We start from the raw sequence: 284,109 nt of genomic DNA, 5'->3' as shown, positions 1-284,109 counted from the left end.
TCCTGTGCGACTGTCCCTCACGCCGCACTGATCAGAACTGCCCCGTCCCCTCTCCGAACGATGCTCCACCCCCACTTCGGTAGTCGCCTTCTGTAGTAAAGAGCGCTGTGATTGGCTGGAGCGCTCCCGCCATGCCTTCAAGCCAACACACACTCACAAACATAATGAAACACATTCGAAATACTGGATTTACATTTAAATAACTTGAAATTAAATAAATATTCTTACGGCTGGACCATAAACACTCTCTAATACACATTATTTAATACATACACAAATTAATAAACATATATCAAATGAATAGCAACAAAAGGTAGGCCAGTAGCTAAATGTCTATGTGCTTTCTAAAACACAATAAATATTTAATCAGTTTCTTCATAAATAGTATATATCGGATATAAACAAAGACATAGACGCATAAATACATTTATAAGCATGCTGCTTCCGTTTTTTCGTGTAACTATGGAGTACTTATGACCTGACGCGATCGATAGTAATCGGCCAGTTTGACCTCCAATAACTCATGTACTATTCAAGTTACATGCCTGTAATTTATAGCAATTTCGGTTTACACTAATAGCATTCTAAAGATACGTCCATCGACAAAATCGGATGAACCGTTTAGATTTTGGAAATTCGTTACTGCGTGTTACTTGTATTATTTATCGTCAGATACTAAACTTTCGACTAATAAAGATATTGAAAATCTGATTACTCAGTTAGAATCATCGTGCAAATAATGGTAATGTACATGTTTCGTTTTGAGGTATCATAATTCCTCTGGCTACTATTAATTTCTATATGAACTGTGAAATGTCTACCGTTAAGATCTCACAAGGTCCGCCATCTTTGGAACTCCCGGCATGTCTCCTTCATCGACACAGCGTCACCATGGAATTTCCAGTCACATGGTCACTGGACCACGCGCTGGAGCTACCCCTCTCGTCAGGGACCATGCAGTCGGCTTACCTCATTAGCTTCTCATAAGCCACACATTTCTGTAGTCAGCACTAAACGATGCTTGAGGAGATGTAAAAAGCGACGCCAGTGGACAGTGGATGACTGGAAATGAGTGATTTGGATTGATGAACTATGCTATACCCTGTGGCAGTCCGATGGAAGTGTTTAGGTTGGGTGAATGCTTGGAGAACATTACCTGCCATACGTGTAGTGCCAACAGTAATATACAGAGAAAGTGGCGTTACGTTATGAGGGTGTGTTTTGTGATTACGGTGTGTTCACCTTATTGCGCTTAAGAAAACTTTAAATGTGGAAGTACATACAGTTATTTTACTGTACTGTGTACTGTATACAGTAGAGGAACAGTTTGGAGACGATGACTGCTTGTCTCAAAGTGACACGGGACTCTTCCATAAAGCAGCATCTGTGAAGCAGTGGTTTCGGTACAATTAAATTCCTGAAACAGACCAGCTTGCCCAGAGTCGTAGTGTGTACCAATGGAACAGCTTTGGGATGAGTTATCACGTCAACTACTCTCCAGAACTCAATGTACAACACCACTATCTTCTCCGGTTTCGGCTGTTGATGAACATCTGGCAACCCTTCCTCCAAAGACATTCAGATACCTCACTGCAAGTCCCCAGCAAAGCAGCGAAATGTGTACATACCTCACATTAATGTCCACCAACAGGTGTACAGATTATTCTGATCAAGTAGTGTATATAGAGTGTGTTCCATTTATTTTAACCGCCCCAAATAACTTTTTGTCGAAAAGCTAAGTAAAAGGATGTATCAAGCAAATGTGGTTTAGATGCCAGGGGCATATTAACCCTTATGATTTCCTTTCTTGTAACCTGTAACCTGGTTTGTTGGCAGGACGTGAACAGCAATTCTTCTTTTTTCAAATAGCGCCCTACATTTTTTATTTGGTAATCCATTTCTTCTCTTCAAGATCCGTTCAAAAATGAATCACAGTCCACTATTCTCGTAAACTTGACGTTATGGAAAACGTCATACAAAACTGACTTTGATTCTCTTATGCTAGCACACAGTTCAGGCACTTATCCACTTGCTGGAGCTGACAATAAACAAAAGGAAACAGAAAGAAAATGCACACCGGCCACACAGTCAACCATCTGCAGTTTAAGATTTGTCTGCGAACAATATACAATAACGAAGCGAAGTTAGAAATGCTAAATATGGTTTATGTGCTACATGTACCTGTATTGTAAATAAGAAATTATTATTGCAGTTGTGTTCTGTTAAATTACGTTCTCCATAAATGAATATCAAGAGCTCAGTTGGCAAGCCAGTACTAAGAAAAGAAGCTGAAAAGTGGAAAGAATTTAGAGAAGGGTTATACAAAGGAAATGAAGGTAATTGTATACAAAGCAAAAGGAAGTTAATGAAGTTGAAATGGGAGATACGATACTGCGATAAGAGTTTGACAGAACTATAAAAAAAACCATAACGCTACGTAAATATTCTTGTAGCACTGTTTCCGTCACGGTAACAGAACATATAACAAAATCCTCTCACGGTAATGGCACGTATGACACTGAGGCTTATTTCGCTGTACGCAAACACGCAGGAGACGTGTATGGTACTCAATGATATTGTCTATCGTACACAAAATAAGTAAGTGTTACCCCTTTCACAGGACTAATTGATCGTGATCGTGTGTCCAATGGTTTATAGCAATCGGTCTGTGTTACCTGAAATAGCCTTGTATTAAAAAGAGACAATGAACCACTAACACTAACTAAAGCATAGTATGTAGCAAGATGAATGGAAACGGTCTCCAGTCCTACTCGGACAAATAATTTCAGAGTAAATATTAATAACCTTCAAACTTCAGTAAGGAAGCCTAAGCTTTTAACTTTCTTTATATTCAGTATAATTAACAAAAATGTAATATAACGAGAACATACTTGCAGCATTAATCATTTACTACTTCTATAAAATTATCTATTATTAAGTACGAATACAGCAACAAATTGAGCCACACTATTACAAGCAGATCAGCTTGATAAACACCATGTTCTTTAAAACGAATCAAGTGATTGCTGGCCAACATGGTATGTGTATGGGGGCCCAAAAACTGTTATGGTAACCAAAGTAGCTTAAGAATCACTTCCCCTATCCACAGACATGTAGAATACTAACGCAATCTTTGAAGAGGATGAGTAATAAGCGACCTACACAATGTCTAAAACACGGGGACACTTAAACAGATATAACAGTTAACGAATTTTAGAAGCAATTCTCGTATAAAGAATTTCATAGAAGAACGAGTTTTTCACTCTGCAGTGGAGTGTGCACTGATATGAAACTTCCTGGCAGATTAAAACTGTGTGCCGGACCGAGACTCAAACTCGGGACCTTTGCCTTTCGCGGGCAAGTGCTCTACGACAGATGTGAACACAATACGCTTTGATAAAAAGTAATTTTAGACGAACACAGTGCATAGAATATGGGGCCCCTAAATCTGATGTGGTATTCAATAACTCTTTAAGCTTCACTTTTCATACTTATAAACACGAAGCACACGAAACACACTTGGTAACACTTACTTAAGCAAAAGCAGGAAAATTTAACAAAATATTTTATGCTGTTATTTAACTGTCCGAGGACGTGGAGCAGTTGAAGGCTGCATTAGCTCTCAGGATGGAAAAAAAGGTTTCACTCAAGTTTCCAAAGACTTTAGCTGTTCAAATAACTATTATCACATGTGTAACTGTGCAATCACTCGGAAAGTTCACGGGCCAGGAACAAGACCCTAATGTAGCTAACATGATGTAGGCAGTGATGTATGGCTAACGCACATAGTTTAACTGAACACACATGTTAAACAAATGCAATGAAAACACTTATTCCATCGTTAGTAAAGTTCTAATAAAAACCCCTTACATTGCCTGAAAGTGATAAAGTGCTGTAGCGGTAACACTGGACAGTAATACGCAGCTGAGGCTCTTCATCCAATTTTCTCTGCAAAATCTCTTCTTGGCGATGTTCAAATAATTTTGAACATTCCACAATAGGCAATGTTGTCTTCTACATCAGGTTGTGAATACTTCAACAGTATCCTCAGACTAGTGACTGCCCTACAGTTGGCGTGCTCACTCACGTCCGTCCATACACTTTTTTCGCGCGTTTTCAGCTTCCCTCCAACTTTTCCTATCGTTTATAATTCTATGCATGAACCAGTGAGGGTACATAAAATGTTTGTCACATTTATCGTTCAAAAGGAAATCAATATCTTAATAGCATTTGGTATAATAAGTGCACAAAAGTGAAACCATACAAAAGTTAATATTTTTAAAATTAGTATAAATGTTGTTGTGGCAGCATCTATGGTAGAAGCACTGGTTTTGCAACCTAAATAGAAGTAAGACCCCTAACGTAGATAGCTTCTATCCAAATTTCTGAGGCCTTTGGAAGAGCCAGCCACGACGAAATACCCTCTGATTTTAAGAAGAATGTCATAATTCTAATTCCAAAGACGGCTGGTGGTGACAAAAGTAAATATTACCGCTCCATGAGTTCAATAAGTCATGATTGCGAAACATTTACACAAACTCTCTACAGAAGAATGCGTGTGTGTGAAATCTTATGGGACTTAACAGCTAAGGTCATCAGTCCCTAAGCTTACACACTACTTAACCTAAATCATACTAAGAACAAACACACACACACCCATCCCCGAGGGAGGACTCTAACCTCCGCCGGGACCAGCCGCACAGTCCATGACTGCAGTGCCTCTGACCGCTCGGCTAATCCCGCGCCACTACAGATGAATGGAAAGATTGGTAGAAGCTGACCTCGTGGAAGATCAGCTTTGGTTTCAGAGTAATTGAGACACACTACGATTTATCACTGAAGGTAGGATGAAGAAAGGCAAACCCACGTTTATAGCGTTTGTAGACTTAGAGAAAGTTTGACAATGTTAGCTTGACTGAACTGCTTGAAATTTTGCGGAAGGAAGAACAAAATATAGGCAGCGAAAGGGCACTTACAACCTGTACGGAAACCAGACTGCAGCTACAAATGCAGAAGGACATAAAAAAAATTATTTAGAATGTAATGAGACAGGGCTGTAGCCTATCCCTGATCTTATTCAGTATGCACAATGAACCAGCTATGAAGGAAACATTGAAGAAATTTGGAGAGGGAATTAATGTTCAGTTTGAGGTTTACCAGTGACACTGTAATTCCGTCAGAGACAGCAAACAATTTGGAAATCACTTGAATGGAATGGATATTGTCTTGAAAATAGATCATAAATGAACATCAAAGGGAAACAACTGTGATGGAGTGTAGTTGAACTGAACGGTGAGGTCGAAGGATTTAGATTAGGAACTGAGGCACTAAAGACAGTAGATGGCTTTTGCTCTTTGGATACCAAAAGAATAAATAATTTATGATGGCCCAAGTAGAGAGGATATAATCCAGGCTGTCATTAGTAAGAAAAGAAATTCTGAGAAAGAGGAATCTGTTAACATCTAATATAGATTTAGATGTTAGAAATTCTTTTCTGAAGGCATTTGTCTGGAGTACAGCCTTGCACGTTAGGGGGACGTGGACGATAAACACTTTAGAAAAGTAGATAACAGAAGCTTTTCAGATGTGCTGCTAGAGAAGAAAGCTGAACATTGGGTGGGTAGATCGAATAACTACTGAGGAGGTACTAAATCAAATTGGGGCAAAAGGAAATTAATGTCACAACTTGACAAAAAGAAGGGACTGGTTGGTAGGGCACATTCTAAGACATCAAGGCGTTGTTAATTTGGTAAAGAAAAGAAGCGTGGGAAGTAAAATTGAAAGAGGAGATCCAGGCATGTGCACAGTAGGTAGGATGTAGGTTGCAGTAATTATTAAGAGATGAACAGGCTTTCACAGGGTAGACTACCGTTGAGAACTGCATCAAACTAGTCTTTGGAATGAAAACTGCAACCAGAAAAACACTATAAAATATTATTTTCAGAACGTACCATTTCTCTTATGTTTATGTATTACCAAAAATGTGACTGTCTCGTTAATGACTTGAAACTATAACAATTTATTAAAATTCATAAACACTTCTTTTACCTTTTCAATGAACTGAAATTTAGTGTCACATGCCTCCTCGGTATACGACTTATCAACCACGGTGGAATTATTTCCTGTTAATCATTGCATGTTTTTCACTGGCAATTGAAGAAGAATGGAAGGAAAATTAAGTTTAACGCCTCATCGATAACTATGTTGTTGCAGACAGAGCACAAGGCCGGATAGAGCAAGGATGGAGAACGTCAGCTACCGTGTCTTTTTGAAAGGAACTATGACAGAACGTATGCTGCCGTTTGTTGAAGGAAGGACGATATGTATACAGAAAAACACGATGATGTCATGATAAGGGTGCGCTGCATAACAAGCCAAGCACGTGATCTAAATGCTCTATTTTAACCTTCGAATATATATGCATACACTAGACCAATATTTTTGTCTTGTGCGCTGTATCCAAGAAAGAAATTGAAAACAGCTGGGACCCACCGGTTCCGACCGGTATTTCTGTGTGGTTTCCCTTCATTGTAAGGCAAATGCCGGATCTAGTAATTCTCAGTCGTGAATCCAACGATTACAAACTAACTGCGTGTGACTTAACATGCTTTTGTTACCTCCCTTTGGCTTTTCAGTTATCTGTTATACCCCTAGTCGGGGAAGAACTCATAAAACTAATGATGTTTATCAGGTGAACCCATTCCTCATTTACTTGCTTTGTAATACAATGAGGGCATTGGAAGTTGTTAGTCAATATCTTGACAAAACAGTTCAGTAAGACATGAAATTGATAAATTTAAGTGACAACTGATAAGTTTAACTGATGTAACGAAAAGATAAACAGGAATTATTTACTACTGACGCTTGACGTTTATGGGATTCCCTCCTTCTTATGCGGATACGTATGTTGCAATTATTTCGCTGGGATATAGAAATAAATATCTCTGGGATAAACTGGAACATAAAAAGAGATGAGCCTGCTCTCACTACTAAAGGGATCAAATAACGAGATGTCTTCTGCAAAAAGAACATAGGTAAAGTGAATAATATTGCCACAGCATTACTTGGAAATGAAAAATAATCATTGAGGACTTTTTTATTTGGTTACTATAATTATCATACCCTAACTGACACACAAAATGCTCAAATTTATTACCACGTTATCAGATCTAATATCCAGTTTCCCTCTAACAAGCAAACGTTACATGTTTGCCAACCTTCTTTGTATCTACACATTTTACAGTTACTTCATATTATACGGATCTTTTAATATAAAACATTATTTTGCTGTCATGTTTTCTATTTAGTAGTCTATAGCGTGATCCGTAGCAGAAAATAAAAATCCGTAGCAAAAATGTTGTACCGAAATTTTCGTAAAACTAAGATGCATCTGACTATCACCGTCCGCATTTCAACACGTTTAACATGTGAGTAACCATTTCGCTCGTTCAGTGACATTAACAGAATTACAGATAATTTTAAAGCTTTATTTCACGCGATAAACATGAATTTTGATGCCTCTTTTCAATTTGTTATTGATGCGTATTTTAAAGTAGGTATTTAAAAATGTTTCATATGTTAAAAGCATGACATGGGAAACAATAAATAAATTATTCAATTTGATTCGATGGATTATTTCCATACAGAACGTTTTGCAAAATATCTCCATTGAAATTATATTTGAGAGCAATATAACTAGAGAAAATGAAATTCACCTGAATTTCATACTAAAGCCACGGATTTCAAGTGTCATGTGTCACAGCGACAGTACATAAGTAGCATTGTCTCACCATCATCATCATCAATGTAAGTCATCGGGTATCCACTGCAGTATGAAGATCTCTCCAGATCTTCATTTACGAGCATCTACGTTGTTTGTACATGTTTTCTGATCTAGTTCAACTTCCTTCTATTGGGCCATCCCACGGTATCTAATGAAGTCCTTCGCTCATCCATTTACCTTCCAGTCTTATGGCTACATATGCAGCCCACCTCCAATTCCTGGTTTCATAACAGATTTAGCACAGTCATATTAAGCTTTTCAGCCAACTTATTTCCTGAAACATCCATTTATCTCTCTCTAATCTGTCACAGTGATTATGGTTATTCGTCTCATCATAGCACTCTGAGTACGTATTTCAAAGATTCTGCGTTAAAAGTACATATCTGGTTGCTGTAAATAAAAACTGGTAGTAGATGCTAAATGAAAATTTGCAGTTTCGGACTATAGGAGGTTTAATTTTGAAAACACTACTCAGTTTACCAAAAGTACTCCGTTTATATTTCCTGCTGCCCATCCACTCTTGTCTTCGACTGCGCTAAATATTAAAACCCATCAACTTCATTTCCAAGTCTTACTGCCTTCTTTTGCAAATGATTTTCAGCCATCTTTACGGAATTTTCCTATTAAGTTCTTGCATCCGTTGTTGACGTTTATCTGCACTAGATGACAACATTAATGTGCTATAGGACAAAACAAGATTATACATCCCCTTATCCTTATTCTTACAAATATGTTGACCCATTCATATGGTGCCACAGCAAGATGATATGTAATATCTGTCACTTAAAGTTTGAAGATCAACGGTTAATTAACAACCCAAACTGTGCGATACAACTATACTTCTGAGTTTAGTTAATACTTTATCACACAATTTCGTACCACGTGCCACCATAAGAGAAAAGCAACGTTCCTACTAATATTTGTAAGAAGCGCTGTAGAGAGTGATCTTAACACTAAACGAAGAGTGTGCCATGCCGAGATAACAGTTGATGCAAGTTCACACAAGAGTCCGACACTGATGGGCAGCGCTAGTTGCCACCCGTATATTCTTACATTCTTGACGCTACAAGTTGCTTTCTGAACTGTTGATATAAATGAACATTCTCCCTTGTTACGATAATGGAGATTAAGATGCATGTCTTACATCTCACCACAGCATAAAATGGTTTCCTAAATCACTTTTTGGTCCAACATAAAAAATTTAAAAATAGTGAATCAAAAAATCATGTGAAAATTTCAGAATAATTAATTACATAATGTGTGAATATTCGTGAATACTGTTAAATTTTTTCCAAAACTTTAGGAGATATTGCTGTTCACACTCAAAAAGAAAGAAAAATATTTAAAATACACCATACAAATCCAAATTCAAGAACTACATACTGTAGACTAAATCAATGAGGATATTAAGAATAACTTTCTCTGTATGTATTTCACCAGTGTATGTCAAGTTTTTTAAATAAACAAAGTTATCTACAGGGTGGTTATAATTAAAGTGCAGCTACTCGTACAGAGCCAGTAGGGCTGAAAGTATCGTATGGCAGCGAAATTGGTGGATTTAGGCTGAAAAAATTTAGTTCCAATTTTGGCCACAGGTTGTAAATCTGGCTCTGTGGATAAAATAAAGACGTATCCATATGTAATGGATTGGGAACGGGAAGTGGACAGATAAGGTCAAACTAGTGAGAAAAGCATAGTGTTGATATTATTACTAACCACCACTTACACAGTTAATGTTGAATATGAGCATGGGATACGTCGAAGAGATGCTGCAGCCGTAAATTGACCTGATCAACAGTTGCTTGCAGCAGTTACGCTGGAATCTAAGCAACGTGTTCCTTCGCTGGCCTTCAGATCAGGTAGAGACACAACGTGTCCCTGGTAAACGCATTCTTTTACATATCCCCAGAGCCAAAAGTCAAATGGATTCGGAGCAGATGATCTTGCAGGCCACGCATCGGGAAACCTCTGGAGATAATACGTTCTTGGAAGGCTGCATCAATCATATCTTTCACTGGGCGGGTAATATGAGGTGCTGCCCCTTCTAGAAAAACAGTGGTTTCCGCACAGTAGCGCTCTTCCGAACCAGGATCAAATGCTGTACACTGAGGTTTCGGTAACTTGCAGACGTCATGGTACACCTGACAGGCCCTCTTCAAAGAAGAACGGATCGAGAATAAAGGTGCTTGTGAACCAACAGCACGCAGACATACACTCCTGGAAATTGAAATAAGAACACCGTGAATTCATTGTCCCAGGAAGGGGAAACTTTATTGACACATTCCTGGGGTCAGATACATCACATGATCACACTGACAGAACCACAGGCACATAGACACAGGCAACAGAGCATGCACAATGTCGGCACTAGTACAGTGTAAATCCACCTTTCGCAGCAATGCAGGCTGCTATTCTCCCATGGAGACGATCGTAGAGATGCTGGATGTAGTCCTGTGGAACGGCTTGCCATGCCATCTCCACCTGGCGCCTCAGTTGGACCAGCGTTCGTGCCGGACGTGCAAACCGCGTGAGACGACGCTTCATCCAGTCCCAAACATGCTCAATGGGGGACAGATCCGGAGATCTTGCTGGCCAGGGTAGTTGACTTACACCTTCTAGAGCACGTTGGGTGGCACGGGATACATGCGGACGTGCATTGTCCTGTTGGAACAGCAAGTTCCCTTGCCGGTCTAGGAATGGTAGAACGATGGGTTCGATGACGGTTTGGATGTACCGTGCACTATTCAGTGTCCCCTCGACGATCACCAGTGGTGTACGGCCAGTGTAGGAGATCGCTCCCCACACCATGATGCCGGGTATTGGCCCTGTGTGCCTCGTTCGTATGCAGTCCTGATTGTGGCGCTCACCTGCACGGCGCCAAACACGCATACGACCATCATTGGCACCAAGGCAGAAGCGACTCTCATCGCTGAAGACGACACGTCTCCATTCGTCCCTCCATTCACGCCTGTCGCGACACCACTGGAGGCGGGCTGCACGAAGTTGGGGCGTGAGCGGAAGACGGCCTAACGGTGTGCGGGACCGTAGCCCAGCTTCAGGGAGACGGTTGCGAATGGTCCTCGCCGATACCCCAGGAGCAACAGTGTCCCTAATTTGCTGGGAAGTGGCGGTGCGGTCCCCTACGGCACTGCGTAGGATCCTACGGTCTTGGCGTGCATCCGTGCGTCGCTGCGGTCCGGTCCCAGGTCGACGGGCACGTGCACCTTCCGCCGACCACTGGCGACAACATCGATGTACTGTGAAGACCTCACGCCCCACGTGTTGAGCAATTCGGCGGTACGTCCACCCGGCCTCCCGCATGCCCACTATACGCCCTCGCTCAAAGTCCGTCAACTGCACATACGGTTCACGTCCACGCTGTCGCGGCATGCTACCATTGTTAAAGACTGCGATGGAGCTCCGTATGCCACGGCAAACTGGCTGACACTGACGGCGGCGGTGCACAAATGCTGCGCAGCTAGCGCCATTCGACGGCCAACACCGCGGTTCCTGGTGTGCCCGCTGTGCCGTGCGTGTGATCATTGCTTGTACAGCCCTCTCGCAGTGTCCGGAGCAAGTATGGTGAGTCTGACACACCTGTGTCAATGTGTTCTTTTTTCCATTTCCAGGAGTGTATATGGCGAGTGCACTGGCTCTTCGTGCACAACAGGCGGTTTGTCAGTACCTCTAATTCGCCAGTTCTGTGTACTCATTCCATCTTCTCGTGTAAAATGTGTCTCGTTACTCCATAGAATATTGCCCGGCCACATGTCATCGATTCCTGCCGAAACCGAAGAGCAATCTCAAAATGTTGTTGCGAATGATGACGCTCTTCTAGAATTCCCTCAGTCAAATCTTAAACCTTATTAAAGCTTTTCCCTTTATCAGTTTACTCTTGTACCCTACGACACTAATGATACGAATTCCACTGGAATGATTTCAGTATTCTTTAACTGATCATATAATACAGCTGAGACAGCTCTAGCCTCAGTGCCGGTGTCTCGTAAGAATTTATCTTTATTCCGTGTATCTGTCTATGAAACTGGCATTAACGTACCACTATACAGGACTTTATTTTATATAATAGATCTTGCCTTACATCCCTCAGGTGTCGGGCCCGTTACTTGAGTGGTCAGCGTGACGGATTGCCGTCCTACGGGCCCGGGTTCGATTCCCGGCTGGGTCGGGGATTTTCTCCGCTCAGGGACTGGGTGTTGTGTTGTCTTCATCATCATTTCATCCCCATCCGGCGCGCAGGTCGCCCAAAGTGGCGTCGAATGTAATAAGACCTGCACCAAAGCGGCCGGACCTGCACCGCAAGGGGCCTCCTGGTCAATGACGCCAAACGCTCATTTCCATTTCCATCTCTCTGGTCTTTAAATTTCATTCCGGGCTGGGTGGCGCATACTGGACTTGCATTCGGGAAGATGAAGGTTAGGAAGCGCCTCCAGTGAGCCAGATTCAGATTTTCCGGGATGGTTCCCTTGAAAGGATACAGGTGTTTTCCTTTCCCACCCTTCAAGCAATCGAATTTCGTGCTCCGTCTCTAATAACCTCGATCTCTACTGAACGTTAATCCCAATCTTTGTTCCTTCACATTATATCAACATGATTGATGCTGAGCCACTTATAATGTTCGTTCCTAGCTGAGTCCTGTTAGGAACGGCTTTTAGTTTTCTGATTACAGAACTGTTGGTACGCGTTCTCCACGATTGTTTATTTCTGGTGATCGGTTCGGTGTCCTCCTCCTATTATTAATAAATTCGCAGCGATCATTTCGCCAGTATCCATCACGTGCGAATTGATCTCACGAATATCCTTCCTTTATTATTTCTGTCATTATCGCAAACATTACGCGTTCGGCGGACATTAAAATTAGGATACGTATATTCTCCCAAATTAACTGGATTCCTCTGTGCCGCACTATTACGAAAACTGCCAATGTCGCTGTTTCTCTTTTCCTGATCGCACTCTACAATCACTCTACTGTCTCTTTCATTCCTCCGGAATTCCACTTCCGTAGTTGCTTCTATCTTATCCAGTATTAAATGTAATGTCTCCTCGTTGTGGTGAAGCAACAGTGAAACTTGTCCATCCACACCGAATGGTAACCTTTGAATCAAAATCTCCGTCTACTATTCTTCACGTATCAGGTCATGTAGGTATACATTCGTGTCCACATATTTTTTGATAACTTCTTTCATAATTCCAGTTAGACATGAATAGTTGGTGGGTGTCTGGAGTGACTATTTCACTGACCACGGTTTATTTTGCGACCACCACATCTTCAGAAATGCTGTCCCGCTCAAGCGTTTCCCCTTGCATACTGCCGAAAAAACTCATTTTCTCTGTTCATACTAATCTACAGGATATGTGTCTTTAAACTCCCCGAGCCGGCCTTGGTGGCCGAGCGGTTCTAGGCGCTACAGTCTGGAACCGCGCGTCCGCTACGGTCACAGGTTCGAATCCTGCCTCGGGCATGGATGTGTGTGATGTCCTTAGGGTAGTTAGGTTTAAGTAGTTCTAAGTTCTAGGGGACTGATGACCTCAGATGTTAAGTCCCATAGTACTCAGAGCCATTTGAACCATTTTTTTAAACTCCCCGGTAATTACGCTGTGAGACTGTACTGCACAGACTACTAATTCCTATGTGCACTGGCTAACTTGGACATGTGAACGTAAAACTGAAGTACTCAGCTGGACAAATTTCACTTGTAAGTCAATGTCCAATAGATCACTTATACAGCTCTGAGCTGCCAGCGCTACTGAGCAAATTATCTATTTATTAAACTTTTATTTATTAACACACCATATGGGCCACAGTGAAAGGTTGGACTTTTCTAAAGTCTGGCTGCATTAACTTCTCAGGGTCAACTATTCACTCGTCGCATTTGCCCAAGTTATTGAAAAGAATGCAGGTAGGGATTGCGTAGTAAATTTCAGAGCTCACAAGGGTTTGAGTTTCCGACAGTGGTAGATCTATTTTTCTTATGAGTAGCAGCAACAAGTTTAATCAACTTCGAAGTAGGAATGTTTATTCTAAGTGAAAATGGAAATAACCAGGTCCCCACTTACTCCAAAACCTCGAAAAATTCTAAGTCCACGTTGCTTCAGATTCAGGTTAAACTTCTCCGATGCTAACAGTAGTAGGGAGATGGGTTTCCGAGAGTAATTTTAATATCAAATTGATATACAAATTAATTGGCCCCATCCCCACCCCCCAGATGACGTCATATGTTTTCCTCAGCTTGCTCATGTGTCCCCACCTCTCGCCATCCCTTCCCCTCCGCCACATACCTTATTGGTGGGAATTTCGAATTTTGCTGGGAATTTCAGAAATGTCCCCCAAGGCTGTTCTGGCGTGTCACCCCACCCTCCGTCTGGGAATTGGTAGGAAATTCAAAATAGCGGTGCCCTTTCTGTGACTCGAACTCCAGTCCTTCTGCAAGGAAACCCCAAGTGCACCCCTTAACACAACTATACCACCAGAGGCGCGTGAAACCGGCAGTAGCCAATAGGAACGCAGCATGAGATCATGTCGAGGATATAAGGCACGCCCGCCATCACAGAATATTCCAGTGATACTGTATGAACAAAGTGAGGATCTACTGGATGAGAAGATACCAATTAAGCCGTGTGCACCACTACTGTTCACTTCAGTGCATAACTTAACCGCTAGTAGTTCAAAGCGTTTACATAATGTTATAGAAACATCTGCAGATAGAAACTGGCATGTTGTAAAAAAGATCGAGATTGCAGCTAAAAGTGTTAAAGTGCGGTGTACAGAGATGGAATGGGATGAACTGTGTTGTGCAAAAGCCTACATCTAGCAGCAGTTGACCGTCGAGTATCATCCGAGCCGTTTTCCTCCGGACATTTATTGTGCTGCTCTAACTCTGTCCATTACAACAGTGTATGATGACTCATTGCTTCATGTGAAATTGGGTGACACATCCATTTATCTACAGCACACCACCGTTACAAACTTGTTTGGTCTACAGATGGTGCTATCCATTGCGTTGGAAAGATTGAACTAATGCCTACCTAATGTTGAAGCTGTGTATAGGGACATTGCAGAGTATCTCCATATAAAGTGAGGATGTAGACATCTTCCAACAGTGGATAAATATGATGTTAACTGGAACTAATGCATTGCCAATAAGTTTGAGAGAAATACATGCTTTATTCTGTGCTTATAAGAAGGCTTTATTTTATATATTTTGTGCTGGTGTTAAGATAAAAAAGTTGTTGATGTAGTCCACCCTGTGTATGATTACTGAATGAAAATGTGTTTAACCATGTATGTGTTTTATTTCTTACCTCGTATTATACTGCAAGCACCAAAGCTAATGCTACCAGTATTTTCACTGCAAACATACAACAGCAGAAATGTATACCATTTAACTAAATTCGCTGTTGAAGCCCATTTAATACCAATACCTGACATAGTCCATATCATGACAGGGCATAGTGTTCATTACTTCCTATAAAAACGCATTGCACTCCAATTCTGATATAGTATCATGGCAGGGTGGGTGAAGCATCAAGACATTGTTGTAAGAGACTATAGCTGCGACAGCGTGCATGAAGACCAGAAAAAGAATGGCATTCTCGTCGCTGAAAAAATATATGTAATAATTGTAGGCCCATCCAACAGCAACAAGACAAATGTTCTCATGTCGCTGCTAACATATCCACGTGCAGTCTGCTTTGAGCATGTATGTGTATTTTCAGAAACACTGTTTCAGCCCATATACCATCTATTACAGGAGATATTGCAGGGTGTAGATGGTGTGACATACAGTACATTCAGTGAGATCAGTGATATCCCTCCGCCAGAAAAAGGAGAGCCAAACACAGTGTTCATATTTGACGATATTGCTGTGAAAAACCTAGATCAAATTCGACGACATTTCTGTTTTGGTCACCAAATGGCTCTTGATGTATTTTATCTGTGTCAGACATATTCCAGAATCCAAAAACAGCTGGTGAGGGATAATTCAAACCTAATTATAGCGTTCAAACACGATGATCTGAATTTAAAACACATTTACCAGGCTCAGGCTCCTACAGGAACGGATATATAGTCAAGTGATTTTGTGAAGATACGTGCAGATTGCTTGAATCACTCACAGTATGGGTTTCTCGTTATTGATAACACGAGAAAACTAAAAGATGGCAGCTATAGACGGAGCTGCCAGGAGTTACTATATATATAGCCATGGAAAGAGGTGAGTAGATCAGTATACGCATCGCCATGGATAGATGCATGCCAGGATGTAAGTCTGATAAGATGGGTCTGCATAGATTAATCATTCGCTTGTACAAGGACGCAAAAATTCAAACTCTCGGACGCAAAGTTGGAGTCATACTGAAGGAAGTAGAGACATGTTGTCAGACGCTTCTCAGACTGAAGAATGCGCTGAATCATCAGGTTAATGCAATCGAAAAAAAAAGTAAACGACTTAACTGAACCAGAGATGGCTGTTATTCAGAAGGGGACATTATATGAATGGGTGATGCAATTTAAGAGAAAGTAGGCACCTTAAGTGAATGGGAAATAGCTGTTACCGACAAGGGCGAGAAGCATTAGAAGAAGAAGAAGAGCGGATGTATAAACCTTACACTACACAGATGTCCGATTAGTATATAACGAGATGTCGTCTAAGCATAAACTCATTGAGGCACTGAAGACCGTTCGATAGAATTTACGGTAGCTGTTATTGCATTTGAAGTGGGTGCAGACACTGCAAGAGACGTATAAACCGATCACTCCATCTATCTATGAACTCTCAGCGAAATTCCATAACGACGACGACGCTATTGTTGATTTCATTAACCATCACAGAGACAGTAGAATAGACAAAACATTCGGTGTCAGCGGTGAAAAATCATACATGTTTTGCAAGCAGCCTATAACGACAGACAGTGTCATAGAACACCTGGTCTACTGAACCTTATTTTACTAAGACCCGCAAAAGCAGTAAATTATTTGCATAAAGATCTGGAAATGTATCATGAAATATCGCTCTTTCACTGATTTTCATAAGAATGTAGAAAGCCTCCTAGGCAATTTGAAATACAAATCCACGCGAGCACGCAGAAGTGCCGCTACAACACGACGTGGTATGGGCTCGACTAATGTTTGAATTGGTGCTGGAGGGAATCAACACCATGAATAAATCCGCAAGAGATCTCTTCAGAACAGCAAGTTACACATTACAAGGCATCCCAGATATGCTTAATAATCTTCATGTCTGGGAAGTTTGGAGGCCAGCGGAAGTGTTTAAACTCAGAAGTGTGTTCCTGGAGCCACTCTGTAGCAATTCTGGATGTGTGGCGTGTCGCATTGTCCTGATGGAATTGCCCAAGTCCGTCGGAGTGCACAATGGACCTGAATGGATGCACGTCATCAGACAGGATACTTTCGTACGTGTCTGAATCGTATCTAGACGTATCAGGGGTGCCATATCACTCCAACTGCACACACCCACACCATTACAGAGCCTCCATCAGCTTGAAGAGTCACCTGCTGACATCAACAGTCCAATGTCGGTGTCGACGGGTCCAGGCAAGGCGTAAAGCTTTGTGACGCGCAGTCATCAAGGGTACTCGAGTGGTCCTTCGACTCCGAAAGCCCATATCGATGATGTTTCGTTCAATGGTTCGCGCACTGACACTTTTGATGGCCCAGCATTGAAATCTGCAGCAATTTGTGATAGGGTTGCACTTCAATCACGTTGAACTATACTTTCCAATCGTCGTTGGTCCCGTTCTTGCAGCATCTTTCTCGGCCGTAACGATATCGGAGATTTAATGTTTTATCGGATTCCTGATATTCAAGGTGCACTCGTGAAATGGTCGCACTGGAAAATCCCCACTTATAGTCTGGGAGGCGAGTCTTTGGTATTGACAGCTCGGTAGCGTCTTTCCGTTGCCTAGCGACCGCAGGCAGGCAGCCAATGACGGCCTGACTTTGAGCGGGTAGCAAGGGCCACGTTGCCGCTCTGAAACCCGGTCGCGCGCGCTTATGAAACTTACCAGTGTCTCGCGTGCAGGCGGTGCGGTCGTTCGTCGTTTGTCTGAAGTTGAATTCGCAGTTCATTTCGTTTATGTTGTTTTTAGTGTTCCTTTGTTTATGTTTCGTTGTAAACAATGTCTAGTGCGGCGGGTAGTACCAGCCCAACACAAGAAGTGAAACGGAGGAAGAAAAGTGTGCTACACACCCAGGCCCGTGAATTCGTGTGCTCTGTGAGGGATTACTTTGAGAAAGAAAAGGACAAAGGTGGGCCCTTAATTCCTGTTGTTCAGGTTGTGAAGAGAACTGCAGCAGCATTGAAAATAAGTAAGAACACTGTTGTAAAGATAGGGAAAGAACAGTATAGTGTAGATTGTGACGAGAGTGGCACAACAAAGCTGCACACACCAGGAAAGAAGCGACCGAGAAATAAGCAGGTGACAGCTTTGGACGATTTTCAGAAAGACGCTATTCGTCGTCATATATACAGCTATTATAAGAGAAGGGAACATCCCACTCTATCTAAATTACAGGTGTCGCTTCAGAAAGACGATCTTTTTAAAGGGAACAAATTTTCATTGCGTACAGTGTTGAAAGACATAGGCTTCAGCTATTCACTGTTTAACGGACGCAAAATATTAATAGAAAGGACAGTTGTAGTTGCATGGCGGTGCAGATTTCTGCGCAGGATCATGGGTGTGGAATTCGAAAGTATAGTGTGGTTAGATGAAACTTGGGTCAATGCCAGCCATTCTTTACGTAGAGGCTGGAATGATGGAACGCCCGAGGGGACAATGGCAGTGCCTGTTGGCAAAGGAGGGCGTATTATTGTCTTACATGCAGGAACATCGAAAGGTTTTGTGCCAAACTGCTTGAAAATGTTTCGGTCAAAAAAGACGGGAGATTACCATGAATAAATGAACAGTGTAGTATTTCAAGAATGGTTCGAGACATCGCTTATGACGAATCTGACAAGTCCATCAGTGATTGTTATGGACAATGCGCCTTATCATTCCGTTGTTCACGATAAGGCACCAACCTTGGCAACAAAAAAAGACGATATCATTCAGTGGTTGAAACGGCGAAAACTAGATTTCAGAGAAGATTTAAGGAAGGCGAAACTGCTCGAAATTGTGGCACAAAAGAAAGCCCAATTTCCAACATATGTAATTGACGAGATTGCTAAAAGGCACGGGCATGAAATCGTTCGGCTTCCTCCATACCACTGTCACTTCAATGCAATTGAAGGAGTGTGGGCGCAGATAAAAGATTACATTGCTGCAAACAATAAAAAATTCACGATCTCTGAAGTGGAAACTCTCCTTCCAGCAGCTATCAATAAAGTGACAAGCGAGACGTGGGCTAAAATTGTAATCAGCACTGCAAGTGCCATCAGAGAGGCGGCCAAAATGAAGGGGTTGTGGAAGAATGCATCGAAAATTTAATTATACATCTGGGAGAGAGCAGTGATAGTTCGAGTAGTGCTGAGGAAGACAATGTCAAATCAGATTCTGACAGTGATGTGAGTGGTGTTTTTCCATTACAGTAACTACAACGTATTCAGGAATGTAAGGAGGGAGTTTGCTATCGATCTACAACCAGATCATCATATTGTGAGTACTTTCTTCAGATTATAACTCTTAATACACTGACCAATTATTCTGTAGCTTCTAGTAGAACAAATTAATAATGCTAATACTTAACAATGGAAACCATAACTGCTAATGTTCAACAACTTGCGAAAATAGTTTTCATTTCAGTTGTGAAGTTTAACAAATAACTTTATTATGTTTCAGCATCTTAGATACTTGTACTAAATAGCTCTTATCAGTTTTCGAGTTAATATATTTCAAGCATCAACTTTAAATAAATTCACGCGTACCAATACGACTTGTATTTTGTCTCGCTTTTATTTCTGCTGCTAGAGAAAGCGTGTAGCAGACAGGGCGCCGCGTGCTGTGAGCCACGTTCGGCAACAGCGCCATCTGCCCGCCCGAACTGTCAGTACCAATCACTCGTCTCACGGACTATAACGCTACCTTCGAGAGGCTGTATCCCATCACTCGTGCGTCGACTATCACACCATCTTCAAACTCATTTAAATCTTGGTAACCTGCCGCTGTAGCAGCAGATCTGACAACTGCGCCAGACATTGTGGTCTTACATAGGCGTTGCTGCAGCGCCGTATTCTGTCTGTTTACATATCTCTGTATTTGAATACGCATGCCTATTCCAATTTCTTTGGCGCTTCGGTGTACATTGGATGGCGAAAAAAATAGCATTGGTGATGGTATTGACGTTCAGCATTAATGAGCAATCGCCTCCCGTAGTACATATATTACGACGACCCCAATAAGCTAATAGACCTGCTATAGCTGCTCTTGGCAACTGCTGAGGCCGGTAATACATCTGATTCGAACGAAGTTGTTTCAGTAATTTCTGAGATTAGAGAATGAGGTATGATCGAATAATTCGAGAACTGCAAAAACCAGCAGGCAAAACATACCCTCAAAGATACGCTACGACTAAAGATTTGGACGACCTGTGTCCGGCAGATCTCGTCGACATGAGGGAATATTCACGTGTGAATAACACAGCATTACCCGTGAGAGCGGAAACAGGTAAGGATGTCACGCATGTGTTTGAGCGACTGCCGCAGACGGGGACGAATCTAAGCCCAGACAATCTTCAGACAGATCACGGTTGCGAGTTTTACAATAGGTATTTCAAGACTGAGGTGGAGCAGTACGGAATACGTCATTACTCGACGTCCATGCACTTGAAGGCGAGTATCGTGGAACCTCTGAACAGAACAGTGAAAGCCCAGATGTGGATGCAATTCAATCTCCATGGCTTACACGAACAGACTGATACCCTCCCACAAATAATTGCGGAGTATAATCGAACCAAATATCGCTCAATAAAAATGAGACCAATCGATCTTCGTGATAATAGACTTCTAGATGCAATATACAATTGTACTAAAATGTTAGACCAACACAAACAGCAATTTAATGTCGGTGATTTAGTAAGTACGGGTATTTCAAATCACAAGATAACATTTGAGAATTCATACATGCCAAACTGGCCAGTCGAGATATTCACAGTTTCCAAAGTGCAGAGAACCTAGAACCTACCTCTTAAAGGACAGCAGTGGTACTGAAATATTGCAGAATGCTTTTGCACATGGGAGTCACAGAAGAGCTCGGATCCAGATGTGTACCTCGTGCAGAGGGTCATACGACGTCGAAGCATCAGAGCGTTGGTTAAATGGCTTGGTTTTCCCGCATCACAAAACAGCTGGATCGACGCAGACGATTTGCTATATAACAGGGTGCGCAGATCACAATCATCTCAGTAGCATAATATGTGTGACAGGAAACACATTAGAGGAGCAGGCGGTATTCTCCACAAACTACCAGTCGAATTACACAGTCCTATATGTAACTACTGTGGATCTGGAACAAAACATCAAAAACGGTTGGAGGAAGTGATAAGCAAATAAATCTGCTCGACGAAGCGTTATGGAGTATGACATCACTTACGCAGCAAATAAAGATCGTCACACCTCCGATAGAATTTTAGCTGATAAAGTTAAGGTGATGCGTGCGAGAAGGGATACTGATAGAGGTCAACGCATTGAAGCATTTGCAGTTGAAAAACTATGTGTGGTTAAATTAAGCTGGCCTTGGGTGTGAATAAATTCAGCCAAGCTATGAGCGCTGTGTATAGGGCGCTAAGGAAGAAAATCACAACCAAAGGCTGCATGAAAAACTGCATCCTGACAGCGATGCATGCGCCTGGAGCAGAAAGGAGTGAAGAAAAGAAGATCGATTAAACCACCCAGGGTTCTACCAGCACCCAAGACGTCGGGTGGAATCATTCCCTTCCTCATTAATGCGCTAGCCGGTCTCTCGGCAGTGGGTTAACTGACTGGCAGTGTTGTGGCTATTGCCAGGACAGTCGAGAATACACAAAACTCTCAGGAGGAACTGAAAGAGACATGAAGACATAACAGCATGACGGAGGCAGCAGCCATCGGAAAAACCATACAAGAAAGAACTAGCTGTCATCATAAACAAAAAGAGCCCCCATACAGTACTACCGGAAAGAACGCTTACAAATACAGATCTGCTTAAGTCTGTTAAGAAGAAATTCAACATTCCGAGATTAAAAGGTGTGTTTATGTGGAATACATTACAGAATGCTATGTGGAAATCAGGAGAATGCGGAATTGTGAATCTAAAAGTGGCAGGAGGAACAGGAACTCACTGGGTATCATGTGTTAAAAAAAGAAATAAATATAACGGTACTGTTTCGGCTCATTTGGCGTCCTGCAGCCCCCAGAAGAATTTCAACGATACTTGACAGACAGAAGACTTGTGTTTACAATTTTCGACGCTACCAAGGCTTGAACACATTTCTGTGCGGTCAACTATGCGCACTGTTCCTCCTGACGTTTACGAATGATATATAAGAAAGGGCATTAAGCATCCATTCAGTCACCAGTTGATGTTTGGATGCCATGTCGTACACTCTGACTTTAAAAGAACGATCGTCCGTATTATGTGCGAATTACTACCCACCAGTTCATTTAAGCATTGGAGATTGGAGTATCTGTACTGGAGACATATAACACCACCCCAAATATCACCGAGACTAACAGTAAACTTTATGTGGAAATTAATGGTAAAAACGAAATTGTGGAAATTGAAACTGGTGTATACGATATTGACGATTCAAACAAAGTTATAAAACCGTGTAGAAAAGGGACTTCGTGCAAAAATCAGTACACTTAAATTTGAAATACGGATGGTGAATGCATCGATTGACTTTAAGCAGAAAGGTTCAATAGGTCCACTACCTGGTTTCACAAAGGGACAGGTTTTGAGGACTGATCCCATGAAATTTTACAACTGTTATCAGACAGTGGATATTCTCACTGTCAGTACAATCCATATTGAATGTAACAATGCAACGAACTCATATCTCACCGATGGATTGGTTCATTTAATTTATGTATTCTTCCTGTTAGTTGGAGCAGAGCATAAGACTGTTGAGACTCATACCAACGCTATGTACCATCCAGGGACGAATCAGACATTGGAGCTGCGTATTGTGGACCAGAACAACCAACTTGTTGAGTTTCGTGGTGAGGAAATCATTGCACGTCTACGTCTAAGACAAGGTGGGAGTAAAGTATAAAACAAGCGCACAAAGTGCACAGCACAGCACTTCGCAGCAGAACCGCAAAGTGATACCACGTGCGAACTACGAGTTTCGTACATCAGTAGGTTTGAAACCTCGCAATGACGTCGCCGCTCAGTATATCTCACCCAGTGTAATACGATGATGGAATCATAGGCCAGGAATACTTCTCACAAACATTTAACAAGAACGATGAAATTAGAATTGTCATACAGCACCAAGACGCCTTAACTCTTCTAACCAAGAGTTTCATATATTTGGATGTATGATTCAAGAAAACGGATGTTACTCATACAGTGGGAGCAAAGCTTACACGTGATGGTTTCGCATTCCTGTTCCAGGAAATACGATATGAACTTATTGGGTTAGAGGTTGATCGTGAATGTAATGTTGACAGAGCATAAATTATGTCTCATCATAACCCTTGGATTTGAATAGTTTCGAAAATCCAGGATAGCTCATAGACGAGCCTCTGGGCACAACAGCAGAGGAGTACCGCCGATTTACTGCATGCATACCTCTAAAAATGCTTATGGGGTACTTTGAGGACATGCGGCCAACTATTACTAATGCTAAACTGGAACTTATTCCGATACGGAGTGCAACGTATAGCAATTCGTAGATCCAAGCAGCCAAGAGCAGAATCAGGTCATCATAATAAAATTATATGGAAAATGCCGCACAGCACTGTGACAGACGAGGAGCGCTTGAAGCTTTTAAAGGTTCTGAATACTGGTACATATCTGCCATTAACTTTCCGCTCATAGGAGGTTTTCGAGTATCCAGTGCTACCAACAACGAGAACACAAACATGGGCTATGAAAATCTCCGTGGAGCTGGAAATACCGAGATTCATCATACTTTCGTATCAGGTCAATAGAAAGGGAAATATACACTCCTGGAAATTGAAATAAGAACACCGTGAATTCATTGTCCCAGGAAGGGGAAACTTTATTGACACATTCCTGGGGTCAGATACATCACATGATCACACTGACAGAACCACAGGCACATAGACACAGGCAACAGAGCATGCACAATGTCGGCACTAGTACAGTGTATATCCACCTTTCGCAGCAATGCAGGCTGCTATTCTCCCATGGAGACGATCGTAGAGATGCTGGATGTAGTCCTGTGGAACGGCTTGCCATGCCATTTCCACCTGGCGCCTCAGTTGGACCAGCGTTCGTGCTGGACGTGCAGACCGCGTGAGACGACGCTTCATCCAGTCCCAAACATGCTCAATGGGGGACAGATCCGGAGATCTTGCTGGCCAGGGTAGTTGACTTACACCTTCTAGAGCACGTCGGGTGGCACGGGATACATGCGGACGTGCATTGTCCTGTTGGAACAGCAAGTTCCCTTGCCGGTCTAGGAATGGTAGAACGATGGGTTCGATGACGGTTTGGATGTACCGTGCACTATTCAGTGTCCCCTCGACGATCACCAGTGGTGTACGGCCAGTGTAGGAGATCGCTCCCCACACCATGATGCCGGGTGTTGGCCCTGTGTGCCTCGGTCGTATGCAGTCCTGATTGTGGCGCTCACCTGCACGGCGCCAAACACGCATACGACCATCATTGGCACCAAGGCAGAAGCGACTCTCATCGCTGAAGACGACACGTCTCCATTCGTCCCTCCATTCACGCCTGTCGCGACACCACTGGAGGCGGGCTGCACGATGTTGGGGCGTGAGCGGAAGACGGCCTAACGGTGTGCGGGACCGTAGCCCAGCTTCATGGAGACGGTTGCGAATGGTCCTCGCCGATACCCCAGGAGCAACAGTGTCCCTAATTTGCTGGGAAGTGGCGGTGCGGTCCCCTACGGCACTGCGTAGGATCCTACGGTCTTGGCGTGCATCCGTGCGTCGCTGCGGTCCGGTCCCAGGTCGACGGGCACGTGCACCTTCCGCCGACCACTGGCGACAACATCGATGTACTGTGGAGACCTCACGCCCCACGTGTTGAGCAATTCGGCGGTACGTCCACCCGGCCTCCCGCATGCCCACCCACTATACGCCCTCGCTCAAAGTCCGTCAACTGCACATACGGTTCACGTCCACGCTGTCGCGGCATGCTACCAGTGTTAAAGACTGCGATGGAGCTCCGTATGCCACGGCAAACTGGCTGACACTGACGGCGGCGGTGCACAAATGCTGCGCAGCTAGCGCCATTCGACGGCCAACACCGCGGTTCCTGGTGTGTCCGCTGTGCCGTGCGTGTGATCATTGCTTGTACAGCCCTCTCGCAGTGTCCGGAGCAAGTATGGTGGGTCTGACACACCTGTGTCAATGTGTTCTTTTTTCCATTTCCAGGAGTGTAGAAACGATTTCACCGTATTTGACAACTGTGATTTTACTAATGCTTGAATTCAGAATTCTATCTGTATGACAATTTACTGCTACAGTGGGATCAGAAGGTATTCAATCTAGCATTTGACATGTATGCTAGGTGCTGAACAGGAAGGGTCCCTACCCAATCCACGGAACTTCAAGAAGCTGGCATCAACCATCATAATAGACTATTCTAAGCAGAACGAGATAATTAAATCAGGACCAATAAATATACGAATGGAATCTGAATCCTCATCAAATTTCTCGGAACACACTGCAGTGTATGCTCTAATTCTACATAGTCGTGTGATTAACTGTTGCCCACTTACTGGTGTTGTGCAAGCGTTCTGCATAAATGACCAAGTGCTATGTCAGACACAGAGCATTTCACAATGACAGCTTGGAGTGTGAACGTCGTTTCTCATGTCTAAGGTTTGTGTGATGATGAGGATAGACAATTCATATTTAAAAGTGTTGCATTCCCATACCTGCTTGTATAATAGAGATATTCTCGTCAAGAATTGCATCACCGAGGCCTTTCAAGGTTGTGAATTGTGGTAAAACACGGAGAAGTGCAAATTGGTTGACCTAGAAGTGTATCAGTATCAGTCAAAAGTTCGATGCCTGCGCCTCGTCTTCTTGAGCATCGTGTCGAAGGACAGATTAGATTAGATTAGATTAGATTAGATTAGTACTTGTTCCACAGATCATGAATACGACACTTCGTAATGATGTGGAACGTGTCAGGTTAATAAAAGGTGTCTATACAAGATATTACATTACACAAAATATTACACGACACTCAATATTTTTAATTTTTTTGTGGACGTTGGGAAATTATCCACTTACTATATCCAAAAATTCATCTAATGAGTAGAAGAAGTTGCCATTAAGAAATTCTTTTAATTATACAATGAAGGCTTTCACGGCCTGATGGTACTGTTGTTGATAATTGTTCCGGGTAATATGGCCGTGGTCCATGGAATTCTTCTATTCCTAACGTTTCGTCCAATACTACGTTGGACATCTTCAGAGGTATGGCTGGTCCTGCTGAGTCCTGCCGACTGACGAGTCGGGCGTATGTTAGCGGCATAAATACCGAGGAAAATGGGCGTGGTCTAGCTTGCACATAGTAGCAGAGAGAATACTAGTCAAAGATAAAATGTAACTATCGATAATAGTCCGTCATAGATAAAAATCACTTATTGATTCTGTGGCCGGCCGCAGTGGCCATGCGGTTCTAGGCGCTTCAGTCTGGAACCGCGCGACCGCTACGGTCGCAGGTTCGAATCCTGCCTCGGGCATGGATGTGTGTGATGTCCTTAGGTTAGTTAGGTTTAATTAGTTCTATGTTCTATGGGACTGATGACCTCAGATGTTAAGCCCCATAGTGCTCAGAGCCATTTTTTTATTGATTCTGTAACGCCACTGTCCATATCTCGCTTAATTTCAAGGCCTCTTCTTTTCTATTAAAATTATCTTCATGTTTATAAATTTCAATAGGCTCCCTATACAGTCGTGGATAATAGTTCGTCGTAGCACTTAAAACTGTAGTTTCAGGAAACTTAACTACATGGTCACCTGATTGAAGTGCATGTTCCGCAACGGCCGATTTATCTATTTTTCCTAGTCGGCCAAGACTTTTATGCTCCTTTACCCTCGTATTCACACTTCTTTTCGTAGTACCAATATAGACCTTGCCACAAGTACACGGAAATTTATACACACCGCTAGATGATATTGGTGGCCTTCTATCTTTAACAGAACGAAGTACTTGTCCTATTTTTCTGGTAGGTTTGAATACTGGTTTCACTTTATGTTTCAGCAAAATTTTTCCGATTCGATCTGTAACCTTACTAATGAAAGGTAAAGACACCGTGTTTTTCCATTGTTGTGTACCATCCTTGTCCTTTGGCCTGCTGTAATTAGGTCTTAAAACTCTATTAATTTCTTTGTTTGAGTACCCATTCTTTTCGAAGGCCTGTTTCAGATGATTCAGTTCCGTATCCAGATGTTTCGGCGTACAAATCCGTTTTGCCCTGTCCACTAAACTTTTGATTATACCTCTTTCCTTGTTGTGGGTGATGATTGGAGTTCTTATGTAAGTATCTATCAGTATGTGTGCTCTTCCGAAACACTTTATGTTTTGGACTGCCATCGGTCTGTCTCATGACTAACACGTCGAGAAACGAAATAGCCTGGTCTTTTTCCACTTCAATGGTAAACTGAATTTCAGGGTTTATGCTATTAAGATTATCAAAAAATTCGTCAAAGGCTTTTTTACCGTATGTCAAACCACGAATGTGTCGTCTACATAACGATACCAACAACATGGTTTCTTATTTGCTTTATTCAACGCTAATTGTTCAGATTTCTCCATGTAAAAATTGGCAATCGCAGGGCTCAACGGGTTAGCCATGGCAACACCATCCACTTGCTCATAAAACTCCTCATCCCACTGAAACTGTTTAGATGTGAGACAGTGTCTAAACAGAGCGGTTAAATCTTCAGGGAAAACTTCCGTTATGTAAACCATAACTTCATTGACCGGAATCATAGTAAACAGAGATACAATATCAAAACTGACCAGAATGTCTTCAGGAGCCAAGGTTAGACCTTCAATTTTCTCAGTAAAATGACGTGAATCCCTCACCTAAGAATCAGTCTTACCAATGCATGGTTGTAGAAGAGTAGCTAGATACCTAGATATTTTATAAGTAGGGGAATCAATCGCACTAACAATGGGTCTCAGAGGGAGATTTATTTTGTGAACTTTAGGTAAACCATAAAGTCTGGGACACTTAGCTTCACTCCTTAGCAAAACTTTTTTTTTCCTTCTGTGGAATGGAAGTAGAAGACTTTATCAACGTATTAGTTTTCCTCAAAATAACAGCCGTCGGGTCTCTTCTAAGTTTATTTTCAATTTCCTTTTAAATGCTATATGGCTATGTGTCAGACTTTTGATGGTATTAGGTAAGTGACCAAAGACTTTAGTGGCAGCATAATTTACCCCCTTCTGATCCAAAGTTAGATTTAACCTTGAGTAGTAAAGATCATCCTTTCTCCTAGTGTTGTAGCCATGTACACTGCTATTACTTTTGAATTCGTTCGGATTGTTAATAACAAATTTCATATGTGGATATATATATATTGTGAGGCTACAGTGAAGATTTCTGGCTCTTTAAATAAGTGTCTGCAGGATGACCTTGGATGAGCTACAGCAATTATTCTGATTAGACGCTTTTGTGCAATGAACTCTCTTTTACTCAGTGATGAGTTACCCCAGAATATGATGCCATACGAAAGCACAGAATGAAAATAGGCGTGGTAAGCTAATTTACTCAGATGTATATCGTCAAAATTTGCAATGACCCTAATAGCATAAGTAGCTGAACTCAAACGTTTTAGCAGATCCTCGGTGTGTTTTTTCCAGTTCAACCCCTCATCAATGCACACACCTAGAAATTTTGAATATTCTACCTTAGCTACCGATTTCTGACCGAAGTCTATATTTATTAATGGGGTCATTCCATTTACTGTGTGGAACTGTATATACTGTGTTTTGTCATTTTGTCAAAGTTTAATGAGAGCACATTTGCAGAGAACCACTTAATGATTTTCTGAAAAACATCGTTTACAATTTCACCAGTTAATTCTTGTCTGTTGGGTGTGATAGCTATACTTGTATCATCGGCAAAAAGTACCAGCTTTGCATCTTCGTGAATATAGAATGGTAAGTCATTAATATATATTAAGAACAGCAGAGGACCCAAGACCGAACCTTGCGGCACCCCATTCTTGATTGTTCCCCAGTTTGAGAAATCACCAGTTTTTTGCATATTATGTGAACTGCTTATTTCAACCCAGATGCCGTGTAATAAAACACGGGGACCAGATAGTACGTTGCCACGTATACACTCCGGAACTTTTCAAAAACATCCGCAAGCAAGCAGACGTTGGTGTCCATGTATAGTCTTGCGTATTCACCCAAAATAGGAATTTTGAATTCCCGCGGCACATTCACGGCATGCTCATAATCTGCACTAGTTATGGCATCGCCTGTGGAAGTACTGGTAAATGCAGATATGTTGGGTAGCCTGGTTTCGTAGTGTTTTCCTTACTATCCAGATACTCACAAGGGAAAGCTCCTCTCCTAGTCACAGACAATCTTTTCCTCATCAGGGTATGCGGATTGGGTGACATACATATCCTCCCAAGGTAGAGTTTCAACGAGTTTCTGGGTTGCTGTGTGCATAGAACGAATAGTAAAATGTCTGAAGTCGCACCCATTATTCCGTTTTCAATTGCAACAGTTTTCAGTGGAAATGAACGAAGAGTATCGAGACTATATATTTCTGTAACGTGGGTTGGTTAAGTCAAGGGGCATGCCTGGAACGATTTTTGAATCACGCTATTGCTGAATTTATGAAGGTAAAGGGGGGAAGGCACGACAGTAAGAGCATACGGAGTGGATTGCGGACTTCGCATTTTAAATGGACTTCGTTGCACACTGCCCACAGTAAGCCATTCCAAGGCAACTTACTCCTGATTTGACGGGAACGCATTTGAAATGAAAATCATGTAATACAAGGGACGGATTCTGACAAAGAAAATGCAATTTTCTAAGGTCATTGGCGTTTAAGAAAGCACGAGATCTGAAGAATTCATTGTGACCTTGCAAGAACTACAACGACGGTTTTACACAGGTTTTGAAAACGCTGTCGATCTTACGTCTGTTTTCGAGAGCGTTTGCAGTTTCAGTTGAAAGTGCCCCGTGCATGTGCATGTGTAAGTAATTGACCTGCAAGGTAATTCCAGTTTCAGTTACAAATCTTTTTACGTTAAAACTGTCCAGGACGCCCACATTACTTTTCACAGGTAGATCTTCCAAGTCCCCACAACGAGGTCGCAAATGTGTTACAGTATTTCGATCGACATATTTGGTCGAAAGACCTGTTTTCGATGATGAACCAATATAAGTCACGATTACAAGGCAACTTCAATGCGAAACTCTGTGAAATTTTTTGAGTCTATCCGTGTGCCGACAGTCTGCACCAGATAAAATTTATACGATATTTTCAGTGCGGCAAAAATAATTAATACTGAAAACTTGTTTTGTTTGTGACCTATGGTTCAAATGGCTTTAAGCACTATGGTACTCAACATCTGAGGTCATCAGTCCCTTAGACTTAGAACTACTTAAACCGAACTAACCTAAGGACATCACACACATCCACGCCCGAGGCACGATTCGAACCTGCGACCGTAGCAGCAGCGCGGTTCCGGACTGAAGGGCCTAAAACCGCTCGGCCACAGCGGCCAGCTGTGATCTATGTTACTGAGAATTGTGAAATATAAAACCAAGTCATATGTGGTATGAATGTACTGCCATTTAAACGCGACGCATTCGTTGTTATCCCCTCTTCCACTCCTTGCCTCAGACAGCGCAGCATGTCGGTGGGTTAAATGTGAAGCAAGGCTGAGCGCTTTGGCACTCGGGCCCGGATACGGCCCGCGAGCCGAAATCTTGGCCACATCTTCTAGGCCATCTGGCCAGGCTTTTATATTATTGACACATCTATAGATTTCGATAAATGATTTTGCGAGTATCAAAATATGCGACGTACACTACTGGCCATTAAAATTGCTACACCACGAAGATGACGTGCTACAGACGCGAAATTTAACCGACAGAAAGAAGATGCTGTGATATGCAAATGATTAGCTTTTCAGAGCATTCACACAAGGTTGGCGCCGGTGGCCTCACCTACAACGTGCTGACATGACGAAAGTTTCCAACCGATTTCTCATATACAAACAGCAGTTGACCGGCAATGCCCGGTGAAACGTTGTTGTGATGCCTCGTGTAAGGAGGAGAAATGCGTAGCATCACGTTACCGACTTTGATGAAGGTCGGATTGTAGCCTATCGCGATTGCGGTTTATCGTATCACGACATTGCTACTCGCGTTGGTCGAGATGCAATGACTGTTAGCAGGATATGGAATGGGTGGGTTCAGGAGGGTAATACGGAACGCAGTGCTGTACCCCAACGGTCTCGTATCACTAACAGTCGAGATGACAGGCATCTTATCCGCATTGCTGTAACGGATCGTGCAGCTACGTCTCTATCCCTTAATCAACAGATGGGGACGTTTGCAAGACAACAATCACCTGCACGAACAGTTTGACGACGTTTGCAGCAGCATGGACTAAAAGCTCGGAGACCATGGCTGCGCTTACGCTTGACGCTGCATCACAGACAGGAGCGCCTGCGATGGTGTACTCAACGACGAACCTGGGTGCATGAATGGCAAAACGTCATTTTGTCGGATGAATCCAGGTTCTGTTTACAGCATCATGATGGCCACGTCTGTGTTTGGCGACATCGCGGTGAACGCACATTGGAAGCGTGTATCCCGGCGTGATGGTATGGGGTGCCATTGGTTACACGTCTCGTTCACCTCTTGTTCGCATTGACGGCACTTTGAACAGTGGACGTTACATTTCAGATGTGTTACGACCCGTGGCTCTACCCTTCATTCGATCCCTGTGAAACCCAACATTTCAGCAGGATAATTTACGACCGCAAGTTGCAGGTCCTGTACGGGCCTTTCTAGACACAGCAAATGTTCGACTGCTGCCCTGGCCAGCACATTCTCCAGATCTCTCACCAACTGAGAACGTCTGGTCAATGGTGGCCGAGCAACTGGCTCGTCACAATACGCCAGTCACTACTCTTGATGAACTGTGGTATCGTGTTGAACCTGCATGGGCAGCTGTACCTGTACATGCCATCCAAGCTCTGGTTGACTCAATGCCCAGGCGTATTAAGGCCGTTATTACGACCAGAGGTGATTGTTCTGGCTACTGATTTCTCAGAATCTATGCACCCAAATTGCGTGAAAATGTGATCACATGTCAGTTCTAGTATATTATATTTGTCAAATGAATACCCGTTTATCACCTGGGTTTGTTCTTGGTGTAGCAATTTTAATGGGCAGTAGTGTATATGGACGTACCTTTTGATTGCATAGACTTAAAAGCTTAAATTATTTGTGTCGCCAACGGGCTGGGCCCTTGGTATTTGATGTAAATTTCAATTTGGTACCTCTACTCATTTGTGAGAAAAAAGGGTTTTAACATTCGGCCAGAGATCCAAATGATCCATCCGTTCCTACCGATTGAAGTACGGAAGCCTGAAAATTTATTGGGGGTCAGTGAGCTGAAGGAATGAGTTATGGGCATTTGGCAGACTGTTAGCTTAGGCGTAGTGTAGCAGGTCGGCTGTATCGCGATTTGGCGGACAGAAGCGCAGGTCGACGGGAGTGGAGTGTGTAATGGAGGGCGCGTGTGACGGCTCAGCCCTGGGGGGCGCAGCGCCGCCACAGCGGGCGAGATGCGACCCTGCGCGCAGGCGCGCCACCGCTGCACTCTCTCGGACGCCGGCGCGCCGCTAACAGGTAGGATCGCTGCGCGCCCCGTGCTCTGCCGTGCTCCACTCTGCCGTGAGGCCCGGCCGGCCGGCCGGCTGGCTGGCCAGCTGGCGCACTGCGGCGGCCGCCTCTGCTCTGCGCTCAGCCCCTGTCTGTGTCCCCGTGTGTAGCCACTCACTCCCCACGCATTCGTTATTTAAGCTCCGCGTATGCCTTTACACGAGTTTACCTGCGCCGCCGACGTCTCGCGAGCCGGCCGCTGCGCGGGGTGTGGCCGCTGGCTCGTTTCGCCAATCTCCGCCAGGTGGCTCTGGAGACCTAAAAATAGATTCCGGTTAGTCCATCGCGCTCTTTTTTTCCGAAAGGTAAAACAAATTTAGGAGTGTATACGCTGATCCTTCTACGTATACCGCTTTGAGTAATTCAGTGTGAAAATACCGGTCTTACGACTGCAATGCGAGATAATCTACGCGAGATGTATAATCGTACTTAATTTCCATAGCTCTTAATAGCTTAATACCATCCTTTGGACGAACGAGGTAGTCATAATGCGATCAGTCCCGATATTTTGTTGTTCACGAGCGTACAGTAATCAATGAACGTCGTACGTGTTGTGGACCGGTGTGTAATATACACCTCCGTCTGACACATCTAATTTTGCAGTGTATGAATGATTGTATTGATATGCTTCAGTATCTGTTGACATTAATTTTTACATCTTTTATACCCATTACGGGTTTTCAAGATTATATTTAATTATGCTCCAGGCGTTCGTTAAATGAAGTGTAAAATCACCCGCTATTCTATATAAAATAAAAAATCGAGAACTCGTTTCTTCATACTGCGTTATAATAAATTCCCTTTTGATACAATGGTGTAACGAAACATCCATGGCTCCATTGATGTATAAATCCTGTCATTTGTCTCCGTAATTTAATGAAACAACAAAAATTCGTCATAGAGAAGTTGAGAAAGTATTTGATCGAGGCCCTACGCGTATACGAAATCATCATTTATCAGTTGCACCGTCATGTTTAGTGCCGCAGTTTCTTTGTTTGTCTTTATACAATATCAAGCAGTGTTGATGTTACTAAAACATTGCTCTGAAATGGCGTTTACTCACTACCTACACAAGAGCAACTGAACGAAATGAATTGTTTGCATTGAAAATGGATTTGTAATGCTCTAAAACTAATACGCTGATAAATACATTTGGTAGCGGCATGATGAGGTTCTTTTTTCCTTTGTAGTTTACTCTATATTACTTAGATGAAAACGATAAACTGCTTGCTTTTTGTGCACCGGAGGTCAGTGTATTGATCCATAACCTATGGAGAAAATAATATAAATGTTTCATATTTACAGCAAGGATGGGAACTGAGACGGATACACAGACATTAAAAAAAAAAATTATACGCTATTAGTGCTACATTTGGAATTTCATCACATCTGCAATATTTTTGTGTCCAATTTTCAGTTTATCTCGGAGGTATCGCTACTTATCTTGTTGCTTATGATCGGAACGCCACAAATGTCTTATCTATTTGTTAATACGAAATACTCTAATTCTAGATCAATTTAAATTAAAATCTGAAAAATTCCTCCATCAGATTCAGTATACTATTTAGTTCTCATGCTGGGAGTGAGTGTGTGGCTGTTGCGGAAACATGTTAGCATAATTTTGCACGTATCTGTTATATTGATAAATCTAATGGCCAATGTCGGTTCCGTACCTTTCGCTTTCAATATTTTTCAGCCTTATTTTCACTCGTTGGGGGCCTCTGAACGCGACCGTCTCGATCTCGGAATCGTTCTGGGGAAGTAAATTTATCTAATGTGTGGTCTCACTAAAATAGTGAAGATGTTGAGAAGCTGAAATGCAGGAAGAGTTTAACACTCAAGACAGCGTTTCCCAAACCTGGTTAAAGCTAATTTTACTCAAAATGTAATTATTGGTGGATAACCAGCGACAGACTTAAATCGAAGTCGCAAGTGTGATTCAGCAGTAGCATATTACGCCCAGTCTAACCTGTGTAACTCAATTTTTAAAAATTGTAACAGAAACAATCAATATATGATATATAGATAGATACGTTGTAGTCGCTCATACACATAATGAAAGCACATATCACAAAATTATTCTTTTTATCGTTATCTTACCTGATTGATCGTTTTTGAGAGTTCATGTTTAAAGTATATTAGTCTCACTTAACTATATAATTATGAAGAGAGACAATAAATTTTCAGTAAATAAAAGTCTGTAGTAGCGAACGGGCTGACGTTATACTATTACTATAAAGGATAAACTTATTTCGCAGGTAAATTTTTACATAAAACCAGAAAATTTGCACAAAGCTTTCGACATATTGTCTTGTCAAAAAACTGCAACTCTGATATCCTGCATTTAAATATGTTTGACTGATGTCTTAATTTAATTGCTATTTACTTGGTGGAAATTATACACTTCGTAATTGGGTCTGCATACATATTTTATGTGCCTAGATTGTGCCTGATAGTTAATGTGGAATAATCATTGGTGACTGGAAATTTCTTTCAACATTAAAAAATCTATTACTGTATGATCTGACTTCTACAGGTAATCGTGAAAGATTTGAGCTTATCGTCTTCTGTACAACGAGGCCCTTAAAGGCAGAGTATATTCTGGAATTGGACGGAGACGCGACAGGAAACAAATGAGAGACTGTCCGCAGATATTGTCCCGAATTTAACCTTACTTGATTTGGGAAAGCTACGGAAAATCTCAACTGCCTAATTTGAAGCCGATTTGAATTTCCATCTTCTAAAATCCAGTGTGTTAAATACTGCACCATCTAGCTCGATTTTCGTATGAAATAACAATATTTGTTTCTGAAAGTTGTGTGCACTTACTCATGCTACACTCGCTTACGTTTTAAATTACGCAACTCAAAAGAAAAAAATAGACATACGTTAATACTATCAATGCTAGGTTAAGGCCGTTAAGGGCGACAAGCCGAAACGACGGGCTGAGGCACAGCAACATTAAAAAAATTATTAGAAATTATACCGTTCAAGTAACTTTAGAAGGCAACAAACGTTTTCTCCGCATTCGTCATGAGGAAAGAGGCCAATTTTGTATGTATTATTTGATTTATATGTAATGATATTTTAAATTAAAACGCACGTCGTTCGTTGCAGATGTCTTGTATATGACCGGAATTCGTAAAAGCGAAATAAAATGCATTTTTTTTATAACAACGAAAAGAACGTCTTCGTTTAAACTTATTTGTACTTTCTCTGTAACACATCTATAGCTGTAACACATCTACAGTGACAGTCTTGCAGGTCATCAAGATAAAGCGAGGTACACCGAGATCATCTGTACCAAAACATATAGTAAGCAGCCGTCCCTTCACACCGCCATAAAACTCTTCAAAGTTCCCACCAAAGATGACGCCACATATACTACAAGCCACAGAATGCGATTAACAATACTACATCGACACAGAGTTCAAGAGCTGTCTGCCAGGTCGTACTTCATCTCAAGCAGTGTTATCTCCGTACTTGTGCTAACGCGGAGGTCAACGTATGACCTTTCCTAGATCTCGCTGTAATTTACTAAGGAACGGGCAAACTAAATGTCAATGCTGAGCCCGTAAAATATAGTGCAGCGCTAAAGAAACCACTATTAGCATCCGTATTACGCCTGTATTCCAGTATACGTACACAAGATGTATGAAACCTTTGTAATGTAGTAAATACAGTAGTGGAAATCAGTATAAATTCAGGGTTCCTACGACAGCAATGTACAATGTCTTAAGAATACGTGTATAGATTATGAAACTAGAAGATCCATATCATACATAGACAGTCATGACGGAATTAGATAGTTTGTTTCGTAGCACTAGAAACAAACTAAGACGTTTGCATTTAATGGATGGAAATTCTTATGCAGCCACGCACTGTCCTGTTGTGTTATTGCACTTTTGGTACTCTGTCCGCCCTCCATTCTTCCTAATTATCTCGAACATTCTCTTCGGCGTTGATTTTTTTAGGATCTGTAGTTCTTGCAGTGAAATTGTCTCCCACTCGTCTCGTATCGCTCTTTCCAGCTCATAAATGGCCTCAAATTGCCCTCCATAGCGATAAACACGCCTTGCAAGTATTCCCCAAAGGTTTCCCACAGAGCTCAAATCCACGTTACGTGCAGGCCTTGGCAAGACATCGATATGTTTATCTACAAACCAGATTTTTGTTGTAGAAGAACCAGGCACCGATGTATTGCCCTATTGAAACATTAGGCTTTCGTCCCCTAGGATCTCATACATTCTAATCCATACACTCTCTAGCATCTCTGTGTAGATATTAGAGTTCATACTAGTGTTCATCAGATTAATGCGTGTTTTACCTTTAGTGAAGAAGGCTGTCCAAATCATAACGATTCCACTACTAAAAGTTCTGCTTATTCTTACTAGCCATTCTATTCTTAGACCATGCCAATCATACTGAAATCCATCTGGGCCAGCTAAGTTAAATTTCTCCTCACTCAAGATTACATTATCCCATCGTCAAGTCCATGACATATGTTTTTCAGCACATTCCAATCTAGACTGTTTACGATTGGGTGTTACAGCAGATTTATTAAATACAAGATGTTTCCATTTGACAAAATTTGTCGTACACGTCAGGAATTCACTGTCAATTGTAAACCAGCAACAAGGTGAGAAGAATAACGGTTCGTGGCCCTTGCTTTATGCATAGGTTTCGATGCCTCGGATAAATTTTCTACTTTGGCCACATTTTCCGTTGTGTCGATATCGTGCTCCCAATCTAATGAAATTATCACTATACTTGAAGTGTTCAGTTGCTTGGCGATGTAACTATAAGAGAGCACCACTCCCTTCTACACAACGATTTTTGATTTTTCGTCACTAATATTGCTGTTTCCTGTCTGCAGAAAGGCACGTACGCATACGCTAACACTGCACAAACCCGACTGTCTTTATACCGAGTTGCACACTCTGTCACCTGAATCATTGATGTCTTGTTATATTCTGTACTACTGACATCAAATGAGATACCATTTGACCGCATTTATCAGTATACAAGATCTCATACTATTGGATGTACGCCCGCATCTCGTGGTCGTGCGGTAGCGTTCTCGCTTCCCACGCCCGGGTTCCCGGGTTCGATTCCCGGCGGGGTCAGGGATTTTCTCTGCCTCGTGATGGCTGGGTGTTGTGTGATGTCCTTAGGTTAGTTAGGTTTAAGTAGTTCTAAGTTCTAGGCGACTGATGACCATAGCTGTAAAGTCCCATAGTGCTCAGAGCCATTTGAACCATTTTTATTGGATGTACACTGTGCGTAATTATTGAAACTGACAATGTTAATTTTGCTACATAATCCATGCCTTTATATTGATTTCCACTACCGTAGACTAAACAGGAGAACATGAAGCAGCGAACACGCTTGTAAAATCGTGCGGGTTGAGTAAAAATGTTATGCGGATGACAAGCAAGCTAATGCTATATACAGCGTCCGTACAAAATGTTCCAAGACTAATTTTATTCCTAGCGTATAAGCGACGTCAGAGAAGTAACTACGATGGCAGCTTGAAATAACTACTGTAAACAACAGACATGGATTCGACCGATCAGCCCTGAGCAGGCAGTGTTCAAATGGTTCAAATGGCTCTGAGCACTATGGGACTCAACATCTTAGGTCATAAGTCCCCTAGAACTTAGAACTACTTAAACCTAACTAACCTAAGGACATCACACACCCATGCCCGAGGCAGGATTCGAACCTACGACCGTAGCAGTCCCGCGGTTCCTGACTGCAGCGCAGGCAGTGTTAGGCAGTGGATGTGCGGTTGGAATGTGTCCACGTTGCTGTGTCACGAGTCGCCATGGGGCAGTATCTTTAAAGCAAGTGTTTGACATGCAAAATGCGGACAATTCTTTTCTGGAAAAAATCATAATGGGTGACGAGACTTGATGTCATCAATACAGATCTAACACAAAACGACAAAATGCAGAAATTCACGCGAGAGATCAACGTTTTGACGACTTAACCTTCGTTCAAGCCAATGTGACATGCGAATTGAACACAATATCCCCAAGAAGGACTTCCTGACAGTTTCTCATGGTTGTTTGCATGTTCTGTGCGTTGTACTCAAGTAGGGAGAAACTATGCAGAACATCCGAAGCATTAAAAGCGCCACCTTAAACTTCCTCTGTTTTTTTATTGCTCCAGTCTTACAACTTTTTCGACAGATATGGTATGGGGAACAGCCTCTCGAATAGAGAATTATCTCCCAGTTAGCCGTAGGTCGGAAATTCACCGGTGTGAAGCTGGAGTTTTAGCAGCTTCATATTTTCAGAGTTGTACTCCGGAGCAGTCAAGACCTGCAATAGACATGAATTTTACAAGTGGTATTTTTTTGTAAAATACCCTCCATCTGTGAGGACTTACTATTACTATAAGATAGTTCGTTTTGAATTGCTTGTACCATCTCCAGAAAGCTACTGTTCACATTCAACACATAATTGGTGTGCAAGAACATTATCAGTGACGTTGGTACTAAATTGTTCTGGACATTTCATTTTCCAACATGTAAACTGTGCATATCACCTCTCAAAACAGCCGTATAGTAAACCAATTTTTTCGGCAAAAGTATGAACCGTAGGTGCCCACAGTGAATATGAGGACGCGATCAACAAAAAACACAAAGATATATATTCTAGGAATTAGTACGGGAGACAATGAAACAAAGAAACGGATCAAGGGAAAGGCTGGAATGAATAGATTTATTTGCATGTGTGCTTTACATGTATCCTACCTACTGTGATGTTCTGCACTACGTGTTGAATTCATTTCTAATCGTGCTTCATATCCTTATAGGAAAATTATCAAAATGGTTCAAATGGCTCTGAGCACTATGGGACTCAACTGCTGAGGTCATTAGTCCCCTAGAACTTAGAACTAGTTAAACCTAACTAACCTAAGGACATCACAAACATCCATGCCCGAGGCAGGATTCGAACCTGCGACCGTAGCGGTCTTGCGGTTCCAGACTGCAGCGCCTTTAACCGCACGGCCACTTCGGCCGGCGGAAAATTATCCTTCGTGTTATTAAAAACAACTACTGTGATGCTTTGGTTAGTGTATTTAAGGATTAATTAGTAGAATTTTGGAACATTTACTGTGATCGAACATTACGAAATAAAAAAAAAGTCAATCTATTTACACATAGTCAAGAAGCGTTCAGAAAACGCTTTTCTTTTGAAACACAAGTAGCTCTTTGTTCAGTCTAAGTAATGAGTGCTATCGATAAGGGATATGAAATTGATTCCGTATTTCTAGATTTCCAGAAGGCTTTTGACACTGCTCCTCAGAAGCGACTTCTAATCAGACTGCGTGGCTATGGAGCATCGTCTCAGTTGTGCGACTGGATTCGTGATTTCCTGTCAGACAGGTCACAGTTCGTAGTAATTAAGGGGAAGCGACCGACTACAACCGAAGTGACATCTGGCGATCACCAATAATGTGTTCCTGATCTATATGAACGATTAGGAGACAATCTGAGCAGCTGTAATAAATGGTTGTGGATGATACTGTCATTTACGATGTAGTAAAGTCATCAGAAGATATCTGTATGGTGCCAAAAATGAAAACTGACTCTAAGTAAGGAAAAGTGTGAGGTCATCAAAATGTATACTATAAGTAATCCTTTAAATTTCGTTTACAAGATATACCTCACAAATCTGGCTGTCAATTCAGTTACACTTCTGGCCATTAAAATTGCTACACCAAGAAGAAATGCAGATGATAAACGGGTATTCATTGGAAAATATCGGGTGATCAAAGAGTCAGTATAAATTTTAAAACTGAAGAAATCACGGAATAATGTGGATAGAGAGGTAAAAATTGACACACATGCTTAGAATGGCATGGGGTTTTATTAGAACCAAAAAAATACAAACGTTCAAAAAATGTCCGACAGATGGCGCTTCATCTGATCAGAAGAGCAATAATTAGCATAACAAAGTAAGGCAAAGCAAAGATGATGTTCTTTAGAGGAAATGCTCAATACGTCCACCATCATTCCTCAATATCACATGCAGTCGAGGAATAATGTTGTGAACAGCACTGTAAAGCATGTCCGGAGTTATGGTGAGGCAGTGGCGTCGGATGTTGTGTTTCAGCATCCCTAGAAATGTCGGTCGATCACGATACACTTGCGACTTCAGGTAACCCCAAAGCCAATAAGCGTACGGACTGAGGTCTGGGGACCTGGGAGGCCAAGCATGACGAAAGTGGCGGGTGAGCACACGATCATCACCAAACGACGCACGCAAGAGATCTTTCACGCGTCTAGCAATACTTTTTTTTTGTTCTAATAAAACCCTATGTCATTCCAACCATGTGTGTCAATTTGTACCTCTCTATCTACATTATTCCGTGGTTTATTAAGTTATCAAATTTATACTAACTTTTTGATCACCTGGTATATTATACTAGAACTTACATGTGATTACATTTTCACGCAGTTTGGGTGTATAGATCCTGAGAAATCAGTATCCAGAACAACCACCTCTGGCCGTAATAACGCCCTTGATACGCCTGGGCATTGAGTCAAACAGAGCTTGGATGGCGTGAACAGGTACAGCTGCCCATGCAGCTTCAGCACGATACCACAGTTCATCAAGAGTAGGGACTGGCGTATTGTGACGAGTCAGTTGCTCGGTTACCATTGACCAGACATTTTCAGTTGGTGAGAGATCTGGAGAATGTGCTGGCCAGGGCAGCAGTCGAACATTTTCTGTATCCAGAAAGGCCCATACAGGACCTGCAACATGCGGTCGTGCATTATCCTGCTGAAATGTAGGGTTTCGCAGGGATCGAATGAGGGGTAGAGCCACGGGTCGTAACACATATGAAATGTAACGTCCACCGTTCAAAGTGCCGTCAATGCGAACAAGAGGTGACCGAGACGTGTAACCAATGGCACCCCATACCATCACGCCGGATGACACGCCAGTATGGCGAATACGAATACACGCTTCCAATGTGCGTTCACCGCGATGTCGCCAAACACGGATGCGACCATCATGATGTTGTAAACAGAACCAGGATTCATCCGAAAAAATGACGTTTCGCCATTCATGCACCCAGGTTCGTCGTTGAGTACACCATCGCAGGCGCTCCTGTCTGTGATGCAGCGTCTAGAGTAACCGCAACCACGGTCTCCGAGCTGATAGTCCATGCTGCTGCAGACGTCGTCGAACTGTTGGTGCAGATGGTTGTTGTCTTGCAAACGTCCCCATCTGATGACTCAGGGATCGAGACGTGGCTGCACGATCTGTTACAGCCATGCGGATGAGATGCCTGTCATCTCGACTGCTAGTGATACGAGGCCGTTGGGATCCAGCACGGCGTTCGGTATTACCCTCCTGAACCCACCGATTCCATATTCTGCTAATATCATTGAATCTTGACCAACGCGAGCAGTAATGTCGCGATACGATAAACCGCAATCGCGATAGGCTACAATCCGACCTTTATCAAAGTCAGAAATGTGATGGTACGCATTTCTGCTCCTTACACGAGGCATCACAACAACGTTTCACCAGGCAACGCCGGTCAACTGCTGTTTGTGTATGTCAAATCTGCTGGAAACTTTCGTCATGTCAGCACGTTGTAAGTGTCGCCAGCGGCGCCAACCGTGTGTGAATGCTCTGAAAAGCTAATCATTTGCATATCACAGCATCTTCGTCCTGTCGGTTAAATTTCGAGTCTGCAGCACATCATCTTCGTGGTGCAGCAATTTTAATGGCCAGTAGTTTAAATACTTAGGGATTACAGTTACGAACAACTTACAGAGGAACGATCGTGTGGAAAGTGCTACGGGGAGGGTGAAACAAACACTGTTTTATTGATACAATAGCTTGAGGGCTCAACAGATCTTCTGATGAGACAGCCTACATTAAACTCGTCCGTCCTATTCCGGAGTGTTGCTACGCGGTATAGGATCAAAGGCAGGAAGATCGTTTTGTATTATCACGAAATAGGGGAAAGAGTGTCACGGATGCGATGCGCGAGGTGTGGTGACAGTCATTAAAACAAAGGTATTTTTCGATACAGCGAGATCTTTTCACGAAATTTCAATCACTAACTTTCTCCTCCAAATGCGAATATATTTTGTTGACGCTCACCTGCATAGTGAGAAATGATCATGTCATAAAATGAGATCAGAGAGATCGATTAACCCACCACTAGGCAGCTGAATGTGAATTGCAGAGTAGTGATGTAGATATGGATTGTAATGAATGTGAAATGGAGGTCGGAGGGTTACGTACGTAGCCAGGTGAATGGATTAGATGGCACCAGAAATTCTCTCTTGGACTCAAAGAAATTAGAATGGACTCATAAGACAACCTAATGGAATGTGTATCAGTGATACAGAAGTAACATGCTTATGTTTACCGTAAGACAATGTGCAGAGAAGACTCAGGGAGATGTACCCCTCCGAAATAATAAAAAAATAAATAAAAAAGAGACTCTCAAGGACTTAGCTTAGTGCGTGCCCAGGGGTTGTAGTGTCAGTGATCCACTTGTCACGATCATAAGCAGTCACATGCTGCTCAGAAGGCCTGTCCGTATACCCTCTGTTTCGACTCTGCAGACAGTAACTACGCTGAGTTTAGAGGTGAACAATGTTTGCAACATTCGTTCTTGAATACAACCTTGTTCCGCCGACGAGTACGTACTCCTGTTTAACAGCTTCAGCAGTTTGAACGAGGTGACATTGAGGGGCTGCGGGAAGCCGGATGGACGCATTGACGGATTGCTGCATAGGGTGAACACAATGCATCAGTGGTACGTTACTGATTTGAATAGTGATCTGTGGATAATGGCAGCACCTAACTAGGTTCCAGACGTGCACGAATTGCAGACGCATGTCAAGATCGAAGCGTTATGCGAGCAGCTGTGGTAGAACGAAGACCACCTAGGGACAGAATCCGAGCACATATTGCACCTGCTGCGTCATCAGGAACCACTGGGAATCATTGCTTGTAACAGGATTAAGATAACTTACATTTCTGGCCAGGCTACCACTGACACCGCGACAGTGCCAAGCACGGCTACTGATAGTGAAATGGCCCATTGTTGTCTTTAGAGTTGAGAATAAGTTCTGTCTGTAGGCAAGTGACAGGCGTAGACGGGTATCACGTGGAGCTGATGAGCTGCCTATTCCAGAGTGCTTTCGCCCACGGCAACAAGTCTCATCCCAAGATTTTTGGGGTACGATGGCGGGTGGGGGGGACTTTGGTTACAACTTTTGGTCACATGTGGTGTTTCTGCAGTGCCCGCTACATTTCACAGGCCGTTACTCCCGTGTTACTGCCATTTTTTCGACTGAAAGGTGATGTGGTTTTTCAGCAGGACAATGCACGTCCACATAAGTCTACTGCGACGCGACATGCCCTTTGTGGTGTACAGCTGCTCTAGCCAGTAAGATCACTAGAAGCCTCGTAAGCTGACCACGTAAGACGTGGGTACTTACTCGTTCTCCAGGGCCAGAAATAACCATTGCCGAATTGCAACAAAGGACCAACATGCTTGGAACAGTCTATTCGCAGGACGCCATCCGGCACTTTTACGATAGTTCTCACTTCTGCGTTGCCACCAGGGGGTGGGGGAGAGGAGTGACGGAGATATATTGTGCACTGAAGCGACTGTTTGCTCACCCTTTACACCCGAGGGTGTTAAATTTTTTTCCGGTTGGCCTCTGTAATAAAAAAACTGAGTGAAAGGATCAACAACGAACTTGAACTGATGTCAAGTGACGCCCGCAACGACCAAACAAAACGATCAACAACGAACAAAAATGCAAAAAAAAAGGAAAAAAGTTGGTAGAGCACTTGCCCGCGAATGGCAAAGGTCCCGAGTTCGAGTCTCGGTCCGGCACACAGTTTTAATCTGTCGGGAAGTTTCATATCAGCGCACACTCCTCTGCAGAGTGAAAATCTCATTCTGGAAACATCCCCTAGGCTGTGGCTAAGCCATGTCTCCGCAATATCCTTTCTTCCTTTCTACAAGGTTCGCAGAAGGGTTTCTGTGAAGTTTGGAAGGTAGGAGACGAGGTATTGGCAGAATTGAAGCTGTGAGGACGGGTTGTGAGTCGTGCTTCGGTAGGTCAGTTGGTACAGCACTTACCCGCGAAAGGCAAAGGTCCCGAGTTCGAGTCTCGGTCCGGCACACGGTTTTAATCTTTCAGGAAGTTTCAGGAAGCTACTGTTCTCCGTCTCTCTCCACCTATCTCCAAAACCGAATGCTCTCTGTAATGTTCCCTTTGTTGACCTATCGAAAGAGAGAAAACTTAGGAGTCGACTCCCCTCGTCTCGCCTTACAAGTGTCAGAAAGCTCCATGCTACATATTAGCGGCCAATGAAAGCTCTTGTGTCGTAGTTAGCCTATGAGATACGCGCAAATGCCACCTTATTTCCCTACCATTCAGACTATTTTCGAAGGCAACTACACCAAGAAAATTCTAGAGGTTCTCGTAAACGTTTCCGGCTTTGCCAAGTCCGGCGAGGGTCGTAACTGCATAGTCAGTCAGGGCACTGTCAACTCTCACATGGCACTGGCAAGTCTGTGGTGGGCGCATCCCAACGTCAGTTCCAAGGCTGTCCCCTCACGGCTGGTGCCAGCGTCTCTCGCGGAGGCGTAACTTCAGGATAACGAGAAGGCCGCCCAGCACTGGGCATTCCACCAAAATCCTGGTGTGATGAACTCCTGGCTTGCTTGACAGGAACTCTGAAGTCCCGCTCGCTACATTGTTGCCTGCATCGGTTATGTGAGGGTAGTCTCCATTGTCTGACTAATACAACAGGCAATTCTGCCCATAGGCAGACACCACTGAAGTGAGACTTCGGTCAGTCAAAAGCATTACATCAGAAGAAACATAACATTATTTCAATTTAAATCTGTCTTACTTATTCCTTGCCCTGTTAAGAATATCGAATTGTCGATCTAGATTCTATCTTAGGTTTTAGTCATCTGTCTACGGAATGGTATAATGCAGCTCGCGACGAATTGCTCTCCTGTGTCTACCTTTTCATCTAAAAGTAGTACTCGCGACCTGCGTCCTCTATTATTTGCGGGATGTATTCCAGTCTCTGTCTTCCTCTACAGTTTTTACCCCTGCAGCTCACTATGGTACCATGGAAGATATTCCATTCTATCAAAAGGGGCTAACTGCCATGGAGATTACAATTACTTCTGCTCACACTGAAATAACTGGTGGAAACCAATCTTAAACGACTTTTAATCAAAGTAGGCGGATGTCTACTCAAAGTGCAAGTAGTGAGATGTACACCAGGATTTTCCTATATTCCTTTTATTAATTTACCACTTTGTCATCGATTGTCGGATTTCATTTTCGTATTGGTTGGGTCAGGAAAAGAGCAAGGAATGCGGTCCCATATTATTATTTGTCAAGCATGCAAAGCTAAAGAATACAATGACGCCCTTCTTTCCGAGAGGTTGGTTATATTTGCAGACACTTAACAAGAGACAAAAGCAAATGAACAGTTTATAAAGGCAAAAAAATATTACAGATATCTGACATATCTCTTACAGATCACTGTGTCTCGTACGAGTGCGTCTCATCTGCGTGACGTTCACGATGATTACTCAGTACCTAATGCTATTCACACCCCTTATGTACCCTACCAGGCGTAGTAACAACACTGAAAACGAAGAACCTTAATGCACTTTGATGGCTGCTCTATCTGTGACGGAGAACTGCAATTCTAATCGTTTGCGTTTGTGTGCCAAATTACACTGACTTCCGACAATGTCGTCCGGGTGCTTCACATTTTTGTTCGTGCAGTGCATTTGTTATAGTAGTAATTTTTAAAAAAATTGTTTCAAACCTCGTTCACTGTACACGGTTTAACCATATGATATGGATAGTTAGTCCGATGAAGAAAATATCTACCATGTGGTGTATTAGCGTCAATAATAATGTAGGCATTTTCCACGACCGACATACTGCAGTCTCGCTCCATGACTCAATCATGACGCTGTCGTCATTCCACGCGTCCCTGATGATGTCTCTATGTCAAAAGTACCATAGATGCAAATCCTCTGCCGAGTGGCCCCTTGAAAAATTTGTGCTATAGATGATTTTTTTTTGTAATTATTGTTTTAACGAGATATAACTATGACTGTTTTACATGCACGGACAGAAGTATGATGGCCACATTCTGGATGAGCCAAGGACATTTTTACTGGCTACTAACTGTTTTATGGTCATTTATCCCCTTTCGGATACAACTAATGATGAAAGAAGGGAGGGGTTAGAATTAAACGTCTCATTGGGAACTGACGTGACTCCACATTAGATATTATTACAAGGTCCATCGTAATCATAGACGTTCGAATCATATTCGCTCATTAACTGGGCACAGATAAATTGCACTTTTCCTCTCTATAACCTGTTACATTTTGCGTGATATGAGAAATTCTGAAAATATAGGAGGAAGATTATATCACCAATTTCAAAGTTCAACAGAGAACACACATGGACAAATGTCAAGTCAGCATTATTGGACATCAGCTAAGACGGCTAGACATTTTCGCCATGTGAGTGACACGGCTGCCTAAAAATTTACCTTTCTCCTCTTCAGAGGCCAGCGAAGTTCCTATAAGACGTTACAATGACCAGTAAACTATATGCAAGGGAAATGATGAAAATCAGTCCTGATAAATGAAGAGATTTGGTTAACAATTGTCAGTGTTTGCTCCAAAATGTCCACAAGGTTATTGGTGTCTTTGAAGAGAAGGTCAAGGCCAACAAGAAAGCCTTGCTGAGCTCTATCGCGACCTTATCCTATTAACGAGTGTTATCGCAATTTTCATGACTGAAATGGACGTTATATCTATTCCAGCTGTTTCTCCACAGCTTCACCCTTGTATGGATTCTACATATATATCGCACACACCTTCTTCTCACCCTCTGTCTTCCCACTTCTTCACTCTGTCCATCCACCTCATCCTACCACCTCAGTCTATCTCCTCCTCCCCACAATCCCAATATTTTCATCTCCTTCTCCCCTCTCTTTTTCCATTTCTCCACCCTTTCTCTCTGACCATAAGTGCCTCCATTTCACTCTGAACATATCCTCCACCCCCTTTCTGTTTCCATGTCTGTCTCCTCCTCTTCCTTTCCCACATGCTCTCTTTCTGTCCATTTCCTGCTCCCCCTCAATATGTCCCAAGCCTTGGCCATCAGCATGTCTATCCCCTGAAATATAGTTCAGTAAAGCACGCTGATACTACTCCCACAACAAGCCTGTCACGCAGGACAGCCTACATGTTGGTTCCAGGAAACTGTTTCTTGTCTATGAACTGTAGGCTGCCCAGCAAAGCAGGTTGGTTTGTCGGGCTGATACTGTTCCTACACAAAATGCCTGTCATGCAGTGCACTATATGCCAGTGGCTTGAAGAAGAAGAAAAAAAAAAAAGCTGTTTTTGCCTATGTCTCTACTCCTGTGGGAGCTAGGAGGATATCAACCCTTTATGTAACAGAACAGATACGACATGCAACAACACAAGATAACTGATAACTGGAAATGTCAGAAATGAGTAACACCCCGCAATGATGATAGCGTGTATAGCTTTCGAATGTACCAGATGTGCTCATTCATATGGTGGATCTGTAACTGATCACTTCATATTTAACTGATCACTGCATATTCTGTTACAAAGGCTGAAATATAAGAGGAACACCGATCATATTATTATGCATTGATCGAATTCCTGTTTGCTTGTTGTTGTTATGGTATTCTGTCCAAAGACTGGTTTTATCCAGCTCTCAATACTTGTTTATCCTGTGCAAACCTCTTCGTCTCTGAACTTCTATTGCAACCAACAGCCGCGCGGGATTAGCCGAGCGGTCTGAGGCGCAACAGTCATGGACTGCGCGGCTGGTCCCGGCGGAGGTTCGCGTCCTCCCTCGGGCATGGGTGTGTGCGTTTGTCCTTAGGATAATTTAGGTTAAGTAGTGTGTAAGCTTAGGGACTGATGACCTTAGCAGTTAAGTCCCATAAGATTTCACATACATTTGAACATTTGCAACGAACATTCATTTGAACCTGCTTACTGCATCTTATAGTCTCCCCATACACTTCTCTTCAGTTTTGTAATTGATGATTCCTTGGTCTCTTAGAATGTGTCTCATCAACTGACCCCTTGTTTTAGTCAACTTACGCTACTTATTTCTTTTCTCCGCAATCCAACTTCCTCCATTTCTACAGGGTATTGCAAGAGTAACGGTCAGTGTTCGTGTATATTACAGGACTTAATATTCGAAGCATAAAAGGATCGTAAACGTGGGCTTTAAAATTCGTACGTTAGGAGCTATGAGCGCTCCTTCGTCTTCAATACTATGAAAGAAATCTCTTCTATTACAAGCTCTTTGCTTTTCATATTTTAGAGGTGATGGTATGAAGCCAAAACAACCAAAAAAACAAAAAAAAGTCCAGTAAACATGGGCTCTGAAGTGCTATGCTCTAAAATTCATACGTTAAGAGCTTTGAACACTTGTTCATCTTCGCTACTGTGGAAGACATCTTTACTACTGACCAAGTGCTCGCAGCTCTTAAAGTGTGCACTGTGGAGCTCATGTTACTACACAATTTTTTCCCTTGCTTTGAGAATATACTTCCTATCAAAATATGGAAAGCAAAGAGCTTGTAATAGAGATTTGTTCCACAGGATCGAAGATGAAGAATAGATATCCAAATTCCCATTCGCCTACTGCATTTACTGCATTTTTATATTTTCTCCTATGCTATCCAACGATTTCTACTTGTCATTGTATTTTTACCTATTTGATTCTCTGCTGCCTTCAATATATCGTCTCTCGAAGCTACCCAACTCGTCTCGTACTATATCCCTTTCCCCAGTCAGTCGTTACGTAATGCTCCCTTTGAAACTCTCAACATCATCTGGTTCCTTCAACTTATCCAGGTCCTGTCTGCTTAACTTCCTCATTTTTAGTCTATAGTACTTAACCAATAAATGATGATCAGAATGCATATCTTCTGCTGGAAATGTCTTACAGTTTAAAATCTGGATCCGAAATTACTGCCTTACCATCATACAATCAATCTGATACTTTCCAGTTGTCTCTTGGTCTCTTCCACGTACACTGCCATTTTTCATGGTTCTTAAAAAAAGTGTTAGTGATGATTAAATTACGTTCTGTTCAAAATTCTACCAGGGGGCTTTCTCTTTAATTCCTTTCGCGCAGTCCATATCCTCTCAGTATTCTCCCTCTTCTTTCTTTTCCTACTATCGAATTCCAGTCCTCCATCACAATTAAATTTTCCTTTCCCCTAACAATCTGAGTAATTTTTCTCATCGTACAAACTTTCAATCTCTTCATCATCGCCGGCCGGTGTGGCCGAGCGTTTCTAGGCGCTTCAGTCTGGAACCGCGTGACCGCTACGGTCGCAGGTTCGAATCCTGCCTCGGGCATGGCTGTGTGTGATGTCCTTAGGTTAGTTAGGTTTAAGTAGTTCTAAGTTCTAGGGGACTTATGACCTCAGATCTTAAGTCCCATAGTCCTCAGAGCCATTTGAACGATTCTTCAGCATCTGCAGAGTTAGTTGGAAAATATACTTGTACTACTGTGATGGCTCTTGCCTTCGTGTCTGTCTTGGCTACGATAATAAATTCACTATGCTGTTTGTCGTAGCTTAACCGCATTACTATTTTCTAACTAATTATTAGACCTATTACTGCGTCACTGCTATTCGAGTTTGCATTTGTAACCATGTACTCATCTGGCCAGAAATCCTGTTAATCCTGCAGTCGAGCTTCACTAGTTCCCACTATATCTAACTTCAACCTATCTATTTCCGTTATTAAATTTTATAGCCTTTCTTCCGAAATAAGGGCTCTAACATTGCATCCTCCGACCAGAACAACGCAAATTTTGTTGTTACTGATGACGATATTCTCTTCAGTAATTTCTGCTCGGAGCTTCGATGGCGGACTATTGCACCTCCTGAATATTTTAACCAAGAGGATGGCATCATCATTTAACCATACATCATAGCTGCGTGCCACCGGGAAAGGTTAAAAGCCCAGATCAATCAATCAATTATCCATACAGTAGCCCGCGCGACTACCGAAAGAGTTGCTGTCCTCTTTAAGAACCCCATGTTCGTCTTGCCTCTCCATAACTACCCTTCCGTTTTGGTTGCACCTACGGGATCGCTATCTGAATATCGTTGAGGCACACAAGCCGCCCCACCTCGGCAAGGTCTCTGGTCCACAATGGGACGCAAGTTCGTTTGCTTACACATAAAAAACGATTGGGGATCCATACTTTAGGACCCCAGTTGTTTACCTACTAACTAATACGCTTGATTCAATTCCAGACTATCCTCTCAGCCCTCTGATCTAACCATAGCCACCCTATTGTCACAATAAATTAATTAAATGTTAATATATGTTACGTATTCTATTTCCATTCTACAGCATGAAAGGACAACACTTAGCATATGTTACGGCATTCATCGATGACGGTTACACTAAACAAATTTTCATTAAGCATAAATGCAATCTAAACAGACTGTCTTGCGAGTGTACTTTTTGCAGGAGCCTTTAGACAGGAATTCTTAGGAATTACACCCGACTGTGTGCGTCATAAGGCACTGTCTGAATTATCCTACTCAGGTTCCTCTCGTAATCTTTAGAATAGGCGCAGTGACTAGGTTCAGTCCGCGCTAGATGGGCTAACACGTAATCCGCTGCTTCGTTGGCAAATATCCGTGTCAGAAATGTCTTCATCATAACACGGTCGACTTGGGAGAGCCATCTCAATGAACAGTTTCACGCTTGCACTGACTGTAAGTATCGGGACGTGCTTGCATTTCTGATAGACAGCGCACATGTGTTCTCATATATTAGTAAACTTGTCGACTTCTTGAGTTAGTTGGTGCGGCCATCCACTTCTGCATAACTTACGCCAACATTTTAGGCTTCGTATACCTACTACAAATAACTTCCTCTATAAATTGTTATGCAACATTTGCCCTCTACTGATCCGTCCGAAACTAGCTGTTCGTGTCGGCCTAAGAACATGTTCCAATAATTTATCGCTATTGACCAAGGCATGACGTATTGTAAAGCAGAAAAGGACGCGTCTACTGTATTATTAAGATGTCTCACATGCAGCCCACCTACAAAATCGGCGACGCACGGATTATTATGGATATCCAAGAAGAAATAAAGACTGAAAGTCTATTTAAAATTTAGATTTTGGGTGGCTGCCGTTAATCTTCTTGGAAACTGTTACATTACAGTGGAGAAAAACTTCATAAAGTACTATGCAGTAGATGAAAAGCATTAAATTCCATAAATAGCTGAGCAAAAGCATATGTGACGAAAATGTCTGCGATTACAAAGACCATAATTTTGTATGTATAGCAATACATTTGGTGTCAGGGACACGTAGATCGTATTAACACGGTTGCTACGTCTTTAAATACAGCAAAATACCAAAATTGCAGCGACCTCTTCGAAAGTATAATAGGAAGAAGTGATTTCGTGCCTGAGCCCCACTCGGTTTATTGCTTGGATTTCGGTGCTATTTCTAGATAAATTTCACCAGTGACTGCATTGAGAGTTAGAAAAAGTCTGAAAAGATCATAATTTTATGTTTAACTTCTACTGGTAGTGATTACAGACTTCGAAATTTTTTATAAATTACGGTAAGTAAATCATTCCACAAAGTAAGCGAAGTCAAAAGACATGTTATATTAATTTTCGTATCGCCACTAGGTGTAAGTACTGCTACTGAGTTCATCTACTGAGCTGTACTAACGTCACCTGGTACTTTTTCGATTTTTCTTCATATTCTTGTTGATATTATTCTAACTAAAACTTACAAAAGTGAGATGTCTAACTGATCAGAAACTTTCCTTACACCTAACTGTCCATGTTTTGGGCAACAGCGTACTTTTCAAGGATTACAGATAATTAATGGCGTGTCTCTAGTTTCACAAACTACTTACTAACTCGTATGCTCCCCACTACGTTTAGTAGGAAAAAAAGGTTTTTAAATTAATCTTGACGTTTACGAATATATACGTGTTAGGTTTGATTCACTTAGTTGTATAAATGAAGATTGTTCTATGAAACTCGATGTAATGTAGGGGCCCTATGGTTGTTCGGCTGAAACGCACCAGGTTCAGACTATCGTGTAACTTCGTATACTGGTCTCCGCAGTGCCAGGGCTGGAGGAGGCCTCTGGTGGTCTTATTTCCGGAGAGAGGGGATGAGGCCCCGGTTCTCCTGCGCGCATGTGGCACAGTAGAGAACTAGAGGGAAATTATCAGCTCATCATGAGATCAGCTTGGACATGATCGGTTGCACCCCAAATGCGGAACCTCCGCCCGTAAGGAACGGACCTCAAAAGAATACCTTTACGGCGAATAAACACAGATATTGGAGTGTGGACCTCTAACTGGGCTTACTGAATAGCTGGTAAAGGATAAGCTATAAAATATCTCCCCCTTTCTGAGCATCCCAATTAATAATGCGACTTGTTCTCTCAGGAAACCTTAAAACGGTTAGCTGATAATCCACGAGCGAGATCAGAAACTGTAATACGGGCAAAAGTGGAGCAAATCCCATGTTTTGCGACACTACGAGGGCGAATTTCGGCTGCATTTTCAACGAGGTGCACAGGACAGGTAGTGTGGTTCTTTCGCTAGGTGGCTTCAATAAATATGACAAAGTTTCTCCTACGATTGTCGATTAAGCACATATTTCAAATGTGAAAACGATTATGAAGAATTAATAATTTGCGTTTTTTAGATTTACATACTTTTAGGGTCTCTAGTTGATAGTATTTCCCGAGGGAAGTTTTCCACATTTACATTTTTTTCTTTTTAGGTTTCCGTACCTCAATCGGTAAAAACGGAAACCTTATGACATCATTTTGTTGTTTGTCTGCCTGCCTGCCTGTCCGTCCGACGGTCAAAACCCCTGTTTCTCACGAACGAGTAGACATAGCTGGTTTAAATGTATGCTGCATACTAAGGTCTACGGTACCTTGGTGCTGTGAGAAATTGAAGCTTCTATGTGAATGCATTCAAAAGCTACTGTCAATTATGTCATATTTTTTTGATACAAATTCACTCAAGAAAACATAATGTACTTTCCGTGGACTTAGAATCATAAAATTTGGCAAGAAGCTAGGTTTCAAAGTAGACCTAAAGCAATAAAATCATAAAATTGTTAATTTGTGATTATATAAAGCGAAAAAAATTCCGTACGTCTGTTAAGACGCCTCTTTCACAGGAACGATAGACGTTTCAATTTGAAATTTATGTCACATGTTAAAGTTTATAGCCCCTCGGAGATGTAATAAATTTGAACTTTTAAGTCAGTACAATCAAAAGATACGGCCATTTATGTCTCACATTTTGATACTTGCAAACCACCAGGGTCTTCATGTTTACCTATAATCACGAAATTTCACAGAAATAAAGTTTTTACACTACACCGAGAGGAAAACATTCGAAAATTGAAAATTTCCAATTATCTGACACAAAAAAATTTTTCGCCATTTGTTATCCAGATACCTGTCGATCCTTCCGAGTGTTAAGGCCCCTTTTTCTCAAGAATGTATACAGGTAACAAGTTAAAATTTATGTGACATACTCAAGTCTGTGGTTCCTTAGTGATGTAATAAATGTAAACTTTTAAATTAATGCAATCTAAATATATGGTTATTTATGCCACTCATTTTATTACTTGAAAATTCGCTCATCAAAACCTCTACGGTACTATCCGCTAGCCTTGATTCATGAAATTTGGCTAGAAGCAAGGATTAAAAGTAAAAATGAATGAAAAATTCTCAAAAGTGTTAATCTGTAATTACATCATACGAACATAATTTTTTGGTTCAAATGGCTCTGAGCACTATGGGTCTTAACATCTGAGGTCATCAGTCCCCTAGAACTTAGAACTACTTAAACCTAACTAACCTAAGGACATCACACACATCCATGCCCGAGGCAGGATTCGAACCTGCGACCGTAGCGGTCACGCGGTTCCGCTCGGCCACATCGGCCGGCTAATTTTTTGGAATTAGTTACTCAACTGTCTGTCTGCCCATCTGTTAAGACACATTTTTCTCAGGAACAGGTGGACGTATCGAGTAGAAAACTATGTCACATTTCTACGGTTCCTTGATGGTGTAAAAAAGTTAGACTTCTAAGTTGATACAATGTAAGGACACGACAATTTATACCACATTTTTTGACGGTCGCGAACTGTCTCATTAAAATTTATAAGGTACTTTACATTGACGCAGAATCATGAAATTTGGCAAGAAGCGACGTTTCCCAATACAAGTAAAGGAAAAAACAAACAATTGTTTATTTGTAATTATATCACACAAAGAAACTCTTTCTTTTGTCATTTGAGATCCAACTTAAAACATATAATTAAAACGTTCTTGAAAGTCTGTAAATTCTTAGGACTGATATCATCTATCAGTGCCGATTACATGAAGTGTTCGTGAGTATCCGTACCGATAACATGAAGTGTTAATGAGTACTTAATGATGAGGCCTCAGTAGTAGGGAGATGGCGCTGCTGGTACAATTTTCATATCAAATTGGTATCAAATAGATTTTCAAATTAATGAAACTGATGATTTAATTACCCCCTCCCCCAACCACACCTACCCACACCCATTCCTACCACTCCCAGATGATGTTCGCCGGCCGTTGTGACCGAGCGGTTCTAGGGGCTTCAGTCCGGAACTGCGCTACTGCTACGATTGCAGGTTCGAACCCTGCCTCGGGCATGGATGTGTGTGAAGTCCTTAGGTTAGTTAGGCTTAAGGCCTGATCAGTCTAGGGGACTGATGGCCTCAGATGTTAAGTCCCATAGTGCTTAGAGCCATTTGAACCATTTTGAACCAGATGACGTCATATGTTCGTCTCAGCTTGCATGTGGGGTCCCACACCCTCTCCTCTCCCCACCTGATCCCACCTCATCCCCCACCTACCCTCCTGGTGGGGATTTCGAATTTTGGCAGGGATTTCTAATTTTGGCAGAAATTTCGAATCCTGGCAGGAATTCCTTTGTCCCTGAAATGTGCTGACGTCCCACTCCACCACCCTCCCTGGGATTGGCGGGAAATTAAAAATGGCAGTGCCCTTTCTGGGACTCGAACCCTGGTAATTCTGGACAGAAAGACCAAGTACAATCCCCAGCACATGGAAAATGCCCAGATGCAGCAGAGGAAGGTTAAGTTAATGTACTGTCTTTATTTTGGATGGGAAACTGAAGTAAAGATCGGTCTTAATTACGTAATTAGTCATAACGATCAGACCTACTTACACGACTACATGCATAGCATTACTGTGCCTAAAATCGGAATACAGCTCCAAAATTGACGGTGCCATACAACTAGTGTTATCCTGCTGGGAAAAAATTTTACAACACCACTAGAAACTAGGAGAAGATGCACTAAAAATCTACCCTTCACCTACAAGCTGGCAGGAAGTGTGTTCAACTGACGAGTTGCTTGTGTTGGACAGAGGTGAGTTTAATAAGTGTACTACCTTTAAGCATACACCTGAGGACTGTATGGATCACTGATTCTCGCCAGAGTTCGCAACAGACGCCTGCTCGACAGTCACCTTGCAGTCCAAGTAACAGAAGCCAATACACGCTACCACAACTGATGGAAAACGCATCACTGTTCTAGTTGTACAACTAAATTGTCATGGAAAAAAAAATCTCTCGCAACAACACATGCTGGGGACCAACTTGGGAACATTCGTAGCACTCCAAACCCATCCACCTCTTCCCGCCCTCGTTCCCTCTCCTCGCCCTAGGAATGGATAGAGGCCTGCTCTATCGTGCCACTGGTGGTCCACAAAGAGACCCTTCTGGTGCAGTCAGCACAAATTAGTCACAGACAGGCAATAGCGCTGAAGGGAACACATCTTGCAATCTGGTAAACGCATTTCTTGGAAACAATGGACACCTCTGGTACAACAACGAAATTGCAGAGAACTTTCCAGATCACATTTACGGATGTGTGTTGCTTGGAGAAGAGACAAACTGCCTCCACCACCTCTTCCGACCATAGCCCCTGTCGTTGCTGAAACAGAGTCTTCCCCAGCTGCGGCCCCAGGGTGAGGCATGTGGCTGGATTCTCAATCCAGCAGTTCTTCGCTAACACAAAATAGAAATTTAGCAGCACCACCCCACCCTACACATCGGCCCCCTGGTCAGGTGCAGCTGCCTAGAGCGACCATCCACCCATCCACACTCACTCATACACACACACACACACACACACACCCACACACACACACACACACACACACACACACACACACACTGGACCATCCCACACCGCCATCGCAAGCGACCCCTGTTCTTCAATTTCAATGGAAAACACTTATTTAACGCCAATGCATCTGTTATAATCGAGCATCTATTAAAAAGGAGAACACAATCATGACAATAATAAATGTCCGCTTTCCACGAAAATAGGCGCATCCATATTCTTTTAGTTCTTCTTTAGTTCTTATCGTTTTATGTTCGGCTCCAGGATACAATTCGTATTTTGCGACATCCAACAAAGTGCACCACCGCCGATTACTGGTGAGGCTATACACCGCCTATACAAATCCACCCTGGATATAATTGGAAAAAAAAATCCACTGTTGTGTTGCGAAAACTACCGATGACGGCAGAATATCCTCATTATTTCTAAACTGTCACCAGAGTAAAGAAAAAGTGAGAATTTAAACTCTGAAGAATAAGCATCTATGTTAAACAGTTTCTTTCGACTTGATGTCACTGATGACAGTGCCACTAAAGCAGAGTTACTAAACACTGTTTTCCGAAACACCATCACCAAAGAAGACGAAGAAATATTACTGAATTCCAATCAAGAACAACTGCCAAGCAGTTGTGTAACAAAGCAGCTTAAATCACTTAATAAAGGCAAGACCGGAGATTGTATAAAAATGGTTCAAATAGCTCTGAGCACTATGGGACTTAACTTCTGAGGTCATCAGTCCCCTAGAACTTAGAACTACTTAAACCTAACTAACCTAAGGACATCACACACATCCATGCCCGAGGCAGGATTCGAACCTGCGACCGTAGCAGTCACGCGGTTCCGGACTGCAGTGCCTAGAACCGCACGGCCACCGCGGCCGGCGGAGATTGTATACCAGTCAGGTTCCTTTCAGATTAAGCTGATAAAATAGCCCCATATTTAGCAATTATATACAACCACTCGCTCACAGAAAGATCCTTACCTACAGACTGAAAAATTGCTCAAGTCACATCAATACCCAAAAGAGGGAAATAGGAGTAGTCCTCTTAACTACAGGCCCATACCGCTGTCGATTTGCAGTAGGGTTTTGGGGGTGAACATACACTGTGTTTGAAAATTATGAATTACCTTGAAGAAAACGATTTATTGACACACAGTCAACACAGATTCAGAAAATATCGTTCTTGTGAAACACAACTAGCCTTCTACACTCACGAAGTAATGAGTGCTACCGACAGGTGATGTTACATTGTTTCCATATTTTCAGAAGGATTTCGACGCCGTTCCTCAAAAGCGGCTTCTAACCAAAGTGCATGCCTATGGAATATCGCACAGTTGTGCAACTGGATTCGTGATTTCCTGTCAGAAAGGTGACTGTTCGTAGTAATAGACGGAAAGTCATCGAGTAAAACAGTAGTAACATCCGGCGTTCCCCAAGGAAGTGTTTTAGGCCCTCTATTGTTCCTGATCTATAATAACGACATAGGAGACACTCTGAGTAGGCATCTGAATTTGTTTGCAGGTGACACCGTCATTTATTGTCTAGTAAAGTCGTTAGATGACCAAACCAAACTGCAAAATGATTTGGATAGGATATCTGTATTGTGCGAAAAGTGGCCATTGACCCAGAATAAAGAAAACTGTGGAGTTATTCACATGAGTGCTAAAAGAAATCCGCTAAATTTCAAATACGCGTGAAGTCACACAAATATTAAGGCTGTAAATTCAACTATATACTTAGGGACTACAATTACAAATAACCTAAATTGGAACGATCACATAGGTAATGTTGTAGGTAGAGCAAACCAAAGACTGCAATTCATTGAGAGAACACTTACAAGGTGGAACAGTTCTACTAAAGAGATTGTTTACACCACGCTGGTCTGCTCTATTCTGGAGTATTGCTGTGTGGTGTGAGATCCGCATCAAGTGAGACTGACGGATGACATCGAAAAAGTTCAAAGAACAGCAGCTCGTTTCGTATTATCGCGAAATAGGAGAGATAATGCCACAGACATGATATATGAATTGGAGTGGCAATCATTAAAACACAGGCGTTTTTCGTTGCGACGGGATCTTTTCATGAAATTTCAATCACCAGTTTTTTCCTCTGCTAGCGGAAACATTCTGTTGGCACCCACCTACATAGGGAGAAATGATCATCACGGTAAAATAAGAGAAATCAGGGCTCGCGCAGAAAAATTCAAGTGCTCTTTTTTCCCGAGCGCCGTTCGAAAGTGGAATGGTAGAGAGCCTCTGCCAGGCACTTTATTGTGAATAGCAGAATAATCACGTAGATGTAAATGCAGATGTAGATTGATAGGCTGTTGGACATGGTCTTTCTCCAGTAGGGCCTATATTCGACAAGACTTTACGCAGATCTGTGCAAGGGATTTCGAACACTGGCCACATGCTCCAATGGAGTGATACTTGTATATGTATTATGCTCGATGTCAACACGTAGATGTTATTTGTTTTTTCGATATATCAGAAGAGAGAGATGCGATAAAATCTTATAGGAGGTTCTATTACTCACAAAACAACACTAGTTTTGCTCATAAAACTAACAGAAATCGGCTGTACCCATGTTCATGGGATCATGACTATTTTTATTATTATAATCATGACTGCCTGTTTAAGAAAACAGTTTTTATCGCAAGTCCTGTTTTATTTCATTTTTAATAACCTCTAATTATAAAATAGACACCATTTGAATTCTAGATCATTGCGGAACCTAGAAATGATAGTGTTTTTTTCCCGACGTGTGAAAAGATTGTGCTGTGGTGACCAAACTGCATACAAAACTAGAACGCATGAATCTCCTGTATAATAGAAATTTTACAGACATGTCGTCAGAGGGGATTTATGGAACGAAAATGTCAAATGTATGCACGCAGACGGTAATTTGTTTCGATGTAGCGGAAAAGAGAGAGAGACGATGCAAATTTTATAGCAAGTTCTACTACAAGACAGGCTCTCACGATCTGTTTCGTAAATGCAGATGTAATATAGCTTTGCATTGGTAAAATGGGACTTTCCATAGTATACAAAACAGCAAAGTCCTCTTGAATTATAGGTTGTTGTTGTCGAACGTAAAAAGATCGTGTTTTTTCTGACACATGAACCAATGGCGTGAAAAATTGTATTTTATAATGTAATTTCACATGTTTGTAATATACACGTGCAAGACAGTCTGTTTACATACATGCGAGAGATTCTCTCAGGTCATGTAACTGGTCCATCGAGATGAAAGAAGTTGTTTAACATTGATGTTTTTTCTTCACAGTTCAAATTTTCGCTTTTTCTTTACTCTGATGACAGTTTCGAAATAATGAGGACATTCTGCCATGACCGGTAGTTTTCGCAGCAAAATAGCGGATTTTTTCCAGTGTTATGCAAGGTGGACCTCTGATAATTTGTAATCAGATGTGGTGCTCTTCATAGGACGTCGCAGCATAATGAGTTGCGAATTGTATCCTGCAGTCTAACATAAAAACTACTCCGATTTTTCTCATAAAACAAAAAGAAAACGGACTGTGCCTATTTTCGTGTAGAGAACACATTTATTATCATTGTGATTGTGTTCTTCTTTTTCGTAGAGACTCGATTACGAGTTTAGCATTGATGTTAAATACAATCATTCTCCATCGCAGAACAGCGGTGTGGGGCATGGTCCAGCACGTGTGTGTATAGGTGGTCGCACTAAGCGGATGTGTCCGGAGCAGAGTGTGGCCTGCGTGGCATGGCTGTCTCGCTATTTTTTAGACGAACAAGTTGCCCTTGTGGCAGCCCACCATTTATCTCCTACTGTTTAGTTGATTATACATGCTTTCATCTTGGCGAAGGACTGTCTCCTCGCCAGACGGTGTGGCCGAGCGGTTCTAGGCGCTTCAGTCTGGAACCGTGCAACCGCTATGGTCTCAGGTTCGAATCCTGCCTCGGGCATGGATGCGTGTGATGTCTTTAGGTTAGTTAGGTTTAAGTAGTTCTAAGTTCTAGGGGACAGATGACCTCAGATTTTAAGTGCCATGGTGCTCAGAGCCATTTGAGCAATTTTTTGAACTGTCACCTCAAGGTGGCCAGCGTGCACAGATGTATGGCAGAAGGCCGGGTGTAGCCAGCGTCTGCAGAGGGTAGCTGTTCTCGTGGTCGTGCGGTAGCGTTCTCGCTTCCCGCGCCCGGGTTCCCGGGTTCGATTCCCGGCGGCGTCAGGGGTTTTCTCTGCCTCGTGATGACTGGGTGTTGTGTGATGTCCTTAGGTTAGTTAGGTTTAAGTAGTTCTAAGTTCTAGGGGACTGATGACCATAGATGTTAAGTCCCATAGTGCTCAGAGCCATTTGAACCAAGGGTAGCTGTTGGCCTCAGAAAAACCGTGAGGCACTCGATGGTAGGAGTTGACCGTTTGGAAAAGCCTATGCCCCCCCTCCCCCCGCCAATAGAGGGATGGAGGGAGGGGAAAGGTGACGGAAGGTATGACGGCCTCCAGTTTTGGCAGTGTGGGCGCCCATTGAGGAGGACACGGCTGTAACGGCTGCCTCTCTACAGTCTTCTGGTGTCGGTTTTTGCGGTAGTTCTTTTATTCTAGGATTTTTTCCCAGTCTACACTACATATAAGGCAGTATGACCTATTGATTTCGAGTGCTGTTTTTATTTCACAACAATTTAGATGTGTAACTAGAACAGTGATACATTTTCCATCAGTTGTGGTAGCGTATATCGTCTTTCGTTGCTTAGGCTGCAAGGTGATCGTCGAGCAGACGTCCACTGCGGACTCTGGCAAGAATCAGCGATTCATACAGTCCTCAGGTGTATGCTTACAGGTGATACACTTATTAAACGCCCCTCTGTCCAACACAAGCATCTTGTCAGTTGATTATATTTCCCGCCAAAAAAATAAAATAAAGTAAAGGTAGGACCTTACACCGCAGCCTTTTCCCCGCCAGCGTGTAGGTGAAGGGTAGATTTTGAGTGCATCTGCTATTAGTTTCGAGTGGTATTGTGAAATTTTTCCCAGCAAAATAACACCAGTTGCATGGCATCATCAAGTTTTGAGCTGTATTGCCATTTTAGGTACACTGATGCTATGCATTTAGTTGTGAAACTAGGTCTGATCTTTATGACTGATTATGTTATTAGGAGCGATCTTTACTTCGGTTTTTCCTTCCAAAATAAAGTACACTAACCTGACCTTCCTCTCCTGCACCTGGGCATTTTCCATGTGTTCGGGAGTGCACTTGGTCTTTCTGTCCAGAATTACCAGGGTCCGAGTACCAGAAAGGATACCGTCATTTTTAATTTCCCGCCAGTTCCAGGGAGGGTCGTGGGGTGGGACATCAGCACAGCCGTGGGACAAAGAAATTCCTGCCAAAATTCGAAATTGCCACTAAAATTCGAACTCCCCACCGTGAGTGTATTCGTGGTTGGGGAGGAGTCGGGTGGGAAGGAGGAGGTGCCTGGGACTCATGTGCAGGCTGAGGAAAACGCATGATGTCATCTAGGACTGGGAGGGGATATCAATTTGATATGAAAATTGCACCAATACCCTCATCTCCCTACTACTTGCCTGCGCCTTGAAAATATTTGTTGTTAAATAACCAGTTAAATAATGAAATGAACTGTAGCAGTGGTAGAAGTATTTCCTGAGACCTTCAGTGGATTTCAAAATTCGGGACAACACGTTTCCAATGACACGAAATCACGATTTTCTGCATCGTTAAGAGTGCGCCATCGATTTACTCCTAGTAGTACCAAGCGATTTTATATACAAATGTATTTCTCGGAATTGCTGGGAGCGTATATAACTTGCAGTACAACGTGTAATAATGGCAGTAATATGAATGCTCCCCGTTTGCAGGGACAATGGCGGCCTCAACACGGTGGCTGCCAGGACACTTCCACACCCTGGTGCTGATGGCTGCGATTCTGCCAGAGGCCTGGTAAGTGCTAGAACTAGCGTTCATGATGTAGTTGCAGGTCTTGACACTCCATGATTAATTTTTATGCGTTTAACCGCTCCAAGTCCTTTTGAACCGTAAGAGGCAGTCCAATGGATGGAAAAAGTAAATAAACTGTTTATCATTTCGTACATTATCGGCATAACTGTTAATGTATTTATATCACTGTGAGCAAAGGCGTTCAGTTCTTCACGGTTGCAGTTGCCTGCGGGGCAGTGATTGTAACCTCATGTGCATCTCTTCGTCCGTTGCAAATCGACGGCCACGAATGTCTTTCTTTAGGGCTCCAAAAAAATGGAAAATCGCATGGAAAGAGCTCGATAATATATGGAAGAGGTATAAATGGGGACCCACATGTTGCCAATGTTGTTTTGCGTATGCTGCAGAAGTTTTGCTGCGAAGCTCTTACACATCCTCCAAGCAGGCCCGACCTTTCTCTCTGCGATTTACATTTTTGAAGAAAGAGATTCGTGTCCATCGATTTGCTTCGGACGAAGAGGTGCACTCCAGGGTACAGTCGTTGCTCCGTAAGCAATCTCATGCATTTTTCCATGAAGCGAAAGCTTCACTTGAACACGCAAATGTAAAACATGAGCGTTAAGTTCCTCCTCTGAATCCCCCTTGCGCTTGTAGACTTTGATTTTAAGCCAACCCCACGAACATCAACCAAATGGAGTAACACGGAGGCCTAGAAGACCAAGAAATGATCCCGTACGAATGAGCTCAGATCAACAACACAGCACTTGTTTATAAGAACTTCGAAATGCCTTGCAGTGGATGGAGGACTTCTGTGACGCAAAGTATGTAATTAAACAAAACATGCGATCACAATGTTTCATTTACTATCACCTGCATATGTCCCATTCCCATTGTTTCCATCAGTTTCCTCGGAAACTGTTAAGAACAGGACATACGTTCGTATGGCGTTTTTTGTTCAGAATCACTAATGCTATCACCGCCCAAAACATGTACATTTCGTCCTGACTCGCCCAAACTAATATGAGAATGACTCTGATGCCCGAGCGGCTCTAGGCGCTTCAGTCCGGAACCGCGCGACCGCTACGGTCGCAGGTTCGAATCCTGCCTCGGGCATGGATGTGTGTGATGTCCTTAGGTTAGTTATGTTTAAGTAGTTCTAACTTCTAGGGGACTGATGACCTCAGATGTTAAATCCCATAGTGATCAGAGCCATTTGAACCATTTTGAACTCTGATGCAGGAATGCCAAATTAAACATGAATTTCCCTAACAACACTGAAACTGATATATAATTTAGATTTGCCCGATTACTCCTTCGCCTGCCACAACCATTATACACTCTCCTTACGGATTGAATTTTCAAACTGATTCGGCGAAAATTTAAGTGTAGATGGAGAGGAATCGTAGATGGCGAACGCCCACTAAGATTACAAATGACGACCTGTTGAGAGTACAAAGAAGCAATAATCACGGAAGATCTCTGCATAAGTGAGGGGTCGCCAGTGACATGTAACCAAACTTAAACACTGGCGGACAAGTCAGTGGCACGTCAGCGTACTGTGTGGTGCAAGCGTTTTAGTCGATTATACTGCAGGCGAAACAATGTAGCCTTGTATATTTACTATTGCATCAGATACATCTCGTTCTCCAAAGAGCATCAACCAAATAACCAAAACCATTACAGTTCCTGTAAAGTAACGTTTTTTCGTTTCTCTCTCTTTTTTGGAGACAACGCACATTAACTATCGCCCACGGAGACATCTTGAGCTTCTGTGAAGTCTTCTGATGTAAAAGACATTTAACATACAGGAAATGTGTGCTATTGCCACAAGAGCGATGTCCGATCAGTACCCGCGGGAAGAGTACCAGCAATTTGCTACGGTATAAATTAATTTCTCTCTCTGGCAAAATTGAATTTCTCATATTAGTGTCAGATCAGTGCACCTCATATAACTTGGCAGATACTTGTTTGACGTGTGAGACCACAGGCGCCTTGCGATTTACTACAATCAGAGGGCGCTTCTTGGCCGCGACGAAGCCAGTGGGTAGATCGCACCGAGTTCACCCCTAAACGTCAGTGGACTAATCAGTCCGCCATATGAGGATAAATGGTAAACACTGCTAACATACGCGTGCGGTGGAGGCAAAGCGAATTCATCCTCAAAGGCGAAACTTCAAAGGCGGTCAGAGTAATCGCAGCAATAAAAACAATATAGATCTGTGACTGAATACCAGTGTCGACTGGAAACCATTTCTGAAATTTTCACTCAGTTCTTTACTTGCTCCTCATACAAGTCAAATATTATTGGCAATACCAACATCCTTTTTAACAGAAATTTGTCTTCCTCTTCTTCCATTGTTCTCACTTCCGATTTTCACTGTGTCATGCACAATAGAAGTATTTCCTTTATAGCGTAAGGAAACCGTAAGAAATTACAGGGAAGACAGCCTTACAACTGTTTTTGTTGTGGTCTTCAGTCCTGAGACTGGTTTGATGCAGCTCTCCATGCTACTCTATCCTGTGCAAGCCTCTTCATCTCCCAGTACCTACTGCAACCTACATCCTTCTGAATCTGCTTAGGGTATTCATATCTTGGTCTCCCTCTACGATTTTTACCCTCCACGGTGCCCTCCAATGCTAAATTTGTGATCCCTTGAGGCCTCAAAACATGTCCTACCAACCGATCCCTTCTTCTAGTCAAGTTGTGCCACAAACTCCTCTTCTCCCCAATTCTATTCAATACCTCCTCATTAGTTACGTGATCTACCCACCTTATCTTCAGCATTCTTCTGTAGCACCACATTTCGAAAGCTTCTATTCTCTTCTTGTCCAAACTAGTTATCGTCCATGTTTCACTTCCATACATGGCTACACTCCATACAAATACTTTCAGAAACGACTTCCTGACACTTATACTCGATGTTAACAAATTTCTCTTCTTGAGAAACGCTTTCCTTGCCATTGCCAGTCTACATTTTATATCCTCTCTACTTCGACCATCAGCAGTTATTTTACTCCCTAAATAGCAAAACTCCTTTACTACTTTAAGTGTCTCATTTCCTAATCTAATTCCCTCAGCATCACCCGACTTAATTTGACTGCATTCCATTATCCTCGTTTTGCTTTTGTTGATGTTCATCTTATATCCTCTTTTCAAGACACTGTCCATTCCGTTCAACTGCTCTTCCAAGTCCTTTGCTGTCTCTGACAGAATTACAATGTCATCGGCGAACCTCAAAGTTTTTACTTCTTCTCCATGAATTTTAATACCTACTCCGAATTTTTCTTTTGTTTCCTTTACTGCTTGCTCAATATACAGATTGAATAACATCGGGGAGAGGCTACAACCCTGTCTCACTCCTTTCCCCACCACTGCTTCCCTTTCATGCCCCTCGACTCTCATAACTGCCATCTGTTTTCTGTACAAATTGTAAATAGCCTTTCGCTCCCTGTATTTTACCCCTGCCACCTTCAGAATTTGAAAGAGAGTATTCCAGTTAACATTGTCAAAAGCTTTCTCTGAGTCTACAAATGGTAGAAACGTAGGTTTGCCTTTTCTTAATCTTTCTTATAAGATAAGTCGTAAGGTCGGTATTGCCTCACATGTTCCAACATTTCTACGGAATCCAAACTGATCTTCCCCGAGGTCGGCTTCTACCAGTTTTTCCATTCGTCTGTAAAGAATTCGCGTTAGTATTTTGCAGCTGTGACTTATTAAACTGATAGTTCGGTAATTTTCACATCTGTCAACACCTGCTTTCTTTGGGATTGGAATTATTATATTCTTCTTGAAGTCTGTGGGTATTTCGCCTGTCTCATACATCTTGCTCACCAGATGGTGGAGTTTTGTCATGACTGGCTCTCCCGAGGCCATCAGTAGTTCTAATGGAATGTTGCCTACTCCCGGGGCCTTGTTTCGACTCAGGTCTTTCAGTGCTCTGTCAAACTCTTCACGCAGTATCTTATCTCCCATTTCGTCTTCATCTACATCCTCTTCCATTTCCATAATATTGTCCTCAAGTACATCGCCCTTGTATAAACCCTCTATATACTCCTTCCACCTTTCTGCCTTCCCTTCTTTGCTTAGAACTGGGTTGCCATCTGAGCTCTTGATATTCATACAAGTGGTTCTCTTCTCTCCATAGGTCTCTTTAATTTTCCTGTAGGCAGTATCTATCTTACCCCTAGTGAGACAAGCCTCTACATCCTTACATTTGTCCTCTAGCCATCCCTGCTTAGCCATTTTGCACTTCCTGTCGATCTTATTTTTGAGACGTTTGTATTCCTTTTTGCCTGCTTCATTTACTGCATTTTTATATTTTCTCCTTTCATCAATTAAATTCAATATTTCTTCTGTTACCCAAGGATTTCTATTAGTCCTCGTCTTTTTACCTACTTGATCGTCTGCTGCCTTCACTACTTCATCCCTCAGAGCTACCCATTCTTCTTCTACTGTATTTCTTTGCCCCCTTCCTGTCAACTGTTCCCTTATGCTCTCCCTGAAACTCTCTACAACCTCTGGTTCTTTCAGTTTATCCAGGTCCCATCTCCTTAAATTCCCACCTTTTTGCAGTTTCTTCAGTTTCAATCTGCAGTTCATAACCAATAGACTGTGGTCAGAATCCACATCTGCCCCAAGAAAATGTCTTACAATTTAAAACCTGGTTCCTCAATCTCTGTCTTACCATTATATACTCTATCTGAAACCCTGCAGTATCTCCAGGCTTCTGCCATGTATACAACCTTCTTTTACGTTTCTTGAACCAAGTGTTAGCTACAAGGCGGCTTCCTCTTTCATTCCTTCCCCCCAATCCATATTCACCTACTATGTTTCCTTCTCTCCCTTTTCATACTGACGAATTCCAGTCACCCATGACTATTAAATTTTCGTCTCCCTTCACTACCTGAATAATTTCTTTTATCTCGTCATACATTTCACCTATTTCTTCATCATCTGCAGAGCTAGTTGGCATATAAACTTGTACTACTGTAGTAGGCATGGGCTTTGTGTCTATCTTGGCCACAATAATGCGTTCACTATGCTGTTTGTAGTAGCTAACCCGCACTCCTATTTTTTTATTCATTATTAAAGCTACTCCTGCATTACCCCTATTTGATTTTGTATTTATAACCCTGTAATCACCTGACCAAAAGTCTTGTTCCTCCTGCCACCGAACTTCACTAATTCCCACTATATCTAACTTTAACCTATCCATTTCCCTTTGTAAATTTTCTAACCTACCTGCCCGATTAAGCGATCTGACATTCCACGCTCCGATCCGTAGAACGCCAGTTTTCTTTCTCCTGATAACGACGTCCTCCTGCGTAGTCCCCGCCCGGAGATCCGAATGGGGGACTATTTTACCTCCGGAATATTTTACCCAAGAGGACGCCATCATCATTTAATCATACAGTAAAGCTGAATGTCCTCGGGAAAAATTACGGCTGTAGTTTCCCCTTGCTTTCAGCCGTTCGCAGTACCAGCACAGCAAGGCCGTTTTGGTTAATGTTACAAGGCCAGATCAGTCAATCACCCAGACTGTTGCCCCTGCAACTACTGAGAAGGCTGCTGCCCCTCTTCAGGAACCACATGTTTGTCTGGACTCTCAACAGATACCCCTCCGTTGTGGTTGCACCTACGGTACGGCCATCTGTATCGCTGAGGCACGCAAGCCTCCCCACCAACGGCAAGGTCCATGGTTCATGGGGGGGGGGGGGGGCTTTACAACTAGGAGATCATAAATAAAGGAATGAGAAGATGCTGTTTCAAAATAATTACACTGGCAGTGTCATTATTTATTTGCATGTTTACATCCGGAAATATTGGCGATAGAATACAAATATCAGCGTTTTCGAAGAGTAGCATACAATTCATTTGCATTAACCATCGAAAATATTTCTCCAGCTACAAGTTTTGGAACTGAACGCGTAAGGTTTCGACGGTCAAGAATAGGAGAAGGAACTCAAATGCTCTCTCTCTGGTGATAGGTACTGATTTCTACAATCAAACTATTACGGCAGTGATTGCTAAAATGCGTAGCGCTGCTGTTCTCCTCGTACTCTTTAGAATGTCTACTATATTTCTTGTAATAATTAAATGAAATTAATACGTTTCCAAAAAATCTCAGCATCAGTAAATCTGATATAGAGTGCAATGTTCTATAAAGAAGAGAAGGTCCCGCTATGTACTGCTATATTTTGTTGTGGTAAATAAACGTAACAGTCAGATTTTTGTTCTGCTATCACCCTATCTGCAACTGTGACATAAATTCAGTTGCACAGGTTTACAAAATAAATAAACAAAATAGTTCGAACCACACAAATGTACGAATCTGAGTGTGGCCATAGGTACCCAGAATCGCTTATGGCATTAATAAAGGAGACTTTTTACTATAGAAAGTACTGGAACTTCACTTTCTCATGCTACAAGACACAAAAGAAAACTAACTTTAGTAAAGAAAGAGCAAAAAATTTAACGTACAATCTGGAACCAATGACATATTAGTATCTGAGATTGTCTACGGGTAAATCAGACCTTGGATTATCATAATAAACAAGATCGAGACACAGTAATCCAGAACGTAATGTCAGTGATTGGATCGTTACTCGTAAGTAATGAAGACGAACCGGAATCGGAATTTATATTACTGATTCTGCCGACTAAATTTCTAAATAGTATGTACATAAAGGAACTAGGGCGAAGATTAACAATTTGTAACATAGTTTCCTTTTATGTCAATGCACTTTATTGAAATTCTATGCACCCACTAGACTCCGTGCATTAAGTGCTATTCTGCACGCCTTGCGAAACTCATCTACAGTTACCATTAACTCTTCATTGGATTAAAAACCCTTTTCCAGAAACATTTTTCTTTAGAAGAAACAGATGGTAGTCGTAGATGAATACAGTAGACGTTACAACAACTCTTACTTCAATTATCTCACTTTTGATTGGGGTGCGGGGAGGGGGGGGGGGGCAGGTGCTTTATCCTATTGACAGATTACTTTCTTCAAACCTGTTCTCGTGATGTTCTACAATCAGTGGTTCTAGAGAGATTTCATAGTATCCGTCATTCACTGAATTACTTCTGGGAAGTAATCTAGAAGAAGAATTCCTTTTGCATCCTGCTTACCACTGGTCAACCTTCCTGCACGCATCAAGGTTGGTTGGTTGGTTGTGTTGGGGAAGGAGACCAGACAGCGAGGGCATCGGTCTCATCGGATTAGGGAAGGACAGGGAAGGAAGTCGGCCGTGCCCCTTGAAAGGAACCATCCCGGCATTTGCCTGGAGCGATTTAGGGAAATCACGGAAAACCTAAATCAGGATGGCCGGACGCGGGATTGAACCGTCGTCCTCCCGAATGCGAGTCCAGTGTCTAACCACTGCGCCACCTCGCTCGGTGCACGCATCAACCACAGTGACATACTGCGATTCAAAATACATCGGATTCTTTTTAAACAATTCGGATAGTCCTGAGCAATTCGTTTCTGCTTTTCAAAGCTATACCTTCAGCAAATTTGTCATTCATTTAGTACATTAACATAGTTAAATAATAGCTCCGCGTCACGAGTTCAAGGTCAAGATACATGCTTGCATAGCAAAATTACATCAGCAACACCAACAAAAATGGAATCACAAAACACTGTGCTCCTAAACACTCCCATTTGTGTCATCAAGTGTTAAAAAAGCCCACCGTCTATTGCGATAGACGTTTACAGTCCCTTGTGCAAAGACTTCTGGAAAGACTGGAAAGATTCCTTCGATATTATTGCACTTGCTGCAACAAGGCAATGTTTCAGATCCCCTCGGCTCGTCAGAACTTGTACACGGACTTCCCGACTGAGTGAACGTGTAGCGCAATTGGTGACGCCCAGTTCAATGATGCAACCCTCATGCTAGTACCCCAGACATTTTCGTATTTCTAGTGATACTTCCTCTATGGGACTGGTAGCACTTGAGTAACAAACTGTGCATACCTTTTACCCTTTAAGGTTTCTTAAGGGTATTAAGGACAGTCATGTAATTTCCAATAAGCCCGCGCTAAACGTTGACCAGTGTGGCTTCTCAGCAGCCCAGTAGTGTATATCTCTGCCTCTAAGCTTTCTCACGACGTTCGAAGATAGCTTCATCAGTAACGACAATCCTCTGCAGAAAGAATCCATTGTCTTGAAGTCGCATCAGATCCGAGTGACAGAAAATCACATGATTTCTTGAATCCCGCTCGTTCATCTGTGAGTGAAGTCACACAAGGTACGGATGGAAGCCATCTGCGCGGAAAATGCGAACAATTGTGGGCTGACTTATTCCAAATGCACTTTCAGTTTCTCTGGAGATAACATGTGGATTATGAGCAACAGCTGCCACAAAAAATATTGCGTGCGGTCCGTTCGTTGCAGTCTTGCTACTTACTCGGTACATAGTATGCTGGTGCCCACCCAGTAACAATATTTTGCACATTCGCTTAATTAGCATCCTGCTACATTCTCCATACAAAAAGTAGCGTAGGAAAGGTGGGGATACAGCCCCACACTGTTCAGAGCTTCTAATATTGTGTTGAATGAAGCGGTAGATTTTCCCGCAGTATCCAATTGAAGTCATAGGTTGGATTGTTACCTGTAACTCATCCAGATTCCGGCACCAACTGATTATTAATAACAGAATAATTTACAATATGTAAAGCAAAAATTTCCGGTTCTTACGCCAAAAAATTGGGTAAATCATCGCACTGCGGAACTTAGGATAAAACTGATGATTGCATAATGAAAACGCTTGAAATGCCCCTGGCTGCATTTTAGTCAGGTTACTCAACACAATATTGAACTGAAATGTCTCGTGGACTTAAACATAATGCTTAAAAATCTTTGTACACAAATAATATTTTCTTTTCCATGAAAGGACGATTGGTTGTTATTTTTGCAGTCTTCAGTCCGAAAACTGGTTTGATGCAGCTCGTAACCTCCCCCTTCCTAATCGGCCCACTGGATTGCGATATAACTGAACCGTGATTGCATATGCCGAATGAAAATTTACAGTGAATAATGCTGTCGTTACCAAAGGAAAATAACACCGGTTAGTTGGAGGAAAGTGAACAACAGACTTTTCTGAATGAATAATCTCTTGTATATTTAAGCTAAATTTAGATGTTAACTTTGAAATGGGTGGAACATAGTGCAATCGCTCACGAACCGGGGAAAGGGTATCACGTAGTATTTACTAAGAAATCTCTGCTAACACAAAGAAAACACTGATTAGCTGAAAAAGGGACAATTAAACGTTCGCCAGCCCGCTAGGGTAATGAATCTCCAGAATCTTGAGAAAGGTAATGGCGAAGAAATTTAAGCATATAATCACTGGCGTGGCAACAGAAGGGAGTCACGCTTTTCCGCAGCACAACAGTTCACGAGAAAATAAATGAATCAGAAAGCTCTGAGCTTGCAGTTACTTATTTCTGAAATACTAAATTTTTAAAGTAACGTTAAATGAAATTGGTGGTTAAATAAATGACCGGCTTAACTTTAACTTTGTTAGGTAAGAAAATAACTTTCGGTAACCTCAGTGTAACGTAATGCAAAAGTTAGAAAAAGGCAAGCAATTTACTTTTGATTATTGAAAGATTGATCTGGATTTAATTTAAGCAAATGAGCAATTGATTTTACTTTTAAAATAACAACAATAAAATACATAACAGGCCAGCACAAGTCTCTCGCTAAGCTAAATACAGAATAAATGAAATTGCGCACTCTTAATTTGTGCTGTATCTTTAGTTATTAGTTTTGCTAGTGAAATTTTACGTTAAATAGCCTCTGTTACGCAATGCAAAACTGTACAGTTACTGAGGCAGAAATTTTAGACTGAAACTAGCAGTAAATAGTTAATTTCTGATATTCGTACGACACTCGATGATTCCATGGAAAGTAAAGGGACCCTGCTTGGTAATAGTATCTGGGGAAAATGACAACCCAGGTGCCCTGTGAGTTTTAACAATTGCAAGTTATTATTCAAGTTATTCGTACTTTATGAAAGAGATGTTCCTGGGCAGAGCCTCTGCATTACTAAGTTTGTCAGTTAACAATCATACGACGTTGTAGCTGTGCGGACGACGAAGAACGTAGCGCACGACAATGCTGAGCTGCCGTTGTTGTTGTTGCTGCTGCTCGATGAGAAGGACCTCGAGTTGTCTCCAGAGCTACGGATGTTTATGGGGCAGGCAGTAGTTGGAACTGCACCTTCCTCCACCTGTCCACTCCTACCGTGCTCTCAATAGTCGCAGGTTAACGAATGAGCCGCGTGTGACTTGGCGCGAGCATAGTTGCACGCCGCGCCCAACAAACACTACCGCACTCTTTCATAACTCAAGCTGCTGTGCCTCCTCTCTGCTCACAACGCAGCAGAGGCTCTCCACACGCAAAGATAACCAACAGCACAGCTACTAACATTTCGTCGTTGCTATCGATACATTTTAATAAAGTTTCCTTGGCTATTACCCAGCAATTTACAAGGTTTTCCTTACAATTACAGTCGGTTATATACAGTCAAAATTAAATACACTAGTACATCGATTACGTATTAGATACAGCTCCTGTAATACAGCTTACAGCTTCAGTAGCAAAAGTACAGCGCAAGTTATCAACGGATATTAAACGGTAAAAATTTTGAATGGTGCAGAACGTATTTTATCTACATTTTCGGTGTTACAAGCTGTCCACGCTACTCTATCCTGCGCAAAACTCATCATCTCCGAGTACATACTGCAGCCTACATCCTTCTGAATCTGCTTACTGTATTCATCTCTTGGTCTCCCTGTACGATTTTTTAACCCCTCCCGCACGCTTCTCTGCAGTGCTAAATTGCTGATCCCTTAGTGTCTCAGAATGGGCCCTATCAACCGATCACTTCTCCTAATCGGTTGTGGCACAAACTTATTTTCTCCCAATTCTGTTCAGTGCCTCCTCAGTAGTTATACACTACTGGCCATTAAAACTGCTACACTAAGAAGAAATGCAGATGATAAACGGGTATTCATTGGACAAGCTGCCCATGCAGCATCAACAAGATACCACAGTTCATCAGGAGTAGTGACTGGCGGATTGTGACGAGCCAGCGGCTCGGCCACCATTGACCGGACGTTTTCAATTGGTGAGAGATCTGGAGAATGTGCTGGCCAGGGCACCAGTCGAACATTTTCTGTATCCAGAAAGGCCCGTACTCGACCTGCAACATGCGGTCGTGCATTATCCTGCTGAAATGTAGAGTTCTGCAGGGAGCGAATGAAGGGCAGAGCCATGGGTCGTAACACATCTGAAATGTAACGTCCACTGTTCAAAGTGCTGCCAATGCGAACAAGAGGTGACCGAGACGCGTAACCAATGTCAATTCATACCATCACGCTGGGTGATACCCCAATATGGCGATGACGAATTTACGCTTCAAATGTGCGTTCACTGCGATGTCGCCAAACACGGATGCGACCATCATGATGCTGTAAACAGAACCTCGATTCATCCGAAAAAGTGACGTTTTGCCATTCGTGCACCCAGGTGTGTCGTTGAGTACACCATCGCAGGCGCTCCTGTCTGTGATGCAGCGTCAAGCGTAACCGCAGCCATGGTCTCCGAGCTGATAGTCCATGCTGCTGCAAACGTCGTCAAACTGTTCGTGCAGATGATTGCTGTCTTGCAAACGTCCCCATCTGTTGACTCAGGGATCAAGACGTAGCTGCACGAACCGTCAGGGATCAAGACGTAGCTGCACGGAGCGTTACAGCCATGCGGATAAGATGCCTGTCATCTCGACTGCTAGTGATACGAGGCCGTTGGGATCCAACACGGCGTTCCGTATTACCCTCCTGAACCCACCGATTCCATATTCTGCTAACAGTCATTGGATATCGACCAACGCGAGCAGCAATCTCGCGATACCATAAACCGCAATCGCGATAGGCTACAATCCGACCTTTATCAAAGTCGGAAACGTGATGGTACCCATTTCTCCTCTTTACACGAGGCATCACAACAACGTTTCACCAGGCAACGCCGGTCAACTGCTGTTTGTGTGTGAGAAATCGGTTGGAAACTTTCGTCATGTCAGCACGTTGTAGGTATCGCCACCGGCGCCAATGTTGTGTGAATGCTCCGAAAAGCTAATCATTTGCATATCACAGCATCTTCTTCCTGTCGGTTAAATTTCGCGTCTGTAGCACGTCACCTTCGTGGTGTAGCAATTTTAATGTCCAGTAGTGTATATCTGAGCTACTGTGATGATGTCAGAAGTCTGAATCTGAAGAATAATCAACTGAATGTTTGATTTCTTTTCTTCCTTTTTTGGCATTGCTGTAGTCAAATCTATCTTGCGTCGTTTCGTTTCTACAGCACACTACTTTATTTATTTGGCACAGCTTTCCTTCTGGATAGCAAGTTTTTCTTTTCCCATACATTCTGCTTCTATTCGTTCTCTACTGGGTATCGACATTAGAAACAGATTTCAATGCTTTGCCAGAGGTCCCCTAAATATTTATTTTATACAGCGAACTTTTATCTTACCGTGAGATTATCTCATGCAGTGAGCCTCGAGTATTACCTCTTGCGGAGGTTATCATTGTATAATAGTAATCACGTTGTTAGAACTGCAGGGATTTACTCCGAACCCCTTGCGGCGATTTGCCCCATTTTGCCACTTTTCTGAGAAATCCGTCATTGTTGATTTTGAGGACCAACTGGAGCAATTATTTCCATGCGGAAGTGAAGCTTAAATGCAGCAATGTCAACGAGTAATTCGTTGATACTTATTTTCAATCCCTGCCTTATACAACGTACAATCAAAATAATCAGAAAAGTTACAAGCAATTAGTAAAAACAGACTTATCCCGTTTTATCACCTCTGGAGCAACTTGACAGGACGCTTGGAACATTAAGTTACGATAACACAAACATACAACCAGCAATCATAGTTCTAAAAGAGACGCGACGGTATTCCACGATGACACTCGATGTCAGTCATTTTAAAGACAAAGTGCGGGATTTTACTCCACCCGTTGCTTCACCCCCATCTAACCGAAGTGTTCCTCTCGTGTTGTGAAAGGTATTTACTTTTTTAAACTCGGCAGAATAGGGTGCTACTCTGCTCTAGGCACCTTTTACACTGGTATCGCAAAGGTGCAACACTGTTTCCTTCTTATCTGACGTGAAGTATTTCCTTCTTTGAGTATGAAGTCACGAACTTCAGAGTAAGACAGAAATGGGTTTCAAGATCAAAAAAGATATACCTTAGTTGCTAAATATTATAATTCCTCTGAAGCTAGTTAGTAATCTGCGAAGACTAATACGCCGCTGTATTCGTCTGACTCAGAACTACGATACTAGCAGCAAAATATTACTATGGTTCCAGTTGAAGCTGATACCGATATCTCTGTAATTGATGCGGCTACGAGATAAAACCAAAACGACCTTGCTGTGCTGCTAATGCGAACAGCTGAAAGCAAGGGGAAACTACAGCCGTAATTTTTCCCGAGGGCATGCAGCTTTACTGTATGGTTAAATGATGATGGTATCCTCTTGGGTAAAATATTCCGGAGGTGAAATAGTCCCCCATTCGGATCTTCGCGCGGGGACTACTTAAGAGGACATCGTTATGAGGACAAAGAAAACTGGCGTTCTACGGATCGGAGCGTGGAATTTCAGATCCCTTAATCGGGCAGGTAGGTTAGAAAATTTACAAAGGGAAATGGATAGGTTAAAGTTAGATATAGTGGGAATTAGTAAAGTTCGGTGGCAGGAGGAATAAGCCTTCTGGTCAGGTGAGTACAGGGTTATGAATACAAAATCAAATAGCGGTAATGCAGGAGTAGGTTTAATAATGAAAAAAAATAGGAGTGCGGGTAAGCTACTACAAACAGCATAGTGAACGCATTATTGTGGCCAAGATAGACACGAAAGCCCACGCCTACTACAATAATACAAGTTTATATGCCAACTAGCTCTGCAGATGATGAAGAAATTGATGAAATGTATGATAAGATAAAAGAAATTATTAAGGTAGTGAAGGGAGACGAAAATTTAATAGTTATGGGTGACTGGAATTCAACAGTAGGAAAAGGAAGAGAAGGAAACGTAGTAGGTGAATATGAATGGGAGTAATAAATGAAAGAGGAAGCCTCCTGGTAGAATTTTGCACAGAGCATAACTTAATCACAGCTAACACTTGGTTCAAGAAACGTAAAAGAAGGTTGTATACATGGCAGAAGCCTGGAGATACTACAAGGTTTCAGATACATTATATAATGATAAGACAGAGATTTAGGAACCAGGTTTTAAATTGTAAGACATTTCCAGGGGCAGATGTGGACTCTGACCACAATCTATTGGCTATGAACTGTAGATTAAAACTGAAGAAACTGCAAAAAGGTGGGAATTTAAGGAGATGGGACCTGGGTAAAGTGACTAAACCAGAGGTTGTTTAGTGTTTCTGAAAGAGCATAACGAACGATTGACAGGAATGGGGGAAAGAAATACAGTAGAAGAAGAATGGGTAGCTTTGAGGGATGAAGTAGTGAAGGCAGCAGAGGATCAAGTAGGTAAAAAGACGAGGACTAGTAGAAATCCTTGAGTAACACAAGAAATATTGATTTTAATTGATAAAAGGAGAAAATATAAGAATGCAGGCAAAAAGAAATAAAAACGTCTCATAAATGAGATCGACAGGAAGTGCAAAATGGCTAAGCAGGGATGGCTAGAGGACAAATGTAAGGATGTAGAGGCATATATCACTATGGGTAAGAAAGATACTGTCTACAGGAAAATTAAAGAGACCTTTGGAGAAAAGGGAACCACTTGTATGAATATCAAGAGCTCAGATGGAAACCCAGTTCTAAGCAAAGAAGGAAAAGCAGAAAGATGGAAGGAGTATATAGAGGGTCTATACAAGGGCGATGTACTTGAGGACAATATTATGGAAATGGAAGACGATGTAGATGAAGGTGGAATGGGAGATATGATACTGCGTGAAGAGTTTGACAGAGCACTGAGAGACGCAAGTCGAAACAAGGCCCCGGGAGTAGACAACATTCCATTAGAACTACTGACAGCCTTGGGAGAACCAGTCATGACAAAACTCTACCTTCTGGTGAGCAAGAGACAGGCGAAGTATTCTCTGATTTCAAGAAGAATATAAACATTCCAATCCCAAAGAAAGCAGGTGTTGACAGATGTGAAAATTACCGAACTATCATTTAATAAGCCACGGCTGCAAAATACTAACACGAATTCTTTACAGAGGAATGGAAAAGCTGGTAGAAGCCGACCTCGGGAAAGATCAGTTTGGATTCAGGGGAAATGTAGGAACACGTGAGGCAATACTGACCCTACGACTTATCTTTGAAGATAGATTAAAGAAACGCAAACCTACATTGGTAGCATTTGTAGACTTAGAGAAAGCTTTTGACAATGTTGACTGGAATACTCTCTTTCAAATTCTGTAGGTGGCAGGGGTAAAATACAGGGAGCGAAAGGGTATTTACAGAAACCAGATAGCAGTTATAAGAGTCGAGGGACATGAAAGGGAAGCAGTGGTTGGGAAGGGAGTGAGACAGGGTTGTAGCCTATCCCCGATGTTATTCAATCTGTGTATTGAGCAAGCAGTAAAGGAAACAAAAGAAAAATTCGGAGTAGGTATCAAAGTCCATGGAGAAGAAATAAAAACTTTGAGGTTCGCCGATGACATTGTAATTCTGTTAGGGATAGCAAAGGACCTGGAAGAGCAGTTGAACAAATTGGACAGTGTCTTGAAAGGAGGATATAAGATGAACATCAACAAAAGCAAAACGAGGATAATGGAATGTAGTCGAATTAAGTCGGGCGATGCTGAGGAAATTAGATTAGGAAATGAGACACTTAAAGTAGTAAAGGAGTTTTGCTATTTGGGGAGCAAAATAACTTCTGATGGTCGAAGTAGAGACGATATAAAATGTAAACTGGCAATGGAAAGGAAAGTGTTTCTGAAGAAAAGAAATTTGTTAACATCGAGTATCAATTTAAGTGTCAGAAAGTCGGTTCTGATAGTATTTGCATGGAGTGTAGCCATGTATGGAAGTGAAACATGGACGATAAATGGTTTGGACAAGAAGAGAATAGAAGCTTTCGAAATGTGGTGTGACAAAAGAATGCTGAAGATTAGATGGGTAGATAACATAACTAATGAGGAAGTATTGACTAGAAATGGGGAGAAGAGAAATTCGTGGCACAACTTGACTAGAAGAAGGGATCGGTTGGTAGGACATGTTCTGAGGCATCAAGGTATCACCAATTTAGTATTGGAGGGCGGCGTGGATGGTAAAAATCGGAGACCAAGAGATGAATACACTAAGCAGATTCAGAAGGATGTAGGCTGCAGGAGATACTGAGAGATGATGAAGCTTGCACAGGATAGAGTAGCATGGAGAGTCGCATCAAACCAGTCTATGGACTGAAGACCACTACAAAAACAACAACAACAATAACAATAATGAGATAAAATGTTATACGTCACATAGAAGAAATTTTTTCACACTTCATCTGGCTGAAAACAGAACTACGATATAGTAAACGATTCCGGAAACGTTTGAGACGAGCGGCTTAGCTGAATCACTCTGTGTGTGAGAAACGTGTAAGCTATCTTCTTTTCAATTTAACAGCATTTCTTTCCTTCTTACTATTTGAACATGAATGATCAATTTGCAGTTAGTAAGTTTGAAATCTCGTGATACAGCTCATTAGCGTACGACAGTGGGAGGGTACTGTGCGCCATGAGTGTCAGCCTGTAAGAGTGACGCCGCCTTCCATTCCGCTCTAGATGGCAGTGTGGCCCGACGGGGAGCGGGGGTAGGATGTCTCTAAAGAACACGTGATTACAGGCAAGCTACAGCTATAAAGGGAAGAAGGCGTGGGCAGGTGGTAGGACGGAGGACTTTCGCATCTAAGCCCTCAGAAATGAATAGGTGTCTCGGCACTGACAACCCACTTGTTTATGTTAAGATGCCAACTTATGAAATACTATAGTCAATTTCTACAACTGAAACGCATTCTCAACATTAATAGAGCTGCAACTAAGCCTAATAGTACCAGTAACATAACGTTTACCGCTTACAGCTGTGTGTTGTCTAGAATTGCAAACGTATCCTTCTTCAATATATTCTGTAAACAATGTCCCTCATGGAACCTAAAAAATCAGCTTTAATGTACAGTTCTTCATAGAGAACAAGTTTCGGCGGAGCGATCATATTCATGCCATAGATTATCATTACAGTACGTATTCATGTATAAGATTCATATGCTGCAAACGAAAACAGTTATGTGTTTGACATCATGGAGCTTATATTTAATCTGAAATAATGTTCACCTGTGATATTAAGATAGTCACTTGACCAAAACTAATTGTCTATGACTAAGTATAAGTAGAATAGCAAAAGAAGTTCTATATAATGGGACGAAGGCAACCTGGAATCTGGACCAAATGTTGTATTACTCCATTACTCTTGGTCGTCAAACACAAATGTGGCAGGATGAGGACACCTAACCAACGAAAATAGTTCCTGTTATTGACGTGACTCGCTTGCAAGCCTCGTCAAAACGTCAAATACACTGGCTGAAAAAAAATCAAGCACTCAGGAGGATAAGAGGAAACTAAATGAAACGTCACGACTGAGAAGATATGTTATATTACTTCAGTGATTACAACATCGAATAAAATTTCCAAAGAATTTGGCAGTATCACCTCACTTAGTAGCACGAGGCAGACCTGGATCTATGCACAATGCGGTTAGGAACTGTGTGATACAGCCATTCATCTTGTTCTAATTCAAGCTGACCCTGGTATCCGAGATATTGGCCCTGGGACGGTGTTCACGTCGGAGTTGGGGCCATATGTACTCTGTTGAGGGCATACCTGCGGTTCTTCTTGGCCACTATGGTACCTCGACCTCACACAGATGGCTCATAGAGACACGTTCAATGTATATATGAGCAAAATCCTGCAGAAAAAGGGAACTGTATTATTGACTTATGAGACGTAACAGGTAGGGACGTATGATGTCCATGATGTATAGTATAGTCACTACCAGCTGTGACCTGAACTCATAGTCAACGACTCCGCACACCATTGGCGATCATCATCGGCCAGTGTGGCGACGACCTGGGAAACGCATTCTTCCAGTTTTTGGAGAGTCACAGCAGTGTTACGCCTGGTATTATGTGGTGACCTCAGCAGCCATTGGCTATGACTTCAGGTAACACGCTGAAGTGACTGAGGGAAACCTTGTGGCGCAATGATATGTCACGGACATCCCACATCCCTTTAACTTGATCTATGACCAGTGTCACTTCTATGCCATCTCTATAAGATACTGGAGCGGATGATTCTCAACCGGGTGGCAGGAACTATAGATGGAAAGCTCATAAAGGAACAAGCCGGTTTCAGACCAGGTAGATCTTGTTGTGGGCAAATACTTAATCTGACGCAACATATAGAAGACAGGTTTGAAAAAAAATAAATAACTGGAGCAGCTTTCATAGATATTACTCCTGCGTACGACACGGTAAACCACAGAAAGCTATTGCGCAAATTATATCACCTCACAGGGGACTGTAGGTTGACGATGGTTATTGGTAGTCTTCTGCAGAATCGAAGATTTCATGTCTCCCTAAATGGTAAGAACAGTAGATGGCGACTGCAGAAGAACGGCTTACCACAAGGAAGTGTACTTTCTCCCATCCTTTATAATGTGTACACTAATGACCAACCTATACCTCAAGATGCAAGACTGTTCGTATATGCTGATCACACAGCTGTGGTGGTCCAGGGGTCCAATTTTGATGCAACATCTGGAAATCTCTCTAGAGCGCTTGAAGAACTGGCTCAATACTATGACGCCAGTCACCTCAAGCCAAACCCTGACAAAACCCAAGTATGTGCTTTCCACCTGCGCAATAGACATGCTGGAGTTGAGCTCGACGTTACATGGCAAGGTAAGAAGCTAAAGCACTGTCCAACACCTAAATACCTTGGGGTTGTACTTGACAGAATGCTTTCCTTCAAGCAGCATTGCCAAAACACCAAGGCTAAAGTCTGCTCCAGGAATAACATCATCCGCAGGCTGACAAACTATGAATGGGGAACTCAACCATCAGTACTGAGAACATCAGCACTTGCTCTGTGTGTTTCTGCAGCAGACTATTCAGCGCCAGTATGGGAAGCATCTGCACTTGCTAAACAGGTTGATGTAAGTGTAAATGAGACAATGCGAATTGTTACAGGCTGTCGGGTAATTTGTACCTACTTGCTGGAATTGCCCCATCCAAGATCAGAAGGCAGGTGGCAGCAGACGCTGAGAGAACAAAGAAAGAAACAGATTCTCGACCCCCACTGAATGGGCACGTCACTCAGGCTCGGAGGCTTAAGTCTAGAAATAGCTTTATTGCAAGAACCAAGATCCTTGACGGTTCACAGGAAGATAATAGAGTCCGTAAATGGGAGAATGAACAAACCGCGCTGCAGATAATACCAAAAGAGCAAATGGCACCTGGAAACAAACTTCCTTATACAGTGTGGAGAACACTAAATAGGTTGAGGGCTGGTGTACCCAGATGCAAAACTAATCTGTGCAAGTGGGGACTGCTGACTAACGATGACGACGTTTTTTGCGGATGCGGAGAGGTCCAAGACGAGGCACATCTGCTCATGTGCCGACTACTGCCGGAGCCCTACGCTAACTATTGGAAAAATAAAATTTGATCTGGACACGGAAAAGTAAAGTAAGTAATCCCACATCCCAATGTGTTAGCCTTTCATGTGGCACTATCATGGTGACACCTTTCAAGACGGCAATGCACGACCACACACATGGCACAAATGGCTATGAACTACCTACCTGATGTTGAGGTAATCCTATGACCTGCAGTAACCGAAGCTCCTTCCCAGTAGGAGATATTTGCGAAAGCTTGGACGTCAACTCCATACCAGTGCCAGTATCCACGATATCAAGCATCAGTTATAACAGCTATGAGCCAGCTTCCTACAAGAGAAAATATAACAGCGTCATGACTCGCTTCCGAACTGAATCAGGGCATGTATCCAGACCAGAGATGGTGAGACACCATACTGATATGTGCACTCATACCCCCAAATTGACTCGATTTCTTAACCACTGAAAAGGGGTCACATACCCTGAGAAGGTGATGTTTCATTTTGTTTCCTTTTCCTATTCTGGGTGCTCGTTATCTCATTACTGACGTAATTCGTCTACATAAACAACAGTAGACACAGAGAGTGCTGTTCGGAGTTTGAGCTATACCAAGGTGCTGACTGTGTGGAATGATTCAGTAACCAGCAGTATATGATTGTTGAGTGTACTGAAAATTACTTGATGCAAAACATGCAGATCATTATTAGTCACAATAGGGACAAACTGCTTCGGTCATCAGAAATCTGCTCCATCTAGAAATAATGGCTCAGGTAACTGATTGGAAACACAGGGATCATTGTCATTTTACTGACAGGTTTTCAGGAGCTTCACATAATATCTTTAATTCGTATTACAGAGCAAATTTTACAGTGCCAATAGTGTTTCAGGATCAGAAGAATTTTTATCCTCATTTCGTAATTAGGAACTAATACGAAAAAGTGCAAAAAAATATGCGGTGAAAATGAATCCAAGTCAAAGTTTGAAACATTTACTAGAACTATCGCAATGACATATCATTCGGCGTGTTTAGATGTGCGAGTATGTAAGTGACAAATCCATTCTGTTGGCCGAAGAGGGTCTTTCAATTGAAGTGCTCAAAAGCCTGTTAACTGATGAAATAACTATCAAAGAATATGTTAAAGTGCGCGCAAATACTGGTGTTTATTTGATTGCAACACATTATGAAATATCTACGAATTATATTTGAAAACCGATGTCTTGCTATTCGCTGATGCGCTCTCTGTCTCAAGACATGCAAACTGGATCCGGTACGTTATGTGAATTTGCATCTGCTTTAGTGTGGAATGCTTTGCTGAAAATTAAAAAAATGCCAAATTATAACTTGTTACAGACAAGGTACAAATACAACTTGTTGAGCATGGCGTCAGAAGTGGTATTGTTCACTGTTTCCATAGGCAAGCTGTTCGAAAATTACAATAAAAATAACGACGAAACTTCTACGTATTTTGAATCCAGATGTTGGTTGTTTCTAGAGCGGGGCAATGACACAATACCTACCACTCTTTGATTTTGTGTGACTGTCTCTGGATAATTTTGATGTAGTGAGCAATCCATCTGATGCAGACAGAGGTTACATTTTAGAAGTAGATATTGAGTATCCGGAATATCCATGCATTTCATACTGATCTATTAAGGCCTGAAGAAATGATACCGCTACGAAGCATAAGCAAGCCAAGAGTTATAAAAATTCTATGAGATTTTCAACATTTTATGATAGCAAAATTCCGCGATCCACTACAGAAATTCAAAACGTTCCATGACATTCCATGTATGAGTCCATATATCAGTATTAGTGCTGGGAAACCTATGAATGTAAAAATTCAAATGCATGCATAAGAGTTTTTGGAAAAACTATGCAGAATGTGCAAAAAATGAAAGATTTAAAGCTAGTAACGCGTTGGGAAGATAGATATAACACAAATGATCTGATTAAAAGACCGAGTTTCGAGTGCAGTGTCGTATTAAGGAAAGTTAATTTCCTTTTTAATTCAGTAGACACTGCTTTTGACAAAGTCATAGCTGTACGAATGGCTACTTTAGGCATATAAAGGACACTTCTTCCATTACAGGTATATGAATGAAGAATTTTGAGGCTAAAATTGGTGAAAGGAATCTCACAGGCACACATAGCTTAATATATCATGCACCTATCTCAAATATTTTTGATGTTATTAAAAGATACATGGATAAGAGCGTTGAAACTTCTAATTAACAAGATAATAACATTTATAACATTGTGTTCATCAATAAAAAGAAAGTGGGTTTAATGAAAATCGAGTTATATGAGGACATTATTACAGAATTCATACACTCTCGAAATTGAAACACAGTGTGTAATGCTTAGAGCAAAAGGTGTGAAATGCTCATCAGCTAAGCAATTAAGTACTGATTATTATTCACAATATGTATTAACTATGTTGACAAACAGACTGTTCAGCATTTTAATCGATGCAAATTACATACAGTTTCCATAAAAACCTGATAAATGCTTTATTCTCAGTTATAAAGTGAGCAATATAGTGTGCAGTCATTTTCAGGAAGATATGATTAGTCATCAGCTGTGTGTGGAGCAGGAGGCGATATAAAATTTATTAATGTAGCAGTGAAACACTGGCTGTGAATGTAATGTGCTGATATTGTAATGTACATGTTGTGTATATACACTACGTGATCGAAAGTATCCGGACACCTGACTGAAAACGACTTACAAGTTCGTGGCGCCCTCCATAGGTAATGCTGGAATTCAGTATGGTGTTGGCCCACTCTTAGGCTTGATGACAGCTTCCACTCTCGCAGGCATACGTTCAATCAGGTTCAAAATGGTTCAAATGGCTCTGAGCACTATGGAACTTAACTTCTGAGGTCATCAGTCCACTAGAAATTAAAACTACTTAAACCTAACTAACCTAAGGACACGAAGTCAGCGTTCCAAAACATCCCAAAGGTGTTCTATAGGATTCAGGGCATGACTCTCGCAGGAAAGTCCATTACAAGGATGTTATTGTCGTGTAACCACTCCGCCAAAGGTCGTGTATTGTGAACAGGTGCTCGATCGTATTAAAATATGCAATCGCCATCCCCGAATTTCCCTTCAACAGTGGGAAGCAAGAAGTTGCTTAAAACATCAATGTAGGCCTGTGCTGTGATAATGCCGCGCAAAACAACAACGGGTGCAAGCCCCCTCCATAGAAAACACGACCACACGATAACACCACCGCCTCCGAATTTTACTGTTGGCACTACACACGCTGGCAGATGACGTTCACCGGGCATGCGCCATACAAACACCCTGCCATCGGATCACCACATTATGTTCCTTGATTCGTCACTCCCAAAAACATACGTTTTTCATATTAGAAGCGACGCCAAAAGAAAATATTTTTCTCATAGACTGTTTTTCAATTTTTCTCATATGATGCTTGTTTGGTGTTCAACGATGAAAACAGTGGAAGGATTAGGATTCTTATTAGACTAGGATTTGATGCGCATTGCTTCAATGAAAACCTATCAAAGAAGACTGATCATGTGCATATTGCTAGTTCTGCAACGTCAATGAAATAAATTGCCAAAAGTGCAGCCAGATGGATTAACTGGAAGGTAAGAGTTACATGAAAACTAAAACGACCAAATGTATGATTATAGCATTAAGATACTCGTTTTTGGCATAAATTCTAATAAAATCTTTTTCCTGCATTGCCCACAATTTTCATTTTTCAGTGTATAAGGAACATTTTCTGCTGAACCATTGCAGATAAAAAGGTGAAATTTGTTACATACTTTGTTAATACAGTTACACAACTTTTTGTGATGCAAAATTTTTTAAAGTGCATTACTGTCAAATTTATTTAAATTTTGTGGAATAAAATTGCTATTTATTATTCGTATAAATTTTTAAAAAATTGTTGCGTGAGTTCCAAGGTGATATTAGCCAACTGGTACACAGTTTTGTCTATCTAATTACTAAGACCAACAGACGACACTTTGAAAGATATAAGCTAAGTAACCTCTGAGAAAATGTTCCTCGCGCGATCGTATGTGTTCTAAAAGTGTCCAGGAATGTCCTCATCAAATTATTACACAAATAATTGAGACACACGTCCACACTACAACCAATAACATAATGACAACAGGGGTAAAACGTGGTTCAATTACCTTTCAGACAGTGAAAGTTGTTTTAGCTTATATGTACCCATGTATATTCTCATAAGTCTTCCTTAAGGTCATCAAATTTGATGACGAGAAGAATGAGAAAGGAGTGACAGCACCAAAGGAAAAATTGACGGAACATACCAGTAAAAAGTTGAAGTTGGTTAAATCGATGGTATAAAAATTACGGAAAAAGGGACACGATGCCAAGGAAGTGGAATTCAAGTATCTACCATTAAGTGAAGCGCGTATAGTAAATATGCCATTGACATTGCCACCACCACCATAACTTCACAGTTTTCGTCGGACAGAACTGGTCTTCAGTGCTAACAAGAAATATTTGAGAATAATTGTTTATCTATGGGAACTGGCTCCAAAATATGCCAAAATGAAAAAGTTCTGATGTAAGAACGAGATGACATAGTTTGAAAAATGGCATACTGCGCTCGTTTTTTAGGAACGAATTCACGGCCAATACTATAGTGACCAGTGGTTTATTCAGTCGCATTACACTGCGACCAAACTTTGTCACAGTGATAGTGTATGAGAAGTATTGTCAAACAAAAGTGCTGATTAGTGTTTAAGTGTTGTGTTATGCAGAGCTTCGGCGGAGAGGTACCGCTCGACTTCTGAGAATACTGGAGTTTATAGTGTTTACGGCAGTGTTCGCAGATACAGATATTTCATGAAATCAACTTTTCACGATACATCGACCTTCACGGAATTGATTAATTTATATTCTTACATCTCGTAATCGACTCAAAGCTTAAAAAAATTTAATATCTTCCTTAAACGTAAAAAATGCTTCAAAGGATCTAATACTGAAACTTAATCAGAACAGAGATACAGACAGTGAAAAATAAGAATGATTCGTGGTTGGTTTATGCTTCAAGAAATTTTGAGAAACTATATTTTCTTATTCTTGCCCTTATGGATATCTATCTGGATGTTTTTTGTTGTTCCAGTTGTGTGTGGGTGAACAGGAGCCTGCAACAAGAGATGCAGACATTGGAGTTGTTACTGCGGCCGGACCGCTACGATCCACAGGTGCGCCCGCCCGGCATCACAGGTGCGTCGCCTGTGTAGCTCTGGGTTGCATAGCAGCAGGCGCGCCGCGCCAACAAACAGCTCCCTCTCATTTTGCAAACGAGGTTCCCGACACTGATTCCGAGAATGTTTCTTTTTCGATTGCGGAATAAAATTATTGCCTTAGCTTCAGAAGGAATCCCTCAAACCTTTATTGGCAAAATTACGTAGTTGGTAAAAGGCCCTGAAAGAGGTGCGGAAGCAATGACCTACAGGGACTTTTTTTTTGTTTCCATAAAATTTGGATCTGTGTAGCTATAATGTACAGCTAAAAGGGATACATCGAAATGGCGACCGTTGGCACTGACGTAAAACAATGGCGAAATGTTTGGCCACACTCTCTCAATAACCCGTGGTGTTTGTTGCACAACAAGACAAGTGTCTATAGCTCTACCACATAAATCCTCAACAGTATGGACTATACGCACAAGAAAAGCTGATGACTACTTATTGGTGGTGCACATGCTATGGGATCCAACACAATCATCTCAAATCATGTTGTGGAATCAATCCAACTGTCGATATCAGTAATGACCCAACGTCTCATAATTTTTCAGATACAGCGGTAAATGTTTTACTATTCGAATGAGACTTATTTCGAAACTTTTGTCTGTGTATTAGATCGTCTTTGTAGGATCTTCAAACGAAATATCACAATATTTTATTTTGAAAATCAGTAATATGAAATGGAATGAACCCTGTCATAAATATCTGATATTATGTGAGAGCTCTTGGAAACTAGAGTTAGTAATTCACTATGACAAATTTTAAAGCGTTTGTGCGCAATTGCGGCGTCTTGCTCCTTGAGCGTAGTTATTGTATAATTTGCGTCGACACTAATAGCCGGAAGGTTTAATTATAATGCATAGCATATAGGTCCTAAAATGATGCAGTTCTTTCAGTACAAAAGAAAATGAAATAACCAGTCTTAAATTACGTGCGCAATAACGCAAGTTGTGTATCAATCAGTGTCAAGTTTGGCCTGGATGAAAGGCGTGTTGCAATTAAACGTGGTTTGGTCTCAGAGTGGAAGGAAGCCGTCTGCGGCCGTATTGAATCGTATCGTCACAAACGTTCACTGTCATTCGTTTGTGTGAGAGGAGCGATTTTTGTGCAAGGAAATACGTTATTCCTACCTCAAATGCAAGCTCTATTGTCTTCATATCTACAACACCTATTAAGAAGTTGGACAGCAAATACAAAGACAAATATCGCAATGAAAACAAATATTTATTTTAATGAGTCCTTCTTAATCACACGATTACATTTTCCGTACAAACAAGAACCTTTAGAGGAAAACTTGTCCACTAATAGAGGCTCAAAATAATTACTACCACAAGTGATCCAGTAGATTTAATGACGTCTTACGAGTCACGATTATAATGCTCAGAGTTAAATGCGATAAAGTTGAAAATTTCGTGAGCGATATAAATGTAGTATATTTAAAGTTAGTAGAAACTAGCGGAGCCAAATAAGAACGGGTAAAATATTTCTGATAAGACTACTATCATTAAATTGAAGAATCGATAATTTGTGATTTAATAAATTATGTAAACGAAAACTGAGTTAAGGCTGACATGCCCAACAAAATTTTGTTCACCGAACTAGTCTTGATATCAACCACCAATTTATTTGCAGATAAAATAACATTTACGTTTTCAACATTTAATCTGCATATTTTTTAAGTTGTAGATTCCTAAGTCATATTTTCTGTGATATTTGTATTACGCCATCAACAAGACTATTTCAATACTAAAACCTTATACCACATTTGCTGTGGTAACCTCTGAAACTTAGTTTTTTTATTATCAACATAAAGTAGTTTTTGATTATGTATGATTTAAGTGAAATTACACTACCTTGAAACTCATGAAAAATGGTAACATCATTCCAGGACACAGTATTAAATGTTTGTTTATGCATTACTGCTATTTGATTCTGATTGTGAATATTATTTTAAGAGAACTTCGATACAAATTTCTGCATAATAATTTCGGAATATTATCTTGGCGAACACTAATATTGCATTTCTGAAGAATATTTTGCTCCCTGTTTTCTAAAGAACTCACTGACAATCTTCTGTTGGGACCGGACGAGGGACAGGACAGATAATGTGTAGCAAGAACGGTAAATTTTAGCTAGACCGATTATTGTAGATTTTTAAGCCATGTAAAGCTAGAAGAAGGAGGTGAAGCCAAATTCCACATCTCAGGAAGTTACATAACTCTCGAAAATGATTCTGCGGAAGTATTTTATTTTATGAGGAACATATCATGCAGTCAGGACCTTATTAGACACAAGATTAAAGCCACATATGTAGGAAAATGTAGAGCTCATATCAGATAATAACAGATCACAGTAACATTTCGTAGTAACTATTACATAACGTAGAGAAAAAAGATAAAGGATTGTCAAATAGATTAATTTGTTCCGAAATTAAATTGCTATATAGTTTTTTGATTATAGGATAACTTTTAAGGTAAAGATGGTGATTATCTCCCCAAAAGTCTATGTGAGGGTACAAAATTCTCAGTAGAAATAGAATCCCAATCCCATACTCAGAATGAAATCTGTTCAAAAGACCATGAGAATAGTGTTTTAGTAACAATGGCATCCAAATCAACAGCAACACAAGACGAAAACGCTGCTTTTTAGCCGCCCAATGATATTGCGAATTTCTACCACTCACTCAAGTAATTCGAAATTCTAAAACAACAGAGCTACAAACACCATAAATGTCTCTTGCCTGATCAATCTTCTAGTTACATGAGCAGCTCACGTGTTGACTATTACAATATTTCGTGTGGATGCTATAATTACATTAATACTGAATGTGTAATATGAACCATCGGCTTTCGTATTAAAGACTATTACCACTTTTTTGACTGCTTGGTTGTTAAGTTTCCAGTTTCTTACATACTTTGTTGGATTAAGAAATAGATTACATTGCGCTACATCGTCTGGCTTGCACGAAAATAGAGAGTGCTCATCCTATTTTATTTGCTGCACAACGTATTATTAGCAAAGATGATTAAATAATGGGACGAATATACTGAACCGTTCGTGTTGTCGGGAAGATGTATTTCTTGCAATTACATCTTGTCCAAAATTTCGTTGAGCGGAGTTATAGGTAGATGATTTGTTGCTCCTTTTTTTAGCATTGATAGGAAAGAGAGTATATCATTGTTTTTCGTGTTTGAATCACAGTGATAGACGGTTAGAGACCTCATCAAGTACACTTCTACTTTATAGTTGTTGGACATAGTTTAATCTTAGTGGTGCATTTGTTTAGATAACAGTACTATGAGTGGATGTAGGCATTGACTCTGTCGTGCCAATCCAATTGCCAATCAGTTGTAAAGTGACTTAATGCTTAAGTACGATTGTTACCGAAATTAGAATATTCATTGAAACTAAATGTGAAATATAGTGTGATGAAGGAATTTCATTTTAGGTCACAGAAATCATTGTTGTGGAAAAAGATTGGCTTTAAACGACAGGCTATTAACTATAGAAAATGAAACACTTATACCTGACATTTATAGCAACAGGCTCAATCGCAGTAACAGCTACTGTGTTACTGGTAGTTTAAACCTTCCTCTCCTGCGATAACAAAACGGTTTCTACATAGTAGTTTCCTGTATATTTTGTAAATTATGAATTTTTTGTGCAATTCCAACTATTTCTGTTCTTAACATGTCCTTTACTTTATCTCCTAGTATGAAAGTCGTAAATTATTCTCTTTTCTGGCGCTGTACTCTTGTATTTCCAAATAACTTAACTACTGTGTCTTTAAGTATCACACTATTTCCGAAACAAACTCATGAACATCTCGTAACTTAGGCAAACGTTTTGGGTGCCGCAGCATGCTGCATTGCGCAACAACAACGTAACGTCTAATGTTCGTTCCATTTTGGTTGTCTCTAGGTGCCAACCCCACCATAGTGAGAGTCAACCTCTTCGTCCGTACGCTCACCAAATTTGATGATCAAAATATGGTGAGTATGCCGTTCAAAGAATTTTTGTGCCTATTTATGTACACAAACAGCACATTTTAAGTTAACTACTTACTGTATCTACGTTCTACTTCGTAAATGAACATGCAGTCATAACAGGTACAGGAATGCGTTATCAGTCTGCAGACAAGTATGCACTGACAAATTTATTAACACAGAACTTAAAATTAAGTGTTAGGAAATCATTTTTGAAGATATTTATCTGGAGTGTAGCCTTGTACGAAAATGAAACAAGGATGGTAAACAGTTCAGACTAGAAGAGAATAGAAACTTTTTAAATGCGGTGCTATAGAAAAAAGATTGGGTTTCGAGGAAGTAGAGAAAGATCTTCAATCTCAATAGGTGTATGACAATCACAGGACATGGGTAGTCATATCAACAGTCAGCACTGTAGTTGTAAACTGTCGTAGCTACGTTGGGAAACATCCGAAGCTCCACGCATTAACAGAAATCACTGAAGCTCAAATCGTTACAGGTACCGAAAGCTGGCTAAAGACGGAGACAATTTCAGCCGAAATTTTCACAAAGGACCTAACGGAATCTTAAAGAAACGGATGGAAAGTCATCGACCAAAACACCAGTGATATCTGTCACTTCCCCAAGGAATTGTTGTAGGTACTCTGCTGTTCCTAACGTATATTAGTGATTATATTCTTGGTAGATGATTTTGTCATTTACTGTCTAGTAAACCAATCGCAAAATAATTTAGATATCTGTATCGTACGATTAATGAGAGCTGACCCCTAATGATAAAAAGTGTGAAGTCATCCACATGAGTACTAAAATCCGTTAAATTTTCGTTGTATGGTAAATCAAACAAATTTAAAGGCTGTCAGTTCTGCTAAGCACCTATGAGTTACAATTACGAACACTTTAAATTGGCGTGACCACATAAATAACATTGTGTGGAAGGGAAACCAAAGACTGCGTTTTATTGACAGAACATTTAGAAGATCCAAGAGATCTACTAAAGAGGCAGCCTACACTATGTTTTTCTGTCCAGTGCTAGAAAACTGATTTGCGTTATGGGATACTTACCAGATAGGATTGACGGAAGGCATCGAAAAAGCCCAGAGACGGGCAGTTCGTCTTGTATTATCGCGAAATGGATATGATAAGCGAGTTGGGGTCGCAATCATTAAATCAAAGGTGTTTCTCGTTTCGGCGAGATCTTTTCACGAGATTTCAATCACCAACTTTCTCCTGTCAATACGAACATATTTTGTTGTCGCCAGCCTACATAGTGAGGAATGATCATAGTAATAAAATAAGAGAAATCATAGCCCGTACGGAAAGATGTATGTGCTCATTTTTGCCACGCGTTCTTAGAGAGTGGAACTGTGGAGAAATAGTGTGAAGGTGGTTCGACGAACTGCAGAGTAGTCATGTAAATGTAGATATTGAAGATTGTTGGGTAGATAGAATAACTAATGATCGTACTGAATCGATTTTAGGAGAAAGGAAGTTTATACATGACTAAAAGAAAGGTTTAGTTGATGTGACACGTTCTTAGGCATCAAAGGTTCATGAGTTTGGTAACGGGGGGAGGACTTTAGAGGGAGATCAAAGATCCACTATAGCAAGCACGTCAAATGAATGTAGGATGCAGTAGTCATGCAGAGATAAACAGACTTGCACAGGATATAAAGTAGAGAGCTGCATCATACCAGACTGAAGACCATAGCAACGACATCGCAGGGTTAGCATTATTGTAAATTTCTGACGCTCGTAACACACGATAAAGCTCAGTTTCAGAACATGAATCTAAGAGGTTACAAAATGTCGCACAAGATTCACTTGTAGGATACAGCGAAACTGCAGATCCCATACAAAACAAATTGCAGGCAAAATACGTGTATGGTCTATATTTGAATACTGTTCAAATGTATAAGGCCCACATCTAGTCGAACTAACTGAGAACATCATCATGCACAGATTGGAGGTGTGACTGGTCATAGTCTTCTTTGACTGGCAAGGGTGTGTAACATGAATGTAGAAAAATCTTAAATTACATAAACTCGAAAAGAGACGCTGAATAGCTTCCTAAAAGCTGCTAAGAAAACTTCAAAAACAGTCTTTTAGGGTGTGTTTTACTACATGTGACTGTGTTAATAGTTTCTATGTTCAGCTGCATTTTATAACTTTTATGTATAATTTTTGACTACATGACGAAATCAACCAAGAAACATTTGAAGAAGGTGAAAGTAACTTTAAAGTTACAACAGATTCTAACAGCTAAGAGTTACAAAACTGAAAAATGAAGTTTATAAATAGAAAATGGGAAAATATTAATACAGTAAAAAATTTAATGAAGAATCCATTCAGATGATCTTCAGGGGCAAACTTGTTATAAATGGAGGTTGAGAAAGTAATTTAACAGCATTTCATGATGTTAGCTACGTCTTTAGACAAATCAACACACTCCAAAGAACCTTTTTCTCTGTGTGACACATACATTTTCCTGAACATTTCAGTAGTAAATAGACTCTGGTTTCTAAGAAAAATGTTCTAAAATAAGTTTCACATACTTTAATTACACCTTTGAACGATGTTTTCAATGTTATTAGCTCTCTCAAAACTAAATGTTCAGATTCATATTATGACTTCTGTAGTAAAATATTCAAACTTTATTTGACTGATTGTATCAGATTCTAGTAGTATATTCGCAGACAGTTAGGAACGCTGTTGTCAAGAAGAAAATAAACAATAATAAAAATTAAGAGATAAACGTCTTATTACTAGCATTTTAAGAACGTTTTGAAAACTTTATTTACAATGGAACTTTTAAACATCTAACAAAGGAAATTATCAGTAGTAAATAGTGTAGATGTAAGGCAGTCTGTCAACCGAACGGACCCTGTTTGCCTCTGCGGATGATATTTGTCAATAAATAAATCAAATATTAATAGCACTGGAAATATTTTGTGACATAAAAATAAGGCTTTTGATTCCGTGAGTCATTAAATCATCAAGCAAAAGTTAAAATATTATGCAATACTATACATAGTGTGGGTATGCCTTTTATTTAAACTCCATGTCAGGAAGCAATGTGTTTCAAATTAATTGCCTAGTAAGAGGCGGTCAGAATCTGCAGCAATTAGAGGTGGTGAACCACAGTGGTCTAATATGAATTCTCTATAGTTCCTGATACACATGCGAATAAATGAACTTACGCTTGCTCTCGCAGAATATGGAAGTTCGTCCTATTTTAGAGGTTGTAGATATACAGCAATAAAAATTAACACTAGTTGTCTTACTACAAAGGCAGCTAATAAATTTTTTAAAACTTCAGCATATGGTTATAAACATATGGATTAATTTTAAGTATTGACAAGACACAGCAACTTCAGATTAGTACATCTCATAGAACTCTACAACCAACTGAAATAGTTTTCTCAGTGAGTAGGATACAAGAAGAAGACAGTGTTAAGTTTTTGGGACTGCAGACAGAGCACTACCTGGTGTTATTAGAGGCTTTCCAGGCGGACAGGTTCTTGAAATGATTCTCGGATGAAACGTCGGATATCATAAAATTCGTGCACGCATGATTGCTGACTAGCAGGCAGTGTGGACACTGGTTCATTGGCACCGCTAATACCTAGTAGCGGCTGACAAAGCTTTGAAGTACAGTGTTCACGAATAGATGTTTCCTTAAAACTTATAACATCCACGATAACTATTAATCAAGCTTACAAAAATACCACAGCATTGCAGCTGCATTAACCAAAGTTACTGTCGTAGCCAAACATGCTATGGACAGACGTGAATCGACCATTTTAACACTGCGTGATTTCAGAAAGCCTTTACATGCTCTTGATTTTGATATATTATTTATTAAAACGAATCAGCTGAATTTTCCAAACTGTGCTATATATGTGACTAAAAAAAAGAGATGTCCGTGCCTATAAGTCAGAGAAGTCATCAGGAAAACATGTCGACTCTGGAGTACAGCAGGGTTCACTCCTTGAACCACTGCTTTTCTTTTTACGTTTCAATGACGTTTCATCTGTGCTTCACTCTTGTCACTTCGACTTATGTATTGATAATATTCAGTTGCATCAAAGCTAGAGCCCTGCGAAAATTGCTGCTGACGTATCATGTATGACTGATGGCCTTTGTTCAGTATCACGGGGTAGACAAAACTTGGGTTTAATCTAAGCCCTAAACAGTCTGTCGTCTTCCTCATTAACACACGAGAAGTTGATCCGCTGGCATTTTCATGAAACAGTTCCTCCAGTACTCCTTAATAGTGTCCAATCACCGTTTCAGAAAAAAGTAAAAAATCTTATAATCATGTATCAGCATTCAAATTGGGAAGAACAAATTACTGCAGCATGCAGGAGATCTCTATCTTGTCTACATGAAATCCAAAAATTTAGAAAAAAATATTTACTCCTCAAAAAAAAAAAAATTGTCCAGTCTTCTGTCTTGCCTGATCTTTATTGTTGTGATGTTCTTCAACACGGCACAAATAGTGGAGAGACGACTCGAGCAGACACGCTCTGAATATTTCACTGTTTATTTGAGTCTGGCGCTCTCAGTACTTGCCTCACATGTTAAACACCTATCATTGTGCCATAGCTGCAACACCAGAGCGGATACGGCGAGCATCTTAGCTATACTACTGTCTAACATTAAATCTTTCTCAGTCTCTCTCTCCTTTTCAGCCATACGACTGTGGAACAAATTACACTGTAATCGCCATTTTACCTAGCCTGCAGTTAGGAAAAGATTAAAAAGTTATCTTTTATCATCGACGAAGCTTCCTTGCCGGCATATTCCAGCTGTTTTCTTTCCGTCCAGCAAGGAACCACTATTTATGTCACATTGGAAACTATCAGTGCTTTTCTCATACGTTTAAATTTCTGTTTTCTTCTTTCCATATCATTTCTCGCCCAGACGAGCTCTATCCCAAGTTTAATTACTTCTGTACTGTTGCGCTACGTTTCTGTTCGATGTCACTACTCACACCTGACACGAACATTATGAGCAAATTGCCTAATACGAGGGTTGGATCTTTAATAGTGGCAACTATTTATTTACAGCTCGTACAACATACACTCCTGGAAATTGAAATAAGAACACCGTGAATTCATTGTCCCAGGAAGGGGAAACTTTATTGAAACATTCCTGGGGTCAAATACATCACATGATCACACTGACAGAACCACAGGCACATAGACACAGGCAACAGAGCATGCACAATGTCGGCACTAGTACAGTGTATATCCACCTTTCGCAGCAATGCAGGCTGCTATTCTCCCATGGAGACGATCGTAGAGATGCTGGATGTAGTCCTGTGGAACGGCTTGCCATGCCATTTCCACCTGGCGCCTCAGTGGGACCAGCGTTCGTGCTGGACGTGCAGATCGCGTGAGACGACGCTTCATCCAGTCCCAAACATGCTCAATGGGGGACAGATCCGGAGATCTTGCTGGCCAGGGTAGTTGACTTACACCTTCTAGAGCACGTTGGGTGGCACGGGATACACGCGGACGTGCATCGTCCTGTTGGAACAGCAAGTTCCCTTGCCGGTCTAGGAATGGTAGAACGATGGGTTCGATGACGGTTTGGATGTACCGTGCACTATTCAGTGTCCCCTCGACGATCACCAGTGGTGTACGGCCAGTGTAGGAGATCGCTCCCCACACCATGATGCCGGGTGTTGGCCCTGTGTGCCTCGGTCGTATGCAGTCCTGATTGTGGCGCTCACCTGCACGGCGCCCAACACGCATACGACCATCATTGGCACCAAGGCAGAAGCGACTCTCATCGCTGAAGACGACAAGTCTCCATTCGTCCCTCCATTCACGCCTGTCGCGACACCACTGGAGGCGGGCTGCACGATGTTGGGGCGTGAGCGGAAGACGGCCTAACGGTGTGCGGGACCGTAGCCCAGCTTCATGGAGACGGTTGCGAATGGTCCTCGCCGATACCCCAGGAGCAACAGTGTCCCTAATTTGCTGGGAAGTGGCGGTGCGGTCCCCTACGGCACTGCGTAGGATCCTACGGTCTTGGCGTACATCCGTGCGTCGCTGCGGTCCGGTCCCAGGTCGACGGGCACGTGCACCTTCCGCCGACCACTGGCGACAACATCGATGTACTGTGGAGACCTCACGCCCCACGTGTTGAGCAATTCGGCGGTACGTCCACCCGGCCTCCCGCATGCCCACTATACGCCCTCGCTCAAAGTCCGTCAACTGCACATACGGTTCACGTCCACGCTGTCGCGGCATGCTACCAGTGTTAAAGACTGCGATGGAGCTCCGTATGCCACGGCAAACTGGCTGACACTGACGGCGGCGGTGCACAAATGCTGCGCAGCTAGCGCCATTCGACGGCCAACACCGCGGTTCCTGGTGTGTCCGCTGTGCCGTGCGTGTGATCATTGCTTGTACAGCCCTCTCGCAGTGTCCGGAGCAAGTATGGTGGATCTGACACACCGGTGTCAATGTGTTCTTTTTTCCATTTCCAGGAGTGTAGATACGTGTTGCAAAGTTTTACTGACCTTCAAGGTAGTCACCAGCATTGTGTATAACCCGTTGCCAGGGATGAGAAGTCGTAGGATACTCTTAGCAGTGCCAGTTGTGTTGACAGTTCGAGCGGCGCGGTCTGTTGCCCGACGAATTTGTAGCAGTTCTGAAGCGAATGCCGTGAAGTGTTTCCTTGAGTTTAGATACTGAGTTGAACTCACGAGGGATTAAGTCAGGGGAGTGCAGTCGGTGGTATAGCACTTATCAGCCTCATCAGTCAAACAAATCACTAACACACTTATCTATGTTGTACGAGCTATAAATAAATAGTTGCCACTATTAAAGTTCCAACCCTCGTATAATACGGGTAAGATTACCATTTCTTAGATTCCTTACATTCATTATTATAAATATCATTATTATTTTTGCGGTCATTACCATTACATACAGCGTGAGAAAAAGGGAGATACCCAGAAGACATGCTGAGATCGAGCTGCAACTCTGTTCACGTACTCAACATCGGCAGGTTTCGTAAATTATCAAATTTGCAATTCTCTATTACACTTACAACGGCTGTACAAGTGTATTATGTTGTTCGTATAACCTGGCTTGGTAGGGTGTATAATGGGTGTGAACAGCGTCAAATGTTGAGTGGTCACTGAGAACGACAGGGAGATGCCGCGTATACGAATGAGGTAGCCTTATCAGCGCCTGAGTTTGGATGGGGCCTCCGTTTGGCCAGGTGGTTAAATCGTGGAATATCCAGATTTGTATAGAATTCGGGTGTGACAGTGTCCGATGTTGGACTGCATGGGGAAATGAGGGTATGCATACCCCTCGTCAAGGTTCCGTCCGACCACGTGTAGACACAACAAGGGAGGATCGCCGTTTTGAGCACCAAGCATATCGTTACCCCTTCACATCTGCACCTGCTATCCGGGAACAGGTAATGGATTGCCAGCAACATTCTGCGTCATCTCACACCATTAATTGCAGACTAGGAGCAGCCGGGCTAACGAAATACCGTCCGATGCGCAGGCTGCGGTTAACACAACACAGATAGCTTCGTTTGGAGTGGTGTCGTGAGGACTGCTGCTGAGTGGCAGCGACGAACCGCAGTCCAGCGCTATCGTTGGCGAGAATAGTGGCGAGCTGGGGAGAGGTGCCATTCTTCCAATGTTTTGGAAAGACACAGCAGTGTTACCCTTAGCGTCATGTGTGGGGAGCCACCGGGTACGACTTCTGGTCAGAGCTGAAATGACAAGGAATTCTGGCCGCACAACAGTACGTTACGGACGTCCTCTGTCTTGATGCGCTTCCCATTATGCGACATTATCATAGTGCCATTTTGAAACAGGATGTTGCTCGTCCACGCATGGTTCGTGTCTCTGTGAACTGTCTGCCTGATAACATATGTTTCTGAGTGGGGTCCGCCTCTAGCAAAACACAATTTTGTTTTTTGTCCCAAACATCTTTCACTGCAGTTCAGAATCATCAGTGGTTCTTTTATTGTTATGGCTGTTAAACATAAGGAATGTTCTTTACTGTTTGAATATATACAAATGTTGTTGTTGTTGTTGTCTTCAGTCCTGAGACTGGTTTGACGCTGCTCTCCATGCTACTCTATCCTGTGTAAGCTTCTTCATCTCCCAGTACTTACTGCAACCTACAACTTCTGAATCTGCTTAGTGTATTCATCTCTTGGTCTCCCTCTACGATTTTTACCCTCCACGCTGCCCTCCAATGCTAAATTTGTGATCCCTTGATGCCTCAGAACATGTCCTACCAACCGGTCCATTCTTCTAGTCAAGTTGTGCCACAAACTCCTCTTCTCCCCAATTCTATTCAATACCTCCTCATTAGTTATGTGATCTACCCATCTAATCTTCAGCATTCTTCTGTAGCACCACATTTCGAAAGTTTCTATTCTCTTCTTGTCCAAACTATTTATCGCCCATGTTTCACTTCCATACATGGCTACCCTCCATAGAAATACTTTCAGAAATGACTTCCTGACACTTAAATCAATACTCGATGTTAACAAATTTCTCTTCTTCAGAAACGCTTTCCTTGCCATATACAAATATGAGTTTCTAAATCGTAATTACAGGTTTTTGAGGAGCACATAAACCTGTAATTACGATTTAGAAACTAATATTTGTATATATTTAAACAGTAAAGAACATTACTTATGTTTAACAGCCATAACAATAAAAAAACACTGATGATGCTGCAACTGCAGTGAAACATGTCTGGAACAAAAAACAAAATTGTGTTTCGCTGAAGGCGGATTCCACTCAAAAACATGTGTTATTGTTAAAGCAAACACAGACAAAAAACTTCAACATCAAGATGATTGTGTGCCTGATGTTGAGGCACTCCGTGCCCAGTAAGATCCCCAGCTACCTCCGACACAACATACGAGGCAGCAGCTCAGACGTCCCAGTGCCAATATCCAGAACATTAAGGACCGTTGACATTAGTTGCCTCAATAGAGGATACAACGGTTTTATGACACAGTTCCGAAACGCATCCTGGCCAGAGGAAGTGCATCTTACTGGTAAATAGGTTAATAATGACAAGTTTCTTGTAAATTTGGCGCAATTTTGTCATCACTGAAATAACGCCACATACGTTTCAATCCGTGCTGTTTGATTTCGATTGCTTCTCACTTTCTGGTTGATTTTTTTATTTATTTATTCATTTTACAATTCTCCTGCATCATACTAATTGCAGCGTTGACTCATTAAGGGTGTCTGGTTAGATGTAAGACGAAATAAACGAATAAATAAAAATAAGTAAATAAATTTAAAATAGCAGCCTTGTTGAAACAGCATCGTTGGTTACATTTACTGAGGCTGTGGTGCCCATGCCGAGAAAGGTAAGAACAAAAAATGTATCCCACCCACTGGAGTACACGGGCTCCGTTGCTCCAGGTGCCTCAATACTGCTTTTACGTCGTCTTTAATAGCGCAGATGACTACGACGGACGTGGAAAAAGTATTGAATCCTGTTCGTTGAAAATTACTGTCGGCTTAGAATTTTGTTGACCGAAGTAATCCGGGGGAGAAAAGGTTTGCAAACTCATGACACAGATCATCAAGGACCTGAACATACTATTTTGATTACCCTATTGACATGTTCATTTATTGAGATTCAAAATAATCAAATACGCCTAATCCGAACTTATTTACAGACATTTGGAATGAAAATACTAAGAATAATAACATGTGAACAACTCTTCTGTACGACACCCCACACGAATATTTTGCCTTGTTGGACATCGGTCGATCACTGTACCTTAACTAACGTCGTTGCATTATTGTAAACACAATTTAGACGAATGAATATTAGAGAAATTCACGAACTTGTGTAGAACAAATATAGTTTTACTCTGCAAACCTATCACTAACTTTTTCGTCTTGCCTGTTTCCGAGCTCAGCGTGATCGTGACGCAGCCTGCAGCTGGTGTGCCGTTGGTGGACAGTGCACAATGGCGCGTAGTGCGGCTGCGGCAGACACTGAGGACGAGGCCTATCTTCGTGGCACTTTCTGCAGTATCGATGAAAACCGAGTTTAGCAATCTACATCTACATCTACATCTACATCTACATCCATACTCCGCAAGCCACCTGACGGTGTGTAGCGGAGGGTACCTTGAGTACCTCTATCGGTTCTCCCTTCTATTCCAGTCTCGTATTGTTCGTGGAAAGAAGGATTGTCGGTATGCCTCTGTGTGGGCTCTAATCTCTCTGATTTTATGCTCATAGTCTCTTCGTGAGATATACGTAGGAGGGAGCAATATACTGCTTGACTCTTCGGTGAAGGTATGTTCTCGAAACTTCAACAAAAGCCTGTACCGAGCTACTGAGCGTCTCTCTTGCAGAGTCTTCCACTGGAGTTTATCTATCATCTCCGTAACGCTTTCGCGATTACTAAATGATCCTGTAACGAAGCGCGCTGCTCTACGTTGGATCTTCTCTATCTCTTCTATCAACCCTATCTGGTACGGATCCCACACTGCAGAGCAGTATTGAAGCAGTGGGCGAACAAGCGTACTGTAACCTACTTCCTTTGTTTTCGGACTGCACTTCCCCAGGATTCTCTCAATGAATCTCAGTCTGGCATCTGCCCTACCAACAATCAACCTTACATGATCATTCCATTTTAAATCACTCCTAATGCGTACTCCCAGATAATTTATGGAATTAACTGCTTCCAGTTTCTGACTTGCTATTTTGTAGCTAAATGATAAAGGATCTATCTTTCTATGTATTCGCAGTACATTACACTTGTCTACATTGAGATTCAATTGGCATTCCCTGCACCATGCGTCAAATCGGTGCAAATCCTCCTGCATTTCAGTACAATTTTCCATTGTTACAACCACTCGATATACCACAGCATCATCTGCAAAAAGCCTTAGTGAACTTCCGATGTCATCCACAAGGTCATTTATGTATATTGTGAATAGCAACGGTCCTATGACACTCCCCTGCGGCACACCTGAAATCACTCTTACTTCGGAAGACTTCTCTCCACTGAGAATGACATGTTGCGTTCTGTTATCTAGGAACTCTTCAATCCAATCACACAATTGGTCTGATAGTCCATATGCTCTTACTTTGTTCATTAAACGATTGTGGGGAACTGTATCGAACGCCTTGCGGAAGTCAAGAAACACGGCATCTACCTGTGAACCCGTGTCTATGGCCCTCTGTGTGTCGTGGACGAATAGCGCGAGCTGGGTTTCACACGACCGTCTTTTTAGAAACCCATGCTGATTCCTACAGAGTAGATTTCTAGTCTCCAGAAAAGTCATTATACTCGAACATAATACGTGTTCCAAAATTCTACAACTGATCGACGTTAGAGATATAGGTCTATAGTTCTGCACATCTGTTCGACGTCACTTCTTGAAAACGGGGATGACCTGTGCCCTTTTCCAATCCTTTGGAACGCTACGCTCTTCTAGAGACCTACGGAACACCGCTGCAAGATGGGGGGGGGGGGGGGGGGGCAAGTTCCTTCGCGTACTCTGTGTAAAATCGAACTGGTATCATCAGGTCCAGCGGCCTTTCCTCTCTTGAGCGATTTTAATTGTTTCTCTCTATCCCTCTGTCGTCTATTTCGATATCTACCATTTTGTCATGTGTGCGACAATCTAGAGAAGGAACTACAGTGCAGTTTTTCTCTGTGAAACAGCTTTGGAAAAAGACGTTTAGTATTTCGGTCTTTAGTCTGTTATCCTCTGTTTCAGAGGACGCAGACGCGATCTCTGCGACGCAGTGGCAAGCACCTGAGTGAACCTGCCACTTGCAGGGCCGGCCCTTCGTGTCGCGCTGGGTCTCGCAAGACCCTGTGGCCTTGGAAAATCGGCAGGCCCAGTGGGACGTAGTTGAGGGTCTCGCTAATGGCTACGGACGCGGCATGTCTGACGGTGTGGTCGATTATACCTCAGAATCGAATCGGGATGTAATTATCAGCACCACAAATTTCCCCTCGCTGCTCTTTCCAGAATCAAGTTAAAGATTTATGTTTACAGACATGCTGCTGCTTTGTCTCTTCTTTTGGTGAGGGTGTTTATCAGATTTCTTTCCTCGACTAATTCTTCTGCTCTTACTCATACTCAGCCCGCATATATATTTTTGTTACACTGTTGAGTAGTGCGCCATTTCTGGTGTTTAGAATCCCCTCTTCCGGTTCTCCAGTGGTCTGCTCAGCATTTCCTTACAGTATTGGGTGCCATTTCAGTACCACTTTCCTCAGTATTTGGCACCAGGATAAATCGTCTATTCACACATCATTCTATATCTGCGTCACTCTACCTGTGTTCAGATTTTCTCCGAGCTCGTTGTGTAATCTTGCTTCCTGTGAAACTTCTGCCATCTGCGATTTTGATGTTAACAGCACGGCTACTCTCCATTATCGTACTCTTCACAATTTTCGGCTTTCTCTGTTCTTGTACGTAGCCCGTTAATTAAGTCCTACAGAAATTAGTATAACCTTGACCATTCAAATGTCACTTAAGGAAACAAATTAGCTTGAGTCGCCCGATAAAATATAGAAGTAGATTAACACTTCCCCATATACAAAATTTGTTGAATAACCAATGCAAAAGCTGGAAACGCAGTTCGCGGAAAACCTATTCACGATGAATTCTTTGACAGGACACTGAAAAATCTGAGCTCTCATATATTACTGCATAAGACGTCTGTTAACCGTTAGAGTTCCCGTGCCGTGGCTCCAGTCACTAAGTGCGACTGCTCTGGCTTCTGCCAGTATGGTTTGTGACCAGTCAGCTTGGCCAAGCGGTTAAAGGTGCTACAGTCTGGAACCGTGTGACCACTACGGTCGCAGGTTCGAATCCTGCCTTGGGCATGAATGTGTGTGATGTCCTTAGGTTAGTTAGGTTTAAGTAGTTCTAAGTTCTAGGGGACTGATGACCTTAGAAGTTAAGTCCCATAGTGCTCAGAGCCATTTGAACCATTTGAACCAGTCAGCTGCTGTTCGAATATAAGGAACGGGGTTACGGTTCTTGCACAGAAAACACGTATTTCTCATAATATATACTACGTGAAGGGGAGAAAATGCAATATACCCGATTTGTAGGAGCGACTTTTTCGTTACTCAGTGGTCTACGAAGATCAAAACGTAAAATAGGTAAGGTCGCTATTGTGTTACGGAGATTCCATTAAACCTACCCTTAAGTAAGAATTCGAAAACAGTTGTCTTAAGACTATGTTGTGCATTGAAGTATTCTCCCTCCTAATGTATCATTTGCACTAGTGATTAAAACTACTGAACAAAAAATGAGAGCATATTTACTGAATAGCAAACAGATAGGTTGCGGAACAAGTGAACCTTTATCACAAAACACCTCCAGTGCTTTCGAAATATGTAATCAGCAAATTCTGAAACCTAAAATATAATCATAGAACAAGGCCCATGGGTTTACACAGCTGTCATACTTTCGAGACTTCCTGACAATTTAAAATTGTATGGCGGGCTGGGATCGAATTTGGCACCTTTGGCTGTGTCTGGCAAATGCTCTATCGACTGAGTTATCCAAATACGACTGAAGACCCGCCCCCACAGTTTTACTTCCATCATTATCTCATCTCCTACCTTCCAAACTTCACAAAAGTTTCTCTGCACGTCTTGTGGGACTACCCCACTCGTGGAAGAAAGAATACTGCGAGATGTGATGTAGGCACAACTAGAATAAAAAACAATCATTCTGGAAAATTCATTCTGTCTCACATGGTTGTCAGCGAAGTGGTGTGTTCTGTTTGATGTTGCTCTAATTGATTCCTGAATAAGAACTCCACAGAGAGATGTATAACGATTGAAAGGGAGCAGTTATTCTATCCTATACACGAGCTCACCAAGATTCAGTCTAAAGCCCTCGGTGTTCATTCGTTTTGAAGCATATCGCTTTCTGAAATTTGTACACGACAACAGCTCGATTCCAATAGGCCTTGATGTCCATAAGTAAAAGTCTGATCGAAGTGTATTTCTGAAAACCCACAAATGTGTTTTCTGTGCCTCATCTATGAACCTCAGTCCGATATCATCATTCCCCGCGGCACCATGAAATCGGTTTCTTTCCTTCAACTAACTAACACGATGCTCTCTCACACTAACATCCCACCAAAATTTTCTTGTGATTGTGTCGGTTGTAGTTTGTGTTTGACGGCTTCAATAAGTGTGAAACTGTGCAAGTAGCTTTTTGATGGCATTATAACTAAAGTTCAAACAACTCTGAGGCATTTGGGTATAGCAAGTTGCTTTCCGTTTTCTCTGAAACACGTGTCCATGCGAATCAATGTCTTTCATTTACAGACAACTGATTTACGGCTGGATACGAAATCTTGATGGTCAGATCAATGAGTTTCTGTTTCTAATTTCTCTATCTATTTTCCTCTTTTCTGATTATTAATTTTTGGACTCTATTCTATGACAAATAATTACCTAACATTTTCGGAAACAACAAAGGTTCCAATATAGCGCACTTTTGTATCAAACATTGTTTTTCCCCAACTGTCGACAAGTTAGTACATCTTGTGCATTAGATGAGTCAATACCGTCCACCTCGTGTGTAACTCAAATGCTTTCGATATTACGAAGTTTCAGGGGTGAAGCAGAAGGTAAATGTTTCAAACAGAGGTAAGAGTCCCTGGTCCGGAAACAATCCAGTCGGAAATTAGAAGTTAAAATCATTCTCACGCCTCTAACAATGGAATGCATGTATTCGTACTGTTTTTGCTGAGATTTTAGGCTAGGCAACTTTCAGAGGCCGTAGTATGGACCAAAACAAGAAAAAATGGCTAGTAAACGTGGGATTTAAAATGCGTGTCTAAAGAGCTATGAGAGCTTGTTCGCCTTCGATATTGCGAAACACATCTCTTCTACTGCTAGCCCTTTCGTTTCCGAAGGAGGTAGTGTGGACCAAAATAAGAAAACAGTCCAGTAAAAAGGGCTCTGAAGTGTGTATCTTATGAGCTACTATCACTGGATCATCTCCGCTGACGTGAAACCATCACTTAAGATATGCATTTTAGAGTTCATACTTACTGGTCCTTTTTTCTTTATTTTGGTCCATGCTACCTACTCGAAATACATGGAAACCAAAGATCTTGCAATAGAAGATATGTTTTTCACTGTATCGAAGATGAACAAGTGCTTACAGGTCTTGAGTTCTGCATTCTAAAGCCCATATTCAAGAGACAATTATTTCTTTGTTTTGGTCCATGCTACCACCTCTAAAAGATGCCCACTAACGGGTCTCAGCAACAGCAGTTCCGGCACGTGTATTCCACTATCAGAGGTAACAGGACGGTTTTCGCTTATAACCTTCGACCCAATCGTTTCTGGACCAGGGTCCCTTACCTCGAATTAATGCATTTTCTCTTCTGCGTCATCCCTGAAAGTCTGTAAAATCATTCCGGAATCACCTTGTATAGTTTTACTTTTACGTACTCGCAACAGAAGTATGTCCGTGATCTCAGCTTTACGAAAGACATTTCCATGGAAGCATAGTCAAGCAAGAAGTAGAACACGTTATCTCATTCTAAAACTCTGTTTCCCACTAATGTTGAACGCTTGCAAGTTCCACATCCTTCTCAAGGATGTCGTGCACCTGCATTGCCGGACACATTTCCCTTGCTAATATCCTCTTTAACGTTTATTGGATTACACTTCAAAATAATTTGGTGTGTATTCACGTATTGTTATTAGTCGTAGCCATCAGTTTTTAACATATTATTTGACTTGCCTTTTTGAAACATTTATGTACTTCACTGGATTACATTGCTGAATGGTAATTCGTGGAGTTTTAAGGGCGTAAAGAGACATTAAAGCATTCGTGCACGGATAGAAACGTGACAGATAACTAGTGTTTAATTTTTGAATCTATGCAGACTGGCGACATGTCTCTGTGTTGCAGGAATTCGAAACGCAGATAACATTCAAGGAACAGTGGACGGACGCGAGGCTAAAATTCAACGACTTAGGAGGTTTGTACCGTTCATACTTCATTTACCTCAATTTAAATCGCCGTTTCTTTTCTTCTTCTTTCCTGTCGACGTAAGGCGCCAACATGAGCAGAGAAAATGTCACAAACGGAACGGACGGTATCTTAAACAGAGAGAGACAAAAAGAAGGAAAAACTGTGATAAGTACAGAAATACAGCAGATAAATGAACCAGATTATCTTAAGTCCCTGGACACTATACAAGATAGAAATATTGCTACTCGGACAGTTAAGCTGTTTACGTATGTAATTATGCATGTGTCTGTTAATGTGATGATATTCTCCATTACCTATCCCTCTAACGTAATCTCTTAATCGCAACATAAATGCAGATTCCCATAACTCTGTACTGTAAGTGTTTCTCATGGTGTAGCTTTCCACTCACCGCTTCCTCGCCCGCCTGATTATCATATTTTGTTTGCTTTAGCGTACGTCCGTCTGCTTCATTCATCTCACATTTCTTTCCACTTTAGTACTCTATAGTATATAGTTTCATTTCGTATCTTATTTAACCATTCACATTTTACCATCTATTTGTAGCTACACGTTTTAAATATTAATTCTTCTATTTACTCTCTCCATATTTCATAAATGCTCGAATTCGTTCTCGAACGTTAAACATAATTTCAGGAATTTCTTCTTCCATTCTATAAAGATAATTTTTTGAAAAATGTAATTTTTTACAATTTATAAAAGGCTGCTTCACTCATGCCATTTGTTTTTTCTTTCTTCTATCTTTCATGGTGTTAGATATTCAAGACCCATTTCCATTATTTTTCATTGCTTCTAATAAGCTGACAATCATTCTCTTCTTATTTATATTTATTTATTTATCTTATGAGGACGAGTGGAGGAGTGAAGGGGAGATTATTATCACAAACGTTTTGTTTATTGGTCATAAATGTGAGCAGGATATAGTTCATGTGAATACATATACTACCGCATTTCTCTTGCTGGTGCAGCTACCTCCTAGTATGCCTTGTACTTCTTTCCGTTCCATGGTCTTTACAGCATTTGGTAGAGCTATGGAGGGACTTTATCTCGGAAGTCCTCCTCCGCCATACCCAAAGACTTGTAAAACACGGATATCTCATGCGGATGAATCTGAGGTACGTATTTGTTTAGTAGCAAATGGCAACAATCCACAGATGATTTCTGCATATGTTCTATTTACTTGTAAAAATTACTTTCTCCTTTCCATGCTCATGTTTCTGCCACAGTATTTGTTCCTAGCAAGTTCTTATGCTGGCAGAAAACATCTGTTGAGGTAGAACACGCACAGACGTAAAACGTTTCAAGATGGGCCCTTGCTCTCTGCTTCTTAAACTTGTAGATTTAGTAGGTAGTGCTGTAAGACTCGTAAAAGTGCTGTTGTTTGACAACTGTTTAGTGCGCTTCTTGCCGTGTACTAAAACCAAACGAAATGTTTTTCACTACTCAGGCCATATCGTAGAAACCGCGATGTCTTTCGATATAATAAATCAGTGAACACCTTATGGATCACAACTTCTTTTATTACCAATTACAGTTTTCAATGTGCGCTGCAGGTCATCTTCAGGTGTGCCGCAGCATAGTGCAGTTTGTTAACATTGGTATAAGACGGCTATTGACAAACTACACTTCGCAGCGCCAGACCTGAAAATATTCTGCAACGCGGACGGAAATCGGCAGTCGGTAATAAATGAAAATGTGATTCAGACAGCCGGCCGGAGTGGTCGAGCGGTTCTAGGCACTACAGTCTGGAACCGCGCGACCGCAACGGTCGCAGGTTCGAATCCTGCCTCGGGCATGGATGTGTGTGATGTCCTTAGGTTAGTTAGGTTTAAGTAGTTCTAAGTTCTAGGGGACTGATGACCTCAGAAGTTAAGTCCTGTAGTGCTCATAGCCATGTGAACCATTTTTTTGTGATCCAGACAGCGTTTGTTCACTTATTATAAAATGTTTTCAAATGGTTCAAATGGCTCTGAGCACTATGGGGTTTAACATCGGAGCTCGTGAGTCCCCTAGAACTTAGAACTATTTAAACCTAACTAACCTAAGGACAGCACACGCATCCTTGCCCGAGGCAGGATTCGAACCTGCGACCGTTGCGGTCGCTCGGTTCCTGACTGAAGCGCCTACAACCGCTCGGCCACTTGGCCGGCTATAAAATGTTTTACTTCGTGAAATTACTTTGGCGACTTTCTTCAAGAAAGCCACATGATCCTTACGGGACACAGTTCAATTTCATCCAGTCACGTAACATCTGAGCCGGTCACCGCGAAGGAAGCGCATAATCTTCACATCAGCGTTAGAATGATAATATCTACCATCTACCACTGGTGTATGAATGTATCTACGTGGCTTACATTTTCAGTGTAGTCAGTTGATGTTAAGAAATGGCAATTCTGACCCAAATGCGGAAGCTGATAGCCAAATTTTTTTTTTTAAATCTCGTCTTTAGGGAGAAAAGTCAGTGAAATCGTCATAATTAGCAGTTTATTATGAAACCAAGATGATTAAGTTGAACAATTGACTTGGCGGATTTAGGAGGAATACCTTAGTCATCCTAAACACGTAAATAGTGGATCGAAAAAGACTGACAGAGCGCAGCTGTAGCTCAGCTTACGTGATATAAAGGCAGGGAGATATTCTCAAACGCAGTGGTAGTGCCACAAACACTAATGAAACTGAAATGTACAAACAGTATAATGTCCGAAGGAGCACTGCATCGTTGTGCTTTACAAGACAGGCACTGCAATATCCGCTGCAACATCCACACTGCAATTAAAATGTCCTCGTCTGTACGGGAATTACATGTGTGTACGAGTACAGGTTGAGACGCAGGAACAACGACGTATGGAAGTTTGGGGCTGACTGTGAGTCGTGCGCGGGTAGCCAAACGGTTAAGGCGGCCGATCGCGGAAAGCGGGAAATCCTGGTTCGAATTCCGGTCCGTCACGAATTTTGGTTCTCGTCATTCCCTTACACAGCTGATGGTCGTTCGTATTCGAAACTGGAAGTAAACCGAAATACCTCGCGGAGATGTAACAGCTTACGCGCAGTCCAGATTTTAAAAAAAAAAATCAGTCGTGAACTGATCTCAACTTTGGTATTTATCTGTCATTGCTCATTGAACAAACTGCTTCTTTTGCAAAATTTAAGTTACGGTTACTCTATCAGGAGTTTCGTAACACTGAATACAACAGAACAACACAAATTAACGACGCCGTATATGAAATGCCGCGCTGATTAGAATAATTAGACAAATAACACAGTAACGAAAGACCAACAGTAATAATAATATGGCTACGATTTCATTCACGATTAAGCCCAGTCTAATTTCAACTGTTTCCCTGATTACAGAGTCCCAATAGTTCGATGCGTCGGCAAGAATTCTCAATTGTTGAAACGTAATCTTGTGTTTATTTTAACAGGCTGTGGTCGGCCACCGTTGATTTTTCGAAATTCTTATATTCAAATTGACGTTTACGCTCATCACAGAGAATGGCAAGAGTCCTCATAGACTGACACACGTATCTACTGTCACACTCGCAAGGAATTAGTCTGTGTGAGAACAACTTTGATACAGACACCGACCATGGCTTTGAAACGCATGGAAGCGAGAGCCTGTTAAAGAAAGAGCTCAGGAGAAAACTTCTCATAGTTTATCACTCCAGTACCTAGCGCTGCTGCAGCCGAACTGGACAGCAGGCGTAGACGTTATCTACGTAGGCAGGGGGCACCAGCTCTACATACTTCATCTCCCCGATGTAGTTCAGCCAATCAGACACCGTTCTCTGGGAGGAGGGGGGGAGGGGTTGTGGACCATACTTTGGCTTGTGGAGTGTGTATGTAGACTCGGACGTAGAAAAAAGTGGAAGAAGCCTCGCCAGTTTCAGACAGTCAGATTTTGCCTCCGGACGATGATGATGAAGGCGATCATCTAAAACTTGGGATTCTATCCGAACTTAAAGCGGCAAGTTTACTGTGAACGTCTCATCCAAGAAATAATAATGGTTGTCTTGACTTTAGTTCGTGAATAGCACAGTTAGAGAAAAAATGCCTATCGATGCGTAATTAAACTGCAAAAACTGGAGCTATTCAGTTATGATTTATAGCTTTGCGCTAGCCTTCGTATCGAATATTACCATCGAAATTTTATCAAATTTAATATTTTCAGAATTTTTGAAAGTAGCATTTGTTTTAGACAATGCTTAAATAATTTAGTGAGTTTATATAAAAAAAGGTTTTATGGTCTTTTTGATTTCATTAACCGTTAAGTCACATCTAATATGGAAGGAGGCGGTTCAATTTAAAATTATCTTCTCTATCTGTGAATGTTTAGTAATAAATGCATGATCTTGTCATTACAAAATATATTCTGCAATCCTTAAGTTTACTGGTATTTTATTCTCATTATCTATGATCAGCATTCTCTTCTGGTCCGTACATTTTTTTCTTAAGATTCTAGTTGTGATCATGCTGTTGTAGTTCAGAGCAATACTTGGAATCACAGCTTGACAGATGGAACAGCCACAGGTGCCTGCGTAATAAGAAATATTTCATAATTATTTAAAGTGAAACCACGGTGTTCAGTAGATATGCACGTGATTACAAGTTGTCATTATTCTGATATACTGTAACAACATGATCAAAATTTTAATAACGAAGAAAATAGTGACATTAAGATACTTTAAATAAAGTAGATACTAAAACGATTATGTAAAGTACAAGGGCAGTGTCAACACTTAGGGATGACTTTCAGTTATTACAACAATAAACTTCATTATCAGAGGAATAGTGTTATTGACCCAACTGAACACTTTATGATATTTTATGATAAATCGCAGTTCAGTGATAAGTTACAATAATTAATTACGTGTATCGTAGGGGTGTTATTTGCTAAATAAACGTTATATACTTTTCTTTAAAAGATTTTCTGTTTCATTATAAAAAAAGTACTATGATGTTTCATAGTACGATAATGATTAAGGTAAATTATATAAATGATTAGATTTCTACATCATCTTAAATTCCATTACGTTTGTGTATCTTCCATTTTACACAATTTTAATTAAAATACATTCCACTATATAATGGAGTACTATCCAATCTACAACACTAAAATAAACAAAAGTTTAGAAAACTGATCAGAAATCGATAACTTTTCAGTAGAAAATCTCTTGTAATAACAAGTCAACAACGTGACATAAGTAAAATACGTACAAGTAGATTTCCGTTGTATCTTATAACATTTAGACAGGGCAAAACTACGTGCTCCACAAGCTGAGTATGGTACCAGTTTCTGTTCCTTCATGTTCTTATTGTTCCAAAAGGGAATTCCAAAAAGCGATTATTTCCAGATCTATTGCTCATATTTAATGAGGTTTGTAGCTACATTCACCGACATTTACGACTAAATTATCTTTTCTGAAATTATTGTTTTTCACTTTAGCTATTTATTTGTAGCTGTTTTTTAAAATTAGATTTTTTTTTTTCAAAATACGTTGTTTATTTGACAAATTTTGTTGATATTACATCTTACCTGCTTATGAACCTTACTGTATAGCAACATCACTGTTCTGCGTTTTATGAGAGATACATAATGTTTCTGACTTAGCAACCTGCCTAGTCGAAATGCATGAATGTAGTTCTTTCTGTAGAATGTTCCAATATGGAGTCAACCTGTATTTTTACATATGACTTTTTAATTTAGAATTTTGGTTTATTAACAGTACCTCTGTGAATTGGCTTTTTACTATTCCTATCCTCTTTATACATATTGCACAAGAATTTTTCAAAAAATATATTATTACGGTTTTAAACATGGCTGTTACTCAGCATCTGTATACTAGTTTCAACATAGGATGATACAGCTAACTGGTTTGCTGTATAATCCTATGTTGAAATCTATTATTATTAACTAAACTGAAAATGAAAAAGTTAATTTTTGCGTTGTTGTCAGATACTTTGTGCACAGAAGTAAAAAATAATAAAAAACAAGCCGTTGGTAAGAAAATTATTGTAACAGTTTATGAGAACCTTATTAATGACGGAAACTTGGCATTGTGTCTTCAAGAGAAAAAAGTTATGTTTTATTATTCCTTTTTTATCTGCTAAGAAAGGGAGCAAGAACTGAATATTTATAGTATGTCAGCCTTAAAATGTTCCAAAACTTGGCCAAATAGTAGATGGCTTTTATTATAATGACGAAATACATTAGAAGTCCAATGCCACTACAGCTCTATATATGATACTATTTCTTGCTGCTCCTACATCCACATGACACAGATATCATACTGCTTGTCTGGCGCCTGACTTACTGGAGCAGCGGAGGGAAGCAATCATGTGATTTCGTTTTCTTGATTATTTATTTGATGTCATTGGCCGACGTTGCGAGTCAAATTGGAAGCCATTGTAGTAGGATGGCACTGTAGCGAGTATCTCAGTAGCTGACAGAACAAGACTAAACGTGTAAGAAAACTGTCGCCAGTAAATCAACTAGCTGCTTCCCTTCCACTCATGTCATCCTTTCACGCTAGTTCTATGAGATCCTTGTTATGATTTAATAGTGGTTTAAAGGCACGCTAGTACATGTACAGTGCTACCCTAGTAATGTACACTTGACATTACAAGAAATGACCGTGGCTGGTATTTGAACTGTCTACCAAGCTACATAAGAGAAAATCACATGACGGGGAGTACAAATCCGTCCAGAATGTAAAGAACACTTGTAATTTTGAGTGCAGAGAAGAAATAACATCTTTCTGAAAATCAGCGAACGGTCACAACCTCTGGAAAGACACAAGAAGACTGCGCCGCATTGCAGGTCTGTTAACAGCATTTCACTTCGTGATGTTGAGTCAAGAGCGATAAGAACTATTTACATGTCGACAGCTTCACTACGATGCATTCGTAGCTCAGTGGCATAGTCGGTGGTCTAATAGGCAACTGCCTGGTGACAAGGTTTGTTTCGTCTCCGGTTTAGTGCATGGTTTTTGTGTTACTGCGTTAATTTTTAATCAGTAGAAACCACGAAATTAATAGAACGGACAGCTTTCGGTTATTATTAAGATATTTTCGACTCTCAAAAGGGTACAGCCTGTAGCTTCTTTTACCACTTTATATCCCACCCAAAGTGTTTCAACTTCAAAGACAGTCTGCACTATACAGTCTGCAAGGAATGGAGGTTTTCAGGTGGATAATAAGTTTCCCATTTTCTGACACTTCCTCCCAGACAGCTATGGTGACGTTATTCCAAAGGCCGTCATGGGTTCTTGGCACGGTGTCAGGTCTGTTTTCTAGTATGATCGGTTTCGTCTCTGCCCATGCGTTTTCAGAAGGGCCAGTACAGAAGGAGGGCAATCAAGAAGGTAAATCTCATTCTGTTCAGCAAACAACTCCTACACCACCGCTGACAACGTTTTCAGTAGGGCCAGTACAGAAGGAGGACAATCCAGAAGGGAAATCTCATTCTGTTCAGCAAACAACTCCTACACCACCGCTGACAACGTTTTCAGTAGGGCCAGTACAGAAGGAGGACAATCCAGAAGGGAAATCTCATTCTGTTCAGCAAACAACTCCTACACCACCGCTGACAACGTTTTCAGTAGGGCCAGTACAGAAGGAGGACAATCCAGAAGGGAAATCTCATTCTGTTCAGCAAACAACTCCTACACCACCGCTGACAACGTTTTCAGTAGGGCCAGTACAGAAGGAGGACAATCCAGAAGGGAAATCTCATTCTGTTCAGCAAACAACTCCTGCACCATCGCTTACATGTGTATGGGGGCTGCTATTGCTGGAAACAGATCACTCCATCAGGGTATAGTTGTCTACTGATGGGACCATAATATTACTCTATCATTCGCTCATTATAACATTGATTCATGGGAAAATATCACGTTCCAACAGCCACTGTTGATATTGTCCTCGATAAACGCTATTCAGTAGAGTCCAAGTCACCACTGAGACTCTCCATTATGGCCACCCGTTTGGTAAGTAGTCCGACCTCATGAGGCATTAACCGAGCTGCATCCATCGACCACGAAAACGCATTCTTTCAACTGCACCTCGTTTAAAATATGATTTTTTTACGTGTGTATGTCGAGTTTTCATACACCTACTGAATTCTCCATCAACTCGATAACATTTTATCTGTCGTCGCGCAATGCGTTCAGGAACGCCATACCATATGCAAGCCTCCAACAGCGTCAAATTCCCTTCCCTCACAGAAGCAATAACGCGGCCGTGAATAGACAGTTAATAATGAGGAATGGTGCACGGATAATGTGACTCGAATGAAAGAGATTTGGTGTATGTATTTGACCTTGATCCTGTACTGTCGATGGCTATTATACACTGGTGTGCAAAACCTATGGACGACAGTAAACTAAGCACGAAGTGTCAATACCAAGTGATACAACTCAATGAAACTTGGAAAGTGCCTGGGTGAGCCATGCTGCGGCTCGCGTTTGTGCTGTTTGTAGCTTTCTGTCCTCTGTTGGAGGTCAGACCGTATCGTTTAGTTCACAAGGTTGCGGTTGTTTGTCTTCTTCTCATGTTGACTGGCTCCACTTGGTTTCGCAAACATTGCCTGTCCGCTAGTGGCAGCAGCGGCGGTTATCGATATGTAGTAACTGTGGCCCTATCTTTGGGGTGACGTCATGGTTCTTCCAGGTCGTATCAGTGGGAGTTCGGTTGGGGACTCATGAGGAGCCAAGTCCGCGCAGTGCGATAATACGCCGGCACCGCTGGTGGCGCGCATGGACTGACGGATCGAAGGCCTGTGGTCACGAGGATGCACGACCTAGTCGTAAACCGGATCGTGCAAGTTTAAGTTGAGTGCATTTGGATTCAAGTAGAGAAACCACCACCATTGTGAGATCTTGCGATTCTCCAGTGACCTAGGTTCGTGTAGCTTCTCGTAGTGTTGCCGAGGTGAAGAGCAACGAGTGGAGTGCTTGGGGAAGGCGGATCTGATTAGCTTTCCTGGACTTCTAATTACTATTTATTGCGTTCAGTTTGTTACAGTTTGTTAAGTTCAACCAGCGGTATTTTTCCTGTCTCGTGGCTGCTAATGCCCCAGTTACCTGCCCTGGGGGTTAGTGTATGTAACTGCAGTGTACGTTTCCTTGCCTTCCCGCTGCTGTCTGGTGAGGCGTGTAGTTTTGACAGCTTTCTTGATTGTAGGTTGGTTGACAATTCTTCTACTCTGGTGATAGTAACTTCTTTCTCGTTACGGGCACTCTAAGCACAGTATTTTGCTGGCGGAGACGAGACCGCCGGTTCCGGCTTTGGCGTATTTTTACTTCTTTGCATTTGGTTTATTGGACGTCAGAGCCTCAGCAAGATTATCATTAGTCATTTGTTGGACAGCCACTACTCTGAGTTACCATCTTGTGAAGTGGATGCAACTCTTGGCTGCCTTTCTCATCGCTCGCGAAAGTGCTTTTATGCCAGACCTGGTGCACCTAGTGTTTTATTATTGTATTTGTTGTTTTATTGTACGTTTCTAAATTTTTTTATATAATTTCCATTCTTGGCTTTACAGCAGGTTTAAATGGTTGTGCTACCAAGTTTACGATCATTTTGTCTCACCCGTTTGGCGATCAGTTGCCTGTATTTTTTAATTAATCTTGCTATTGCATTGCTGTTTTAAGTATGTTTGTTAAGTTTTTTCAGAATTGCCGTTCTTGGCGTTAAAGGTCTTCAGCCGTGACTGTGGTTACTTGCCTTAAAATTCTGATTGAGATTACATTGGCTTGTTTTTAAAACATTATTTGCTGTATCTGTAGTTTATGCTCATTTGGTAAATTGTGACGCACTGAAAGAACTCTTAATTATACAGTTGTTTATTCCTTCGTTAATAACGTATGATATCCTAATTTATTGCTGAATCTGGAATTACCGTTTTAAAATAAATGTGCGTAATTGCAAAAGGAAAGCAACATTAACTGATTACGGCCCCGTCCACAATAGTAACCGAATCCTGCTTTCCTTGGCTACCAGGTTTCACTGGGTTCATTACTTGTTCCCGTCTCTCGGCGTGTGAGAGTACGTTCAGTCCATGATCGTTTTGGTGGTATGGGTGTTGTTGTCTGGCGAGGCATAATGATGTACGGCGCTACTGACATCCACGGTACATTCACTGGTCTGTTATTGTGACACTGTGCTGCTTACTGACGTGCGTCTTTTTACTGGTGCATTCCGCCCTAACTTTATTTTTATTGATGTCAGTGCGCAAGTGCATCGAACTGCACAGGTTGAGGAGCTTTTGGAAGGAGAGTACGCTCGGCGATTTGACCAGGTTACCCATTCCCCGGACTTAAACAGTATCGAGAACGTGTGGGATGCGTTGGCGAGACGTATTGCACCACGTCCATATGCACCAACGACCATATAGTCGTTGCCAGAAGCACGGGTGGACAAATGGAACGACCTTCCACAAGGACACCTTACTGACCTTCTGGCAAGCATGGAAGCACGTTGCACGGCATACATTGCCGTCCGCAGTTATCTCACATCCTATTAAGAACCACGTCCCGCCTTTTGTAATTTCCAGGGGACAATCATGACTATTGACGGCTGCAGTATAATTGTTGTCTTCGAATAAAAGTGTCGTTTGTGCTCGTCTGTTGCACTTTTCTTTCAGTTACCTTCTGCACTACTTTATAGCAGTATAGCAGGTATTTCTATGTATTGTACATGTTTCATTGAGCTATGTTACTTGGCAGTGACACATAAAAGCAAGCACTCCGTCTTCAGACCACAAGTGGCCCATCGGGACCATCCAACCGCCGTGTCATCCTCACTGAGGATGCGGTTAGGAGGGGCATGTGGTCAGCACACCGCTCTCCCGGTCGTTATGGTGGTTTTCTTTGACCGGAGCCTCTACTATTCGGTCGAGTAGCTCCTCAATTGGCATCACGAGGCTGAGTGCACCCCGAAAAATGGTAACAGTGCATGGCGGCCCTGATGGTCACCCACCCAAGTGCCGGCCACGTCCGACAGCGCTTAACTTCGGTGATCTGTCGGGAACCCGTGTATCCACTTTTTTTTTTTTTTTGACCGAGGCTCGAACTCGGGACCTTTGCCTTTGCCTTTCGCGGGAAAGTGCTCTACCAACTTTTTTTTTAATTTAACAGGCGTTGATGTACTTCATTGGGAACATGCTGAAAATGTGTGCCCTGACCGGGACTCGAACCCGGGATCTCCTGCTTACACGACAGACGCTCTATCGATTTTTTTTTTTTTTTTTCTTTTTTTTTTTTTTTTTTTTTTTTTGCATGGAGGCCGCTTGTGGGGCAGGTCTGGCCGCCTTGGTGCAGGTCTCCTTACATTCCACGCCACATTGGGCGACCTGCACGCCGGATGGGGATGAAATGATGAAGACAAAACAACACCCAGTCCCTCAGCGGAGAAAATCTCCGATCCAGTCGGGAATCGAACCCGAGCCCATAGGACGGCAATCCGTCACGCTGACCACTTTTTTTTTTTTTTACTTCGGTGTAACAATAACAAACATAGACTGCTTCTAGCATTTGTTTCTTTAAATATATAAGACGATGACTTTACTGGGGCAAGGCCGTTGCCGCTAGTGACACCTAAGGTGGAAGCTATTTTCCTCCTTAATTTTTATGTACCAGTGTACAACAAATGGTGCTCTTGCAAATCTAACTAGCCCGCTGTCAGTCAACTAACATGTAATATTAACGAATTTAATTTTTAGTCTTGACAGAGTTTATTTTCCACCATTAATGGCTCTAATTAATTAATAACTAAAATTATGTCGCACCTTCTGCAGGAAATAGGCTGTGCAACACGGAAATGTGTTTAATCTAATATAATGGAGAGTTCCATAGACTACATTTTGTAGAACCAGAAGAATAGCCTCCTGTAGCGCAAAATAATTCACATGGATTCGAACACGAGACACTTTACATATCAGGACTGCACGTTGTTAATTCAACTACAGTAACCATTTACTATCTGTCATGTATGTATTGAACTGAGGATCTACAAACGACGGGGAGGCTTCGTCCCCGCCGTAGCCCTCAGTGGTACCCAAGCCCACAACAGGCTACAGCAATCCACTCACCCCACCGGCGCCCCACACCGAACCCAGGGTTATTGTGTTTTTGTGCAGTTCGGCTAGCAGTGGACCTCCCCCCACCCCCCGGGACGTCTCATTCTAGATGAGTTAACTCCAAGGTTTGCGTGGGAGATTAATTATGGTGTACGCCTACGTGGAGACAGATTTACTAACTTACTTGTATTCAGTTAATGTGCCATTACGTTCAATAATGCCAGCGTATTCTGTTTGCAGGAAAGATTTTCTGTCTTCTCGGAGGAGATCTGTATTACTGACAAGACCAGTTTCCCGTAATTTTTGAAGTAGTAATTTTTTGTTTGCTTGTTCCCTGGGTAATCAGAAAATAAGGCACATTGCATTTCATTGACGTCAATGCTGTGCCGGACTTCGATTTCTGTCGGTCAATTTTTGTGCTGTCAAGTGTACATATTCACCCGAATGACTGCATCGTTCAATACGGGTCAAAACGTTGGTGGATTTACGTCAGGGCACGCATCTAGAACACTGCTGATCAGGCAGGAGCTTTATGTCACCAACTCTCCCACCTTTCCAGCTAAATACTAGCAAAGACAATTTCATCCACTATCGCGATTCAAATCGACGTACACATAGCCCAGCGATATCATACTGGGAATGGCATGCCATGCCACATGCCACATGCCAAACCTTTTTTTAACTCTGTACAATCGCTACAACACCGGCGCGCAGGGACAATGTATTGCCCCTTTACTGAATAAGAATTTTCATTGATTGCTTAGGACCCAACGTAGCCAGGCTAAAATGGCTGTTCTTCCACATAAAAGCTCTAGTGCCATGGTGATTGCGTATTAAAGCTATTAGTGATTTTTGTTAGAGTATGTGAATAAATGTGCGTGTGTAAGGAATTAACCAGGTAAATTATCGCACCTAAAAGTTAGGAAGTACCTTATTTTCGAATTCAAATTGTAGGTTCATTGACAACTTTCTGAATTCTTTCTCATTTCAGGTAAACTGAAGTACCTCACGCTAACAGATACTAAGAGGATATGGATTCCAGATGTGTTCTTCGTTAATGAGAAGAAAGCATATCATCACAACGTCGTCACACCTAATGTGTATATACGGATATTTTCGTATGGCACTGTGCTTTTCAGTACACGGTAAGGGCGTCAGTATGTTTTAAATTTTAAATAGAAAGATAAATGGACGTTTTTGCGTGCCTTCTGATCGGTTGTAGTTGTGGTCTTAAGCCCGAGGACTGGTTTGACGCTACTCTCGACATACTGCTGTGGAAGGTCTTTAGTCTCTGTTCTACAGGGACCTGCATTCATTTTGATCTGTTTACTGTAGCCAAGCCTTGGACTGTCTCTCCACTCTTTCATCCATTATCGCATTGATCGCATATCTGTGACAGTCCCAGATGAATTTGAATTAGAGACAAGTCGTAAGACCAAAATGAAGTCATCTCAACATAAAACACTTAACATCAAAGTTTAGCAGTACAACTACACAAATCCTTCACAAGTATACTAACGGCGTTGTAAAAGCACATTTACATGGCGGCTAACCACATGTAGGAAAAAGGGCGGCAGCTGAGGCTGTGAGTGTAAGGTACGACGGCTCAGCCTCGATAACGCCTATGCACCATTAAGTAGAGGAATTTCGACGGAGAATCGTCGGAAAATGAGAAAAGGGCCATTCAGTCGGAGGAATTTTGGTACTCGTCCTACAGCTGTTAATTTACCTGTAGGTTTGTCATTAAAATGAACTGGGGCTACGATATTAGATGCAATGTACTCGAATGAATAGACCATATTCCAGTTACGATCCGTCATTCCGACAAAGGACGTAGACATCATCTACTGTCGTAAGTAGAAACCATCGTCAACGTTATGTGAACATTGATGAGCCAAAACATTAACCATATACGTAACAGAGTGTCGGTCCTCGTTAGGAAAGGGATACAACAGCGATTCTGTGCGGCACGTATCCAACAAGTCCTTAGTATATTTTTCGAGAATGTGTAGCACAAGTCGCTAAATCCCTGCAAAATATGGGCCGTTGGTTTGTGGGTGCAGAGCTGGCCCTTGATAATTTTCCTGACGTATTACACTGAAGAGCCAAGGAAACTGGTACACCTGTCTAATAACGTTTCGGCCCCTGCGAGCAGGCAGAAGTGCTGCAACTCGTGGCATGGACCAGAATAATGTCTGAAGTAATGCTGGAGGAAGTTGACACCATTAATCCTGCAGGCTGTCCATAAATCCGTAAGATTACAAGGGGGTGGAGATCTCTTCTGAAGAGCACGTTACAAGGCATCCCAGACGTGCTCAATAACGTCCATGTCTGGGAAGTTTGGTGACCAGTGGAAGAGTTTATACTCAAAAGAGTGTTCCTGGAGCCACACTGAAGCAATTCTGGACGTGTGTGGTGTCGCATTGTCCTGTTGGAATTGCCCAGTCCGTCGGAATGCACAATAAATGGATGCAGGTAATCAGACAGGATGCTTACGTACGTGCACCTGTCAAAGTCGCATCTTGACGTATTAGGGGTCCATATCACTCCAACTGCACACGCACCACACCATTACAGAGCCTCCACCATCTTGAACAGTCCCTAGCTGATATGCAGGGTCCATGGATTCTTGGAAGACCATGTGAATGCTCATCAGTGCGTAGTACCACGACCACCGACTTGATGTTACAAGACATGTGGTTCATCGGGCCAGGTGACACGTTTCCACGGTCCAATCTCGATGTCCAGTGAGAGCACAACTGACGATAACGTTGGGCCAACGTACAGGAGTCGTCTACTGCGGAGCCCCATGTTCTACATTGTGCTGTAAACGGAGTGGTGCGAAACACTTTTGATGCGCCAGCATTACATTCTGTCGTCAGATATAAAACAGATCGCCGCCTGTTCTGCTTTACCGAGCGACCATGCGTCCGACCTTCACAACCTGTGACGAGGCGTGGACGTCCAATAGCTTGTCGTCTACTCGTGGCTTCACGATGCTACAACAACTTTTTGTACATGCTCATGACAGCAGCATACAAACAGCCGACCAACTTCGCCATTTCCAGATGCCCATTCCCAGGTGCCGGAACATGTCAATCTACTCTTTGTCAAATTCGCTTATGTCAGTGGATTTCCTCATTTGCGGCTAGTATCTAAGCTAGAATGCTTCCCCATTTGACTCTGGCCTGCTTACATAATTTTCTTACCGTGCCACGTGTCGCAAAGCCCACCGGTGGCATTCAGTCTCACGGTGGACAGTGGATATGATGTGGTTCATGAGCCTATGCAACGATACGTGTGTACTGTTTTCGTCTTATCACGGGAAATACCATTTATACGTCATGCCGAATACCCATCACTCATGACTTTCACATAATATGACGAGCGAGGTGGCACAGTGGTTAGCGCACCGGACCAGCATTCGGGAGGACGACGATTCAACTCACCGTACACCCATCCAAGTTTAGATTTTCCATGATGTCCCTAAATCGCGCCAGGCAAATGTCGGGAGGGCGCTCACCAACCTTCCATCCTTCTTCTGTTGAGCATAAGAATATAGACAAGTAGTATACACTCTCCAGCTAAGGAAATCATCTTTTTTTATTTACGTGTTTCGTCTTGGCGTTTCTTTTATTTCATCTTTTATTAAAACATTCTCTGAACTTGGGGTGAATTCCCAGATCGTCTGCAGCATCATGGTGTTCTGATGATTTAACATTGTATCAGGTCTTGCAGACATTCGACGAAAGAAAATATTTTGCTTTAGTTGGTTATAGGATCCATTACAACAGTTATAAAAAGAGTATGGAGCCATAAGAGATTGTCTCTAATCTTATAACAACATTCAGACTTGAAAAGAAACTTATTTACTTATTTATTTCTCAAGTAAAGACCTGCTGCCTGTTGTTATACGGCAGGTCGTACATTTTGTGACTTTGCATGTTATGTCATACAAATTCAGTTTCATTGCTAGTACGCAAGCTAGATCAAGAGCTTCTACATAAAGTATTTTCTGCAATTGTAAAAATAAGTCGTTAAGTATCACTTTCTACGATCCACGTTGATAAGCAATTTTAACAATATTTGATAATGATTAGTAAAGAGGGATAAGTTGTTTAACGCAAATCGTTTATTTAGAAAATGTGTGCTTAGATAACATTATGATCACCTGGATAAGCTGCTGCTCGTATAAAATCTTCTTTTGCCTGCCAGTTTCGATCAAAAGCCCCATTATTCGTCAGCGATTTGTTTTCCAGTCGAGTCATAAGTGTCTCAAGATCAGCATGTAATGCTGACGTTGGAGTATGAAAAGGAAAGTTTCAGGATATTGTAAAGTTGGGCTACAATGTTGAAGTTACGAGAGAAGGGTAGCCTACCCTGCTGACGTAGTGAGATTAAGAAATCCTTCCAAGTATTGACACGTGATCGTGGCCGAAATTTTTCTCACAAACATCTCTCGGCCTTTTTTTACACTAATTTAATAATGCTTGTAGAAAGGGCAACTACACCTGTGACTAATCATCCTAGTCCCAAGATGAAAAATTAATGTCTTGTATAGACGGTCAATGTATTTAACACAGGTAATAGTGCAACACAAGATGCATGTAGTACTACAACTGTGAAGAGGTTGCAGCAATAAAATATCTGTCATAATGACAACTAATTACAGATGTGCAAGCTTTAATTCGCAACTGTTCCTTCCGTTTTCTTTCGGAGTACAACGGTACTACTGTTCAGTAAGTGTCGTGGTGCAATCTTAGAAAGCACTTCAGATTTCCGTAACACCCAACAGCGAAAGCAACAAAGCCGAAAACATATCAAATCAAACAAGACTTGTTGATAAATGCACATCCACAGACAGAAGAAGTATACAAATGGAACTCTCTCTATTTGTTTCCCAGTTGAATGAAAAGAATCTGTACTTGTCACATTAAATAGGAGTCGTTTGCGTTAGAGAAACTGTGAGAATCTGTGTAAGAACACTTGGTAAGGTTATTAACAAATTATTAGACCCTCTATTCAAATTATCTAGTGTTTACTCTTGACGAGAAAGCTTTTTTTTGTTACTTTTTCCGTTACACTTTTGCATGGTTTTGCTATTAAGAGTACGTGAAACACTCTGTCGATTTATTTTTTCATGTATTATTTTCCCAAATACGTGAAGCGGTACACTTGAGATCCGGTACATGAGAGAGCTCAGTACTTTGGAGCCAAAAACCACTTGGCTATTAGTGAAATGGTTGATTTCGCAACTGGGATTATTTGGAAGGAAATTTACGCCTAGGGTGTTTGCCTTCCGAAGCCTTGGTCAGAACCAGTAGATTGGATTTACATTTATTTTTATTCTGTGAGTATACATACCAAATAAAAATATGGCGGTTAAGTACATGAGTTGCTTCACAGTACCCGTTCTCTCAAAGTTGCGAAACAAATTCTTAGCACAGTTGGACCGTTTGTCTTCAGGTTGAACACGATTGCAAACTTCTTTGAGCTGCAGTTGGGCTGTTATTGCTTGCATAATAGGCCTGAGGATACGTAAGAAATAAAAATATGGCTGTTAAGTGTATGAGTTGCTTCGCACGTGTTTCAGCATGATTGATTCAAACATTTTTCTTTTCATTCTCTACCTAGAGCGGGAGCGCGCTGTTCGAGTAATGATCCATTGCAGATCAGGGACTTTTCAGCCACATACCAAATATCACATAGGGATCCCCAAAACGGAATGCGAAGTGATTCATATTTGCCTTACATTCAAGGGAAACCAAAACAAAAGTATTGGAACTATTTCTAATCTATTTATGAGATAATAGTTCTCAGAAGATATAAGACCTAGTGCATGTGGAAGTGTATTAGTTCAAAAATAGATTGCTACTCACCATAAAGAAGGCCTATTGAGCGGCGGACATGCACAACGAAACAACGAAAAGACTGTTACGCATCATGGCTTTCCACCAAAGCCTTCTTCAGCAAAGTAAACATACACTCGTTCACAAAGGCACGCACACCTCACGCAGTCACGACGGCTACCACCCGCAGCTCCGACAGAGTTTCAACTCAACGGGTCACCTTACGGTGAGTAGCAGTCTATCCCTTTCCTAATATTATTGATATTCCAGCCTGGAGTTTCCATTGTTTGGCTTAGTTTAAGTACCTTCAGAGTCAATAAGTCGCTCGACATATGTCGTGTACCTGTATGATCATCAATCTATTACTCAGTATAGTTTGAATTTTGCATTCCTTGCTCCAAGAAGTAGGGCGAGCTGTTTGAGATCCGGCGTCCCCGTTAGGTTGGGTGTGAGACGGGGGAGGGGATCCGAGCTGAAAATGTCTGGGCATGTCATACGATGATTATAATTTATTTCCAATATTTTCATTCTCCACTTTTCGGAGTGTAGCGGACTGTTCGAGGTGCGGCCCTTTAAAGAGTCGCGGTTCTATTCAGACAATTATTGGGCAAGCTGATGATAGGGCAGCTTTTTGTTGTTATCAGCTATTAATAAATGTTTGCAACATAACTGACGGCAAGATATATCGTGCTTAACTTTGTTCAACGTCATGTAGAAATCCTCAAGATGCATAAATATTAAAACTGACGTTAACCTTCACTATTCTTTACACCACATTAAATATTTAATTATTAGGAGATGAACCGCTAGTCAGTCAACACAATCGCTCCTCACTGACATTCCAGAACAAAGTGTAGCAGAAATCAGATGTTTCTTGGTATTACTTTCCTTCGATATACAGCCATTATAACTCCTTGGATACAGCCGATAGAACCAGGATGACAATTATTGAAATAAATGAAATAAAAACTTTGTTGTTGTTGTTGTTGTTGTTGTTGTTGTTGTTGTTATGGTCTTCAGTCCTGAGACTGGTTTGATGCATCTCTTCATGCTACTCATCCTGTGCAAGCCTCTTCACCTCCCAGTACCTACTGCAACCTACATCCTTCTGAATCTGCTTGGTGTATTCATCTCTTGGTCTCCCTCTACGATTTTTACCCTCCACGCTGCCCTCCAATACTACATTGCCTCAGAACATGTCCTACCAACCGATTCCTTCTTCTAGTCAAGTTGTGCCACAAACTTCTCTTCTCCCCAATCCTCTTCAACACCTCATTAGTTATGTGATCTACCCATCTAATCTTCAGCATTCTTCTGTAGCACCACATTTTGAAAGCTTCTATTCTCTTCTTGTCTAAACTATTTATCGTCCATGTTTCACTTCCATACATGGCTACAATCCTTACAAATACTTTCAGAAACGACTTCCTGACACTTAAATCTATACTCGATGTTAACAAATTTCTCTTCTTCAGAAACGCTTTCCTTCCCATTGCCAGTCTACATTTTATATCCTCTCTACTTCGACCATCATCAGTTATTTTGCTCCCCAAATAGCAAAACTCCTTTACTACTTTAAGTGTCTCATTTCCTAATCTAATCCCCTCAGCATCACCCGATTCAAATTGACTACATTCCATTATCCTCGTTTTGCTTTTGTTGATGTTCATCTTATATCCTCCTTTCAAGACACTGTCCGTTCCGTTCAACTGCTCTTCCAAGTCCTTTGCTGTCTCTGACAGAATTACAATGTCATCGGCGAACCTCAAAGTTTTTACTTCTTCTCCATGAATTTTAATGCCTACTCCGAATTTTTCTTTTGTTTCCTTTACTGCTTGCTCAATATACAGATTGAATAGCATCGGGGAGAGGCTACAACCCTGTCTCACTCCCTTCTCAACCACTGCTTCCCTTTCATGCCCCTCAACTCTTATCACTGCCATTTGATTTCTATACAAATTGTAAATAACCTTTCGCTCCCTATATTTTACCCCTGCCACCTTCAGAATTTGAAAGAGAGTATTCCAGTCAACATTGTCAAAAGCTTTCTCTAAATCTTCAAATACTAGAAACGTAGGTTTGCCTTTCCTTAATCTAGCTCCTAAGATATGTCGCAGGGTCAGTATTGCCTTAAGTGTTCTAATATTTCTACGGAATCCAAACTGATCTTCCCCGAGGTCGGCTTCTACCAGTTTTTCCATTCGTTTGTAAAGAATTCGCATTAGTATTTTGCAGCTGTTACCTATTAAACTGAGTGTTCGGTAATTTTCACATTTGTCAACACCTGCTTTCTTTGGGATTGGAATTATTATATTCTTCTTGAGGTCTGAGGGTATTTCACCTGTCTTATACATCTTGCTCACCAGATGGTAGAGTTTTGTCAGGCCTGCCTCTCCCAAGGCCGTCAGTAGTTCCAATGGAATGTTGTTTACTCCCGGTGCCTTGTTTCGACTCAGGTCTCTCAGTGCTCTGTCAAACTCTTCACGCAGTATCATATCTCCCATTTTATCTTCATCTACATCCTCTTCCATTTCCATAATATTGTCCTCAAGTACATCGCTCTTGTATACACCCTCTATATACTCCTTCCACCTTTCTGCTTTCCCCTCTTTGCTTAGAACTGGGTTTCCATCTGAGCTCTAGATATTCATGCAAGTGGTTCTCCTTTCTCCAAAGGTCTCTTTAATTTTCCTGTAGGCAGTATCTATCTTACCCCTCGTGAGATAAGCCTCTACATCCTTACATTTGTCCTCTAGCCATCCCTGATTAGCCATTTTGCACTTCCTGTCGATCTCATTTTTGAGGCGTTTGTGTTCCTTTTTGCCTGTTTCATTTACTGCGTTTTTATATTTTCTCCTTTCATCAATTCAATATTTCTTCTGTTACTCAAGGATTTCTACTAGCCCTCGTCTTTTTACCTACTTGATCCTCTGCTGCCTTTACTACTTCATCCCTCAAAGCTACCCATTCTTCTTCTACTGTATTTCTTTCACCCATTCTTTCCATTGGTTCCCCTACGCTCTCCCTGAAACTCTGTACCACTTCTGGTTTAGTCAGTTTATTCAGGTCCCATCTCCTTAAATTCCCACCTTTTAGCAGTTTCTTCAGTTCATAACCAATAGATTGTGGTCAGAGTCCACATCTGCCCCTGGAAATGTCTTACAATTTAAAACCTGGTCCCTAAATCTCTGTCTTACCATTATATAATCTATCTGATACCTTCTAGTGTCTCCAGGCTTCTTCCATGTATACAACCTTCTTTCATGATTCTTGAACCAAGTGTTAGCTATGATTAAGTTATGCTCTGTGCAAAATTCTACCAGGCGGTTTCCTCTTTCATTTCTTAGCCCCAATCCATATTTACCTACTACGTTTCCTTCTCTCCCTTTTCCTACTACCGAATTACAGTCACCCATGACTATTAAATTTACGTCTCCCTTCACTAACTGATTAATTTCTTTTATTTCATCACACATTTCTTCAATTTCTTCGTCATCTGCAGAGCTAGTTGGCATATAAACTTGTACTACTGTAGTAGGCGTGGGCTTCGTGTCTATCTGGGCCACAATAATGCGTTCACTATGCTGTTTGTAGTAGCTTACCCGCATTCCAATTTCTTTATTCATTATTAAACCTACTCCTGCATTACCCCTATTTGACGTTGTATTTATAACCCTGTATTCGCCTGAGCAAAAGTCTTGTTCCTCCCGCCACCGAACTTCACTAATTCCCACTATATCTAACTTTAACCTATCCATTTCCCTTTTTAAATTTTCTAACCTACCTGCCCGATTAAGGGATTTGACATTGCAATCTCCGATCCGTAGAACGCCAGTTTTCTTCCTCCTGATAACGACGTCCTCTTGAGTAGTCCCTGCCCGGATATCAGAATGGGGGACTATTTTACCTCCGGAATATTTTACCCAAGAGGACGACATCATCATTAACCATACAGTAAAGCTGCATGCCCTCAGGAAAAATTACGGCTGTAGTTTCCCCTTGCTTTCAACCGTTCGCAGTACCAGCACAGCAATGCTGTTTTGGTTAGTGTTACAAGGCCAGATCAGTCAATCATCCAGACTGTTGCCCCTGCAACTACTGAAAAGGCTCCTGCCCCTCTTCAGGAACCACACGTTTGTCTGGTGTCTCGACAGATACCACTCCGTTGTGGTTGGACCTACGGTACGGCTATCTGTATCGCTGAGGCACGCAAGCCTCCCCACCAACGGCAAGGTCCATGGTTCAAGGGGGGGGGGGGGGAGGATCGTTATAACTTCTGAATCGTTTGCGTTAGGACGTTCAAACTGCACAGTGGCCGCGTGGCACGATAGGGAATTAGTATGCGCATGTGCACGTTTCTTGTTGTTGTCGGCCATTTGCATGTGAAAATGCCTGTGCGTAAAGTGCTTGTGAAGGTCTACTATGCAAGCAACAACAGCCCAACTGCGCCTCTAAGGAAAAAATGGTACTAAGCACTATGGGACTTAAAATGTAGCGGTTCTAGACGCTTCAGTCTGGAACCGTGTGACCGCTACGGTCGCAGGTTCGAATCCTGCCTTGGGCATGGATGTGTGTGATGTCCTTAGGTTAGTTATTTTTAAGTAGTTCTATGTTCTAGGGGACTGATGACCACAGATGTTACGTCCTATAGTGCTCAGAGCCAGTTGAACCATTTGAACTTAATATCTGATGTCATCAGTCCCCTAGACTTGGAACTAAGTAAACCTAACTAACCGAAGGACATCACACACATCAATGCCCGAGGCAGGATTCGAACCTGCGATCGTAGCAGCCGCGTGGTTCCGGACTGAAGCGCGTAGAACCACTCGGTCACAGCGGCCGGTTGGCTCAAAGGAAGTTTGCAACCGACTCAAGCTGAAGACCTCCGTGTAAGTGTGCTACGAATTCGATTCGCAGTTTTGAGAGAGCGGGTAGTGTTCGTGATGACATTTTTCTCGATGTCAGTCGTCCAAAAAACATGACAACAACTAAAAAGATCTACGAGATACGTGCTATGTTTCAAACCAGCCCCAGGAAAACGATCAGACGAGCTGCTCAACGGGTGGAAATCAACCAGGAGACATTGCGACAAACATGGCTGTTGCAGACTTGCATCTCTTTCCATACAAAATTCAAACCCATCAGCAATTTAGTCCCAGGGCCATGTAACAGCGATTGTGTTTCGCCAACACTATTGTCCACTCAATTGACGAACAGGACTTTGATGTGAATATGGTTTCGTTTAGCGACAAAGCCCACTTTCATTTGGATGGGTTCGTCAATACGCAAAATTGGCGCATTTTGGGGACCGAGAATACGCACCCTCAACAGGTGACCGTGTGGCGTGCAGTGTCCAGTCACGGAATAATCGGTGCGATATTCCTTGACTTGATGGCACGGTGATTACCGAACGATACGTGAAGGTTTTGGAAGATGATTTCATCCCAGTTACCTAAAGTGACACTGATTTCGACAGTATGTGGTTCATGCAAGACGGAGCTCAACCCTATCGAAGCAGGAGAGCATTTTTATGTCCTGGAGGAGTACTTTGGGGCTGCATTCTGGCTCTGGGGTACCCAAAGGCCACTGACATGGGCCACAATTGGCACCCATATTCTCCGGATCTGAGCTTATGCGACTCCTTTTTGTGGGGCTGTATTAAAGACACGGTGTACAACAGTAACCCCAAAACCATTGCTGAGTTGAAAACAGCCATTCAGGAGGTCGTAACAGCATCTATGTCCCGACACTTGAAGTGCTCATGCAGTATTTCGCTATTCGTCTACGTCAGATCCTCGCCGAATGTCAGACATGTTGAACATGATTTAACATAAATCCGAATATCTGTAGCGACGTTTTCGTGTTGAATAAAGCGTGTACACGCCGTAGTTTGTAACTACTTTACGGTTTTTTTTCATATAGTTCAGTAACTGCCACCCGGTAATATCTTTGAAGCAGCTCTACGATGTCTGCAGCTCGTAGCGGACTGACACTGTCGATTTATTTAAATTACTCCAAAGATATGCCGGGTGTTCCAGTTACACACAGCAAATGATCTGAAATATTAAAAGATTCGGAGCAGTATCAAGGAAAATATGAGGTAGAGAATGTAATTATCTGAATTTCTCACAAAGACCTGATTTTAGAGCATTTGCATGGGGCGCCTCTAATTAACTGACAACTCGTAATTTATTACAAGAAAATTGCAAATATTAAATCACACAGCTTTTGCCCGACAGTGAATAGATGCCAAGTCAAAATTCCTTACCATTTGTATCCATTAACTTCCATCCAGTAGGTCTATGTATCGTCTGCTCCGGCTTGCTATGTTAGTTTTAGTGTCGACGTTTGCACGTTAGGCAACTCCACACAGCTCCGCGATTACTTTAATTTACAAACTGCATTCTCCACAACCAAGCAAGTAAGCTAGTTACTGACATCCCTCCATCGTAAACTATTTCGAAATTCTGTACACACAAACTCTCCACCGTCTGACATTGACGTCAGACATAAACGACGTTAAAATGAAAATTTCAACTGCCTCTAGAAACTGTCTTTGAGTTAACTGTGGCAGAGATCCCTGGTCATAGCTGTTTACAAATATGAATCTTTCATCGTCTTAATACAAAACTAACGTTCAGATTCACATCTCCCAGCTTGTGCAGTTTAGTGAAATGTTGACAGAATTTAACAAGATAAAATCATTATGAAGCCCGTGAGAAACTGAATAATCGAACTTAAGTTACATAAGGTTTCTGTGGAGTCTCAGATACTTTTGAAAAACACACACGAAAGATCATGGGACCAGTTTTTCACTGCACATAAACTGTTCACCCTAATGTATTGATATTTAATCTGTACTATTCTTATCAATTAATGCCCGATAACGAACTGGTTTTTATTGATATAGCCACAGATATAACAGCGTACTTGAAATGGTTATGCAGTCGTATATGGCAGTCTAAAAGTAGGTAGGGACAAATAAATATCTAATTCAATCTTTCGTTTCATGATTTTGTAATATCTATTTTCCATTACTGCGGAGTGGTGCCTCCTAACAATGTAGTGCAATTTCTCAGTAATGAAACTTTTATACTGTTAGAGTGAGAGATTAATAACGGTAAGATGAGCCCTACATTTGTTCACCTCCTTCGTAATTTCCATAATGTCGTTGATAATATTCGAAGTTAGTGTAGAAATGAGAATATTTTTGCCTCCGCTTCGAGGCATCGATTAGAGGCCAACAGATTTTTTTTAAACTTCAGCAGTTTCAACAGGATGCGGTTGTCCTTAACGATCGGGCCACTTTATTCACTTATCTTTAAGCCAAGAGAATTCAGTCTGCATTGCTATAGCCAACTATATGTCGTTATAAGCAGTACCGAAGATAAGATTCAGTGATGTTCATAATATCTGATATCATAAAGCAAATGGAAACTCAAACCAATTCTCTGGAACACACTTCCTGAAGAAAAAATTCGGTATCTTTGTGTAAAGAAACAATCAGTGATACTAAAGGTTCAATTAAGCAAATTAATCTAGAACGAAGGCAGAAAAACTATAAATAAATGGATTCCGTAAATATGTTGCATCTGCCTTGATGTCCCACTGACAATGTGTGGGACATGACACATTCACTAGTCCGATGACCATTGGCAGCGAAGATGGATTTAGCAAGGAACACTATTTTTTAATTGTCATCTGACCACCCTTTGATTATCTCTATGTGTGAATGCACGGCTGCACTGTAGTTTTAGGAGCCTAAACAAGATACTAAAATTATTTCTGAGATAATCTGATGGTAGACATATGACTGTGAGTATGATCATATTGAGTGGAAAACGTCTCCTCTTCCTTTTCTTCTTTATGTATATAAATTGAACTCACCTGCTCTCTTCTTTCTGTATATTCAGGCTAATCTCGGGAACAACAAGAACTGGGGAGGTTTTGATATGGTTTTCATTAAAAGGCTGATCAATTTATATGGAAGTTCTGTGTACACAATTTATAAATATTTTGATTAAATTGGTTGAAGTATGATGAATTTGTGAACTGTCGCTGTGAGAACGATGCCGTTTCCAAAGAGCAGTGAAGGGAAATCTCCATGGATCAATAGCTCTGCGTAACACGATGTAGCCACAACGAAGGTATTTAAAATAAGCAGAAACATGTTTCGATGTTGTGCTAGGCACTCTAAGTTTAGAAAAAAAATCGTGGCCAAAGGTTATGACAGAAAATCGCATTTTCAATGCTATATGTCGAAACGTCGTATAAAAACATTTTTATTAATATAATATGGATTGTAAGGTTAAAGTTAACATTTTCAGTTTTCATGCTATAGTCTGAATATACATCATTGTACACTCCTAGCAGAGCGAGGTCAGTGGTCGAACTCAGTAGATCTGTAACAGCCGAGCGGAGTGGACGTGGTGTGTGTTTTTGCCTGCAGCGCGAACTTGCTTGCCTTGTTTACTTCCTCTGGCCAGCACAAAAGTGACGCCATAGCGTGATAAGATCATGGCGAATCAATACAGAAAAACAATACAGAAGTTCGATTTTGAAACAACTTTAATACACTAAAAGCTCTCAATGTCAAGCGCTTTTAAAGGGAGAGGTCAAGATACCACCTTCTGACGTTGTTCCATTCACTTTTCGATCATAAGTAATATAGTCTATCTAAAACTTATTGACGATGTTACGTCAGACATGAAGCAAGGATTCCGCTTCTGTATGCACATGGTAATGTTTGCAATTTCAAGGTTGATCTTGCTGGACTGGGACTCCATACTGTACATGTGTTCGACCTACCCTTCAAACAACCACCAGCAGATGTCGTGGCATTGCACTGCCCCTGTGGCATAGTATAAGAACACGTGACAGAAAAGTGGACCCAATATTATTCTGTAATCCTGACTGTTCGTCTCTCAATTAGTGGGGGAGAAACTTATCGTCGAAACAGGCAAAACATAAATATTTCTCTCACCACGCTCAACAGACGAACGAAATATCGCCGCAGTGACATTTTTCTGGTATATTCACGTAGCCAAAAACGTATCTATCAGATATCAGTTTGCAAGTCCTACCAAATACACTCCTGGAAATTGAAATAAGAACACCGTGAATTCATTGTCCCAGGAAGGGGAACCTTTATTGACACTTTCCTGGGGTCAGATACATCACATGATCACACTGACAGAACCACAGGCACATAGACACAGGCCGGCCGCTGGTGGCCGAGCGGTTCTGGCGCTACAGTCTGGAACCGCGCGACCGCTACGGTCGCAGGTTCGAATCCTGCCTCGGTCATGGATGTGTGTGTTGTCCTTAGGTTAGTTAGGTTTAAGTAGTTCTAAGTTCTAGGGGACTTATGACCTCAGCAGTTGAGTCCCATAGTGCTCAGAGCCATTTGAACCATTTTGAACATAGACACAGGCAACAGAGCATGCACAATGTCGGCACTAGTACAGTGTATATCCACCTTTCGCAGCAATGCAGGCTGCTATTCTCCCATGGAGACGATCGTAGAGATGCTGGATGTAGTCCTATGGAACGGCTTGCCATGCCATTTCCACCTGGCGCCTCAGTTGGACCAGCGTTCGTGCTGGACGTGCAGACCGCGTGAGACGACGCTTCATCCAGTCCCAAACATGCTCAATGGGGGACAGATCCGGAGATCTTGCTGGCCAGGGTAGTTGACTTACACCTTCTAGAGCACGTTGGGTGGCACGGGATACATGCAGACGTGCATTGTCCTGTTGGAACAGCAAGTTCCCTTGCCGGTCTAGGAATGGTAGAACGATGGGTTCGATGACGGTTTGGATGTACCGTGCACTATTCAGTGTCCCCTCGACGATCACCAGTGGTGTACGGCCAGTGTAAGAGATCGCTCCCCACACCATGATGCCGGGTGTTGGCCCTGTGTGCCTCGGTCGTATGCAGTCCTGATTGTGGCGCTCACCTGCACGGCGCCAAACACGCATACGACCATCATTGGCACCAAGGCAGAAGCGACTCTCATCGCTGAAGACGACACGTCTCCATTCGTCCCTCCATTCACGCCTGTCGCGACACCACTGGAGGCGGGCTGCACGATGTTGGGGCGTGAGCGGAAGACGGCCTAACGGTGTGCGAGACCGTAGCCCAGCTTCATGGAGACGGTTGCGAATGGTCCTCGCCGATACCCCAGGAGCAACAGTGTCCCTAATTTGCTGGGAAGTGGCGGTGCGGTCCCCTACGGCACTGCGTAGGATCCTACGGTCTTGGCGTGCATCCGTGCGTCGCTGCGGTCCGGTCCCAGGTCGACGGGCACGTGCACCTTCCGCCGACCACTGGCGACAACATCGATGTACTGTGGAGACCTCACGCCCCACGTGTTGAGCAATTCGGCGGTACGTCCACCCGGCCTCCCGCATGCCCACTATACGCCCTCGCTCAAAGTCCGTCAACTGCACATACAGTTCACGTCCACGCTGTCGCGGCATGCTACCAGTGTTAAAGACTGCGATGGAGCTCCGTATGCCACGGCAAACTGGCTGACACTGACGGCGGCGGTGCACAAATGCTGGTGTGTCCGCTGTGCCGTGCGTGTGATCATTGCTTGTACAGCCCTCTCGCAGTGTCCGGAGCAAGTATGGTGGGTCTGACACACCGATGTCAATGTGTTCTTTTTTCCATTTCCAGGAGTGTATGTAAAAGAATGTCATGAAAGACAGGCAGGAACAACTGGTTAAGGACCAACGCATGAATCTTAATAGCATCCGACCTATACTGTATGTCGCTTTGCTTTGATATCGTATGGTTTTGAAATCGTGCGACGAAGTTCTCTACCTGTCGGAAAAAGTAATCACACGTTTGACAGAGAGAGGTACATTTCGGTGGTATCACTTTCACGGCGCAGGTCGGTTGAGCATAGTCATCTACAAAAGTCCAATCGTAGTGCGTCACATATCACAATGAAAATATGTGTCAGTACGTTATGTATACTTATTTGGTTATTAATCACACCTCCCTTTATTTTATTTCAAGAAACGGAAAAGGAAAGTATTCTGATTTTCAGAATATTATCAGGTACACCGACAAAAATATCGAATGAAAAAAAGCGAAGACTAGGGATCGAACACAGAACAGCTGTTCGGTAGCTTTATGTCTTGACCGCTCTACCTACAATCTCGCACTGCTAGACGTTAGAATAATGTGTTACCAAGCTACAGCATGAAAACAAAAAACGCTAATAGCTCGAATATTATTAAATTTGGGTCCTCCACTACATTAATAAAAATGTTTGTTTTTAGACGTTCTTTCGATGTAGAGGTTTGCTCCGGTTTTCAAAAAACTAGGGAGTGTCTAGCAAAAAGCCGAAACACGTGTCACTTTATTTTCAATATAGAAGGTCCTTCCAAAACTTAGATCAAAGTCAGTGACACCCCCTCCCCCCCTTGTGTATGCGCATGAACGCTCTCCTTCGTTTGATGTACCGACAACTGGAGGATGTGTCTGGCGGGGCGTGGTCAGCGTGGACGCGACTTACCGTAATCACACATTATTCGCTATGGCACTTTGAAATAAAGCTACATTTCATGCGCAGTGTTGTTAATGTAAAGTGCTCCAGGTGAAAAGCAACTGCTCGTAAAAACTGGCGAATTCCGAGAGCTTCTTAGAGAAGGAAACAGACATGGGCACGATATTCTTGACACCTTAAAAATAGAGGATGGAATCGCATTCAGGAACTCATAGCGGATGACTACCGAAAATTTCGAAATACTTCCAAAGACGCACTTCGAAAATAAATAATTGCAGACTGTCAATTTGTGCTTCCTTCACACTAGCAATTTTTCAAATTGTAATTTTTCAGGAAATGCGAAAGATTGTTTAGAGATTTGTATATCAATGAACATTTTGCAAACTTTAAAAGATAATGCATTAATTTCTAAACAGCAATTGATACATCCATAAATCAAAAGAAGAATCTGTATAAAAATATATCTAGAAAAGACTATGAAAATATCAAGTTATTTAAAAACTTACTTTATGCATAACATATTGATGTGCAGATTTTTTTTCTTATCATCCACTTGTCAAGGAAACACAATAAAGAAAGTATATTACATACAACTTCTTTTCAATTACTGATGTATAGACTGCAGTAATTACATTAAGAGAAACTTGTAAATATTTTAAGTAGTTAAATTAATTAATATAGAGCCGCGTGGGGTAGCAGCGCCCCCCCCCCCCCACCCCGTCGGAGGTCCGAGTCCTCCCCATGGCATGGGTGTGTGTCGTCCTTAGCGTAAGTTAGTCTATGTTAGATTACGTAGTGTGCAAGCCTAGGGACCGATGACCTCAGCAGTTTGGTCCCATAGCAACTTGCCACAGTTTTCCATATTTCCTAGTTAATATATTGATAGTCCAGTGTCTCATTCTGTTTCCACAAAAGATACATTTACCATCACATTCCTCTTCAACATAGTTTCATAGAATTCCAAGGCATCATCAGGTCTTTCAATGAACTTCATCAGCTTTGACATGTCTATTTTCTTTACTGGCATGATTCATTTTCACTTCTTCGGCTGTACCCATGGCGCTGAAGGATTTCTGACCTTTTTTTCTGCATCTCTACTACAGTTCCCACAATATGTATATCTAAAAGTAAGCTTCACCTTGAAATTTCTTACCATCTATTTCATCATACGTTAGTGTCAACTGCATAAAAGCCCCTTGGATTCCTATGGACGTATAGTCGCTTGGAAGGTTTTGTGGCGTAGAGCGAGTTTTGGAATAACGGAGGGCATTTCGTAGCTTCTAACTATGGAAGTAAATGGGTTCTGAGACAACTGTTTTCTGAATAAGAAAGATACGTCAGATATTATATTCTGTAAAAAATTCATTTTGGTCATTGTCTTAAAAAGTGAGTTTTGGAAGCACGGCTTTCAGTTTGCACTTGGAATTCACTGCACAGTCCTCGAACAACAGGCAGTGTTCCTTGACTTAGAAGTCATTCGTATAGTACGCAGTCATTTGAGAACTACCGCATGGCGAAAAAAACTTGTGAATCCAAATTCTGCTGTTTTTAATTTTTTATACGAAAAGTAAAAGTTTTCGAAAAGCTGTTGAACACTTCCAGCTTTCTGCTTCCGTTAAACATAGTTGCAAAGACGATTCTTTGCATGACAGGGCGAATAAGTCGGCCACAAAGACTCTCCGACAAAGAATTAGGGCAATGCTCCTGAACAACTGTCACGGGCTACACTTCTAGGCCGGCTGCTGTGGCCGAGTGGTTCAGGTGCTTCAGTCCGGAGCCGCGTTGCTGCTACGGTCGCAGGTTCGAATCCTGCCTCAGGCATGGATGTGTATGATGTCCTTAGGTTAGGTAGGTTTTCTAAGTCTAGGGGACTGATGACGTCAGATGTTAAGTCCCATAGTGCTTAGAGCCATTTGAACACATCTAGATAAGCCATGTTTGTTTCTGTTTCATTTTCTTTTATTCGTGGCTTTCGGACTAGATTCACTCAACCAGACTCAGTTACATTACATGCCACAAATTCAGTGACACACCCACACACGGTATTCGCACAGAATGTGTACATTGGTTGTAAACATATTAATTAAAACATTAATTAAATCGCGATATACTTCCATCTTTGCCTCGAGATGTCACTCCAAACGCAAAATACGGGTACATATGAAACATAACATTCATGCCTCCTAATAAGTCTCGTGGCGTGCGCTGCTTACGTCACTTCAGTTGTATGGAACTAACGATTTTCAGTTACCTAACAATGTTCTAAGAATTTTATGCCGTAAGCAGGCCGTAAGCAAATTTACCGCTACGCCAGACAGGTCATCCGGCTGAAGACACTTAACGTTAGCCCTTAGCCCCCCCCCCCCCCCCCCCATGTGCGATTTCGGAGTGGGTCGCTAGTCTCTACTACGTGAATACAATTCTGGTCCTGTGAGACCAATGTCTCACTGCGTTCATTTTTCATTTTCTGCTATTCTATTACTGAACAAAACCTGCCACAAAATCTGTTACAGCTCTTTGGCGATTTCCCTTTACATATCGGTTTCATTATTGAAAAGCGTTCCAGTAATTTTAAATGTGGCATAAGCATCTGTGACGTCAAAAATTATTCTTAACTAAGAAATGGAGCAATTTATCACCAAAAATATTGCAACAGCCTTCATTGCTTACTATAGCAGTTTCTGTAATGTAAGAGCCCTACAATACAAGTAATGTATCAGATGTTAATTAGTGCCACACAACCCACAATTTCCCATTATTCAGTTTATTTCGGATTTTCATTCTTATGTCAGTGCGTGATTGTACTTACAAATAAAGGTTTCTATGATACTGCGATGCGAATTCAGGGTCACTCTGTTTTAACCATCCAACGGTGCACTCGGCGTTTGACAAGATCAATGTCTTTTTTAAATTAAATCTGTCTATGATGTCTATGATACAACATTACATCATCTGACAAAGTTACTTTGCAGTTATCACTGCCGACCACACAGCAAATAAAAATACATTCATATTGCTTTCACTCTTTGAGTGGCGTAAACAACGGCCCCACAGTGAATTTAAAAACATATTCGTATATTCAGTTTGGTCATGAAAACTCATTAATCGTATAAAACTAAGGAGGGATGGGGAGGGGGGGGGGGGAGAGGAATGTTATATTGTTATATTCCTACTAAATCATCGTAAACTGCACTACTACAAATTTATTCAAAGCAAGTCATAATCTATAAGTTTGCATTAGTTACTTACAATTTTTTGATATCCAGTGGTGCTACACGCCAAATTAAGTACAAATGTTCCGTTATAAAACTACTGAAATCGTAAATTTTACGGTAGTTCAGTAATCTAGGGTTGAGGAGAAGCAAACGGAAGTGTGCCAGCACGCATTTCGTACCCGTTTTGGTTTAATTTCAATAAGAATGCTACAGTTTGTAGGGCCAGCACTACCAGTATCATTTTTCCACACACGCAGTGGCCGGTTCTCCAGCTACCGCTCTGGAATGCGCTCCTTCTCCATTATGTATTACTTTCGCCTAGTGTTGACAAGAGACTCTCCTACCAACAATCACTTAGCTTTTATTTGCTTGTGTATAGCAGACGTAGTGTTTCAGCGCAAATGATCCGGAAATTACACTTACGTATATTAGTTATCTGTGTAATGCAGTTTATTTTCTTTCTCTCTGCTTGGATTAATGAAAACTTACCGCTGGTTTTTCCAATACGGTCCGTTCTTAAACGTTTGCATTAAGTTAAAACCACAATGTCTAGAAACAGGTCGTATTTAATAGTGCTCAAAAGAGAAAATTAAAAGCCCGTCGAGACGACGATGCTAAAAAACAATGGAGACAGATACAACCTTCAACTGACCAGCTACATGCCAAGAACAGACATGTATTAAAATTACTAATAGAAGTTAAATTGGAGAAAAGTCTGACGATTTAAAAATTGTAAAGTTGTACTTATTACCGCTGCATAACGAAAAAGGGGGAACATTCTGGCTGTCGGAAGTTCATTGAGGACACGATACCAGCGGTGAAAATAAATTGAGCATAAATTCTGGTGCTGTTCAATTTGAAAACGGGCCACCAGGAATAGACTCCGTTTCACTATCACCGTGTGGTACACTGTGTAGCCTGCTGTTTATTCGGAGATGGAAACACACATGACATGATGCATAAATAATGAACGGCAAGGTCATTTAAAGGTTCAAATGGTTCAAATGGCTCTGAGCACTATGGGACTCAACTGCTGAGGTCATTAGTCCCCTAGAACTTAGAACTAGTTAAACCTAACTAACCTAAGGACATCACACACATCCATGCCCGAGGCAGGATTCGAACCTGCGACCGTAGCGTCATTTAAAGGCATGTATTACTTACAGAATGTGGAAACATAGCGAAACCATTAATATAGTTCTCGATGAAGGGCGTGATCAATTGAAAGCTATAATTTCTATAATAATAGATGTAACAAGGACATTAACTATGTAAAATTCCTTTCTGCAGCCATCGTGAATATGAAATAGGGGATCAGAGTAGCAACATCTTAATTTAATAGACCTCCTCTTCAGGTATGATCCTGTTCTCAGGACACGTCTATCAAATGAAATACAAATTTGAAATCAAATTGTGAGCCCACAAATTCAAAACGATGTGGCACAACTGTTAAATGATTCTATGTTGGAACGGATCTTTAGCGAAAATGAACATCATCTATTTTATTCACTTACTGAAGATCTAAACCCCCGATGTTGGGAAAGGACCAACTTAGTGTTTTTGTAAGATATTTGTACTTAGATATAAGGAAACCTGATAGAAAGGAGTTTCAAGTAAAGTAATCGTTTTTAAGATTCCGTGAGGTATGGGACCAAGATGCTGAGAATACTGAAAAAGAAATCATACCTGATTTAGAGAAAATGCGACTGGATAGGTGCTGAGGTCAAGGATATGGTGGTGCTTCATGCGTCAGTGCCAAGTACTCAGTTTTGCAGTCAAGTATCAAAGAACAGGTCCCAAATGCTGAATTTACATGTTGTTCAACACGAAACTGTAATATGGTACTAAATGACTTCGTGAAGATTGTGGCGGAGCTGCAACAGTCTTATGAGAAAGTACAATGCATTTATATTTTCTTTAGTGCTTCGATCGTTCCCCGAAACAAACGAATCTGTTGCAACTGACAAGTTTTACAGCGACTCTGAAGAAACTGTTCCCAGCCAATTGCTCTTCCAGATTTTGTTGTTCTCAATCAAACAGAATTCCATACTAATTTTTGAGTGTCTGTCAGATGGGATTTTAAAGCATAAGAAAAAATCAAAGAGGAAAGAAGCTTGTAATTTAGTAAAAATATGGAAACTTGATTTTGTCCTACGTCTCATAATTAAAAGTCAGATTTTGGAAAATATGAAGCTAGTTTCCAAACGACTGCAGTCCCGTAATGGTGAGTGCGTGTGAAATCCTATGGGACTTAACTGCTAAAGTCATCAGTCCCTAAGCTTACACACTACTTAACCTAAATTATCCGAAGGACAAACCCACACACCGATGCCCGGGGGAGGACTCGAACATCCGCTTGGACCAGCCGCACAGTCCATGACTGCAGCGGCCGAAGACCGCTCGGCTAATCCCGCGCGGCTCGTAATGGTGATGTAGAGATTCCGTCTCCACTACTTCAAGCTGTAAGAAACAATTTAGTCACCGTAATAAGCAATTTTGAGATTGTTGTAGGAGCTAAAGTACTTTCGAAAGCTTGAAGCTTGGATCCAAAGTAGACGTAAAAGCGTATCCATTTAAAGTAAAGAAATGTTTGGACGACCTTTCTGCGGATCTTAGTGTTATGGATATGCTAAAGTCTTCTAAGGCCACAGTCCTAATGCTTTTCAAAATTATATCAACAATATTACACAAACATTTCACCAGCCTTCAGAATGTTAAGGATTATTTTTCTTTCTTATATCCTTTTCATCATTTTAAGCTAGAAATCGAAAAGAGCAGAAAAACTGGCTAAAAATACGCATCTTATTTTACGTCAAATCTTTCACATGAACTCATTCGCATAAAAACTCATATGTCGAAAGAATTAGGAAAGAGGAAACTTTTTGTCAATTACAGATATCGAAAAATGTTTGTCTGTTGAAAACACATTTCTCGCAGGTGGTCTACGTGATGTATGCACAGATCTTCAGCTGTACCATTGTATATGATTATGAAAGTCATTTCTGCTATGAAAGAAAGATCATTTTCTAAATGTAAACTAATCAAAACGTTTCGTAGAAACTGAATATTCTAGTGTAGGTTGGGTGATTTAGCAGTAGTAGCCGTTCACTGAAACAGAAAAAATATAGTTCTCTTCACTTGCATGACGTTGTCTAAAAATTTTTTGAGTGCCACACGTAGAAGAATTGGAAAAATGTGTGTTCCTTAGCATCTAGCCTCACTTCACAAAACTGAAGGCGTTTTTCTACAAGGAGCGCACCAATAGATCAGTTTATTTCACTTTTAAGCGGAATTATGGTGCATGAAATTCTAATTTTTTTTCATATTTATTCTTTGAAGGTTTGTTACTAAACAAAGGCCCAAAACATTTACAGGAGGGAGGGGGGGGGGCGTCAAAACCTTATTTACGGCACTGCTTCTTGTATTAATGTAAGGCGGCTTGTCACCCGATATTGTTCCGCATCGGCTCTTCTGAAATAATCCTGTTAACTGTTACCCCAAATGTCTTATGCTATAACATCTCTAATTGAAAATGCCTCCAAACCTCCGAAATCAACACGTGAACCTGCAACAATAGCTTCAGTCAACCAAGTACTTTGAAGTATAGACATTGTATACTCCGCTATATGCCTTGAAATATTTTATAGTATAACTATACTGTATTTGTGCTATTGAACAGGCCTCTACAACGCAGAGGAGATGTTACAGATATCACTATGTTCCTCTTTACAGGAGCTTGAAGGCAGTTACCGTTGAGATTTATGGTGCGGCATATAAACTGCAGATTTTTAAATGAGGGACGGGGGAGGGGTCCCAATGTGTTTAAATGTTGTGCATGCACCAGAGCACCAGTTCAGAATTGTATGTACAATAGTAACTGTATCACTTTCAAGTAATTCTCTAAGAATTTCCAACATTAACAGTTAAGACAAATCAATAATGCTGTGTCATAAGTCTTTTTTTCAGTTTTCGAAACAAACCATTTTCACACAGTAGTGTCGTAACTGCCATCATTTTAGGCACCACCAGTTTGTCATACATATTTTACACGAAACTGATTGCATGTTATATTTCTTGCAGAATCTCAATGACGCTGTCCTGCCCAATGGATCTGAGGAGGTACCCACATGACGTCCAAGTGTGCTCCCTAATGATGGGATCCTGTAAGTCTGGCATATATTACATGTCGTAGGATTTTATTTTTGTAGACCACTTTTTTGGAGCTTTTATGTTACTTCATATTTCTTACAATTATTGAAGGAACATTAAATAATCACAACGACTTTCTTCAAAAGCATATTTGTCCATTAAGGTTGATTCCACGCTTCATCTCGCTTTCCACATATGGTAACATCTACAGCACACTGAAACACTTTTAATATTACTGCGAAAAATTTAGTGCTTGTGAAACCACATGCATTTAGGGTAACGCTGTTTTTAAAATAAGTAGCAAGTATCAGGAACAGGCCCATTATTATGATTGAGCCCAATAGTATGATTTACGTGTCATACAAACCAGAAGGCTGAACAAAATTTTTAAAGACTGGTAATGTTTTGTCGTTTTTAGCTAGCGGTTTAAGTCCAGAGCTAAGTAGTTGCTTCAGTAGCGTGGCTAAACAAACATTTTAGTGGTAGCTTTAACAACTAAAGTCTCATGTTGGGCACAATTTTACATAGTTTAGCCGTTAACTAGGCCCCAAAGCAGAAGTTAATTTATGTGATAACGACCTTCATTAAATCTCACATCGGTCATTAATTATCGTTACTTATACATAATATAAAATATATGCAGTTAAGTGTAATATAAGCAACGGACAACAACTGTAAAGATTAGGTGCCCATGCACATTAATTTAAACCCAGTGCATTACAAACGTTTTATGTCAACTAAATATCTCTTTTAAACCACAACTAGATTGACTGCAGATAGCCTTTGCAGAAATTATTGTTACAAAATTAACATTTTACTTCGCATATTACAGTTCAAAAGGAAAAAGTATGCTCATTGTCTCTTAGTTTTTTTGCCACTATTCTAGGATTTTGGTAACACTGAGACAACCAGCACATTTTTGAACGTCACTGCCAGATAGTAAACGACGGCTGAGATGTTTGGTGACTTGCAGCACAGCACACATGGATCGACAGCATTTACAGTTGTTGCACGTGACAGCCGAACTGAAGGGCAGGTAATTAACTTTTCGTAACAGCACATGACAACGACATATAAATGTGCCAGCGTGTATAAAGCAGATTGGCCTAAAGCCAAAACATCTGCGCTTGATAATGGCCTAAGGCCGAAATTGCAATAGTGAAAATAAAGTTTAACTGTCACTGGCGTAAACATGATGTCCTTGAAGGGCAGGCGTCTTATCAGCAATGAGTCCAGATGATAGTAGTTGCACTCAGAACTAAAGTACTGACCTATCCCCCAGGAGATATTGAAATGCTGACACTGAAATGACGAATCAGGAAGATCTCTTGTTGCATTGCAAAAATTTTCTCTGCATGTTGTCTCCTTGCATCTGATTGCCCAAATTGTATTTTTCATTCATCAGTCGAATTATTTGTTGGTAATCATTCTGGTGTATCCATCCTCTTTTCTCTCGTTAAATAAAACAAAGACACTAAGAATTTTCCCCCCTGAAACCATTTCTGGACAACCTTGAGTAACAATTAGTTTCTTCTACAAGTCCAATGTCCTTTCGAATAGTCAGTTTGATAGGCTCCTTCAACCATCAACACTGGATACTGCCATGTCCTAGAGATGAAAACACAGTATATGCCCCCATCTCGTCCACCAGACAACTAGACAAACAATAACTGAAGATAAATGGGGTGGAATTGTCCGAGGGAAACCTTCCTCTTATTGCCTGGCCAATGCTTCATAGTCCGAATAGAATGCTTTTATCCCTACCTCAGAACGACATCTAACACTGCTGACATTAGGAGCCATAACATGACAAGTGAGGTTTCTTGTTATAAAATCTATGCAAACTATGGTTTCTTTAAAGATAATGCCTATCAAAATACAGAATGGTATGTTGCAGCATGCTCTTAACAACTGATCAATACAGTTTAGTAATAAACAACAGTTTTACTCAGTTTTCACAAAAGTCTAAGCCAATTTAGCTGCTTTCTAGGACTGCAGTTAAATGAATATAACAATTTTTGGTCCAGTGTTGAAATCAAAAACCAAAACTAAAACACAGTAGAAAGTAGAACATGGAACAAAGGCCATCAATGGCCTCAGTGGAATTTACGGTAATGACAAACAGCTTTTAACTGAACTGAGGTCCACGATCTCAGGATGATCCTGACAGGTTCTAAACTGCGATAAACATAGTGACTGACGAGTGGTGTTCGCTGCGTACACAAAAAGACTGTCTGCTTGGAGATAATTGATTTCCGCCAGTCTTATGCTGGACCATGAGGAGGTCCATCTCTGGGCCAGTTGATGTCTCTCATCCCACAGGTCTCAACACTGCCAGATAAGTTGTGTCATTTAGAATAATGGATCAGACAATTATTCTTTGCATGCATAAGTACATGCTACACGGGAGTTAGAACTTTAATAGTGGCAACTACAGGCTGGCGCGCGAAATGTGTTACCAATTGTTTCTTTCACAGTTTACGATGCACATTAGATATCCCGCTGGGATCTCTACAGCAGTACCAGCAGAGCTTGGAAAAACAAATGACATGTAATTCACGATACTGCCGCTAGGAGACTAGTAAGCAGCAATGGCTGACAATGCAAGACTGACGACACAGCAACGATCGGCAATGTGTTACTTTTTCATGAAATGAAAAGCCTTGTGACTCAGAGGCGTTTTCGACAACAGTTTAACACACAATGGGTCCCTTGCAAGAAGATCATCCAAAGGTTGTACGATAAATTTGTACAGGAAGGAACAGCATTGGAAGCGAAATGACCTCGGGCTAAGCCTGTTTGTTCTCCGGAGAATATTGAAGCGGTACGAGTTACTGTACAGAGAAGTCCCGGGAAATCGTGTAGAAAGGCAGCAGTGCAACTGGGAAAATCCAGACGCTCAGTTCAACGCATTCTTAAAAGTGACCTCCATATGTACCCATACAAGATGACCTGTGCACAGAAGCTCACTGAAGAACACAAGCAGCAGAGACTGTTTGTTCAGTGGGCAGAGGATAGGGAAGAAACTCAACAACGTTTGGTTTTCAGACGAGGCGCATTTTCATTTATACGATATGGTTAAACAAACTGTGCGCTTTTGGGCCAGTGAAAACCCACAAGTGCTTCATGAACGACAACATTACGCTCCGAGGATTACAGCGTGGGCAGTAATTTCCAGTCACGGACTTATTGGACCCTTCTTCTTTGAAGAAACTGAACAGCGATCGTTATTTGAGCATGTTTGGCAATAGCTTCATTCCACAGCTTCTTGCTACTGCCTTGCCCCTCAACACGCAGTGCTTCATGCAAGATGGAGCAAGGCCACATACTGCAAACACTGTGTTGGAGTTTTTACACGAGCATTTCGACATGCGGATCATTTCACTCAGGTTTCGAGGTCGCTTCAATAACGGACAAAATTGGCCCCTCAGTCGTGCAGACCTCAATCCATGTGACTTTTCTTTGGGAGTACCTAAAGGAAAAAAATTTCCCGAAACGTCCACGTGATTTAACGGAGCTCAGAAGACTTATTCTTCAAGCTTGCAGTGAAATTACGGAAGACACGTGCCGTAGGGTAATCACTAACTTCAGTATTCGTTTGATGGAAGTTAGGAAACGAAATGGTGGACATATTGAGCATGTGCTGAGTTAGAACAGATCTCCATGGACGGCTCTTCATTGTAGTATATGTTCCTTTCAGATTGTATTGACAATAAAGTTTATATTCAAAAACAAAATGGTAACACTTTTCGTGCGCCACCCTGTATTTATTTACAGCTCATACAAAATAGATACGTGTTTCAAAGTTTTACTGACCTTCAGAGTAGTCACCAGAATTGAGTATAACCTGTTGCCAGCGATGTGGAAGTCGTAGGATAATCTTAGCAGTGCCAGTTATGTTGACAGTTCGAGCGGCGCGTTTTATTGCCCGACGAATTTGTAGCAGTTCTGAAGCAAATGCCGTGAAGTGTAAGTTGAGCTTACGAGGGCTTAAGTCTGGCGAGTGCAGTAGGTGGTATAGCACTTAGCAGCCCCATCAGTCAAACAAATCAGTAACAGCTTGCACTGTACGTGTTTTAGCATAGACCTGCAAAATGATGGTCAGGTCCTGCAGAAAGTGTCATCACTTCTGTCTCTATGCTGTTCAGTTTTGGAACACAACCTACAACCAGCTTAGAGGCAGAAGTAATGACACTTTCTGCAGAACCTGACCATTTTGCAGGACAATCTCAAGCACATACAGTGCAAGCTGTTACTGATTTGTTTGACTGATGGGGCTGCTAAGTGCTATACAACCTACTGCTCTCCTCTGAATTAAGCCCTCGTGAGTTCAACTCGATTTCTAAAGTGGAGGAAACACTTCACTTCACGGCGTTCGCTTCAGAACTACCACAAATTCGCCGGGCAATAGACCGCGCCGCTCGAACTGTCAACACAACTCGCACTGCTAAGAGTATCCTGCAACTTCCGCATCGCTGGCAACAGGTTATACACAATTTTGGTGACTACTCTGAAGGTCAGTAAAACTTTGAAACATATCTATTTTGTACTAGCTGTAAACAAATAGCTGCTGGACATCCAGTCCTATAAGTAAATATGGTTTAGTCCGAAGAAAATTCTCCACCAAAATTCAGACATTTAGAGTTCGCACAAAATACAGTGAAGAATCGTAGTCTCGTCCTGAGCGCTGGACGAGCCCACCCCTTTGTTCCGAAGGGGCGGCCACCTCAGCTGACTGATACTTCCAAACCTAAGCACTTTGAGTGATATCAGTGCTGTCTCTTTACTACATAGCACGCCTCTGCAGTCTTCGTGCACCACAGATCCAAGGAAAGTTCTGCGTAATCAGACACAAATGATTATACGTAATGCCGTTAACTTTATGTTGGAAGAGGCAAATGATGAATCCAAAATTTCGTTACACTGTGTGCTTGGGAGGGTAATAGGAACCGATAACTATTTTAATCGCACAATATAGAGAATAAAGAAAGAAGTGGAATATAGCTAGAAGTATATTCCAAGATCGGCACGACCATGCAACATTATGCCAACGTACCATCTGCATCACAAAAACTATCATGTTCCACTATGTCCCTGCTTCCATTACACGTTCCCACCTCTCGTCGTATGAAAGCACATCACGCATTCTCGAATAAGACCGTTTTGTCCGACTAGGTGCTGTGATATGGGGATGCATAATGTTGCATGGGCAGACGTATCTCCAAGTCTTTGAACACGGTACACTTACCATTAACATTATGGTGAGCCTGTGCTCCCTTCCCATGTGCATCCATTCTGGTCTGATTTCATTTTTATGGACGATAATTCGCGATCGCATCGAGCAGCGCAGGTGGAGGACCTCTTGGTAAGAGAGGATATGCGATGAATGGGCTGGTCTGTCGATCCCGCCCGACTTAAACCCCATCGAGCACGAGTGGGATGCGTTGGGGAGCCGTTGCAACAAGTCCATGCGCACCAACGACTGGCCAGAGTTAACTGCGCTATTGGAGGAATGAAACGCTCTACCACAGGAACTCCTAACTAACTTTGTGGCCAAAGAGAAAACACGTTGCACAACATGTATTCCGACCACTGGTGATCACTCACCCTATCCAGAACCACGTCCCGTTTTCTGTAATGTCCAGGGGATCATCATGAATCGCAATGGGCTTCATTGTAATTATTGTTTTTGAATCAAAGTGTCACTTCCTTTCTTCTCATAGTTTATTTCTTCACTTACATTCTCTATTATAATGCAGCAGTTTTTTCTATGTGTGGTTCAAGTTTCATCAAGTTATGTAACTTGGCAGCATTTGATTATGCGAAAGTTACTTTCGTCCGTTCACGTTTTGCACTCTAGTGTATTTTTTGGGCACGATACTTTTTGTATCCCGCCTGGAATGTAGCGCGTGGGTAGGAGCAGGAAAAGGTAATACACGTCGGTGCTGCAATATGAATTTAAATCACCTTTACTCTAGAAAAATGAATAGATAACTTGGAATGAAGTGTAAAGTGTCCTGGCCGTCTGCTCTCGATGAAACGGGGAGAATCTGTAGCGATACTCGTAGAACTCTCCAGCGCCGGCTAGAGGGCGCTGTCGGCGGTGTCTGTCATAGTGCCAACCTAAGCCGTGGCATCGCAGCTATCGATACCACATCCCTCCCCACTGGAATGAAGGACCGTCATTGAGTATGGTTTCCGACGGCGGGTGGAGGGACCCAAGGGCGGCGCAGACAGCGGAACTGCCGGGGCGCGCTGTCCACCCGCGACCCCGAATTGCTCGCGAGGGGATGAGGAAAACGCCCCGTGGAAAACCTGCCCAGGCTGCGCACCGCTACTGAGTATCCTCGGATGAGGAGGCGGAGCAACGACCTCCAGGGCGACGGCGGCGGCGTGACGGCAGCCTCAGCGTCCGTCGGTTCCGGCACTGCGGAGGAACACGGCGGCGGCGGCAAGAGGCGCCCGTCCGATGCAGGTGACCGGACCGGCAGCGGCGACGACGGCAGGAGCGCCCACGGCGGAGGCGCGAGATGCGGAGGCGCCATCGGTGGCGTCGTGGGCTGAGGCGGCGGAAGCCGCGAAGCCTACAATTCTGTCGGGAAACAACCAGCGGCAGGAAACCGAGGGCGGCACAAACGAATCTGGTTCCGGTGTCGCTTGACAGTGGGGAGCAGAAATGAGACAAGGCGGGGCCAAGCTGGCGAAGAATGCGCCTCTGCTCCCAGCGCTGCGTGCCAGAGAAAATGCGATACAACACCAAACCGTGCAGCGCCAAGCCAGAAGGAGGCGAAGCAGCGGGAGCGAGCGGCGGCGGGTGCAATAGCTGCAGGAGCGACTGATTGACGCGGCCGTGTAGGAACTCCGCTGGGGAACGGGTGCCGCGCGGCTGATAGGAAGCAAGGAACGTCCAGAGCGCGCGTTCGCGAGAGTGCGTGGCGCGCAACTTGCTCATCTGTGACTTAAACGTACGCACAAAGCGTTCAGCCTCGCCGTTCGACTGGGGGCGGAACGGGGCTGAGGTCAGATGGCGAATGCCATTAGCAGCACAGAACGATCCAAACTCTCAGGACACGAATTAGGGACTGTTGTCGGAGACAATTACTTCAGGAAGACCCTCAATAAAAAAAATAGACGTCAAAGCCCGAATACTACTAGCAGACGTAGTAGAAGACATAGGGACAACAAAAGGGAAATTGCTGTACGCATCAATAACTAGCAATCAGCGGGTGTCCCAGAATGGACCTGCAAAATCAATATGAACGCGCTGCCAAGGCGCAGTAGAAGGCTGCCACGCAAAGAAGCGCTGGCAGGGAGCAGATTGATGCTCCATGCAAGATCGACAGTTAGCAAGGAAATTCTCAATTTGTTTATCAATGCCGACCGAAGTTCAGTGACGACGCGCTAATTGCTTTGTCCGCACGATACCCCAATGACCAGCGTGCAGTAATCGGAGGATTTCCGACTGCAACGAACCAGGTACAACCACACGAGACTGATCATTGTCAGTACGTAACAAGATAATACCGTGGTGTACAGACAAGTTGTGGCGATGCGCAAAGTAACGTCGAACAATTGGATCGCGAATCTGCGAAGCAGATTGAGGCCATTGAGTACGAATATACTGCAAAAGTATCTGCAAAGAAGCGTCGGCAGCTGTCGACGAAGCAATGCGACGAAAATCCACTGCAAAACCATCAGCTAATTCCTTATCTTGCGAATCAATAAACATGCAGGGCAATTGAGAAGAATCGAACACTTCGTCAGGACCGATAGGCAGACGAGACAAAGCATCAGCATTGCCATGCTGGGCTGTAGGCCGAAACATGATTTCGTAATTGTAGTTAGACAGTAGCAGTAGTGCAGTACGGACCGGAACTGGCTTTGACGGGTGGAACAACGACGTCAAAGGCTTATGGTCGGTTACCAAATAGAACTAGCGACCCTACCAAAAAAAAAAAAAAAATCACGAAACGTAGTTACGCCATATACAATAGCTAAAGCTTCTTTCTAGATTTGAGAATAATTTTTCTGGGCAGAATGGAGCAACTTAGATTCAAAAGCGATCGGGAGATCGACAGAATTAATGCGGTGTGAAAGAACCGCTCCGATGCCGTGAAAAAATACATCGACAGCCAAAACTGGTTTGGAGGGATCGAAAGCAATCAAACAGCGGTCACTCAGCAAAGCAGAAGCTAAACGATGTCAAAGTTAGCGTAAGGAGGGCTATGCGTGAAGCTTTCAGTGAATTCGAAAGTAAAATTCTATGTACCGACTCGACAGAAAACCCTAGGAAGTTCTGGTCTTACGTTAAATCAGTAAGTGGCTCGAAACAGCATATCCAGACACTCCGGGATGATGATGGCATTGAAACAGAGGATGACACGCGTAAAGCTGAAATACTAAACCCCTTCTTCCAAAGCTGTTTCACAGAGGAAGACCGCACTGCAGTTCCTTCTCTAAATCCTCGCACAAACGAAAAAATGGCTGACATCGAAATAAGTGTCCAAGGAATAGAAAAGCAACTGCAATCACTCAACAGAGGAAAGTCCACTGGACCTGACGGGATACCAATTCGATTCTACACAGAGTACGCGAAAGAACTTGCCCCCCTTCTAACAGCCGTGTACCGCAGGTCTCTAGAGGAACGGAAGGTTCCAAATGATTGGAAAAGAGCACAGGTAGTCCCAGTCTTCAAGAAGGGTCGTCGAGCAGATGCGCAAAACTATAGACGTCGATCTGTTGTAGAATTTTAGAACATGTTTTTTGCTCGAGTATCATGTCGTTTTTGGAAACCCAGAATCTACTCTGTAGGAATAAACATGGATTCCGGAAACAGCGATCGTGTGAGACCCAACTCGCTTTATTTGTTCATGAGACCCAGAAAATATTAGATACAGGCTCCCAGGTAGATGCTATTTTCCTTGACTTCCGGAAGGCGTTCGATACAGTTCCGCACTGTCGCCTGATAAACAAAGTAAGAGCCTACGGAATATCAGACCAGCTGTGTGGCTGGATTGAAGAGTTTTTAGCAAACAGAACACAGCATGGTGTTATCAATGGAGAGAGGTCTACAGACGTTAAAGTAACCTCTGGCGTGCCACAGGGGAGTGTTATGGGGCCATTGCTTTTCACAATATATATAAATGACCTAGTAGATAGTGTCGGAAGTTCCATGCGGCTTTTCGCGGATGATGCTGTAGTATACAGAGAAGTTGCAGCATTAGAAAATTGTAGCGAAATGCAGGAAGATCTGCAGCGGATAGGCACTTGGTGCAGGGAGCGGCAACTGACCCTTAACATAGACAAATGTAATGTATTGCGAATACATAGAAAGAAGGATCCTTTATTGTATGATTATATGATAGCGGAACAAACACTGGTAGCAGTTACTTCTGTAAAATATCTGGAAGTATGCGTGCGGAACAATTTGAAGTGGAATAATCATATAAAATTAATTGTTGGTAAGGCGGGTACCAGGTTGAGATTCATTGGGAGAGTCCTTAGAAAATGTAGTCCATCAACAAAGGAGGTGGCTTACAAAATGCTCGTTCGACCTATACTTGAGTATTGCTCATCAGTGTGGGATCCGTGCCAGATCGGGTTGACGGAGGAGATAGAGAAGGTCCAAAGAAGAGCGGCGCGTTTCGTCACAGGGTTATTTGGTAACCGTGATAGCGTTACGGAGATGTTTACCAAACTCAAGTGGCAGACTCTGGAAGAGAGGCGCTCTGCATCGCGGTGTAGCTTGCTCGCCAGGTATCGAGAGGGTGCATTTCTGGATGAGGTATCGAATATATTGCTTCCCCCTACTTATACCTCCCGAGGAGATCACGAATGTAAAATTAGAGAGATTCGAGCGCGCACGGAGGCTTTCAGACAGTCGTTCTTCCCGCGAACCATACGCGACTGGAACAGAAAAGGGTGGTAATGACAGTGGCACGTAAAGTGCCCTCCGCCACACACCGTTGGGTGGCTTGCGGAGTATAAATGTAGATGTAGATGTAGAAAGCAGCGTCACATCCGAAGACCAAACAAAGGGAACATTCTTACGCAGAAGACGATGCAAAGGCGCTGCAATCTGCGCTGCATTTGGTAGAAACTGAATATAATGTAATTTTGCGCAACAGACTGAAGTTCTTTTAAGATCCTGTGTGCTGGAAAGTATCTAATCGTACTGAGATGTGACGGCGAGCGGTGGATATCCTGTCGGTTAATCATGTGTCCTAAATACTGAATCTCAGTTTGAAAAAAATTCCACTTTTCTCTGTTACACTTTAGTTCTGCCTGCAAAGGTACAGTAAATAAGGCACGCAAATTCTGCAAATGTTCGCCAGAGGAGCGACCTGATACAACTACACTAGTGGCCATTAAAATTGCTACAAGACGGAGATGAGGTGCTACAGACGCGAAATTTAACCGACAGGAAGAAGATGCTGTGATATGCAAATGATTAGCTTTTCAGAGCATTCACACAACACTGGCGCCGGTGGCGATACCTACAACGTGCTGACATGACGAAGGTTTCCAACCGATTTCTCATACACAAACAGCAGTTGACCGGTGTTGCTTGGTGAAACGTTGTGATGCCTCCTGTAAGGAGGAGAAATACGTACCATCACGTTTCCGACTTTGATAAAGGTCGGATTGTAGCCTATCGCGATTGCGATTTATCGTATTGCGACATTGCTGCTCGCGTTGGTCGAGATGCACTGACTGTTAGCAGAGTATGGAACCTGTTGGTTCAGGAGGGTAACAGGGAACGCCGTGCTGGATCCCAACGGCCTCGTACCACTAGCAGTCGAGATGACAGGCATCTTATCCGCATTGCTGTAACGGATCGTGCAGCCACATCTCGATCCCTGAGTCAACAGATGTGGGCGTTTGCAAGACAACAGCCAACTGCAGGAACAGTTCGACGTTTCCAGCAGCATGGGCTATCACTTCGGAGACCATGGCAACGGTTACCTTTGATGCTGCATCAGACAGGAGCGCCCGCTATGGTGTACTCAACGACGAACCTGGGTGCATGAATCTAAAAACGTCATTTTTTCGGATGAATCCTGGTTTTGTTTACAACATCATAATGGTCGCATCCGTGTTTGGCGACATCGCGGTGAACGCACATTGGAAGCGTGTATTCGTCATCGCCATACTGGCGTATCATCCGGAGTGATGGTATGGGGTGCCACTGGTTACACGTCTTGGCCACCTCTTGTTCGCATTGACGACACTTTGAACAGTGGACGTTACATTTCAGATGTGTTACGACCCGTGGCTCTACTCTTCATTCGATCGCTGCGAAACCCTACATTTCAGCAGGATAATGCATGAACGGTTGTTGTAGGGCCTGTACAGGCCTTTTTGGATACATAAAATGTTCGACTGCTGCCCTGGCCAGCACATTCTCCAGATCTCTCACCAATTGAAAACGTCTCGTCAATGGTGGCCGAGCAACTGGCTCGACACAATACGCCAGTCACTACTCTTGATGAACTGTGGTATTGTGTTGAAACTGCATGGGCATCTGTACCTGTACACGCCATCCCAGCTCTGTGACTCAATGCCCAGGCGTATCAAGGCGGTTATTACGCCCAGAGGTGGTTCTTGGTACGCATTTCTCAGGATCTATGCACCCAAATGGCGTGAAAATGTAATCACATGTCTGTTCTAGTATAATATATTTGTCCAATGAATACCTGTTTATCATCTGCATTTCTTCTTGGTGTAGCAATTTTAATGGCCAGTAGTGTATATCGTCCAGATAATTGGAGCAACCAGGGACAGTGGCACACAACTACTGCAAGTAAGACTGAAAAATAGCAGGAGCCAAAGCATAACCGAACGGATGGCGGCGAAACTTGAACAATCCAAGGCAGCTGTTGATCACAATATAACACTGTGACTGTTCGTCGAGCGGAAGCTGAAAGTATGCGTCCCGCAAGTCAATGGTGGAAAAGATTTTTCCCGCACCAAGCTTATAAAAAATGTCTTCAGGACGCGGTAAGGGAATAGTAGCTACCACTGTCCGTGGGATTTACTGTAGACTTAAAGTCAGCATAAATACGGAGACGACAGTTTGGTTTCTTCACACACGCTAAAGGTGAAGCCCATGGCGAAGCAGAAACAGGGTCAATGACACCAATGTCTTGCAAATGCTTAAGTTCAGAAGCTACGGCGTCACGCAGTGCATGCGGTACCGGGCGTGCGCGCCGGAAAATCCGCATGGCATTGTCTTGAACTGTAACATGCGCTGTGAAGTCTGTGGCGCAACCAAGGCCATCAGAAAAGAGATCAGTAAAATCAACGCATAGTTCAGCAACACTGTCTGCATGGTCACTAGCGTTGATGCAAGGTACATTGTTCTGAATTGCGAGACCAAAAAGTTCAAATGCGTCCATGCCAAGAATGTTCATAGCATCACTAGAGCGGAGCACGTTGAAAGACACTGTATGGGTCGTTGCATCATACGTGACTTGCAAACTACACACGCCGAGCACTGAGATTTCCTGTCCAGTAAATGCAGTCAGCGTGGAACGCTAACGACGAAGTTGGGGCGAAACAAGCAAGTCATGCATAGATTTGTTCAGTAAAGAAACTGACGCACCAGTGTCCAGCTGCATGCGAACAGATCGTCCACAAATGTTTAAAGTCACAAAAAGTTTCCTTGCTTCGCGCTGAATGCGAGAGGTTGTGTCTGGCAAAACTTGATTCACACGACGAGTCACTGTCGCACGTGAAGCAGAAGGCATTAACGTCCATCAGCTGATGCGAATCATGATCATGGCGGTTGCCGTTGCGGTGACGCCCACGACAATCACGCGAACGGGAGACTAGTTCGGAATTAGAGTTTCTCTTACTACACACGGCTTGCACATGTCCTTTCCTATTACGAAAGTAACATTGTGCTTGACGGGAAGGGCAACTGTCCCGTGGGTAGGCGGGAAAGCAGTTCGGACTTGATTTCAGTTTCTTAGTGGGTGCCTGGTTTGATACGTCTTTACTTGCGCGCGAGCGGCGCGGCTGGCTGGGCTAGGACCGGGCGGAAGGGTACGTGTTGTGCCGCGATAACAGTACACACACCCGGGGCCACATCAAACGCGGAAGTAGCCATGTCTAAAGTATCTCATCTGTCTAGCAAGTCCTCTACTTCCTGCAGAGGGCCAGAGTGGCCGAGCGGTTCTAGGCGCTACAGTCTGGAACCGCACGTCCGCTACGGTCGCAGGTTCGAATCCTGCTTTCGGGCATGGACGTGTGTGCTGTCCTTAGCTTAGGTAGGTTTAAGTAGTTCTAAGTTCTAGGGGACTGATGACCTTAGAAGTTAGGTCCCATAGTGCTCAGAGCCATTTTAACCACTTGAACTTCCTGCAAAGACAGGTTTTTAAATCTGAGGATTTGTTCGCAGATGCGATGATCCGCCACATTCTGCGCAATAGCGTCTCTTATCATTAGCCGGCCGGAGTGGCCGTGCGGTTCTAGCCGCTACAGTCTGGAGCCGAGCGACCGCTACGGTTGCAGGTTCGAATCCTGCCTCGGGCATGGATGTGTGTGATGTCCTTAGGTCAGTTAGGTTTAATTAGTTCTAAGTTCTAGGGGACTGATGACCTTAGAAGTTAAGTCACATAGTGCTCAGAGCCATTTGAACCATCTTATCATTATATCTGCATATGAGCGTCCACACGAGCAATCAAAGTCACAATCAGAAGTTAGTCCCTGTAGGTCCGCTAACCAAGATTTATTCGACTGAATAGGGCCTCGCCGGAGACGAAAAAATCGTGCAACTACCACATTTACCCTGTCACGGAAGTGGGAGTTCAAAGCATCAATCATTTCGTCGTAAGTTTTAGTTTGTGGGTGGGTGGTGGGAAACAATTTCACGAGCACACGGTATAACAACACCCGCGTTGGCAATGAAAAAGGCAAGCCGCTCTGTACTTGGTATGTTGTATGCTGCGAAGTGTGCCTCGAGCTGGGCGATGTATTCTGGCCAGCGTTCAACGTCAGAATTGAAGGCACGAAATGACGGCGCCGTCGGCGACGGCGTCGGTACAGGCGGTGGCGTCGGAGGCGCCGAAGTAGCTGCAGTCTGTAGTGTGACCAGTCCATTTATGGCAGGATGCAGCTGCGTCATTTGCTGAGCGTGAAAACGTACAAGATCGGACGGCGAAGCCTGTTGCTGTGGCGAACCCATGGTTGACACAAATGAAAGTCTAGATAGCGAAAGGTGGGAGCACGCAGATACAGTCACTCAAACAAACGGGGGTATCGCAAAAAACGCTAAAGCAGCACCGAGCAAAAAAGGAAATGATAGGAAGATGGCCTCGTCGCCAACTTTTGTATCCCGCCTGGAAGGCGACGCGTGTGTAGGAGCAGGAAAAGGTAATACACGTCGGTACCGCAGAATGAATTTAAATCACCTTTACTTTAGCAAAATGAATACATAACTTGAAATGAGGTGCGAAGTGTCCCGGCCGTCTGCTCTCGATGAAATGGGGAGAATCTGTAGCGATGCTCGTAGAGCTCTGCAGGGCCGGCTAGAGGGCGCTGTCGTCGGTGTCTGTCGTAGTGCCAACCTAAGCCGTGGCATCGTAGCGATCGATACTACACTACTATTCGTTAATTTGCAAATAACTTAATGTACAAGAAATTATTTTAATACGTTTACAAGATGTTCACTTCTTCGCAAAAGTTTAAGGAATATCTTTAACAACTTATCTTCCTTACCTCCATGTTATGTTTATCGTCAGTTCTCCATCCTCAAACATATCTTGGGGCCCTTCAGAACATCATATGGGAGTACAACAAAGAAGGCAGGCAAACACCATCTGCAGAAGTCCGGATTTCTGTAATGCTAGCTACATTTGTTTCCTCTTGCGACAAGTTCTTTCAAAATTTTGTAAACTCCTCAGTGTGCGATTTTAAATATTTTAGCTTATTCATCAATTTTGTATAAACCGATTCTGGCTTTCCTCAATCGTCGCACTACCTGCTTTTCACCTTCCAGACAAGGACCTAACGTCAATGATTTCCTCAGTTTTGTTATTTCTTTTAAGATTTGCCATGTTGATAACGAAAAGATTATGTGAAAAAGGTACACAACGATCTGCACTAGAAATTAGTACAACGTAAAAAACAACAAAAGTGACTTTCGTGCTTCGACAACATGTTTGACGAAGTGAGAGCTCTGTATCTAAAACATGTGTGCTGGCTCACAAAAACGCTGTGACATGCACTCTTGCACATCTGCAAGAACGGTAATCTAACTTCAGTCTTACTTCGGTCGACTCTACAGGAGTGATCGCGTGCATAGCTCTTTTGTGGTACGTACTATCCGATTCAGCTGTACTGTACATCTGTAAACGTCCAACTATCATTTACCGGGAAGAGTGGGGAGGGTCCTTCAGTGGCTCGGTCGTCTTGTCCCGGTTCTTCTCGGCTCAACTCCTAATGACTTATTGTCAGATGAGTCGCAGCAAAGCAGTCAGTTCCGCCTGCTGGTATTTTATTCGCTCATTCATTTACGCAGTGCGGGCCGCCTCATGAGTTAGTATTCACCAGGTGATTCAAAAGCTCTCCACCTGGCCTATCACGCACTAATATGTTCAGTTACTATCATCAGAGCATCTAATCGATATGTAGTTTCTAAAAATATACTGTTGCTCAGGTGCGCGGTCTTTCCTACGCGAAATAGAATATGTGCTTTCGCAATCTGCTTTGATACTCCATGAAATACCTTTTCGTACAACATCCCAGAAATTAATCAACACGGTCGTAAGGAAAGGTACTTTGCCTACAATTTCCCTTTCCTTGCAGCCTCTTCTGAATGGGCTATTGTGACGATATCCACCCGGATACTCTCTCTTGATTTTTTATTTTTTATTTTTTTTATTTTTATTTTTGCAAGCAATCCCATAAGTGTGAGCTATATCTTCCCCTTATATTTTTCACTCTATTCAGTTGCGCGATCAATATATTTCACTAATTTCCCAAATAGGACGTTGCATGCCGCCTACTTGAACGTATAACTGCAGTCGGTCTTATAACAGAAGACAAAGTGGACATAATTCATATTTCCATTTGATTCTTTGTGACGTTATCCATTTGTTCGTTCCTACTCATGTGACGAGCCTAATTTTACCTCAACACGAATCAGACGTGACTGTTCATATTACCGAAAACGTATTTTTTCTGAATTATTCGTGTGTTCAATTTTCAGAGCACACTAATTCTCCGGGAGAAATACGTCTTCAGGTAAATGAACAGTCACGTAAAAATGATTTCACTCTGACATCACTTGGCTCTCCTCGAACGTTGACAGTCACTTATTTATTTAATGATTTAAACAGTTTATCGCACAAGAAAGTTCTCCGAGAATAGCAAAGTTATTCAAGGGCCTTTCTTTGGTCTCTATCTTTTATACCAATTTAAGCCAGAGATGATGTGAAACATTGATTTTAACTTCAGTACAGATATATGGATTGCAAATGACTGTTAAGGTTATATTGGTCTCCGCAACTGAGGTAGCGTCCTCACGCTAGTGTGGTAGCTGTCGACGTGGAGACAGCCGTTTCGAATCAATGTACTGAAACTACTTTCATCCTCAGTATTTTCCCAGCAAGAGAAGGTGATTCTTGATAACAAGGCTCTATGCCAAAGTCCTCGGTTAAATTCGATATCTCGCTGCAGTGTCCCATCGAGGTTAATGTGACACTGTCGATAGCTGTTTGTACTTCGGATGGCGACATAATGATCTGCTGCCATCTGTCGTTAACAGCACAAACAGGACGCTGCACAATGCAACACTCATTGACACCAGCTATACAAGACTGTTACTGGTACTGGAATGCCTGGAATGCAACCAGTCCACATGCCACAATAAAAAAAGCAAAACAAAGAAAAAAACACCTTCTATCATTGGGACATGATTCACACGACCTTACTCGTTCATTCATTTATATGTGTTAACAAAAATGACAGACTTGCACCTTGAAGTGTAATTACTATAAAGTATCACAGGGTTGCAGTAAATTGTGATCGATTTCAACATGCAAGGAAATATTTCGTTCCGTGCAAAATGGGTGACAGATTGCGCCAGACCAAATAATATTAATTAATGTTAGTTAATTTACCTTTTATTATTGATTTTATGCTGTATAGAAATTATTTTGCCTCTTTCTATCTGAATTTAGTGAATATTTGATTTCCACCAGTTTCAGTCTGCATTTCAGTAAATGTATTAACCAAATTACAAAGTAAAATATTTGTCTAGAATCGATACCCTAAATTATTTTGTGCCGATAGAGAGTTACAATCGGTCAGTACCTAAAAATTAAATTTTTTACATATTCATCCAGTAAGAAGAAAAATAGTGCTCAATAACAAACCGATAGAACAGGTAGCCCATTTTAAGTATTTAGGATGTGAAATATCATATGATCAAGATATGTATATACAGAAAAAGTAATTCTTATCAGCGTATATGTGGCACAATTTTGACACATAAGGGTAAAACAAGACAAAAGACAGAACTGAAATTTTATAAAGTCATGGCCATTCACACTTTATTATATGGGGCAGGAAGTTGGACTTTTAGAAATATAGATTTACGGCAAGTAGAAGCGTCGGAAACCAAATTTCTAAGATCTATGAGAGGCTGCAGTGGGGAAGACAAAATTAGAAACGAAGTAATGAGCGAAGAATTCAGAATACAACCCGTAACCCAAAAGGCAATCCAATACAAAGAAAAATGGAGAGAATATAAACCATGGGGCAAGAGAAGTGTGGAAATACAAGGATTTATTTATTTAATCGTATGGCTAGGACCGCCCGTCGGGCAGGCCGTTCGCCGGGTGCCGGTCTTTCAATTTGACGTGACTTCGGCGACCTGCAGTCAATGAGGATGATAGGATGAGGACAGCTCAACACCCAGTCCCTAGGCGGAGAAAAATCCCCGACCCAGCCGGGAATCGAACACGGGCCACGGTGACCATTCAGCTACCGGGGCGGACAATACCAAGGATGAGATGTTGAGACTGGGATAGGCTCTAGGCCTAAACCTGGAGAGGCAGAAGGAGAAGAATGAATCTGACTGTCAGGCAAGCCAATAGGCTATCGATTTCTAACTCTGTTTAATAACTCTACGAGTGATCTTTTCAGTGGCACAGAAAGAGTTGAACTTACGAAAAGAATTCTCAAGGCAGTATACTAAACTCATTGTGGTATGTCTTCACCAGTTCCTAGCAAGTCAAGTTTCTTAGAAGTTTTTTCACGAGTCATTATGTTGCAGATGGTTGGAAGACTGATGACGTGGTGCTCCTGTGGAAAGACGGCGACCCTGTGCAGATCATGAGCAACCTACACCTGTCGCTCTTCACTCTTGAGAAGTTCCTCACGGACTACTGCAACACCGCGACGACCACAGGTACGGCAGTGGTCTCTCTACTGGAGCGTCGGCAGCTCTGTCCAGGGAGAGAGAGGGGTGATGGTAAAGATGCAACCCACAGTCGCACACTCTAAATTTGTGAAACTGGATCTATTGGTCGTTGAAACACTAACAGTTAGACCTTACTGTGTTTCTAGTCCCACTTGATCCTTTTTGTGTGATGTCCTTAGGTTAGTTAGGTTTAAGTAGTTCTAAGTTCTAGGGGACTGATGACTATAGATGTTAAGTCCCATAGTGCTCAGAGCCATTTGAACCATTTTGATCCTTTTTGACGACCATGGGCTTCAATATAAAAGAATGAGAGCGACAGAGGGTTGGGGTTGTTTTGGGGGAAGAGACCAAACAGCGAGGTCATCGGTCTCATCGGATTAGGGAAGGAAGTCGGCCGTGCCTTTTGAAAGGAACCATCCCAGCATTTGCTTGGAGCGATTTAGGGAAATCACGGAAAACCTAAATCAGCATGGCCGGACGCGGGATTGAACTGTCGTCCTCCCGAATGCGAGTCCAGTGTGCTACCACTGCGCCACCTCGCTCGGTGAGAGCTACAGAGGGCTAACTCGTAATTGTGGTGAACAATTTTCTTCCGGCCCATAACACAATCCTTGAAAACAGATGACATTGAGCTATGGTATTTATAAAAAGGTAACAGACGGGTGCAGGGTATGGTAAGCACCGATCTATTTTCGTACCCTTAAAAAAGTGGCTTACACAAACGACAATTCAAGTAGTATAGGCACCTAGGAGACAGACAGTGGATGAAGACGTGTTATATCCGATAACCTATCGCTTACTCTACAGTTGGGTTGATGTTTTGCAATATTCAACTGTTGTACTATATTTTTATCGTATCTAATAAAAAGTTAATCTTGTTAAAACAGACCACAAGTCCGCTGACGTGGACAATCTAACCAATCATACGAGAAGGAGGCTGGTCAGAAGCAACGAAAAAAAAAATTGCATGACAATACACGTTTGCCTGTTTTGTTAATTTTATATTTCACACGACCTGTGTTTCGGGTTCCAAGCATATTTTCTAGTGTAAATAAAAGATAGTAAGTCATGGGAAAAGAGTTACGTAATAAATACAATGTTTCAACAAGAATCCACAATCATGTCAGTTAACAGGAAGAGAGAAGAATGTTATCTAAATATACTTATTCCTGCTGATTGGGTTTGCAAGGTAAAAACTCGAAAAACAAGGAACCTATTTATGTTTTTCACTAGGGGTGCGGCAAGGTGGCCTTTACGTCTCTAATGATACAACAGGTTGCTTCTGCCACGTGACCGTTCAAAAATAAAATTATAACAAAATTCTTGCCGTCAGTGCCTGAAATTGCAATCGGTTGGTATAATGCTTGCCTATTGATAAAACATCAGTTCTACCGTTAAGGGATATTTTTACAGCAGTGTATGTGTTTTAACAGAGGAAAACGGTTTCCAGACTCTAGAGAAATCTCTCTGTCAAAACAACTACTGAGATAATCTGTATTTTTACTCTTCTGTCTTATATAAATATTTGATGTCCTTTCTGTTGGACACGTCCGACAGAACAGACACCATATATTTATATACACAGGGTAAGCCAAATAAAAGTGGCCTAGAACACAGAGTTCCAGGGTACAAAGAAACACAGCATAGGAAAGGAAATCAGATCTGACTATAGCAGATGCTGAAAGTGACCAACATTCATCTCTTTGCACTTTTGCGCCCTGGTCAGCAAGTTGCTGAAGGTGGATCGAAGCTGGACTGCTGTAATCCGAAATGTTTTGCTGCAGTTCTTGAAGACTGTGAGCGTTTTCGTGATACACCTTAAACTTGATGACTCCCCATACAAAGTAATCGCACGCTGACAGATCAGGTGACTTGCATGGTCAACTATGGACGCGACCAGACTGACCTTTACTGTCAACTCTGTCAAGCGTGAAGACTGTGTACAGGTGCTCCAAGATTCGGCCGACTGTTTGGGCAGTTGCTCCATCCTATACGAAGTAACTATATGTTTTTTCCTACTCCCTTAATGCTGCCGCAAATGGTTTCAAAATGTTGGCTATGTGACGCCCCGAAGTCATTGCCTGATGAAAGAAGATGGGACAAATAATGCGTCGTTCAAAAAATTGAAATGTTTGTGAAATCTTATGGGACTTAACTGCTAAGGTCATCAGTCCCTAAGCTTACACACTACTTAACCTAAATTATCCTAAGGACAAACACACACACCCATGCCCGAGGGAGGACTCGAACCTCCGCCGGGACCAGCCGCACAGTCCATGACTACAGTGCCTGAGACCGCTCGGCTAATCCCGCGCGGCTAATGCGTCGTGCTGACACTGCACACCAAACCTCGACCTTCTGATCATGCAGTTGTGTTTCGTGGAAGTTATGCGGATTCTCCGCTACCCACAACATGTGATTCGGTGCGTTGACATAACCACTGAGGTGAAACCAGGCTTCATCACACTTAATGATCAGATCCATGTCCAAGCTATTCATTTTTATCGCAGTGAATAGCCACTCACAAATCTGGAGGCGCTGGGGAGTAGGTTTTAATGTACGAACAGTTGTCACTCGCTAGGGATGCGTCTGTAGGTCCAGGTGGAATATTCGTCGGCATGATCGACGAGATATGCTATTCTCCTTCGACAGGCGTCGGGTTGATGTGGTAGGACTTATTTTCTGTTGTACTTAGGCCACATTGTGTGGTGTGCGGGCACGTTCCTGAACGTTTTTTGTTGCCACGTAACTTTTCACAACGGACACTCGTTGCTCAGCTGTGAGTAGGCTCTGAACCGGTGTGGATCACGTGACGGGCGTACACGTGGTGTACGCATCAGAGAGTGCGGTTATGTGCACTCGTACGTTCACGTCCAATCGTATCCACTCGTCCGAGCCACTTTTATTTGCCTCACCCTGCATATGAGCGAGGAGGCTCTAGGTACTGCAAGGGGGCACTACTAGCATGTAACAAGGTGAAAATTTGGACTGAATAGGAAGCGTTTCCGGATGGCCAAGATGGTTGATGCAATCGCTGTAGAAAATCAGAGCATTCGGGTTCGAGTCCTGGTCCGACAAATTTTCAGCCTTCGCCATTGATTTATTTCAATGCCAGCAGGTGGCTGAAGTCCTGATTGCTCGCAATACACTTCTACCTTAATCCAGATACAACGGAAATACATGGATTATAATTCAACTGCTTCTAATGAAAATTAACTTCCAGAACTTCTGAAAACAAGAAAAAGGAACTTACAATACACCATCACAGAGTTTACAATAATTAATAAGTCACAGACGTCACTCTACAAGCGTAAAATCTAATTTTTATATCAGACCAGTTCAGTAACTGCTGCTTCACTTGCACAGACTGTATGGTCTGTACTTTTTTTTTTTTTTTCTTTAATCGAATTTCTATGTTGTTCACAAATTGCAACACATTTTAAACTTTTCACGCTAATTAAGGTCATGGAAGCATGATCTTTTCCAAATGCATTTCTGACCAAACAACTAAGGTTTTTGTTAATCATGCCTATTGCTTTCTTCCGGTCACGTTTCACAGAAACTTTCATCCCCTAATATATATTCCTCTATATCCAACCGAGAAATGAAAAGCGAATTTTCATCGATCTAGCTTTGAAATTTTTTTTATGTAATGAAATTTGTTCTTAAAAATTTTCATCCCGTACTTCACCCCCTTAGGGGTTGAATTTCCAAAACTAGTGAAACACGTTTTCTTTATTTATTTCTGACAGCGAAGCCTAATACAAACTTTAAGAATTTAACTTCAGATTTCCTTGCATAATGAAATACTTTAAAAAATCCCATTTTGGTCTCCTTAGGAGTCGAATTTCGAACAGTCCCTTCTTAAACGGTGCACATCCTCTCCAAGTTTTTAGTTTCTATCCTTAGTGGTTTGGCTTGGGTGTTGATGAGTCAGTGAATCAGTATGGCCCTATTTCACCCCGTTGGGAACTGAATTTCCAAAAACAGTGGAACATGTATTTTTTCATTCCCAACCGAGAATCCAAAGATCAGTTCCCGAAGATTTAACTTTAAAACTGCTGACGCACTGAAAGAAATTCGTAAAACACTTCACTGCCTCTTTCACCAACTTAGGAACTGAATTTCCAAAAACCGTGAAATGTGTGTTTTTTATTTCTAAAAAAGAAGCCGAATACAAATTTTCATAGCTTTAGCTTTAAAAACGCTTGTATAAGGAAATCTTTCCATAAAAACTTTCATGTCCTATTTTACCCCATAGGGCTCGAATTTCTAAAAACAGTGGACCACGATTTTTATTTTTAATCGTGAAGCCAAACTCAAATTTTCATATATTTGACATTACAAATCCTTACGCAATGAAATATTTCACCCCATTGGGGGGTTTAATTTCCAAAAACAGTGATACACATTTTTTTTTCATTTTTAACCGAGAAGTCAAATACCAATTTTTAGAAGTATAGCTTTAAAAATACTTAAGTAGTTCTCTAATAATTATTTATTTTCAAAAATACTTTTAGTCAGTGTTTCACCTCCATATGGGTAAAATTTCGAAAAATTCTGAAACATGTATTTCTGACAAAGAAAACAAATATCAATTTATGTAGGTTTACCTTCAAAATGACCTTAATAGCGACATATTTTTAAAAAACATTTCATCGTCTCTTACATTCCTTTATGGGTGGGATTTCGAAAAACGACGCCTACAGTATAAGATAAACACCCTCCCCAATTTTCAAATTTCCGTCCTTAGCCGTTTGGGTTTGGCAGTAATGAGCTAGTGAGACTACGTGGCTGTTATCAAATGCGTCTCCATTGCTACAGGTAAGTATCATAGTGACCGGCCGCAAATGACATGTAAGTAATCGAAATTAGTCTTTAGGGGAAGGCATTAAAATAACTTATCTTTAACATGAAATGATACACTTCATTGGGGAAATGTTGAAAATGTGTGCCACGACCGGGACTCGAACCCGGGATCTCCTGCTTACATGGCAGTCGCTCTATCCATCTGAGCCACCGAGGGCAAAGGGGACATTGCGCCTGCAGGGTCTTATCCCGTGCACGCTCCCCGTGAGACCGACATTGCCAACTTGTCCACGCCACTACATTCGTAGTACGCCTAATAGATGTTTGCCCATCATACTCAACAACGCCTCTTTGCAGCTTGGGTGTCCATTTAATTATCATTTCATTCTAGAAAAGCTGCATGGTCATCAACGGTAACTGTTCTTTTGGGAACAGATACCACCGTCATATATAGTTATTTTTAACAAACAACAGCCTATACGGGAAACCTGACTTCTCTCAACAATGGTGGAAATCTCTAGCGTTTCCAAACGGTTGCAGCGATGAAATACCGCGACATTTCGACGACTATGACATTCATCATCTTCTGAAGAGGTATCGAGATACTGTGAATGTCCCTCCACTTATACGCCGCTCGCCAGGATTGAAGCAGACGGTGTCTCGTCCGGTTGGGGATGCAGCGAATGCATCATTCGGAGGTCTCTGCGTGGGGAGTCTTAAGCGACTCGCGCGCCTTTGGTGCTTGGCGCGCTCTCGGGGAATGCCAAAGTGGCATACCATGCGGAACTATGTCGACAGCCCTCGTTTCCTTTTACAAAAGTTTGTTGATACTTATTTCTAACGACGGTAGCATTCTTATCACTACAGCAGTGCATCTGAACGACTGCAGTCCAAAGCTCAGACACCGCATGACCGTTGATTACCTAAGATTAAGACACCGTCAAAATTCGAATTGGTAAATGATAAATTATTTTGCCTGTTGTGCGAAGGTGGCAACACAGACCAATCTGTGACGGTAGCACTAACCTTTATTCCATACGTTCTTCACTCTGTGGTCAACATATGACTTACGTTCAAATCCCTAGCAGCACAGCGATTCCAGTTGTAGCGTGCAAGAACTTGTCGGCGCACTACACACTCCTCTCGAGGTGTTGAATGACGTCAGGTGAACAGAACGCTATCAACTGACAAAACGATATTCTGCATAAACGTTTTTATTTGGTCATGAACATTCTTAGACCATATCAATCCAATAGTAACTTTCACTAGTAATATTAACAAGCAGATACTAACAAACTATAGTATGTAAATAGTCCATCCTTTTCCTTTCATCATTTTCTTTCCATATGCTTCGGTATGTGTATAGCTAAGTTTGTGTCAAGTGTTATTACGCTTATACAATGGTCAAGTAGCAAACAGTGCCACATAATAAAGTTTTTCTAGCACTAGACGAAACGCAATAAAGCATAAATGTGAAAAGATGTATTATTAGTATTCTTAGAATTTATTTCTAGAAGTTAAGGTCATTGAGCCAATTTCCGCATAATCGTAGTTATTAAATCTATGCTTTCATGACTAAGAATTCAGTTAACTATGCTATGTTTTATATCAAAACACTCAGTCTATTATCGCGTGTCTAACAGTATACCTTATTTTTAAATTCAAGAGTTGTGAATATTATGTAATTCGTGGTGACTGGATTCACAAATGACTACAAAGGGCAGTAGAAGTTGCAACGCTGTGACGTTATGGGCTAGGACAGAGAAGAGAATTTTCGTTTCGGATGTGGTGAAGGGAAGTCTCGTTTATGGTCACGGCGAGGTGAATTTCCATCTGACAAGGGAACCTCCCCATCGCACCCCCCTCAGATTTAGTTATAAGTTGGCACATTGGATAGGCCTTGATAAACTGAACACAGATCAAATGAGAAAACTGGAAGAAGTTGTGTGGAACTGTGAAAAAATGAGCAAAATATACAAACTGAGTAGTCCACGGGTCGCATAGGCAACATCATGGACAAAGTGAGCTCAGGAGCGTTGTGGTCCCGTGGTACCGTGAGCAGCTGCTAAACGAGAGGTCCTTGGTTCAAGTCTCCCCTCGTGTGAAAATTTTATTTTCTTTATATTTGCATAGTTATTATCTGTCCGTTCGTTCATTGACGTCTCTGTTCACTGTAATAAGTTTAGTGTCTGTGTTTTGCAACCGCATCGCAAAACCGTGCGATTAGTAGACGAAAGGACGTGCCTCTCCAATGGGAAACTGAAAACATTTGATCGCCAGGTCATAGGGCAACCGATTCCTCCACAGGAAAACACATCTGATATATTCTATATGACACTGGTGATGGCATGTGCGTCACATGACAGGAATATGTTGTCGACCCACCTAACTTGTACACTTGGCGATGGGGTAAAAAACTTCTACCTTGCCCGATTTAGGTTTTCTTGTGGATGTGATAATCACTCCCAAAAAAGTGATGAAAACATAAGAGTTTGTCACATAAACTGAAAATAAAAAATTAAACTTTTCATTCGATGGAAGATTTGAACCAAGGACCTTTCGATCCGCAGCTGCTCACGTCACCACGAGACCACGGCGCTCCTGCATTCCCAGTGTCCTTGACGTTGCATATCTTCCCATGAACTACTCAGTTTGTATATTTTGCTTATTTTTTCACAGTTCCACACAACTTCTTCCTGTTTTCTCAATTTATCTGTTTTCAGTTTTTCAAGGCTTATCCACTGTGCCAACTTATAACTAAATCTGAGGAGGGGTGCGATGGGGAGGTTCCCTTGTGAGTCACGGTGCAGCGAAGACTAGGTGGACTTAGTTTTTCTTAGCAGCATAGATCCGTTTGTGTTGGTGGTTGCGATAATTAGAAATTCCGGAAGAGAAGCCGAGTTACGAAGTTTGTAAGCTTTAGGTAACTTGCTGATGGACTGTGTAACAGCTTAGCAATGTACATTGTTTATCAAATACAGGAGGATAGTATGTGAGCTTTATCTTACGGGTTGCAACTGACACACCTAGTTATTTATTTTCCGCGAAATATCTTCTCTTTTCTTCTTTTTCCTGGCCTTTATCCAGTATCTACACAGGATTGGTATGTTTGTTGTCCGATTTTGCAGTATTAATAGAGGGGACGGATGCCATTCTTGTCGCCATCTCTCTCACCATTCTTCAGGATGAAATCTGTGCATTCGAACTGTCGGTGTCCAATGTTATCACAAGTGAAAGTGTGGGTACGTTTGATAAATTATAGCGAATAGTGTAACGACACGTGGGTACCAGTCAAATATTGATCTAGTCGGACGTGAGCAACCGCCTAAAAATCACAACCAGGCTGGCTGGCACACCGGCTTTCTTCGTTAATCAACTAGACAGATTCAATTTGGGGCCGGCGCGCCTTCCCCAATTTCTAACGAGATAACGCGCGCGCGGATATCCTAGAGGTTCTGTTTGCCGCGAAAGATGTGCCTGATTAATAAACGATTCAACACTACTGGCCATTAAAATTGCTACACCAAGAAGAATGCAGATGGTAAACGAGTATTCATTGTACAAATATATTATACTAGAACTAACATGTGATTACATTTTCACGAAATTTGGGTGCAAAGATCCTGAGAAATCAGTACCCAGAAAAACCACCTCTGGCCATAGTAACGGCCTTGATACGCCTGGGCATTGAGTCAAACAGAGATTGGATGGCGTGTACAGGTACAGCTGCCCATGCAGCTTCAACACGATACCACAGTTCATCAAGAGTAGTGACTGGCGTATTGTGACGAGCCAGTTGCTCGGCCACCATTGACCAGACGTTTTCAATTGGTGAGAGATCTGAAGAATGTGCTGGCCAGGGCAGCAGTCGAACATTTTCTGTACCCAGAAAGGCCAGTACAGGACCAGCAACATGAGGCCGTGTATTATCCTGCTGAAATGTAGGGTTTCGCAAGGATCGAATGAAGGGTAGACACACGGGTCGTAACACATCTGAAATATAACGTCCACTGTTCAAAGTGCCGTCAGTGCGGATAAGAGGTGACCGAGACGTATAACCAATGGCACCCATACCATCACGCCGGGTGATACGCCAGTATGGCGATGACGAATACACGTTTCCAGTGACGCCAAACACGGATGCAACCATCATGATACTGTAAACAGAACCTGGATTCATCCGAAAAAATGACGTTTTGCCATTCGTGCATCCAGGTTCGTTGTTGAGTACACCATCGCAGGCGCTCCTGTCTGTGATGCAGTGTCAAGGGTAGCCGTAGCCATGGTCTCCGAGCTGATAGTCCATGCTGATTCAAACGTTGTCGAATTGTTGGTGCAGATGGTTGTTGTCTTGCAAACGTCCCCATCTGTTGACTCAGGGATCGAGACGTAGCTGCACGATCCGTTACAATGATGCGGATAAGATGCCTGCCATCTCGACTGATAGTGATACGAGGCCGCTGGGATACAGCACGGCGTTCCGTATTACCCTCGTGAACCCACCGATTCCATATTCTGCCAACAGTCATTCGATCTCGACCAACGCGAGCAGCAATGTCGCGATACCATAAACCGCAATCGCGATAGGCTACAATCCGACCTTTATCAAAGTCGGAAACGTGATGGTACGCATTTCTCCTCCTTACACGAGGCATCACAACAATGTTTGACCAGGCAGCGCCGGTCAGCTGCTGTTTGTGTACGAGAAATCGGTTGAAAACTTTCCTCATGTCAGAACGTTGTAGGTGTCACCTCCGGCACCAACCTTCTGTGAATGCTCTGAAAAGCTAATCATTTGCATATCACAGCATCTTGTTCCTGTCGGTTAAATTTCGTGCCTGTAGCACGTCATCTTTGTGATGTAGCAATTTTAATGGCCCGTGGTGTAGTTCAAACTCGTCCACTGGTTGTCAGATGATAGCCATTCAAAGCTATTCGAACTATAACTTGATAATGTGAAGTAGTTCTTGTTCTGCAGTGAACTTTATGAACTATTATGTTGTACTGGAACTAGTTCGCAGCGATGTGCGATCGTCCCTTCAATAACAGACACACAGGCCAAATATACACAAACGCATTCACTTACTTACAGACGCGCGCACGCACGCACACGCACGCACGCACACACACACACACACACACACACACACACACACACACACACACACACACACAGACAGATAAAAATTTTAAAAAAATTTCTACCTCGGAGCGAAATAATAGTTTTGTTTAGAAACTGGGTGACAGGTACAAACATTCGGCACTTTGCCTGGTAGCAGGAGACTACAGCTGCCTGAAGGTGGAGCTGCTGCTGCGGCGGGAGTTCAACTACTACATGATCCACGTGTACCTGCCGTCGTGCATGCTGGTCATCATGTCGTGGGCGTCGTTCTGGCTGGACCGCGGCGACACCGCTTCGCGCCTGTCGCTGGTGGTGGCCGCGCTGCTCGTGCTGGCCGTGCAGGTGTCGCGCGTGTACGCCTCGGTGCCGCAGGTCGCCTACACCATGGCCATCGACGTCTGGATAGGCGGCTGCTTCACCTTCGTCTTCACCGCGCTGCTGGAGTCGACGCTGGTGAGCCACGCGAGCCGCTCGGACCTGCTGCGGGAGATGAAGGAGCGCGGCCAGCTGCCTCGCATGGCCACCGACACGACGCTGGACGACACCAGCCTAACGTCTCCTAAGGTAAGCCTCCACTTCGTCTAGATACACACAGGCTGCCTCTTCACTCCGCGTGCACACCTGTGCGAGCGATGCCATTTGCAAAACTCTTATATTACACTACTGGCCATTAAAATTGCTACACCACGAAGATGACATGCTAAAGACGCGATGTTTAACCGACAGGAAGGAGATGCTGTGATATGCAAATGTGTAGCTTTTCAGAGCATTCACACAAGGTTGGTGCCGGTGGCGACACCTACAACGTACTGACATGAGGAACGTTTCCAACCGATTTCTCATGCACAAACAGCAGTTGACCGGCGTTGCCTGGTGAAACGTTGGCTAAATGGCTCTGAGCACTATGGGACATAACATCTGAGGTCATCAGTCCCCTAGAACTTAGAACTACTTAAACCTAACTAACTTAAGGACATCACACACATCCACGCCCGAGGCAGGATTCGAACCTGCGACCGTAGTAGTCGCGCGGTTCCGGACTGAGCGCCTAGAACCGCTAGACCACCGAGGCCGGCTGGTGAAACGTTGTTGTGATGCTTCGTGTAAGGAGGAGAAATGTGTAGCATCACGTTTCCGACTTTGATAAAGGTCGGATTGTAGCCTATCGCGATTGCGGTTTATCGTATCGCGACATTGCTGCTCGCGTTGGTCGAGATCCAATGACTGTTGGCAGAATATGGAATCGGTGGGTTCAGGAGGGTAATACGGAACACCGTGCTGGATTCCAAAGGCCTCGTATCACTAGCAGTCGAGATGATAGGCACCTTATTCGCATGGCTGTAACGGATCGTGCAGCCACGTCGCGATCCCTGAGTCAACAGATGGGGACGTTTGGAAGACAACAACCATCTGCACGAAGAGTTCGACGACGTTGGCACCGGCATAGACTATCAGCTCGGAGACCATAGCTGCGGTTACCCTTGACGCTGCATCACAGACAGAAGCGCCTGCGATGGTGTACTCAACGACGAACCTGGGTGCACGAATGGCAAAACGGCATTTTTTCGGATGAGACCAGGTTCTGTTTACAGCATCATGATGGTCGCATCCGTGTTTGGCGACATCGCGGTGAACGCACATTGGAAACGTGTATTCGTCATCGCCATACTGGCATATCACCCGGCGTGATGGTATGGGGTGCCATTGCTTACACGTCTCGGTCACCGCTTATCCGCACTGACGGCACTTTGAACAGTGGACGTTATATTTCAGATGTTTTACGACTCGTGGCTGTACCCTTCATTCGATCCTTGCGAAACCCTACATTTCAGCAGGATAATGCACGACCGCATGTTGCAGGTCCTGTACTGGCCTTTCTGGATACAGAAAACGTTCGACTGCTGCCCTGGATAGCACAGTCTCCAGATCTCTCACCAATTGAAAACGTCTGGTCAATGGTGGCCGAGCAACTGGCTCGTCACAATACGCCAGTCACTACTCTTGATGAACTGTGGTATCGTGTTGAAGCTGTATGGGCAGCTGTACCTGTACACGCCATCCAAGCTCTGCTAGATTGAATGCCCTGGTGTATCAAGGCCGTTATTACGGTCAGAGGTGGTTGTTCTGGGTACTAATTTCTCAGGATCTATGCACCCAAATTGCGTGAAAATTGAATCACGTGTCATTTCTAGTATAATATATTTGTCCAATGGATACCCGTTTATCATCTGCATTTCTTCTTGGTGTAGCAATTTTAATGGCCAGTAGTATATATGAGATTAAGTTTAGTACAGCATTTGTAGAAAGAGTTCTATAGATTTAAGTGGTGTATAATAAATAAAAGCTGTTTCAATTCATTGTTAATTCTTCAGTCACAGATTTTTATGGCACGTAAAATACTATACATTGCTAAAATTTTTCGTATAAAATACTGACAGATAAGCCATACTTCGTCAATCGAAGAAAATTTTCTATCTTGAAGCAGCAAAAAGTTTTCTTTTTACCATGGAACATATGATGCTTGGAAAGATACTGCGATTCTTATATCTCTTAACAATTTGCCCTATCTTGAAAATAGGAATTTGTATTAGTTTTCAGTAGCTTCAGTTTCAAAATGTATTTAATGTGTAACTGCTTTTTGGAGGAGGAGGAGGAGGAGGAGGAGGAGACTAATGTTTAACGTTCCGTCGACATCGAGGTTATCAGAGACGGAGCACAAACTCTGATTAGGGAAGGATGGAGAAGGAAAGTGGCGATGCCCTCGCGAAAGAACCATCTCGGCATTTCCCGAAGCGTTTTAGGAAAATCACAGAAAACCTGAACCAGAATGGTCGGATGCGGATTCGAACCGACGTCTTCCCGAATGCGAGTCCAGTGTGCTAACCGCTGCGCTACCCCTCTCGGTAGTGTTTTATTTGATTTCACTAACTGGCTGTTGGTGCGCAGTAAAGTAATAATGTAAGAAATAGACGACTAAGTATATTTGTGACAAGTGTACATTACGATGTTGTAACTTGAAGATGTTTTCACATTTGAAAACAAAAAAAACATTCACAGTAACGTTTGCAATTCCTGAAAAAATCTGCAGAACGTTAAACGTGAATATTATCGTTTAAATCCTGAATAAGAAAATATGTTAAATTTCCATTACAGGCTAGAGGCGAAACTCTGAAAAGCGTTCCAACGTACATCTCTCTTCCCTTATTATTCACTTATTTATTCAGTGCATCACTCTCCCCTTCTTATTTACATTCTTTGTTTTTTCGCAACACCCACTTGCGATGTGAGACAATTCGCTGAAATGCTGTCCTTCTACACTTATGATCTAATTTACAATCTGCGAAACTGGGACATTAAATAAGGCTTTCGTGTTCACTTCAACTCCTTTTTAAGGGAACAAGCGTGACGCCCATTGTCTTAATGCAACTACAGCCATACCAGAGAGCACTGAAAGGAGCGGTTGGAGAGGTAAGTGTTGAAGGAACCTCTCCTCTTTTTCTGTACGCTTCTCCCATTCGTGCTCTCCCCGAACACCTTTGTCACGACGGGCCTTCGGCCTGAGTTCAGTCAGTACCATCAGACAGTGCTATCCTGCACATGTCTGCTCAGTGCATTGCACGGCGCTCACTTGAAAATTATATGATATCCCAAAACGTCAGCTAGAACGTTTCGGCAAAGATTTTATGATCAGAAGCGGACAGTTACTTATTTTAAACAATTTATTATGACTGCGAAACAATACCCCAAGATAATGCTTAGAAAACACTATAGTGAAACAGCAGCTACACCATGTTAATGTAGTTTCGTACGTTTCATAAGCCAGGTACCTTCTTATCGCCCTTCTGTTAAATTATCAAAGTATTATGTAAACAATTAACAATTCTTTAGCTTTGCATGTTAGTTTAAACTAGATACAAGGCAGAAAACACAGCTCTTCTGTTCGCCACAAATGCCAGCACAAGCAGTGTACGTCAGGTGGTTGTTCTCCCTCATATTGATAAATTTTTTGGAGTGGGGTTGTGAGGGGAAAGAGAAGAGCAGAAAGCGGAAACAGCGTTCAAAACTTCGACGAGGGGGGAGGAACAACAGACAGAACTTTTAATGCAAATTTATTGCTGTTTATTTTTCCTTATCTAAAGACTTAGTGTTCGAGAAATCATTGCTATCAACGAACTTTTCTCGGATGCTTCCTTCAAAAAGACTTTTTCTGCAGATTTATTAGAGTGACGTACGTACTTAATCCTGTCTTCCGCCATGACCTCATCAAGTGTTTACTCAAGTAAATTCTGCACATCTCTCATGCTGAGTTTGAAATTTATGGATGGAACCTTACCTTTCAAGAACCCACACATTTACTACAGGGTTGTATTGGCAGTGATAAGGGGGCTGCCTCACAAACTCGTACGCCATTTCTGCTGCTAAGCTGTCAAGTTAATATTGTTTGTAAATGTGTTTGTCACCCCTGAGTTCCTACAACATCGATTTCGTGTAGCATCCCAAAATTGAAATAATTTCTCTTCTAGCCACTGTGCAATTTCTTTCTTCTTTTTATTTATATTTGGAATTGTCATCTTTTCTCTTGAATGATAACGGGGGTTATCCAAGACTGTCACGACACTCTTCTAAACCTAGTAATAAACCTAAACCAGTGTGTAAGTACATCACTATTCACTCATTCATGTTAATAATTGAATTTGCAGAATGTAAATATTACCTTTACGCTTTCGACGAAGCGATATCTATATGATACTGCATGGTAGGTGGTAAATCCGTTTCCCTTGCCAGTCGATATTTTAAACACGTCGTTGCCTTTTGAAACCTGCCAGATGTACTTTCTGGTGTGATTCCGATTTAGGTCACATCGGTACAAATGAAAGGCCAATGGCGCTTTTCTTTCCTGAGATTTATTTTTCTCAGAAAACGAAATATAGCTGCTGCATTATCGGAACTCTCCAGCAGAATATATTGTCCTTCTTTGCATTTTCTGTACTTGAATCCCAAAGATGTTAGAGTTTTTAACGTGAATGGCAGGTCCCTGTGAAATCAGTCTTGTGTAAAACAACTAATATCTTTTGGCTTGTAGTTCACTCGCCTAGGTCACAACATTCTAATACAGTACGACGATCCACGTCTTTCTGGCGATTACAGCTTCCTTTCTTGACCACGAGCTTGCATTGCCCGATCTTCTACAAATTTTATCTCTACGGTACGTAGTGAAACATTACACACATCTCTTGCATTCTACGGTGACGATAAAGTTTCGTGTGTTCTGGTATTGTCTTTAAGACAGAGAAAAAATTGTATAGGGCTTCCTCTGTTTGGATCTTTGTGTCTTGAAATTCAGTAATCTTAATTTGTAAACAAAGATAGCAGTACCACCTGATGAAAGTCACTGCTCTCTTCGCAGACGTACACTTACATGTAAGGCACACACAAGCGAATACTAGACAGTGGGTAGCAGCATTGTTGCATGGCCGTGCCAGCAGCAGTATGAATGAAGCGCAGTATTCCCGCATAAAATTTATTGACCGGTATTCGTTTGGCACTAGATGCTACGTGGACGGCACCTATGATAGAACCGATTCTGTGCCAGAAGTGTGTGTTTAAAGGCGCGGATCAAGCCAGACTAGGCCAACTGATTCTCATTGGCAGTTATAAACGAGCGGAAGACGAGGGGTGGAAGCATTAACATACCTCCCTCAGCCTCCACTTTCACTGCTCTCTAGTATAAAACAGAAGTGGTGTTTGAACAATGCCACAGTTCAATGAAATAGTGTCCCTAATGCCTATGGCCCTTCAACAGTCCTCGCACAGACTTCTCTCAGATGTGACGAACAACATGGACCACAGCGACGTAAGCATCTGTAATTACACGCCCAGTACTCATATCTTTGGTGCCACTAATTGTGTGGACAATAGGACGTAGTCTAACTCATGTTCCGTCGCTAACATTTCGTCTCCCACTGCGGAAGACATCCTAGGTGGCCATAAAGACGTAGTTAGGTAATTATTTAACTGACATAAAATGCCGAACAATTTGAAAGGTGTCTGTCTTAATCACCAATCTTTCATATGTTCCATTTATTTACATGTCTATTTCCAGCACGCACGTTTACTTTAGTATCGGCAGGACATTAATGATTTCTGCATTTTCTCTGCTACATCGGCTACGGTTGAATCTTCGCCTGTGGTATTTCAAGCTCGTCAGGCTCAGACGTTGAATACCGTCGCCTTACGTGGGCAGGCTAGATTTCGAAACGAGGGAATGGCAGTTAGTTGGAGTGTGTTTTCTGTTGTGGCTGCGAGCAGGTAGACACTGCTGGCCAGGAAGTGGTCGCTGGAAGTTGTATGTGAAGGTCAGACAGTTGCCTGACGTATTCCGTTTTGACACTGCTGTGGGTAGAAGGCGTGATATTAGTGTGAAGTGGTTATCAGCTACAGTAAGCTGCACTGAATATATATAGGGCGGTCCATTGATAATGACCGGGCCCAATATCTCACGAAATAAGCATCAAACGAAAAAACTACAAACAACGAAACACATCTAGCTTGAAGGGAGAAACCAGATGGCGCTATGGTTGGCCCGCTAGATGACGCTGCCTTAGGTCAACCGGATATCAACTGCGTTTTTTTTATAAAAGGAACCCCCATTTTTTATTACATATTCGTGTAGTACGTAAAGAAATATCAATGTTTTAGTAGGACCACTTTTTTCGCTTTGTGAGAGATGGTGCTGTAATAGTCACAAACGTATAACTATGTGGTATCACGTAACATTCCGCCAGTGCGGACGGTATTTGCTTCGTGATACATTACCCGTGTTAAAATGGACCGTTTACCAATTGCGGAAAAAGTCGATATCGTGTTGATGTATGGCTACTGTGATCAAAATGCCCAACTGGTGTGTGCTATGTATGCTGCTCGGTATCCTGGACGACATCACCCAAACGTCCGGACCGTTCGCCGGATAGTTACGTTATTTAAGGAAACAGGAAGCGTTCAGCCACATGTAAAACGTCAACCGCGACCTGCAATAAATGATGATGCCCAAGTAGGTGATTTAGCTGCTGTCGCGGCTAATCCGCACATCAGTAGCAGACAAATTGCGCGAGAATCGAGAATCTCAAAAACGTCGGTGTTGAGAATGCTACATCAACATCGATTGCAACCGTACCATATTTCTATGCACCAGGAATTGCATGGCGACGACTTTGAACGTCGTGTACAATTCTGCCACTGGGCACAAGAGAAATTACGGGACGATGACAGATTTTTTGCATGCGTTCTGTTTAGCGACGAAGAGTCATTCACCAACAGCGGTAACGTAAACCGGCATAATATGCACTATTGGGCAACGGAAAATCCACGATGGCTGCGACAAGTGGAACATCAGCGACCTTGGCGGGTTAATTTATGGTTCAAATGGCTCTGAGCACTATGGGACTCAACTGCTGTGGTCATAAGTCCCCTAGAACTTAGAACTACTTAAACCTAACTAACCTAAGGACAGCACACAACACCCAGCCATCACGAGGCAGAGAAAATCCCTGACCCCGCCGGGAATCGAACCCGGGGTTAATTTATGGTGCGGCATTATGGGAGGAAGGATAATTGTCCCCCATTTTAGCGATGGCAATCTAAATGGTGCAATGCATGCTGATTTCCTACGTAATGTTCTATCGATGTTACTACAAGATGTTTCACTGCATGACCGAATGGTGATGTACTTCCAACATGATGGATATCCCGCACATTGCTCGCGCACAGTTGAAGCGGTATTGAATAGCATATTTCATGACAGGTGGATTGGTCGTCGAAGCAACATACCATGGCCCGCAAATTCACCGGATCTGACGTCTCCGGATTTCTTTGTGGGGAAAGTTGAAGTATATTTGCTATCCTGATCTACCGACAACGCCTGACAACATGCGTCAGCTCATTGTCAACGCATGTGCAAACATTGCGGAAGGCGAACTACTCGTTGTTGAGAGGAATGTCGTTACACGTATTGCCAAATGCATTGAGGTTGACGGACATCATTTTGAGCATTTGTTGCATTAATGTGGTATTTACTGGTAATCACGCTGTAACAGCATTCGTTCTCAGAAATGATAAGTTCACAAAGGTACATGTAACACATTGGAACAACCGAAATAAAATGTTCAAACGTACCTACGTTCTATATTTTAATTTAAAAAACCTACCTGTTACCAACTATTCTTCTAAAATTGTGAGCCATATGTTTGTGACTATTACAGCGCCATCTATCAAAAATCGAAAAGTGGTTCAATTAAAACATTCATATTTATTTACGTACTACACGAATATGTAATAAAATATGAGAGTTTCTATTTTAAAAAAACGCAGTTGATATCTATTTGATCTATGGCAGCGCCATCTAACGGGCCAACCATAGCGCCATCTGGTTTCCCCCTTCAAGCTAGACGAGTTTCGTTCTTCGTACTTTTTTCGTTTGGCGCTTATTTCGTGAGACATTTGGCCCGCTCACGGTCAATGGACCACCCTGTATATTTCAGTTATGACTTCATATTGAGAAAAACAAACGTATGCCTCTCTTTGTCTGCTCGGCAACAGGTTTTCTTTACGACTTGGCGTGTTACGTTGGAACAGTGAGGTTGCGTAGATCTTCTTATCGAATGGGTAGGAAACTGGCATCAACGGATATTGGGCCTGCAGCGTTATAGACGTATTGTATGGATATTATATGTATCCCCCATGAACCATGGGCCTTGCCGTTGGTGGGGAGGCTTGCGTGCCTCAGCGATACAGATGGCCGTACCGTAGGTGCAACCACAACGGAGGGGTATCTGTTGGAGGCCAGACAAACATGTGGTTCCTGAAGAGGGGCAGCAGCCTTTTCAGTAGTTGCAGGGGCAACAGTATGGATGATTGACTGATCTGGCCTTGTAACATTAACCAAAACGGCCTTGCTGTGCTGGTACTGCGAACGGCTGAAAGCAAGGGGAAACTACAGCCGTAATTTTTCCCGAGGACATGCAGCTCTACTGTATGATTAAATGATGATGGCGTCCTCTTGGGTAAAATATTCCGGAGGTAAAATAGTCCCCCATTCGGATCTCCGGGCGGGGACTACTCAAGAGGACGTCGTTATCAGGAGAAAGAAAACCGGCGTTCTACGGATCGGAGCGTGGAATGTCAGATCCCTTAATCGGGCAGGTAGGTTAGAAAATTTAAAAAGGGAAATGGATAGGTTAAAGTTAGATATAGTGGGAATTAGTGAAGTTCGGTGGCAGGAGGAACAAGACTTTTGGTCAGGTGATTACAGGGTTATAAATACAAAATCAAACAGGGGTAATGCAGGAGTAGGTTTAATAATGAATAAAAAAATAGGAGTGCGGGTTAGCTACTACAAACAGCATAGTGAACGCATTATTGTGGCCAAGATAGACACAAAGCCCATGCCTACTACAGTAGTACAAGTTTATATGCCAACTAGCTCTGCAGATGATGAAGAAATAGATGAAATGTATGACGAGATAAAAGAAATTATTCAGGTAGTGAACGGAGACGAAAATTTAATAGTCATGGGTGACTGGAATTCGTCAGCAGGAAAAGGGAGAGAAGGAAACATAGTAGGTGAATATAGATTGGGGGGAAGGAATGAAAGAGGAAGCCGCCTTGTAGAATTTTGCACAGAGCATAACTTAATCATAGCTAACACTTGGTTCAAGAATCATGAAAAGAGGCTGTATACATGGAAGAAGCCTGGAGATACTGACAGGTTTCAGATAGATTATATAATGGTAAGACAGAGATTTAGGAACCAGGTTTTAAATTGTAAGACATTTCCAGGGGCAGAATCCTCTGACCACAATATATTGGTTATGAACTGCAGATTGAAACTGAAGAAACTGCAAAAAGGTGGGAATTTAAGGATATGGGACCTGGATAAACTGAAAGAACGAGAAGTTGTAGAGAGTTTCAGCGAGAGCATAAGGGAACAATTGACAGGAATGGGGGAAAGAAATACAGTAGATGAAGAATGGGTAGCTCTGAGGGATGAAGTAGTGAAGGCAGCAGAGGATCAAGTAGGTAAAAAGACGAGGGCTAATAGAAATCCTTGGGTAACAGAAGAAATATTGAATTTAATTGATGAAAGAAGAAAATATAAAAATGCAGTAAATGAAGCAGGCAAAAAGGAATACAAACATCTCAAAAATGAAATCGACAGGAAGTGCAAAATGGCTAAGCAGGGATGGCTAGAGGACAAATGTAAGGATGTAGAGTCTTGTCTCACTAGGGGTAAGATAGATACTGCCTACAGGAAAATTAAAGAGACCTTTGGAGAAAAGAGAACCACTTGTACGAATATCAAGAGCTCAGATGGCAACCCAGTTCTAAGCAAAGAAGGGAAGGCAGAAAGGTGGAAGGAGTATATAGAGGGTTTATACAAGGGCGATGTACTTGAGGACAATATTATGGAAATGGAAGAGGATGTAGATGAAGATGAAATGGGAGATAAGATATTGCGTGAAGAGTTTGACAGAGCACTGAAGGACCTACGTCGAAACAAGGTCCCAGGAGTAGACAACATTCCATTAGAACTACTGACAGCCTTGGGAGAGCCAGGCCTAACAGAACTCTACCACCCAGTGAGCAAGATGTATGAGACAGGCGAAATAACCTCAGACTTCAAGAAGAATATAATAATTCCAGTCCCAAAGAAAGCAGGTGTTGACAGATGTGAAAATTACCGAACTATCAGTTTAATAAGTCACAGCTGCAAAATACTAACGCGAATTATTTACAGACGAATGGAAAAACTGGTAGAAGCCGACCTCGGGGAAGATCAGTTTGGATTCCGTAGAAATGTTGGAACATGTGAGGCAATACTGACCCTAAGACTTACCTTAGAAAATAGATTAAGGAAAGGCAAACCTACGTTTCTAGCATTTGTAGACTTAGAGAAAGCTTTTGACAATGTTGAATGGAATACTGTCTTTCAAATTCTGAAGGTGGCAGGGGTAAAATACAGGGAGCGAAAGGCTATTTACAATTTTTACAGAAACCAGATGGCAGTTATGAGAGTCAAGGGGCATGAAAGGGTAGCAGTGGTTAGGAAGGGAGTGAGACAGGTTTGTAGCCTCTCCCCGATGTTATTCAATCTGTATATTGAGCAAGCAGTAAGGGAAACAAAAGAAAAATTCGGAGTTGGAATTAAAATCCATGGAGAAGAAATAAAAATTTTGAGGTTCGCCGATGACATTGTAATTATGTCAGAGACAGCAAAGGACTTGGAAGAGCAGTTGAACGGAATGGACAGTGTCTTGAAAGGAGGGTATAAGATTAACATCAACAAAAGCAAAACGAGGATAATGGAATGTAGTCAAATTAAGTAGGGCGATGCTGAGGGAATTAGATTAGGAAATGAGACACTTAAAGAAGCTATTTGGGGAGCAAAATAACTGATGATGGTCGAAGTAGAGAGGATATAAAATGTAGACTGGCAATGGCAAGGAAAGTGTTTCTGAAGAAGAGAAATTTGTTAACATCTAGTAAAGATTTAAGTGTCAGGAAGTGTTTTCTGAAAGTATTTGTATGGAGTGTAGCCCTGTATGGAAGTGGAACGTGGACGATAAGTAGTTTAGATAAGAAGAGAATAGAAGCTTTCGAAATGTGGTGCTACAGAAGAATGCTGAAGATTAGATGAGTAGATGACATAACTAATGAGGAGATATTGAATAGAATTGCGGAGAAGAGGAGTTTGTAGCACAACTTGACTAGAAGAAGGGATCGGTTGGTAGGGCATATTCTGAGGCATCAAGGGATCACCAATTTAGTACTGGAGGGCAGAGTGGAGGGTAAAAATCGTAGAGGGAGACCAAGAGATGAATACACTAAACAGATTCAGAAGGATGTGGGTTGCTGTAGGTACTGGGAGATGAAGAACCTTGCACAGGATAGAGTAGCATGGAGAGCTGCATCAAACCAGTCTCTGGACTGAAGACCACAACAACAAACAACATGCTTATGATAGGCCCCGAGGAAAGCAGACAAACAGTACCGTTGGCGCTCACAGTTGCTACGTTTCCATAATAATGTACTAATTTAACAAAATTTTACAGAATCTGTACTCTACTCTAGAATGTAATAATGCATTTTTCTGGCTTTGAAACCAGCTGGGCCCGTTGTTGGAAAGCGCGACCTTCGCGAGCCACGTGGCCAGCTCAGAGCCGCTACTGCAGAAGAGGCGGCAGCTGGGTGCGGACCTGCCCCCTGTGCACAGGAACCCAGCGGCCTCCGAGGTGAGTACTCGAACGCTCTCAAACATGAACTCCTCAGTCCTCGCGCTGCATGCGTGTCAGCTGCATCACTTTCTTATAATGGCTTGCCACGTCCGTCTCTTATGCCCGTTTGTACCTTTTAGTCCTTCGCTGAAACATTACAAGGATGTTTGTCTTCCTGCAAAGAGTGGGGGTTAGAGGGACGAGGGGGGAGGGAACAGGGCACTAATTGCTGCGTCTGCAACACGGAAGGTAATACTGTTTAATTCTTTTAACTTCTTGTCTAAAACGGTTTGTGATCAACAAAATGTGTTAGAAAAGTTTTCATAGTAAATTTTGTTTCATTATTTTAATCAGTTTACAGCTAACTGTACGCCGGCCGAAGTGGCCGTGCGGTTAAAGGCGCTGCAGTCTGGAACCGCAAGACCGCTACGGTCGCAGGTTCGAATCCTGCCTCGGGCATGGAAGTTTGTAATGTCCTTAGGTTAGTTACGTTTAACTAGTTCTAAGTTCTAGGGGACTAATGACCTCAGAAGTTGAGTCCCATAGTGCTCAGAGCCATTTGAACAGCTAACTGTACTTTGAAAAATTTAAAATATCAGGTAACGAAAATGAAAATCAGCAACAGAAAACCAAAAAGCCAAACCTACTAATATCTAATCTAGTATCCTACGAATAGAACCTAAATAAGAAGAGGAAAAAGAAGCTAACTTACAGATCCCGCCACCTGACCACTGGTGATTTGAGAGACCCAGAAAGAACTTTTTGTACTTTTACATGCTAGCAGGAACCTACTTTCAGTGTTAGTAGCGGCGAATAAATTTATTCTTACTAGAAATAAGTCTACTGCCACTGGAGTATTCAGACAAGACGGTGAAATTCTCTTACCGTTTCTGTAGTAAACTATGAGTCCAAATGTCGCACACTCTTGCTTCTACACTGGTGTGCGAAGCATAAGTACGGAAGTAACTTTCGTGCGATATGTCACCGCCAAGTGACATAGCTCGATGAAACAAAGACAATAAAGAGAAAGAAAGGCAACTGAAGGAAATACGCAATCAGACGAACAGAAATGACAGTTTCCAGAATGATATTTTCACTCTGCAGTGGAGTGTGCCCTGATATGAAACTTCCTGGAAAATTAAAACTGTGTGCCGGACCGAGACGCGAACTCGCGACCTTTGCCTTTCGCGGGCAAGTGCTCTACCATCTGAGCTACCCAAGCACGACTCAGGCCCCGTCCTCACAGCTTCAATTCTGCCAGTACCTCGTCTCCTACCATCCAAACTTCACAGAAGCTCTTCTGCGAGCCTTGCAGAACTAGCACTCCTGGAAGAAGCACTTGCCCGCGAAAGGCAAAGGTCCCGAGTTCGAGTCTCGGTCCAGCACATAGTTTTAATCTGGCAGGAAGTTTCATATCAACGCACACTCCGCTGCAGAGTGAAAATCTCACTCTGGGCACATTATTAATAGTGTTTCGCGGAGAAGTTATTCACCTTCCGTGGAACACCTGTGTTCCGCAGAACACAGTTTACAAAACCATGCACTAGATAACTTTTCATTTCTGGTTATGTACATTGTTTTTGTCTGATGATTCTATACAGTTGGTTCCAGTCCGTGCTGGGAGCCTAGTACAGGAAATTCTTGAAATAAGACCGTTTCGGTTGCAAAATCTTCTTTATTTACAGGAAATGATTCATTTCGCCCTTTTGCGACGTCATCTTTTTCGCCTAAGGATAAAAAATGACGATAGTGAGGCATATGTAGATTAAAATGAGTAGATAATGTTAATATAAAAACACAAAAGAGGCAAAATTCCTGCATGTGCAGCCGCCTCTACAATCGACAATAACAATGAATTTACGTAATAAATTAATGTGGAAAACCAACATATGTCAAATAATGCCCACATATGGCAGTAATATAAAATTTTATAACGAATCATCGTCCAGTTGTCACGGGCTATAGCTCACTATTGTCATTTTTTAACCCCTATTCCAATCTGATGATGCCCCAAAGGAGCGGAATGCGACATTTCCTGTCGATAAAAGAGATTTTGCAGCCGAGAGGATCTTATTTCAAGAAATGATGATTATGAGTTGTGTGGTAAAGTAAATAAAAAATTGATTCACGTTTTCCGCCTCTTTTTGCACTAAATGGCTTTCCAGTTATTGAATCCCACTGCTATCAATGATAAGGGTTGATTGGTTGTTTTGGGGAAGGAGACCAGACAGCGAGGTCATCGGTCTCAGCGGATTAGGGAAGGACGGAGAAGGAAGTCGGCCGTGCCCTTTGAAAGGAACCATCCCGGATTTTGCCTGGAGCGATGTAGGGAAATCACGGAAAACCTAAATCAGGATGGCCGGACGCGGGATTGAACCGTCGTCCTCCCGAATGCGAGTCCAGTGTGATAACGGTTGGATTATTTATTTGTAATGGTTGAAAATTCTTTTCTTCGACGATGCGTGGCTACTCACGCAATGAAATTACATAAGTAATACTTGTTGTACGATGTCCCGTGAAATATCTTCTACATCTACAACTATATACATTTTCCGCAAGCCAACACACGGTGCATGGCGGAGGAGACCTTGTACCACTGCTAGTCATTCATTTTCTTCCTCCACTCGAAAACGGAACTAGGGGAAACCGCCTGTATACATGCCACCATACGAGGTCTGATTAGTCCTGCCTTTGGTGTCGTTACGCGAGATGTACATTGGAGATAGCAGAATCGTTCTGCTGTCAGCTTCAAATACCGATTCACTAAATTTTCTCAATACTGTTTCTCAAAAGGAACATCGTCTTCCCTCCAGGCATTTCCATTAGAGTTCACGGAGCATTTCCATAGTACTCGTATGTTCACCAAACCTGTCGGTAACAAATCTAGCAACAAGCCTATGAATTGCTTCCATGTCTTTCCTTAATTCGACCTGGTGGGATCGCAAACATTCGAGCAGAAGTCAAGAATGGTTCGCACAAACGTTCTCGTTTGTAGAACATTATGTGCTGGTTCCATTTCATATCGCCTTGCATCGTTACGTGTAGATATTTATTCGATTTTCAAGAACCATATCGCCATTCGAATGTTACATGATTGTTTTTCCTACCCATCTGCATTAGCTTACATTCTTCTACGTTTAGAGCAAACTGACATTCATCAGACTGAAGGAAAATTTTGTCAAAGTTATCCTGTATCCTCCTACAATCCGTAAAGGCGGCTTGTCCCGCACACTACAGCGTATCTGCAAACAGTCGCAGAGTGGTGCTCACCCCTTCCATCAGATCATTTAGGTACACTGCCGGAAAAAAATTAATGCGCCCTTTTAGAGGTTTCCAATTAACTCAGGGTTGGGTTGGGTTGTTTGGGGGAAGAGACCAAACAGCGGGGTCATCGGTCTCATCGGATTAGGGAAGGATGGGGAAGGAAGTCAGCCGTGCCCTTTCAAAGGAACCATCCCAGCATTTGCCTGGAGCGATGTAGGGAAATCACGGAAAACCTAAATCAGGATGACCTGACGCGGGATTGAACCGTCGTCCTCCCGAATGCGAGTCTAGTGTGCTACCAATGCGCCACCTGTCTCGGTAAATAACTCAGGATTTATTGTTACAATAGCGTATATGGAGTACACGAAGTAATTACAACACGGTTCAAATGGCTCTGAGCACTATGGGACTTAACCTCTAAGGTCATCAGTCCCCTAGAACTTAGAACTACTTAAACCTAACTAACCTAAGGACGTCACACACAGCCATGCCCGAGGCATGATTCGAACCTGCGACCGTAGCGGTCGCGCGGTTCCAGACTGTAGCGCCTAGAACCGCTCGGCCACCTCGGCCGGCAAATAATTACATTTACAAATTAATAACAGAAGCGGATCTGAGGTACCAGGTTCGACCCATGCAGAAACACCCATATTCCTGCATGTTGTAGCCTCCAAGGGCGGAAATGCAGGCGCTGATTCTGCCATATAATTGATCCTACAGGTGGCTTATACCGTCATGGGATACGTTATGCCACGCCTGCTAGACGCACGTATTTCTCTAACATTTGTTGGTTGACGAGTAGCACGAGTTACTTCTCGTCCCGTAATATCTCACACGTGCTCGATTGGAGACAACTCCGAAGATGGTGCTGGCCAGGGAAGTTGCTGCACGACTTGTATAGCATGTTGAGTTTCACGCGCATTGTGTGGGCAAGCATTATCATGTTACAACAACACATGATCTTCCTGTTGCAAGAACGGGTCTAACAGCATTCTGCACGTGTCGAGTGCTGAGATGCGTCCCGTCCAGAAACACCAAAGGTGAACAAGTGTTGTAGCTTATCGCACCCCAGACCATAAGGCCTGGGGTGTGGCGATTGTGTCATGGACGGATGTGCTGTAGGAGTCAACGCTCTCCAGGTCTACATCGTACGCACAAACGACCATCACTTGCGTGCAGAAAAAGCCTACTGTCATGGTGTCATCTCTGAAGACCGCGGCGCGCCACTCCAAGCGATCCTCTGACGAGACCAATCGCTTGTGCATGTCGATGCTGTGGTGTGAGTGGAAGACGGGCTAGAGTTGTGCGTACCTGTAGTCCCACAGCTAGTAACAGGTCCTACAAGCCCCTTGATTTCTGCTGCGGTATATGTACTATACGCTACTTTTCCCCATACAATACGACGATCCTGGCGGGTGTTTGTGCTGCATGGACGTCTAGAACCACGTCTAAGGGTGTGTGAATGTTCACGTGGCGTCGTTGTTCAACTGATGCGTGCAGCTTGTGTGTCAGTTCTCCGAAAGAATCGTTATGCTACTCGGAAGGCAGAGTTTGGCCCATTTGAAACTCGCTCAGTTGGCTGCAGGAAGAATCAGTGCGTCTCTGTGGCATGGTTGCCTGCTTATTCCACACGTTTACACGACACTGAGCCTTCTGGCTGTGAGTATTCCCTGGTAAAGGGTATACACAGATGGTTCTCTGGTATCAATATTACTACGCTAATTGTTGGCGGACGACACTGACCATCATCAGAAAATTTATTACCTCCAGATGCTATATGCCATCCTGGGATCGAAATCGACGTCGTCTTTCCAGGTGTGCTAATTTTTTTTCCGGTAGTGTACATTATGTTCACCAAATAAATTTGGCACGCAATATAAAGCTTCAGAAACAGAACCTCTCACCATAGAAAGCAATTTCTGTTATTGAGGTGGTTTGCTAACTTTGCAGCAACTAATTATCTCCATCAAATGGCAAACTAGGTACAAAGAGAAATTTAAGGCAACACAGATTAAGATATTCAACGATAATTTTTTTGAAAGAACTTTACAAATACTTAATTTTAGAATGATGGTGAGTCTGATGCGTGGCAATGTTGTTAATTAAACACTAATCTAGTTTCTGATTCCAATGAATGATGACTGACTAGACCAGTACTATGTCCAGTCTGACTGTGCTGGTGGTGACATGCATACTGCGACACTGTGAAAATTTTAGGAACACACTGACCTATGCGTCCGCTTAAATTCGTGGTGGGCGGATGAATGTTAATTTGCGAACTATTTGCCTGACGTCGACGGAAGCACGAATTCATATTTTTATCGTCCTCTATAGAGTTAGAAAAACTGTGGTGGATGGATTAGACTGTTTGAATAATATATGGTTCAAATGTGTTATGTGCGCTGATCAATAATCCCTGTCTTTATTCTGACGTTGAGATTCTGGGTACTGCTGAATTCTCAAACCATCGCATTATTTCTTCTAGATGCATAGATGAAATCCTCACTTCTTTTATAGGCAACCAGTAAAAGACCTCGGAGGTTATTTGTTAGTATTTATCATATCTGGAAGGTTATTGAACTATCTTAATGTTTGTGTACTCTGTAATTTTCGATGTCTGTACAAATACCAGTATTGTGGAGTACTCGATATTTGTAAAAAGGCCGATCAAAAAGTTTCCTTTCAGACGCTGTACAGCGCAGAACTGGTATGCCAGTCAGGCAAAATTTCCACGAGCATCGAGGCAATCATCCCATCGACGTATGAGGCTGAAGATAACTGGTTGGTAAAACAACCTGTCCTGCTGCGTGAAGAAATCTGTAACTGCCTGCTGCATATCCTTGCCCTATAGGAATCGTCGCTATTTCAAGGCCTTTCTTCAGGGATCGCACAGGGAGACATCAGGATTATAGAGTGGGTGTTCGAGTGTCTTCTAGAGACGCTGTTAAGGACCCGATGACAGGGCTAAAGGAAACGCAATACGTGGGATGGCATGAAAAATATAGCAAATGTGTATTTTTACTGGACGGCGCTATCCAGCAGTGGTTAAAGAATAACAGAGAGAACTTCAATGGCTGGGACAAATTCCAGACTGAAGTGAGGAAAACGTTTCACGACAATCAACAACAAGTTCGTTTACCGAAAGAAAATTGATGAACAGGATCCATCCTCGTGCGGAAACGACACAGTCGTACATGCAGAATGTTTAACCCTATAACACGCTGTGAAACAAATATGACGGAAACCGACAAAAACTCACACTTGACGAAAGAATTCGCAAAATTCAAGTACCAAGTTCTTCTGATTATGTATTTCACAACAATACAGGAATTGATAAAGTGGTACCACGGAATCCAGGAAATGCAACGGAAAAATAGTCGGACAAAAGAGATGTGAGTGAGTGCCATGTAGTCCCTACGGCACTTGTGGAAGATGTCCACGAGCTCGCCTATCTCATACGTGAGATGGTGAGAGACAAGACAGAGCGGTGAATGGCTACTTGCAATTTTGGGTCTAGTACAAAAGTGGTACCAGCCATGAACGTCGACCCTATATTGCAGAAGGTAATAGAGAATATCGAAGAAGAGCTGTAGCACCAATTTTCACCAATAGCCGATCACACCATGAAAAATGGACTAGGTCAACTCGGGCGCATGCCACAACCGTCAAACGATACGCCATCGTCTGACCAACACAGTTAGAACCACCTCCTTCGCCAAGTACAACAGTCTGCAGGAGAACAGATATTTGGAGGAAAGAGAACAACATCCGGATATATTTTCACTGTGTCAACCATCACAACAGTCTTATACGCGCCAGTCAACTATAGAAGTTTATCGCCGACCTATGCCATACCCTGGACAAGGTCACTTCCCGACAAGCTGTACAGATGTACCAACGCCTCTTTTATCCTCCAAATTTAGGAAAAACAGGCAAGGCCACCTTTTACGGAGACGAGGCCACCAGAAATGAAAATCTTCCGAGGACGACAGTCACCAAGCGGTCAGGAAATCTCATTGATGTCGTCATCAACGATCAATATGTCCAAACCCTAGTGGATTCAGGTGCCTCATTTCCCATAATGTCGAGTGTTATTGTCGTCAGTTAAAGAAGGCTGTATTCCATGATATGAAAGCGATTGTGCTGAAGGCTGTAAATGAGAAATACGAAGGTCATTTCGAAAGTTCTGCACGCTGTAAGACGGAATTGTAGAAAACATTTATTTTACAAAATATTTTTACAGGCATTCAACATAACCTGCATTCTTGATTATAACAGCCTCCCAACGTTCTGGCAGCTTCTGCTTTCCGGACAGGGCACGTCCATTGTTGAGCTCTCTGACTGCCGGGTCACCTCACTGGAAGCTTCATCAGTTGTATCAATACAAGAAGTGGTTCCTTCAATTTGGGAAATAAATCAATCTGCTGGGTTCAAATCAGGATTTTATGGCGTGTGGGGAAGTATTTCCCATCCATATCTGTCGAACTGCCTCTCACTGGTAGGACAATATGCGATCTTGCATTATCGTGCAAAATAAGGACGCCAGTCACAAGAATGTAAGACTTCCTTTGACGAATTTTCGGATGCAGATCATTCGCAGGAACAGCTTGTAGTATGCGCCTCCTATAGGCGCCCCCTGGAGCACTTTATCTGTAGCTATAAGTCTATTCACGTCATACGCAAAGATCATCGTCAATCTCACCTTTGATAGTTGTCGGCGGAATTTCTCGAGCATAGAGAGTTGGAACTTTTCCATTCTGACGACTAAGACTTCAGTTCTGGCTCAAAATCTCGCATCCAGATTTCGTCAAGCGCAACAATGCTTTTCAGAAACGGTTCTCCTTCTGTTCCACAACGTTGAACCAATTCTTCCGCGATTCTTTTGCTGCTAGCTTTCTGCTCTTCACTCAGGTTAGGAGGAACCCATCTGATGGCAACTTTTCTCATTTTTAACTTTTCATTTATGATTCTGTAAACTGAAGTGACGAACGTTCTAATCACGTATGTAATTTCCTCTCATTTTTCGTCGATCCTCTCTTAAAATGTCATTAATTACAGCCTAAGACGTGTAGTCCCTTTGCCGGTCGGTGTGGCCGAGCGGTTCTAGGCGCTCTGGAACTGCGCGACCGCTACTGTCGCAGGTTCGAATCCTGCCTCGGGCATGGATGTTTCTGATGCCTTTAGGTTAGTTAGGTTTAAGTAGTTCTAAGTTCTAGAGGACTGATGACCTCAGATGTTAAGTCCCATAGTGCTCAGAGCCATTTGAACCATTTGTAGTCCCTTTCATTTAACGGCTTCCACTTCTTCGGTTGTCCTCGGTGGTTACCCGACAGTCAAGGAAACGAGCAAATCACACAGATACTGTGCTACGATCCACTACACTACTCCCGTACACCTCTCTCAAAGCGTTGTAAGTTACCGTTGGGTTCTTCCCACACAGGTATTCGACTTCGTGTAGCAAAGCTGGTCACCAGGTGTAATCCGCCATAGCTCGATTTCAGCTTCTATTTTAAAACTGGATTACTCACGACAAAGGTACGGGAACCAGCAAACACACATACGACCGTCATGCCAAAAGTTTCGCTCACAACTGACAAGAATTTCGACTTGATCACGCTCCTGTGACGGTCGCTCATTCGCAGTGTGCAGGACTTCTGAAACGACCCTTTTACCTCTAGCCAACAGGAAAATGTATTGCAAGAATAACTACACTCGACACAGTGCAGCCCTTAGAATTTTTCGTTTGAGTCGAATGCAGTCTTAGTGCTGTTCTCGGGTGAGACCTTGAAGACATTTCATGCTGTCAGATCGTGGAAGTTCAAATCTCCAGATTGGCGAGGCTGCACTATCAAGTACGTAGAAGAAAGACTTCTCTTGGCAGTTGTTTTGCAGTTAAAGACGTCGTTATGCCGCCGTCAAGGGTGAGGTGAGTTCCAGTCCCAGTCAAGACGTTTACGAGGAGTACACGGCAAGTGCTTCACCCGATTTCCCAGGATCTTCGCTTAGTGGAAGAGGGGGTCAAAATAAGCGAGAACGTGTCTTTATTTATCCGTAGATACTCGGCTGTTTTTGGAAAAACGACAGTCAAAGTTTTCGAGGTACTTTATGCGACTTTTACCGTGCGACATAGACGAAATCATTAGCGTCACGGCTTCTTAAATTTGCGGCCAGCGGTCGAAACCGGATTACTGTTTTTTATTTATTTTATTTTTGTTATTTTCATTTATATACTCAAGTCCGTAGAAGTTTACTACATGAATGTTTTTTATCAAATTAGGGTTTATAAGGGCGTTGTATTAACTGTAAAATCATAACTGTATATCACGATAAGTGTCACATATTTATTATATAATATGTGTAGTATGGCATTTTAAATACTCATATTCTGAATTTCATTCTCATATCAATTCTTATATAAATTCTTATATTTTATTCATATTTTTATTCTTCAGGAAGATTTGGTGCATTCCTTTGGATGATACCGAGCGTAGAAACATTCGAAAAACATATATTCCGAACACCAAGAGAAACGGGCGAAGAGGGTTTGCCACACTGCCATTTCTTCGTATGAATCTCACACTGGAAAGAAATGTTGTTAACACTGGTGAATATTTCCCTCGTTGGCAATAATCTCGCGGCAAACCATGCTTAACGGATTACTTTCTCGAAAATTGGCGCTTGTAATTGACTACGAATCAAGGTTCGCTACAAGAATTTCAACTAAAGCTTCAAATACTTTTTTCATTTTCTTTTTTCAGTCATCTGACATACAATTAGCACAAGAATAAAAACAACGTTATATCAATATGCATTAGGGAACGTTCGCGTAGAAATTTTCTACATACATAAATATATAAACGAAAAACAAAAATAAAAGTAATAATTGGGTTTGGAACACGGGGCACAAGATTTAGAATCAGCAACGCTAAGTACTGAGCCACCATTCCATTTTAAGATATATAGCTAGGTAACATTAGTATATGTATATAATAAGAATAAAGAAAGACAAAACTACATATAAAACTAACTAAATGTCAATATCTAAGTTCCTAAACCATATAAGAGCTCTATGTTCAGCTTTCATGACGTTGCTCTAGCTCTCCTGGTGTGAACTTAAGGAGCATTCATTTCTAATGTGCTTGATTGTCTATTTCGGAGCCCCAGGGTCTCAAACCGGAGACTATGTAGCACGCCATTTGTAAAGTGAGTCTGCTCATCGACCATGCCTAGTGCGAGCTCTGTTCAATTTCACCCATAGGTTGTCGATTTCTGTGCCATTAGTATCACAGTTATACTTTCGAAACCACTCACGCTCCTCAGGTTCTTCAATAAGTTGACAATTATGATTCCACAGCTCTATCACCTCGATATTATTGGCATCTAACTATCTAACTGCTCTGCTTGCCGTAACGGTGTTTATTTATTTATTTTTTCGGACAGCATCGTGTCCATACTGCTACAGACAATGAAAGAGAGGAACCTACTATCGAACTGCCACTAGCATTCGATATGCCACACCGAGGAACAACGTCGGCGAGTGTTACCTGTTTTGCGCCAATTTTCAGAAGCTTTCAAATCCGGAGTGGTGAAGAGACAGACCAAGTGGCCCGTAGTAAAACACTGTATGAACACTGGAGATCGCCGACCAATTAGCCAGTGCTCGTATAGGATGTTGCCGGCTAAACGGTGGGTACTCCAACAGGAAGTAGAGAAGATGCTGTAGGATGGCCCTTGGTTCTCTGTTGTCGTTTTTGTGAAGAAGAATGATGGACACATGGCGTTTCTTCTTGGACTACCGTCGACTGAACTAAATCATGAAGAAAAGATGTCTACCTAGTGCTGCACTTTGGTGACACCCAAGACCGGTTGAAAGTATGAAAGTATTTTTGAGCTATAGACATGTAGATAAGCTACTGGCAAATCGACATTGACGAGACTGGTCGGGGAAAAACTGCGTTCATAACACCTGATGGCCTCTGATTTCAAAGTTATGTCATTTGGACTGTGTAACGCTCCAGCCACCTTCGAGCCTACGATGAACAACCTGTTTCAAGAACTTAAATAGACGACGTGTCTTTTGGATTTGGATTTGTCATTTTTTAAGACATTTGAAGAACATTAAAGCCACCTAATAGTCGTACTGAAGTGCGTTCAGACTGCAGACCTTAGCCTAAGTTCAAAGAAAAATCCTCTTCGAAGGCAAACAAGTAATAATCTCAAAATACCTACCAATGTCAATGGAGTCAGTTTCGATCCAGAGAAAATAAGAGAAGGCACAGACTTTCAGATTCACGAGACTTTCGTGATGTGAGAAGTTTTCTCAGAATGTGGAAGGACTTCCGTGCCAAGGAAAATCCATTGCAAGAAATATTGCAGGGAGACGCCAAATATTCTTGGAATGAGCTGCAGGAAACATCTTTCTTCTTTGTCCTTAAGAAGGTGCTGACATATTCTCCAGTCCTAGAGTACCCGTCACGAAATTAGACATCTGAACGTCACACCTGCTCCCTCCAATACGTCAGCATTAATCGCTGCGACTTTCCCGCCTCATAGCTTTGTTGCCGCATGTGAATTAAACAGTGCAGTAGATCAACGGTATATGTATGTTTTGAATTTCCGTGCGGTATCGTGTGTTCACGTGTGGTTTCAGTCTTCTGCGTGGCCGTGCATTGACATGTGTTTGACAGTTAGTGAAACGCAGGAGAGGGCCTACGTGTAGTGCTACTCCGGTCGTATTAAGACTAAACTAAAATCCTGGCGGCTGTATACAGTACTCGTGCACATCCGCGTAAAAAAAAAAAGGCCTCAGTTGTTAACAAAAACACTTTCATAGTCTTCTTAACAGTTTTCTTGCTGGATATTTAAACAGTGTCCAACAGAAAGCAAAATCATCAGCAACGACATTTTTCGTTACACAGGCGAAACTGTTTCACACATCTTACAGTATTTTATTTCTTATCCCAGATTACAATAAAACATACATCAAATGTATGTATTAACTTTGTCAATGTTCATATATTATTTTCAGTCCAAATAACTCTATGGCTCTGTTATTTTATTCCACGGGCTGAAGGTAACATTCCTTTTATCGATTTATTTATTTATTTCGTAGCAGCTGGCAAGAATTTTCTCTTTAAAATACTTCCATCATATTCTAGACTAAAAATTGTCCAATATTTTTTCGGAATTTCAACTATGAAACGTCCCCTTAGAAAAATTAATTAATTACTGTGCTGATAAACCTCTTACATTATTTGATTTTCAAACAGCTGAGCAAAACTGAACGTACTCTGACATTTCGCGCTTTACCTATTCTGATCAACACGAAATTGACACAATATTTTTTTAGCGCAACGCAATCTGACTTTCAATAATCCCTACAAAAGAATGGCCCTGACTAACATTAACCTGTACCTTTCACAAATCACTTACCTCACAAAAATCTTCGTTACTCGAACTACTGCAATACAGCGAGCGCCACTACTGCCAGCTAAATAAAAGATTCAAACTACTGAAGGCACTAACTACAGATAGGCATAGTTAGCAAATGAAAGATTTTGGTAGAGAACAAACAATGTATTTACCTTAATAGCGTTCAAAAGTCATAATATATATAGCAATTCATAACATCCAGTCTTACAAACTTCAAAACTTCGCCATTTCTCTCCCCACATCCACCACTGCTGGCGGCTCACCTCCAACTGCGCAACGCTACGCGCTGTTAACAGCCAACTGCCCAACACTACAATGGCCAACAACAATGCAAACCAGCCCCAGACTGCACACAGCACAGCCAGTGGTTTTCATTCAGAGCGCTACGTGGCGTTACCAATATAAGAACCTAAACAGCCTACTTACAACTAACATTTTAAATTTCTCAAACTGACCATGCTGTAGGATGGTGAGGCCACCTCGAGATGCCTATTTTCGTGACTACCGCTGTAGCATTGGAGCGATGGAGCTTGGCACCGACGCTATCAGTTATTGGATAGGTGCACTTATATTGAAAATTCAGTAAGGTGCAGAAATGTGATATCTTATGCTTCCAGAGTACCCTTAAAGTCGGAGATAGCTATCCTACAGCCTAGATAGAGGGCCTTGCAATGGTTTCGGCCATCAACAAGTTTTGGCCTTTCTTATTTGGCAAGCTATTCACCGTTGTGGCAAACTACCATTCCGTACTTTTGCTGACTAACCTGAAGGATCCGCTGGGTCTTATGGCGAGACTGAGAGACTTCAGGAGTATTATACGCAAAAAATGGATGCAAACACAAGCATGGCGACTGCCTTTCAAGGCAGAAAACAGCAGCGTGTATGAAATCTCGCTCATCACTGCATTAAATTATGTTGCTGCTGAGCAGAAGGAAGATCCAGCACTAATGAAATCCAGAGAAGACTTAAATAAGGAGGAGCTGACCAAAGTAGAATTCCAGTTGATAAACGAAGTATTATATAAGATGAACTATGGTCCAATGGGGTGAAAATGGTTGCCAGTCATTCGACCTTATCTGCGGCCAGCTATCCTGAAGAATTTCAATGACGTGGGATTCGTAAAGACAGAAATAGATGCATGTATCGCTGACCAGGTGTCTACCGATTCCCTGGACTCTATGTGAGCCACTGTAAGGAATACCAACGGCTGAAGCACAAGCCGCAATTACTTCTGGGACAACTGGTACCAATCCCACCTGTAGCAGTGCCGTTCCACCGAACTGGAAACGACCCGTTGGCGTACTTCCGAAGTCGACAAGCGGGAATCGATGGATAACAGTACCTTATCTGCTACGCTGTCATTAAACACCGACTGCCGAAGGTCCGGAAATTTGAAGGTTTCTTGAAGAGGACATCAGTTTGAAGAACGGAGCACCCCAAGTGTTGATCTCTGACCTTGGAAAAGTTTTGCAACCTAGACTGGAATCTGAGACAATTCCACCTTGTGACACCACACCTACAATGACTACTGCCTATCATCCAGAGGCAAATGGGCTCACAGAACGCATTAATAAGACGTTATCAGACACGCTCTCGATGTACGTTAATGCCGAACAAAGAGATTGGAATATAATGCTGCCTGTAGTAAAATTCGCATACAACATGTGGGGCGGCGAGTTACGAAGAAAGGGGAAATATGATAGCTGTATAAAAGTTTGCAATGTTGAATCAGTTCCTGGCTATTAGAATATTGTTAATGCTGTCTTTCGCCGTTCTCAACACTGGCTCTCTATTTAACGTTCTTGACTCCCAGAAAGCGATTTGACAAAACCTGAAGCCTGTAAATAGGGTTCCTAGTGCCCACTTTGAGAAATATTATTATAGCTGCAGCTTATAGCTCTGAGGAACTAGGAGATTGTCCGGGATTTCTAATCAAAAACAATATTCCAAAATATTTGGGTATATTCTCCAAATCACAAATACACACACGAGTATCCCTACAACCTAACTGACAGAACAGTTCAGAGTCTATTGCGCTGATGCAACTATAAATGTCCGAATTAAATATTGAAATGAATGCTCGCCATGATTTGATGAAATATCTCATCAAACGCCACGCTATATTAGTAGTAGAATGTCTGTCCCGCGACGGCACGTGAAAATACGACAATACGCACACTGAGGTTAGATAATGAAAATCATTTCCGAATTAACACTTTACTTGAAACGCTTTACTGGTTACGCGCATCTCGAGTAACAGAATACGGCACCCGAGGCTGATAGTAGCACTGATCCTGGCGCGGCGCGATTCCCGACACAGATGGCGTGTCATTCAGCGTCTGGAGAGAACTGGGGCCCTTGGCTCCTCGCACAGCGCTCTTATATATATATCCGCGGTGCGGACCGCTGAGGAAATGCTCGATCAAATCGGCTGGCTCGACTAGCCGCTGTGCTAGTAACGCACCACTTCAATTTGCATAATAAATTTTAGCTTCTCTTGCTGAAGGCCGATGAAGCTCCTGATTTAACTGTGCATTCAGCACGCAGGGAAGTATTGATAATAAATTTTTGACGTGGCTAACTTTAATAACTTAGGCGAGAGAATTAATTTAATTGCACTGCACGCAGCAGATGGGCTCTGAACTGTCCCTTCTGAGATCCGCTATTGCTACAATTTAATAGATATTTGAAAGAAACTTTTTACAGCTTCATCATCATAGCGGACCTCCAACCTATTAAAATCTAAACATCCTAGTATGATTTATAAGCTCACTTAATCTATCTTGCTTCCTCTAGTTTTGAGATGAAAACCACCAAATCATGAATTTACACTAACATCTTAATTTGTGAAATCCAAAGTACTATTTTTATTAAATCATTATGAAAGATGAATCTAAATACAAATTTTTAAGTCTCTAGCTCTTTTCTGTGCCGCCAATTATTTTTATAGAAAAACGTCCAAATAAAGGAAACGGCTGAAGTTATCAAGCTTATATTTAACACACATTAGTTTATCATTATTCCAGACATACTAGGAAAGTTTTATGTCATTTGCTTGATTTTTAAGGTATTGCGCAACATCTATGACGTCAGAGCTAGCAGACTGACTAACACACAATGGAAACTGATGTGAATTTGCTGCAGCGTGAGTAGGCTGCTTCCCTACATCACCCTCTACTTAAATTTTTTGTTTATGAATGTTAATGAATGAAGAAAAAAAATTAATTACAAAAAGGGAAGCAAGAGTACAATTTAAACTCCCTATGAAAAATCAAAATTGAATTATAAACATATATAAATATTAAAAGAAACTGATTTCCTACATTAATCATTTAAATTGCGGGCATTTTCACTGCCTCTTTAGAAATGTCATTACTCAAATTTTAAGCAAAGTCAATGAAATATTTTTGGCATACATATTGCCTTAGACTAACAAACACATAGAAATTGAAAAACTGTGAAAATCTTAGTTACATTAAATACATCAAATACATTTTTACACACACAAATTCAAGGAAGATAACATGATACATAAACAGATGATTATTCCTTATCAGTCTTTTATAAACCTGAAAGAAAAGTTCACAACTAAATTTTTACACACGTGGTTGTAGCCGCTTTGGCTGGCGTCCTACACTTCCATTCACAAAGGTAGAGGAGGGGAAGTTGCTATGGTGTGCGTCCTTCTCGTTCCCTCTAAATTATATGGGGAAAGGGGAGGGGTCACTGTGAGTTGTGTCCAAGTCACTCCACACTTTCACGCAGCTACCAGGCTGCCATTATCTGGTTTGTCCTGTAGAACAAACAAAAAGAGTGCCTCAGACTCTGTTCACTTAATATCTATGGGTGGGTCACAATGAAATGGGGATATACACGTTACCCTTTAATATGTTGCTGGAACAAGTTAACAGAATTTTTTTTTTTTTCAGTATTACTCTCGCGGTTACTTAACTGTCATAAAATCGGTAAACAAATGGCTCAAAACGCCGTTAGTCACGTACTAGAGAAAATTTATGCTCAAGGCATATAATCATAAATCATATTTAGTTTGAATTTATTATTTCTGGGCCGGAACACTGAACCAATGCTCGGTACATTCCTGATACATCTGTATTTTATTCACTTAGCTGACTCATCTTTGAGTACCTTATTCTTAGAGATAGTATGAGTATATTTGATTAGTAGTTGTTTTCTTAGCTTCTTTGTACATGTGAGTAACTTTTGGTAATAGTACAGTTGTGAGTGTTCAAAACACACTACGTTTAGTTGACTACAAAATTCACTTATTGGTCCTCTGCTGTTGTCAGTTCCACATCTGCAATTAGGTACTTACTTACTCTGAAGTGTATTTATGCTGAGCTAAAATAATGTTTTACATCTACCATTATGTTGCTTATTTACTTTGCTTAGTGTATTACTTATTTAACACTCATTCTATTAATATTTAAAGCATAGGATAGCACATTTATTTCATATCTTTAGTGTATTGCAGCTGATCAGTTTGCTCACGTGGCAATCCATTTCCACTCGATCGGACGCTGAAACCACAGGTAGTCTCTCTCAGATCTACCACTAAAGTGCATCAAATAATTATGGACGAGCGTAATGCTAATTTCCTTAAACCTATAGGACACCATGAGCTGCTCTGTCTCATCTAACATAAGGGTACCTATGGTCGCATTCACGCCTCCAACTCATAACCTCAATACGTGTAGGTGTATCCTGTCACACACTACACCCAAAATAATGGCCAGCTCCAACCTTATAAATACTTCAGGGACGTGTTCTTCACGTCTCAACCACAAACACTGCTCAATTCTAATACACTGCCTTTCCTTGCTACACTAGGTGAGTTTAATCTTACAACTTGTCTGCATATTTTTCCTAACACTAAGCAATCTCTTTTACTATTTCTTAGTTAGCTCCAATGCATACACTAAGTTTCACTACCCCTTCAGATCCTGCTCGTACATGAATTTGTACTTCTTTTTAAAATATTATTGTGGGACCATTTCCAATAAAACAACACTCTGTACTAACAATATTACCAGGCTTCTATACATAATTGTTACTCAAATACATTTGTATCTTACTTACATCATACTTCTCTATTGTTTGTCACTATTAGGTTTGTCATATCAGGTATTTTGTTTCACTAATCGGTGGATAGAATGGTTACGTAATTCATGGCTTGATAGCCATAACAGAAAATTTTGTTTTGAAGAAGAGGTCGAAATTTTTGTGGATAGGAAAGATGAAGAATGAGTGAGACCTGAAATGGGAAAGAAGATCTCACACAGCTGGGACTGCACAGCTGCCACACTGTGTAGAGGTTACAGAACAACCTCCTCCCTACAGCATTCATTGGCTGCCTATGAACACGCCACGTCGATCTGAAAATACTTTATGATGCCTTTTTAGAACCTGTCTCAGTTCTTCCTTCTGATTAGCTGAAATCTTATCGATTTGCTGCAATTTAGCTTCCATCTTGTCTAAAATAATTGCTTCTTCTTCTTCTGTGTTTAGCTTACTTGTACTAAGGTTAACATCCTCGTCCCAATACCTCCTATTTTTCAGAACTCGTATAGGCAACTCCCAAGTTTCATCATCAGTTACTACATGTTTATCACTAAAAGGGACTGTAATTACTCCTGTTATTGGCAAGACCATTTTTAACTGGCTTTTTTCGAAGTCAACAACACTCTGATACTTTGATAAGAAATCTATGCCAATTGAAACCTCAATACTCAGATTGTTTACAATTAAACATGGATGATCAATTAAATTACCATTAATGTTAAAGGGCAGTAAAGCTTCTTGCTTTACCGTTTTTGACACTTTGCCAGTAGCACCAATTATTCTTAGTCCTGATACCCTCATTACTGTAAGCTTGTCTTTACCAGGTAAAGCATCAAAGAAGGACTGAGATATTGCACTCACCTCACTTCCACTGTCTAAGAGACAACGTACATTGATACCCAACATATTCACTATTATTATAGGGTGGCTTATTCTAGGTTGTACAGGTGGTTTCTCAAATTCATCTAATAATTCCTTTTGGATTCGTCTCCAACTAAAGTGATCAACATCTGTCTTCATTACATTTAGGTCACAGAGTGTAGGGGTTTCCTGAATTACATTTTCAGCTGCCTTTTCCAGTCGGTCTATTAATTTCAAATCGAAACACCGCACGACTTCATTACATTTAGTTTGCTGAACATGACCCAAATTACTGTAGTCTGAGCGATTCTGCGCCTCCAGACCGGGCATAACATTAGTTACAGCTAAACCACTTTCACCATTATCGTCGGTTTCCTTCTCTAGTGACAACTGGTCACAGCTACTGGGTTCATCGACCCTCAACAGCCTACCCTCTACATTCTCACTTATCTCCTGTCCTAAATCTATTAGTACATTATCAACATCCTGCACAGGCACTTTAGATAAGAGCACATCATCCTCATCGTAAATATAAGCATGAATTTCTTCTGCTTCCTCACCTGACAATTCAATATTTTGTAGCTCTTCCCTATCGTTACACAGCTGCGCCTTCTCTTGCTTTTCCCACTTAGAAAGCGTCTCTAACACGGTATCTATCAAATATTGTGAGTGATCTAATATTTCTGTTGTATCCTTAGGTGCTACCGACTCTTCATCCCCATGTTCAGTTTGAGTATTCTGATCTGTCTTACTAATTCCCCTAACTACTGGCCTAGGAAAAGTAACCGCCTGGTGAGCGCCAGTGTCCTCATAGACGGGAACTAGTTTTCCTGCCTCGGCCTACTGCTGTTTCCTTTATTTTCATTATAGTTAACTTGCATAGCATTGCTTTCCGTACTGTGGTTTACATGCATATTTCTGTTTGGAACAAAATTATTATCCCTTGGACGCCATTGTTGGTTCTGATAATCATTTCCCCAATTCCTACCTCTCTTAGGATGGCGAACACCTACTGTTCTGATGTTTACATTGCCATTTTGCTCGTTCCTAAAATTACTACTATTGTTATTGGCATTTCTGTTATTACGTGCTTGCTCCTCATTGGCAGCAACACGTTCTACACGTTCCAAATACTCAATAAAACGATCCAGATTGTCTCTAGGGGCAGATATAATTCTAGTTTGCCAATACCATGGCAGTTTGGCTTCAAGACCTAGTATAATCATTTCAGGTTTTAGCTTTTCCGCCAAATGTGACAAACGTGAGATCCATGACCTAGCAAATTCTTTAATTGATTCCTTGCCCGCATTGAAGCGTTTTCCACTCCAAAATTCTCTCAACACTTCATTTTGCTTATTGCTAGACCAATACTCATTAATAAAAGCTGTTTTAAACTCCGCTAATGTTTTACACTTTAACATAACGTCAGCTGACCAACGCATGGCGTCACCTGCTAAATGGCTTCTAATAAATGAGATTTTCTCTCGTTCAGACCAAGTTGGTGGAATCACATCTTCAAAATCGTTCCAGAAATCTAGCGGGTGGATATTTCTATCTGGATCGAACCGCAAGAACTGCCGACACCCGATAAAAGCGGCGTTTGCAGCTACAACTTGTTGTATACTACCATTACCAGAAGTTACTGAAGCTACTTTACTTTCAATGTTAGCAATGTTAGTACTAATCTTTTCTACTTTCATTTCCACATTATCTACTCTTTGTACAATATGAGTAGTATCCGTTTTGATTGCATCTATGTCAGCTTGACATATGTTTACCTTTATATTAACATCTTTAATTCTATCTGAGCACAGTTCAGATTCCGCCTCGATCTTTTCTGTTAACTTGTGCTCCAGCTTCGCATCTTCCATTTGGAATTCTTTGCGAACCTCAGCAACTTCGGATTTTACTGTTTTATACATTTCAGAAAATTGTTGAGCAACCTTTTTCTTAATATCATCATGATTGTAATCAATTTTACAATTCAAACTGTCTAGATCCTCTTTCAACTTATTGCAGCTAGCCTTGAAGGAATTTTCTAATTCAACTTTATTGGATTCTAATTTATTGTCCATTGCCTCAAACCGTTTATTAAAATTAGTTTGACTGGCCACAATCCTGTTATTTACCTCAATTATATCAGATTTTAAATCAGCAGTCATTTGAGCATTACTGGCAGCTATTGCTTGTAATATAACATTTAGATCAACAGCCCCAGCATCTTTGGGTTGCTTACTAGCTGGCTTTTTATCACACTCAGGTGACGAAAAACTAGCTCCAATACCAGAATCATCAAAACTACATGAAACTTCTGATTGATTAGTCATATCTAACTTCTCCTGTTTAAATTCTACCATCTCTGATGACTGTTTCATTTTTAATTCATCAGAGAAACTATCATCCAATAAATTAACTATTTCTGGTTTCTGTTTTACTACAGGCGTCTCTATTATTGAATCATTGCCCTTTCGCCCACTACTGTCAGGAGACAATACTTCACATTTAATTTTAACATTACTAATTTCATGCATGTTTGTACTTGAAACGTAGTCTGAATTTACAGGTCCCTCAACAGACATAGGTTCTAATTTAACTTTAAACTCAGTTTCTTGTGGCGGTTCCATTGCCGACAGTCTTTTAGTGCAGGTTAGTAAAATTTTTAACAGTTTTTCACTTAACTTAGTTCCTTCTGCACGACGTTGTCTGCGCGGCGTACCGGGATTACTGATGTGACGTGGCACGTTGAACTGCAGACGGCACTCCGACGGCTGTTGTGTGTTTGCGCGGCCCGTAACTCCAGGCTCGATTCCGGCTGCTCCAGCGGACGACTGCGGTGGGGTGAAACTGGCTTCTCGCGGTGCCGGCAGCACCGCTAGACTCAGTGCCAGCTCCGTCAATCCAGCTGCGTTGTTAATCCAATTGCGTCGTCCACATGCACACGTAACACTTTCACTGTTCTATTACTCAGCTGCGTGTCGCATTCCACTCGCGAATCCGAATAGTTAAAAATCACTTTCACTTAGTTTGTTTCCCGGCCGATGCACCATATGTGGGGCGGCGAGTTACGAAGAAAGGGGAAATATGATAGCTGTATAAAAGTTTGCAATGTTGAATCAGTTCCTGGCTATTAGAATATTGTTAATGCTGTCTTTCGCCGTTCTCAACACTGGCTCTCTATTTAACGTTCTTGACTCCCAGAAAGCGATTTGACAAAACCTGAAGCCTGTAAATAGGGTTCCTAGTGCCCACTTTGAGAAATATTATTATAGCTGCAGCTTATAGCTCTGAGGAACTAGGAGATTGTCCGGGATTTCTAATCAAAAACAATATTCCAAAATATTTGGGTATATTCTCCAAATCACAAATACACACACGAGTATCCCTACAACCTAACTGACAGAACAGTTCAGAGTCTATTGCGCTGATGCAACTATAAATGTCCGAATTAAATATTGAAATGAATGCTCGCCATGATTTGATGAAATATCTCATCAAACGCCACGCTATATTAGTAGTAGAATGTCTGTCCCGCGACGGCACGTGAAAATACGACAATACGCACACTGAGGTTAGATAATGAAAATCATTTCCGAATTAACACTTTACTTGAAACGCTTTACTGGTTACGCGCATCTCGAGTAACAGAATACGGCACCCGAGGCTGATAGTAGCACTGATCCTGGCACGGCGCGATTCCCGACACAGATGGCGTGTCATTCAGCGTCTGGAGAGAACTGGGGCCTTTGCTCCTCGCACAGCGCTCTAATATATATATATCCGCGGTGCGGACCGCTGAGGAAATGCTCGATCAAATCGGCTGGCTCGACTAGCCGCTGTGCTAGTAACGCACCACTTCAATTTGCATAATAAATTTTAGCTTCTCTTGCTGAAGGCCGATGAAGCTCCTGATTTAACTGTGCATTCAGCACGCAGGGAAGTATTGATAATAAATTTTTGACGTGGCTAACTTTAATAACTTAGGCGAGAGAATTAATTTAATTGCACTGCACGCAGCAGATGGGCTCTGAACTGTCCCTTCTGAGATCCGCTATTGCTACAATTTAATAGATATTTGAAAGAAACTTTTTACAGCTTCATCATCATAGCGGACCTCCAACCTATTAAAATCTAAACATCCTAGTATGATTTATAAGCTCACTTAATCTATCTTGCTTCCTCTAGTTTTGAGATGAAAACCACCAAATCATGAATTTACACTAACATCTTAATTTGTGAAATCCAAAGTACTATTTTTATTAAATCATTATGAAAGATGAATCTAAATACAAATTTTTAAGTCTCTAGCTCTTTTCTGTGCCGCCAATTATTTTTATAGAAAAACGTCCAAATAAAGGAAACGGCTGAAGTTATCAAGCTTATATTTAACACACATTAGTTTATCATTATTCCAGACATACTAGGAAAGTTTTATGTCATTTGCTTGATTTTTAAGGTATTGCGCAACATCTATGACGTCAGAGCTAGCAGACTGACTAACACACAATGGAAACTGATGTGAATTTGCTGCAGCGTGAGTAGGCTGCTTCCCTACAAACACGATGAAGCAACTACAGGTTTCACATAATTCTTTCTGCCCCATTCTCGTAAGGCCGAAACGGTTGTGGATGTACTGTTTGAACCGAACAATACGTAGGATGACTGCGTGAAACACCTCATCACCAGGACCGAAGAAGCAAGGCAGCTGGCTTGAAAACGGACACTGGACGCGCAGGAGGAAGACAAATAGCTCTATAACGCCAAGCATCGGACTTTGAAATACACTGCAAGGAGACTTAGAAAGGAATTTTACGCCTGTGGGGAAAGTGGAACTATCGGAAGTTATTAAAGAACCACTTTGGGCCGTATTATGTCCTTCGTCACTTGTCGGACGTCACATACGAAACCGAAGGATTATGACTCTCCATCAAGAAGACAAGAGCGCAGAGAGTCATCCATGTCCTCCGTATGAAGCCCTACTACAGGTCAGACGCACAGATCGATTACCCACTCGGCGACGACGAAACTTCAGCTACAGGCCCTACCTTCGACGCTCATCAGCCACCAGAAACGCCTACGGCGGGCCTCTGACAAGGTCTAGATCCAGGGTGCTGCAGGAGGCTCCCAGAGAACTTCTGAAACAGCAAGCCGCTGTTTCTCTAGGTGAGAACTGTGGTGCACGCAATGTGGCGTAGTGGTCAGCGTGGCAGGCTGGTATGCTCCAAGTCGACAGTTCACACCCGTCCACCAGTGCTTATTTGTTATTTAGCATTTATCATATAGTTCTTTATTCTGGAATATTCGAAGTGTGTATAAATGCTAACATTTTGGAATATTCGCTGTCTGTATAAATAGCTGTACTCTCCGTCCAGAGGTCAGTTCTTTTCTGGCTGTACATTAGCGTCGGTATTACACGTGCCTTCTATGTGATTACTTTGCTATTCACAATAAAGTGCCTGGCAGAGAGTTCAATGAACCACCTTCATGCTGTCTCTCTACCGTCCCACTCTCGAAAGGCACGCGGGAAAAACGAGCACTTAAATTTTTCTGTGCGAGCCCTGATTTCTCTTATTTTATCGTGATGATCATTTCTCGCTATGTAGGTGGGGGCCAACAAATGTTCTCGCAATCGGAGGAGAAAACTGGTGATTGAAATTTCATGAGAAGATCCCGTCGCAATGAAAATCGCCTTTGTTTTAATGATTGCCACTTAAATTCACGTATCATGGCTGTGACACTTTCTCCCCCATTTGGCGATAATACAAAACGAGCTGCCCTTCTTTGCACTTTTTCGATGTCATCTGTCAGTCCCACCTGATGCGGATCCCACACCGCACCGAAATACTCCAGAATGGGGCGGACATGCGTAAGCAGTCTCTTTGGTAGACCTGTTACACCTTCTAAGTGTTCTGCCAATGAATCGCAGTCTTTGGTTTGCTCTACCCACAATATTATCTATGTGATACTTCCAATTTAGGTTATTTGTAATTGTAATCCCTAAGTATTTAGTTGAATTTACAGCCTTCAGATTTGTGTGACTTATCGCGTAATCGAAATTTAGCTGATTTATTTTAGTACTCATGTGAATAACTTCACACTTTTCTTTATTCAGGCCAATTGCCACTTTTCGCACCATACAGATATCTTATCTAAATCATTTTGCAAGTCTTTTTGATTATGTGATGACTTTACAAGACGGTAAATGACAGCATCATCTGCAAACAATCTAAGACGGCTACTCAGATTGTCTCCTATTTCGCTAATATAGATCAGGAACAATAGAGGGCCTATAACACTTCCTTGGGGAACGCCGGATATTACTTCTGTTTTACTCGATGACTTTCTGTCTATTACTATGAACTGTGACCTTTCTGACAGGAACTCACGAATCCAGTCGCACAACTGAGGCGATACTACGTAGGCACGCAGTTTGGTTAGAAGACGCTTGTGAGGTACGGTGTCGAAAGCCTTATGGAAATCTAAAAATATGGACTCCATTTGATATCCCCTGTCGATAGCATTTATTACTTCATGAGTATAAAGAGCTAGTTGTGTTTCACAAGAACGATATTTTCTGAATCCGTGCTGACTATATGTCAATAAATCGTTTTCTTCGAGGTACTTCATAATTTTCGAACACAATATGTTCTAAAACCTTACTGCAAATCGACTTTAGTGATATAGGCCTGTAATTCAGCCGATTACTCCTACTTCCCTTTTCGGGTATTGAAGTGACTTGAGCAATTTTCCAGTCTTTAGGTACGGATCTTTCTGTGAGCGATTGGTTTACATAAATGCTAAATATGGAGCTATTTTATCAGCATACTCTGAGAGAAACCTGACTGGTATACAATCTGGACCGGAGTCCTTGTCTTTATTAAGTGATTTAAGCTGCTTCGTTACACCGAGGATATCTACTTCTATGTTTCTCATCTTGGCAGTTGTTCTTGATTGGAATTCAGGAATATTTACTTCGTCTTCTTTGGTGAAGGAGTTTCGGAAAACCATGTTTAATAACTATGCTTTGGTGGCAGTGTCATGAGTGACTTCACCGTTGTTATCGCGCAGTGAAGGTATTGATTGCATCTTGCCACTGGTGTGTTTTATGTATGACCAGAATCTTTTTGGGTTTTCTGCCATATTTCGAGACAGAATTTCGTTGTGTAAATTATTAAAAGCATCTCGCATTGAAGTACGAACTATATTTCGAACTTCTGTAAAACGTTGTCAATCGTGGTGATTTTGCGTTCTTTTAAATTTGGCATGCTTTTTTCGTTGCTTCTACAACAACGATCTGACCCGTTTTGTGTACTTCTAAAACTTGCACTTCATTGGAGACACTTCCTTCAGATTTGGGTTTCATTGTGGTTTCGACATTACAATATTAGTAACGGTTTAGGCAGCTGTACAATTAACAGAGCGTCAAACATATAGTGACTACCGTCACATGCCTCGTTTGAAATAATAGATGGTGTGATACAGCGAACATCATTCTTCCCAAGTGCTTTGCTCACTGCTCCAGCAGTCATAACGGTTGGTACGTTACCTAATTCTACAGTCTCCTTGCAAATATACTTCATATACTTAGGTCGTACGCAGTTCTGTGATCTACTGTCAAATTCCACAGAAAATAGATCTTTGATTTTATGGGTGGTCAGATCTAAATTTTACTTAATTCCCATTTTCATATATATGCAAAAATATCTTGAGGCACTACGAAAATGTAGAAACATTACTGTCTCTAGCCTCTACAGTGTTGTCAGAAACAGTCTGGAAAGCTTGTTCAAAATGGTGCAAATGGCTCTGAGCACTACGGGACTTAACTTCTGAGGTCATCAATCCCCTAGAACTTAGAACTACTTAAACCTAACTAACCTAAGGACATCACACACACCCATGCCCGAGGCAGGATTGGAACCTGCGACCGTAGCGGTCGCGCGGTTCCAGACTGTAGCGCCTAGAACCGCTCGGCCACTCTGGCCGGCGGAAAGCTTGTGTTGCATGGTAAGTTCCGCTGAGAAGAAGTTGTTAAGAAAAAAATTCGATACGTCACTCCGTTTCCTATTTATTTGGCACTGAACTTAGCTAGTCAGATCGTCACGTCTGCTAGTTCAAGTACTTGCACGTGCTAAAATGCGGCAATCCACAGACGTATGTCGGCCCGTGAATTTCCACTTATTCGAATGCTCATTTATAGTTAAAACGTGTTTTTTTCAGAAGTTATAAATTTAAGCTCGGTGTTCAAATGCTACGTTTCTTCGGTTTGAGGAAACCAAACGGAGAACACGTTTGGCGACACTGTTTCTGGTATGCTGATTGAATTTGCGCGTGTGATTACCTGGTTGGCTAACTTCAGTGCTAAGTAACTCTGAAACGGTGCAACTTATTGATTTTTTTCTTTAACAATTATTTTTCAGCACAATCTCCCTTGCGACACTCTCAGAAGTTTTCGAGACTGTTTGTCATCACACTGTGTAACCCTTTAAGTGAAAGTAACTAATTTTGTTCTGAACATCAACAATAAAGGGACGGACACAACATGAATCTTTACAGATACATTATCATTGCTGGATTCAAGGAATGAAGATTTTATTATTCCATTAGTAATGTATACAAAAACTACATAACTGTAAATTACAGAACAGTGCAATATCATTCCACTGCCTCCAACACGGCAGCATATCTTACGCTATCTATTCGTTTCATGCAGTAACATCGAAATATCAAGTCTGTTTGTTGTAAATAGGCAGTGCAATATCCTCTTACCAAAACTTTCATGTAATACGTATAGTGTCATTCCAGGGGAAAATATGTGTGTCTGCTCTTATACCTGTATACCTATAATAAGTGCTGTTTCTTGTAAAATAATTTGGTTTCGTCCCATTTCTTTTGCAACGAACAACATTCATCGCACACAAGAAGAAGCTCACTTGGACTTGATACACAACATACTTTCGAGCTTTTAGGATGCTGTACAACGTGATTCGATTGGAGGAACTCGAGTAGTGCCCTTAATGTTATTTTCAAAGGAAACGCAAAACGAAAGGAAAATTCTCAGTTAATAAGAACTGAAAGTAGAGCAAGTGCATGAACTGTAACTTTATACTTCTATAGCCAAAAACTGTGCAATCAAGGGGTAGTATATGTAAAACACACAGCTCAAAAGTAAAGGAAATAACACTAAAGAATTTATAGTTTCAAATGTATAGACTAACCAGAGAGTAGCACAATAAGCTCTAAGACAAAGAGGAATAAATAAAAATAAAAAAGTACGACCCAGTACGAAGGAATTATCTGAATTTGACGGAAATCGGTCTATACGACGTGTATGTACAGATAAACAAATGATTACAATTTCGGAAAGAAATTAGTTTTGTTTTTTTTTTTATTTGAGAGAAAGAGCTTTCCAAATTGAGCAGGTCAATAACGCGTTGTTCGATCTCTGACCCTTATGCAAGCAGTTATTCGGCTTGGCTTTGATTGATAGTGTTGTTGGATATCCTCCTTAGGACATCGAACCGAATTGTGTCCAATTGCCGCGTTCGATCGACAAAATCCAGCACCGGATGGAGAGACCTGCCTGTGATACTCCAAGCGTTCTCAGTAGGGGAGGGATTCGTCGACCTTTCTGGCCAAAATAGGGTTTGGAAAGCACGAAGACATGCAGCAAAACTCTCGCCAACTCTCGTCGTGTGCTGGCGGGTTTAATCTAGCTCAAAGGTAAGCCTAGGATGGTTTGTCATGAAGGGCAACAAAACGGGGCGTAGAATACGTTCGACGTACCGATGTGCTGTGGTCATCGGTCTCAGTTCGAAGGGTGACTCATCACTGAAGACAATTCTACTCCAGCCAATGAGATGCCATATCCCGCTGAACAGCGAAGACATGTCTGGGGACGCCACGGACAGCGTTGGAATATCAACCTGTCAGTCATCGGCCGTACGGCCCGACAACCAGGAGTTGTGGTCTGGGATGTCATTTCTTTTCATAGCAGGATTCCTTCGGTTGTTATCCGCGGTACCCTTACAGCACAGCGGTACGTTGACGATATTCGCCCCTTTTTGTTGCCCTTCATGGCAAGCCATCCTAGGCTTACATTTGAGCAAGATAACGCCCACCCGCACACAGCGAGAGCTTCTACTGCTCGTCTTCGACTGTACCTTGGCCAGCAAGGTCGCCGGATCTCTCCCAAAATGAGAACGCTTGCAGCATCATGGACAGAGCCTTCCAACCATCTCGGGACTTCGACGGTCTAACGCGCCAGTTGGACACAATTTGGCACGATATCCCTCGGAAGGACATCTAGTAACTTTGTCAATCAGTGTCAACCGAATAACTGCTTGCGTGAGGACTGAAGGTGGACGAACGCATTATTGACTCGCTCAGTTTGTGAACTCTTTCTCTTGAATAAATCATCCAATTTTTTCTGAAACTGTAATTATTTGTTTGTTTATATACGTACGTTACATCCACGTACATCTACGATTTGCGTCCCATTCCGTTGCCCTCATAGTGCCTAATTCTTTGTGTCTTAGAGTGAACAACCATAAATTTAACATTAAGGGGCTCCGGAACGCCCTATACTTGCAATGTTAAAATAACGCTTATAAATTACATCTTTCCTCACAAAGTATTTGAGGTAGGAAGTTGAACTTTTTACAGATTATTTATTGGAATATGGGCTACAACTTAACACAGGGATTTTACAAAATTTTAGTTCAGTTATTAAAGATGATTTTTTTTCAATTGTAATGAAAATTCACAACATTTTTTTGCAATTTTTTATTTATATATTCAAAAATATACAGTTTTTTGGAAAAAGGCTGTGTTAAATTATGCAGAAGGTACTGTGTAACATTTACTGAAAGTTTGAAACAAATATGTTTGGAAGGTCCTTAGAAAACATGTAATTAGTATGAGAAAATAAAAGTTTTGGGAATCGAGCGACAAAGATTGGATTAACTTTTTAGTGCATTCCAGGTCCATAGGATGGATTATCTTCATCCTCTGCAAACTCCTCCTCCAGCTTCCTCTTGTTCCTCCTCTTGCTTGTATTTCTAGACTCTTTACAGCCCTGTCTGCAGCCCGAAGGCGTTCCTTGTCTAAAGCAAGCATCGCTGGTACCATGTTAGAACCTATCTTCATTCCCATATTTCTAAATACCTTGCACCTTACAATGTTGCCATCATTGAAAGTCGCAACAGCATCATACACACCAAAGTGAAGTGTTTCTATTCCAACAAATACAGTCTTGGGGATTCTCGACCATATAACACTATTTACACTTTCATTGGGGTTTTGAGTTTTTCCGTGAATACACTTTTTCAACAGTTCAGGTGCTGCTAAGTCTCTGAAAATAGGTTTTATCACCTCCATTATTGCATGAGGCAGACTATGCTTATGAGTGTACACTTCACCAGTTAGCAATCCTTTGTTATATTTACACCAACTGTCTTCTTCTTTGGGACACAAGCTATGTTGGGGATTTTCATCGTCTTTATTGTTTACAGTAATAACACATACCTTTGGCTTTCCAACATTTCTCCTTTTCTTAAAAGCCTTCAGAGGATTTCTAATAACTTTACTTTTACTCATTATTATACTTCAACAAAACAGAGACTCAAGAAACAGAATTAATTACGAATATTTTCGAGATAACGACAGAGTAAATAAACATGAAACAATCGACAATCACACCAGCGATATATATTGAACCATCACAGGTTAGCCACAACACATACTTTATCTCACATCACTAAAATGTACCTGATGAACACGGACGTTAATAATAACACCATTTGACAGCAGTTTAACAGCGCCACAGTAGGTCACGCCCATGTAGAACACATTTCAAAAAAAAATTAAAAATAGTTGTAGTCTTCGGAATTTAATAAATTGTATATCTATTAAAAGGTAATAGTCTGCAGATTCAGAAAACGCAAAAAAGTAAAAATTGAACTTTTCATGATTTTGAGCCTTTCCGGAGCCCCTTAAATAAAAATAATTTATGTTTTCAAATATTTAATTAATTCAATTGTTTAAAGTTTTTCAGTTGACAGAAAATGGTATGAAATTAATTTTCGTGTCGTATAACGCAAACTTACATGACGAAATACTAGAATACGTTCTATCTGTAAAAATGTGATTTCTTTAAATTTAATCCAACTTGAACGTAGTTGCGTTCATTTCAGAATCAGTACATCGCGATGGTGGAGACGAGGCGTTCAGACACTGCACAGGAGAAGACGAAGGAGCAGGCTCACCAACCTTGTGCAGTTGCGGCCCTGACCGTGGAGGACAGCAGCGCCGCGCCCAGCAAGGTGAAGCGCCTGAGCCTGCTGCAGCAGACAATCCGCTACGTGTATCTACGTCGTCAAAACCCTCCTCCTGATACACATTATACACCACGCCTCAAGCACTATTCTCTAATTACGTAGCTATCGTGTCTGGGTGTCTACATTTTCATTCCTGAAAAAATACGCGGCGCATGGAAAATAACTTGCGGTACATACGGTTTTCAGTACAACGCCATAAATCAGGAAAAAAATGTATAAAATGGATCCTAAAATGATTAATGTCCGTCTTTTAACAGTCAGTTACTATTTCTGTCTCATTTGCATGTATATTTCATTTTCTACCTGAAAGTACATGAACTGTTTACTTGAATAATACACAGCTAGCAGTTCTTCGTACTCCACTCACTGTGGCGCGTCTCCAAATTTCATGGTGCGCCGGTCCGAATGTGAACTTACATACTCTATTCTGCTCTGATTAGGTAAAGTATCGCACGTGGGGTGAAAGCTCTGAACACTAATTATAGCATTGTACCCAGAGTCGATCACGGTCCTCTAGTTTGGAGCAAAGAGAAACGTCTAAACCTGAGCTTAAGGCAATTCTGGGATGATATCGGGTGAGAATTTGTCGAACTCTGCTGTCAGGTCAGACGTTAAATACACGAATGAAAGACTATTTGGGTAGCGGAATACTTTTTTGTACACGAGGAGGTTTTTTATGTTAGAGGAAGGCCTTTGGGACCAGTGATGGACTGCCTGCTGTAATCGAAAATATGGCAGCTGCATTATTCTCACATAATGTTCGTCCTGGGCAATCGGAAATAGAAAATATTTGCACGCTAATTGGTAAACTGTAGGAGCATCCATGGTATGGTTCCAGAATTAGGATAATCACTTTTCGAAGTTTCTTGGAACCGAAAGCAAATGGCAACGAAATCCTAAAAATCGGACTGGAAAATCTATCGATGTTGCCGATAAGAGACGCCAGGGGTGGTGGCGTATTTACTGTAGTAAAGAATTCTATAATATCTTATGAGGTAATTACACGTTCCGAATTGTGAAATAACCTGGGGGAAGTTAACCAACAACGTTGGTCCAACAGAGTAGGTGGGTACTTTTATAAACAGTTTACTTCATAAGCTGTACTGATAGAGCGCTTCAGGGAGAACTTGCAGTGATTAAGTTTCTGTTCACGTTGTTATAATAGGGGGAGATTTCAGTTTGACAGCTATAGAATGGGAGAGTCATACTCTTGAGCAAACATTACTAAGAGCAGTCTGAGAGAGTAACGTCTTAGATCTACTAGCAACATACAGACCTCAAGTTCTCAAGTCAGTTAGAGAAGAAGAGGGCGTCAATGATTATGGTCATAATAACGGATACTTTTAACCTTTCTTTGACCTCCAGCATCCTCCTAATGGCATGGTAAAAGGGACTCACCAAACCTCGACCCAAAAAGGAATCTGCCAGAGAACCTTCTGACTACCGGCCCATCTACGTTCTGTCATCATTATCTAAGATTACAGAATACACACATCACAATCAGCTTACCAATTTATTAACATTAAATTACCTTCTGGACGAATGCCAATCTGGTTTCCGCAAAAATCGCAGCTCGAGGATTGCTCTTATAAATGTGAATGTCAAACTGAAACAAGCTATGGACAAACAAGAAGTGACTATTGTGCCCTTTTTGCTTTTCAGCAAAGCTTCCGAACTGTCTACTTTGACATTCTACTTGTTAAACTCAAAAATTAAAACTTTTCTTGAAGTGGTGTACAGTAACTCTGCTCTTGCCTTACACAGCGACAGTGAGTAATGATCGGAACAAATAGGCCACACTGCAAGAATGTATCACAGGTCCACAAGAATCAGTACTTGCTCAGTATTTGGCCCATTACTTTTCTAATTAAAAATCAGTGGTGTGTCGACTTTTACCTCGCATTGCAAATATCTTTTACACGCTGACGATCTTCAGTCACACGTAAGTAGAAGCCCAACAAATCTGCGAATAGCCATCCAGAACTTAAGTACTGACTTACTTGCTTTATTAGAATGGGCGCAGAAGATAGGTTCGAAACTTAACCAAAATAAAACGCAAGCAAACTTAATAGCCCACAAAAGACTTAATTCTCCTCAGTTCAGGGAATCTCTTTCAACCTTAATCCTAAACAGCACAAAAATCACCCTTTCTTATTCTGCAAAGAATTTGGAGATAATTCTGGACCATAACCAAGACTAGACTGATCACACAACTGCAACCTGTAAGAAGGTGTCAGCATCACTTTCTTCACAGAAGTAATATAAAATAGTATTTGCTCTTGTGCTCAAAAAGAAACTCGAAGTGCCACTTTATCGTGGCCAAGTGCCGGTAAGCGCAGAGATTATCATACTCTGTGTTTGCTGTTAAATCATTGCACTCCATCCTCTTTATCTTCAACCCTTACTCTAGTATCAGAAAAATGCAGCAGACATACTCGTTATCAACAAAGTAAAATCCTCTCTGTCCTACTACACAACACTGCCATGTTCTCTGAGTCATTTCCTGTATCAGGAACCCGTCTTTGGAGCAATATTCCTCAAAAAACGAGGACTGTTCAATAAAGAATGATCATAATTTTGATGGTCCTTCTCAAAGTAGTCTCCCATGAATGCGATGCACTTGTCGCAGCGTATATGCCAGTATTCAAGTACATGCTGGAAACCATTTTTGAGAGGTCCTTCAAAATCGCCTCCACAGCCGCCACAATTGCTTCTGATGATTTATAATGCCTCCCTCGAAGACGTTTATTCATGTTAGTATAGTATAGAAAAAAAATCACATGAGACAAAATCCGGGCTATAGGGAAGGTGAGGGATGCATTTCACGTTGATTTTTGCAAGATATTCAGCAACAAAATTGGCAATATGCAGCCGCGCATTATCATGGTGCAGCATCCTGCCTGCTTCACGAAAATGTGGTCTTTTGCGCCTGATATGGACTTGCAATGTTTTTAGGACATCCTTGTAGTATTGTCCAGTTACTGATGTGTGTGCAGGTAAAACACGCTGATGAACTATTGCATGAATATCAAAGAATGAGATGACCATAACTTTCCCAGCAGAAGCAACCACTTTTCCTTTTTTTGGGGGGGGGGGATGAAGGAATTTCCAGAATGAGCTTTGCTGTTTGCTCTCAGGATCAAAATAACGTAGCCAAGTCTCATAACCAGTGATTACATTTGAAAGAAACTCCGGATCTTCCTCTAACATCAACTTTAACTGCATGCAAACCTGCACGCGAGTGTCTTTTTGTTCGGGAATCAACAATCTTGGAACCCATCGCGCACAAACACGTGTCATGTGTAATTTTTCTGTCACCAACGTGTGGGTGGCACCCAATGAAATGTTCAGTATTTCAGAGAGTGATGTTAAGGTAACTCGTCGATCCTCTCACACAATGACAGCAGCAGTGTTGATGTTTTCTTCCGTAAGAGCAGTAACTGGAGCACCAGGTCCACCTTCCTTTGAAATTTATTGTTTCCCCTCTTTAAACACTTTAAATCACCTTCGAGCTGTGCTGTATGGAAGAACAGACTCTCCGTAGGCCTCCTGTAACATTGTATAAGCCTCAGCTGAAGATCTATTGAAACGAAAGCAGAATTTCATAGCCGCGTATTGTTCCTCGCGTGTTACCTCCATTGCAGCCGTACGCGATACTGAACATGTCTGACCTTGCCTGCCTCTCACAGGGGGGAACTAGGAGTCTCAACAATAAAACTAATACGGTGCCTTTGTTACACAGTAAGCTAACAGAATATCATAAGATTAAATTTTAGCGCGAGAAATTATGTCCATAAAAAATTTTGATCATTCTTCATTGAACAGCCTTCGTATTACAGAAATTAAACTCCTTCCAAACTTCAAAAGACAGCTAATGGTCCACCGTCTGTCACAATAGCTATCACTCCCTGCAGCTCACTCTCATCAACCTTCCCTCCCCCATACTTTTCCCTGTCCTTGCCTACAAAGTTCTGTATCTTTCATTATCCCTTTCACTTCTTCTAGTAACAAACAAGGCTTCAAAACTGCTAAAACAATCAGTATCAGTCATAATGCTTCCATTATTTTATTATTATTAATGTTATTATTATTATTGAACATTATTTTTATTATTAATGCATGTTATTATTAACGAATTTATTATAGTATAATTAATATCATTCTTAATTCCTCCATTACTTCATCTTCATTCTCTATATTACCATTATTATTATTATTATTGGGAGTTATTATTTTATTAATAATGTAAATTATTAATATTATAATGTTTATGTTCTATTTTTTATATTTGTTGTTCCTGGTCAGATGTAAGAGAATACCTGAAGGCCCTAGTATGATCAGGCTAAATAAGCAATAAATACATAAATAAATCTGTAATAACATCAATGACTATAGATGTTCTGAGGAATAGGATATTTTTGCATATTAGGAGTATCAAGTTGCAGAGTATCTGAGTAGTCAACATCAAATATTCATTTCTGAAGACAACTGTAAACTTGGAACAATTTTTCAGAATTATGTTTGAAATTCCATCAGCCCCACATCAGATTTTGATTTTTAGAATTTTTATACTTGTATTAATTTCAGTGAAGGATGTTGGTGCTATTTCTAGTTGCTTCAAGTTTTGTGTAATGACATTGTTAATATATTCACTTGATTCTACAACTGAACCATTTGATCCCATATTTGGTGTTAAGTTTTAAAGTAACTGTTAAAAGTACTTGCATCTACATCTACTTGCAGCTTGTGAAATAACAGTTTCAACATTTTCGTATGGTTTAATTGTTATGGAATCATATACTGGCTGCCCTGTCTCCCATTTGACAATTTCTGCATTATTTATGCATACTACTGTAAACTTCAATGATTTTCCTTAAAATACTACAGTAGTTTTGCAGTATGGAAGTAATGTCGGGTGCAGACTTACTCTGGTTCTTACATAAATTTCCTTCTCCCTCTTACAAGAGATTTTAATTCCCTTGTATATCCAAAGCTTATTTTCTTTAAATGGATCATTTGAATAATTTTTTAGGAAAGCAACTTTCAAATATTGACACGAATTTACTATGGAATAGATTGAATCTGATACTAGCATCTCTTTCTACATATACCTCATCCCCTACCACCTCTTTTAACTTACTCTTAAAACATGTGTTCATTAATAATATTCACTGCTTTTTTGTATGAACCTGCCTCAGGGTTGTAAAGAGCCATATTGTTTACTTCAATTAACTGTTCATTGTGATTAGTTAGTTCATTAGCAACTGAGTTCATATTAATTGTTTCAGCACTGTCTATAAAGTGTTATCAGTCAGTATCCTAGTATTTTGCTGCACATGAATTGGAAAACTGTCCTCTGGAATTAGATTTTTCCCATCCATAGCTTTTAAGAAATCCACATTGAAATCTCTATAAAGTGCTGTCTGTTTCTTCTTGTGTGACACGTAGCTCAATAATGCATCTAGATTTCTAATAAATAGCTTAAAGTTTCCTAGAGGAGATCTGTAGACTGTTGCAATTACGAGAGAAGTGTCCCGCAGGAACAACTCACAAGTACATGCTTCTAGGTTATGACCAACACAAAAACTATTTGTTTCAATAATTTTGACTTTGCGTCCAACTTGTACATATGATACAACTCCTCCTTTTTCCATGTTAACTCTGCACGAAAATGATGCAACTCTGTAACCCCTGATATTTAACTTCTCCATCCCAGTGGATACGTGCTATCCAGAAAGGTACAGAACATCTATCACTTCAGAATTTTCAACATCTTCTAGGCATGCAATACTCTCACGTATCTTCTTTTTTAACTCTATAATGTTCAGATGAAACTAATTCATTTTACTTTTCTGGAAACTGTTACAAAATTGTTGTACTGCTCTAATTTCTTTCAGTACTCTCTGTCTATAACCTGATTGAAACCTAAAAAATTTGCCCCTATGATTCCAGTAGTCACAGGTGTTTTGCATTGAGTGCTTGAGTTCCCCCTTACACTCTCTGCAAGGTGTTCAGATAATCATTCCTTTCCCTTCTACTCACGTGTGCGCCATGATTACTGTATCCAAATCTCCCAACTGCAGCTATAATCACGGAACAGACTTACTTTCAGTCAAAAGTAATTCGCTCAGCTCTTTGTTCACACAGTTAACAGCCATGTCAACCCAAGGCTGGTCATGTCGCTACTAAACCTTGACAAATTGTACAAGAGTGTGTATTGTTGCTATTTTCTCCGGGTCACCTTTAATTATATATTCTAAGTTGTTAGCCAGACAGTGATCTGCTTCTCCTACTATAAGTACCTTATCCTCGCCGTCAAAATCTCTGGACACGGCCCGTATGTTCTCTGTCACCTGGCTGAACTTGGCTCTAGGTTTCACGATGCATGTGACTTCCTATTCTACCACTATCTTTTTCTGTAGCAACTGCCTACATCTGTCACGTGACTGCTCCATGGTAGCAAAACTCTTTTCTATCTAAGTAACTTTTCTACCTACTTAACTTTAAAATCGTACCTATGACTCTGTTGCACCTTATTAAGGTCATAAACTTGTTGAGGTGACAGGAGGCGTGGCGCGCTGTTTATCAACCATTTCACCACGGAAACTGGCACCACCTGGTAAATCGTCGTTACCGGTAAATACCCGATGCCACACGAACTCCATACCTCACCTTGGCAGACACCCCCTCTGCCTGTTGTGTAATGTGGACGATATGGACAATTACGCCTCTTCCGCTGCGCGGCGGCGGACGGATGTTTCCTTCTCCAGTAGATACTGGTCCTCTACATCCGGGTGCCAAAGCACTTGATTGTCCCCAATAATCTCCTGTGTGCGAACGCGACATATTTTCCACCATAAAAGGAGTATGCGGTCATCAGGATAAAGGTTATGGCTGTCATCTATCATTCCAGAGATGGTGCCAAGAACGTGATCGATGGTTGGACAGTTATGCTAAAACAGCACCACATAATGAGACGACACGTCAGATGCCGGTACACTTTTGCTAACTACATAGGAAGAACTTTTTACGACCCGCCCGGTAGTTGGAACATCCCCCGTGAGCGGGGTTGAAATGAAATGAAATGAGCGTATGGCATCGTTGGCCGGGAGGCCCCATCCGCGGAAGTTGGGCCGCCAAGTCTTATTTCAGTCGACGCCACACTGGGTGACTTGTGTGCAGGTGATGAGGATGAAATGATGATAACACAAACCCAGTCCCCGTTCGGAGAAAATCTCCAACCCGACCGCGAATCGAACCCGGGCCCGCTTGCATGGGAGGCGAGCACGTTACCACCCAGCTAAGCAGGCGGACGGCGCGGTTGAAAGGTGCAGCTATATTTCATAACTATCAAAGGCTCGGTGTTGTATGCCGATGGCGCGTCCCCAACCGGCGTCTGGCGTCTTTAAAACGAGCGGCCGCCGGTTTGTTTTCGCACTTAAGGCATATCTTGGAGTTATTTTTTCCCTGTTTGCAATGTTAATTAAAGGAGTTTCCTGGTTCAAATGGCTCTGAGCGCTTTGGGACATAACATCTGAGGTCATCAGTCCCCTAGAACTTAGAATTACTTAAACCTATCTAACCTAAGGACATCACACACATCCATGCCCGAGGCAGGATTCGAACCTGCGACCGTAGCAGTCGCGCGGTTCCGGACTGAAGCTCCTAGAACCGCTCGGCTTCCGCAGCCGGCGGAGTTTGCTGCTATTCTTTTTATGCTGTATAAGAAAGGCAGAAATGGATCTTGGCGGAGCCGAATGCGGCTGTAGATATTCTTGTCAAGGAAAAGAAAAATAAGAGAGAGAGCGCGCGCACAGCGTCAAAAGTAAATAAAAGAATAAATAAATAAAAATAATATGTTGCGCGTGGCTTAGATCAACGTTTGTTGAGCTTTGTGAATTTCTTGAACACTCAAGTTGGCTACTTTAAAATTTTACGGGACTCAGATTAATGTCATGACCGCAAGTTCCAGACACTAACTTCTGAAGAAACAGAATTATTGCGTGGGTTTCCTTATTGTATTTATGGAACCACCCGAGGAGGTGAGGAATACGAGTCATCTGTGAAATGTGATATTTGGCTGCGTATTATTTGTAATAGTGAGTGACAAATTTGTCAGTTATTTTGATACAGTAGTGTTGAGAATACTGAACTTCCGTTTACGTAGAGATTGAAAGCGAGAAACTGCAAATTTTACGTATTTTCTGATGCTGTGTTCAACTCTCTACATTCCTACTGCGTAATTAATTGTTGTGTAACTTTTTTATCTTGATTTGAATCCGAAAATCTATGTGAAGCCACCATGTTCATTTGTGCAACATTTCGTATAATGAACATTCTTTGGTTGAACTTTAAAATGTTTACTTGAACCTGCATCATTATCTTACGGGATTTTATCCAGTTATATAACATATTTTCAGTTAGTTTATTTTATTATATATAGTTATTGTATTCGCTGACTTCTCCACCGACTATTTAACGGTTTCAAGAAAATTACGGTGGCCTTAAAAGCGATCGTGCACGACTGGCCTTTCTGACATTGCAAGCCAAGGTAATGAAGTTTGCTCACACCGACATCGATTGTTTTAAACAGTAGCACACACGTAATTCTCTATTCATGAAACACTATGTAAGGGTTACTTGGTCCGAGGTCACGGCTGATTTGCTCTGATTAATAACGACTGAAATCGGTAAGTGGCATCGGGAGTGAGCAACAAAAACTCTCACCACCCTCCTGCGCATCCCTCCTCCATGTACCAGTGGGCTTGAACTGCGCTAGCCCAGATATTAAGTTAACTGCTGCACGGAGTGTCTCGTGCCAAGGGCGAAGATTGGAAACCCGTCCAGATTGAGACCACAGACTGAGAATCTAGCATAGACTCGATGTTATTATCAGAGATGACTACTTTTGCTAATCCAGACCACTTAAAATAAGTAGCTCACATTTAACCAAACGCTAGTCTTTTGCACTATCTGACAGGGCACGACAGATACCCGGATTATTTATATAAAATCCAGAGAAAGAAAGCAGTCCAGCTGTCTTGGCGGAACCACTGGTGCACTGGGCCAATCCCTAGAGGAACGTCAAGTTTATGAGTCCTAGATGGGTAGAAGCGAGGCAGCGGCGTCATGACATTCCTGTTGCGAGGCATTGTGTGGTGAGAAAAAATATGGTTTACCAAATTAAATAGCTTCAAACTTCTCACAGAAATCCAAAAGAGAGCCCGGCAGAAGGTTGTGGACATACTGTAGAGAAAGTGAACAACTCGATACCAGGACAGGAAATACGGACAACAGATTTAGTAAACCTTCAGATTTCCAATTCGAGGGTCAGCAGTCGAATAATGAAGGGAGACTGGATCTTAAGTACCTATCCTACCACACACGCGGTTAAACGAATAATTCTCCAGACACCGTCAACTTGTTTCTGGTTCCACAAAGTTTCCGAAGCTAGTGCAAAGAGTAAAATCGACAAAAAGTTCCCGTGTCGCCGAGATTGCACAAAAGCGCTCCGTCTTCAGGCCACAAGTGGCCCATCGGTACCATCCGACCGCCGGGTCATCCTCACCTGAGGCTGCGTATAGGAGGGGCGTGTGGTCAGCACACCGCTCTCCCGGTCGTTATGATGGTTTTCTGTGACCGGAGCCGCTACTATTCGGTCGAGTAGCTCCTCAATTGGCATCACGAGGCTGAGTGCACCCCGAAAAATGGCAACAACGCATGGCGGCCCGAATGGTCACCCATCCAAGTGCCGGTGTCACCCAACAGCGCTTAACTTCGGTGATCTGACGGGAACCGGTGTGTCCACTGCGGCAAGGCCGTTGCCTCGAGATTGCACAAGACCACTCAAAAACTCTCACAATATATCACACCCGCCTCACCTAACTATATAATAGTGGTAAATTTCTATCTTATTTATCTTCTTTTCTATTTTTCTTTCGATCTTGTCTGTCTTTCTCACTTTCGACTGTTTTTAGTTTTCATTTATTATTATTACCACATTCTTTTGTGATACATTGCCTGACAAAAGAAGGTGCACCACCCACAAGAGAAATATTCACACATTCAGTGAATATGTGATGTCATTTCAGTGAGTCAAATTTACACAGAACTTTGTATCGTGAACCCGATCCGTATGACGCTGCACCCGCTATGGCCTGGATGCATGCAGTGATTCGGCTGTGAAGCTTCTCATAAAGCCGTTGTGTCCTCTTGTCAGGCAAGATGGGTACCTCACCATCACGCATACTGTTAATAGAGATAAGCGCCATGTGCGGACGAGCATTGTATTGTTGAGAGATGACACCACGATACAGCTGCATGAGAGGTGATACCGTATTTTACGGACTATAAGACGCTGCGGACTATGAGAAATGTCTTAATTTTGAAGCAATTTTTTTAAATATTATTTTTACCAATTTCATTATTAGATTGCAAAGCCAGCTTAAAAAATTCTTAGTTTATAAACTTGAACTGCTTTTAAAAGTCCCTGAAAATCGTCATCTGAACTTCCTTCTTATTTTTCTGCTTCTTCTTATGTCTCTTCGTCGTCATCGTTGTCCTCTTCGCATATAAGATGGTCCTCACTGCCATTGAGAGCGTTACTTATGCCGCACTCCTTGAAAGATTTAACAATAATGTTTTCTCTCACTCTAGACCACGATTATTTTATCCACTGAGACACATGTTTGATTGTAGATCGTTCGAAAGCTCCCTTCGGCGTGAATTCATGTCGGGTTTCATATGCTATTACTTTTTATAACCCAAATCATATGAATACTTATTATTTTTTTCCCATTCCGAAGCTGGCTCCTAACAAAAATATTGTACTGTTACCGATAACACAAATCACTTTCAGTTCATGTCCATTTGCACCGTAGACTGCAATGACGCATCAGAGATTGTTCTGGGTTTGTGATGACGCGGCAGGAGTGGGACAGTGTTAGCAAGCTTGTGAATCCTCCGCAACTCACGTTCGTCGCATCGGTGTACCGGTGCTTCCACCTGAATCCCATGTTGCCACATGGAGATAGGTTTCCCGCGGCGTCGAATATAGAGCCATTTTTGAGACTGGTGGGAATTTTAAATCAAACTCTGGGCATTTTTATATTAATTTCGAGCATAAGACGCACCTCACTTTTGGAGGCAATTTTTCGAAGAAAAAAATGCGTCTCATAGTCCTTGAAAAACGGTACATGAGAACCTACCGTTGTGCCGACAGAGTTCGGTCAATCATTACCAGCCACCACTTGAACTTAAACACGATGGGACTCCACACCATGACACAACGTGTAAACTGCTATGTTCCTTCAAAACAGTGGAAGAATGGGATTTCTTTCCAGCTCACCGCCATGTAAGCCGAAGAAGGTCGTCCGAAGTAGCAGTATGGTTGATCGGAGCCCTTTATCTGCAGTACGTGCTTCCAGGTCGCGGCCCCACTCCAAACGCAGCCGTTTTAGTTGCGGTGTCAGCGCCATTTTACGCTTGGGACGGCAATTCCCTAGGCCTCCTGCTGCTAGTCTCCGACCAATGGTGCGGGATTTATTTATTTAGCGTATGGCAATGTACAAATCACGTATGAAAAATCTAAAAGTACATAACACACAAAACAGTTACAATATCACAAACAAACATCTAGGTTAGAAATATAATCGATTGCACTGTTAGTCGCATCCATGAAGTCCCTTGTTGGCCCAGGGTAGGCCCTCAGAGGGCATTCTACCACGATATGGTGAATTGTCTGCCTGTCAGCGCCGCAGTCGCACTGTGGTGATGGCACTATGCTCCATTTGTACAAGGAGTCCGCACAACGGCCGTGGCTCGTCCTGATCCTGTTAAGGGTAGACCAGATTTTGCGGGGCAAATCAAAGCCCCGAGGTCTGTTAGATGTTCCCAATAAGGTGTTAACCTGAGGCGGTGTCTTTTCCTCCCATTCTTCTCTCCAGCGGTCCTCAAGAATAAAAGCGTTCTTTACCAGATCTTTGGCACTTGCGAGAGGGGGGTGCCTGGATTTCAATCTATTTTGCTCAATTCCATTACTCAGGGTGTGGATAGGAAGATCTGGGCTATTTTGGATTTTTCGACACTCCCTGACAAGTGCGTGTTCTCTGCGCAAATGTGGCGGCGGGATATGGCTCAATACAGGCAGCCATTGGACAGGAGTTGACCTGATCGTTCCAGAGATAATCCTCATCGTTTGGTTCAAGACTGCATCCACCTTCTTGATGTGAGCACTATTTAACCATATTGGGGAACAGTACTCTGCTGCAGAATAGACAAGTCCTAGTGCAGAGCTACGCAGAACGGAGGCAGTGGACCCCCAACTAGTGCCACAAGGCTTTTGGACAATGTTGTTTCTAGTTCTGACTTTTTCAGCAGTGTTTACAAGGTGTTGTTTATAGCTCAATGTTCTATCGAGTGTCACGCCCAGATACTTTGGTGTTCTATTATATGGAAGAATGCCGCCATCAAAGCGGATCTTGAGCTCTTTGTTTGCTAATTTGTTATTCAGGTGGAAACAAGTGGCCTCTGTTTTGGATGGGCTGGGTTGGAGCCTCCAGTCACGGAAGTATTTTCCTAGAGTGGTCAAATCGCTGGATAGTGTGGTCTCAGTTTCCTCCATCACTCGGTGTTGTGTGGCCAAGGCCCAGTCGTCCGCATATCCGAACATTTTGGATCTCGTCCTAGGCATATCGGCTATATACATGCTGAAAAGCAGTGGAGCCAGTACTGAACCTTGGGCAGGCCATTATTAAGTTTCATGAATTTACTTCTGTTGTTACCGATGACAACCTGGAATGGTCTATTGCAGAGCATTTCGTTGATAAGGTTAGCCGTTTTTAGACATGGCACGATGCGGAGGAGCTTATAAATCAGGCCCTGTCTCCAGACAGTGTCGAACGCCGCCGTCAGGTCAACAAATACCACTGATGTTTTTTGCTGTCTTTGGAAGCCCGCCTCGATGTAGGTTGTTAGAGCGAGGACCTGATCCGTGCAGCTTCTTTTCGGCCGAAAGCCCGCCTGTTCTACCGGTACAGCCTCCAGGATGACTTCGCTCATTCTGTTGTACATAAGTCTCTCCAGTAATTTATAGATCATGCTGAGTAAGGCGATTGGGCGGTAGCTCTGAGGTTGGTCACTCGGTTTGCCCGGTTTTAATATGGCAACAATTTTAGCCTTTTTGAGAGTGTGCGGAATTTTTCCAGTTTGCAACACGTTAGAGAAGAATCGCGCAAGCCATAATCTTGCAAATTTACCACAGTGGAGCAGAAATTCTGGGTGAATCCCATCAAACCCTGGGGCCTTTCCTGGTTTTATATCGTTCAGGGCCATGTTTAACTCTTCGACTGAAAAGGGTTGGGAATAAGATGTATTGTTCTCTGCCGTCGATTTTAGCTCTTTAAGCTCCTTTTTAATTTTTATAGTGTGGGCTCGTTCCTTTGGGGCCCTGGACGTCTTGCTGATGTGAACCGCAACTGTATTTGGGGACATAGCGCTGGCCATTAGCAGATTTTTTCCTCCACCTCCAAGTCTCCGAAGCAAAGACCACGCCCTTCTGCTTGATCTTGTAAAATCCATTTGTACCACGGTCTCCATCCACTTAGCACGCCTGGCCGCGTCTAGGCTATGTAATAGATCGTCTGCAATTTCTTTATCCCCATTGTCCAGAAACTGTCTATAAAGCCGTTCACCTTCCTCGCTCCATCCTGGCACATATTCGTTTCTGAATCCTCTGGGCATACTAACTTTAGCTGAACTGATGACGGCTCCAACAAATCTTTCGTAGTTCTTATACGTTGGGGGTATCCATCCAAGGCATTTATCAAGTTTCTCCGAGAAAGCAACCCAATCTGCCCTCCCAAAGTTCCATCTAGGACGAGGATAAGAGGATATCAGGGGAATAGTAAGACCTATTTCTAAGAGCACTGGACGATGCTGAGAGTGGGGGAAATCCTCAAGTACCCTGCGAGAGACCGGCAGGGGTTTGTTGTTCTTGTCGGTTGTAACAAAACTGAGGTCAGGGCAGGTCTCAGTTAGCCAAGCGGCTGATTTAAATGTACCTCGGTCTTTGGCGTCAAAGATTAGTTGAGTATTATGATCTTCTGTCCATTTCACCAGGTCTTCGCCGTTTTGGTCAGATATTCGATATTTCCACAGTTCATGGTGGCTATTAAAGTCACACACGTATATTGCTGGGTGAGGCAGGATTTGAAGGGCTTGTGGGGGCCACGATTGCCCTGGAGGCTTGTATATATTATTTATTGTGACTTCACCCACTTTTATAATGACTTCGTGAATCTCGTTTGTGGTAGATGTTGATACGAGAGCCACTTCTTCGATATTTCTCCTGACGTATGTTGCCGTGCCATAATGTCTGTGGTGTGTGGCGCCTATTAGGTCATAGCCAGATATTATGCCCCTTGATCTTAGCTGCTCGTCATCTTCAGTATGGGTCTCCTGAATTGCGACTACGTCAATGTCGTTCTTTGTTAAAACTTTATGCAAGTACATGCATTTGGCTCTACTTATGCCTTCGATATTCAGGTGGCAGACTCGAATCAGCGATCCGAGTTCTCTAGTCAAAGGGTTCGTTTTGCTAGAATTCATCGTGATTTGCCGTGACCAGGAGATCAACTAAGGATTGTCTGGTCGCCTGTATTTTGCTAGTTCATTTAGCGTTACCCAGGGTGCACGTGTAGTATTCTACTACGGACGCGAACTAGCTTTACACCCCACAGAATGTTGCAGGAAGTCGTTTACTTGTTCTCGGACGCCAGGAGCAGATTTAAAGGGGTTACAACGTCCTCGGTAAACGAAATAGCGATCCTGCCTTGTTGTGGTCAGACGGGGTCGAACGTAACCTTGACGACGAGCACGCTTGCCCTCACATTTCCATGTAGTCCGACACCGGGCCACTGTCGTATCCAAATGCCCCTCAAATCTGGATATTACACGGTCCAATCAGGCAGCCAAATGAAGACCCATAATGAGGCTCCTTTGAAACTCTTGTCACGAGCTGAATACGCTGTCTCATACAGGTATGCGGCTTTATTGTGTCATTCATACTGATAACTCAACATCTGGCGCTGTTCACGACCTTATTACCGTAACTGGCCTGGAAACAGCACTAAACAAGAACAGCACTAATGCATTTACATGCCCATAAACTGAAACCTCCCCTTAGAAAAATTTATGAGTGATTGAGGTGATAAACCCCTTACGTTATTTGATTTTCAAACAGCTGAGCAAACCTGAACCTACTCAGACATTTCTCTCTTTACGTATTCTGATCATCACTAAACTGACACACAATATTTTTAGCGCAACGCAATCTGACTTTCAATAATCCCTACAAAAGAATGGCCCTGACTGACAATAAACTATACATTTCATGAATCACTTACTTCACAAAAATCTTCGTTACTCGAACTACTGCAGTACAGCGAGCGCCACTACTGCCAGCTAAATAAAAGATTCTAACTACTGATGGCACTAACTACTTATAGGCATAGTCATCAAATGAAAGATTTTGATAGAGAACAAGCAATGATTTTACCTTAATAGTGTTCAAAAGTCATAATATATAATATATCAGTTCATGACATCCAGTCTTACAAATTTACTGTCTCTGATGGACACACGTCTAGATCCTCCACTCTCAAAATTCTGCCATCTCTCTCCCCACAACCACCACTGCTGGCGGCTCACCTCTAACTGCGCAACGATACGCGCTGTTCACATCCAACTGCCCAACACTACAATAGCGAATATTACAACAATGCCAACCAGCCACAGACTGCACACAGCACAGCCAGTAATTTTCGTACAGAGCGCTACGTGGCGTTACCAATATAAAAACCTAAACAGCCTACTTACAATACCTCTCACAGAGAATTGCAGCTCCGACCATTGAAGTTACATTAACATCCGACCATGTCTTCTAGGTGCTTTACTTTTTTTGTCAGGCACTTTATTATATCGAGAATAATATTGGTGAATAGTTTTAATGGCTAGATTAGTAATAACTAAATATCATATTGAAATTACTCATAATTAGAGATAAAATAAAATGTTGTGCGACTAGGGCCTCCCGTCGGGTAGACCGTTCGCCGGGTGAAAGTCTTCCGATTTGACGCCACTTCGGCTACTTGGGCGTCGATGGCGATGAAATGATGATGAGTAGGACAACATAACACCCAGTCCCTGAGCGGAGAAAATCTTTGATTCAGCCGGGAATCGAACCCGGGCCTTAGGAGTGACATTCTGTCGCGCTGACCACTCAGCTACCATGGGCGGATGTTAAAAGTAAGGAGGATGATCCGTAATTTCCTTGGAGAAAATTTAATAGCCAAGGTCGCACTCAGTACTATTTATTTCTGATTGCCAGTTTCAACAGTTGAGACTGTCATCTTCCGATGTTTAAAACAACCTGTTCCGTTGGCTGCATCACACGTACCATTTTGACATTCTAGTGGATATTATGTAACACATTCCACACATGTCTGTCAAAAATAAAAGTAAAGACCGGTTTGTCAGAAATAAATACAATACAGTTGAAAAGCACTCCGTGTAATTGGGGATGTCCACAGCACGTAGCATTCCGTTGATGTTTGCTAGACGTTGAATTGCATAACAGTGCACATTTCAGCGCATTTTGACGTTTACATAACAAGTTAAATACATCAAGGATCCACATTCCTTGAATTACACAGATTGTCCATAATGTATTTAACTCTTCATGTAAACATAAACATGTGCTGAAATGTGCACTTTTACTCAGTTCTGCTTCTAACATGCAATCAGTGGTGTGTTACGTGTGTGGACATTCTTAGTTCCAGAAGGTGATTTTTGACTATATTGTTTTTATTCCTGACAAACCAGTTTTTATTTTTATTTTTCAACAGACCTGTGTGCAGTCTGCTACATAATGTGCACTAGAATGTGAACATGGTATGTTTGATGCAGCCAATGGAATAGGATGTATAACAAAAAGCTTTTAAAGATTAGAAGATCTTAACTCTTGAAACCGATAATGAGGAATAAACAGGCTGAATTGGCTATTAAATTTTATACCTAAATATCATATTTTTCTTAGGAAAAACAAGTGCAGCAACGGTTACCGCCGGAACGATCACTGGAATGTACTACAGGTAGATACATTGTCCGCAGCTCGGTCATCAAGCTAATAAAGATTTCATCGACAGACTGGTTAACGTTGTTGCCTAAAGAGTGCGGGGTCCTAGGTTCGTTTCCTGTCAGCATGGGAGATTTTCTTTACTCTTGGACTGGGTACTTGTTTTGTCCAACATCTCATTTTCACTGCAACGATGTAAGTGGCCGAAATGGCGCCAAATAGGAAGACTTGCACCAGGGGCCGAACAACCTCTCATGGCGTTTCCCAGCCAATGATGCCATACCATCATTTCATTTCACTAGGGACTTAAACAAATGCCGATAAAATGTGTATGTTTTTGTGCAACATGCTTCAAAAATGTGATGTAAAACATACAGTACATATTAGTTAGCTAAGTCATACACTGTCAATAAAAAAATATTCTCTTGGCACCCGAGCCGTAGTGCGACATTAAGTACACTACTGGCCATTAAAATTACTACACCAAGAAGAAATGCAGATGATAAACGGGTATTCATTTGGAAAATATATTATACTAGAACTGACATGTGATTACATTTTCACGCAATTTGGGTGCATAGATCATGAAAAATCAGTACCCAAAACAACCACCTCTGGCCGTAATAACGGCCGTGATACGCCTGGGTATTGAGTCAAACAGAGCTTGGATGGCGTGTACAGGTACCGCTGCCCATGCAGCTTCAACACGATACCACAGTTCATCAAGAGTAGTGACTGGCGTATTGTGACGAGCCAGTTGCTCGGCCACCATTGACCAGACGTTCTCAGTTGGTGAGATATATGGAGCATGTGCTGGCCAGGGTAACAGTCGAACATTTTCTGTATCCAGAAAGGCCAGTAAAGGACCTGCAACATGCGGTCGTGCATTATCCTGGTGAAACGTAGGGTTTCGCAAGGATCGAATGAAGGGTAGAGCCATGGGTCGTAACACATCTGAAATAAGCACACTGTTCAAAGTGCCGTCAATGTGAACAAGAAGTGACCGAGACGCGTAACCATTGGCACCCCATACCATCACGCCGGGTGATATGCTAGTATGGCGATGACGAATACACGCTTCCAATGTGCGTTCACCGCGATGTCGCCAAACATGGATGCGACCATCATGATGCTGTAAACAGAGCCTGGATTCATCCGAAAAAATGACATTTTGCCATTCGTGCACCCAGGTTCGTCGTTGAGTACAACATCGCAGGCGCTCCTGTCTGTGATGCAGCATCAAGGGTAACCGTAGCCATGGTCTCCGAGCTGATAGTCCATGCTGCTGCAAACGTCATCGAACTGTTCGTGCAGATGGTTGTTGTCTTGCAAACGTCCCCATCGGTTGACTCAGGGATCGAGACGTGGCTGCACGATCCGTTACAGCCATGCGGATAAGATGCCTGTCATCTCGACTGCTACTGTACGAGGCCATTGGGATCCAGCACGGTGTTCTGTATTACCCTCCTAAACCCACCGATTCCATATTCTGCTAACAGTCATTGGATCTTGACCAACGCGAGCAGCAATGTCGCGATACGATAAACTACAATCGCGATTGACTACAATCCGACCTTTATCAAAGCCGGAAACGTGATGGTACGCATTTCTCCTCCTTACTGGAGGCACCACAACAACGTTTCACCAGGCGACGCCGGTCAATTGCTGTTTGTGTATGAGAAATCGGTTGGAAACTTTCCTCAAGTCAGCCCGTTGTAGGTGTCGCCACCGGCGCCAACCTTGTGTGAATGCTCTGAAAAGCTGATCATTTGCATATCACAGCATCTTCTTCCTGTAGGTTAAAATTCGCGTCTGTTGCACGTCATCGTCGTGGTGTAGCAATTTTAATGGCCAGTAGTGTACTTTTTCACGTGGCGCGCAACCACTGAAAGTAGTGAGGTGGCTTATCAGCTACCAAACAACTGCGAAAAAATTTTCAGTGTTTGGAGATAGCATAAGGCAACTGAAGTATCAGTGCTAGAGCAGTAAGATTTGAGAGAATGCAGCTCTCAGATGACACAGCTAGCGAAAGACCTGCGCGCTTCGAATGCAGAAACTTGGAATACTTCAGTGTTCTCTTGTTTTGCGTCACTTCCGGAACATCAAACATCCGCTCCTTTGTTACTAGATAGGAGCCGAAAGTTTCCTCTCCGATTATCTGTACTGTTGCGAATACGTCATCTTTCTTGGTGTTACCTTAATATTTTATAAATTTGATCACGAGTGAGTGCGTTCTCAGAAGCCCTTACTATATCTAATTCAACTCGTAGCGGTTCATTCAAGGCCTTTCCGTCGGCTTTACGGTGAACTGGGTCACGTAGTTGCACGGACAACGTGTGCCCTCCCAAGGGTTACGTCCTGGCGCTGGCTGGCTGCCCTTTCGAAGTTTGCGAATATCGCTGCATCTACATGCAGAACCGTGACCAAGTTCTCCCGGCAAGGCAGCTTCTCAGAACTGGATAGCTCTCCAGCGACTTGGAGAGGGTGGGGGTGTTGGGCTTGTGTGTGACGCACTCCCCTGTGTCCCTCTGCAGGCCATCTGCGCGGACTTGTCTGCGTCAGTGGATCCTGCTTGTCGATTAGAGACAGGGACAGTAATCTCGACTGTTAATTAATTTATTAAAACTTTATTATTTCAGTCCTAAAATACGTTTCTACCTTCCTTGTTGTCTCAAATCAGTGAGTAATTATTTATAGGTAGACTGTATAGACTGGAAATATGTCAGTTTAAACTCGATTAAGCAGCCTTTTTGCTCTTACAATACGCTGCTGTCAGTAAACTACTTATTTGTATGGGTAAAACTAAAAATAATTATTAACTTCCACGATATTAGACGGTGCACGACGACTTTCGTGGTACTCTTGGCTCTAGATTTCAGTGAAAGTCGTCACGCTGACACATCACAAAAACATACATTTCGATCCTATTCCAGACTTATTCGAACGTAGCTCTAGGATACCCACTTTCTTTTAATGTCTCCCAATGCAGTTCGTTAAGTATTTCTGTGACACCACGATTCTGACTAAAAATTCACGTGACTAATGGTGCAATTTTTTTATTCATCATTTTTGCACAATTCGTTAATACAACCTGGTAAAATTGGCAAGTGTAGGAACGATGGCGAAAATGGATTGCCTCACGATATTCGACTTTATCAATGGATTGCGCTAAATTCTGTTACCTCCTCCAACAGGGTGTTAACGTACATGACTTCACACATGTAGCTGCAAACAAACTACAAATTAATATTCTATTATTCTATCTTTTCAAGGCGATAATAAAAACCTTGACTATCTTTCGTACGGTACAGTTAGACACTTCTTCATAGAGCCATACCACATCACATTCTCACTTTTTCATTTTGCAAAGGACGTTTATATATATCTTAGATCAACAGTTGAAGTTCTGATAGTCAACTTACCGGATAAATGGAAACGTTCTTCATCGCTCATCACTTCAAGCATTTGTTCCAAAAACGTTATGCGTGTCGGTAATTTTCAGTCCTTAATTACGGAACCACGTCTATTTTTTAATGATGGAAGAGTAAAATATAATGAAGTATTTGCCTTGCTCTACGACTAGAGAGATTCGTAAGAGATGTGTTTAACAGCTAACAGCTTTGAAATGTTCTCTGCAGCATGTCTTACATATCCCAACTAGAACGGCAAATGGTCTTGTCGAAGACAGCTCAGAAACAGATGTTAGACTGCAGTGTCCTCAAAACGATAGAGCATCTATTCTTGTAATTCTTTCAGTGCCATAAAGAATTCTTCAAATTTCGCGTTTTCCTTAACGCCAGTGGGCTTAAGGAAACGGACTGTGTTTTATGTCAGAAGCTGTCTCTTCCCCACTGCGGATTTCTTTAAATACATTGCCATAAAATCAGAAATAAGTTGTTTTTCACCTTGCAACGTCTTACTGTGGGCAGTGTGCAGCGAAGTCCACTTAAAATGCAAGTCTGCAGTCCTCTAGTTTTCGTTCCTGCTTTCCTTTTTCCTTCAGAATCTCAACAAATGTGACTCGAGAAATCGTTGCAGTAATGCCTCTTGACTTCACCAACGCACTTAGCATTAGTGTGTAATATTTCCATACTCTTCATTCAATCCCATCAAAAACTGTTGTAAAAGACGGTAAATAATGTTTGCTACTTCAAAGAATTTACTATTCGTACCACTAATTTTATCACGTGATCCTTGCCTGTAAATTTAGAACAAAGTGCTTATTCATACACAAATCAATAATTCCCGTGCAAATCATCTGTCAGTTGTACGTTTTTGCTCTTTCGTCTGCTAAATCCATAATTTCTCTTTGCGTGGTACTGGATTGTCGTTCGATAGCACATTTGTGGTCGATTATGCTACTGCCTAATACGTATTGAGAACTTTCTTCTTCTGTTATGTGATAACCATTAATTCTGAAAGTCTTGTGACGACAGGTCGCTAGACTGCCTCATTGCCGGCCGCAGTGGCCGAGCGGTTCTAGGCGCTTCAGTCTGGAACCGTGCTGCTGCTGCGGTCGCAGGTTCGAATCCTGCCTCGGGAATGGATGCGTGTGATGTCCTTAGGTTAGTTAGGTTTAAGTAGTTCTAAGTTTTAGGGGACTGATGACCTCAGATGTTAGGTCCCATAGTGCTTACAGCCATTTGAGCCATTTTGTTATATTAAATTGAATGACGCTTTCACATTTACTCAATCACGGGATGTAAATAATAGTTATGAGATGGCTAAACGTCATAAAGATTCTTCTGTGCCAGAGGAATCAACGGTTGCGTCTTTCAATATAACTATCGTTTACAAAAATGTCCCTATACGTGAAACTTCGGAAATTACACGAAAAAGTCTTTTGCAGTACAGAACGTTTTGGTGAAATTTGTGAGCCGACTACGCTAATATTGTTTGCCCCTGACCCTTTCATTTTTTCACGTTCAGTAATAAGATCTATTGCCAAAAAGATAGAAGTACCATGGGACCTATCCTTTTGAGTATCCTTGCCAACATTTGACATTTTCATTAATGACCTAGTGAGTACTTTTTCGCAAATATCGAATCAGTTAAGAACAACACTGTCATGTACCGTTGACACTTAGATGACACTACCGTTGTATAATGAAGAGCCAAAGAAACTGGTACACTTGCCTAATAATGTGTAGGACCCCCACGATCGCGCAGAAGTGCCGCAGCACGACGTGGCATGGATTCGGCTAATGTCTGAAGAAGTGCTGGAGGGAAACACCATGAGTTCTGCAGGGCTGTCCATAAATCCGTAAGAGTACGAGGGGTGGAGATCTCTCCTGAATAGCTCGTTGCAAGGCATCCCAGATATGCTCAATAATGTTCATGTCTGGGGAGTTCGGTGGCCAGCGGAAGAGTGTGTTCCTGGAGACCCTCTGTAGCAATTCTGGACGTATGGAGCGTCGCATTGTCCTGCTGGAATTGCCCAAGTCCGTCGGAATGCACAATGGATACGAATGGATGCAGGTGCCCAGACAGGATGCTTACGTACGTGCCACCTGACGGAGTCGTATCTAGACGTATCAGGGGTCCCATATCACTCAATCTGCACACCTCCCACACTATAACAGAGCCTCCACAAGCTTTAATAGTCCCCTGCTGAGATTCAGGGTCCATGGATTCATGAGGTTGTCTCCATACCCGTTCACGTTCATCCGCTCGATACAATTTGAAATGAGACTCGTCCGACCAGGCAACATGTTTCCAGTCATCAACAGTCCAATGTCGGTGCTGACGGGCCCAGGCAAGGAGTAAAGTTTTGTGTCGTGCAGTCATCAATGGTACACGAGTGCGCCTTCGGCTCCGAAAGCGTATATCGATGATGGCTCGTTGAGTGGTTCGCGCACTAACACTTGTTGATGGCTCAGCACCGAAATTTGCAGCAATTTGCAGAAGGGTTGCACTTCTGTAACGTTGATCGATTCTCTTCAGTCGTCGTTAGTCCCCTTCTTGCAGGAGCTTCTTCCAGCCGTAGCGATGTCGGAGATTTGATGTTTTACCGGGTTCCTAATATTCACGTTACACTGGAGAAACGGTCGCAAGGGAAAATACACCTCGGAGATGCTGTGTCCCATCGCTCGTGCACTGACTGTAACTCACTTAAATCTTGATAACCTGCCATTGTAGCAGCGGTAACCGATATGACAACTGTGCCAGACCCTTGTTGTCTTATGTAGACGTTGCCGACCGCAGTGCCGGGTTCTACCTGTTTATATGTCTCTGTATTTGAATATGTTTGCCTATACCAGTTTCTTTGACGCTTCAGTGTATATCGTGGAAGTGAAAAGGAAATTAAAAAATATCCTGTTAATGGTGGAATTATTGAAAGAGTGGTGCCTTATTTTTCTCGATTTAATAAACCCAAGATAAGGGTGAAGGCTTCTTTTTAAACATTTTCTGCAAACCTACAACTTTTGACATTGTAATTGGTAATGATTCATGTCACCGACTTGCACAGAAAGTGCCTCTTTCCTGTTAATGTCTAACAGACTGGCTAAGTTATACCTAAATTTTGAGAATACGAACAGGGAAATAGATACAATCGTCCAAGTCTGATTAGCTAATGGTTACCCACAGAAAATTAAGACGTGATATAAGGAAGAAAATTTATCGTCATGCAAAAATTTTACCTCCCTTTCCTTTTGGGCTCACAGTGTGAAAAAATTGAACGCACCTTCAAAAATGCAAGACTGCAAATTCGCTTCAGACTCGGAAGAGACTCGAATTGGTTTTTGATAATTCCGGGGGCCTGAGGCTGTAGGCAATTACCAACAATTTGGGGTGTACAGGATTAGACATGTGTCTTGTGATTGTGTTCATGTGGGACAGCCAGTACTGATTTTTCTATCAGATTCAGGAACAGACACGTAAAAATGATACTGCCTTGGGTTGCCATCTGTTACAAGTACGGCACTCCATGCTTCCCATTGACAGAGGAATGAATATCCTCCATGCTGAACATAAAGGGTGTGATTTGTTTATTCTGGGGAAGATAGAAAATTATACGTTACATGTCGTAGAGTGATTGTAGGGAGATACTAGGTGCCTTAGACAATTTTTTTCGGTGGTGTGATGAATGGCAGCTAGCTCTGAATATAGAATAAAGTAAGTCAATGCAAGTGAGTAGGAAAAACAAACGTGTAATGTTCTAATACAGCATTAGTAGTGTGTTATTTCATAAGCCACGTCGTTTAAATACCTGGGCGTAACGTTGCAAAATAATAGAAAATAATAGATACAGGCTCTCAGGTAGATGCTATTTTTCTTGACTTCCGGAAGGCGTTCGATACAGTTCCGCACTGTCGCCTGATAAACAAAGTAAGAGCCTACGGAATATCAGACCAGCTGTGTGGCTGGATTGAAGATTTTTTAGCAAACAGAACACAGCATGTTGTTATCAATGGAGAGACGTCTACAGACGTTAAGGTAACCTCTGGCGTGCCACAGGGGAGTGTTATGGGACCATTGCTTTTCACAATATATATAAATGACCTAGTAGATAGTGTCGGAAGTTCTATGCGGCTTTTCGCGGATGATGCTGTAGTATACAGAGAAGTTGCAGCATTAGAAAATTGTAGCGAAATGCAGGAAGATCTGCAGCGGATAGGCACTTGGTGCAGGAAGTGGCAACTGTCCCTTAACATAGACAAATGTAATGTATTGCGAATACATAGAAAGAAGGATCCTTTATTGTATGATTATATGATAGCGGAACAAACACTGGTAGCAGTTACTTCTGTAAAATATCTGGGAGTATGCGTGCGGAACGATTTGAAGTGGAATGATCATATAAAATTAATTGTTGGTAAGGCGGGTACCAGGTTGAGATTCATTGGGAGAGTGCTTAGAAAATGTAGTCCAGCAACAAAGGAGGTGGCTTACAAAACACTCGTTCGACCTATACTTGAGTATTGCTCATCAGTGTGGGATCCGTACCAGATCGGGTTGACGGAGGAGATAGAGAAGATCCAAAGAAGAGCGGCGCGTTTCGTCACAGGGTTATTTGGTAACCGTGATAGCGTTACGGAGATGTTTAATAAACTCAAGTGGCAGACTCTGCAAGAGAGGCGCTCTGCATCGCGGTGTAGCTTGCTCGCCAGGTTTCGAGAGGGTGCGTTTCTGGATGAGGTATCGAGTATATTGCTTCCCCCTACTTATACCTCCCGAGGAGATCACGAATGTAAAATTAGAGAGATTAGAGCGCGCACGGAGGGTTTCAGACAGTCGTTCTTCCCGCGAACCATACGCGACTGGAACAGGAAAGGGAGGTAATGACAGTGGCACGTAAAGTGCCCTCCGCCACACACCGTTGGGTGGCTTGCGGAGTATGAATGTAGATGTAGATGTAGAAAGGTATATGAGGTGAAATGAGTATGTAAGAATTACAGTAAGGATGGCGAACGGTAGACTTTGGTTTATTAGGAGAAACTTAGGAACATTTGATTCATCTGTAAAGGGCTGGCATATAGGACACTAGTGCGACCCACACTAGAGTACTGCTAGAGTGTTTGGAATCTTCAGCAGGTCGGATTAAAGGAATACATCGAAGCAATTCAGAGGCGGACTGATAGATTCGTTAACCGTAGGTTGGAACAACACGTAAGTATTGCGGAGATGATTCGGGAACACAAATGAAAATCTCCGGAGAGAAGGTGACGTTGTTTTCGAGGAACACTATTGAGAAAATTTTGAGAAGCGGCATTTGTAGCCGTGCTGCACAGCACTCTTACTACCACCAAAGTATATTTCGAGTGAGGGTCACGTATACACTGTAAGAGCAATTAGGGTTTATACGGAGGCATATAGATAGTCGGTTTTCCCTAGCTCTATTTGTGAGTGGAACAGAAAAGGACGTCCGGCCATGCTGAATTAGGTTTCCCGTGATTTCCCTAAATCTCTTCAGGCGAATACCGGGATGGTTCCTTTGAAAGGGCACGGCCGACCTCCTTCCGCGTCCATCCCTAAACCGCTGAGACCGATGACCTCGCAGTTTGGTCTCTTCCCCCAAAACAACCAACCAACCAACAGAAAAGGAAATGACTAGTAGTGGTATAAGGCACCCTCCGTTAAGCACCGTATGGTAGCTTGTGGACAATTTATGTAGATTTGGTTGTAGATATAGCTTTGCACCAGTAGCATTACCCGCTTGCAATACTGACTGAACGGTTGCACTCAAATCGCCAATGGTCTTTTGATATTTTTAACGACATATTGGTGACGTAATTTTTATACACCACAGCCACTATCTAGCCACTATGCTTTGTTCTTATTTTACGTATTTGAAAATTGGCAATTTCTGCATATGTCAAGTTGTTTATGATCTTCAGGTTGTCTGATCTATAGTTTAATTTTTAGTGATTTTAACAGGTCACGTCTGTCAACCTTTTCATAATACATACATTAGGACATCAAAATAAGAGGTGTAAAGATTAAATTGTGCTTTTGTTCCTCATGTCCCATTTTTTCATAATGTAATTTGTAAATGATTATCTTCTATATGTCCGTATATTTCTTTAAAAAGTAAAATTGATTATTTTACTTGTAGATACACGCATACATAGATATTCAGTGGTCATACTCCCTGACGTCCGTGCGCTGCTTCCACAAACTGTCTCCATTCTTTTTGTTTGAAACTTCCCCTTTAATAATTTTACACGAGACTGTGCTTATACTGACACACAATATTTTGTTAGCGCAACGCAATCTGACTTTCAAAATTCCCTACAAAAGAATGGCCCTGACTAACATTAAACTATACCTTTCACAAATCACTTACCTCACAAAAATCTTCGCTGCTCAAGCTACTGCAATACAGCGAGCGCCACTACTGCCAGCTAAATAAAAGATTCAAACTATGGAAGGCACTAACTACTGATAGGGACAGTTAGCAAGTGAAAGATATTAATAGAGAACAAAGAATGTATTTACCTTGATATCATCATATATATATAGCAGTTCATGACAAATTACAAAACTCCGCCCTCTCTCTCCCCACATCCACCACTGCTGGCGGCTCACCTCCAACTGCGCAACGCTACGCACTGTTCACAGCCAGCTGCCTAACACTACAATGGTTGAGTATTACAACAATGCAAAGCAGCCACAGACTGCACACCGCACAGCCAGTGATTTTCTATACAGAGGTGGCGTTACCAATAAAAAAACCTAAACAGCCTACTTACATGTTTTATACTCGGTTCCTCTAGGCGTCTTCATTCACCTGGACCGTCAGGTGCTTCGCCATGTCATCCATCCATCGCTGGTTTGGTCATCCTATGGAGTCTGGTGTTTGGTTTTCCCTCAGGTGCTTCTTTCACATGCCTTTCTTTTTGCACACTGAACTACATGCCCCCACTGGATTTTTGTGCTCTTCAGCTTTTGTAGGATTGTTGTCTGTTCCATCAAGAGGTAGATATCCTCATTCTTTCTCCTTCTCCATTCTCCTTTATCTAAGATCAGTCTTCATATGTTCCTCGTTACATTACTTTCAAATATTAATAGTTTTTCCTTTTCTCGTCTCACATGACTGCTGAGTGTGTCACAGTGTTATGTATTCTCATCTGATATTGATTTTGAGCTGAGCGTCTCACTGAGGGAATACATGCAATTCATTACCACTGCTGTTCTTTCCTTGATGTCCATTTCTATGCTGTTATTGCTATTAAACCAAGATCCGAAGCATTTGAAGTAGTAAACTCTCTTGAACCTAATGCCCAATATCTCAAGAAATTTTTGCTACTTTTGTCTTATTTCTGACTGCACGAGCTCCGTTTTGTCTTGATTCACCTTTAGCCCAATTTTCTGTACGTAATTGCCCCTTTTCTGGTATATTTCTTTCAACTCGTAGTTTGATTCACTTAGCAGTATTATATCATCTGCACAAGCGAGACAATTGAAATTACCATACGTCTGTACTTCAGTCCACACCTGTTGCCTGCATTCCTCCTTACTTTCTCCTGGATGACACTGAATACAACACAAAAGAGGTAGTCGCCTTGTCCTAGATCTGTCTGAATCTCTAAAGTTTTCGTTGTGACTCTTCGGAAACGCCCTGGTGCTCTTGACTCATCCACACAAGTTTGCACCATTCTCACTGGCTTCTCAGGAATTCTGAAGTCACGCAGTGCATGGTGTAGGCTATTCCAATGGATTCTGTTGAAAATCGATGAACACACCATACATATCTTTGTCATATTCCCAGCGTTTTTCAAACAATTGTCTTAGACTGAAAATGTGATCCGTTGTCGATCGGTTTGGTCGAAATGCAGCTTGGTGTTCCTGTATGTTGTTCTGTATGAACGGTTGTAATCTTCAAAGTGCAAAATAAAATTATTCCAGTTTGTACGTTTCTATATTAGCGCTCTTAAGCCAACAATAACGCTGTATTTAATTTATCAAGTTGTCAACTGGATCAAGGGCCATAATTTTTGTGATCGTGGAACGAGGGCATTGTAAACATCTGATTTCTCTTTTTTTTCTTATTTTATCTACGTAAAACCATTTTAAAAATTTTGTCGAGAACACTGGCGCTATAAGCAACCAATTCAGTTACCTGTATTTTTTATATTGTCTGCTGGATCTTTCTATCTAAACGACTATGTATATTTCTTTTAAAAAATGTAGCGCATGAACTTGACGCTGGGGAGCTCCACAAAAGGTTCACTATCGCTGCCTACCGGTCGAATTCAGTTTCGTGGTGCTGTTATCACTGTGAAGCTGTCCGTTTGCCTCTGTCAGCTATGTACGTGTTGTACAACTTGAATTCATCTGCTATGCGTTCTTTGGTTGTAATCCGTGGATGTTTTCGTGATGTGTCATGGCACCACTGTAGTTTTTACTTATGATTATGTATCCTCCGTTTCACAGACATCTGATGATTGGTTATCCCGAAATATGTAATATTTAAGTCATTCATTCACCAGCTGAGGACGTTTTATTAAGTGACTTATTCAGCATTTGTGCAGTTCTCTTCCAATTATAAGAAGGCTGTTCAAAATGTATCCGACCTTATCTTCACATTATAAGAAGGCTGTTAAATATGTATCCGACCTTACTTTTTATTGTTGAAACCAACCGTGGTATCAGGACAAGCGCGCGGCCTATATTTGTAGACATAAAGTGCACATGCCTGACTTTTGTTCACGGCTGTGGAAATAAACAGTCGCTGGCTAGCCGTTGACAAGTGGACATGTATAAGTGGTAGCCGTCGGATTTTGTGTTGTGGACAAAACTACTGAAAAAGTGGAATTTTGTTTTAGGCTTGGCTATTCTCAAGTTGAAACAATCCGCAAGATTTGGCAAGTGTTTGGGGACGAAGCAATGGGCACCGCACAGATAAGGGAGTGGTATAACCAGTTCAAAATGGCCGCTCATCAGTGAAGAGTGAATTGTGTTCCTTTACGCCCTCAACATCTGCTAATGAGGATTTTATTGATAACATAAGGATTCCGGTGAAGCAGGACAAAGGAATCTCGATCAGAGAACTTGCATACGAGTTTAAAATTAGTATTGGATCCATTAATTCCATTTTTATGGAACGTTTGGACTTCAGGAGGATGTCTTGCAAAATTTTTAGTAAAGTTACTAACGACTGAGCAGAAGCAACCTCGTTCAGAGACCGCACAGGACATGCTGGATACTTTGAACAGTAACCCCAATTTTCTTAACACAGTGATCACTGGTGACGAGTCCTGGGTTTGTGGGTACGACCCAGAAACAGAATTCCAGTCATCGCAGTGGAAGCGTCCATCATACCCGAGACCCAAAAAGACAGATCCGCAGCAATGTGACCGTATTTTTGACTCCAGATACGTGGCCCATCACGAGACACCCCAGAAGGTACTAATGTCAATAAGGAGTACTACAAGAAATTCTGCGTCTCCTTCGTCAAGCAGTGAGAGGCAAACAGCCGGACTTGTGGGCAACAGGCAGTTGGCACCTTCACTGTGGTGTCACCGCCAGACACCACACTTGCTAGGTGGTAGCTTAAATCGGCCGCGGTCCATTAGTACATGTCGGACCCGCGTGTCGCCACTGTCAGGATCGCAGACCGAGCGCCACCACAAGGCAGGTCTCGAGAGACGTACTAGCACTCGCCCCAGTTGTACGGACGACATTGCTAGCGACTACACGTACGAAGCCTTTCCCTCATTTGCCGAGAGACAGTTAGAATAGCCTTCAGCTAAGTCCATGGCTACGACCTACCAAGGCGCCATTTGTACCATTGCATGTATCTCAAGATAGTCTCACTTGTATCATCAAGAATGCTGTATACCAAAGGACGATATAAAAGTTAAGTGTTCTAGTAGCTACGTTCTTTTCTTTATCACATTCATTACGAATCCTGTTCCAGACTTCGCGCCAGTCGGCGTGTGTGCACGTGTGCCCTTTCGGCTACCCGTCACTGTGGACTGGCTGCCTTGTCAGTCCACTACATTCACTATGATGTGGCACACACTCATCGTTCTCAATTAAGCCGGCCAAAGTGGCCGTGCGGTTAAAGGCGCTGCAGTCTGGAACCGCAAGACCGCTACGGTCGCAGGTTCGAATCCTGCCTCGGGCATGGATGTTTGTGATGTCCTTAGGTTAGTTAGGTTTAACTAGTTCTAAGTTCTAGGGGACTAATGATCTCAGCAGTTGAGTCCCATAGTGCTCAGAGCCATTTGAACCATTTTTCTCAATTAATTTAGAGCTTTTTGGCCAAATATAAGGCGGCTGTCGATTGTGCCTCTCTATTCCACTATTTCACTCACCTACCACCGACTGCCTTCCAGCTTTTCCCTAAACTGAAAAAGGCTCTGAAAGGGAGCAGATTTCAGAACTTGGAAGACATTATGCAGAATTCACAGAAGATGGAAAACATCATGCAGAATTCGACAGAGCAGCTGCTCACCATCCTAAATAGGTTTTCCAGCGATGATTCTAGTAGTGGCAGCAGCGCTGGATGAGATGTGCAGAAGCTGGATGGGACTCCTCTGGAGGTGACTAGTGTCAAACAATTGTATCTGAATAAAGACTGATTTTATAAATAAAACTCGAATACTTGTGGAACAGCCCTCGTACAGCATGGTCGCATGCTTCCTGTACGACTCTTTGACACATCTCCAAAGTTGTTCTGACTGAAAAATGTCACACCAAACAGTGGAAGTAAAAGCGTCGCATGACACTGCTAAATGGAATGTCGCACTGTACCGAGCAGTTCAGAGGCGTACTGAGTTGTGCCCAGACCGGCTGTGTTTCTCACTGCACGGGTGCAGTGCATTGTGCACTCATGTACTGGCCGGCCGGAGTGGCCTAGCGGTTCTAGGCGCTTCAGTCCGGAACCACGCGGCTGTTACGGTCGCAGCTTCGAATCCTGCCTCGGGCGTAGATGTGTGTGATGTCCTTAGGTTAGTCAGGTTTAAGTAGTTCTAAATATAGGGGACATATGACCTCAGATGTTAAGTCCCATAGTGCTTAGAGCCATTTGAACCATCTTGAGCCATTTCGTCATGCCGGCCGCGGTGGTCTAGCGGTTCTAGGCGCGCAGTCCGGAACCGCGTGACTGCTACGGTCGCAGGTTCGAATCCTGCCTCGGGCATGGATGTGTATGGTGTCCTTAGGTTAGTTAGGTTTAAGTAGTTCTAAGTTCTGGGGGACTGATGACCACAGATGTTAAGTCCCATAGTGCTCAGAACTATTTCGTCATGTGAAACACAAAATTCACTGTAGTGGTCAAATTCGTGGGATTCCTCCAAATATCGTGTCGAACCTCCTTTTACCAGGCAGAGTGCAGCAACTCGACATGGTATGGACTCAACAAGTCGTCGGAAGTAAGCTGCAGAAATATTGAGCTATGCGCAATAAGCCGTTGGGAGCTCGCTGCACAAAATATAGAGCCATGATGCCTCTATAGCTGTCTATTTGTGCGAAATTGTTGCCGGTGTAGGATTTTGAGCACAAACTGACCTCTCGGTTGTGTTCCATGAATATTTGATGTGATTCATGTCGGGCGATCTGGGTAGCCAAACCATCAACTCGAATTGTCCAGATGTTCTTCAAACCAATAACGAACAATGGTGGTCCGGTGACTCGGCGCATTGTCGTCCATAAAAATTCCGCCGTTGTTTGGGAACATGACGTCCATGAATGGCTGCAAACAGTCTCCAAGTAGCCATCCCAGTCACTTGGGACAGAGGATCCAGTCCATTCCAAGTAAATACAGTCCACGCCGTTATGGAGCCACAACCTGCTTGCACAGTGCCTTGTTGACAACTTGTATCCATGGCTTCGTGGGGTCTGTGCCACACTCGAACCCTACCATCAGCTCTTACTAACTGAAATCAGGACTCATCTCACTGGGCCACTATTTTACAGTCGTCTAGAGTCCAACCGATACGGTCACGAGTCCAGGAGAGGCGCTGCAGGCGATGTCGTGCTGTTAGCAAAGCCACTCGCTTCGGTCTATTGCCACAGCCCATTAACACCAAATTTTGTCGCACTGTCCTAACGGATGCGTTCGTCGTACGTCCCACAATGAAACCTTCGGTTATTTCACGCAGTGTTGCTCGCCTATTAGCACTGACAACTCTACGCAACCCCGCTGCCCTCGGTCGTTAAGTGAAGGTCGTCGGCCACTGCGTTGTGCAAGTTGAGAGATAATGCCTGAAATTTGGTACTCTCGGCACAATCTTGACACTGTGGATGTCGGAATATTTAATGTCCCATGCGTCCAGCTCCAGCTACCATTCCGCGTTCAGAGTCTGCTAGTCGCCATCGTGCGGCCATAATCATATCGGAGACATTTTCACGTGAATCACCTGAGTGCAAGCGACAGTTCCAACAATGCATTGCTCTTTTATGCCTTGTCTACGCTATACTGCCGCCATCGGTAAATGTGCATACCGCTATCCCGTGACTTTTGTCACCTTAGTGTAACTCGTGCGATATTTCGGTAACGTGTCACGTAAAGTAGAATAAACAGGAAGCATGAACGCTCCCTATGTCACAAGCAGAAAGCTTGAGGCCCGCAGTAAGCAAGACGTCATATCGTTCTTGTCGTGTTCTGTAAAAGACCCTATTCGGTGCATTTTATGTTATATCTTATATTACATGAATCCGTACTGTTTCTAAGCACCAGGGTATTGCATGTCTCGAGAACAAATTGTTATTGTCACGGCTTTTAGTTGTAAAACGACGGGGAACGTCATATTTGTGATTAAAGAATTGTCGTCTTTAGTTATCATCGCATTAAAACTCGTGCGTTTTGTTAAAATTAAATGTGAATTAATAACATTTCGGTGATTACGCCCTATAGAAGACAGTAAGACAAAATATATTCATTAGGAAGCTACACCATAGTGTAGGTAGTAGAGGCCCCATAATATAGAACAGGGACTAGGTCGGCATAGGATTCGAGTCCTGTTAGCTATAGTTTTTTTTCTCCACCTTCGCGATTGCCAAAAGCTTGAGACTTCCTTACGAAGTTAATAAAAATAATTTCTGTAATATTTGATGCTACAAGAAATGTAAGAGTTTCTCCATACTGAGTGAGTTTGTTTAACGAACTTTTTGTTTAGCGAACTTTTATAAGCTGGTGTCCTTACTGACAGGACATGTATCTTTCCTTTTTCTCTTATTTTGTGTTCAAAGTACTGACCTTATTGTGTTTGTACACCACAGAAAGAAATATGTGACTGGAGAATGGACAAGGGAGAAAATGGGCGTTATAACACAGCTTAAAATGTTGTATGTTGTTAGCTGTATGTTTTTATGTGAAATTTAATGTAATATTCTGATCAGACACGGACTAATTTTGTCACGTCGTATATTTCCTGGTTCAGCATGATATGGAAAGAATCTTTTTTTTTTTTAAAAAAAAAAATCTTAAACTTCTTCATAGGTATTAAAAACTAACAGAAATAATGTGTTTTAGTTGAGTCTCAGCTAATAAATCTTCGTTGTCGAAAAGTCATTTATTTTTCTTTTATGAGAATAATTTTTTCATACTAATACAATGATGATGAACACATCATTCATTTGATTAATAGCCCATTCAAGCCTCCGTTTTCTATCATGAGAAAGTGGTGGTGGTGGTTAGTGTTTAACGTCCCGTCGACAACGAGGTCATTAGAGACGGAGTGCAAGCTCGGGTTAGGGAAGGAGTGGGAAGGAAATCGGCCGTGCCCTTTCAAAGGAGCCAGCCCGGCATTTGCCTGAAACGATTTAGGGAAATCACGGAAAACCTAAATCAGGATGGCTGGAGACGGGATTGAACCGTCGTCCTCCCGAATGCGAGTCCAGTGTGCTAACCACTGCGCCACCTCGCTCGGTTATCATGAGAAAGCTCAGAACAGAAGAAATCCCAGTAATCTTAGTCTTAATTGCTACGATCATGCTCTTTCAGAGGTATTGGTTCAAATGGCTCTGAGCACTATGGGACTTAACGTCTGAGGTCATCACTCTCCTAGAACCTAGAACTACTTAAACCTAACCAACCTAAGGACATTACGCACACCCATGCCCGAGGCAGGATTCGAACCTGCGACCATATCAGTCGCGCGGTTCCGGACTAAAGCGCCTAGAACCGCGGCCGGCTCTCAGAGGCATTATTTAACCGTTGTCCACTATTGTGAGGGCAGTCACAGAGTACTACTGTCTTTGATTCCCACTCTCGCTACACAGGTTTTACAAACAAGCAAATTCTATAGAAATGATATATTACGAGCTAGCGTAGGAACTTGGCGCGCGTAAAGCCGATAACTGTCGCTGGAGAGCGCTGAGAGCGCAAAATCACGTTAAGCACATCGTCCCCTCTGCCGACTGCCCTGCATCTCGTGAGATCGGATATCGCGTCCGCGTGTACGTCAACGTTAGCTGCCGACGGCTAAGTGAGCGATGACAATTTCTGTTGCAGGAGGCAGCAGCGAATCAACCTGGCGCGTCTATGATGAGGCCAACCAAACCAGAGAAGCAGCACGGGCCAGAGGCGGTGTCGAGTAAGGAGTGCGAGATCCAGACTGCGCCGCCGGCACACAGGAGCGCTGCAGACCTACAGTCCGATGTGGGCAGCGAGGAGGCGGCCGAGCTCCGCAGGCCCAACGTGAACCTGCTGTCCTGGGGCAGTGCAGGCAGCCTGCTCCAGGCCAGGGCTGCCAACTGCTGCTGCTGCGTCTTCCTTGCCAAGTTCCCCTCCCGCGCTACGCGTATAGACATCATCTCTCGAATCACCTTCCCAATCGCCTTCACCCTGTTCAACTGTTTCTACTGGTACACGTACTTATTCACTGAGGAGGAACCTTAATCGGGCCTTGTTGCTGCAGTCGTATCTGGACCGCATTAGTTTCCTGGAACTTAACAGATTCTAAATTTTTACATGATCTTATATCTGTGATGCGTTTACTACAAGTATTTTATAGTAATCAAATTTATATTCTAGCGTATTTTGGAATACAGTATCAATCGAATGTTTCGATTTATCTTCGCAGAGGAAATATGGTTTTCTGATGGCCTACGAATTCTTGAGATGCTCATTCTACTAGTATCTCACATTTATCGCTGATAGAGTACAAGCAACCAGACATGATTCACAATTTTCTTTAGGGCTTACAACCTGTCCCCTTACGAACTAGCCAATTTTAATCGTGTTTAGTGACTGGCAGTTATATATATGTAGCTTACTTTTCACATCGAAACTGCTGAAGGATGTCTGTGCTCTGAGTGTAGGTCGAATCCACTTTTTCACCACTGTTTCACACATTTCTGCTCAACGTTCTTATCTTAAACATCAATTAACTTTGATGTTAGATATAAAGTAAATAAATAAAAATTATTTAGGACGTGACGTTCAATAAGAAAAATAATTTATACCGTTTCTCTGTTCCTGTTATTTATATGTTTTTATATGCTTATTTTAAGGAGGTGGCTTAATGGTTGGGTTCAAGCCTTTCAATTGGTTACAAATTTGCCGACTTGTATGTCCCTAATGTAACCAGTTACCCAACCGGAGAAACGAGACCAACGGCTTAACGTGCACCCGCGTGTCTTTTCAGGCGATTCCTCCCATCGTCGAGAAGTGAAGGCTAGCTTAAAGGCAGAGTGAAAATTTCCGTGTTCGGGCAAGGAATCGATCCCGCGTCCTCACAGTTTACGGGCGTGTGGTTTAGCACTAGACACTATGCCCGACTTTCTGGCGATGATTTAGACGTTTCTAATATTTTTGATAAATAACTCTACGTCACTTTATTAAAACCACCAGTTTCTGTCAAACGACTGACCATCATCGTGTATAAAAAACCTTAGTTACGTGGTATGTGTCTAGTTACGATCATTTGTATCTAGATCAGCGTTATAGACTAAGTACGTTCAACTTACAGAATGTAGCAAGTATCCGATTTGTACTTGGGGCAATATGTTAACAGGGCATATCTCATGGTCATATGAAAGTGTTAAGCGTTACTCCCCTGTAAACGATGAGCCAGACAATAAGGGATTTTACTTTATTATATGAGCCTCCAAACTGTAACTTCATTTTTCTATTGCGGCCAAGCCACGGCTGGCAGTGTTAGCTGCCTGTAAATTCTTTCGTCGCACGGTCTAGTAACAGGAAGTCAGCACCGAGGAAGGGCACCTTGATCACGCGCCTCTTTCATGTGCTTACGAGGTAACGCCGCCCCAGGCGTCGCTTAGCAGGCAACGCTCTGGAAAGTTCCATGCCGCCCGCACGGTTTGCTCGGTCCTGACCAATCAGGGCGGAGGAAGCCGCGTGGTGCGTCGAACATACCCGGCCGCCTGTCGCCGGGCTCGCTCTCTCGTATTCTTGCTCACCCGCGAGTCGGATGCGCGCCCTGTAGCATTGAACATGTCCCGCTTCTCCCGGTGCTACGGCACTGTGGACTTAGTTTTGGCAGACAACCATTTTCGGTAGCATCGCGAACAATGTTCGCCAAATTATAAGCTCTGTCTCACCCTCACCTCCCTAGGCCTATGTATCCCCTTTCAACATGCTTTAGCCAATAAATGGCCTTTCTCTAAAAATTACCCTATTATTCAACAACGCCCACCGCCTGCCCATACGCCCATCCTGTATACCCCGTTAACATATTGCTCTATGTATAAATCGGGTACTTTGGTGTATTCTATAAGTTCAAAATGGTTCAAATGGCTCTGAGCACTATGGGACTTAACATCTATGGTCATCAGTCCCCTAGAACTTAGAACTACTTAAACCTAACTAACCTAAGGACAGCACACAACACCCAGCCATCACGAGGCAGAGAAAATCCCTGACCCCGCCGGGAATCGAACCCGGGAACCCGGGCGTGGGAAGCGAGAACGCTACCGCACGACCACGAGATGCGGGCTTCTATAAGTTCGAGGCACTTAATGTGTAACGTTGATCTAGATTCAAATGATGCAGTTGAAGACATCTTTAACTCGTTGATGATCTGTCGTTTGACCGAAACCATTAGTTTTAATAAATTCGCATGCAGCTATTGTGACAAATAACGATTTTTCTTATCTCTCTAAGAACCATTTGTAGTAGTAGTGATTAAATAAAAACAAATCTTTTTCTTTAGTGTATACGATCTTGTAGTATTTAAAAAACGAGAACAGCACACCATGCACGCGTCAACGCCTTTTCGTTCCTTTTCACAGGGTATCGTCCTCGTATCAACCATATTCACATGTTTCATTTCAAGTTCATATGAATAATAATAGAAGTATTCATTATGCAAACATGAAACCTTTGAAGGAAAATATGTGTTTTACTACAAGAGATCATCTGATAACAAAATATATGGTTTTCGTGTGCATAATAAAGAACAAAAACAATAGCAACTTGCAATGTGAAACTAATTTTCTTCCTATTCCATGATTTTCATTATAAAACTCTAGAAATAATTAAATCGGTTTTGAATGAAGTTGCTGTGTTCAAGCGACTTATCCCATCAAATAAAGTTTTAATGTTCAATAAATGTCGTCACTTACCTGATTACAATAAATGCTCATTCTGAAGAAACTGAGTTGTTCCTGATTTGTACCTTTCCACTTGTGCAAAATTTATTTCCTATAATTGTCTTGGAGACAGGTGTTACTTGCTGTACAATTTGTTTCCATTAAAATCTATAGGATGGAGTTTATTCGTGCATATTCTATGAGGTCAAAACAGAAATGTAACTTCATTAGCAGAAATTTTTCTTCACATTTGAACACTCAAAGCTTTCTTCGGTGCATTTCAAAATTTTCTGTAGCTGTGTACCTAACCATATAAAGATATCAGGTAGAAATACCACCGACCGGTGTGGCTGAGCGGTTCTAGGCGATTCAGTCCGGAACCGCGAGACTGCTACGGTCACAGGTTCGAATCCTGCCTCGGGCATGGATGTGTGTGATGTCCTTAGGTTAGTTAGGTTTAAGTAGTTCTACGTTCTAGGGGACTGATGACCTCAGATATTAAGTCCCATGGTGCTCAGAGCCATTTGAACCATTTTATTTGTAGAAATACCCTTCTTCTTAAACAGATTATCCTTTAAGTGGGCGGTGATCATTCTAGGCATTATCACACAGAAGTTATCTGAATAGTAAGTGTTTATTATGACTGCATCATAAGGAATAATGAACACGTTGTCATTCAGACAGTAATTTTCTGCAAGAAATTGTAAAGTAATAACAAAAAACAGAGCTGAAGTGGACCAACCGCTCATTGTACGAAGTAACAGTCCAGACGCGCCTTGTATCCACACAGCAGATGACAGGTTCGAGTCTGAACACATCTCATTCGCTCTATTGTCTTTAGCATACTCTGCAGTTTGACATCAAACACTGCATTGTGATTTGGTAGGCGTATCCTAAGGACAGACACAATCGAGGAAAATGATGGTGCATCTAACTACACCCCATCACGTACAGCACCTTAAAACTAGGGATTTACTTAAAATATTATGAACAGTGACCCGAAAAACTCAGTACCTTCTATATCTCGTCACATTTAAATTCTAACTGAACTTTATGAGGGATCAAGGTGGAAATTTGTTAATGGCAGTCATACCTACCGGTTATCAGCTCCGCTGCTATGCTCACAAGGGGAGTATCTGACATGTGAGTTACCGAGTATGATCAAGTTTTGGAAGGACTTTCCATGTTGAAAATAAAGAGACACGTCTTTCGGCTTCGGCTTTTGGTTAGAGACTCCTAGTTTTGTGAAAAAATCAAGGTCAAAGGTGATGACGGAAAATCGTATTTTCAACGCTACACATCTAAAGATCGTCTCAAAACAAACATTTTTATCGATATAATGTGCGGTCCAAAGTTAATAACGTTCGAGTTATTAATGTTTTTGTTATGCTGTAGCTTGGGAACCCGTCATCCTCTACGTCTAGCAAAGCGAGGTCGGCGGTCAGGCGGTCAAGACACTGAACTACCAAGCCGTTGGTACGTGCTTGATTCTTGGTAGTCGCTTTTTTTTTCGTTGCATCTGAAAATATTCTGATAATCAGAACACTTTTCTTTGCTTTTTTAATAAAATATTGGGAGGTGTGATTAATCAACATATAAGTATATATATAACGTATCGACTGTTATTTTCATTGTGATACATAACGCGCTACGATAGCACTTTTGTAGATGATGATTCTAAACCGACACGCACCGTTAAAGCTATAACACCGAAATGACACCTCTTTCTCAACCGTGTGACGTTTACTTTTTCCGACAGGTAAAGAATTTCATCGCATGACTTCAAAATCATGAGATATCACAACAAAGCAGGGAATTACAACATTGGTCATATGCTACCAAAATTCATGCATGACACGGAACCTGTTATTCTCATCTCTCTTTCACGACACGCTTTTGTAGGCTTGGTACGCATCAGAACTGATAGATCTGGTTTTACCAACGTGAATGAGATGTTTTCCACGAACAGTGTAAAACTTGTCAATGCGGCGTGATTTCGTTCGTCTGTTGCGCATACTGCGAGATATATTTATGTTCTGCCTGTTTCTGTCTACATCTACATAGATGCTCCGGAAGCCACCGTACAGCTTTTGGTGGAGGGCACCCTGTACCACTAATTGTCACATCCTTTCCTGTTCCACTCGCAAAAAGAGCGAGGGAAAACGACTATCTATATGCCTCCGTATGAGCCCCAATTTCTCGTATCTTATCTTCGTGGTCCTTACACGTAATGCATGTTGGCCGCAGTGGAATCGTTCGACAGTCAGCTTGAAATGCCAATACTCTAAATTTTCTCAATACTGGTTCTCGAAAACAACGTCGTCTTCCCTCCAGGAATTCTTATTTAAGTTCCCGAAGCATCTGCGTAACACTTATGTTTTGTTCGAACCTAATGGTAATAAATCTAGCAACCTGCCCCTGAATTGCTTCGATGTCTTCCTTGAATCCGACCTGGTACGGATCCCAAACACTCGAGCAGTACTCCTATACGCGGTCTTCTTTACAGGTGAACCATTCTTCTACGATACGTTTCACTCCACTGATTTCGAGAACGCTCACTAATAGATGATCAGTTAGAAATACGCAGTAATGTACATCAGGTACTTTCAATTACTATGCACCTTGATGAAAATAGCTTTCAATACGTTATACGTATTTATTTCATTGTTATACCATTCCTGCCCATGTTTTATTTCAAAAAAATGCAAAGAAAAGTACTCTCATTGTTGTTGTTGTTGTTGTCGTCTTCATTCCAAAGACTCGTTTGATGCAGGTGTCCATGCTGCTCTATCCAGTTCAAGCCTCTTCATCTCCGGGTAACTACTGCAACGCCTACATCCTTCAGAATCAGCAAACGATTTTTACCCCCCTCCCCCCCTCCCCCCCCCCACACACACTTCTTTTCAGTACTAAACTGATGATACCTTACTGTCTCACAAGGGGAGGCCGCCAATTGTGAAATTCAGATTCGATTCATACTGCGCATAATAAAACCTCATGGCCAGAGGTGTAATGTGGCAAAGCACCAAGATGCACTTCTCAGCCGTTGTCGAGAAAATCGACAGTTAAAAGACACTGTTGCGGTGAAATACTCTCTACGATTAATAATTTTCTACAGCGACGTGGCACAGCGGTAAGCGCTCGGGTTCGTAATCCGAAGGTCGCCGGATCGAATCTCGCGCAATGCAACCTTTTTTTTTAGTATTTGTTTTTGTAATTCAAATGTATATATATATACACACACACACACACACACATATATATATATATATATATATATATATAATTCCCGGCAATCAGTTGCAACAATTATGCATATAATAAGTTGTTGAAAGTCGTTTGTCGTGGAAAAACCGCAAACAATGTTGTATTTCACAAATGTTATTAATTGCCTTCATAATGTTAACCACGTATAGTTAACGGAAGACGTAGAAAGGATATTCCGAAACGAATACGTGTAGTGTAAGTCAAACGTTCGAATTGGAATAGAGACCCCATGAACACAAATTTGCTGTGGCAGGTATGAAATATAAACTTCGTTACTCTCTCGTTACAGTTGGACAGATGTTGAAAGTGCCGAAACGAGCTGCCGCATAACAGCGTAGTTGCCTGCTAACTTCGAAAGAAGGTAGATGCGGTCCCTAGCGCAACTTATAACATCGTCGAAAATCAGTGCGGACGTGAGAGCTTTGGTACACCCTGTTAAACAAACGGAAAAATGGAGGCGGTACAATTGGAGAGCGATCCGCCTTCACCAACATGCATAAGCAATTCATTAATAGTATATATATTGAATTACAAAATACTAATAATAAAAAAAAATTGCATGGCGCGATATTCGATCCGACGACCTGCGGATTACGAACTCGAGAGCTTACCGCTGCGCCACGATGCTGTAGAAAATTACTCATCGTAGAGAGTATTTCACCGCAACGGTTTCTTTTAACTGTAGATTTTCTCGACAACGGCTGAGAAGTGCATCTTGGTGCTTTTCCACATTACACCTCTGACCATGAGCTTTTATTATGCGCAGTATGAATCGAATCTGAATTTCACAATTGGCGGTCTCCCCTTGTCAGAATGTGTCCTATCAACCGATCCCTTCTTCTAGTTAGGGTGTGGTACCAATTTCTTTTCTCTCCGGTTGTATTCAGTACATGCTCATTAGTTACGTGACCTACCTATGTAACTTTCAGCGTTCTTCTGCAGCACCACATTTCAAACGCTCCTATTCTCTTCTTATCTAAACTGTATATCGTCCACGTTTCACTTCCATATATGGCTTCCCTCCATAAAAATACTTATATGAAAGATTTTCTGACACTTAAATCTATACTCGATGTTAACAAATCTCTCTTTTTTCAGAAACGCTTTTCCTGCAATTTCCATTCTACATTTTATGCCCTTTCTACTTCGTCCATCATCATTTAATTTGCTGCCCAAATACCAAAACCCATTCACTGCTTTAAGTGTCTCATTTCCTAATGTAATTCCCTCAAAATCATCTGATTTAATTCGACTTAATTCTACTATATTCATTTTGCTTTTGTTGATGTTCATCTTATATCCTCCTTTCAAGACACTGACCATTCCGTTCAACTACTCTTCCAAGTCCTTTACTGCCTGTGACAGAATTAGAATGTCGTGTGCAGACCTCAGAGTTTTTATTTCTTTTCCCCAATTCAGTTTCTCTTAGGTTTACCTTACTGTTTGTTCAATGCACAGATCGAATAACATGCGGGAAAGGCTGAAACCCTGTTTAACTCCATTCTCGAACACTGCCTCCCTTTCGAGTCCCTCGACTCCTTTAACTGCCATCTGGTTTCTATACAAGTTGTAAATAGCCTTTCACTCCCTGTATTTTAACCCTGCTACCCTCAAAATTTCAAAGAGAGTGTTCCAGTCAACATTGTAAAAAGCGTTCTCTAAGTCTAAAAAAGTTACAAACGTATAAACCTATCTTCTATGAAAAATCACAGTGTCAATGTTGCCTCACATGATCCTACATTTCTCCGGAATCCAAACTGATCTTCCTGCGGTCGATTTCTACCAGTTTTCCCATTCTTCTATAAAGAACTGGTGTTAGTATTTTGCAACCATGATTTAGTAAAGTGGTAGTTCCGTAATTTTCACACCTGTCAGCACCTGCTTTCTTTGGAATTGCAATTATTACATTCTTCTTGAATTCTGAGGGCGTTTCGCCTGTCTCGTACATCTTAATCACCAGACGGAAGAGTTTTGTCATGGCTGGCTCTCCCAATGCTATCAATAGTTCTACCGCAATTTTGTCTATTCCCGGGGCCTTGTATCGAATTAGATCTTTCAGTTCTCTGTCAGATTCTTCAAGCAGTATCGTATTTCCTGTCTCATCCTCAACTACGTCCTCTTCCATTTCTATAATACTGCCCTCTTGTTCATCTCCCCTCTATAGATCCTCTACATACTCCTTCCAACGTACAGCTTTCCCTTCTTTGCTTCAGACTGGTTTTCCATCTAAGCTCTTGATATTCATACAAGTGATTCTCCTTTCTCCAAGGCATCTATCTTTCCCATAGTGACATGTGCTTCTCAGTCCTTACATTTGTCCTCTAGCCAGTCCTGCTTAGCCATTTTGCACTTCCTGTCAATCTCATTTTTAGTCGTTTGTGTTCCTTTCCGCCTGCTTCATTTACTGTATTTTTATATTTTCTCCTTTCATAAATTAAATTGAATAGCTCTTATGTTACCCAACATCTTCTAATAGCGCTCGTCGTTTTACCTACTTGAACCTCTGCTGCCTTTACTATTTCATCTCTCAACGCTACCCATTCTTCTTCTACTGTATTTCTTTCCCCTGTTCTTGTCAGTTTTTCCAGGTCCCATCTCCTTAAATTCCTGCCTTTTGGCTGTTTCTTAATTTTTAATCTGCTTCTCATAACCAATAAATTCTGGTAAGAGTTCAAGTCTGCCCCTGGAAATGTCTTACGGTTTAAAATCTGGTTCCTAAATCTCTCTCTAACCATTATATAATCAATCTGAAACCTTCCGGCGTCTCCAGGTCTCTTCCACGTATACAGCCTTCTCTCATGATTCTTAAACTAAGTGTTAGCTGTGATTAAATTATGCACTGTGCAAAATTCTACCAAGCGGCTTCCTCTTTCATTCCTTTCCCCTGGTACATACTCACGTAAAATTGTTCCGTCTCTCCCTTTTCCTACTATCGAACTGCAATCCCCCAAAACTATTAAATTTTCGCCTTCTTTAACTATCTGAATAATTTCTTTCATCTCATCATACATTTCTTCAGTCTCTTCAACATCTGTGGAACTTGTTGGCATGTAAACTTGTACTATTGTGGTGGGTGTTGGCTTCGTGCCTACCTTGGCTACAATAATACGTTCACTATGTTGTTCGTAGTCTCTTATTCGCGTTTTTATTTTTATAGTCATTATTTAACCTATTCCTACTTTATCCCTATTTTATTTCGTATTAATAGCTCCTACTTCGACCGAACTTCACTAACTCCCACTACATCTAACTCCTTTTTAAATTTTGTAACCTACTTGCCCGATTAAGGGATCTGCCAGTCCATGCTCCAATCCGTAGGGCCCGCATCTCGTGATCGTGCGGTAGCGTTCTCGCTTCCCACGCCCGGGTTCCCGGGTTCGATTCCCGGCGGGGTCAGGGATTTTCTCTGCCTCGTGATGGCTGGGTGTTGTGTGATGTCCTTAGGTTAGTTAGGTTTAAGTAGTTCTAAGTTCTAGGGGACTGATGACCATAGATGATAAGTCCCATAGTGCTCAGAGCCATTTGAACCATTTTTCCAATCCGTAGAACGCCAGTTTTGTTTCTCCTTATAACGACATCCTACTGAGTGTCACCGCTGGAGATCCGAATGGGCGACGATTTTACCTCCGGAACGTTTCACCCAAGAGGATGCCATCATCATTTAACAATACAGTAGATCTGCACGACCTCGGGAAAATTACGGTTGTTGTTTCCCTTGCTTTCAGCCGTTCGTATTACCAGCACAGCAAGGCCGTTTTGGCTGATGTTACAAGACCAGATCAGCCAGTCATCCAGACTATTGCCCCTGGCCCCTGCAACTACTGAAAAGGCTACTGACCCTCTTTATGAACCACACGTTTGTCTGGCCTCTCATCAGATACCCCTCCGTCGTGGTTGCACTTACATTACGGCTACCTGTAGCGCCGAGGCACGCCGTACTGTCCACCAATGGCAAGGTCTATGGTTATCAGAATATTATCAGATACAGCGAAAGAAATATCTGATGAAGAAAAGGAACAATCAAGAATAGAATATGGACCAGCCACTTGGTAGTTTAATGTCATGACGCCTCGACCACCGACCTTGCTTTGCTAGTTGTGTAGAATGACGAGTACCCGAAGTATAGCATGAAAAGACAAAAACGTTAATAATTTGAGCATTATTAACTTGGGGCCGCACACTACATTAATAAAAATGTTTGTTTTTTGACGATCTTTCTATATCTAGCACTGAAAATACGATTATCCGTCATACCACGACTTCTTCAAAAACTAGGGAGGGTCTAGAAGAAAGTTGGAACATGTATGTCTTTATTTTAAATACGGAACTTTCTTGCAAAATTTGATCAAAATTGATGACCCACATGTCAGGCCGTCCTTTTGTCAGACTGCAGAACAAGACGAAACGCTCATCCAATACTCTCACCGTGCATTAAATTAAGCATTGTTATATACTGACATATCATATAACGCAGCCACGAATCGAAACAAAAAACTGTAACAGATAGGAGCCGTTTGTTCACAATTTCTTCCTATCCAGACATCTGAGAAAGTGAGGCGTCTTATCTCTATGTCCTTCAGGACAGGCAGTCATGTCAGTTTCTCGTCAAATATACTAATGAGCCAAAACATTGTGATCATCTGCTTAATAGTTTGTTTGTCCGTCTTTGCAAGAAATACATCACTGATTGTGCATGTGTGGGATCCGACAGTTTGCTGGTAGGTTTGTGGAGATATGTGGCATTAAATGTCAACGTGTAGGTCATGTACCAGGGCTGTTCGTAAAATAAGGTCCGATCTGTCGTGAAATGACAACCACAGTGAAAATCAAAAATTTTTTACTCGCAAGAGTTATCCACACCTTCCAGTTACCTCTCTAAATAGTTGCCGCTGCGACTTATACGTTTCGTCGTGGCATTGTACAAACTTTCCAGTACCCTCGTCACAGAAAGCAGCCGCCTGTGCTGTCCAGCGATTCTCTACGTTGGTCACAATGTTGTCTTTGCAGCCAGTGGTTCATGTGAGCAGAGATGAACAACGGAGGGAGCCAATTAAGGGCTGTATTGTGAATGATCAAACACTTCCCACCGACAACGCTGCAGTAGCGTCTTCATTGCCCCAGCAGAATGCGGCCGAAAATTGTCTTGAAGAAAGAAACGCAACGAGCGAGGTGGCGCAGTGGTTAGACACTGGACTCGCATTCGGGAGGACGACGGTTCAATCCCGCGTCCGGCCATCCTGATTTAGGTTTTCCGTGATTTCCCTAAATCGCTCCAGGCAAATGCGGGATGGTACCTTTCAAAGGGCACGGCCAACTTCCTTGTCCGTCCTTCCCTAATCCGCTGACACCGATGACCTCGCTGTCTGGTCTCCTTCCCCAAACCAACCAACCAACCAAAGAAACGCATGACATTTATGTCATGTGGGCTTCATAGCTTCAGGCGAAATCTCTCACCAGATCCACGTACTTGGCGGGAGACACAGTTGTTTTAGTCATTTCTACGTGATCACTTGCACTCTGAACTGACAAGGGCGACGTGAAGCGATTGACAGGCACACTAAAGACATTGCCCAACGTATCTGTGCAAAGTTCCATCAAATTTTCACAGTGGTTTCCATTTCGCGCCTTACTGTCCGACTACGTCTCGTAATTCGCGTAAATAACAACCACTGATTTGTATACGCAGTGATGCCGCCCGATAACGATGCTGATGGGTTCCACAGCATTTACATCAGGAGAATTTGATCGCCGAAACCTCAAAGTGAGTGCATTATAATGCCCCTCATACCACTGTAGCACGGTTCTGGCTCCGAGACACGGGCAATTATACTGCTGATAGATGACTATCGCCGTCGGTGAAATCAAGCGTGACAGGATGCAGGTGGTTCGCAGCTTTCAGAGTGTCTTCGAATACTACCGCAGGTCCCACGCAAGTGCAGCAGAATGTCTCCCATAGCATGATACTGCTCCCAGCAGCCTGTGACCGTGTCGCCCTGCACGTTTCGAGCCGCCGTTCACCTCGATGACAGCGTTTGTGGAGGCGACCATCGACGTAGTGTAGCAAAAATGTGATTGACGCGAAGAGCCGACAGCTTTGCATTGATCGACGGTCGAATCCCGATGGTCCTGTGCACACTGCAGTCGTAACTGACGATGTTGTTGGGTCAACATGTGAACGCGTAGGGGTGGTCTGCTGGGGAGCTCCACGTTCAACATTGCACTATGAATGGTGCGCTCCGAAACAGTTGTGTGTGCACCAGTATTGTGTTCTTTCGGCGGAGATGTCACAGTTCACCATCTATCCTACTATACAGAGTAGACAAGCCTGTGAACCCCATGTTCTGTGAAGAATCGTGGACGTTCAACTATTTAGGTCTGCTGGGGAGCTCCACGTTCAACATTGTACTATGAATGGTGCGCTCCGAAACAGTTGTGCGTGCACCAGTATTGTGTTCTTTCGGCGGAGATGCCACAGTTCACCATCTATCCTACTATACAGAGTAGACAAGCCTGTGAACCCCATGTTCTGCGAAGAATCGTGGACGTTCAACCATTTAGCACCTAGTGGTGGTTTCACTGTCCTTGTACGTCATTCCGTATATGCTCACAACAGTAAAACGTGAACGTTCGACAAGCATCGCCGTTTTCGAGATACTTGTTCACAGGCTCAGCATAATAACAATCTGTCCTTTGTCAAAGTCGCTTAACTCAATGGATTTCCACATTTTCAGCCCACATCTTCGTTATAGTGATCCGTCTTCAATGTCTGCTGCGTTCAGATACTTTAGTTACCACGTCATGTGCCCGCAGCGCCACCAGGTGGCTTCCAACGTCGCGGTGGGCAGTGGTCATAATGTTCTGGCTGTTCGGTGTATAATGTCGTAGACTAGTTAGATCTGTGTTTGCCATCTTTCAGTAGTACTTGTGATAGATTAGAAACTGGTCGCTCATGATTGAACGAAATACATGCTTCCTTCTTAATGAATAATTAAAATCTGTGCTCTTTGTCCTTTCCTCTAAGTTTTTAAGTTCACCAGCAGTTTTGGCTGTAGTTACGGGAGCAGAAGATGATGATAAAATCTTACAGTTAGTACTTTTTCTGTGTGTGTGGTAATGAGTCATATTTCGTCCAGGAGGAGTGTCAGTCTAGGCAATCAATGCAACATGAAGAATGCGATCATCTTGTGTTCACCATGAAGAAAAGGTTGTATTGGATGAGAATGGTAGAGTAAAATGTTTGTTGGTGATTTGTCTGCTGAAGTGTTCCTGACCACACTGTGTGTCATCCAACTGTTGCTAATCAAAGCAGTTTAACCGTGGACCGTGGCAGTGACAGTTTTATCAGAGTCGATTACTGACGAGACACTGTAACCCATGCAAAGTCCATTAGGTTTATACTATGTACATACACTACTGGCCATTAAAATTGCTACACCATGAAGATGATGTGCTACAGACGCGAATTTTAACCGACAGGAAGAAGATGCTGCGATATGCAAATGATTAGCTTTTCAGAGCATTCACACAAGGTTGGCGCCTATGGCGACACCTACAACGTGCTGACATGAGGAAAGTTTCCAACCGATTTCTCATACACAGACAGCAGTTGACCGGCGTTGCCTGGTGAACCGTTGCTGTGATAGATACCTCGTGTAAGTAGGAGAAATGCGTACCATCACGTTTCCGCCTTTAATAAAGGTCGGATTGTAGCCTATCGCGATTGCGGTTTATCGTATTGCGACATTGCTGCTCGCGTTGGTCGAGATCCAATGACTGTTAGCAGAATATGGAATCGGTGGGTTCAGGAGGGTAATACGGAGCGCCGTGCTGGATGCCAACGGCCTCGTATCACTAGCAGTCGAGATGACAGGCATCTTATCCGTATGGCTGTAACGGATCGTGCAGCCACGTCTCGATCCCTGAGTCAACAAATGGGGACGTTTGCAAGACAACAACCATCTGCACTTACAGTTCGACGACGTTTGCAGCAGCATGGACTATCAGCTCGGAGACCATGTGAAACGTCCCCTTAGAAAATTTATTGAATTACTGTGATGATAAATCTCTTTCATTATTTGATTTTCAAACAGCTAAGCAAAGCTGAACGTACTCAGACATTTCGCTCTTTACCTATTCTGATCAACACAAAATTGACACACAATATTTTTTTTAGCGCAACGCAGTCTGACTTTCAATGATCCCTACAAAAGAATGGCCCTGACTAACATTAACCTATACCTTTCACAAATCACTTACCTCACAAAAAACTTCGTTACTCGAACTACTGCAACACAGCGAGCGCCACTACTGCCAGCTAAGTAAAAGATTCAAACTACTGAAGGCACTAACTACTGATACGCATAGTTAGCAAATGAAAGATTTTGATAGAGAACAAACAAAATATTTGTCCGCAGCTCGTGGTCGTGCGGTAGCGTTCTCGCTTCCCACGCCCGGGTTCCCTGGTTCGATTCCCGGCGGGGTCAGAGATTTTCTCTGCCGCGTGATGACTGGGTGTTGTGTGATGTCCTTAGGTTAGTTAGGTTTAAGTAGTTCTAAGTTCTAGGGGACTGATGACCATAGATGTTAAGTCCCATAGTGCTCAGAGCCATTTTTTTGAAACAATGTAATTCCCTTAATGATGTTCAAAGGTCATAATATATATAGCAGTTCATGACATCCATTCTTACAAATGTACTATTTATGATGGACACACGTCCAGATCATCCGCTCTCAAAAATCCGCCATCTCACTTCCCAACATCCACCACTGCTGGCGGCTCACCTCCAACTGCGCAACGCTACGCGCTGTTAACAGCCAACAGCCCAGCACTGCAATAGCGAATATTACAACAATGCCACCCAGCCACAGACTGCACACAGCACAGCCAGTGATTTTTGTACAGAGCGCTACGTGGCGTTACCAATATAAAAACCTAAACAGCCTACTTACACATGGCTGCGGTTACGCTTGACGCTGCGTCACAGACAGGGGCGCCTGCGATGGTGTACTCAACGACGAACATGGGTGCACGAATGGCAGAACGTCATTTTTTCGGATGAATCCAGGTTCTGTTTACAGCATCGTGATGGTCGCATCCGTGTCTGGCGACATCGCGATGAACGCACATTGGAAGCGTGTATTCGTCATCGCCATACTGGCGTATCACCCGCTGTGATGGTATGGGGTGCCATTGGTTAAACGTCTCGGTACACTCTTGTTCGCATTGACGGCACTTTGAACAGTGGACGTTACATTTCAGATGTGTTACGACCCGTGGCTCTAACCTTCATTCGAGCCCTGCGAAACCCTACATTTCAACATGATAATGCACGACCGCATGTTGTAGGTCCTGTATAGGCCTTTCTGGATACAGAAAACGTTCGACTGCTGCCCTGGCCAGCACATTCTCCAGATCTCTCACCAATTGAAAACGTCTGGTCAATGGTGGCCGAGCAACTGGCTCGTAACAATACGCCAGTCACTCTCTTGATGAACCGTGGTATCGTGTTGAAGCTGCATGGGCAGCTGTACCTGTACGTGCCATCCAAGCTCTATTTGACTCAATGGCCAGGCATATCAAGGCCGTTATTACGGCCAGAGGTGGCTGTTCCGGGTACTGATTTCTCAGGATCTATGCACCCAAATTGCGTGAAAGTGTAATCAGATGTCAGTTCTAGTACAAAATATTTGCCCAATGAATACCAGTTTGTCATCTGCATTTCTACTTGGTGTAGCAATTTTAATGGCCAGTAGTGTACTTCGGTAAGCAGCCTGCCCTAAAATATGCGAGACTGATTTTATACGCATCGTAAATGCGACGTCAGCGCAGTAACGACGGTGGCATCTTGAACTGACAACTGTGAACAACAGAATGATGTGCTATCGACCGGGCGGCCGCTGTGGCCAAGCGGTTCTAGCCGCTTCAGGTCGGAACCATGCGGCTGCTACGGTCGCAGTTTCGAATCCTGCCTCGGGCATGGATGTGTGTGATGTCCTTAGGTCAGTTAGGTTTAAATAGTTCTAAGTCTAGGGGACTGATGACCTCAGATGTTTAGTCCCATAGTGCTTAGAGCCATTTTAACCATTTTTTGCTATCGACCAGTCAGCAGGCAGTGATAAATACTGAACGTTCGACCATAGTGTGACAACGTTGTTGCATCATGAATTGCAAAGGAGCAACGGACTGAACATCTCTAAATAATCTGTTCCAGACATTCTCCAGAAATGTTTCAACAAGAGAAGCACGCCTTGATACGCGAAAAATCACAGGCGCGTGGACGACTGCCGCATCTTGACTGAAATGAAAAATGCGAACGATTTTTTAGAAGAAATCATCAGAACTGACGACACTTGGTGTTGCGAATACCAACCTACGAAAAACGGGAAAATGCTGAATGCGTTTCTGATGGGTCGCCAAGACCGCAGTTGGTGCAAATGTGACTCACGAATCCAGAAACATCCCAAAAAGGGATTTTTGACCGTTTCACTAGGTTGTATGAATCTTCTGTTGCTTAAACTCAATAGGAAGAGACTATGTAGAACACTTTTACTAGATGAGAAGGTAAGTAAACCACCATCTTAACGTTTCTCTATTTTTAATTAATACTGTCTCTAAACTCTTTGAGTTGACGTGGTATGGCGGTACATCATATATCGTGAACTTCTACTGACTTTCAAATAACTTCCGGGAATTCAGCCAGGTAACACTTTCAGCGACCGCCGATATTTCGGCGGGAGAACACCCCGCCATTTTCAAGGCAGTTTGTCTTGAAAATGGCGGGGTGTTCTCCCGCCGAAATATCGGCGGTCGCTGAAAGTGTTACCTGGCTGAATTCCCGGAAGTTATTTGAAAGTTGTATACGCCAGGAGAAATTCAGGTTCTACTGACTGCTACATCTTCCTGAAATGACACATGCAGGTAAATCGAGGTTGCAAGAGAAAAATTTCTTCAGTCCACACCTGGCCAACAACAGCTTACAATTCCAAAAACTTTGCTCACAAGGAAATAAAATTATACAATATTTCTGCTGATCCGTTGTTGGAGAATAGGAACAAATGACGTCCAAAATTCTAACAGCATATGACTACTGCAAATTATTTACATTATTTATATTGCGATCACCGACAACAACCCTTTCCATGTAAGACAGTAGACCACTTTTACTCAGCGGTGACGAGTGACCTCGAATAAATGACACCTTTCAAACTCAGAGTGGTGGAAATTACTTATATCCTAATCACTTACCTGTATTACAACGGCCTCCTGGAAACGGTCTGAAAATCGCTGAACGCTACTGGCACGGTCCTACAGAAGGAGGGTTGCACTTGTTTTGTTCCGATCTGAAGATCGTGTGAGTTAGTCACATAGGGATTACCTGTTTATCGTCAAGTTCAGTCCATCCCGCAGTGTGTCACTTTGTATGTACAGAAATCATTACAACATTGTGTGTAGAAAATGAAAGAAAACGGTGGCCTACCAAAGATCGACCACTGAACATAAGGATTTGTTCCTTTTCACTCCAATACAACTAATACTAATGAAAAGGACTAGTGAAAGAAACTAGAATGTCTCAGTTTTTTGGAGCCATAATTATGAAGCACTTCAGCATAGGGAATCCCTCTTTCCTAACGTTTACGCGTAGTACAGGGTCCACCGTTTCCATGATCCGGAAAATTTATTCTATTTAACTCGGTGACCGGATGCTCTTCAAAAATGGCTCTGAGCACTATGGGACTCAACTGCTGAGGTCATTAGTCCCCTAGAACTTAGAACTAGTTAAACCTAACTAACCTAAGGACATCACAAACATCCATGCCCGAGGCAGGATTCGAACCTGCGACCGTAGCGGTCTTGCGGTTCCAGACTGCAGCGCCTTTAACCGCACGGCCACTTCGGCCGGCGGATGCTCTTCCTATCGCCACAGTCGCCAGTTAACCTAAGGGACGGAAGTCGTATGCTCCCGGTTTGTTTGTAAATCGTGTAAGCCGTGCTCTGCGTGTTTTCGTATTTTAATTGTGCCTGTATTGTATTGTATGAGATGAAGACTGGGAACTAGCCTAGCTTTCGCTTAAACGAGTGTGGAAAACTGCCTAAAATCCACACCTGGTAGTTAATCCGCCTCGCGGATTCGATCCGGGTCCTGCTCGCCTCCAAGACTCGAAAAAGGGACTGCTCGTCTGAAATGAATATTTAGATTTCTCTTGATGTGAACAACTTACACTTTATAGGAACAACTAGAACCCACAGCCGAAGTGCTCGGTGGGACGACCTCCAGTCAACGCAAGCGTTGGAACGCAACGAATGATTAGAACTGATTTCTAGGTTTGATGTCCCCATTGTGACTACACAAAAACTGGCAAGCTAAAGCCGCAGCCTGAGTTAAAACACGGTGCAGTATTGACGTGATTGAAATGCAACACTCCGTATCTTTCTATTTACCTGCGCTAGAAGAAATATTACTTCACAAATTACAGGAAAGTGATCCGTTCCAAGAATGCACAAAGTCGTTTCTGTGAACAGAATACTGTCCAGTCGTGTCACAATTTCCCTACATCAGTTTTTTTTTCTTTTGCCTTCGGTGTTATCTTTGTGGCACAATCAGGATGTTAACGACAGTGTGGGTTTAGTTAGGTTATTCAACAACCTTCATGGCGGAGATGAGACCGAGAAGCTCTCCTTGGTTGGAATGACTGTTCCATTGCAACAGGTTGGTAGTTTTGGTGTATTTGGCAGGACTGATCTGCTGAAGTAGCGACTTATTACTTCTGGTAGTCAATTCATTTATTAATATTACCAACTCGTTTGTTTATTGTGGTATCAGACCAAAACTCCTTAACAGAATGTCAGATGCTTTCAATAATCACCGAGAAGAACCTTTATCAAAGACGAGTGCTTTCATTGCCACTCGGTCTGCCACTTGGCCTAAATCATGAATCATCAAAGCTTTGCAATAATCGACTATTAGTCAAGGGCCACTTGCCACATAGTACAATAGACAAGTAAGAATCAATAACTTGTTAATTCTATTGACTGAAATTCCGCTGATTCATTTTTTTGAGACAGAGACAGGTAGTCTATGTTCACTGTGATTCCAATGAATACTGAAAACTGCTACTTGGCTTGCAATTTCTGGGTGTCCGTCAGTGTCTATCACCGTCTTCTCGTAGTTGAAGTATCTATTGCTCCATCAGGCGCTGCTGAGATGCGTTGCTGCTCAAATTCAGCAATCTCTACTCTCCCTTACTCTGCCCCCTTTGAGCTTCTATTCCGTTCTACAATGATTCTGGGTGCACACAGCCCTCTGCATATCTGTCGAGAATATTCCCTTTGAGCCGGCCGCTGTGGCCGCGCGGTTCTAGGCGCTTCAGTCCCGAACCGCGCTGCTGCTACGGTCGCAGGTTCGAATCATGCCTCGGGCATGGATGTGTGTAATGTGCTTAGGTTAGTTAGATTTAAGTAGTTCTAAGTCTAGGGGACTGATGACTTGAGATGTTAAGTCCCATAGTGCTTAGAGCCATTTGAACCATTTTTATTCCCTTGGAAGCTTTCCTCTACATATTATCACTTTAATGTTTGTCTATCATTCTATCTCCCACTAGAAATTCCTCCATTATGTGCATCGGAAGGTTACCACTGACACCTGTGACATCGACCCTCGGCGCCTTCGTGAAGCGTCAAGAATAAACGTCACTGGCGTGTTTGGTCAGCTGCTGAGAAGCAAACAGCTTTCAGTTGCCTCCGGACTATTATCTCATCCTGTTTGTCATCTGTCTGTTCCACGCGCCTGAAAGCTGTGCCCGCTTCTAGTCACTATCTAATATGTAATTAAAATTATTAACATTTTGTGATCTGAAATGTATGGAAAACTTTAAATGTTTCCTGTCGTCATTACAATATACTGGTATTGTCTCTAGATATACTGCATGTTAACTGAATTGAGATATGTTCGCAAATGGTCATTATAGCTGAATAAACAACCGGCAGGTTTATATGTAAAACGCCTCATGTACGAATCATGTGAATTTTTTCTTTTTTTTCTCCATAACAGACACATTCTTCTGTCTCAACAATTTGTTGCCCGTGTGATCCTCCACTGTATTATGTGAGACATATTTCGATGATAAACGCAGCGAATTTCGCATAGAAGATACTACGGAATTTTGGCTGCAAATGAATGAGAGTCGCTTCTGTTGGAGAACGGCCTCCCTGGAACCGAGAAATTTAATTTAGTACATCTATAAACCCAATATTTGTGAATTATTCACGCAATTTGATTGACATTGCACGGTTACATAGTGGCAGTCTGTCTCGAGTTAAGTCTGCAATTGCAACATTCGTTCTATAACAGCAAGTGACAATACACCAGCAAGGTAAAATACCTGCATCACTTCGTTTGCAATCGACTCACGTTATTCATGCACTGTGCCGCGACGCCAGCAGGCTGCGCATGACTGTGTCATTTCTCTCGTGCAGGAAGGGAATTTGACTGCGTCGGAGGCCGGGGCACGAAGTCGCGACCCTGACTGCACTGCGCGATGATGGATAAAACGTTATCGAGATACTGAAGAATCCAGTACGTATGTGTTAACTGCCTTTTGACTTTTAGCAACACCCGTACAGGATTGTAAACTTGTCAATAAGTCACGGCAAAATCATTTTTTAAACGCGGTGCAGCTGAAACATACTACTGCGTTTACTGGGTCGGTGAATGCGGTTCGGCGCCGGATTCGGTATGCCGGACCACTTAGGAACTGTGCGCCCATCAAGGAGAGACTCCGTAATGAGCATCGACTCTACCAATTAGCATTTGCCGAGGACAATGTCAATCGTGACTGATGGAACGTGGTATTTGTCAAAGAAACGGTACTGTCCTCATCGAATGATTGTCCAATACAAGCATAAATGCCGCAATGTGCTCATTTCAACTTCAAATACATCCATGAGTCCATGAGTCATCTCACAATGGCCGTGTGTCTGTGAAATTTTGGATCTGAATGTAAACTTGCAATACGTCACGTGATAGATGATTTGCTTGATGCTGCCTATTATATTCACATTATGTATAATATTATGGTCCCTCTAGTGTGATACCTATGTCCTAAGAGAGCAATCTGTTTCCAGCAAGCTCTGTCTCCTACACACGTGTCAGCTAAGGAGCAGGATTTTTGTTCTCCATTGACCTCCTCCTGCTTCAAACCTAAGCCCTGTAGAAAACTTATGGACAGAGACAAAACAAGCCATGCGAGAAAACTGTCCCGACGCCGCGTCAAGAACTCGTGATAAACTTTGGAAAGTATGTCACTGTAGCTACCTGGGAGGAGGTGCAGAAAATGGACAGACACTGAAGTTGAATGACTTTGGATGAGATATTAAGTGTCAAAAGACACATGCTGTACCCCTTTGAGGACAGGAAATATCTTAAGAAGAACTATGAACTGATGATTTCTACTGATTAAACAAATTAAACAAGTAACGCAAAAGATGTTGCGCTAAGCCAGATTGTAACTAAAGCTTGTCCCCAGGCGATTGCCTACTGGTCGACATTTAGATACGTCTTAACTCTCTTGACTTCACATTACGAAATGAAGTGCTTTTATTAGGTCTTCAACGCAATGCATGAAGGAGCGCAGTTTTCTTGCGTGTTTTTAGAACGTGATTCCTCACGCATACTCTTGAAATGATGTTAATACTTCTACTACACTCACAAATTAAATACTATTTATTATTATGAACGGATCTGTACGCTCCGTAATGTGACTGGCTCCTGCGTAACGTGGCGAGTAAACTAAATTTCTGCTACTGCCTTTTTTTTATTTTATTTATTTTTATTTTTTTTATTTTTTTTGTGTGAAGTGTACAGGATGGGCGTATGGGCAGGCGGTAAATGTGTTGTCTGCCAAAACTAAGTCCACAGTGCCGTAGCACCGGGAGAAGCGGGAAATGTTCAATGCTACAGGGCGCGCATCCGACTCGCGGGTGAGCAAGAATACGAGAGAGCGAGCCCGGCGACGGGCGGCCGGGTATGTTCGACGCTCCACGCGGCTTCCTCCGCCCTGATTGGTCAGGACCGAGCAAACCGTGCGGGCGACATGGAACTTTCCAGAGCGTTGCCTGCTAAGCGACGCCTGGGGCGGCGTTACCTCGTAAGCACATGAGAGAGGCGCGTGATCAAGGTGCCCTTCCTCGGTGCTGACTTCCTGTTACTAGACCGTGGGACGAAAGAATTTACAGGCAGCTAACACTGCCGGCCGTGGCTTGGCCGCAATGGAAAAATGAAGTTACCGGTTGGAGGCTCATATAATAAAGTAAAATCCCTTATTGTCTGGCTCATCCTTTACACAAGTGTACATTCCACACTTCCGAAGCGTGGATTCCACGTGTAAGTTGACTTGTGCTTATTGATGAATCTTGTTCTGCATGAGGCAACATCTCAAATTCCGTATTGTGAACAAACAATTAATCCTCAAGAGCCTTGGCTGGCTATGTGTGACTTGATCTAACCAGTTTTCCGTAAGTTTGTATTTATGCCGATAATTTACTTCCAGTTAAGAAGACACATATTGCGAAATGTTCGTCTGTTTGTTCGTTTGGTTTTCCAGGCACTATATTCTTCTCCACCATGCATTAAACGCAGGTCAGCAAGGCCCTGAACGAATAGCATTGCCTTTTCTAGAACTAGTGGTAGATATTATCGTGGATATATTGCAGACGACCACGCATTGTTTTATGAGGAAGCGTCACGAATGTCAATCACGCAGGCATTTTTTATGAAACATAAGCAGAGTACATGCGTGTGCCTTACACGTATTGCTAGTTGGAAATCACGTATCGCCTACAATATACACTGACCAGCCAGAACATTATGACCAACTACCTAATAGCCGACAGTCCACCTTTGGCACGGATAACAGCGGCGACCCGTCTTAGCATGGAAGCAGTGAGCCTTGGTCCATCGCTGGAGGGATTTGTCACCACATCTCCACACACAAGTCACCTAATTCCCGTAAATTCCGGGCACGGGGGCGGTGAGCTCTGACGTTCCCGATGTGTTCGATCGGGTTCAGATGTGGTGAGTTGGGGAGGGGGAGAGGGTGTAGCACATCAATTGGAACTCGACGCAGTGTTCCTCGTGCCACTTCATCAGCCGGCCGTGGTTGCCGAGCGGTTCTAGGTGCTTCAGTCCGGAACCGCGCGACTGCTACGGTCGCAGGTTCGAATCCTGCCTCGGGCATGGATGTGTGTGATGTCCCTGGGGTTAGTTAGGTTTAAGTAGTTCTAAGTTCTAGATGACCGATGACCTCAGAAGTTAAGTCCCATAGTGCTCAGAGCCATGTGAACCATTTGAAGGGGTGTACGTGGTCTAAGAACAGTGTACGATACTCCTTCGCTGGCACGGTGCCTTCCACGAGCTGCACTAGACTCATGGATGGCCACGTGAATGTTCCCCGGAGCACAATGGAGCTGCCGCCAGCTTGCATATCCAGCAGTACAGGTATCTAAGAGCTGTTTTCCTGGAATAAGGCAGATTCGCGCCCTCCCGTCGGCATGATTAAGAAGATATCGGGATTGATCAGACCATGCAACGCTCTTCCACCGCCCTAACGTCCAGTGCCGATGGTCACGTGCCCATTTCAGTCGTAGTTGCCGATGTCTTTGTGTTAACATTGGCACATGCATGGGTCGTCAACTGCGGAGGCCCACCATTAGGAGTGTTCAGTACACTGGGTGTTCAGACGCACTTGTACTCTGCTCGGCATTAAAATCTGATGTTAGTTCCGCCACACTTCGCCGCCTATCCTGTTTTACCTGTCTGCCCAACCTACGACATCCGTCATTTATAATGAGGGGTGGCCATACGACCTCACGACGCCTGGACGTGTTTCCCCTTTGGTTTTGCCTCTTGTTGAAGACACTCACCACCGAACTTCTTGAACACCCGACAAGTCATGCAGTTTCCGGGCCATCACAATCTGCCCTCGGTCAAACCCAGGTAGATCGCGCGCCTTCCGCATTCAGCACACGGACAGCACGCTCACGGATACTAGAAGCAACGTGCGTACGGCTCACTAGATGTCATTCCTCGCCAGCTGACGCTGCTGTCGCCTGAATGGGTATATATCGGCAGCAAGTCCATGGTCATAATGTCCTGGATGATCAATGAACGTTTCTGACACAGAGGAACAGACATAAACAATGATCTAGAAGTTCTTAACTTCGGCAACAGCTCTTGACAGAAACATATAATAGGAGAAAATTACTATGTAAATAGCCACAGTAAAAGGAAAAGAAATGATAAATTCATGCCCCCCACCCGGCAATGGAACTGTTTTCTCAGTTCTCAAAAAATTATCAGAAGAGTGAAACACATGACAAAAGAACACGCACACACCCGTAGACGTACATACAGATAAACCCTCAGATCCCAGTCTACTGGAAATATTAGCAGGGGGCCGTTCAGATCTGTTAATCATGGAATACGATGAGTCTCAGGTATGTTGTAGATGGACCTGTCATGAGTTTCTGGCTAGCGGCTTTCCATGCGACGGATTCCCAATTTCCGAAAAAATCTATGTTTAAGTTCTATGCATACCTTCTATATGTGCAACGTTTACTATATTTTTACACAGCCAGCGAAGTTCTGGAGCTAAGATTCTCCGCTACCACGCTGACAGTACGAGTTCAAACCCTGTTCTAACAGAATATCATTAAATAGCATATGTCGTGAAAAATTATTCAAAAAGAGTCATTTTCGCCGTAGTAATTTCATTAATAAACTAATCACTACACCTCACTTTCTTCAAATGTGTATTCCGTTTGTGGTTCGTAGCTAAAATTCCAAATACTTTGACAGCTCCAAAGAGTTTTAATCGACGGACGAAGTATTAGCAGCTGCGGAAGCGTTCCAGACACTGACGAAATTACTCATCCCTAATTTTGACTACAGTTACGTAATTAATACCGTTCAAACCCATCGAAGTAAGTCCGCAGCTCGTGGTCGTGCGGTAGCGTTCTCGCTTCCCACGCCCGCGGTCCCGGGTTCCATTCCCGGCGGGGTCAGGGATTTTCTCTGCCTCGTGATGACTGGGTGTTGTGTCATGTCCTTAGGTTAGTTAGGTTTAAGTAGTTCTAAGTTCTAGGGGACTGATGACCATAGATGTTAAGTCCCATAGTGCTCAGAGCCATTTGAACCATCGATGTAAAATAGATCCCTTGCAGAGCAAAAAGCGAAAGCCCTTTTGAACAAGATTAGTCGTTCCCTCACAGCACAGTATAGTATAACTGCGTCAGGAGGGATATTACCTTATGATTTCTTATGAATGCAAGAACCATCCGTAAAATCTGGTTGGAATTTTCAAATAGGATTCGACGAGTTGCCACGCACAAAAGAGCATAATTGAGACCTGCTTGAAATTAGTGAAGTTCACGAAAGTGCTGCCCGAAGAGGTTTTAAAACCTGTCATTCTTCCGCAAGTGGGACAAGAAAAATTTCTTTACATTATTCGTTCATGAGGAGAAGAGGGCGATCAAATACTCTACTATCAAATCTTTGAAGATGAAAGATAAGTGAGGACCTGCCCGTAAAAATTATCCCACCGAAATCTACTCCACTTTGTCAAACCTGTAATGTTTATTTTTACGGAAAGGTTGAAACTGCCATCAAAAGAATTCAAAATGCTCCCGACTTACTAAAGACTAATAGAGAAATCAGTTCGAGGTGGGATTCCATCAACATACATTTTTTTAAAAAACCTGCATCAGTTTAGTGCATGTGCTTTCAGACGAGTGAACAAATACGCGTGGTTCTCATCGAAGATGATCGAAGAAAGAACGATCTTTTTGAACTGAAACGAACTGTGTTTTCCGGTATCACTTCTGAGAACTCCTTGTGCCTGAAACGCAGTAACTTTAATTATATGCCCGTGGTGCTCAACGAATTTGTGTTTCATTTGCTTCTGCGCCTAATACCATCCGTAATGCTGTTCTCGCGCAGCAAGCGATGCAAGTGATAGCGAGTAAGATGATGCTTTAGTCTATTCTGAAACAAACGGAATGCACAATTCCTGTAATGACTGATGTATTAATGAACTTATTAAGGCGAAAATGAATATTTTTGAATCATTTTTCATAATACGTACTATTTAATAATATCATGTACGATTAAATTAAAAATTGTAAACGAATGGGATTTGAACCAGTACCGCTAACATAGTAGCCGCATTATTCAGCCACTGCGCTATGCTCACTTGGTAGAAACATATCTAAAGCTACAAGTGTAGGAGTACACACAAAACTTCAATATCGATGTTTTCGGAAACCAGGGTGTTAGAGTATACAATATGCTTAGAAGCACGAAAACGTCGAGAGAACAAAACATAGCTACATAAAAGTTACGTTCACAGCCCCCTCTCCTCCACACACCAATTTACAAATTTTTTCATAAGTAACAGGTCTTCATAATGTTTTCGGAATATATTACATCAATATAATTAAAGGATAATGAAGAAAACTCTGTTAACATCAGATTGTAAGATATCTAACATGAAAAGCATGGATAAAAAGGCAATAGTTTCAGTTTAGCCTCACATTTCGATAAATATATGTAATCTACTATTTAAAAAACCTGATTGGAGCAAAATACCTACTGTACTACAAACGCTAAAAGGTCATACAAACAGCAGTATGTGATGTTACGACATATGTTTTATCGATAATGTTATGAACAGGAATACCATAATTCCACAATAGTGTATACTATCAGGCGAAATTTTTAATTGTTGTTGACGATGCTGAAAATTCATATATAAATGTATGGTTGTTAAAGATTGACATTGATTGATAGAGTTGCTAGATGTTCTACTGAGGAATATCGTGCCAGATTCTGTCCAAATGACCCGTTAGATCAGGGCCGGCCAAACGCTGCACAGTGTGCAGACGTGCGGAAGTGCTGCACATGTGCGCACTTGTGCGACAGCGAGCGACAGCGACATCTGTCATTAGACATGTGTCCTAAATGAACGGCGGCGGCTCCACTTCCCTGTCTATGTGGTACAAGCAAGAGCTTGTTTGTGAAAGATTTTTCTCGGTGATGAAAATGAATAGCTCAAGGTTTCGATCAAGCATAAGAGATGAAAATCTTCGCAACTGCTTGCGTTTGTCAATGAGCCGTGCTTTTGTGGCCGATATTAACTATATCATTTCTCATGACCAGTGATAAACGTGTTCGGATTTATTCCTTTCATAATTAAATTTTTTTTTACTAATTGTGCTTTATTGCCTCACTCTGCTCCATGTTACATTATTATCAGGAAAATTGGTCATTAAACCGATTGTTCCAATGTATACTTACATTTAGAGGTTTTTATTAATGTGTGAAGGGCTACGCTCAGCTGAAGTCGATAAAACATAACATTCATCAAATTGTCGGTTATTATGCAGATTTCAGACGGAACTGATGAAAGATATAGCAATAACGGTATGGAAATAACAGGTGATCATCGAGAGGTCTGCGGTTGTCATTCTCTTCAGAGATCAGTAAGACAGAAATTATGTGGGTGCATTAGTTTAATGTTATTTGAAATCATGAATAAGGTTCGTTGGAAGTCGCTATTTTTTTTTACTTTATTGTTATTTTAAAGCCTGTACAACAGGCAGGCTGTCAGCAGCACACTATGCTGCTCTTCAGCCATAGAATAGACAAGCAGTAGAAACAGGAGAAAACATAAAAGTTACAAAAGGTGGGCAATAAAAACGGAGACACAGAGAGACACACACGGAGCCGTTCACACTCGTCGAGAATCCACACTGCTAACAGATGAGACGACGCACAAACACTGAAGATGACGATGGCACTGGTGAACGAGGGAGTGCGACGGTGAACACGGAACACTAAACATGACGGCACACACGAAACACTGATGGCGGTGATCTCCGGCGCGCGAATGTCCACTTAGCGTGTGCGAGTCCGGGGACCTGCCAAGAGGTGAACAGGGGTGAGGTGGGGGAGAGGGGGGAAAAAGGATGCCAATGGCGGAGGAGACTGGGGCAGGAGGAGAGGGGCAGGGGAGGGGAGGCCCGGGGGAGGAGAGGAGAGAAAAGGAGGAGGGAGGGAAAAAGGGAGAGAAGGGAGGGAGGGTGCCCAGAGGAGCAGGCACAGGAGGAGGGCGGGAGAATCAAAGTTGGTAGGAGGGGTAGATGGAGGGGAGGAGGGCATCATCAGGGAGGGGGAGCTGGCGAAGTCGCTAAGTGCTCTCTTTCTTAAATACTAGATCAAAAACATTACACGTATTTACGTGCCGTCAGTCAAGCTGCCCTAATAAAAACCCACGGTTGTTAACTGTATTGCTTGTCTTACTGGGTTACACTGTTAACATAAAAGTAGACGTCTCAATGAGCAGACTGTGACAGTAATGTTTAATACGCGAAATACATTCCCATGGTTGGCTTGCAAGCTGTGGAAAGAGCACAAGAATTCGCCGGTACAGAGTATCCCAGCAAGTGGATAAAGCGACATCTGTGCGTAGAAACATGCACTACGTGAACGCTGAGGGCTGCGGCGTGCACGCTGTGACCCGGAAGTTGCACATGTGCAGGAGCACCGCAAGCGTGCAGAATTTCTGGCCGGCCCTGCGTTAGATCGTCAAAATCGCGAGCTGGTTGGTAGACTCTGCCCATAATACCCCAAACTTTTTCAATTGAGGAGCGATCCAGCGACCTTGCGGGGCAAGGTAGGGCTTGGCAAGTACGAAGACCAGCAGCAGAAACTCTCGCCGTGTGCGAATGGGCATTACCTTGCTGAAATGTAAGCCCAGGATGGCTTGCCATGAACTGAAATGGCACCCCAGATCATCACTCCTGGTGATCGGACCGTACGGCAGGCGACAGCAGGTTGCTATCCCACCGCTGCACGGGATGTCTCCATAGACGTCTCCAGCCAAGAATGTTATAGACTGGAATCGAGCCCCCTTCGAAGTGAGCCTCGATGACCAGTGAAGACGTGTCTGGAGACGCCCCAGTCAGCAATGGGATACCAACCTGTCCGCTACCCACCATACCGCCCGACAGCCAGGGGTAATTGTCTGGGGGTGCCATTTCTTTTCACAGCAGGACCGCTTTACTTCACCCGCTGCACCCTTACAGCACTCCAGTACGTCGACGATATTCTTCGCCTCGTTTTTATGCCCTTTAGGCAAGCCATCCTTGGCTTACATTTCAGCATGATAATGCCCTCCCGCAGTTTCTATTGCCTGTGTTCGTGCTTTCCAAACACTCCCTTGTCTTGCAAGGTCGTAGGATCTCTCTTCAGCTGAGAACGTTTGGAGCATTATGGGCAGGTCGCTCCAACCAGCTCGAGATTTTGACGATATAACGAGTCAATTGGACAGATTCTAGCACGAAGGAAGACACTGAACAACTCTGTCAATCAATGCAAACCAAATGACTGCTTCCATAAGAGCTAGATGTTGACCAACGCTTTGGTTCAAATGGCTCTGAGCACTATGGGACTCAACTGCTGAGGTCATTAGTCCCCTAGAACTTAGAACTAGTTAAACCTAACTAACCTAAGGACATCACAAACATCCATGCCCGAGGCAGGATTCGAACCTGCGACCGTAGCGGTCTCGCGGTTCCAGACTGCAGCGCCTTTAACCGCACGGCCACTTCGGCCGGCGACCAACGCTTTATTGACTTTCTCAGTTTATGAAACTCTTTCTCTGTTTGCCTGCACTTGCGTATCACATGTACCGATTTCCGTCGCATTCGGGACACGTCGATTGTTTTCTTTTTTTTGCACCTAGAATGTATTAATACACTGAAGAGTCAAAGAAACTGGTACACCTGCCTAATATCGTTTAAGGCCCCGGCGAGCACGCAACACGACGTGGCACGGACTCGACTGTTGTCTGAAATAGTGCTGGAGGGAACTGACACTGTGAATCCTGTAGGGCTGTTCACAAATCCGTAACAGTACGAGGAGGTGGAGATCTCTTCTGAACAGCACGTTGCAAAGCATCCCAGATATGTTCAATAATGCCATATGCATTGAGGTTGATGGACATCATGTTCAGCATTTATTGCATTAATGAGGTACTTACAGGTAATCACGCTGTAACAGCATGCGTTCACAGAAATAATAAGTTTACAAAGGTACGTGTATCGCACTGGAACAACCGAAATAAAATTTTCAAACGTACCTACGTTCTGTACTTTAATTTATGAAACCTATCTGTTACCAACTGTTCGTCTAAAATTGTGAGCCATATGTTTGTGACTATTACAGTGCCATCTATCACAAAGCGACAACAGTGGTCCAACTAAAACATTCATATTTCTTTACGTACTACACGAATATGTAATAAAAATGGGGATTCCTATTTTTAAAAAACGCAGTTGATATCCGTTTGACCTACGGCAGCGCCATCTAGCGGGCCAACCATAGCGCCATCTGGTTTCCTCCTTCAAGCTAGACAAGTTTCGTTCTTTGTAGTTTTTTCGTTTAACGCTTATTTCGTGAGATATTTGGTCCGTTCACGATCAATGGACCACCCTGTATGCACTTCACACGTATATATTGTGTATGATGTAATCTTCTTATGTTCCTCTATGATATATTGTACTAGTTCCTCTCTTACTACTACATTTGTGTGATACTGTATAGACAAATTTTTCAGTATAATCTCTGTCATATGCAAAAATCATCCTGAAAAATTCTGGCCGGAGAGGCCGTGGGGTAGTGAAACAGGTCTATCGGGAGTTTGTTATTTGCATTATTGGAATTTGTACATACTTGGGATGTCTGAGACGGTAAATAACAATTCTGAATTGCTTGTTATTCGCATGCAGTCTTTGGTCAGAGTAGCTGCGTCGTTAGAAGATGTACTTGTTTTGTCATCGCTGATTGCCACCGCGGAGCGCGGCAGTTCTATCGTTCGTGAAGTAATGAATCAGTTGCCGAGCAAAGGACTGGTTGCAATGTAGACGTCAAGTTAAGTGCATCTGTGTTTAAATAAAATGATTTGTATTTGAATATTGTGAAACAGAGGAGAAAGATTCGATCAGTGATTTAGAATGAAGTGAGATGTAATGAGATTAGAAAAGAATATGAAGAGGAATGAAGGTAATATTTTGTATTTAGTTGTACTGCAGTCTCGTATAGTTTGGAACCATTGTTGAATGAGACATCCATATCACGGAACCTTTGATTTTTCATTAAAGATTGAGTAACTTCCTCTATAACGTATTTTTCATTTTTATTAATTATTTGTCTAACTTATTTGAGAGTAAGGGTCTGATATCAGTGTTGACCTTTGTTAATATTAATGAGTGTTGCAACGTGAACTTCATACAAGTAATAATATGCCAGACAATTTAAGAACAGTTTGTTAAGAGCATTGTCCATACCCTCGACCCAACCCATTTTTATTTCAAGACTGTTGTCTGTAATCTTGAAAAAAGCTCTCAGCAAGTGTCATTACAAATTTGCAGTTGCCACACAGAGAGCGGCAAGAACCGCGTTTCCACGCAATTGCATTACGAGGTAAGATGTTTGCATTTCAGGCTCAGTTTACTACGAAAATTATCAATGGACAGGGATCATTTCATCAACAGCATTATTAGGCAGATCATTACCACACAGGGACTACTTTTTTCAACTAAAGAGATTAATAGTACATTTCATTTTGCACATTTTTAGAAAAATTATAAAACAGGGCCAAATTAGTGTTGTACCCTCGCAGTCAGATATATTTGGTTTCTCTCGAAGTTGGAAATGCAGAAAGTCAACCAAAGTTACACAAGAGCAAAGTTACAACCAACCTACCCAGTAAGATTTCAAAATCAAACGAAAATAATATTTGAAGGAAACTTTCAAGGTAAACCCAACAGAGAGGCAGTTCCGACGTTGCAACTCATAACGGGAACAAAGTTTAGAAAAATCAAGCCACGTTTATTACATTTGTTGATCTAGAGCACGAGGAGATTAGTGTTTAACGCCCTGTCGATAACGGGGTCATTAGAGACGGAGCACAAGATCGCATTAGAGAAGGATGTAGAAGAAAAGCGACCGTACCCTTTCGAAGAAACAATCCCAGGATTTGCCTTTAAGTTATTTAGGGAAATCATAGAAAAGCTAAATCATCTAAATCAGCTCTTGAGTGCGAGTCCAGTGTGCTAAACACTGCGCTACGGCGGGGTCAGGGATTTTCTCTACCTCGTGATGACTGGGTGTTGTGTGATGTCCTTAGGTTAGTTACGTTTAAGTAGTTCTAAGTTCTAGGGGACTGATGA

General features: G+C 42.3%; 1 protein-coding gene and 1 pseudogene across 1 annotated transcript; one reads left to right on the top strand and one right to left on the bottom strand.

The window, feature by feature from the left end:
- The first annotated feature begins 82,224 nt into the window (after window positions 1-82,224).
- Window positions 82,225-252,100, top strand: LOC126236087 (glutamate-gated chloride channel-like). Its single transcript, XM_049945155.1, has 14 exons — window positions 82,225-82,247; window positions 87,953-88,038; window positions 91,983-92,053; window positions 107,993-108,062; window positions 121,141-121,294; window positions 144,812-144,894; window positions 163,164-163,298; window positions 173,399-173,743; window positions 174,740-174,757; window positions 197,233-197,245; window positions 231,300-231,327; window positions 247,050-247,069; window positions 251,601-251,622; window positions 251,746-252,100. Exons 1-14 carry the CDS (start codon window positions 82,225-82,227, stop codon window positions 251,902-251,904), a joined length of 1,227 nt encoding a protein of 408 aa, XP_049801112.1. The 3' UTR covers window positions 251,905-252,100.
- On the bottom strand, window positions 226,187-226,304 carry LOC126203464 (5S ribosomal RNA; annotated as a pseudogene).
- Window positions 252,101-284,109: the final 32,009 nt, after the last annotated feature.

Source organism: Schistocerca nitens, chromosome 1 (assembly GCF_023898315.1).
Source record: "Schistocerca nitens isolate TAMUIC-IGC-003100 chromosome 1, iqSchNite1.1, whole genome shotgun sequence".
Lineage (NCBI taxonomy): Eukaryota > Metazoa > Arthropoda > Insecta > Orthoptera > Acrididae > Schistocerca > Schistocerca nitens.
This window is presented reverse-complemented; position numbering and strand designations above follow the sequence as displayed.

What these genes read in the sequence shown, in the direction of transcription:
- LOC126236087 (XM_049945155.1), top strand. Translation starts at nt 82,225, where the DNA reads ATGAATGGGGAACTCAACCATCA. An exon ending in ACTGTGCTTTTCAGTACACG is followed by an intron (nt 121,295 to 144,811) that starts GTAAGGGCGTCA and finishes TATTTCTTGCAG; the next exon opens with AATCTCAATGACGCTGTCCT. An exon ending in CCTTGTTGTGGTCAGACGGG is followed by an intron (nt 231,328 to 247,049) that starts GTCGAACGTAAC and finishes CTGCCTTGTCAG; the next exon opens with TCCACTACATTCACTATGAT.